Source organism: Homo sapiens, chromosome 7 (genome assembly GCF_000001405.40).
Source record: "Homo sapiens chromosome 7, GRCh38.p14 Primary Assembly".
Lineage (NCBI taxonomy): Eukaryota > Metazoa > Chordata > Mammalia > Primates > Hominidae > Homo > Homo sapiens.
In genome coordinates this window covers 115,066,676-115,355,033 of record NC_000007.14, presented here as the reverse complement: position 1 = coordinate 115,355,033, position 288,358 = coordinate 115,066,676, and the positions used below count along the sequence as shown (strand labels likewise).

Genomic DNA, 288,358 nt, shown 5'->3' with positions numbered 1-288,358 from the left:
AATATTACACAATGTAATTTAAAAGTAGGTATGCAATCCATGTTTGTATATGTGTGTATGGGCCTGTGGGTATGCATGCATGCATGCATAAATTCAGGGTCATATTAAACTATTGATTTCTAATTTTGTACTAGTATCCTATAAGGTAACTGTATAACTCTTTCAGTGTTTTCATATTCAGAGTTGATAAATAACTCTGTCCATTATTTTTGCTTTATAAATACCTGTGCAATAAATATGTACAATATGTTATTAATCATTTCCTTAGATGCATTTCTAGACTGAAATTAATGGATAAACTGTTATGCATGTTTTTACGATTTTGATACAATTCCAAATTGATATACAGAGCAGTTACACAATACTTTTTAGCTTTTTATGATCAACAATTAGTTTATACATATTTCCAGCCTTTTACATTTCTTCTTTCATAAGTTATCTAGCAACATTACTTTTCCATTTTTCTTTTTGTGGCGGGGACTCTTTTTTAAAAGATATTTAATAGTCACATCTATACCCATTCTCTGAAATGCATGTTGCAAATGCACTTTATTCTAACATGAAATATTTTGGTTCTTAGTTTTGATGTTTTGATTCAAGTGTTTCTGATTTTTTTCACATGAAATAAAATATGTTGATGGATTTTGTGTTTTTTATTATATTTATATTTACACTTTTTTTAAACTTGACCTCTAGGACACCATTCTTTAATTCTTCTACACCACACATTACACATCCTCACTCTCTACTGATTTCATTTTAAATTTCATGTAAATTTATGACAGTAAATATTCTATAGGCTGAAGACACCCGTATTTTTATCTTTAGCTCCAACTCTTTTCTGAATTTCAGTCTCATATATCCAGGAGTGCCCTGGTTTAACAACCAACTTTTAGAAAAAAAGAACACATGTATAAATATACATAAGTTTATTATAAATTTTACTGATATAAAATGTGTGTAGCACATAAGTTACAAACAATAATGAAATAGACAATAATGAAATAGACAATATTATAATTTCTAATTTTATATAACCAGTTTATTCTCATAAAATATTTCTCTTTATTTTTGCTAAACTTTTGTATCCATGGTAAAATTATGACTGCAACTGATAAACGAGTGTAGCTGCAACATGAATATTTGTTGGTATTTTTATTTATATTAGCAAGTAAGACAGAGTGCAACAACAAAAACTTATGTCAGAATTTTTTTTTTTTTTTTTTTTTTTTTTTTAGATGGAGTCTCGCTCTGTTGCCAGGCTGGAGTGTAGTGGCGTGATCTCAGCTCACTGCAACCTCTGACTCCCTGGTTCAAACAATTGTCCTGCCTCAACCTCCTGAGTAGCTGGGATTACAGGCATGTGCCACCACACCCAGCTAATTTTTTGTATTTTTAGTAGACACGGGGTTTCACCATGTTGGCCAGGATGGTCTCGATCTCCTGACCTCATGATCCACCTGCCTCGGCCTCCCAAAGTACTGAGATTACAGGCGTGAGCCACCATGCCCAGCCCAGAATTTTACTCCTTCGTCAATGCTGTGTGGAATTTCTTTGCTGAATCAAAAATACTTTTCAAATACTGCAAGAATATCTTCTTGTTTGTTTGTTTGTTTTGGTGGTAGTCACAATGCAGCAGCCACAAACAGGATGCATGTTTAAGGTTAATCTGCCCTATTAACATTTTCTCTGCCACTTTCTAAACTAAAAAAATCATAAAAAGTTCTGATTTGTAGCATTCGTTACTTTCCATGGTCTAAATATTCGCAGCATGGCTAATTTCAAGTTACCAACATGACACCACTGAATGTGGAGCTGGGAAAACATATACACTAGCACACCATTGTATAATGCTTCTACCATATAGATACAATAGAAGTAAATAACTTCTAGGACATGAGTATTTTAAAAATCTAGTTAAAAGTTAGGAAGTAATGAGTTTTGATTATCTATTACCTTATCTTTGAATATAATTTAATCAAGTGTAAGTTTACATAATTTAATTTTTAATGAAGAGTCTGTTGGCAACTAGCTTGTAAAATTCCTAAAAAATAAACGGCTGGTTTACACAGTATTTGTTTACCATGGCATCTGTGATTAGTTAATACAAATATAATGTCTTCAAAATGCAAATTATCTTACAGATCTGGAGGACAGAAGTCTGAATGGGATCTCACTGGGCTAAAATCAAGGTGACTAGAGGGTTACTTTCCCTTCCTGAGGCTATAGGGTAGAATTTTCCTTTTCCAGCTTTTAGAGGCCTCCCACTGTCTTCCCATGAGCCCCTTTCATCTTTAAAACCAGCAACGGCCACTGGAGTCTTTATTACATTGCATCACTCTGACAATGACTCTTCTGCCTCCTGTTTCCACATACAGGAATTTTGTGATTACATTGGGCTGACTCAGATAATCCAGAAAAACTTTTTATTTTATGATCAGATGATGACCAATCTTACTTCCATCTTCAACCTCAATTTATCTTTGCCATGTAAACAGGCATATTCACAGGTTCCAGGGACTAGAATACAGACATCTTTCGGCAGGAATTCTTCTGCCTACCACAGGCTCTTGCTTGCCCCTACAGGCTGCTAAACATTGAACTTTCTGTCCAACATTGCCATTCAGATGTCTAATTGGCATCTCAAAGCAAATTCAAAACCTAGCTCATATTCTCCATCCCCCAGAATTCTGTTCTCCATTTAGTCTTCCATATGTCAACTATACAAGTGAATTTTTAGTTGCCAAAACAAATTATTGACCCCTTACATACTCTGATATCCCCCTCAAATCCATCACCAAGTTCTATTTGCTCTATTTTCAAAATATAGCTAGAATTCAAAACTTCTCACCACCTCACTTCTACTACCAGTGCTTCAGAACATTTCTTAAACTATTGTTAAGTATTAGTATTTCATGAATGAGCTAATGAATGAACATAGTCTTTCATAATTACATGATCACATATATACATATTTTAGTACCTTCTATGCTGGTTTATGATTTTTGTTTGCTTGATTAGATTTAAACCTTTAATTAAGCTGTAATTTTATGCTAACGATATATAACTCTGATAAAAAATATTTGTTTTCAACGCAAACTAAAAAACATAGGGTTTATTCAGAATTCTTAATTGAAAACAACAGAACTTTAAAAAAAGGCCCACTTTTTAAATTCGGCTACATGTTGGAAGCCTAATTGTACTTTTTATTGTTAGACAAGTCAATACTGCTTTAATATACATTTTATAAGTTTCTTGCTGAAACTATATATGAAATGGATTGGTTTTCATAGATGAAAGTATTTCATCTATGTATTTCATCTAAGTATTTTATGACTGACTCATAAAATGCTACACATAATGTATACAACTCAATGAATTTGGGGATAAGTATATACTCGTGAAAACAAAAGAAACCATTAACTTAAGGATCTAATAAATTTATTATAAATACATATGGTTCAAAAAATCGGAAGGGGGGTGGATAAATCAGGTTGTGAAAATAAGTAGGATTCTCAGAATAGCTACAATATTGAGCCTAACACTGCTATAACCCTATTATTCAAATTTGAAACTGGGACATTTTTTCTTCTCTCTTTAATGATTTTATGATTTCTAGAAATTTCTTAGCAAATATTATATACAAACCATTCTTAATCTATTCCATTATTAAATTAGGTGAAAAATATAATCAGTTGTAAATAAAAATGACACAAATGATAAGTGTTTATGATTCAGATTTATTAGAATTCCTGTTTCATATTCTTTTAATCTCTTAAATTTTCATGATGTTATAACCAATGACTAATTACTTTTGCATTTCCTTTTACATAGAAGTTATGTTGATATACAAAGAAAAGTTGAACATAATATTTGATATATTTGAACTCTGTATAAACAGCAAAAGTTTTTGAAAATTAAAATCCCCAATATTCAAGTAACTCCCTTTGAATGAGGAGGAGACCAAAGGACAAGGTATGGTTCTTAATTCTTTGCAATTGAAACGCTCTTCATATTTGATTACATTTACTCTAAATGGCCAAATACAGTGCTGTTCCTTCCTAGTTTGCAATGCATGTGACTCACACAGTTAATAGTAGTGGGTCAAACAGTAGTAACTAATAAGGCTAATAAGACTTATTCTATGTTGGAGCTAACAAATCCTTTATCAGTACTTCAACCACTCTGCTTATGTGGCCTCATTGTTAAGATTATGCCTTTCATCTATGGAAACCAATCCCTTTCATATACAATTTCAGCAAGAAGCTTATAAAATGTGTATTAAAGCAGTATTGACTTGTCTAACAATAAAAAGTACAATTAGGCTTCCGACACAGAGCATTTCTAATTTGCATAAAAACCTTTCTAACCTATTCCTTTTACTGCAGAATATAACCAAAAGGTTATATTCTGTTCCATGCACCAGTAATTACTTTAAAATCACTAGATAGATGTACCTATGTAATATTGTACAGTTCTTTATGCAGATCATTAAAACTGAATTTATATGCAAGATGTATCAATAGGAAAATACTATTAAAATCATTAGAAAAAAATGACCAAACACAATGGATTCCTTCCACACATAATATCACATAATGTAGTAATTTTAGATAGTTTCTTCTTGAGAGCCACTGTCTTGATAAAAATCATCTCAAGGGTAAGACTAAAGACATACTTTTATCACATCTTTTAGTTGGGGCCTCTAATTTACACATTATAATTCAAAACGATAACTTTGATTTATTAGAAAGAGTAATTACAAACCGACTTTATATAAAAAGTAAGTAAACCCATTTGAAAGCTTAAGTGATTATTTTAAGAACACTGGAAGTGTTTTTGATGGAACATTTTCATTTCAGAGTACAGTTTGTTCCCCGTCTATGCATCATCCTTGTCTCATAAAATGCATGTCTCTGTTGTGTACCTGAGAATTTGAATTCTAATTCTAAAACAATGGAAACTCTTGTGATTCTTGTGGTTCTTGTGCTCTTTGATTTCCTTAAGTGACCCCTAGGAGGAATAATTCAGAATGTGGCTGATTCTCCACTTCTATGCAAAGGTGGCATGAAAATGTTTTGTGACCTCTGCCGATAAGCCATCCCCAGATTGTTTAATAAAGAGCAGCACAGCTCCACCAGGGTAACACAGAATGACATTGCCTCAGGTCACTGCAGGGCATGTCACATCATGTAACCCAACATAACCTGATCCAACAGGTCAGGTGCCTGTTGCCTATTTGTAGGTAATACCTTTTATTTCTCCTACAGAAGAGAGGCCATGTCACTAGGTATAATGAAATGTCAATTCTAGCTCTGGGTCCAAGGAATACCAATGGAAATCCTTTCCTTCCCAATTAAAGTAGACTCTGTTCAGCACTGAGTTACTTAGAGTGCATGTCATTAACAAGAATGTAGTTATGATTATTGAAAGTGAGTTGAAGGAAATCTGCTATAATTCCCACAAATTTAAGACTGGACAAAAGTTGTAGTACAGGCAGAATGCCATATTTTTTTTTCTAATGGTAATAAAAACAAAAAAAGGGAGAAAAAGCGTTATGAAACAAGCAATAATGAAACAGCATTCTTTTACAAAAGAGAATTACATTTTTCTAGCAAAACACATTTCTAAATGGCCAAGTGAGTTTTTTCTTTTAAAATTCCTATTAATCAAGATTATTTATGAGTGACTTATATTGCTTCATTCCTGAATTAATCAATTCAGGATGAATTGAGTGCATTCAGTGCTGAGTGCATTCAGATATACAGTAGAGCTGTAACACCCCGTGCCTGCCTTCAGTATGCTTAGCTGAATGAAGAAACAAAATGGACCTACATTGCACACCTCAGACGGAACACATGTTAAACTCCAGGCTCTTACCAATAAACCCTAGGGAAAGTAGAGAAAGAATAGATCACATGGTCTGGAGGAGAAAAAACGGTCTCAGAGATTTAAGTTTGTTATTACTGGCTGTGAGCTTAGTTTTCTAAATGCACAAGGAGATCCAAGTCTGCTGCAAAAGTTTAAAAACACAAGTGGCATGAAGAACTTTTAAAAAACGTCTAACTTGACTTTACCTACAAAAGTAGAGAGAATTTTCTTTTAAAATATGTCCTAGGTAGGGAAAATAACGATCCAGGAATAAAACTATAGGATTTATCACTAGAAAATTTTTGAAAGGAAATAATATAGCATGACTGTAAAAATTCATGTTTATTGGAGACTCGAAAAGTGGGGAAAGTGGGAGGGGAGTGAGAGTTGAAAAATTTCCTATTGGGTTCAATGTTCACTATTCTGGTGATGGACACACTAAAATCCCAGACTTCACCATTATGAATATATCCATGTAACAAAATTTCACTTGTATACTCAAAATCCTAAATAAATAATATACAAATTTATGTTTAAAAAGTTAACATGTGCTTAAAAATCACCCATATAGCCAATTCTCTTTAATTAATTATTTAATACTTAGTTGGCATGAACCCTATCTTATTTGGCTCAAATCTGTTAGGCATTAAAGGAGAAGAATTGAGTAAAAAGAACTTTCTTAACTTTAAGAAAGATATGAAACAGCTTTCTTGCAAGAGAGAAGAGTTTCATATTTGTGTTAACTCAAGGGGTAACACTCTTTCTTCCTGGATCTGAGTGGCGAAATGAGAGGTAAAATGGTGAAGGCAGATCTTTATATTTTTACAAAGTAGTTTTGCTATTTCATCAGTAATACCACAGATTTTTCAGATCAAAAATAGAGATAATATTACTTTTACTAATATGTTGTCATCCAAGTTGAATATGAGCCATTTCAGAATTTTCCATCACTTCAAATAATTTGTCATATTACTCACAAATTTTCTCCATTAGTTCATATAATCAAGATTTGACTGTGCATATTTTATAGGTAAAAGACAGAAATTAATGTATGCATCAAGAAAGAACCATTAATAAACACAGTTGTCAGAATTCACTTCATAATTTTATTTTAAAGCACAACTGGTTTTCAGTTTAAATAAAGCCTGTGCCTCCAATACGAGTGTATGATTTGCTTAGTAGCACATTATATAAATATAAAATATTTGAAGTTTAAGATATACCCAATATACATATAGGCTTTCCTGCCTTATAATGAAAACTAAAAGCTTTAATCCAAATAAGCAAATTTTCAAAATTGAAGAAGAAAACTATTCAAAGTAGTGGAATGTTCTGGTTATTCATTGTCTGCTAATTTGTCTCTACTGTGCCAATGTTCACAACTATTTCTACAATTTTAAATAGTTACATAAATAACTCAATTTAAACGAACATTGATGAACATAAAAATAATGTTCTCCGTTTCTACAAGCAACCTTGCCTTCACTTAAAGATTACTAAACTATTCTGGGTTGATTCCTTTGAGCACAAAACTGAGCAGAAGTGCCCAGAAGCTGTAAACTATGGCTAAAAATGACTAGAGGAGCTTTGGAGGCTCATGTTCCACTAAGATGTTTCAGTGCTTCCGACATCTTTGTGGACCCCTCTCATTTTTGGCCTCTTTTTTGTTTCCTTCTTTTCTCAAAATATCCAAAGAGGGAGGTGAATGAAAAGCACAGTTGGGATGAGATTAGGACACTGGGTCATCTCATTATCTTACTCTCCACTGTCATCCAAGGTTTGGCATCTCATGTGTTAGGTTGTCTGACAAGTTACAGAGCACGCTGGAGTTATAAGATGGCAGCTCCTGAAACTTAACTAGTTAATAGTAGCCAAAAAGAGAACCAAATCCATTCCTATATGATGACAAAACTAATGAAGCAAGAATTCTACTTCTCCCCAATTCCACTGCCTTCACATGGACGAGGGAAATAAACAGCATAGTTCCTTGTAAATTTCACAAAAACTTTTCTTTGGCATAGTAGAACAGTGGGAGAATGTGAGTGGGCTGTTCTATTTTTCTTTGGCTTTTAACTTAACTTGCAAAGAAAGTTCACACTATGTAAAGATTTTCACAGTTATGTACTAACAAGTCTGCAGGATTTGTTGCACTTATACAAGGAAGTCAGATTTGAAAATAAAACCGTTTTTCTGTTTGTGGATGCAATGATGAACATATGGTCAACACCTGGAATTTATAGAGGCCTTTACCTAATAAAACCTTCTGAGACATTCCAAGAATGACAACAAAGTGATGGCATGGAGCAGAGCTGCCAAAGGTAATCTTCTTCACCTCCTGGTTCTTTTAAAGCAGAAAACATAAAACTAACAACTTAGTGCTCCCAAAATGCTTATGAAATGTGCATTAAAGAGGTGGAAACTCAAGTTCTCTGACAAAGGTGCCATTATTTCATAACTATGAGTGTCTTTCTGGATTGTCTCTGATAGAGCTGGTTTATGAGGAAGAAGACTGATTGGTAAGCATACTATTAAAAAGTAGAGTAAGACGGAGTGCAAGATGGAGTTCAAAGTTTATAAAGTTTTACTTAGAATGCTTTTATAATAAAATGCATTCTTAAGTGATAAAACTACATACAACACTGGCATAATTTTTAAAATCTATTAAATTCAGCTGCAGTTTAGGGAAATGTCATTTGCAAGGTAACTCTAAGCTCAGCATAAACTTTAAAACTAAGGTTCCCAATCAGTAAAAGAAAAGTTGATGAGACCCAGATTGAGGGGGAAAAAAGATTGTTAAGGCATCAGAATAGAACTGCTTAAAAGTATATAAATGTGTTTACAGATGTAAATGACAGTAACATAGCCAAAATATTTTCTGTTTTGCAAATAATATTTTTCAAGTAATAATGTTATTTTTAAACAAAAATTACAATTAACCACAATCCTGAGCCTCTTCTTACCCCAGTTCAGATTTCAGAAGTTTATAATATTTAAACCAAGATTCAGTATTTTTAACGACACATCTCCAAGCCCCTCAGTCCTAACACCCTACTCCTTCTCTCCAAGAACCAAAGTCAGATGGGCAGAAGAAAGAGGTTATTTCTTCCACAAACATGTGAAAATAAACTCAGTGCCAGAAATACCTCTCAGAGACCAAAAGGAAAAAAAATAACTTTCCCTATTTTGCCTCCCAGAAAATCAGCCAGTTGACACCTTCTACAACTGTCAGATAACATACCACCACCAAAACAAAAAAACAAAAACAAAATATCTTGTTTCACCATGGAGAAGAGAAGAACCCAAAGCCTATTCAGAACTGGACTTGCAGTAAAGAGGATACAGAAGAGTCTGTGGGGTGGCTGGGGTGTGCATGCTAAGGACAGAAATAGAGATGTACTCTATGGTGGTAGAGAAGACTATTTGGGGCAGAAATGATGGCAGTTAGAAATTAAGAATGATGGGTATAATCTTAAATTACCTTTTCCTAGAGTTCCTTGTATTCTGGTAGAAGCATATCAAAACACATTGTACACCATAAATATATACAATAAAATAAATTAAAAGAAAATCTAACCAGTCCCAGAAAAGATTTTTTATCTTTCACTCCCACCCCAATTCAATAGCCTACTCCTGGCAAATGAACCCCAAAAATTTAAAAAAAAAGAAAAATATATAACATTCTTTCCCACAACCTATTGATCATGAACTATTGCCCTGTAGCCAATGCCTAATAAATAAACATTTTTAAATTAATCTAGGGCTGGAATTCCGCTCACCAAAAATGCTATAGGACTGAAACCTTGTGGTTTATTAGATGTCTTCCATTACACATGTGTCCAGTGTTTAGAAATCCTTTGTTTTATATGTTCTAATTGATTTAACTTAAATTTAAATACATTTATAAGTTAAAAAAAGTGAAGACTTCATAGAAAATGTTGAATACTGTTTAGCATTTTTTTTTTGGCAAAAAATTAGTTCTAGCCAACCATTAAAATTCAGAATACAATAATGGCAAATAGAGAGCCGAAGGCAAAATCATAGCAAAGAATGACCAAAGTATTAGGAGGAGAGTTTGCAGCAAATAGCAGTCATAGAAAGCACGCAAATTTTTAGCCACTGTCAATCATTAAAATTAATGGAAAACTCATAGCAACTGCTAATAATTGACATCAATGGAGAATTGATAGCACATGCTGATCAGCAATGTTAATGGAAAAATTCTTACTCCAAACTGCTCATTTTCAGATGTCATCTCAGAATAGCAAAAAGCTGTAAGTGTGAGTTTTGACTTGTATGTTGACATTTTTCATTTCTTTGAATTAATCACATGTATGTGATATGAAATAGGCACAGCCTATTGTGGCAACAGGAGTTTAATTATGACTCCAAATGTATTTGCAAAAGTGTATTTCTTCTGACTTTGGTGCCTCGAAAATGGAAGTGATCACCTGCTGATTATGCACAGGATCCCTGAGAGCTGTCTAACATGATAATCTAGTGTGCAGATTTGGAATTGTAAAAGGCCCCTTTTCTTCTTAGCGAATACCAAATGCCACTGGTTTTCTCAGTGCATAAAGAAATCAACACTCTTACAGATAATAGGTACTATGAAAATGTAACCGTTTCTGTACTCTTTCTAAGTAAACAAGGAGCTTTTTTACACCTGATCATAGCCTCACATTTATTTCTGTTATTTCAAATTTGTGGGTTCAATTATTAGATAGATTGTTCAGGATAAGATATCCATGTACACAATTACCATTCAGGTAATATCAGTTAGTTCTCCAGGAACTGTGTGCAAACATGGAAGCAGAACTGATGGCATACAATTAGGTATTATTTGCCATCAATCTTTCTACTGTAATCACAGAGGTTCATTTTTACCTAAGTATTCCTGTACCTCCAGGTTCTGCACATTAGTCTCTCCCAACTTCCCTATTATTCAACCCCCTGTCCTTCTTGAGCACCCCAAACTCGTCTGCAATGCTCAGCCCCATTCCCACCTCTGTTATGAGACATTTTCTGATTATCTCTTGATTTCACTTATTTGCATAAGCAAGCACTCACTGTGTATTGCAGATTTAATACTCATCGTGTCCTGTATTACTTGACACATAGTTATTTAAATCTTAATCAGTCCAATCTATATCTCACAATTAGATAGTGAACTCCTTTTAACAAAAGGAGTCTCTTATTTATCTTGCTCACAGTGCATAAGCCTCAGTGGCTTATACAAAAGAAAACAGCATTGAGAAAAATAAATGAGAGGAACATTGGAACTAGAGTCAGAATGTCTAGGTCTAATTATCAGATGTGCCTTTAAAAACCCTGAGAACTTTCCCAAGTTACCTGATCCCCATGAGCATCAGTTTTCTCATCCAGTGAAATGGGAGAATTCCTGGTCTGTTAACTTCACATACGGTTGTCAGAAGCAAACATAATCACGTATGTGAACGGGAATTGAAAATATATCTCTTTATTGTAATAAGTGCTTAATATAGATTTGAGCATTGAAAACAACAGTTTTTAGCTTCTTTTGTGGGAAGACTGAACAGAAATTCTCCAAAATATGTAAGCTTGAAAAATAATATCATACAATGTTATAAGTAAAGGGAAAATCGAGCGTGAGGGTAGTGGGAGAGAGTCCCAAATCAAGCCTAAAACCTAACATGAGAAAGATAGTCTATAGCTCTGGATCCTGACATAGCTTGAGCTCAATAAGACCAGCATTTAATACCAAACAAGCTAGTTTAAGTGTAAAATTATCTTCGAGAGCCGGTATGATGTCAGAATCTCATTAGTTGCTCTAATGAAAGATAAATTCTTGTCCTCAAGAAATTTCACTGTAAACAGATTAGTCTTCCTGTTCTTTTTTAAATCTAAGGTAAAGATTTATGAACTAGAACATGTGAAACAGTTTAGATTATAAACTTATGAAATCTCAACCTTAAGTTTATTTTATTTTGACTTCAAGACAAACATAAGAATAGCCATGAAGACTCCAGCTTTACTTGTGTATACGTGTAGAATTTCCCATAATGAAACATTAAAAAATAAAAAAGACTTCAGTTCATATACCATTTGAAATGATAAAATTTGGATTAATTATTGATTCAATGAAAGTCACAAATAACAGCAAGTAAAAGTGAAAACATTAGCCTTTTCTGAATAAGGTACAAATCATCTTGTATTTATCTTTTACTTCTGATTTTATAAATAATATGATAAAAAGAAAAAAAGAAAAGCAAGAGAATAATTTTTTGATATGTAGAATAGCACAGATGGAGAAATATGTAGGGCTTGACAAAAATTTGACTAACTTCTAATATCAGATGGGGTATAAAATGAGTGAAATGCTAATTTAAAATGAGTGGAGTAGATATGGTAAGTGGGAGAAAGAACATCTGTAAACAATCGAATTCAAACTTTTGAAATACGACATGCCATACAATCACTTCCATTACCAAATACCTGTAAACGTTGGAAAGACCTTTGCAAGCAAAGAATCAAATGAACAAAAATCCATGGCTGAAAAGATTAAAATTTAAAAAAAGAAAATCACCAAGAACCAAAAATGAGAAGAAACAGCAAATTAGAATTGATAATGTGGCTGTTTTTGGAGGATATTTTGCACAAGGTAATCCAGAGGCTTGACTTTTAATGTTCAGAAAAGGACAGCAACAAAACCTTAGGCTTGCAAAAGTTAAAATATGATGATCAAGACCCCTTGCACTAAATCCCAAAAGTCTACATGCCTAATAAAATGGTGAATTGGGGGAAAAAAATCAACACAAGGAGACCACAAGAATTCTCTATTTCAAACCGGGCTTGAATGAAACAAAAATATTTCCCTGAGAATGTTATCATAGAACTGTATCTCTCATGACTGTGGAGATAGATTTTATATTACCTGCATGGTATCCAAATCCCTAAGCTTAAACATTTACATAAAAATTGCACGAGGGCCCTGCTGAAACCCTAGTATAGCTAGCAGAAGCAACCAAATTACCTTTTGGAAAAACATGGCTTCACTTCATGAATACTCCATTGAATATACACTCACAACCTGAAATTACAAAACATCTGAGAGTACAACAGTAGACGTCACCCACAGTAGAATTAGACTCCAAACAACTTAATATAACTACTAGGAAAATGCTATAAAAATTAGTATAACATAAATGAAGTCCTAAAAGTAATCAAACCACAAGAAAGGATTAAGACTACCTACATAGAACACACAGATGTTTTAAATAATCAACTCAAATTTTTGGAAAAAACAAACATAGCGACTTGAAAATTCAATGCATACATTAACAACAGACTGGACACAAGGAGATAAATTATATACGAAAATATTACTGAGCACATTTCTCAGAATGCAGCACTGAGAAATAAAAAGATAGAAAAATTCAAGGAGAAGTTAAAACATAGGGGTGCAAATTGAAGTGCAGTGTAAACATAAATGTACTTCTTGAAGGAGAAAATAGCAGATATTGACATTATCCTTATTCTGAGGCAATGACAGAAGTTTTTACCCAATTAAAAAGGACTCCTCATACTTGAGAAATGTAAGTCATAAGGAATATAGATGAAAATAAATATACATCATAATGAAATTTGAGAATGAAAAATTTAAAGAGTAGATCTGCAGAATAAGACTATTTACCACCTATAGATCCTTGATTTAAGAATTTCTAAAGATGAATTATGGAAGAAAGGAAGCTGTAACAAAGACTTGGGATTTTATTCTGATTGTCACTGGACAGCATTGTAATGTTTTAAAGAAGAGAATGAATGATGTAATTTTAACTTATATTTTTAAAATATTGCTCTGAATTCTATACGCCTAATGAATTATAAGAGCAGGAAGAGCAGCTACAAAGCAATTGCAGAAATCCTAGATGGGAAACAATAGTCGGTGGTAGTAATGGGAGAAGTACTCAGAGATGGAACAAGTCTTGCTGAAGGATTGGAAGTCATGTCTGAGCAAAGTGTTGAGTCAAGCATGACTCATAGGTTTCTGGCCTGAGCAACTGAGTTCATTGTGCTGCCTTTCATAAAGACCGAGGAGAAGCAGAGCTGGAAGAGGGGAAAAATCGAGACTTTTTAGCACTTTATTGAGGGCCTCTGATGCACAGATTTCTTAGCACTGAAATATGTACTAACTCGTTCAAACTTCACTACAACCCTGGAGGAAGGAAGTGGTATTACATTCCCTTTAAAGATAAGTAAACTGAGGTCTAGAGAAGTTAACTCCCTTGCTGAACATCGCACAGCTGTTTGACTTCAAAGTTCATACTCCCAAGCATTGCTCTCACCTGCCTCTTAGGATGTCTCTTTCAAGCTGAGATGTATATTTATGCTATCAACCACAAAGAAAGAATAGGTTTTTGAAAATGTAATGATGAAGTATGATATGGTTTGGCTGTGTCTCAACCCAAATCTCATCTTGAATTATAATTCCTACAATTCCCACTTGTCATGGGAAGAACCCAGTGGAAGGTGATTGAATTATGAGGGTGGGTCTTTCCTGTGCTGTTGTCATGATAATGAATGAGTCTCACAAGGTCTGATGATTTTAAAAATGGGAGTTCCCTGCACAAGGTCTCTTTTAGCTGCTGCCATCCATGCAAGATGTGACTTGCTCCTCCTTGCCTTTCACCTTCCGCTATGATTGTGAGGCCTCATGGAACTGTAAGTCCAATAAACATTTCTTTTGTAAATTGCCCAGTCTCCTCAAGTATGTCTTTATCAGCAATGTGAAAACAAACTAATACAAAGTACAAAAAAAAAAAAGAGCTGGAGCAGTGGCTGTCAACTTTTTGTATGTTCTTGGACCATTCTAGAAATGTAAAACTTTTGGCATCAAACTTGAAGAGAATGAAATTAAAGCAATATAACCATCCTACGGCACAGGGGTGTCTCATACTACTAATGAAAGCATCCAAAAGCAGAGAATGTTCCCTTGATCGTCCTTCAGAACTGTGCACAAAAGCATAACCTTTTATTGCCCTGGACATTCCTAAGTCTCTGTGAATGAGGCAGGAAGGAAGGGGACACTGATGTCAGGCTGACTTCCCAGCAAGTTGATCAGAATATAAGCTCCATGAGGGCAGAGATTTTTCTGTTTTGTTTCCAATAGATTCCCAATACCTACAACATCATCTCAAGTATAACAAGTACTTAACAAATATTAATGGTATGAATGTTTGAAAGTTGTACCCTGCTCCAATCCCAAATGCCTGATTGCTCTCAAAAGTCTCACAAAATATTCTATTTAAAACAAGCACACAAAAAAACTCAACAATAGCAAATGCAAATTATGTACATTAATCAAAATTCACAGAACCTGTGAAGGTTGGAGCATTCTTGAGTAGTAACAGGATAGATAAACATCATCAAGCTAAGACATTGCCTTTACCATACACAAAACCCATAAGCTGTAGGTTTTGAGGCAATGATCAGTCTATGCTTAAGAAGGCTTCAGAGAACGTAGTGTCCTTGATTTACAGCCAGTGTTTGATTTAAAATAAAAGACATAGATGGATGGCAGGAAGAGGAATGAGAGATAGGAGAGTTTGGTTTTAATGAACTAATAATTTCAGAAAGGTCCATAGAAAATAGTCACTGGAAGGAGGTCAGTAGTAAAAGGAAAAAAAATAATAAGGAATTAAACAGTTGTAGGAGGGGTTTTATCAGTACATTATATGATAGCTAGCCAGGAGGTTTGCACTTGAAAAGGTAGCCAAAGATGACAGATTTAAGGAACATGGTTGTGATGATTTTTCCCTGAAGCTGGTAGTTTGAAGAAACTGAATTGTTTACAGTTCCTGATGATGTTAGCCCCAGTCTTATTGCTCTGCACTCGGTAGGGCATGTCCCTGAGAAGTTCTCCTGGCATCTGTTGAAGGCAATTCTACCTATCCATGATATTTTTCATGTGTATTGGAGGATATAGTACCAGTCCCTCACATTCTGAACTTTCACCTTGGGAGAAGATTACTTGGATTCCAGAATTCTCTACTCTAAATCTAACCACGTGACCAGAATTTTCTAGGAGGCATAAGGCTCTCAGGGCTGTAACTTGAGTTGTTTTTTTAGATCCAGGAGAAAACGCACATTGGAGAGAGTTCTACACAGATGGTTAGAGATGAGATTTGCAGGAGCCCATATGCCGCCTACCTGGCGGAGTTATAGCAGCATGTGGTGATGACAAGTTTTAAGTCTTATAAATGGGAGGCCCTGAAGGGGTTTTGAAAGAATTTTCCTCCAGTGGCTGAGGACAGGATTGAGTGAGACCCAGGTTGCTTCCATTTAGGAGGAGTCGCATTGGTTCAAGATGGCTAGAAAAATGAAGATATGTTCTTCAACTCCCCTTATGAAGTCTTAAAGAGTAAAAATTGCAGAGTACTATATTATTACATATCATCATCCCAACCATTGTAAGAAAACTGCATTTCTTATTTTCTAATGCTGAACAAATTTGGCCTTCTCCATAGTCATTTCTTAATCTTCAGTGATATGAACACTGTTCTGTGTAAGAAAAAAATCAACAACTGGTATCTCCCCATAGATGGTGTTTAGATTCCGACTTTCTTAGGAATAAGAATGTAGGTAATTGTGTGATGGGGTAGGTGGGTGTATGTGGGGACAGTGTGTAAGCACGGGTATATTTATATAATGTTCTCAGTTCATGGTTTTATTTCTTTAAGTTTTAAGAAAATAGAAAACAACAGTAAACAGTAATTGTTTAAATGGCAATGGCATTTTAACTAACATTTTTTTCTGTTCACAGATGTTGAGACACTATAAGGAAAGAATAACATTCAACCTTTCTAAAGAAATGAACCAAGTTTTTCTATCACTACTTTTTACGTTGGTTCCACGCGGGTGGTCTTTTATTTCACAGGGCATATTAATCTCCTGTTATATGTAACAACCACTACTGTGTGTCATCTCAGTGCAGTACAATAAAGTGACTCCAGAGTTTCCCTCCAAACTTAGTGACCAGGCTTCTCTTACTGTGACAAATGTTTATAGATTCTTCTAATTACACGTCTGGTTTAAAGCTAAGATACCAAGAGAATACAGTTCTCTTTTGTAAAGTTCCCAAGGTTTTTCTATAATAATCAATTACCATAATGAGTTTTTTTAAAGCTTCCATTCATCATTTTCTTAAAATACATAAACTACCCCGGATAAAGATAAATAGCCATAGCCAGCATACCCTGAGGCACTCTACGAAAGGCCTCCTTTAAATCAAAATCAACTGGAAAACATGTTGGGTTTTATTTCAAAGTCAATCCTGCTTAAGTCAAAAAAATTGTGTACAACAACAACAACAAAAAAAAAAGGAGTAAAAGAAAACCCTTGACAAGTCAGCTTCATAAGAGGACACAAGACAATACATCATTATCACAATTATCTCTGTAGCTCACATGTATTTGTTAAATGGGTCTCGCCAGCTAGCTCTTGTGCCATTAAAGCTAGGAACTAAATCTCTATGTGGGCCTTTCCTTACCTATTAACTTATTAGCTCCTTCTGTTCCTAGGAAAGCAGCACCCAAACTGGGAGTTATTTGGCACGTCTCTATCTAAACCAGGACTTTTCAACCTTGACACTATTGCAATTTGGGGATGTACAATTCTTTGTTGTATGAAGCTACTTTGTTCATTGTAGGATGTTTAGCAGCATCTCTTGCCTCTATCCACCAAATGCCAATTGCAGACACCTCCCTCCCCCAAATTATGACAACTAAAGATGTCTAGACATTGACAGGTGTCCCAGGGTGGGTGGGGCAAATGTCCCCTCCTGTTTGAGAACAACTACTCCGAACTTCCCACAAATATTAAATGTGAGAGGATTCAGTAAGACACTCTGATAGCATAAAAATGGCATAAAATTGAGAAAACTAAGGTAAGGAATAGCAAGGTTATTTAGCTGGTTGGATCATAGAAAGGATGAAATAGGAGAAATTTGGGTTATGATGGAAGAGAGAACAATAATGGCATGGAAAGATTTCCTATGTTATTTAAGCAAGATTGTTAGGTGTTTTTTTGTTTTGTTTTTCCTCATTGCTATTCCTTAAATGCGGACTTTCTACAAAATATATTCTTCAAACTCTTGCTCTTTTTTTCTCTACTCTTTCCCTCTTGTGTCTTATATACTCATGTCTTTTGTCATCTACACCAGGAAGCTGTGTCAACCTTCACTGCTCTTCCCAATTTAAGACCGTAATCTAAAACAACTGTCATATGCTTACACCCAATATCCTCTATAACACCATACTTTGTGCTCAGGCTACTACTCTTCCAGGCTTTGAGGCTCCCAAATTTATGCCAATAAACATAGAAATAGAAGGATTTTAAGGAAAAATTTTAAAGAAGGATTTTAAGGGAAAATTTTAAAGAAAAATTTTAAAGAAAATTTGCATTACTTACACTTGCCCTCATGTTTTTTTGTTTTTGTTTTTGTTTTTGTTTTTTTCATTCTCTTATATCCCATACCCTACCTGATTAGGCAGAATAGGGAGTACAAAAAGATTTGAAATTTCTAAAAATATTTCAGTTGTCTTAGCTTTGCTTTATTTTAGCTGCATTACATCAGATAAATCATATTCCTGAGTTTGAATTTTTAACATTCAAAATGAGGCTTTCTCCAAAGGTCTTTATCCAGATCAAATAAGAAACCACATTCAGGGATGGAAAAACCACCCAATAATATGCCTGACATTTCATATTACATATTTTATGATTTAATAGTGTTTATTTGCCTGCAAAACTTTTCATTTTTGAATGAAATGTGGGACATAATGTCAAATCATAATATGTAAGAGGACACTCCCTTAAAATACTTTATATGATTATTAACATAAACAACTGTTTTCCCTGTATTATTGTCCTCTGACTTCCTGATTCTGAAAGCTTCTCATTCATTGTTCTTCCACATAATTCTAAAGGAATATTTTAGATAACCTTAGCCAGAATCCTGAGTTTCAAACCATAACCTCCGAGTTGTTCCTAAAGATATACTGTCCCAATTAGCCTTTAAACCAGAGCCATTAGCTGCATATCTGAAGGAAAATAAGAGTGTCATCTCAAAAGGCACGCATAAGTTACTAGGACTACAGTTAGCCCCCTCTAACTAGTATCTTTTGCATATCATAGACCTTAGAAGACATAATTTTTAGATAAATGATACTTGATTTGGTAGTTATTTATGGAGAAAAATGACTGGGTTGCCTCAAAATAAAATATATCCTATGACAGTGACTTATACAGAACATTGAGTTTATGGAAAATGCAGTGGTCCAGAGAAATAACTTCTTTATTTATGTTAAAGATTTAAAAAATGCTACATTTAATTTTAATATCATGATGAGCAGTATTGCCCCTGCTTGACAGGCCTCATTACACTGTAGCACGTACAGTATTTGCCTTATTTAACAATTTTTATCAATCATTTAAGAATAGGAAATGCACTCAAAAAAAAGATAGACAAAAAAAGTGATAGACGTGCAGTATAGAGCCTGTTAGCTCTACAAAAATTTGCCTGGAGTTGTAGAGAGTCATGAAAAATAAAAACAAAAAGTTTCTTTGGTAAACTCTAGGCTCATGATTTGATTCATTTAGAAGCCAAAGACAATCCTTATTAATTGTATAAGTAACTGTGATTCCTATTTACCATAAAATATCCCTCTGGTTTTCTTCATACGAATGGCTTATCTTTATGTACCTAATTGGATTCATAAAATTTGTGTGTACATCATCTTCTGGTCACTCTTAGACTCTTCCTTGTAACTGTTAACAATAGTTATTCTTCGCATCTTTTCTGATGTGAAGTTCCCTCAATCAGGGCCTCCTTTCTAAAGTTCTCTTAAAATGTGAAAATGCAAAGCCTGTAACAAACACAGCACTGATGTAGACTGTTCCACCACCCCAAATAATTTCTGGACTAATTAACAAAAGAAAGAAAAATTATAAATCAAAACTTTTCACTTAAAATTATTTATTCTTCAAAGTCTTATTTTTATTTCATTCATATTTTAATTCTTCCTCTTCTCTCACAGGTATTCATGTTTCCATTTTATTAATATTTACCTCACTCCTGTCCTTATCATACCATTCATGGAATCTTATGCTTTAAATTCTTGTTCTATACAGTTTTAATTGTACTTTTATGTTACATGCTGTTTCAAAATTGTTTTTAAAACACTGGCCTCGTATTAGGTGACATTAGGTACATATAAACTCTGGCCTGCGTCTGATTCTGGTTGAATATTTTAAGTACTCTAGGTGTTAGCACCTCTGCTGTAAAATAAAAATATTTTTGGCTAAATATTAAAATAAGAATTGATTATTAAAATAATATATTTTGCAAAATAGCTGGTCATTAAATCTCATTTAAATAGAAAATTTTTGACTTTATGACTAATGGAATATTCAAACAATACCTATTTCTCTTTTCAATCCATTTATTATGTCTTCTTCACTCTCACTAAATATAAACTACTTAAAAGATCAGGGACTTTGTTTTACAGTTAAACTCATAGTATTAGAACAGCGCTGTGGCATAAGCTCAAAAAGAATAGGCAGAATTGTATTAAATTGACAAATATAATTCACATTCCTAAAATATCTTAGCAATTCTCATCAATTGAATGCACTTTTTTGTTCTCATTAAAATACATTAAAAATTACTTCACTCATATTAGAAATCCAGTAAAAAAGAATCTCACCATAAGTCAACTGTCTCAGAGATTTTTATAGAAATAGCTTTTATTTTTAAAAGAATAATGCTTCAATTCATCTACCTTATTCTGCCACAAAGAAGATCTATTGGAAAATAAAAGGATTTGTGTGGGTAACTCATAAAAAGCCATATTAGAGCCCTCTGGGATAATTTTTCAAAATGGTGTACAGTGTTTTAACGGCGTGATTCTCATTGACTTTAATGGGAGTCATGCAGCTAACACCGCATTTGCTCTTTCAAAACGTATCTTTAAGTGTTCTGTCACTAACCCTTATAAGTAATAAAATGGTACACTCTATTTCTAGACATGTAAACATAATCATGTTTATATCAGTATAATTATGAACTTTTTGTGCCATCATAGCTGGGTTTTCATTATGCTATCACTCGCTTTTTGTTTGCATAAAGACCCAATTTTTAATGGATGTTATTATGACGTGTGTGTGTGCTTTACCATATCTGATTGTGACAAGACAGTGTTGTCCTGATAGGAAAAAAATCCTGAATGTATATTTGTATTGAAAATCACTCATTAAGATACTTATTTATGTCCTTTTAGATACAGCTCTCCAATATAGATTTATAGTTTGGGAAAAATATGGCAGTGTGATGTCTTTTTGTTGCAAAACAAATATAGTTTCAGCACCTTGCTGGTCTACTGTAAATATATGATTTTTAATAAAATGAGATTAAATATTTAAACATTTCTTCACCAAAATATATTAGTTATTACCTGCAACCCAGTCATAGTCCTAAATTTCTCCAAATATAAGGTGTCTACTGTGCCAGATTGTATGATGACTTCACAATATGGGCAAATGTTCACCAGAAACCATAAGGTGGTTTCTAATAAAGTCAGCTATTACATACTACAAAAAGTTATTACATAGTAATTCATTTCAACAGTTCAAAAATGTAAAATAATTGAAAAAGTGAATGGGCTACATACATTGAGCTCTCTGAATACTTTGCAACACTCACAAGGTGTTTTATTATCATAGGGTCTTAGCACTAGAAAGGATATCAATGACCTCATAGTCCAGCTTTTCCTTATTCCATCCCATTTTCAGATGAGCAAACCCATAGAGAATGATTAAAACATGTTGCTCATAATTTTTAAAATTCTATTAATATGTGGCTCTAAAATCATTTTACTTTTAAAATCTTTTTTGAATGTTTTCTTGAAGCAATTTGTAGAGAGAGTTTACCAGTTTGTGGACAACTGAAGACTTCAAACCCTCTCCTCATTTACATACAATTGAATATAAAATGATTAAATAGTAATCCCCCTAAGGTTTTACATGTGTACAAGATATTCATTTGGTTTTGAGCAAGCGTTACAGAAGCCAATGTTTCTGCTTAGTGAATAAACCGTTTATAGCAGAGACTCAAGACAATATTTAAGATACCTATGTCATAGTCACAGCTCAGGCAGAGACACAAGAAACTGCCTTTGAAATCAGCTCTGAACATGATAATAAGGCAGATGCTTTTTCACTACTAGCAACCTGTGAGTCATGTTATTTTCGTAGGTCTTAAGTAATCCACTCAGAGACTGGCCCATTAAGATCCAGAACTTCTATGTCCAAATGGCAATAGAACAAAATAAAGCACACCAACCACCCTCAGTGGTGACTTAAGGGAAAAAAAAGACATGGTGTATGTAGGATGGCAGGGCAGTGACTGATTGGGGTAGAGGCTAACAATGTAGATTTAAACAGACTGAGAGGCCACAGAAGATAGAGATAAAAAGAAAAATATATCAAGCAGGGATTTATGTGACTGTAAGAGACAATCACTCAAGGTAACCCAGGAGTCCAAATACAAGTTGAGAGAAAGAGTGAAGTGGAATCCTGAACATACCCTTCAACCATTATTCTCACCATCCAACTGGCGCACACACACGCGCGCGCACACACACACACACACACACACACACTGAGAGAGAGTGAAAGAGAAAGAGAGAGGCGCTATGTGGGGTTGAATAGGTCACTTGAACCTGAAGTAAGGTCGACTTTGTATGTTCTTTCACATATTGTGTGAGTGCTTGACTGGCTAATGACTGCACCAGTTTATTTTGGACTATACTACCACATCCCTCCATGGTGAACAACATTATAGATTACAAAGAAGAGGACCGGTAAAATATAGTTGATGCAGGAGGAGGGAGAAATCTAGGCTGGACTCATTTTAAACAAATTATCTTAATTATATCTCTTAAGAGTGTTATTCATTCTAATATTGGAAACTCATAATAGAATCCCAATATGAACAATTTAATTTGTTTCATATGCTTACAGTAATTGTAAAATGGATGGTGTTTAGTAATTTCTTGGTACAGTAGGTAAATCACTTGTAACTAATATTTTATTATCTTCATGAAATTTATGGAGTCCTACAATATTATGTACTATAAATATATATTATTTATAATAGATTGCATAGATTGTATACTACTGTCTTATATTATTCTATAAATGCCCTCAACTGACAAATAATGTGATCAGGCAAGCAGCAATTATGTGTAATGAAAACTTATCAATGATTATCCTTTGCTAAAAGTGCACTTATACAGACAGACTAAATTACCATTAAGGTTGATCAATTTAGATAAATTACCTGCATAGACAATTAGATGCAGCATTAAGGGTTAACCTATAAAGTTTTATTGAGTTACCAAAAACACTATCAGGTAGAGTCAAATATTAGAAGTCTTCTCTCTCCTTCTGATCTATTTATCAGGTTGTACCATGGAGAGGTATTAGTACATAATGGTTTATAGCATGGGTTAAACCCATGCTACATGTAGTATAGCATGTGTTCATTGATTAAAATTTTGCCTCCACTACTCATTAGTTGTGTGATTGGGCAAGTTACTTAACCTCTCTAAACCTAGTGAAATAAGGTTAATAACAACTGTTATCTCATCAATGCAGACAGCTTACCCAAGTGGACAGCACATAGTAGGTGCTCAGTAAATTTCATTTTTATTACTGTATTACTAACTTTGACTACAGACTAATCATATGTTCATAGACTGTGACCTGTGTTTCCTCTATTCCTCTTCATTTGAATTCCTAGAGTCTCCACCTTGAAATTTGCTTTGGTGACCTAATTTAGTTATTACATTCTTGACCTTTTTTTAATTTTATATTCTAAGAACATGATCTATACTTTGTCAAACCCAGCCTGACAAGCCAACACTGACTTCTGATATTTGATTATTTACCTCGGTATTCTTGACTGATATAGTTTGTATGTTTGTCCCCTCCAAATCTCATGATGAAATGTAATCCCAAAAGTTGGAGGCAAGGCCTGGTGGGAGATGATTGAATTACTGGGGCAGATCCCTCATGAGTGGCTTGGTGCTGTCCTCATGATAGTGAGTGAGTTCTCGTGATACCTGGTTGTTTGGAAGTGTGTGGCATCTCCCCACCTCTTTCTCTTGCTCCTGCTTTCACCATGTAACTTGCCTACTCCTGCTTTGTAAGCTTCCTGAGGCCTTCACCAGAAGCCAGATGTTGGTGCCATGCTTGTACAGCCTGCAGAATGTGAGCCAACTAAACCTCTTTTCTTTATAAATTATCCAGCCTCGAGTATTTCACTATAGCAATGCAAATGGCCCAATACACTTGATCTTATAGTACACTTTTACTTCAATTAATTCTGCTATACCCAAGAAGTAGAAGTCCAAAGCCTTTTGGTTTACCCAATTGGCTGCAGACGTAACTGTTTCATTAATTTTTTTCATAATTTATATGACAATAACAACGTTTACTATATTCTGCCACAGGCCTGGCAGGGAAGTTCTAGATAAAGGGTGATGCCATCAGCTATGATTAGCTCACCCTGAAGAATAATCATCCAATGACTGATGGAGGTCATCAATAGTCACTAAATTCCTTAGTCAGAGATGATAGTTCCAATCAAGCCTGCCATCTAGCAAATATCTATACTTGGAAACAGTAGATTTTTAAAAAGAACGCAATGACAAAAGACAAAAAAATGAATGTAACGAATCAATGCAAATCAATCACTGCTATTGGGAAAGATTTCTCAAAGTGATTGCCACAACAATAGCTTCCATTTACGTCTCAGATCATCCTTTTAGTTATGGCCCTAGCCACTGCTTGTATAACCTGGGTATAGAGATATCAGTTTGAAAGAATTCTGCACCAGGTATATTTGGACAAGCAAGCATACACACAGGTATTATAATACCACTTCATTTTATAAACCTCACAGGTTCCTTTTTACTTATTTTTGCCATCACTGTGCTATCACTGTTTATTTTTAAATTGACAAAAATTGTTTATATGTATCATATGCAACACATTGTTTTGAAATATGTATACAAGTTGGAATGACTAAATTGAGCTAATTAGAAGATGAATTACTTCACATACTTATTCTTTTCTGCTGAAAACAAATCTACTTTTTTAGCAATTTTTAAGAATACAATACATTGTTATTAACTATGTGGCCATGTTGTACAATAGACTTCTTGAATTTATTCCTATCTAATTGAATATTTGTATCTACTGTTTGACCATCTCCTCAACCTCCCTTTCTCCATCGGCCCCTGGTAAAAATTCTGCTCTACTTTTAAAAGTTTAACTTTGTTAGATTTCACACATAAATGAGATCATATAATTTGTCTTACTGTGACTGGCTTATTTCACTTGCAATAATGTTCTCTAGGTTCATCCATGTTGTCACAGATGACATAATTCCCTTCTTTTTAAAGGCTGAGTAGTATTCTATGTGTCTATATACCACAATTGATTTAGCCATTCATCCACTGATGAATACTTAGGTTGATTCCATACCTTGGCTATTGTGAATAATGCTGCAATAAATATGGGAGGGCAGATATCTTTTTGGCATACTGATTTCATTTCCTTTGGATATATCCCCAGTAGTGAGATTGCTAGATCATATGGTAGTTCTATTTTTATTTATTTAATTTTTATTTTGACTCCCCCAAAACTTAATACATTGTTAATTTTTTGAGGAAATTCCATACTGTCTTCCTTAATGACTGTATTAATTGGCATTACTATCAACAATGTGCAAGGGTTCCCTTTTCTCCATATCCTCTCTAACAATTATTTTTCATCTTTTTGATAATAGCCATTCTAACAGATGTGAGGTAATATCTCATTGTGTTTTAACTTGCATTTCTCTGATGATTCACGATGTTAGACATTTTTTTACATACCTGTTGGCCATTTGTATGTCTTTTTTGAGAATATCTATTCATATTCTTTGCCTATTTTTTTAATCAGAACCTCACCAACTTTTTACTCAAAAGCTCCACTGGATATGGAGGTATGCTCTTGAAAGACAACGTCTAGTGTGCTTGCTTCCCAGGACTTTAAAGCCACTATTGCCAGAGTTTGTACTCAGGTTGGGTTCTCCAACCTGAGTTCTCAAACTTGTTTGAGACAAATTTGGAGTGCAAGATATTTATTAGAGATTTCATTCATGTGGAAGAGATGAGAAGGAAGTAGAACTGGGCAAAGGGAGAAATTGAACTATGATGGTGGCTTGAAAAAACCTTGGTCAACCCCTGGAATATATGGCCCACCAAACTGGGAAGGCCAAACCTTTATATTTCTGCCTCCATCAGTCACTGGATATGAACTACCTAGAAAGGGTAAACTTTGACCCTGACCAATAGATTCTGCCTGAAGGCAGAATCCCTACCAGCTGGGTAACAAACCCTTCCTTGAAGATTCAAGCAGCAAATCACCTTGTGCAATGACTGAGTGTCAACTTGATTGGATTGAAGGATGCAAAGTATTGTTCCTGGGTGTGTCTGTGAGGGTGTTGCCAAAGGAAATTAATATTTGAGTCAGTGGACTGGGAGGGGAATACCCACCATCAGTCTTGGTGAGCACCATCTAATCAGCTGCCAGCAGAAAAGCAGGAATGGAAAGAGCAGACTTGCTGAGTCTTCTGGCCTCCATCTTTTTCCTGTGCTGGATGCTTCCTGCCCTCAAACATCAGACTCCAGTTTCTTCAGTTTTTGGACTCTTGAATGGACACCAGTGGTTTGCCAGGGGCTCTCAGGGCTTTGGCCACAGACTGAAGGCTGCACTGTCAGCTTCCTTACTTTTGAGGTTTTGGGACTCAGACTGGCTTCCTTGCTCCTCAGATTACAGACGGCCTAACGTGGTGTGATCCTGTGAGTCAATACTCCTTAATAAGCTCCTTTCATGTGTACATCTGTCCTATTAGTCCTGTCCTTCTAGAGAACTCTGACTAATACACCTTGTCCACCACAACGTATTTTCTATCTATACACTTTCAGATAACTGATCAATTGTATTTTGATATTTCATCCCTAGAACAAGGTATTGTGTGCTATATTCAGTCACTTCCCTCTTCTCATCCCCACTTTACAGCACTATCACTTTATCCCCTCCCACAACACACACATATTTCCAGGAGAATGAGAGGTGTAGGCTCTGTGCTATGTGATATTACCTACATTACCTTGCACAATTTCTTTATGCAAATGAGAAACAATTATACTCAAGGTCATGTAGCTAGTACAAGGATAGAGCCTGATGCCAATTGATTCAAGGTCTGTTTGTAAATTCTATACCTTAGCCCCTGAACTATATTGCCTCCATATGAAGTCACTCAAATACCACATTCATAAAAATTCATATTTTATTCAGGAATGTTTACATATTACATATTGACACCATAGTTTTCAAACCCATATCTCAAAAGATATGCTATATTTCCTAATTTGATTTTTCACCTCCTTAGTTAATCAGGAGACATTTTTACAGTACCTAGCTACATTTATAAAAAATGGATGACAGTTATTAGACAGATATTGCTGGTCTTAGAAAAAGAAATATTGCAATGTAAGCAGTATTTTACTAGTAAAAGTTGATGTAAATTTCCTAACACTTTAGGTAAATTTGCTAGTTTGAAGCACTGTGCTGACTTTACTAAAAGTTTGTGATCTTGTATGATTTTCTTGACTGCATATTCCTGAAGGGTACTCATCAAACTACATTATTTCTATCAATGGAAATTCTCCCACTTAGGCACTATATAAACCCTTTCTTTCAGTCAGATATTCCTTTTACAGATATTTATCTTCAGTTTCTCTTTTAGCTGGCATTATTTCAAACTGAAAATGTAAACACATGTTCTAAAACACCTGTTGTTCTGAATTTTCCAGTATAAATTTCTATGAAAGGGTCACAGATATGTTCATAAGAAGTATATCTATGCCCCAGTGGAAATTCTAGCTGAATGTATAGAGGAGCTGTTTTAATTTTTTACAATCTGATGGCAAACCACTAAGCCTGATCCATTTAAAGATCACAGTAGAAAAAGCAAGCAAGTTTTGGTCCTTTTATCCCATATATTAAAATGATTTAGAGACGAGTAGGCAAAGAGAAATTTTTATAGCAGTTAATGTCTATTTTGCAAAGTAATGATCATAACTTTCTCAATTTTGACACATTTTTTGGAAAAGGGATCCGCCCACATCCCCACACTCATACAGAAAAATATAATTTTCAAGTCCTAAGCTTAAATACTATTCCTTTGCATAATGCCTCATAGTATGGAATTGACTCTGTTTAGCTACTGCAAATCAGAAGATCCTGAGATACTAGTTACTCACTCATTTTCTAATTCAAAAATGGAGTGACATGCAAATAAGTAAAGAAGGCTTTGCCATTTTCTTGCTGTTAAGAACTTCCACATCAATACAGTTAGGAATTCATCAGCTGCCTGCCATCTACAGTTTTTTCATTGTTTCATATCATTGTCATTAAGCCACTTATTAGCCATGTTATTTTCAGTATAAATTTAATACTTTAATCCATTTTTTCATGAATTCCCACAGGTGATTATTTCACAGAATATTGTTGAGTGGCATATTCCCTTTTGGCCTTTCTTAGTACTCATGGGAATTTCTGGACTATAGGACAAATGCTCTTGCTACAAAGTTATGTTAAAATGTTTAATTAATAGGAAACATTATATTAAACCTATTTTTTTTCCTTTGTGATAGATCTCTGATTTGAAATTTCCTTCCTGCCACCCTACATAGAACTCAACTGAATGACTGGCTGTGTTCCTTTCTGTGGATTGCAATGAATTCTCATTCATTAGGGTCTGTTGTTTCCCTTTATTCACAAGATGGTCTGAATCTTGGAGGGTCACACAAATAGCTTCCCCAAACACAAAAACAGAGCTGTCTGTCAGCATAACCAATCCTCTTCATGTTTGAATTGTAATGAACTCTAGCTATTTGTTTCTGAGACTCTATCAACTAACCCCTGTCGGAACAGGCCACATCAGTTAAATGAATTATTAAAACTGTAGATGCCTAAGGCACCACCCTACCGCCAACCACACTGAATGAGAATCTCTAAAGGTGGAGTTTGGGGACCTGCTTTGTAACCAAGTCCTGTAGTGACCCTTGGACATATTAAAATTAGAGAACAATTGAGTCATAATAGGATGTTTAACCTATTTTCAGTCTATTATTCAACATTAAAGAGCCCTAAGACACCCAGTCATGATGGCTTTTTCAGTAGCTATTTTGAAGCAAGCCTGTGTTCTAAACATTTAATGGGGAAAGATAAAATATAAAAAGAAAAAAACAAACAACAACAACAACAAAAACAGCAACACAAAGCCTGACTCAAAAGTGAACCGATATCTTCTTAGACCAGAAAACAAACAACAACAACAACAACAAAACCCATAAATTCAAATTGAAAAGTACAGCTGAAAGTAAATTACTTTTTGGTTCCTGAGTCAGAAGCTGGCAGTAAGAGTAGGGTCTCAGTTTCTGTGTCCAAGTCTTGCTTTTTGAAGCAGGGGATACCAAGGGCTCTGAGCTCATGAAGGAAGCTAGAATTCAGGCTATCCAAAGTACGGCTTTATGCAAACTACAGGCTTAGGGAGACAGGAGGACAAAGAACCATCTTGTGACCAAGAACTAAGCCAAGATAAGAAAAAAAGAAAACCAAATCAAAATCTAAATCAAACCAAACCAAATTAACAAAAATACTGCTACTCAAAATGACCCCGCAAAGCCAAATTCTAAAACTCATGAAGAAAATTCATGCAAAGGAAGACAGCCAATACAGTCTGTAATTAACAAAATCAACAATTAAAACATGAATTTACGTCGATAAAAGTAAGGTAAAGGGCCCATATGACTGAAAAATGGAAATAAGTGCAATATGATTAGGATGCTAATTTTGTAGGCTTAAAAGGCTGAAACGTTGTACTCTCTCTCTCTCCTCTCCACCTTTAGAGCTGTTTTCTCCAAAGTCTGCCTGAGGATTCTTATCTATCTCTGTATCATTGCCCTTTATAATAATTCTATTAAATTTTCTCCTCAGAATTTAGAAATGTTAACAAAGATTTTTACCATGATATTTAAAAGGGAGGCATTACTTCATTTTCTTAAATAGGACAACTGAGATGAAATTAATATTTAAAACTAAAACTTTATGCTGAAAGAAAAAACAAAAAGAAAGGTCTGTCTACCCACTTGTTGACTTAGTCATTAGACTCCATTTTTTTTTTCTCTTTACTAAGGCTAAGCTTATATTTTCAACTGTATTGTGGTATATATAGCCCTACAATGTTTGGTTCCTCACTTGTCTACAGATGTGGAATACCAATTTAAAACAAGGACACTTTAAGCTTTCCTACTGCAGAGTTGGAATTACGCATATTGTGCCACCTTCTTAGGAACTACAAATTTTAAAGGAGTTTGTTGATTTTCCATGTGTCATCATCAACTATACAGGATCCAAAAGCAAAGCATGTCTTCAACTCATTGCAGAGGAGGTGACTAAGATTAAACCAGCGGAGAAGACATAGCCATTCAGAAGGCAGCAACTTGAAAAATCTACCCATAAGTGATGTATTTTCATATGAGAAATAATAATCTCATTCCAGAAAATGGTTTTCATGACCTCTCACTTCTAGCATATCCAGGGATTATCTGCATGAAAGCATTGACAAGAAGGTTGATATGGTGGCCTAGACTTGATTCTCACATTGACTATGATAAAGACATTTAACACATGATGGGATACCTAATAAAATATTTAGGTGTTACCTAATCTTTCATAAAAATTAATCACAAATTTGTTTTAAAAAATTTCAGAAGGCACAGTCAGCTTTTATCTCAATCTCAAAGTCTGCCACAAAATCTTCAGTTCTGGTTTTATGTTGCATACAAAAATAAATATTGCCTATATTGCTTAGCTCTCTAGTTTAAGAAGATTATAGACACATATTTTATCATGTCATCATCTTGAGCTAAACAGGGTGGGTGAAAAATATTGTGGGCAATGAGGAATATTGAAGAGCAAATTGTGGAAAGAAATTAATCCTTTTTTTTTCTTTCTTTTTTTTATTTATTATAATCCTTTGCTTTCTTCTTTCCAATTCTTTTCTTCCTTCTTCTTTGATTCCTTCCCTCTTTTCTTCTTTCCATCATTTGTTATTCAAATATTCATTCAAAACCTAATTTAACATTCAAATTTTTCCTCTATACCAACTGTGAGTGCTAAAAAGATACAAACAGAAAGGAAAAAAGTTAATCTTTCATGGTGTTACTTTCAAGAGGATGTACACAAAGCACTGTTTCAATATGGAAGATACACAAAATGCTGCCTTGAGTGGCAAGAAAATTCTAGCAGAAAGGGTAATAAATTACCTGAGACTACGAAGATTAGTATGAGTTTGCCATGCAGAGAAGTAGGGTGAGATTTTTCAAGGATACACAGGTGGTTAGTCCATGAAGAAGACAGAGAGACACGAGAAAGCACATGTTTTCAAGCAATTACAAAGAAGTCTGGTCTTTTCCTTAGTAATAAACCTGTCATGGTGAATTTTATATGTCAAATTTGCCAGATTTTGGTGCCCAGTTGTTTGGTCAAATTCTAGTCTAAGTGTTGCCATGAAGGTATTTTGTGGTGTTATTACCCTCTATAATATGGTGGGCCTCACTCAGTTGAGATTTTAAGAGCAAAAACAAGTTTCTCAGAGAAGATAGAATGCTGTCTTGAGGCTGTAACATAGAAATCCTGCCTGTTTCCAGCTACTGGACTGCCCTACCGATTTCAGACTTGCTAGCCTTCACAATAATGTGAGCCATTTTTTTGTTGTTTTTCAAATCTCTTTCTCTTTTTCTTTCTTCCCCTTCTTCTAACTTCCTATTGGTTCTGTTTTTCTGGAGAACTTTTGCTAATACTAATGCATACTGAATATTAGCTGTACTATGCACATTTTCATGGCTCATTCCATTTACTCCTTATTAAAACCTTGGAATAATCATGCTCATGATGAGTGACAGACAGAAACTGAAACTTATTAAATAAAAAAAAAAATGACTTGGCTAAGGCCAGTCTTAGCCAGAGGTTGAGCTGCAATTTGAACCTCATTTTGTGTGACTCCAAGGCCTTCACTTTTAATCACTACACTGTTTCCTTAGAATATAAATTGTGGGGAGCTAATAAATATATTTAAAAAGGGGGTAATGGAATTTGATCTCAGTATTAAAAAGATACATTATCTGACAAAATGGAAGATAAATTGGAAACCAATAGGATTTTTAAAATCATGAATATTTGCTTTTTTATAAAACAAAGAATTGGTAAAAATTATACAATATCCAAGGCACAAATGGTCTCATCCGATATCCTATGTCATTTGTCTGGCAAATGGCATCTCCTCCATGTGGCCACTATGCTTGTCTTTCCTGCAGCCAATTGACTTGATTAAGTCTAAACCCTCTCTTCTTTTCCCTCCACTCCTTCATCACACCTGTGTGTTCAAAAGTTATGTTAAAAAAAGGAAGGCCATTTTTTAGACGTCAAAATGTCTATAATGGCATCTGTGTGTGTGTGCGTGTGTGTATGTGTGCCTTTGTGTATTTTCAGTAGCTATTAACATGGTCTAAGGTAATGAGTTCAATTCTGCTAAAACATATTAGTCACAGACCCTGCCTGCAAAGAAGTTATAATCTAGCAAAGTATGTTCAAAAGCAATTATAATACAAGTAAATATAAGAAATATTGAATGAGAGTTGGAGATAATTCTCTATCACTAAGAAGGGACCATCACATCTTTTATAGTTAAAAACATCAGCGAATCAAAAAGCAGACATTTTAGGCAGAAGTAGAAATTAAACTTTACTTTTTTGCTCCTTTTTGGTGCTTTTTGTTGAATAGTGCAGTGATGTGTTAAAAAAAAAAAAAAGATACTTTATCGAGTGTTTATATTTCTTTTCTCCTATGGTACTGCTTCCCAAACAAAGGGAAAGGCATAGATAGATCACTAAATTCTTGAAGTTCTTGTTCGGAGCTATCTATTCTTCTGCCTCCTGGTTCTTCCTCTTTTTTCTACTCAAACTCACCTTATTTTAGCTATTACTGTTAGATTCTTCTTCCCAGTCTTCTGTTGCATGGATAGGGAAAGGGCTGAGTATTAGAGTCAGAAGGATGTGTTTTAGAGTCCCAGATTCCACCATTAGTTATTTCATGACCTTTGAGAAGCTTCTTCTCTGAGCCTCAGGTCTTTCAATTAGAGTAATGATATCTGCCTTTTATGACTATTATTAAGCCTACATGAGATATATGATTATCACTCTCTGGTATATACAGTGAGAGATCAATAAATATTCACTAATTCCCTTAACATGTTTTGGTGATTTTCTATTATACATAGAATAAATTTTCAAATTATTTAGTACGTTAGTATGAAAAGAAATGACTTCTGCAATTTGGTCTTGACCTACCCTTCCATTCATTCCCCTGGGACACTTTAACATGAACTCTGTGCCCAATCAAAACTAGCCTATTTATTGTCTTAAAAACAAATCATATTTCCCCGTAAATTTTGTTCCATTAGCCAATAAAACTTGAAATTTTGGGTGGATCTGAAACTTACGCAACTTGGGAGGTGTTCCGGAAGGAAGGAAGGGAGGGAGGGAGGGAGGGAAAGGAAGGAAGGAAGAAAATTTACAAACACAACATAAAGTACAGGCTTTGGAAGGGGCCCATGCCCCCTGCACTTCCTTTGCTTCCCAGAGAATGTGCCTCTGCCCACTGCAGTTTATTAATCAGCTACCCCCTTTCTCTTTTCTCTGATTATTACATATAATCTACTCTCAACTCTTAAATAGGGCCTCCTCTTTGAAGACTGGCAATTGTTTCAAGCCCACTGCAATCTTTTTCTCGTCTAAATTCTTCTGGTGCTTATTACCTGCACTCCTCATTTAGTCCACATTACATATTGATATATATAGTTACTTAAGTTGACATGCATATATAGTTTTACAAAATGTCTGATTTGATTACCAATTCCCTGGGTATGGCTTTTCTTCTGGCTCTACTTCCCCGCCCAGTCCAACTTAGTGTTTTCTGTATGTAGGTGCTCAGTATTTGTTGATTCATATCACAGATGATATTTTCAAGATCACTTTTTTTAGTGAACAGACAGCACAGATTTTATGTGTTTTACTTAAATATAAATTGCTCCTGTTATAATTTCAAAGGCACTAAACCCACCCAATTAAAATTACATAAAGCACTTCTTATTTACATGCTATGTGAAATGTGTTAAATAAACTAAATTGATATGTAAAATAGATTTTCTCTAAAAGTTAATGCTCATAAGAATTATGGGGCATCTACCTTTTATTTTTGTTACATTTCAGTACCTTTATGTGGGGATAATTTTATTAAATTTTTTACTAAACAATCACCTCAGTGAACTTTATAGTTTCTTTTCCTAAAGAAGTCTAACTCTAAAATAGAGTGTTATCCATATGAAAGAGGGTGTATTTCTAAATGAAGTGTCATTAAAAGCGGCAGCAAGGAAAGCATTTATGCACCATGTCTTAAACCATCCTTCCTTCATTTGTGCTGCTGTTGAAGTATATTTCTTAAGCCCTTGATGTGACTATATCAGCAAAATATAATAAATTAACATGAGTAGTCCTCAACTTTTATTATACTGTATCTTTTCACATGAAAAGCATACAAGTAAGCATGAAATACCATGAATTTTCTACCCCTAACTGCATTATATAAAGAGCTGTCGTAGGCATATGAAGTGCTTTTAATCTGAATGAACTTCATTAGCTTTGGATTTAGTTGTACATTCAGGGTACAAGTTGAAAGTCCTACCTGTTTGCTCAGGCTTTTCTTGAAGTTTGCCTGAGCAACACAGAAAGGATGTAGTGAGATGGGATAGAGGTATTAAAAATTATAAGAAAAAACACCTTTGAACACTCTCAGAGATCTATTCAACAGACTGATACACTTCATCTAAAACTAATCAGGAATTGTTTTATGGGGGCTTCTAGTCAGACATTTAGGAGTCTCCATGACCTATGGACCATGAGGAACCCAAGAAGAGGTGCGTTGTGACAGGAGGAAAAAGAAAAGTCATAGCAACAAAGACAACTGCCATTTATCAAGGGCTTGCTCTGTGCCAGGCACTGTTCTAACTGCTGCGCATGTCTTATCATGCAAGCCTCACAATAACTCTGTGAAGTATATATGGTTATTTTCTTCATTTTACAGATGTCATATAAAGCCTACAGAGGTTAAATAACTTGCCCAAGGCAACAGTTAGGTACCAGCAGAGTTGAGATTTGAAGCCAGACAGTCTGGCTCCAAAGGTACTCTTTAGCCACTGTGGTATGCAGAGAACACAAAATAAATAAATGATATAAAAGACAAGGACCCAATGTTTAAGAAAGTTACATTGTATTGAGGAATGGCTGTTATCTAAAAGCAGAATAACACATTACTATTAACGTACTACTTAATAAATGCTTATAAGTAAAATTAAGTGAAATTAGAAGATAAAAGATAAAAGACATAAAATCATTTTTAAAGTATAGGTAAAATATATTTTCCATATGGAAGACAATGACTCTGCTAATCCATAATGGCCCTGGAGTCTCTTTAAGGGCAATGCTAGGCTAAGTAGAAGCATGTATTTGTATGTGTATATGTGAGTGTGGAGAGAGGCAATTCGTCTGTGTGTGGCAGTGGTCGGGGGGCGGTGTGGTGGAATTTGTCCTCAAAGAATTCCTAATCTCACAATCAGTCATTCATGTAAATAAATAAATGTTTCAAAGATAAGTATAAGTACTTGAATAAGCTAAATAAAATGTAATGATATAATATAACACATATGATATAGTATAAGGCATTACTTAGCTTGATTTAGCCATTCCACAATGTATACTTATATCAAAACATAATTTTATACACCACAAATACATACAATTTTTATTTGTCAGGTAAACAAATAAATAAATTAAAACATTAAGTGTTAGGATGTTGTGATCATGAATATAGAACCTACATGATAAATAAAAAAGCAATCTCTCCTAACATTAATTAAATTGGAACTTCTAGGATAAAATATTTCAGCAACAGCATCATATAAAGGATCAAAAAGTGCTGAATCACAAACAATTTAGACAGGAGTGAAAATTATGTAATCTAGAAAGTGAGCTGGATGGTATAAAAAGCATCATCAGTGATAATGAATATACTGAGATCAAAGATGCACAGGAAGAGATGGAATAAAATTGTTCTGAGAAATAGAAGATATATTAGTCCATTTTCACACTGTTATAAAGAAATACCCAAGACTGGGTAATTTATAAAGGAAAGAAATTTAATTGACTCATAGTTCTGCATGGCTGGGGAGTCCTCAGGAAACTTACATTCATGGCCCAAGATGAAAGGGAGGAAGGCACCTTCTTCACAAGGCACAGGAGAGAGAATGAAGAATGCAGGAGGAACTACCAAACACTTATAAAATAATCAGATCTCAGATCTCGTGGGAACTCACTCACTATCACAAGGACAGCATGGGGAAAACCGCCCCCATGATTCAGTTACCTCCACCTGGTCTCTTCCTTGACATGTAGGGATTACGGGGATTACAATTCAAGGTGAGATTTTCGGTGGGGACACAGCCAAATCATATGAGGAGAGAAGAAAAAAAACTAATATTTCTAAATAATCTTGAAAGTGTGTGCATGCATAAAACAATGCATCAAATATTGTACTTTAAAAAACCACGGCAAGAGAAGCAGAGCATGAAGACTTTTACTAATGCTTATATTCAGGAAGGTCTTCATTCAGGAGGTGATGATGTTTTAGATGTAAAGGTAGTAGCATTTCACTATATAATGATAAAAAGAGGAGGAGGAATGTTAGACAGGTAGATATAAGAGCAGAAGCAAAATCCAAGTCAAAGAGATGGGTAGATAGCCCACGATATAGTCAGTGAACACCATGTAGTCGGATATAGACTTGAAGGACAAGAGTGAGGGGTTGGGGAAAGGTTAAAAGTTGTAGCTACAAATCATACAGGTGGGTCAACATCAAACTGTGAAGGTACTGGAATGCCTTGGCAATGCATTGGGTGTTAATTTAGAAATTAAGAGAATCACCTGTGGTTTTCCTATAAGGGGCTGATTGCTCAGAGAAATGCTGCCAAATGATTCCACTATTATTAGGATATTTACAAATTGCAGAATGTTTTTGTGATGATTAACAGAGTTAGTTATGTAACAGTGTCTGGGAAATGGTAACTGCTAAAAAAGTATAAGCTACTATAATTCTTATGAGTAGTAGCAGGGTTAGTTTCTCTGGGCTGGGTTGTTTGGTCTGATCTAATTCTACTCTTTAACACAGCAACTCCTGTGGTCAATTACAGATATTTGCCAGGATTGTGGATGTAGTGATAACTACATATCAGTGGACCCAAATGGAATCCACTGAGATACTCTAGCATCTGCCATCATTGAGCTTTACAATACAGAAATCAACAAGCGTGTTTAACAAGCTTATTTTAACAGGTGAACATTTGCAAATATGAATACTACATTAATTAGGAAAAACAACCTGATGAGGATAGTCAGCACTGTGATCCACAATAAAAGCAAATCATGCTGTCTTTAAGCCAGTGGGTGTTATCCTTGCATAAGAACCCTAGGATCATGCCCTTAATTAGCTAATTATTTAGATATCAGAAAGGAATCACTTAACAAGGAACACACACCCCATGATACAAATGACATGAGTGGTGTGTAAATTTACTCCAAGAATTAATAAGGAGTGTCAATGAACTACATATGGCATTCATGTGTAATTAAAAACAAATTACAATGTAGAGAAACATGAACATGCTAGTAAATTAATCTCAATTAAAACAAAAAAGTCCCAAAATTTTAAATAGAAAACATACGTATTTTCCACATGAAATATGGAAATGATTTCCCTCTGCTTGACTCAATGTTTATTTAAAAGAATCAACAAGACTGCAGAACTATATAGGGAATATTTCACTGACACTGTGGTGAGCACAAGACCTTTAATGACAACAACAAAAAACAATCCCCTTCCTCATTTGTTTTGGCAATTTTTCCTTCAGCTAATTAAAGATGGTATACTTAAACAAGTAAAAATAATCTACCATAAATAAATAGTGCTCCCCCCTTTTTGTAGTCCTCCATACAATAATAAATATGACATTCCTGATATATAACAGGAAGCAGTATCACTTAGATTTATGAAGACTCTCCCATTTTCCTTGCAAAGGAAAAACTCCTGGACTTGGTGGGCTGTGACCTAATATTTAAACAATCATAGCTTATGTTCTGTGAACTTCATGGTAAACTTCAGTTAACAATGATATACAATAAAAATGACTGTTAAAAAATACATGCGAATATAACCGAATAATAAGTGTAACACTCTAGGAAGCATACAACAGATTCCCCAAATCTACTTTGTTATACCACATGAATTTATTTAAAAGTCATTTTACTAATTTTGGAATTATCTGTTCATTACTTAACTAGCCACTTACTAGCCACTTAACTAGCCACATAATCATTACCCTTACTATTTTCCAAATTAAAAAAAAACTATAAAGATATGAAAAAATATATAAAAATAACAGGAAATTGACGAGATAGGTAAGAAAAATTAGGGTAAATGATATAAGATGAAGCCAAGTATGAAATTAGTACACAAATGCCCAATATAATTTCTCATATACTCTATTAGACATTGGGTGCAAATTTGTCTCTGAGTTTCCTAGAAATCAATCCCGAAAACATGGTTAGTTTCTTAAAACACAATCCAAAAAACTAAAAATAGGCATAATGCATCATTGAAGCATTGAAATTGAATTTCATAACGCAATGATGCATTATGTTTCAAAAATATTTTGCAATATTTTTCAATTTCAATTTTATTGAAATTCCATATGATGGAATTTCTCTCCTATGTTTTCATGTACAAAAAGAACCAATCTATATAGTGAACAATGAGCTAAGATAGAAAAGTAGCCAATCAATGTATACCATGTGATACCAACATCCTTATAATAAATGCAAAAGCAGGTTCTGAGTGACTTTCTTAAAATGTGGTAATGTGGCCTGCTGATTTAAGCCTTCATGCCAATCATAATAAATTGGCTTAGTTTTCCATGACCTAGATTATTCCAAGCACATTATTTGGATTACAAAGGACTAAAAAGACTTTAGTGGTTCTTGAATTGTGGTTTCCAGACCAGTAACATGAACATGACCTGGGAACTTATTAGACATGCACATTTGGGGTGGGTTTCCACCTCAACTATTCTGAATCAGAAACTCTAAGGGAGTGAGGCCCAGCAATCTGTAATACTTCCAGGTGATTCAGACACATGCTCAGGTTTGAGAAACATCACTTTCCACAATATTCTCTATGTACTTTTTATAGGTATTGTTTTTGTTTTGTTTTGTTTGTTTGTTTGTTTTTGAGATGGAGTCTCACTCTGTTGCCTACACTGGAGTGCAGTGGCATGATCTCAGCTCACTGCAACCTCCATCTCCCGGGTTCATGCCATTCTCCTGCCTCAGCCTCCCGAGTAGCTGGGACTACAGGCGTCCACCACCACGCTGGGCTAATTTTTTTGTGTTTTTAGTACAGACGGGGTTTCAGCGTGTTAGCCAGGATGGTCTCAATCTCCTGACCTCGTGATCCACCTGCCTTGGCCTCCCAAAGTGCTGGGATTACAGGCATGAGCCACTGTGCCTGGCCATGTATTGTTTTTGTTTGTTTGTTTTTTTGTTTGTTTGTTTTGTTTTGGTATGGATGTATTGGGAAACAAGACCAAATTCTTTGACAAAATCTTATTATCCAATTGGGGGCTTACCCAAGGATTTAGTTCCTTTCTCTTATTCCTTCAACTGGTATCTTTCTAGCAACTTCCCTTTTGAACAGCAACTCCACTGGAAAGAAATAAATGTAAAATTAGACAAGATACAATTGTTAATTTGAACACACCTATTACCAATATTTAATGAGTTCAGATACTTTAGTTAGCAAGGCATGTGTCCACCTGAAGTTTACAATCTAGCACAAAGATAGAATTTTCAGCATATTTTTTTCAGTGACTTGAAGAATGTTATTCTCTTATCATTCCTGTTCTCTTATCAAGAATAGTCAATAGTAATGTAGTATTATTCCATAGTGTGCATAAGCCAATTTACTATTCCCAGAATAAAACTGAAGTAATTTTAAGCGAGACTTTATTTGGTTCAAGAGAATAATTGGGAGAACCTTTTCATCAAGTATCTCATTAAGTTTTATCAAACAACCTTTGATTATCACTTTCTTTCTGGCATATATATATATGTATATATATGCCAGAAATATATATATATATATCTGAATCACCTGGAACTATTACATACACACACACACACACACACACACACATATATATACACACATATATATGCCAAAAGTTATATATGTATATAACTTGACAAAGAAAAAAAATCACTTTTGGCTTTCTCTTGTGCAAGTCTCTACATTAAGACTTATATTCAGTATTTTGGGGTTTGGATCACGTTATCCAAGATCCTAATTTTACATATGAGCAAACTGAAGTCTATGTGAGGACCCCATGAGAAGGCAGCCATGTACTAGCCAAGAAGGGAGCCCTCACCAGAAACCAACCATTCCAGCACAGTGGTCTTGAACTCCCCAGCCTCCAGAACTGTGAAAAAACTAATTTATTCTGTTTAAGCTAACCCTGTCTATGGTGTTTTGTTCTCATAGCTGAATCTGAAAATAACTTTTAAAACACCTATGTATAGCCTTTTAGAATTTAGAAGGACTTTTTTAGTGCTTTACAGTTTTATGACACAGGTTTTAAATTACTAGTTTCTAATAAATGAAGCAATTTTTGGCGGCTATGTTTCAAATAATAAGACACGCTAGATATCCTGACAGGTCTTCTTCCCATTATGGAATAATCAGACCTTGCATAAAATATAACATATGTGGTATGCCTGAGCTTATGGGTAATAAAGAAAAGCCTGATGTTCCCAGCGCCATGACCACCATCATCACGTAAACTGAAACTCAAATGGTGAACAATACACATGCACTGAAGGTGAGTTTACACAGAGGGTGAATGTTAATATCAGCATCAAGAGCTATCATGGAAGAGAGGGGGACTAAAACTGAGGCACTGAATTAAGCCATGAAAGGATTATATTGCTTCTAGGAATGCAGCTCCTTTTGGTTCCGAGGAGTAACAAAATTACAAGCTCTCTGGAGAAAAACATCCTACTTATAGACCCCATAATATTCTGTAGATTAAAATCAATTACATATGAACTCTCAATTATGGGCCAATGTGTAATGTATTCACACAGCAGAATATTTTATAGTAGGGTTTGGCAAACTTTTTTCTATAAAGGGTCAGATATTAAATAGCTTAAGCTTTGTGGGTCACATACAGTCTCACATGTTTTTTACAACACTAACAATATAGAAATAATTCTTATCTCATGGGGCTTACAAAAACATATGGTTGTTTGGATTTAGTACATAGGTCAGATTTGGCCATAGGTCAGTGGGACATAGATTGCTAACCCCTGCTATATACATCATTGAAAACCAACGAACGTAAGTAATCAGCCTAAACGTAAGTAACACGGTAACACAGTAAGACCCCATATCTACAAAAAAATATTTAACACAGTAAGACCCTATATCTACAAAAAAAAAGTCTAACACAGTAGGACCCCATATCTACAAAAATAAAAATAAAAATAAAAATTAGGCGAGTGAAGTGGTGTGCATACACCTGTAGTCCTAGCTACTAAGGAAGCTGAGGTGAGAGAATGACTTGAGCCTAGGAGTTGGAGGCTGTGGTGAGCTAGGATCTCACAACTTCACTCCAGCCTGGGTGACAGAACAAGACCCTATCTCTAAAAAGTATATATAAATAAATTAATCAATAATTAATGTTTAAAAAGAATTAGAAATACAAACCCAAAATTCAGTATAGTTATTTCTTCTCGAGGGGGGGAAATAAATGAGAACACATAAGTAGATGAAATACTCTCAGTAATATTCTAGATCTTAAATTGGGTGGTAGAATCATGGGGATCTTTTTCTATTATGTTTCATAACTCATATAGATGCTTCACGCATTTTTATATTTCAAATTTTATATCATTGGAAATATCACTGTATCTCTAAATGATTTAATTTTATAAAAGTAATTTTATTCTTAGTAGTCAGGTCACTGGCTCTCCATGACATCATACTTCTCACTGCTAAAAGAACAGTCGTGGAAACTTTCAGGAGAAATACATGAATAAATTAACTGAGACAGACTTACATAAGTAATTATGAATCCCTTTCACATATATAAATATTGTATATGTACATGTGGCCATAAAAAATTTAAAATTTGAAATACTGGATAAAGTAATCTATTTCCTGAAGTTTAAAACAGTTCATAAGATTATGTTTATATGACTCAAAGACAAAGGTTCAATGGCTATATTGTACAGCAGGAATAGTTATAACGTCTGTCAACCGTATGTATATATTTTCTAAATACACACATTACGCAAAGAAATTACAAAACCTCAAAACTATAGTTCACCTAAAATAAATATGGCATTGTATACAGGGTGTTGGCTTGGTGCTAAGTAATTATGGGAAATAACGTGAATGTGATCCTTAAGTTACACAGGCTTATATCAGATTTCTGCAAAAATCATATAAAATTCCTTTTTCTAAGGGTCTGCAGGGGAAACACAGAATATTAATTTTCATGGTGTTCCATTCCAATATTTCTTTAAGAATTATATGTCTGGATAAGGCAGTTACTACATACTAGCATTAATATAGTTGAAAACATTTCATGAATTGAATGAGAATATTTCCATCCAAAAAGTGCCAAATAACAGGTCACCTCAAGTGAATGGAGAAAGGTATAATTATGGGTACATTTAATACCTGTAATGAATTGAAACTTTGAAAGCTTACCATTGTTTATATGTCATATACTGGTTATAAATAAATTTTTTAAAGGTATAGCACAAAGAGAACATTAAAACTTCAAAGATGTTATACTATATATATATATACTGTATTTGTTATACTATGATGACATACTATATTATTCAGTTATATTCAATCTTGACTGCCAAGCAAAATATATTTGCCTAACCTGAAATTATGGATTTTTATTTTCTTTTCTCTTCAAATTATTTGGATTTAAGCTAGCATTTATAACTAACAAAGTCTGATAGATGATCAGATAAAGACTAAGAAAAAATTCACATGCTATAAGTTAAGATATGAATTGATGGAGGAAAAAACACCACTCCGTAATAAGTTGAGGTGATAAAAATGTTCACTAAGATTTCATGGAAAAAGTGAAGTAATACTACTTTATGTTACTCAGATAAACTAAAAATAGTTCACAAGCAATGTTTTAACTTTTAAAAAATGTAAAAATAAACTTTTGGCCAATGTCATAGATCCCCAAAGACAAATTTTTAGAAGTCTAAGCACCAACGATATTTAAGTTGGAATGAATAGCACTGTTACTGTCTTTCAAGTCACAATAAAAACCTATGTAATAAACCCTGAATTTTCAACCATTTTAATGAATCTGCTTATTTATTATGTTGACCATTGCCAAGGATACTAAAGCAAATAAGCTTTTTAAATGTACTTATTCATTCATTCACTAGAAAACAAGATGTAGCAATTACATACTAAATATTGGTCAAAATAAGTGAAAAGTTAATAGAATCTTTTTCTATTTTTCTTTTTTTTTTTCTTTTTTTTAGACAGAGTCTCCCTCGGTCACCCAGGCTGGAGTGCAGTAGCCAAGCGTAGCTCACTGCAGCCTCAAAAGTCCTGAGCTCAAGTCATTCTCCCACCTCAGCCTCTGAAGTAGGTGGATCACAGGCGTGCACCACCACAGAAGGCTTAAACCATATAATCTTCAGAATCACATTGTCTGCTGAAATAATATGCTCTTAAAACCTAATTTGCTTTCATTGCAGTAATAAGCAAAATACTGTTAGTTGTACTATAAATACTTTTAAATTAAAATATTGTTTCACTTTTGTAATAGCCAGGTTTATTTTCTCAACATTTTCCAACCTAGATCATCAAAATAGCACCTTTTCGTCATACCTTAACCATCTTATTTTGTTTATTTTCATGGACATATTTGTAGTAAATATTTCTAAGTATTTATAATATGCAATATTTTGTTTAGAAAATTGATGCATGCTCAGTGTAGAGAAATTAGTAAACAGTGAAGTATAAATAAGCATTAGATATTCATATTTCCACTACAAATAAATGATCTCTGTTAATATTTTGGCATGACTTCTAATCTGGTTTGGCTGCATCCACACCCAAATCTCATCTTGAATTCCCACATGTTGTGGGAGGGACCTGGTAGGAGATGATTGAATCATTGGGATGGGTCTTTCCCATGCTGTTCTTGTGATAGTGAATAAGTCTCACAAGATATGATGGTTTTGTAAGAGGGAGTTTCCCTGAACAAACTCTCTCATTGCCGGATGCCATCCATGTAAGATGTGACTTGCTCCTCCTTGCCTTCCACCACGATTGTGAGGCCTCTCCAGCCACATGGAACTGTAAGTCCACTAAACCTCTTTCTTTTGTAAATTGCCCAGTCTCAGGTATGTCTTTATCAGCAGCATGAAAATGAACTAATACACCTTCTTTGAGACACAGATTTAGATATAAGCATGGGTCCAGGTATGAATATGGGTTAATAGGTAAATAGATATGTCTGAAGCAGGCAGTAAGGATACTCTTGCATGCCTGAGAAACTATAACCAATGGCTACAAAGAAGCATTTAGAAAAATGCTTAGATGCTGAAAAGTAATATGTGAGTATATGTAGGGTATATGAATCATGGTGATTATAATTATTTCCCAGCACCTTCTACTCCAAGTGTGGTCCACAGGCAGGTGTCATCAGCATTACCTAGGAGCTTGTCAGAGATGCAGAATGTCTCATTTCTTGCATATGAATCAGAATCTGCATTTTAACAATATTCTACTGATTTTCATATTAAAATTAAAATTTGATTCTCACATTAAAATTTGAGAAGCACTGGCTGGGCGCAGTGGCTCACACCTGTAATCCCAACACTTTGGGAGGCTGAGGCAGGCAGATCACGAGGTCAGGAGTTCGAGACTAGCCTGACCAACATGGTGAAACCCTGTCTCTACTAAAAATACAAAAATTAGCTGGGTGTAGTGGCGCACACCTGTAATCCCAGCTACTTGGGAGGTTGCAGTAAGCCAAGGTCACACCATTGAACTCCAGCCTGGATGACAGAGTGAGACTCCATCTCAAAAAAAAAAAAAAAAAATTTGAGAAGCACCACCCTAGATGCTTTGTGAGCCATATATAGCAAGTAGAGGTGGTGTATTAACATCAAACTTTTGGTTAGGCACAATAGGCACAAGTGTTTATGAGCCCACAGTACCTTAAGGGACTCATGAAATAGTTTTAATTTCTTTTAAAATCAAAATTTAAAAATAAACTTTTATATGGAAGAAAGTATTTTAATATGTAATCTTAGTATATTTCATCTTTATTTCAGTGCAACTCTAAAATACAATTTTAATATGTTTCTTTGTGGAGGAAGGGGCCCAGGAAAGCAAAAATTCCTAGCGCCCACATAAAGTGACAAATAACAAAACACCCCCCAAAATGAAGGAAATCCTGGGCAGCTGTCTCAGTGACATCTCCTTTTTTATCTCTGTCATTAACTGTTAGATCTACTTTTCAGAAAGAATTACAGATCCCCCCCAAAAAAGACCTTACTATAAATCAATCATTTGTATGCAATTTATATGCCTACTAATGTCCATAAATGTTCATTTTAAAAGAAAACCTATTGTACTTACTTTTAAAATGTCTTCTGTTTTTAAATTTGCATGATTTCACAGGTATTTTCAAATGCCAATAAACATTTCTCTAGCTGGGTTTTAATGACCACATTAAATTTCATGGTATAAAATATAAACTTCTAGTGAATTAGTTTCCACTTGTTGCTACTATGAGTAACACTATGATAAATAAATATCCTTGTCGCAAATCCATGATTATTTTCTTCAGCGAAATTCCTAAAGTGAAATTACTATATATACTTTTTAAACATGTATAGCTTTGGCTAACTTTCAATTTTGATAGTTTCAAACTTATAGAAAAGTTGCAGGAACCATGCAAGGAGCTCCTCCATTCCCTTTCCCTAGATACGTCAGTTTTGCCCCGTGCCCCATTTGCTTTGTGTTCTGAATTCTCTGTCTTGCTCTCTTTCTTTCTCTCTCTCTCTTTCTCCATCTGTCTATCTCTATCTGTATCTCTCTCTTCATCTCCCTCTTTCCCACGACCATTTGAGAGCAAGTTGATACAAATCTGTCCCTTAGCCACTGAATAAATATTTGGTGTGTTTTTCCCCAAAGCAAAGATGCTGTGTTATACGACCACGTGAACACAATTATGAAAATCAGGGAATTAACATGGGCATACTGCTATTATCTGTTGCACACTCCATACTTCAGTGTAGCCAACTGTGCTGTCAATGTTCTTTAGACGTCCCCACTGCCATCTCCCACCTCCTCACCCCAGAATCCATTTCAGGATTCACATCACATTTGTTGTTATTCAGTCACCTTTAGTCTGGAACAGCTCCACATTGTTATTCTTGTTCTGGACAATTTTGGGTTAGTTTTTGTTTCAAATTTTTGTGGGCACATAGTAGGTGTATATATTTATGGGGTACATGAGATGTTTTGATACAGACATGCAATGTGAAATAAGCACATCATGGGGAATGGACATTTTATGGTATTGATATTTATTACAAAATAACTCTTTAAATAATATTGCTTCTTATGAGAGGAAGCATATAAGCATGTCCATTTCTTCATATTTTTAAAACATTAATATTCTTTTTCAGCTTTCTCATCTGATAACCACAATATACATTTTGTTTTTCTTTAAATATTCATTTCCTAGATTACTAGTGAAGCTGAATATTTTTTCTTTTCACATTATTCTTTCATGTCTTTTGTGTATTCTTCTATTTGAGATTTTGTCTTTTTAATTGATTTATAGATATGTTTCATTCTTTATATAATAAAGATGCTACCCTTTTGCCGACAAATATTTTTCCCGGGGTCATTCATGGTGCATGATAAAGAGAAGCTTTTCATTTGTATGTAGTGTTATATAATCAGTATTTCTTACTGATGCTTTTGCCTTTGGAATTGGGCTTGACAAAACCTTTCCTACTCATTATATCAATATCCTTCTAAATTTTCAACTAATTATTTTATTACCTGTTTTACATTTACTTTTGAGCATTATAAAGTATATTTTTGTACCTAACTTACATTTTCAAAAAATGTAATTAATTATTGCCACTGATTTGGAATGTCAACTTTAAATTATATTAATCATACTAAACACTGAACAAAATAAATTTGCATCCAAATTCAATATTTTAGAAGAAACAGGAATAACAGAACTTTACACCAGAAGAAATCATAGGATATAATTTATTAATGAAGATAAAGGAAAACATGTGTTTGATGATTCAAAACAGAAAATAATTTTCCTTTTTAAAAAGGGATTAAAAATTGTATTTTGTTGTTTTGTTCTGGGTCTGTTAAGCTGGGGCCTCACACTTAAAACTGTAGTAATATATATAACCATCTGGAGAATATTTTTTAATAAAGGGAAAGAGACAATTTTATTATTTACATTTTAAATAGACCATATAGAAATTAGCTTATTTGTCAATTTATTTTTACCTCCAAATCCCCTCACTTAAAATTTTGATCTTTAAGAGGAGAAATATCTCCAACATCAATTAAAAAGATATCTAATACATTTGGACTGCAGCCTACTAACCATGTACCCCTTATATTACATAAGATGGCACATTCATTGCCAAACATACGTTTTATAAATTAAACAAATTTTATTATAAAGCTGTTTAATGAAACTAGCAAATTTAGACTTGTTTAAATGTCAGTAAAATATTAAGTACCATATGTTCTTTGCCAAGTAGTTTTTGGAAGCACATGAAATTAATTGTTAAACAAGAGAATTTATCGACTTAAAGTACTTCACAATCAATGTTATCATTTAATGCATCTTTTGGCAATTATTAAACCCTAGGGAACAGCATGAATATCCTTATCAAGTCTGGAAAGACACTAATGGGGAGGAGAATGGACTGTCGCTTGCATTTACATGTGGGCATGAGCTCAGAGAAAAGTGAAGGAAAAAAACACCATAAAAATGCCCTCAGGCTCAATGCCCAGGACAGATATATTGCACAGCCACCAGAGTTTCCAACAGCACCATTTCCTTCATTAATCTGGTGTTTTATTCCTCTTCTTTTTTTTAATTTTTGGATGCTTTTCAATTTTTAAGATAGCTAGAATTCTTTTTTACATCTATATGCATTCTTTACTGCTGAGATGATTAGTTCATATCCATGATTAATAAGAATGTCCTATTAAGAACTTAATATAGTTAAAAGTGTGTGAAAAGATTCAGGTTGGTTAAATTTATAAGTTATTAATGATAATAACATAAGAGTTATTAAGCACTATTATTGCCAGGCACTGTTCTAAGCATTTTACAATTATTATTTTATTTCTCCAAGCTATCATATGAGGTATTTACTTAGTTTTGTCTCTATTTTACAGATGAGGAGACTGAGCAAAGATGAAGTTCAATAACCATTTTATTTTTAAAACTTCATGGAAAACTGAAATACGTACTTCTCTGACTTGGGAAATGTAGTTATTAAATATAATTGTAATTTTTTAAGTCTCAAGATCATAAATACCTCTGTTTTTAACATAAATGATACTCATACTATTATAGGTATCAGCAGGCAAATAATTAAATTTGGAGTTTTGTTTGTTTTATCTTTGTTTTGTTTTTAGTTTTGAAGTTTGAGTGAATATCTGGTTGAACTCTCGGTCTAAAAATCTGATTGAAAGAGAAAAAGCTATTTAGATACTTGATGAATCTGCATAATCAGTTTCCAGTAAATCTATTAGGTTGACGCAAACATAATTGTGGGTTTTGCCATTAAAAGTAATGGCAGGCCAGGTGCAGTACACACCTGTAATCCCAGCACTTTGGGAGACAGAGGCAGGTGGATCACCTGAGGTCAGAAGTTCAAAACCAGCCTGGCCAACATGGTGAAACCCCATCTCTCCTAAAAATACAAAAAATTAGCGACGCATGGTGGCAGGCACCTGTAATCCCAGCTACTCGGGAGGCTGAGGAAAGAGAATCGCTTGAACCCAGGAGGCGGAGGTTGTGGTGAGCCGAGTTTGTGCCATTGCACTCCAGCCTGGGCAACAAAAGCAAAACTCCATCTCAAAAAAAAAAAAAAAAATTAATAGCAAAAACAGCAATTATGTTTGCACCTATCTAATAGGTGAGGCAACTTTTTTTGAATAAGGACTAGAAGACTGCACATAGTGTAGAGGATGGAGTGACGAGCTGGAGTCCTGGTGCACTGTGAAGGATGTAAATGGAAGGGGTAAGAATGTTTCCCAGTAACAACCTGAAACACAGGGATTGTGCCAAAAAATACTTTCTCCTATATTCTATTTCTACCATTAATCACATTCACACCATCTCCTCCTCATACCATCTCATCCTAACAAGCAATATGAGATGCTTTTCTTCCAGAAGTCTCGGATGTCTTCATAAAACCATAAGGAAGGGCCATGGCTGATTGTTTAACCAAAAGTGTATGATTGTAAGAGTTTGAAACAGTCATTAACACAAAGTTAAATAGCCTAAGTATGTGGGTTTTGCAGCTGACCTTAATATTTGATCCAATGTTTTACATTATTACCACATGACATAGGTGATATTGTAAAGTGTTTCTGTGAAAGCCATAGCAGGGTTATATTATTTCACTGGTAGAATCACAAAGTTTGGGCTTTTTAGCACTGCATTTACTGTAATTAAGCTAAGTAAGAAATATATAGTTTAAAACAAGGAAGGTTTTTGTATTAGTCCATTTTCACACTGCTGATAAAGACCTACGCGAGACTGTGTTATTTACAAAAAAAAGAAGTTTAATAATGTACAGTTCCACATGGCTGGGGAGGCCTCACAATCATGGTGGAAGGCAAGGAGGAGCAAGTCACATCTTAAATGGATAGTGGCAGGCAAAGAAAAATATTGGGCAGGGAAACTGCTCTTTATAATATTGTCAGATTTTGTTTATTCACAAGAGCATGGGAAACACCTGCACCCATGATTCAATTACCTCCCACTGGGTAACTCCCACAACACATGGGAATTCAAGATGAGATTTGGGAGGGGACACAGCCAAACCATATTATTCTGCCCTGGCCCCTCCCAAATCTTATGTCCTTAGATTTCAAAACCAATCATGCCTTCCCAACAGTCCCCCCAAAATCTTAAACCATTTCAGCATTAATTCAAAAGTCCATAGTCCAACATCTCATTTTGAGACAAGGCAAGTTCCTTCTGCCTATGAGCCTGTAAAACCAAAAGCAAGCTAGATATTTCCTAGACACAATGAGGGTACAGGCATTTGATAAATGCATCCATTCTAGATGGGAGAAATTGGCCAAAACAAAAGGGCTACAGGCCATCCATGCAAGTCCAAAATCCAGCGGGGCAGTCAAATCTTAAAGCTCCAAAATGATCTCCTTTGACTCCCCTATCTCACATCCAGGTCACATTGAAGCAAGAGGTGGGACCCCATGGTCTTTGGCAGCTGCACCCCTGTGGCTTTGCAGGGTACAGCCTCCCTCCCCGCTGCTTTAACAGGCTGGCATTGAGTGTCTGTAGCTTTTCCAGGTGCACAGTGCAAGCTGTCAGTGGATCTACTGTTCTGGGGTCTGGAGAATAGAGGCCCACTTCTCACAGCTCCACTGGGTGGTGTCCCAGTAGAGACTCTGTGTGGGGCTCTGACCCCACATTTCCCTTCTGTACTGCCCTAGTACAGGTTTCTCATGAGAGCCCTGCCCCTGCAGCAAATTACTGCCTGGACATCCAGGCATTTCCATACATCCTCTGAAATCTAGGCAGAGGTTTCTAAACCCCAGTTCTTTACTTCTGTGTACTTGCAGGCTCAACACCACGTGGAAGTTGCCAAGACTTGGGGCTTGCATCCTCTGAAGCCATGACCCAAGGTCTACATTGGCCCCTTTCAGCCACGACTGGAGCTGCTGAGATGCAGGGCACCAAGTCCCTAGGCTGCACACAGCGTGGGGACCCTGGACCTGGCCCACGAAACCACTTTTTCTCCTAGAGCTCAGCTCCTATGATGGGAGAAGCTGCCTTGAAGACTTCTGACATGCCCTGGAGATACTTTCTCCATTGTCTTGGTGATTAACATTTGGCTCCTCATTACTTATGTAAATTTCTGCAGCCGGCTTGAAATTCTCTTCAGAAAACGGGTTTTTCTTTTCTATCACATTGTCAGGCTGCAAATTTTCTGAACTTTTAAACTTGGCTTCCTTTATAAAACTGAATGTCATTAACAGCACCCAAGTCACTTTGCTGCATATATATTTCTTCCACTAGATACCCTAAATCATCTCTCTGAAGTTCAGTTCCACAAATCTCTATGGCAGGGGCAAAATGCTCTCTTTGCTAAAACATAACAAGTGTCACCTTTTGTCTGGTTTCCAAGTAGTTCCTCATCTCCATTTGAGACCATGTCAGCCTGGACTTTACTGTCCATATCACTACCAGGCTTTTGGTCAAAGCCATTCAACAAGTCTCTGGGAAGTTCCAAACTTTCCCACATTGTCCTGTCTTCTGCGCCTTCCAAGCTGCTCCTACCTCTTACCCAGTTCCAAAGTCAATTCTACATTTTCAGGTAACTTTTCAGCAATGCCCCACTCTACGGGTACCAATTTACTATATTAGTCTGTTTTCACATTGCTGATGAAGACATACCAAAGACTGGGCAATTTACAAAAGAAAGAGGTTTAATGACTTACACTTCCACATGGCTGAGGAGGCCTCACAATCATGGCAGAAGGCAGGGAGGAGCAAGTTACATCTTGCATGGATGGCGGCAGGTAAAGAGAGAGATTGGGCAGGGAAACTCCCCCTTATAATACTGTCAGATCTCATGAGACTTATTCGCTATCACAAGAACAGCACAGGAAAGACCTGCTTTCATAATTCAATACCTTCCACTGCGTCCCTCCCCTAATACACTGAAATTCAAGATGAGATTTGGGTGGGGACACAGCCAAACCATATCAGTTTTGTACAGACCAAAGGAAACTATGGAGTTTAGTGAGATAGTGAGGTAACAGAAAAGTCTCCTTTAGCTCATCCTACCTCCCACTGAAAGACCCATATATCCCCTTTTTGTTAATGCTCTGCATGCGAATGCTAAAAGGTGAATAATATGTTAGGGAAGAAAAAAGAAAAATGGAAAGAACTAACATTGGCTGAGCACCTGGTACAGGTCACACCAAGGAACTGTGAAGATCTGTAGCAGACCTCACAATAACCTGTAAGGGAGATGGTGTTATCTCTATGATAGAGGAAACGAAAATAAACATCATGAAGTAAAATAACTTGTAAGTTACTATGAATTGTAAGTTTACACTACTGTTAGGTAGTAGATACAGGATTCAAACTCGGGTCTTTTTGCATTCTAAGTTTATATATAGATATTATCTTTAGTGCTGTAGATTAAATAATTTATCAATTATTTGCTAAATTAGCAAATATATGGAATTACTGGAATTAGCTACCTAGCAAAACCCAGCAAAAAAGGGTAATGGACAAAACTGATACATTTTGGTCACTACAGTATTTTAAAAATACAAAGAGAGAGGAGGTGAGAAAGCAGTAGGGTTACTATTGAGTATTGGAAGGAAAAAGAAATAGTCAAAGGAGCAAAAAATGTGAGAGATAAATGTTGTCTCAACAACTTTGTCTATGGGTTGTCATAAGAAAATGTTTGCCGTGAGCTAAGTGAAACTGGAATAAAATAACATATATGAAAGCATCTAGCATCAAGACTGTCAAATAGATGGTACTTAAATAATACTTTTCTCCTCTGAGAAACTGTTTTCATCTGACTCTACTGTCATTTTGTGCCTCTGATCCTGCACCTATATTGCTCATTCTTTTTCCATTTGTATTTCCAGAAGGCAGTATTATGCAGAGGAAAACCATGAGCTATGGAATCACAGAAAACCAACTGTGATGCTGTGACTTACTGTGTGGTACTTACTGTGGCTATGTGGCTTTGGACAAGTTATGTGACTGCTCTGAGTCTCAGACATGTTTTCTGATTTGATCTACATAGCCCAAGTCTCCAATTATAAAGTGATGAATCGTCTGTTTACTCTCTTCCTTAAGTTCTAGGGCAGTGGTATCCAATCTGACATGCATCAGATTCACGTACAGAACTTTAAAAATACATATGTCTGTGCCCCACTCTAGACCAGCATTGTCTAATACAAATATGAGGCCAGCTACATATGTAATTTTAAATTTGCTAGACCCCCCGACATTGCTAAAGTGAAAATAAATAGGTTAAATTTATTTCAATGATTTATTTTATTTAACCCAATACATTAAAAACAGTATCTTTCAATATACAAAAGTTATTACAAATAATATTTTATATTCTTTTTGTTCTCAGTCTTTTAAAACCATCTCAGTTCAGGCTAGCCACATCTCAAGTACTCAATAGTCGAAAATGGCCAGTGGTGCCCATATTGGACAGTGCAATCCTAGATCTCTGTCTTGTTCTGGCATTATTTTGGGGAAGTGACTACTGTTCTGAGCCTAGTACAGTTGGAGAGACATATGCTATTCCAAATCTCTGTCCTTTCAACCTTTCTAAAGAAGCTGTTATGAATCTCTTTCTTTAAAAAATGTTATTCTAATTTTATCTGGAATGCCAAGGCATCTCAATTCAATTTTGATTCATACATACTATACAAATGAACAAAACTCTATAATCCCATAAAATAAAATACATTGTTAACTTAATTCTATACATTTTCTAAGGTTTTTGATTTTTGGTGTTTTTGTTGTTGCCTTACATGTCCATTTTCTTTCAAAATTATCTTTGTTGCAGGAATGAATAATTGAATTAAATGATTGTTGAATTCAACTATTGAAATGATTCTAAAACTCTCATCCTGCAATGCTAGAAAAGATGTCCCCCAACATATTCTGTTCTATGGGAGTGGGAAGACTATATAACCTTTTATCAGCTTAATTACAAAGTCCATTTAAACAGAACTCCCTGGGAACTGTAGGGTTTTAATCTTTATGGTGTACAATTATCTTTACCCAGTAAGTGCATGAAATAAACTACACTGTTCCTGATTCTCAGTTCAAATTTTAAAAAACATGTTGTGAGAGATAAATATAGCATGTGAGCAAACATGGCTTGCTGCTCAATTGTTCAAAAATGTATCCACACAAACAATTGTTGGGGTAATTATTAATGCTAAAAATATGTGAAGTTGCAGTGACTGTGCACTTGAAGTCTAGTATGTGTCGTTTGTTTTATTCATGATAAACAGATCATTTAGATGGAAAATCCCATCTGCTTAGATATATCTCTTATTATTTATGAGAACCATGTTTAGGAATGCAGGCAGCACATGTGCATAATTAATCCTGAAGAGAATTAGACATTGTTTGATTCACAGCTGAATGCAATTAGCATTAGGAAGTTTACATATGTTGGCAATAACACAGATTAGCAACTAAAGTGCTTGTTAAAAAATTTAACCTGAGGCTGCTGGATCAGACCTCTCTTAATGATGCTTTAAATGTTGTTGATGAAGTAATAATCAATTTTGTTTTATAAATAGTAAACCAAGAATTTAGGTCTAATTAACAGTGCTACAGATCACTTCACTTACATATCAGATGTACTTGTGATATGTACTATGAACTTTCTTTGAATCTCATGTGCAAACAGTTGTTATGGAGCAGACATGATCCTTTCTAGAAAAAAAAAATTCTATTTTCTAGCTAGGGAAGGGTGACTATCTGCCTTTCAGAAGGACTCATCTAGAGGCGTTTAGCATGAGAATTCTGTCTTTGTCTCTTTGCTGCTTTTAATTGTGGGAGAAACAACGTCCTCTCCTTCACAAGCAGAGCCATTAGCCAGCTTACAGACTGTGAAACAGAGTCATCTAATGGGGAGGGAGGAGAGAATGGAAATGATGAAAATGAGGCCAAAAGTAAAATTGAGCTGTAATTGTTTGCACTTCAACTTTGAGAAGTTCACCATTAATTAAAATGTTTCTGCATCACTCACCACCAGACTGGCAAGAAGGAGGTAAGGCTGTGAGAGAGGCAGCCCTGGTGCCTTTCAGAAAGCAAGCAAGGCCTTTTAGCAAATATCTCCAGTACACAACTGCAGCAGAATCACGGGGAGGCAGTCAGGCACATTCTCCTGTGACATTACTCACGCAGCCCTTATTTGTGTTTTTGACTTTTCCTGTGCCTCATTATAAATTAGCATTATACATTTTCAGAATCGATGGGAATAGAGATGCCATTTATTCGGGAAACATTTACCACATTTCATAGAGTCTAAGTCTCACATTTATTTTTTCATACTTTAGCATCTCTGAAATGTAAGATGCAGTGATAACCATCTCAGAGTTAATTGGCAATATTTTTTCTTTAGTACATAAATAATGATAACAGCATCTTAGATCCAATTATTAGTCCATTATTATTAAATATATAATTCTTAAATATTAAGTTAAATAATATTACATATTATTAGATATTACTCAGTTATCATAAATGCCTTTTCTGTGCCAACTAGCGTGCTAGGGATGAGGAATAAATGAGAAGATATAATATGATGTGAGAAAGGTTATAATAAAGGTATGTACAAACAGAATGCTTGCAACTGAAACTGCAGAAACTTCATTTACTTGGGGCTCAACAGGTATGTGCACATGAGATTTTGTAACAGGTCTGTCCATTTATAAAGAGTCATCATGATAGTGACTTTTGAGTGATAAGCAATGACAGCAGACAATTCTAGAATGGAAGCTCTATGTGGGCAGGAACTTTTTAACTATTTGTTCACTGCTGAGCTCTCAACACTGAGAACCATGCTTGGCACATAGAAGTCACTCAGTAACTCCCTGTCGAATGAAAGAAGCCGCCCGTCCAGGAGTCAGCAATCTAGCCTGCCCATCTGTTTACTTATACCCTGTAAGCAAAGATAGTTTTTACATTTCTAAATGGTTGGGGAAAAAATCAAGGGAGGAATAATATTTCATGACATAGTAAAATTACATAAAATTCAAATTCCCTTATCTATAAATTTTATTGGCACACATCCACATCTTTTCATTTGCATTTTGCCTGCGGCTATTTTCTTGTTACAACATCAGGGTTGAGTAGTTGTAAAAGGAACCTCGTGGCCCACAAATCCGAAAATAGCCAGATAGTAATGGCTGGCCATTTACAGAAAGTTTGCTGATCACTGGACTATGCTGTTGTCAGAGTGGCTATCATGAGATTATGTTCAATTCAGTTGTTCTCTGCCCTCACCAATTCCGTCACCATGGAATCCCCTACTGCTCCTCATCCCACTGGACCCAGAAACTTCTATACCATCACTGATAACATACATGATGATACAGAAGAAAACCCAATCCTAGGCCCCCCCAAAACCCCTTAAAATTGTCCCTTGACCCTCATAAAATTAAATTAATTTTGGCTCTCTTGGTAGAAATGCATAAGCTGAATTGTATATATTAAAGCTTAATGATAATACCTCCTGGTAATGATCAAATTTGGTACAACTTTAATCCATTTGGCTTCTATCCAAGAAGACCCATTAGAGAAAGAAAGTACCAGCTGAATTTCATTATAAAAATACTTTATATGTTATGTGTTCCTGAGACATGAACCCAGAGAGTGTTATGCTTTTAATTAAAGATTATCAGTTTGAAAAATCCCCTTCTCTTTCCCATCTGCTCTGTGCTAGTTGATTTCACTTGTCCACTAGGAGTTGAGTGACTACAAAAGAATCACAAAGTATTGGCAGATGGGCAGGGAGCCAGCACAGTCTGAGGGTGTCTGAGATCACAGCTATGTTGCCAATGAATCAGCAGTTCACACATAGTTCCACTGGATCCTGGTACAGTCACTGACAGTATGTAAAATGCAGCCTTCAATGGGGAGGAATGTAGGCACTGATAGAGAAAGCCTATGCATTTATTCTAAGGTTCTGAGTTATCTTCCTGCCTTCTCATCAGCAGAATCTGCTAGAAACAGGAGTTAATTTTTCTGCTTGCAAATGGAGGCACAAACTATTCCATTATTATTAACTCACTAATCTCTAGGCACCATGAGGATAGGGGCCAATTCCATCTTTTTCATGGCTCTTTGTATCCCCATCATAGGGGGATATAGCATAGTGTAGTGCTAAGCCAATATATCTTTCTTGACTAAAGAGATATCCCACACAGGCATTAGTATAGCTGGGTTTCCTTATAACTCTTTGCATCATGCAATTCTTTGCTATCTCTAGACAATATTTTGATATTATGGAGTCTTTTTTAATGCAGAGATAGATATAAATGTGTGGGAAAAAACTCCTTCAAAAAGTAAATGGGAGGGGGAAAGGGACAGTTGGGTAAAAAAATAATAAGAATCCAAGGTAATGTTACTCACTGGCCACTAGCTTATCGTCCATTATTATTCCAGTATAAATTAGTAAGATCAGCATTCACTAAGAACATAGAGAAAAAACAGGATTGCAAAAACCTTTAAAGATTTGAATCAAGTATCAAAATATAGGGAATAGGGTACTGCCAACAGGCCAAATCTACAGTCCTTTATTGGGAAACTATTGAGTAAACAAAAGGCACTTGAAAGGAGATGCTAAAACTGAGAAGAGAGCTTGTTTCAGAGAGTACTAAGACCCCAGTATTCATTTCCCCCTTTAGTCTTTTCATTACTCGCGTGCGCGCGCGCGCACACACACACACACACACACACACAGTTTTAGCAAAAACAATCCAACTTGCTAGATATTTTCTAGCTTTATATTTTCTTTCTTTGTTGTTAAGTGTGACCATATGTCTAAATTCTGGCCAAGGTGAGGTAGGCAGAGATGATATTTGCAAATTCTAAATCATCCCCTTAAAGGAAGCTGCTTATCCTCCAGCACGTCTTTCTCCTTCTTGTGTGCAAGAAAAAGGGCACAGTGCTGGCAATCTGATGTATTAGTCTGCAAGGACTGCCATAACAAAATACCACAGACTGGGTGGCTTAAACAACAAAACAACAGGAATTTATTTTCTCACATTTCTAGAGGCTAGAAATCCAAAATCAAGGTGCCATCACATTTTGTTTTCTTCTGTGGCCTCTCCTGCTGGTTTGCTGGTTTTGCTCTCTTCACATGGCCTCTTCTCTACACATACAGAGAAGAGAGAGCTCTGTGTCTCTTCCTCTTCTTATAAGGCCACCACTCCTATAGGATTAAGGCCTCACCCTCATGACCTCATTGAAAGTTTGCGACTTCCCTGTAGGCCTTATCTCCAAATACATTCCCATTTGGGGTTAGGGCTTCAGTATATGAATGGGGGAAGGGACGCAGTGACTGCCAGCTTCAAGGATGTCCCCTAAGGTGGTGGCAGAGCACTGTAATGGAAGACATTTGTCCTGGGTGATTTTCTGAAGTAGAGCCATGTGACCTCTTTGGACTGCCTACCCCTCTCTTGACTGTATGTGTCAGCCACTGGATTTCTGGATGCATTTGTTGCTGTAGCCATATCCTAACTAGTAAAGCTTAAAAGAGGAAATCCAAAATAAACTTTCTCTTGCTTCACAACTCTGTTTGGGGCAACTTTTTAAGAGAAAACAAAAAACTGAACAGGCCATCCATCCTCTTATCTGAATTTCTTCTTGAATGTGGTTTCACTTTATGCTTAATACTAATCTAATTATATCCAAATAGGCAAATGCTTAAATATCACAGTCTCATCTTTCACATAATAGCTCTCTAATCTGTGGCAGCCAGATTAATTTTAGTCTTTGTATTAGTCCATTTTTACAATATAAAGAACTACCTGAGACTGGGTAATTTATAAAGAGGTTTAATTGGCTCACAGTTCTGCATGGTTAGGGAGGCCTCAGGAAACCTACAATCATGGCAGAAGGTGAAGGGGAAGCCAGGCACATATTACATAGCATGGGAGAGACAGACGGAGAAGTAGGAAGCACCACACATTTATCAAACAACCAAATATCATGAGAACTCTATCAGAATAACAGCAAGGAGGAAGTCTGCCCCCATGACTCAATCACCTTCAATCAGGCCACTCCCCCAGCACATGGAAATTAAAATTAAAGATGAGATTTGGGTGGGGACACACAGCCAAACCATATCAGTCATACTTTGTAATAGATGTGAGGATACCAAAGGTAAAAATTCAGATATTGGTTTAATCATATTTCTACCAAATTCATGTTGCCAACTAGAAAGACAATGCTCATTTTATAAAGTATATATATTTATAAAAGTAGAATTTATGCATAAAATTTAAGCCTTACATGTTACTTACTTCTTCAGAATACTTAGCAAATAGGGAAGTACTGGGTTCCTTTTTGGGGTAATAAAATGGTCTCAAATTAGATGATGGCAATGGTTGGGAAACTCAGAACATATTAAAAACCAATGAACTGAATACTTCTTTTTCTTTCCAACTTTTATTCTAAGTTCAGGGGTACACATGGGTTGTTACATGGGTAAATTATGAACCACAGGGGTTTGGTGTACAGATTTTTTTATCACCCAGGTAGGAAGCATACTACCTGATAGGTATTTTTTGACCATCCCCCTCTTCCCAACTTCCACTCTCAAGTGGGACACTGTGTCTATTGTTTCTGTCTTTGTGTCCATGTATAATCAAAGTTTAGCTTAGTATAATGGCCTCCAGCTTCATCCATGTTGCTGCAAAGGACATAATTTTGTTTTTTTTAAATGACTGCATAGTATTCTGTGGTACGTGTGCCACATTTTCTTTATCCAGTCCACCGCTGATGGCATTTAGATTGGCTCCCTGTGTTTGCTATTGTGAATAGTGCTGCAATGAATGTACACATGTGTGTGTTTCTATAGTAGAATGATTTATATTTTGGGGGTTGTATGCCCAGTAATGGGATTTCTGGGTCAAATAATAGTTCTGTTTTCAGTTCTTTAAGAAATCTCCAAACTGCTTTCCATAGTGGCTGAACTAATTTACATTCCCACCAGCAGTGTCTAAGTGTTCCCTTTTCTCTGCAAGCCAGCATCTGTAATTTTTTAACTTTTTAATAGTAGCCATTCTGAATGGTGTGGGATGGTATCTCATTGCAGTTTTGATTTGCATTTCTCTAATGGTTAGTGATGCTGAGCATTTTTTATATGCTTGTTGGCCATATGTCTTCTTTTGAGAAGTGTCTTGAACTGTACACTTTAAATAGGTGAATTATATAGAATGTACATTGTATCTCAATAAGGTTTCTAAGAAAAACGTGGGGAAATTGGGAGGTGCATGGTCAAATACATTGAGTTATCTTAAATACTATATCCACCCTTGGAAAATTTTTGAAGGCTATAAGATATCTGCCTTAAAAATATAACTTTTAATATTTATGTAACTTGCTATAGTTGGAATATTTGTCCCTTCCAAAATGCATGATGAAATTTAACCCCGAGTGTAGAAATATTGAAAGGAAGCGCATTTAAGAGGTGATAGAGTCATGAGGGCTCTGCCCCCGTGAGTTAATGGATTAACGAGTTCTCATGCAAGTGGCACTCTAAGAGGGGAAAGAGACATGTGAGTATTCCTGGCCCCTTTGTCATGTGAGGCACTGCATCACCTTGGGACTCTGCAGAGCGTCTCCACCAGCAAGAATGCTCTCACTAGATTCAGCACCTTGACCTTGGACTTCTCAACCTCCATAACTGTAAGAAGTAAGTTCCTTTTTTAAATAAATTACTTAGTTGCAGGTATTCTGTTAAAAGCAACAGAAAACAGACTATGACGTAACTATATAGCATTGACTATTCAAGGTCTTAAAGTTATTTAACCTTGAATCATGTTATTGCATAATCTTTTGCAGCAGAGTTGTATTCCTAGCTATAAATAATTGAATACTCTGAATTCCTGCTATCCTGGTTTAAACAGAAAGGGGTATAAATGTTTCACACAACAAAGGCCAATGGTAGAAGGTTCTGGGCTGGCACAGCCGCTCAGTAAGACAATCAGTGAGACTCTTTCCATCTTCTACTCCACTGTTCTCAGCATGTAGTATTTTGTCATTTGGTTTGGTGACCCAGGTACCTATTTCCCTACTTTGCCCTCTAAGCATGAAGAAGAGATAAGTATTTTGCAGGAGATTCCACTTACCCTCCTTATACAGAGCTCTGTCATGTGGTCTCTCCTAACTGAAACAGACTGAGGAATCTAGAATTCAAGCTTTCCAGGCTGTATTCTATTAGAAGAAAACAGAGAAGATGACTGTTAATGGCTTTTGATTCTGTAATTCAGAATCTGTAAGCCACCCTTTTAACTATTTAATATATATGTGTTGTATGTGTGTGTATATATATATATATGTTTATATTTATATATGTATGTATAACTATCTATATGTGTATCTTTCTCACTTCTGCCTCAATTCACTTAATACTTTTTAACATATGTGTGTTGTATATATATGTGTGTATGTGTATGTGTGTGTATCCTTATCTCTTCCCCCTCAATTCACTCTAAATGAAATGCACTTACTCTATCCCACAGGACACAGTTCCCAGGTCACACCCATTAACCATGTCCATCCTGAAGTCCAGAATTCCATGTGATGTGCAGCCTTCAGCATTAATATAACTAATAATTAACAAGTTATTTGACTTCAATCAATCCCCAACAAGACTCCTTCAGGTGCAAATTCCCATCTTATTATCAGATTAAGTAATGATTAGTGCTGATTACCAAGTATGATGATACATATGCAAATTTTCATGGGGCAGCTTCTAATATACGAAGTGGACAGAATGCACAGTATCTATGTATATACATATGTGTTTATATACACACACACACACACACATTTTCCTTACTAATTTTAAAATCTAGTTTATGTCAATTTGCTCCTCAGTTCTACAAGGTACCCCAAATCCAAACAAACAACAACAACAACAACAAAAAAAACAGAATTAAAGTGGAAATTAGAGCTTGAAGGAAGACAAGTTGAGTGAAAAACTTTCCAGCCTTACAACTACATTTTGTGGATAAACATGTGTAAAGAACACTAAGAAAGCCAAGTCAGCCTTTGCTCTGGTATACAGTCATTCTGGCAAAGCCCAGTAACTTTGAGTATTTGGAAGAGGCATCTTCTGGCATGATGGGAGGACTAGAGCATGATGAAAACTAGAGCAACAGCATGCCCAATGTTGTACCTCCCAGAAGTTACCAGGTTAGAGAGGCAGTCTCAGGAAGAAAATAGATACGTGGTGATGGGGGTCTCAAACCTACGTAATCTATTTTCTGCCTCCATTCGGATGACTCACACAGTGGACACACACACACACACACACAAACACACACACACACTCCTTGTTTTTGTTTGCTGTTTTCCTAGGGGGGTTTGTATTAAAAATGGAGATGAATGTTATGACTTTCACTAAACCAATTGGTTTAATTGATCTCTTATATAGTTATTCTGAATTTGATATCTCTGAATGAGTGAAATTTTTAAGTCTTTAGGGGAGATTCTTAGGATGATTTGTAGGAACTGTTATAATTCATATCTTTTTACCTATTCAGTTTGCCTTAACCTGTATGTTGATCCTTTTTTAAAGTTCCCTGAAGTGTTGGTGAAAGTCAAGGTGGAGACATCTTAAACATTTCATAATTTCTATGGTTCACTTTATACTGAATTCCTCTTCAGTCTTCTACAGCTATACAGAACAATAGATTATTATTTTTCTTGATCTGTGGATACAGTTAAACTTTTCTCTTGGCTAACTAATCCAAGTTTCTTTGTTTAAACTTCCCTATTTCTCAACCCTTTAACAGCTCTCATTGAGGTCCTCAGTTGATATAAATAGTCATTTTCACTTTTTTTCTCTGCATGACTATTTGAAATAGTATTTCTAAGAAAAAATTAACATCACTTTAAATGATTTTACACTATGTGCATTATAGGGTCTGAAGAAATATACTCCCAAGATTCAAAAAGACTAGTGATTACTTTTGAAAACTTAGGCTAAACTAAGTAGCTCCAGAAAATGGAATGAAATAAAACATGTAGGTTTTATTTGTCAGAACAAAATGATTTGCCGTGATAATTACAATTTGATAAGTCTATTGTGAGGCCCCTGGAGAGGGAAAAGAAACCCTACAGCTTATATTGGATAATAGAAACAAGAGCAATAAGCAGCATGGGATTTTATAGGGGGTCAAAGTCACTCAAACCCAAAGCCTTCCTTTCTTTAACAAAATTACAAAACTAGTAGACGAAGAAAAAGTATTTAGTTTAATGCACCTTTTTAGTCAGCTATAAAGCTTTCAATAAAGTTTTACCTCAAAATGAAATTCAAATTATCTTATGAAAAATAAGTATAACTGAAAACTTTTACCTAATAAAGTGCCCACCAAAGCTTCTGAAGCCTAATATCAAGCAAAGAAATATGAAAGTGGGCTTCCTTTACCGTTAACAGGCTACCTGCCCCACACCTTCAGGCTACTTCTCCCCCAGTGCTTTCCCTTCAAAAACCAGAGCTTTATTCTTTGGAGGAGAAAACACTAGAAGTGTTACAAAGTCCAGGATACCAGGCATACTGGAGAGTAGAGATGATTGTGGGTAGGGTTTAGAGTTCACGTGAAGCATGGTAAACCACTGCAGCTCTCTCCCCCAGCCTCCCAGAGTGCCTGCAGCCAATCTCACACCCATCTACCCCTCCCACCTGCTCTCAAAAGATATCAAGAATTCTTCTCTGGAGAAAATAAAGAAGTTCAACAAAAAGATACATGGGCTCTGACATTCAGAGATATCCTCACATAAGTAGTCATGTTGAAAGTCTTTTCCAAATACCAAGAGATTTCAACTAGTTGTTTGCATGGTGTTTTTAAATTTGTAATTGCATCTTACTGTCAGTATGATGAACAGCTAAGGAACCCCCAATATTTAAATAAAGTCTCCAATATAAAATACAGAGCCCCACAAAATAGAGAATAAACTGGGAAAAAAAGACAGTATAAGGCACAAAAGAAAACTCTATTTTTAAAATTATAAACATTATTATTATTATCATCTTGATTGATGAGGGAAGATATGCACCTATAAGGAATGGGGTATTATAAGAAGAAATAATCAATAAACAAGAAAGATTTATTAGAATTCAACATAGAATTACTAGAAAAAATATCAGAAGGTTTGGATGATAGTATCAAGGAAATGTACCAGAAAATAGACAATAGTAAATGATAAAAAACAGTAGGAGAAGAAAAAAATAGAGAATAAACCAAAGAGATACAAAACCCAAAACTAAAGAATAAAATAGATGTGACAAAATTATCAAAAATCAATTTAAGAACATTTCCTAGAGCTGAAGGACATATGTCTCTAAATGGAAAGAGTTCACTGAGGGCTAAGCACAATGAAGAAAGACCCTCCAAGGCAGATTGTCATGAACTTTCAGGAATAGGGGGGTTAAAATAAGATTCGAAGAATGTTTTTAGAAGTAGATGTGAGTCATGGAGAAATGCTTAGAAGTAAGAATTGTATTGGAATAATTAAAAACAACTGTGAGTTCCAGAAGAATATGACTCAATGTCTAGAAATTTTATTATAAAGTGACTTCCAAATTATCAATCATATATGAGGATAGCATAGAGACATATCTGGATATTCATTGTCTAAAATAGATCAGTATGTCTCCTGTGCACTCTTTCTTAGGAAGATAATAGACGATATGCTTTGAGAATACCTGAGAAAAAAGCAAGGAGGAAGATTCAAGAATCAAGGGCTCAGATTCAAGAATCAAGGGTTCAAATACAAGATGCCAACAAAGGCAGGGACCAGTATAGTCAAGTGTGCACCACCAAAACAGAGCATAGATCACAGGAAGAGATGAAGGGCTGGTGGAGGGAGAAGGTGGAAGTTGCTTAGGATTATGTTTCAAAACTTAGAAAAAAATTCAGATCAACACGATATATTTTTGGAATATTTATTTTAATAAATTTATTTTGAAAAATATAGAAAACATAAAAAATACTTCTAGAAAAACAAGCAAACAACTGAGGCAACATTAAATCTAGAAAAAAAGGCATTATTGGAAAGGAACTATAATTATAATTTATCCTTTGGCCCCAAAGTGAAAAATGTTTATGTAATAGTATTTATATAAACACTCACTATTACCTTAGCCAAAAATGTATAATTTAATTATAATGACAGAGTGGGAGAGAGGATGAAGGTGGGAAGTATTAGAGAGAGGTTAAACCTATACTTCAAAAACAAAATGTCAATATATTATTTATATAAGGTGAAATAGAAATCAAGAAATCAAGAAAAATCAAAGAAATACACATATCTGATATGATTTGGATCTGTGTCCCCAGCCAAATCTCAGGTTGAATTGTAATCCCCAATGTTGGAGGTAAGGCCTTGTGGGAGGTGATTGGATCATGGGGATGGATTTCTCATGATTGGTTTAGCACCATCCTCTTGGTACTATTCTCATGATAGTGAGTGAATTCTCAGGAGATCTGATTGTTTAAAATTGTGTGTAGCACCTCCTCCCTCACTCACTCTCTTGTTCCTGCTCCCTCTTCACCTTCTGCCATGATTGTAAGTTTTCTGAGGTTTCCCCAGAAGCTGAGCAGATGCCAGTATCATGCTTCCTATATAGCCTGCAGAACTGTGAGCCAATTAAATTCCTTTTCTTTACAAATTACCCAGTCTAGTGTATTTCTTTATATCAATGTAAGAACAGACTAATATAATACATTTTTATATGTAAGAAAAAAGATATATTTGTCTAAATAAATAAATGTTAATATCAGAGGAAACACCTTAGAAACATTGAAAGTACTTGGCTTTGCTGAGTAGAATAGTTAGGGATTATGGTAAGACAAGCTGTATTGTGGCATAAGCCTTTTAGCAATACATACATGTATTATTTTCTGAAAAGTTTAACACAATAAAATAAATAAATGCTAATAGAAAGAAGTCACTGGAGAAGATTACACTGAGTTCTTTTGAATCAGGCAATCTAACTGGCTAGATTATTTTGTGGCCTTTATCTTTTGACTGCTCAGTATTTTCTTATTTCTGGGAACTGGCCATTAATTAGAACCCTCTGGACACGTTTAGACTTACCTGAAGTTACAATATGTACATAGATTAAGTCACAATTTATAAAGTGCTCTTTATAAATATGATGTAATTGTATTAGCTGTATGCACAAAGTTTTATCACGTTTAAGTTGGTTTTCTCGAGTGGTTTTGTTTGGCATGTATAGAAGTACAAACCCCACTTAAAAATTAAAGCCACATAAAATATCTGCAAGTATTAAAGAAGTATCTTTTTCACCTAAAAGTTTATGTCTTTATGTTTTAATGGCCTCACATCTCTACCCAAGACTTTGTTATTCAAATTTTCTTCCTTGTTTTTGGTTCCCTCTTTTTTTTTTGGCCCACATGGTAACTCTAAATTTTTTCCAGTCCCTCTGGCTCTTTAGGACTTCATATGGCTACTGAGAGCAACCACTGCTAAAAGAGGCTAACTTGGAAGGAGTCATGAGAAATTCAACAATGCTCTAGTTACTGCAAGCTCTGAAAGGCACTATTGGCTCTGAGACCTCATGAAGGTAAGGTTCACAGAAATAATTTGAGTTGAATATGGACCACGACTGTTAGACATTCAGGTTATACTGACATCTGCAGGAGTTAAAAAAGAAAAGAAAATTTAGTAAATTTGTGGAAAATCAGTCACTCATTATTGATCCTTTGGTTAAACATGAGAATTTTCACAAATAATTGCATGATACAGTGCAAAATTTAACACACAAGCAGCTGGTCTATTCATACAAGTCAATATGGGGAGGGCAAAGTGTTTACTTGGCAGGCACAGTAAAATGGTAACCAAAAAAAGAGAAAAAAAGTTTGGCACAATTTTTTCACTTTTCAGTTTTGCTGCATTCTCGGTTCAGACATTGTAAAAATAAACTGCTTTACCTCCTTTTTTGGAAATACCTGTTTTGTGTTATTTTTGATGACTTAAAAGAGATCATACCATTCTGAATTTCACAGTGACCGACCCATGTATTTGTAACACGGTGATGCTCTTTTATTTCAGGAAGCAGCCAAAAGCAATTAAGGAAGACTGTATTCATCACAGCAGAACACACCCTGTTAAACTAATTGGAAATTACATACTACAATCTTGGCAAAATCTACCAACTATGAAGAGATGTCACCATCTTAATAATTCTATGATAGCCATAGGAGGACAAACAGTTGTTGTTGACAAGTGTTTGATCTTCATAAGTCTGCTGCTGTGACAAACTACAAACTATATTTTATCCTCTACTTCTGTGATCCTTCACCCAGATAAGAACCAACACCTGGCATCTTTTCAAATTTTCTTTTTTTTTTCCTTTTACATCAGTGGCAAAAGTTAAAAAGGTAACATGAAAAGAAAGATGAAACAGGAATACTGTTCAAATTGAAGGACTGTAGTTTCAAGTTTCAATCCTGTATCAAAACATCTCCGCCTTATCTTCTTTTCCAGTCATCACAAATGATGAGTACAAAGAGGTACACAAACATCAGTACAATGCTGCGTGTGTACTGCAATCCAAAAATCACAGCTACAAAATTATACCTGACATATCAAAAACTGACACTCACATCCTCAAGATTTCCTCCTCTCATTCCCATGGACCTTCTTTATTAATAAATCTGACACATAAAAAGCATCTATATGACTAAAGTGTCAGTTACTGGAAAGACCGTTTTGATCTATTTCTCAACTTTTAAAAGAAATATTCTCTTTTTCATGAATACAGGATCCATTCACTGACTGCCGGCTTTCAAATGACCACCTCTTGAAGTTTAATTTTAAGTTTTAAATAAATATTGTATGCATGCAGAATAATTACGATGCTCTAGAGAGATACTGTATAATGACATTGATTCTTTTTTATCTGAAAATGCCAAGCCCTTAAGGCAGCAAAGTCTGCATTTGCCACAGACGTGGGAAGGTTCCTTGCATGTGTTAAATTTCAGAAGGGGCATGCGTGGCACTTTCATTAAGATGCTACCGGTATTTCCTGAGTAAACTCTAATTTTCATGAGTTTAGAACTTCTTTTCTTTAGGTTCATGTGATCTAACCTACCAAGTGGAACTCACTGGCCTTCAAATGTATGTTTTACACATATAACTTTTTAGTGAATCAAAAATTTCTTCATTCTAGAAATGAAAAAGCCTAATAAAATCTTGTTTGTAGATGTATGAAAATCCTTTTTCATGTTGCATAGTATTTTACATGACAAGTAACTATTGCTTTTTACAGACTAAAATATTTGTTAGGTTTCTGTCTATATATGGTATCACAGTTTCATACCAAATGCCATTAGTGGATACTATCATGTATCTTTTTCACATATTCAGAAATATGATGAGAATAAGTCAAGGTACAGAGACAGAAATCAGCATTATGTCTTGTCTTTTGTGTCCTCTGTCAGGGTTCCTTAAAAAATTGTGTTCTTCTTCTAAATATATCCCACTCATGACTTAGCAACCATACACATACACTAGGAAATAATAATGCTGCAATAAAGATGTGTTCAGATTCAAGAACTTTTCTAAATGTGTTGGCTCATTAAAATTTGTTGGTGTATTCAGATCAAAAATAGCCTAGTAGAAATATTTTTTGTCAATTGTTTAACAGACAAACTTTATTTGACACATGGCCTTCTCTGATGTGATTTTGACCAATAGCTTGTTATGGCTGAAACTTTCCAATCCATCATCAAGTCTCATTGCTTTACCCTCAACATATTTCTCAAGTCTGTTTGTTGCTCATCAGCTCCACCACTACCATCCTGGTCCAGCCTTGACTATCTATCACCTGGACTACAGTTGTAGCCTCCTCATTGTTCTTCCTGTTTCCAATCTTGCTCCATTACAGTCACAGTTCTGCATGGAAGCCTGAATTAATTTCTCATAAAATAGAAACCAGATATTTTCACTCTCTACTCACAGCCATCCAATGGATTCAGGTTAGACTTAGACTGGAATAAAACCCACACTGCTCTCTCCAGCCACCAAACCACTGTAATATTCACCTCAGGCATATTCTTCAACAGCAGCTCCCACCATCTTCCCTTCCTTCACTCTGCTCCAGCCTATGCTGCATTTATTTCCCTCAATAAGGGAAGGGATTCTTGCCTTAGAGAATATGAACTTGCTGATCCTTCTGACTTGAGTCTTTTTCTCCCGTATTTTTCCATGACTCCTTCCTTTCTCCCCTTCAAAAAAGAATTATTCTCTGACTACCTTTTCCAAAATAGATACTCTTCACATTCTGTCTCCTTTTCTGCTTTCTTTTTCTTCGTTATGTATATTGCTATCTGAAATAAGGATATATTTATTTGTGTATGTGTTTATGCTGAGTTTTGACTACTGTAAAATCCGTGATACCTTGATGTTTTCTGTCTTGTTTGTTGCTACTTCCCAGCATCTAAAATAAAATAGTACCTGAACAATGAAAATAAAGGCATGGATATGTGAATAAATGTAGGGAGGGTAAATGGCTGATCTTTGGATTCATATATTTTTTCAGCCATTTTTAGTTTACCCTGATCCATGTTTAAAAAAATCATTTGTCCATGTCCATGAGCATTAGTATATCATCTCAAACTTTTAATTGTCACATTTGTAGCTCTCTGCTGTACCTACGACACTTACTGCAGGTGCTTTTTTCAACTTTGTACATAGGGGCAATATTCTACACACTGAAAATGCTACAGTCTATTGAAGATATATGTGTAGGGATTGAACATTTCAGAGCATGAACATACTGTAATTAATGCAAAAATTCTGATTTTGGATTTTTCTTCTGAGCTCTATAATTATATATGCAACTGACGTCTGAAATCTTTTCATGTATATCTTGGAGGCACATCAATTTCATCATGTCCAAAACTGAACTCATTATTTCCTCCCAGACCTTTATTCCCTTGTATTGTTTTTCATTTTAGTAAAAGATACCACAGTCCAATAAGTCCTCAAGTGTAAGACACGGTGATCATCCTACTATTTATTCCCTCTATTTATCTCCCCAGCCCCAACCTCAAGTCACTGTTTGTTCTGGAGTTTCCACCCTTCTCTTGAGCTCCCCTGCCACTGTCTCAGCTGAGGACCTCATCTTCTGGGGTAATGTAGCTTTCTGTTTTCTCCCTATCCTTTCTGATATGTACTAATACTTTCTAATGTTTACTAATATTCACTCTATCTGTAAACACAGTGTCTTTTTAAAATGTAAAACTGACTGCATTACCACCTGCTTTGAATACTTCAATCTTTCCCAGGGTCCAGAAGTCCGAATTACTCAGCTAGGTCTTAACGGCCTCTGCTCTCTACCTCCAACTGACTTCATCTCCCGCTGTATCCCCTAAAACTTCTCTTCATCCAAGTGGACAATGTGGTTTTCTGAAGACACTGCTCTTCCAAACCCCATGCCACTGCTCATGCTTTCTTCCTTCCTGAAGTAATCTTGCCCTTTTTATATCACTACTACCACTAATTCTTCGGAATACCCTTAAAGGATTTTGTCTCTTTGAATTATATTTCTGCATTTCTCAGTATGTTCCCAATCCATTCCCTGCCCCACAGAACTGAGTATTCTCTTCTTTGGGTACATTACTCTTATTATAATTGTTCATATTATACTGATTATAATTATGAAATTAGGTACCTCTCTAACAAGTGTTGAATAAATATTTGCTGCGTTAATAAATGAGTGAAAAAATGTATATTCTATTTTCATGTACTTTAGTGAGTTTGGAATTTTTGGCAACTGATAAAAATATACATTTTAAAAATACTTATTAATTAAATCACATAAGTATAAAATCTGAGTATTATATTTTTCTTGATTTCTTTAATAAAAATAAATCCAGTATAATTATTCATACTTAAGCTCTCTACATTTCATTTTTTTCTTTTGAACATCCCTTTCTCATTCATTTTGTATTCACTGAGTTAATGCTGATTATAATTAATTGTTTTGATCATCATGTAGATGTCATATGGACTTTTATAGTCATTCTATTATAATTAAACATACATTAATGGACATTTAAAACATGCCACCCTTTTTTAATAAAGCTCATATCTGTGGCCCACTGCTGGTGAAATGATCCAATAATATATCAGAACAGTAGTTTGTAATTTTGATAGAGAACACATTTGGCTTTCAAGTTTTTAAATCAAGGCCATTTTCCAGTTGGTTGAGTACCAAGTGCATTGCACAGATTCTCTTTACATATAAAAGTATTATCTATTGTCATGGGCAGGTTTAAGTGTAGTGCTAAGGGCAGCCTAACTAGATTAACTACTGAGTTATTGTCCAGGCACATATTTTAAAATTGTGTTAAATTGCTATCGGAAAATATAAATTAGTAATTTAAAATATTTGTTATTCCACTGTCAATAAATTTTATTTCCAACTTGACCCTTGGAATTCTGTGTATGTGTATGGTTTGGCTTTTTTAATGTTATCTTATTGCTACCAGGGAGACTAATTTGACATTTGTTCAAAAATTATTCGTATGTTCTATTTCAAGGTTTTCTATTGGTATCTCAGACTAGTCTAAGATCCCATAGAGGTGTTTCATGTTTCAGATTTCAACCACAGAGCCTTCATTTGTGTCTGTTTTATATTTAGAGAATCTATTTAAAGTGTTTTTGGAAATAAAAAGGCAGAAGGATTCTGCAACTAGATGAAGTTTCCAAACTATTGCCCTATTGTTTGACAGTCATCACTTCACAAAATTTTGGAAGGAGTATATTGACTTGTTACAATGATACATTTCATATTGTAAACTCCTCTTTTCTTTAGTAAAGATGTCTTATCGTTTATTTTAGATCATTTAGTAAATACAATCATCACTTTTGTAGAATTGATATAACACAGAGGTTGCTAGCGTCCAAACCCAGCCCTTTCCTTCCTTTGGGAGAATGAAGTTACCTAACCAGTTTTCTTCAATTGTTATATTGAGAAGTTTTGGTGTAAAGGTATTCTTAGAGAATAGGAAGAAATCACAATTATTGAGTACATTCAACATTTAATTTCAGAAAAAAATCTACATTAAGCAAAATCTGTATCTAAAGAAGTAAAACCCCATTGTATCACAGGGCCAGACAGTGTGCTTTTTATTTCTTTCATATATGCCCCACTGATTTGGCTCATGATGGCTGAGGTTGACATTACTGTGAAACAAGTATGTGTACCATTTGACAGAATCACTCTTCCCCATTCTATAATCCTTACATACTTTGTTGACTAGTAAGTTTGAGTAGTTTCAATTGCTGATGCTTTAAAAGAAGCACTATGAGTTTAAACATTAGAAAAACTGATTTTATAGATAAATCAATAAATGATAGAGATAATTTATCTACTTACTATTATCTATATATAGATTATACAGAATGAAAGATGTCCTCATTATACATTTCAGGGGATCTATTAATAGCTATACTTCATGAAGTGGTAAATAGCACAGCAGAAAGAATAAAGTTGCTGAAGTTAGACAGACTTACTTCTGATGACATAATTTCTATGAGACTTTGGACAGCTTCTCTAACTCTCTGAGCACTGGTTTCCTCATCAATGAAAAAAATAGACAATAAGGCATTCTTGTGAGCATTCAATAAGTTTATCTATTTAAAGAATCTGTTATGGTCTGGGTATGAATTTAGTGCTAAATAAGTTTGGTGAAGCCAATGTGGGGTTGGTTAGTAATTGTGGAACCACATCATAATGATGAGAAGTTGTCTAATTGAAACCTGGCTTGACAAGAGCATACAAATTTTCAATTTGTTGATCAATGTATTAAGCATCCTATTAAGCCAAAAGTAGAAAACCACATAGTTTCAAGAGAAACTTAGTATTAAAATACCCCAAAATATTTATTTCTGATTATAGAATATTCAGATTATGTATTTATTTCTTCAAAATGTGACAAATATACTATAAATACATTTTTTACTAGCTATTGCCAAAGTCCAATTAAAAATATTTTATATGCTTTTCTGTATATTATAATTTTTTTATAAAACTCAGAAAACAACCTTCGTGAAGTCATTTAATTTCTTGAAATCCTGTTGAAATTGAAACACTGACATGATCTTTCCAGTGTGAACCTAGAGGGACCACTCTAAAACTAAGATAGCTGAAAATGACCATACTGCCCAAGGTAATTTATAGATTCAATGTCATCCCCATCAAGCTACCAATGACTTTCTTCACAGAATTGGAAAAAACTACTTTAAAATTCATATGGAACCAAAAAAGAGCCCACATTGCCAAGACAATCCTAAGCAAAAAGAACAAAGCTAGAAGTATCTCGCTATCTGACTTCAAACTATGCTACAAGGCTACGGCAACCAAAACAGCACGGTACTGGTACCAAAACAGAGATATAGACCAATGGAACAGAACAGAGCCCTCAGAAATAATACCACACATCTACAACCATCTGATCTTTGACAAACCTGACAAAAACAAGAAATGGGGAAAGGATTCCCTATTTAATAAATGGTGCTGGGAAAACTGGCTAGCCATATGGAGAAAGCTGAAACTGGATTCCTTCCTTACACCTTATACAAAAATTAATTCAAGATGGATTAAAGACTTAAATGTTAGACCTAAAACCATAAAAACCCTAGAAGAAACCTAGGCAATACCATTCAGGACATAGGCATGGGCAAGGACTTCATGACTAAAACACCAAAAGCAATGGCAACAAAAGCCAAAATTGACAAATGGGATGTAATTAAACTAAAGAGCTTCTGCACAGCAAAAGAAACTACCATCAGAGTGAACAGGTAACCTACAGAATGGGAGAAAACTTTTACAATCTACCCATCTGACAAAGGGCTAATATCCAGAATCTACAATGAACTCAAACAAATTTACAAGAAAAAAATCAAACAACCCCATCAAAAAGTGGGCAAAGGATATGAACAGACACTTCTTAAAAGAAGACAACTATGCAGCCAACAGACACATGAAAAAACGCTCATCATCACTGGCCATCAGAGAAATGCAAATCAAAACCACAATAAGATACCATCTCACATCAGTTAGAATGGCGATCATTAAAAAGTCAGGAAACAAGAGGTGCTGGAGAGGATGTGGAGAAATAGGAACACTTTTACACTGTTGGTGGGACTGTCAACTAGTTCAACCATTGTGGAAGACAGTGTGGCGATTCCTCAAGGATCTAGAACTAGAAATACCATTTGACCCAGCCATCCCATTACTGGGTATATACCCAAAGGATTATAAATGATGCTACTATAAAGATACATGCACATGTATGTTTATTGTGGCACTATTCACAATAGCAAAGATCTGGAACCAACCCAAATGTCCATCAATGATAGACTGGATTAAGAAAATGTGGCACATATACATCATGGAATACTATGCAGCCATAAAAACTGATGAGTTCATGTCCTTTGTAGGGACATGGATGAAGCTGGAAACCATCATTCTGAGCAAACTATCCCAAGGACAGTAAACCAAACACCACATGTTCTCCCTCACAGGTGGGAACTGAACAATGAGAACACTTGGACACAGGGTGGAGAACATCACACACCAGGGCCTTTCATGGGGTTGGGGGAGTGGGGAGGGATAGCATTAGGAGATATACCTAATGTAAATGATGAGTTAATGGGTGCAGCACACCAACATGGCACATGTATACATATGTAACAAACCTGCACGTTGTGCACATGTACCCTAGAACTTAAAGTATAATAAAAAAACCAAGATAGCATATTTATGTTTATGATGGTGTGTTTGAAGTCTCCAGTACTTTTCCTAAATTTTGAACCCAATCCCTAGTTGATCTATGATGCTTAATTTTTAAAACAAAAATGCCCACAAAAATGCTTACTGATAAGCAAGACCATTTCGGAATGAAAACAGAAATCACAACAATCAGCTAGAGAATGTGCTAGTTCTTGAGAGAGGTAAGCAATGTTTCCAAATCCAATGATTCTCTCTGTTCAGTTATCCAGGGCCCACACCAAAGTGATCCTCAATAATATTTTCTCAACAAGCTCTATTAAATGTGCTATTCCACAATCAGCTATACTTTCTCCTCCTCTCAATCACAACCTAATTCTCCTGAGACTTGTTTTTTTTTTTTCATGGATTGTGTAAGTTACCAGTAACAACTAACTAAAATCTGAATTTGTTTATGTGATTCTTTTCGCACACAACACAGCATGCTGAATCTGGAAATGGCCAGTGTTTTCAGCATTAGTCTTCATTAAAGTCTCATTGTTAAAATAGTTTATAGCAAGCCCAAAATTTGAGAAGTCTTCAATAATAATAACAAAACCACCTTTTGCTGGTTTGAATCAGATCTTTAATAAGACACAGGTGAAACTTCTCCCATGCTCCCAGTATCCTCTCTTGTATAAGAATCATAGGACACTCTTTCTCCAGCCTCCCACACTCCTTAAATATACCCAGTCATCTGGGAAAGTGTCCGCTAGAAAGAGGAAGATGACCGGTCAAATAGTAAAATCATAATAAGGGTAATAAGATTAAATTTGAGGTATATCTTCAAGGATCATTTAGATTTTAGTATAGTTAAAGGCTTTATGAAGGACTAAATGGTTTGTCAGTTTACATTTCCCCCATATGAAAATATAACCTTAAAAACACTCACCCTAAAAATTGCTATCTTTTCTCCAGGTAGTCCTTAGTTATCTTCGTCAACTCATGAAAAAAAATCAGAATAATTGGTTACCTGAATAAAGATCACTTATTTCATCTCATGTATTTTTACTACTAATTAAGATTATTGTTCTTTCAGATTTTACTCTATTAAGAATTAATTCTGCCAAGTGCAGTGGCTCATAACAGTGATCCCAGCACTTTGGAAAGCTAAGGCTGCAAAATCGCTGGGGGCAGGAATTTGAGACCAGCATGGGCTACATAGTGAGATTCCATCTCTACAAATTAAAAAAAAAAAAAAAATTAGCCAGGCATGGTGGCCCACGCCTGTAGTCCCAGCTACTAAGGAGGCTGAGGCCGGAGGATTGCTTGATCCCAGGAGTTCCAGGCTGCAGTAAGCTGTGATTGTACCATTGCACTCCAGCCTGGGCAACAGAGCGAGACCTTGTCAAACACAAAAAAAAGAATTGTCTACCAACTTTCTTCTACATAAAAAGGCTTGAAAAATTGTTTCCTAAGAACCATCTCTTTTTATTGTACTTCCAAAGAATTCATGTTCATTGTGGAAATACTTAGCAAAGAACACTGAAGAAGGAGGGAAATGTAAGTTGCTTCCAAAAAAGGAATTATAGCTTCTCTGTACATTAAGTATCTCAGTTTTAAAAGTAAAGTTATGCTGAAAACAGAATAAACATTAGAATCATCTAGCCCAGGACTTTAATAGATTTTCTGCCTACTAGTAGTATGACTTGCAAAGGGTATGTTTAACTTCTATGCTTCCTTAATTTCCACATCTATAAAATAGGAATAAAAATAACTATTTCTCAGGGGTTCCAATAAGCACTGAAGATGATAATATGCCTGGCATGTCATAAGCAATTCATAAATGTCAGTTGATTCTCACTCTTACCCTCTCAAGTCTAATGCTAATTAATTGACAATTAAGTACATCTAATGTTTAAATTTGCAAAGGAGTTTAATATTTTTCAGTTACAAGTTGAAATTACAATGCATAAATGTTTTATGACTGATTTAATATCAATCAAAATATTCTAACAATTAGATTCCCATGGTGACAAGATCTTATTTTAGATGTCTTTTTAACTATTACAGAGCATATGTATGGAAAAATATTCCTAAACTTTAATTATATTTGCTTAATTTAGATGAATTTATGCTGTAACTGCTTCAATTTTGGCCTTTTGTCTGGATTACTTAATAACCTCCTGAAAGGTTTCCTTATTTCATCCTCTGTACTGCAGCCAGTGATTATCCTAAGACATATGATCACCTCTCCACTGTGCACAAAAATCTTCTATGGCTACACACTACCCAAAGATTAGGGTCCAAACCTGGCATTTCAGAAAGTGACTTTTCACCCTTCCCCTCCTGTCTAACTTACCTACCCCTCTTAGGTACCCACATTCTTCTACACAGTTACAGCAATGAAAACAACTGAATACCTACATTGACCTATTCACAATGCTGCAAACTCAGTATGCTGTGATCCTTATTTCTAATACTATTGTACAAGCAGTTCCTATGATATAAAAGTTCTCTTTTGCATATACACCCACCACCATCATCAGCCAGCTACATTTCTGTCCATGGAAAACTTATTAAGGATATTTAAATCTTATAGGTTTAAATAAGGTTCTGTGCCCATTGAAGACCAAGCAAGCTCTCAAATTAACCCTCTCACAGACAACAACTATTAACTTTGGACACACAAAAATAAACAGCCAACTACCCAAAGGCATGGAAGAGTAACCAAAAGCAGGCAAAGTCTGAAGGGCATTGGCTCTTGGGGGAAGAGAACAGCAGCTGCTGAGTTTCTTATTTTTATAGCTGCCAGCCAGAGGATAAGCTCCAGTCTGTAGCATGCAGATGCTAAAATTCTGACAGAAAAATGCACAGGAATTATGGTTTAGAACCACAATATAGAGTTCAGTGTAGCCACATGCAATCAAAAATTAGAGGGAATTCAGGAAAGAAGCCAAGCAAGAGAAAATGGGACTCTAATTCTCTGTGTATACTCTGAGCAAATCTCTGTCTGGCTGAATCGTAAACAAATTATTCAATGGGCAAACTCAAGAAGTCTAGCTAAGGCTAAAGAAACAGAACTGAGATGTAAGCTGATGTTCAAGAGACTGAGTTTGTAGTTTGAGTCCAAAAAAGTTCATAGCGTGCAAAACCAGAGAAAAATTATCGATATTCTTTGGAGGAATATAATCAAATCCAGAATCTCCAAAACATAACCTTCATAATATCCACAATATAACTAAAAATTACTTGCATATAAATAGGAAAATATGACCCATTTTCCAAAGAAAAGCCATTTTCTAAAGACTGATCCTGAGATAACCCTTATGTTGGAATTACCAGATAGGATTTTAAATCAGCCATCAATGCACTGTTCAGTAACATAAAGAAAAATCTGTCCACATGAATTAAAATATAAACAAATCTTTCCAGTAGAGAGATGTTATTAGTAAAACACCAAATGGAAGGTTTTAAACTATAAAATAAAATATAGGAAATCAATCACGTACTTCCAGAAAACATTCCTAGATCCCCCTCCGTTAATTAAAATTAACCCTCTCCTCAGGATGTGGAGAAATAGGAACACTTTTACACTGTTGGTGGGAATGTAAATTAGTTCAACCATTGTGGAAGACAGTGTGAGAATTCTCAAGGATCTAGAACCAGAAATACCATTTGACCCAGCAATCCCATTACTGGGTATATACCCAAAGGATTATAAATCATTCTACTATAAAGACACATGCACACATATGTTTATTGCAGCGCTATTCAAAATAGCAGACTTGGAACCAACCCAAATGCCCATCAGTGATAGACTGGATAAAGAAAATGTGGCACATATACAACATTGAATACTATGCAGCCATAAAAAAGGATGAGTTCATGTCCTTTGCAGGGACATGGATGAAGCTCAAAACCATCATTCTCAGCAAACTAACACAAGAACAGAAAACCAAACACTGCGTGTTCTCACTCATAAGTGGGAGGTGAACAATGAGACATGGACACATGGTGGGGAGCATTACACACTGGGGCCTGTCAGGGGGTGGAGGGATAGGGGAGGGATAGCATTAGGAGAAATACCTAATGTAGATGATGGGTTGGGTGCAGCAAACCACCATGGCAAGTGTATACCTATGTAACAAACCTGCAGGTTCTGCACATGTATCCCAGAACTTAAAGTATAATTAATTAATTAACATTCTCCTCATTCATAGATTGATTTTTATATTTCTATTATAGTAATTTTGCATTTCTATTATAGCAATTTGCAGTCTGTATTCTATGATTTATTTATGTATAGCTTTATCTCCCTGATTATAAATTCCTCGCATCATTTATTGAGGACTATGTTTCAGCAACAAAAACCTACTATGAAGCCTCCTGATTGACCTGGTGAAAAAGTTACCATCTTGGGTACTGGAGTCAGACATACCTGTGTTTGAATTATACCTCCAACAATCACGCAACACTGCCTAAGGCTCAGTTTCCACATCTACAAAGTCATAATAACAATATGAACCTATTGTGATGCTTAAATGAGATAATGAATATAGAGCATTTAACATATTTATTAATGTATTCTACAAAAATGTTACTGCCCATACAGAATTCCTGTATCAGGAATTCTGCTAGACACTGGAGACAGGGCAAAAAGGAAGACTTATAAGATTCCCACCTTCTTAGAGTTTATAAGTAAGAAAAGGTAGAAAGACATTAAACATGTAAAGAAATACAAATCACCCGATATCATAAGTGCTATGAAGGAAATAGACAGCAACTGGATAGGAGGAGCTAATTCAGTATCAGTTTAATGAATGGTGGTTATTTTAGTATTATTGTATCATTTTTAAAAATTCTTCACAGTACTATACCTGTGCTTTGTAGAACATATATACTTAATAAGTATTTGTTAAATTTACTTTTCCGTGGCTTAATTTGTATTAGGTAACACAAAAGAAAGGATCATGTGTTATGTGATATGTTCATAATCAGGCTGACCCAGCCCACATTTGCCATGTGCTACTCTTTCCCTTCTAAAGATCTAAACTACTTTAGAAGGAGAAAGTATTTGTTTAAATGCAATATAATACATTTGTTAATTAAATCTAAAAGAACTGAGATGTGGCACTTAAGGGAGTGACAGATTTGAATTTGACTAGCCAGGCTGTTTTTCCTGGAAGGAGGCTTTAGCAGCTAATCTAGGGAAGGAAATTTGTTGTTAAAAGCAAACACTAGCATATAATAACCAAACAAATGGTTTGCCATGTGGTGCATTAATTGTACTAATTTTAGGTTAAGAAGAGGTAGATCTCACACTGCTAAATGTTGATTACAATCTGGAAAATGCTGCATAGGAATTGAGCTTCTGTGCTTTAGCCAAGCAGTTTTACTTTTGTTTAAATCTATTTGGGTATGGGTAGAGACACATTGCTAGAAAAACAATTAGTTTGTGACACTAGATCCCCAGAGAGTGTTTTGGGGAACTGCTGTGATTAAACTCTTACGACACAATTTCTTTTTTTTTTTTTCTTTTTTCTCTTTTGAGACAGAGTCTTGCTGTGTCACCCAGGCTGGAGTGCAGTGGCATAATCTCGGCTCACTGTAACCTCTGCCTCCGAGGTTCAAGCGATTCTCCTGCCTCAGCCTCCCGAGTAGCTGGGAAGATAGGTCTGTGCCACCACACATGGCTAATTTTTTGTATTTTTAGTAGAGATGGGTTTTCACCGTGTTAGCCAGGCTGGTCTTGATCTCCTGACCTAGTGATCCACCCACCTTGGCCTCCCAAAGTGCTGGGGTTACAGGCTTGAGCCACCGCCCTCGGCCGTTTACAACACGATTTCAAACAAAACTTTATCCAATCGAGGTTTCTAACAGTTACACCCACCTTGCTCTGCAGCATGCCGCACACTACACTCATACTCACAAATGCAAACACACACTTATTATTTTCATAATGTTCACAAAGCCCGTGCAGTGTTGGGAATAAAAGTGAGCACACACATACACACAAAAATAACAGCACTAATGTTAGTTTTATTTTGAAAAGCACTAATTTGGAAACAACTGAATTTTCTCTGCCTTATTTATGTGCAGGTCAGTAAGATCCACTAGATCTAAAAATGGACTTTGTTGCTTCTTGTTTGTTTTCTCCTTAGCGGCTAGATTATATTCAGAAAATTTACAGTAAGCATCTGTAACTAAAAACTGAATCTTAAAATGGACTTCAAGTTTCTTCTGAGTTTTCAAGCATCCCTTTAAGCTCTCTGGTTCACATACATTTCTGTTGTTCTAAGGGTTAAAAACTGCACTATCACAATGACAAGTCTTATTACTCAGTCAAAGTAAATGGATCACCACATAACCTTTCAGAAATGTTCTTCCTTAAGCTATTAAAACATTCCATGCCCTTAGATGACAACAATTTCTCTGCCTTTTGAAATTTCTTTTCTATCCTGCAGAGTTCATAGAGATATGCTTGGTTAAAATCAACTTATATAAAACTATGCACTGTAAATTCTGACACTTCTGTTTGAATCTCTTTTCAAACACTTGTCTTTGCTCACCATAATAGATGTCAGTTCTTCTGATGTAGTTCAAGCATAAGCTTCATATGAAGACTCAGCTATGTCTATTGCATTTCTGAAGCTACTACTCACTGAAGTTTTGTGCTGTTTGACATCAAAGATAGGCAAGAATCACCTGCTGAGTTCACATGCATGGAGCAAAACATCTTCAAATCACTTTTGCTAGACAAAAGTTTTTTTTTTTTAATATTAAGCTTTCGCTATCATGTGGACTTAAAGACAAATGCAGTCCTCGTTAAGGTCGCAACATTGTATTATTAAAATATACATCGGAAGCTCTGAATTTAGCTAACTTTTAAACTGAAGGTAATTTGTGTAGTTGCTTCAGATTTGAACTGAGCTGCAAAGAATTCAACATCATTCAGACATTCAAAATGTGATTTTTATTCAATACGCAGTTATTTTGCTCAAAGGTAAAAGCACTTTGAACATTATCAAACCAAAAGAGAATCTTCTAATATTTCCAACTTTAATAGATGTCCTTGACATCAATTTAAGAGATGATTTCATTCAAAATACATGCATAGAGTATTTTAAAATTATATATTTTAATTTAAAAAAAAAAACTCTACTTACATTTTAGAGTTACCGTAAATGAAACTATGTATATCTTTTGGAAAACAATAACAGCAATATTTTCCATTTTTACTAAGCAAAGTAATTTGACATTACTCTTATTAAGCATCAATATTACACAGCATACAAACAATGTTATTAAAGAGATGTGAACATGAAAATTATAATGTTTTTATGTCTGTGGTGTTCTAAATAAAAGCTTTAATATTTGGACTCCCACTGCCCCAGTAATTAAACACAACAGAAAGGTAAGTGAATGATAGTAAAAACAAGGCAAAGACCTGGGCTTGCCCAAGGACAAACCTTTTTTAATAAGTTGGTTTTAATATGCCACTAGTTTTTAAATGTTGGCTTTCATAGGACAGAAATATTTCAAAACTTTGGGAGGATATTTGTAAATTTCTGTTTGCCATATTTAAATCTCTGGGTATGGGTGGAGAAGCATTGCTAGAAAAATTAGTTTGTGACAAACTATATGTATATTTTTAAATATATACATGTACATTTTAAATATAAAATCTATATATATATTTAAATACGTGTAGTTTCCTGTAAACATTATATATAAAAGGAAGGGCATTTCTATACCCCCCCCCCCAAAAAAAACCTGAAAACAAAGAAGTCACTAGATTGTTTTACTTTGTGTGCATCAGTATTTAGGAATTCCTGCTCATGGTTTTCTCATCCAACCCAGATATGCCCTGTGCTGATTTGTGGTCACACATATCAATCAGTTCAAATTGTCTCTGTGGTAAAGAGTTTAAATAAAGCACAAGGACAGAAGAAAAAATATGCACAGAATTTTTTTCAATCCACAAAAAGAATGCAGTGGAGAAAGAGATAAAATGTCATGTCAGCGTAATCCCTTAGCTAACTAGTCAACCAGAGAATGGCCACTCAAGTCCAGCACCTATGCCTTTCTTTATTGCAGTCACATTTTGAATTATCTTTCTATGCTATAAAAACTCTGATTAGAGAAATGTTCTCAGTTTTACATCTTGAAAAGGGTAAGGGTAGGAGCGGAATCAGTTCAGACATTAGTCAAGGATATAACAGAGCAAATAAGGAAGGAAAACACAAGAAGAGTTATGAAATGACACTTCAATTTTATTTTAATTGTCTAAAGTTACTATCAGTAAATACACTAAATTTAAATGTATCATTTGTGTTTGTTACAGAGACTGTTACAGCTTGCCAAAGTCCTTTGTGTACTCAGGAAGAAGTCCAGGTTCTTCATTTTTTCCAGGGTACACGGCTATAATACAGTCTCTCTTAAAAATCAGTGTGGTGATATTATTTAGTTCCAGCCAATGAAGTATAGTCAGAAGTAATGTTTGCTACTTTCAGACCCATACCTGGGCCCATAAAATCCTCCCTTGGCTTGCTTCCTTAAATTTTCTCCTATTCCAGCTTGAAAGGCATGTGTTGAAAATTATAGTCTCTGGCAGTCCAGGTCCCTGAATGACTGCATGGAAGAGACAGCTCCTTGACTTACCTTCCTATCAAAAATTGTTACATGAGCTTGAAATAGACTTATATTGTGTTTGCACCATTATACATTTTGGGTTCTACTTGTTATAATATGTAATCTACCATTGATCTACTTGTCAGTATCTTCTAGTGACAGGAGTTAAGCTGCCTATAACCTACAGATTTGAATGTTATTTTAAAATCTTCCAAAAAGCTTTTACTTTTTAATTAACAAAGGTGTGTGTTTTATACTGGACTATCTGTGAACATTTAACTGTCACATAATTATTCTCCCAGTCCTCTTCTGAGAAAAGTAGCCTCTGATGTAAGACGACACCCCACTGACCAGAGCTGGTCAGATGGATATTAACACTGGAGCCATATATCTCCTCTGAGAAACTTGCCACTTAGGTGAATGAGGGGAAAGACTAGGTAGAAATACAGAAAAAAGCATAAATAACTATCTAAAGATTATCCAACTTTGATAACAATGCTACACAGATAGATTCTTCTTCAAAACTTTAAAGTACAAAACATGAAAGTTCCTTTTTTTTTTCTGTTACTATTGCTGCGTAACAAACTACCCCAGAACTTAGTATCATAAAACATCCACTTTACTATGCTCATGGATTGTGTAGGTCTGGAGCTTGAACAGTCGGAGAAAGAATGAATGTTCTCTGCCCCATAATGACTAGAGTCTCAGATGGGAAGGTTTAAAGGCTGTGAGGGCATTAACAGCTAAGAGTTAGAATCATATTACAAGAATTCAGCAAGATGAAATATTCAAAGTTCTTTCCACATTGTCTAGAAAACAGAATGCAATCTCTGAATAGTAACCATTATTATTACCCATAGAAATGAGTAAGGAGGCCAGGCACTGTGCTATAATCCCAGTGCTTTGAGAGGGTAAGGTGGGAGGATAGCTTGGGGCTAGGAGTTCCAGACAAATCTTGGCAACATAGGGAGACCCCAATCTCTACAAAAATGTAAAGTCAGTCAGGTGTGGTATCACACATCTGCAGTCCTAGCTACTCAGGAGGCTGAGGTGAGAGGATCACTTGATCCCAGGAGTCTAAAGTTGCAGTGAGCTATGATCTTGCTGCCACTGCTCTCCAGCCTGAGAGACGAAGGGAGAATCTGTCTCTATAAAGGTACATACATACATACATATATACGGGTAAGGTATACTCTCCCTCAGGAAGATCCGTTTAGGAAGAGATAATGAATATGCTTAATTAATTTGTAATGAATATATCTAATAAAAAAATGTAAAATCATTATTAGTTTTTACATTGTGATCAGTCACAACTATATAATAGCAATATTTTTAAAGTGCTAAAGTTCTCAGGGTCTTTTCCTTACTCATAATACATTTTCCACCTACCTGCCAGAGGCATCCAACTGACACACTATCTCACTGCCCAAAATCTATTAGGGTAAGTGCAATTGTTTGACACACTAGGTACTTTGTGACCCGATTTTATGTCTCCTGCTTCATCCTCTACTCTTCCACTCTCCCATTTAGTTTACATTGCAACCTTGCAGAAATATTGTCCAGTTGCATTCTGCCAAGTTCTTACTCATCTCCTTCTGTCTGGATGTGCTTCTCTACTCTTGTCATACTCTATTATTTTATCTTATCATTTAGCCTCAGCATGATCTTTTCTGGAAAGTCTTTTGCTATGCACCACTCAGGCAAGCATAGATTCTCACCATCTCTATTGGGACAGCTTGTATTGACTCTACCACAGAACTCCACATAGTACAGAAATTTTATCATCCATTGTAGACAGTAAGCTCCCAATGGACAAGGATTATTCTTTTATTCATTTATGTTCAGAAAAAAAATTGTTTACAATCTTTCAAAGAACATGGAGGGGACAGTGAATACTATTTTTACACATACAGTTTTCTAGGTGCAAAATGCTATATAATTTAACTTGAGTTATCAGAAGTAAACATATGTTAAAGCATATCTAAGAAGGCCAAACTTAATATACTTTAGTCATTTCTTACAAGATTTGGTTTGAAAATGTTGGCATAAAGATAAATACCCTATGTTGAGAAATATGACTATGCAGAACGTTTGTGAAACTTTTAAGTTTTGTGAAGTTGAATAAAATGATCTGTATTCACATTCATTATATTTTTTATTTAGTAAACTATATTTTTCAGATTCCTAAATATTTAATAACAATAATAATGTAAATATTTTAATGCACACGCTCTTGTCTTGTATGGATTTTCATTGACAAATTGGCACTGTGTACTAAAAATCCCTTAGATATATAAAACATAAACTTAGTGATCAGTAAACTATCAAAATAATACATATTTTAAATAAGGATAGTGATGAAAGAAGCTTAAGCTGTTATTTTGTTCAAGGTAGACTATTAAGTAATTCTTTTCTCAAGTAATATGTCTCTGTAACAGGAATTAGCTCACAGGTGGCTCAGTAAACAGAAAAATGATGTTAGTATAAAGAATAGTTTTCTTGTCACATTACTATTTCATGTCACATATAGCATCAGCAAAAGGCAAAGTATTCTAAGTGTAACTACCAGTAAAACAGAATATAGTGCTGTACTCAATGCCTGGCCATTTGGCATTCTTTCTCTCTACTCAGTTTGGTCACATGATTTGTCTTGGAGAAATTTGTATTTGGATTTTTCCTGATTTTGCGCACTCTGCATTTGTCTCAAACATCCTCAAGGCTTTCTTAAATTTCCTTCCAACAAGCTACCTTCATCTGTTTTTAAATATAAAGTCCTACAGTGCCATGTTATTTATTTAATTTATTGGGGTGTGACATATCTTTTAGGGTATATTAGTGTGTTCTCAGAGTTGTTATTATTTTTGCTAGTGATATGGAAACAGAGTTGCCTAGAGTTTCAGTAGTTCACCCCACTCCTCTTTTTCCTCTAAGTACAATTTTACTAAATGCAAGGTTTTTCCAGAATGCCTAAATCACTTTTAATCACAATGCCTTTACTGCATGCATTGTTTTGTCTACATGTTACAGATGAAAGACATAAAGGACAATGATCTACACAAGTTAATATTCACAACAAATATATTAAGAACTTTGTAAGAGTTTCTATTTTTAAAACCACGTTTTATTTGTTGTGAGTAAAATATTCAATATTCTTTAAAATGATTATCACTGAAGGGTCAACTAAACCATTTCTGGATGTCTTATTTTGGATTTTAAAAGAGAAATTAAGCTGAAATAATTATTTTTATAAGACATTTGTTAAAAATTTATAGTAAACTAAATCACTGTAACAGAAACTATCCTTCAAAATAAAAATATAAGCAAAAACACACACAAAAATGTTAACTTATCTTCTTGCCTTGATCAATCTTTACACTTAATATACTTGTTTGGTTTCCACATAGTTCAAATTTACTAAGAAATATAGTAAGTAATAATAATTTGTTTAATGTATTAAAAAATTGTCAATGCAAAAAGGGGAAGTAATGACTTTGCTCCCATGAGGTAAAGAATGTGAATAAAATGTGACTCAATCCTGTAGTCTGCAAGAGAAATCACAATCCTGCTCTAGAACTGACTTTACTTGCTCAAAACATGCCAATTGTCTCTCTCTGAACCAATCATTGTGGTGAAGGGAATAAGATATGCAGATTAACTTAACCTAATGAGGCACTCCCCAGCCATATAGACAGAATGGGAGAGGAGGTTCCCAAAAGATATAAACTGTCAAATATATAAAAAGATAATCATCCTCATTTGTAATAAGAGAAACACCAATTAAAACTACAATGGGATATAATTTCTCACCTATCAGATTGGCAAAACTCCAAAAGTTTGAAAACACACTCTAACGGTGGGGCTGCAGAGAATCAGAAACTATCCTATACTGCTGAATAGTGTGCAAATAGTTACAATTCCCATAGAATTGGCATTATCTTAAAGAAATCTATGTCATTAGATCAGGAAATTCTGCCTCTAAGAAATCTACCATGAAGACGTGCCTCTACATGTATGAAAAAAAATTCAAAATAATCCCAATGTCCATTACTAGCCATCTGGTTAAATAAACTATGATACATGGACATAATGTAGTATTATGTGACCATAAAAAAAGAAAGAAAAAGATTTCAGTGTGCTGATATGGAGTGATATTGGGTATTATTGTTAGGATAGAAAAAATCAAAATACAGAGCAATGAATATTTTATGACACTTTTGTGTAAGAAAGAAAATAGAAAAATATGTATTTGCTTACTTTTGTAAGAAACAACTGAATGATAGAACAAAAAATAATAAAAATGGTCACCTATGAAGAAAGGAGTTGACAGAGTTGAGATGACTGAAATGAGAGCGGACTTCACTAATATTTTATATCATTTTGACTTTTGAAACATACTATCATTTTGCTTTAGATTGTCTAAAAATCTAAAGCAAGCTGAAACAAATAAACCAATTATTTACCAAACTGATAACATGACAACAAAGAGACAGAGAAGGAAAAATGATTTTTTAAGTGTGGTCTAAACAGAACGCTGTGACTGTATAACCTTAGTGGCATATATTCTAAGGACACAAGAGAATTCAAAGAAACTGTCACCTTTACTCTGAAGTGAAAATATATAGTTAAAGCAAATATAGAAAAATGTTTATAATTTTTGAATATGGCCTGTGGCTATGTGGACATTCATGGCAATACTTTCAGTTCTTCTGTATATTTGAAATGTTTTATAACAAAATATTGGAAACAAATCATGACCATTAACTAAGCCAAGAAGTTTCGAGACATTTTGTGGGTTATCACTTTGTTCCAAAGTAGATATTTTTACAAAGTAGGGTAAAATGTTCTTATATCACATGCTTCAAAAGCTAGAAGAAAAAAAGTCTGGGAGACTTCTCCATATCCTGAATATACTAAATGGCTTAAGTAAAGCTACAAATATACGTATCATAGAGTTTTTAAAAGAACTCATTGTCTGAATGATAAAAATTAAAATTGTCTTTCAATGAAGGAGATCATGAAGATGATAGAGAAGATATTTGCAATATTAAAAACAACAAAGTATTAATATCCCAATCATAAAGAGTTTCTGACAATCAACAAAGTAGACAGGAATTTCATAGGAAAATCAGTAAACCAGCCTAAGCAACATGGCGAAACCCCGCCTCTGTGAAAACACAGAATTAAAGAGGAAATTAGAGGGTGAAGGAAGAAAAGTTGAGCGAAAATCTTTCCAGCCTGAGAACAGTATTTCATGGATACACATGTATGAGGGGCACTAAGAAAGCCAAGTCAGCCTTTGCTCTGGTATACAAGCATTCTGGCGAAGCCCGCTAGCTCCATGCATTTGGAAGAGGCACCCTCTGGCATGATGGGAGCTAAACTGAAAACTAGAGCGATAGCACGTGTGTGCCTGTAGTCCCAGCTACTTGGGAGGCTGAGGCAGGAGGATCACTTGAGCCTGGGAGGCGGAGGTTGTAAGGTTGTAAGACCTTACATAAGTCTTACAAGCTCATAGACAGGAGCTTCTACAAACTTTTATGCCTGGGGGGATCCATCCTCCATGGAGCCTGAAGGCAAATTGATGTGTTGCTGTATTTAATTTTCATCTACCACCATTTTGTTTTAAAAATATTTAGGAATAATATGCCCTTCAACTCATGATGTAACTATTAATTATTCATTCAAACAATTGCATGGATTGTGTAATGTATGCCACACTATCAAAACCCCTTTTCTATTAAAACTAATAGATTACTAGTAAAACAAGCAAGCAAGCAAACAAACAAACAGCTAAATATATACAGGACTTCCACTTCTGAACAAAGTAAAGGAGCAGAGACCAAATTTATTCTGCATCATGCAACTAGAGGGTTGGACAAAATAAATAAAAGAACATTTTTTAAGCTTTAAGCAACAGATGATTGGTGAATGTGATCGCTGAATAAATAAATAAAGCAAGCCCTCAATTTTACTGGAGGCAGTTTCCAAGCAGCAACACAGGCAGGAGACCCTCAGTGTCCAGATGTCTCACTACATTAAGGAATCAGAGATTGAAGCTCTGGGAGAACAAGATAGCTTTTCAGGAGAGACTACTGGAGAGGAGGAAGATACACAGAAAGACAGCTCTAAATTCTACACAGGGACACTTTCTAGTTTTTGGCTTTATGCTGAGATGCAAATATGTGAGAGAAACTACCTTAGGCTGGGCAAAGAACCAATGGAAAAGAGCTTGCAGAACAATTCCAGAGGCTGATATCATGATGGGAATAGTTCATATTCTCACTGGCCTGATTGGAAAGAAATAGGAAAATATGGAGTATTAGATAAACTTCTCAAAATAATATCTCATTCATAGTGGAAATCAATTAGCCCAAGACTACAGACAACTCTGGACCTGACCTAACAAATCTTAAAAACAAACTTTGATAGCATCCATCTGATTCCAAGGAATTTAGTCTTATGCCAGAACAAAATCCAACTCTATTTTAGGGAATATGACAAAGTAAAATTCACAATGTCTAACCAAAAAAAAAAAAAAAAACCACACACACAAATTAATAGACATACAAAGAAGCATGAAAATATGATCTCTAATTAGCAAAAATAAATAACAAACCAGTGCAAAAATGAGAGAGGTGATGGAAATGGCAAAAAAAAGAGGACATTGAAGGAGCTACTGTGAACATGCTACATATGTTCACCTAGGTAGCAGAAAATATGTACATAATGAAGAAAAATGAAATATATCAAAAAGCAAAAATAGAATATCTTGAGATTTAAAAATGTATAATATATGAAATGAAAATACAGTGGATGCAATTAACAGTATATGAGACATTATGAAGATCAGTGCATTTCTAAACATGGCAATATAAACAATCCAAAATGAAATACAGAGAAAAAATGACTACAAAATGAACCAAGCATTAATATTCAGTGGGAAAATATTAATTATCTGTTTCTCATAATTAGAGTCCTAGAGGAAGAGGTGTTGAAGGCAGAAAAAAATATTTAAAGAAATAATGGCTAGGGTTTTGAAGGGTTAGCCATTATTTCTTTAAATATTTTTTTCTGCAAAAACCCTTCAAAAAATCAATGAATCCAGGAGCTGGTTTTTTGAAAGGATCAACAAAATTGATAAACCGCTAGCAAGACTAATAAAGAAAAAAAGAGAGAAGAATCAAATAGACACAATAAAAAATGATAAAGGGGATATCACCACTGATCCCACAGAAATACAAACTACCATCAGAGAATACTACAAACACCTCTACACAAATAAACTAGAAAATCTACAAGAAATGGATAAATTCCTCGACACATACACTCTCCCAAGACTAAACCAGGAAGAAGTTGAAACTCTGAATAGACCAATAACAGGATCTGAAATTGTGGCAATAATGAATAGTTTACCAACCAAAAAGAGTCCAGGACCAGATGGATTCACAGCTGAATTCTACCAGAGGTACAAGGAGGAACTGGTACCGTTCCTTCTGAAACTATTCTAATCAATAGAAAAAGAGGGAATCCTCCCTAACTCATTTTATGAGGCCAGCATCATCCTGATACCAAAGCAGGGCAGGACACAACCAAAAAAGAGAATTTTAGACCAATATCCTTGATGAACATTGATGCAAAAATCCTCAATAAAATACTGGCAAAACGAATCCAGCAGCACATCAAAAAGCTTATCCACCATGATCAAGTGGGCTTCATCCCTGGGATGCAAGGCTGGTTCAATATACGCAAATCAATAAATGTAATCCAGCATATAAACAGAGCCAAAGACAAAAACCACATGACTATCTCAATAGATGCAGAAAAAGCCTTTGACAAAATTCAACAACCCTTCATGCTAAAAACTCTCAATAAATTAGGTATTGATGGGACGTATTTCAAAATAATAAGAGCTATCTATGACAAACCCACAGCCAATATCATACTGAATGGGCAAAAACTGGAAGCATTCCCTTTGAAAACTGGCACAAGACAGGGATGCCCTCTCTCACCACTCCTATTCAACATAGTGTTGGAAGTTCTGGCCAGGGCAATTAGGCAGGAGAAGGAAATAAAGGGTATTCAATTAGGAAAAGAGGAAGTCAAATTGTCCCTGTTTGCAGATGACATGATTGTATATCTAGAAAACCCCACTGTCTCAGCCCAAAATCTCCTTAAGCTGATAAGCAACTTCAGCAAAGTCTCAGGATACAAAATCAATGTACAAAAATCACAAGCATTCTTATACACCAACAAAAGACAAACAGAGAGCCAAATCATGAGTGAACTCCCATTCACAATTGCTTCAAAGAGAATAAAATACCTAGGAATCCAACTTCCAAGGGATGTGAAGGACCTCTTCAAGGAGAACTACAAACCACTGCTCAAGGAAATAAAAGAGGATACAAACAAATGGAAGAACATTCCATGCTCATGGGTAGGAAGAATCAATATCGTGAAAATGGCCATACTGCCCAAGGTAACTTACAGATTCAATGCCATCCCCATCAAGCTACCAATGACTTTCTTCACAGAATTGGAAAAAACTACTTTAAAGTTCATATGGAACCAAAAAAGAGCCCGCATCGCCAAGTCAATCCTAAGCCAAAAGAACAAAGCTGGAGGCATCACACTACCTGACTTCAAACTATACTACAAGGCTACAGTAACCAAAACAGCATGGTACTGGTACCAAAACAGAGATATAGATCAATGGAACAGAACAGAGCCCTCAGAAATAACGCCACATATCTACAACTATCTGATCTTTGACAAACCTGAGAAAAACAAGCAATGGGGAAAGGATTCCCTATTTAATAAATGGTGCTGGGAAAACTGGCTAGCCATATGCAGAAAGCTGAAACTGGATCCCTTCCTTACACCTTATACAAAAATCAATTCAAGATGGATTAAAGATTTAAACGTTAGACCTAAAACCATAAAAACCCTAGAAGAAACCTAGGCAATACCATTCAGGACATAGGCATGGGCAAGGACTTCATGTCCAAAACACCAAAAGCAATGGCAACAAAAGACAAAATTGACAAATGGGATCTAATTAAACTAAAGAGCTTCTGCACAGCAAAAGAAACTACCATCAGAGTGAACAGGCAACCTACAAAATGGGAGAAAATTTTTGCAATCTACTCATCTGACAAAGGGCTAATATCCAGAATCTACAATGAACTCAAACAAATTTACAAGAAAAAAACAAACAACCCCATCAAAAAGTGGGTGAAGGACATGAACAGACACTTCTCAAAAGAAGATATTTATGCAGCCAAAAAACACATGAAAAAATGCTCATCATCACTGGCCATCAGAGAAATGCAAATCAAAACCACAATGAGATACCATCTCACACCAGTTAGAATGGCAATCATTAAAAAGTCAGGAAACAACAGGTGCTGGAGAGGATGTGGAGAAATAGGAACACTTTTACACTGTTGGTGGGACTGTAAACTAGTTCAACCATTGTGGAAGTCAGTGTGGCGATTCCTCAGGGATCTAGAACTGGAAATACCATTTGACCCAGCCATCCCATTACTGGGTATATACCCAAAGGACTATAAATCATGCTGCTATAAAGACACATGCACATGTATGTTTATTGCGGCATTATTCACAATAGCAAAGACTTGGAACCAACCCAAATGTCCAACAATGATAGACTGGATTAAGAAAATGTGGCACATATACACCATGGAATACTATGCAGCCATAAAAAATGATGAGTTCATGTCCTTTGTAGGGACATGGATGAAATTGGAAATCATCATTCTCAGTAAACTATCGCAAGAACAAAAAACCAAACCGCATATTCTCACTCATAGGTGGGAGTTGAACAATGAGATCACGTGGACACAGGAAGGGGAATATCACACTCTGGGGACTGTGGTGGGGTGGGGGGAGTGGGGGGGATAGCATTGGGTGATATACCTAATGCTAGATGACGAGTTACACCAGCATGGCACATGTATACATATGTAACTAACCTGCACAATGTGCACATGTACCCTAAAACTTAAAGTATAATAAAAAAAAATAAATAAATTAAAAAAAGGAAGAAATAATGGCTAAATATTTTCCAAATCTGATGAAACTATAAATTCATACATCTAAAAATTCAACAAGCCCCAGACAGAATAAACATAAGTAAACCACTCCTAAACACATTATAGTTAAATTGCTGAAACCAGTTCTAAGTTGAAAATTGTTTAAAGCAACCAAATGAGAAAAGACATCAATGTTTCGAGGAAAGAGATAAAGATTTACAGCCAATTTTTTGCTGGAAACTATGCAGTACAAAAGACAATAAAGCAATATTTTTAAAGATCTGGTGCAAAAAAAAATATTAATCAAGAATTCTTAAGGAGTAAAAATATCATTCAAAAATGAAAGCAAAATAAAAAATATTTTCTGGCCAATACACTGAGAGAATTAATCACAAACAGACCTGTATTATAAGAAAATCATAGTAATTCTTCAGGGAGGAGGAACATTGTAGCAGAAAAATTTCAATCCACACAAAGCATGAAGAGCACCAAAAATAGTAAATATATAACTAAATAAAAATGTTTCCATTTAATAATTTTGTTAAGACAATTAACTATTTAAAGCAGGAATGATAGCAATATAATGTGGGTTTTAGAACATTCACCAACATGGATGAGTCGCAAAAGAATCTTGCCACATGAAAGCAAACAGAAACAACAGATTACATATTGCATCATTCAGTTTTTATTAAATACTAGAAAATGCAACGCAAGAGTAAAGAAAACAGATAAGTAGTGGCCAGAGATGGGCCCTGGGTAGGGGATTGACTGCAGAGGGATATAAGGAGAATTTAAGGATGTTGGAAATATTATATTGTCATAATTGTAGCAGTGGCTAACTATCTACCAGTACTCACAAATCAAATTGTACACTTACAATTGGTAAATTTCTATATGTAAAATATACCTTTGTGAAACTGATTTTTAAAGAGTAAAAAATAAAAAGGCCACCAGTCTAAAAAGAAAGTTGCAAGTCAATAACAGTTTTACATTTAAGAAAATACTTAACTTTTTTTTAACTGACAACTTTTTTAGAGTGATATCTGATTTTTGGACTGATTTGACTGTTCGTCAGTCAAACTATTCAAACAAATTTGTGGATATGAATATAATCTTAATACAGAATGATTTTTTCCTCAATGTATGCTGAGGTTCCTAAGGTATAAATGGGCTATATGTAAATGAAGAATATATATATAAATCTAACAGAGGAAATTAAAGCTAAAATATAAAACTAATCTGTCTTTGTTTTTCCCCAGTCCTACCTACTTTCTAAGGGTGTAAGAATCTTGATAGAGTCAACTAATGAAGTTTGGTTGAAAATTTGACTATCATGTATAGACACAGGGTTGAACATATTTTCATATTTAAATATAGAAATAAAAGTTATCATCTGAAAAATCCTATCCAAAAACTTTTTCACCTCAGCAACATTCATTTTTAAAATGTATAAATCCTCTGATCACTTTAACATTGGGAGCAGAGTTCAGTTAGATAGTTTTAAAAGAGTCCAGGTATTAGCCAGTGTTGACTTGCCTTAGAGTAACAGGAGAGGACAGATTCCAGACGGATTTTGATGCTGAACTCACAAAACTTGCTGATGGCTTAGATATGGGTGTGCTGAAGAACTGGGTAAATGGTGGTTCCATTTTCTGAATTGGAAGAAAATGGTAGAAAATTTGGGAAAGGTAAGTCAGGAGTTCTTATTCAGACAGCTTGAATTTGAGATGCTTATTAGATTTGCAAGTGGAGAGTCACAAAAGCTACTGTAAAACAAAGCCTGCTGTTTAGGAGAAAGATGGCACCTGGATATGTAAGTTTAAAAGTTTTTGGTTTATAGGTAGACTGTCAGCTCAATTGAGTCTCCCACCCCAGCTCCCAATTCATAAGTTGAAGTCCTATCCCTCAGTACCTCAGCATAGACATAAAGCTTTTGAAGAGGTGATTAATTTCAAATGAGTTATTTAGGGTGGGCCATAATCCAATCTGACTGGTATTCTTATAAAAAGAGGAGATTAGGACACAGACACAGCCATACTTATGTGAGTACAGAGAGAGAGAAGGCGGCCATCTACAAGCAAGACATGTTGTAGGAGAAACCAAACCTGTGATTCCTTGATCTTGGACTTCTAAGCTTCAGAACTCTGAGAAATAAATTTTCATTATTTAAGCCACCTAGTCTGTGGTACAGATGCTCCTCACTTTACCATGGGGCTATGTTCCATTAACACCATCATAATCTGAATATATCATAAGTTGAAAATGCACTTAATTCAACTAACCTACTGAACACCATAGCTTAGCCTAGCCTACCTTAAACGTGCTCAGAATACTTACATTAGCCTGCAGTCAGACAAAATCACCTAACACCAAGTCTATTTTATAATAAAGTGTTGAATATCTCTTGTAATTTATTAAATACTCTACTGAAAGTGAAAAATAGAATGGTTTTATTGGTAATTGAAGTACAGTTTCTACTGAATGTGTATTGCACACCACCATAAAGTTGAAAAATCTAAGTTCAACCATTGTAGGTAGGAGACTGTGTTTTGTTACAGTAGCTCCAGCAAACTAATACATGGATATGGCCTAAAGACACTGCATTGAATAAGATCACCTAGAAAACAAGTGTTGACAGAAAAAAGTAGAGTTCCAAAGGCTGAAACTTAGTGCATTCCAATCATTACAGACCAGAAAGAAAAAGAAGAAGATACAATAGAGACAGAATGGGTAACTTATCAATTATACAAAAAGAAAAAGTGTGGAGTCCTGGAAACCCAGTGAAAAAAACAAGTTTCAAAGAGGGAGTGATCAACTCTACTGAGTACTAAGTGGTCAGGTAAAATATAATTTAAAAAATAACCTATTGATTTTGCCAGGTCAAGGTCATCATTGACTTTGACAAGAGAAGTTTCATGGAGTAGCTGGAAAGGAAACCTGACTGTAATTGGTTCTAAAGAGACTGTAGTCAATTCAATCCCTCTCAAAACTCTGGCACAACTTTGTGAAAAGGATTTTTTAAAACTATAAAACCATAACAATTGGGTGAACATGAGAGAAGACAATAGTAACATGATTTTAGAAACTAAAAAGCAGATGGAGAATTGATAACTGACTTAATAGAACAAAGAAAGCCAAATCCTATGCCAGCATTGAATTAAACTGATTGGAGTTGTACTTTATAATGAGCAGTGAGCTTAGGAATTTTAAGTGATTTTGAAGGGAGTAGTTAAAATAAGAAGACTGTATGAAAGTGGTTGGAGACTATATTATTCCCTCCCCTTCTAACCTGGAAGAAGACCTAGTGTCTATTCTCAGAAGATATTAAAGCATAGGTAATTGCAACCATTGAAGGCATAGAATGACCATTTACCTACTGAATGCTAAATGTAAAACCTTCCAGTGCCCTTCCCCCATTCAAGTTCCAGAATGCTGCTAGCCTAACCGTTATCCTCCAAAGAGGAGTGTGAGGACTCCTCTCTGAGAAATAAACCATCCCAAAAGGAAACACCTAAGAGTAACGACGATGGGGGTGTTTGCCCGCAAACCTCCCATCTTAGATCACCCTTTAGGGAATACTTCCAACTTCCACTACCCATATACATACAAATACTATGATCTTTCTACCATCTCCTTAGACTCTCATTCGTAATCAGAAGCAGACAATCTAAGATTACCAGACAGCTGAGAAAACTCTGTAACAAGATGGAGACCTAAACGACATGATAAAGCATCCTCAAGGAAACAGACCATGCAGGAAGAAAATTAAATGGGGAATGCAGGATAATGGCTGTCACTAGATATAGAGAAGTTCATATAACAGCTGAGTGACCCATAAATAAATATAAAGAAAATTTAAAAAGTTTGACATCTGTCATCTCTAAGATCCTCGTTCCTTCTTTTTAACTGAGGGCAAAAAGCCCAAATGAACAAAGTTTATACATTTTTTAAAAACTATTCTTTTCTTGTTCCTTGCTGATGTAATCCTGCACTTCCCACCAGAATTAGCTAAGGATGCTCATTTTCTGCTTTGGCTTTTTTCAGCACTTCCTGATCGGCCTCATCATACCTCCTTAGAAGCACCTTCAGAAACTCATGGTCAAGCTCAAGGTTTGCAAAGCCTTTCTGACTCCAAAGTTTGGATAAACCCCACCTCTTCCCTCTGTATACTCACATGAATATAGCTATGTCTGTGTCCTAATCTCCTCTTTCTATAAGGGTACCAGTCAGATTAGATTATACCCCACCCTAAAGAATTTACTTGAAATTAATCACCTCTTCAAAAGCTTTATCTCTGCTGGGCATGGTAGTTCACACCTGTAATCCCAACACTTTGGGAGGCCAAGGCGGGTGGATCACCAGAGGTCAGGAGTTTGAGACCAGCCTGTCCAACATGGTGAAACCCTGTCTCTACTAAAAATACAAAAATTAGCCAGGTGTGGTGGTGTGTGCCTGTAATCCCAGCTGCTCGGGAGGCTGAGGCAGGAGAATCGTTTGAACCCCAGAGGCGGAGGTTGCAGTGAGTCAAGATTGCGCCATTGCATTCCAGCCTGGGCAAAAAGAGCAAAACTCCATCTCAAAAAATAAAATAAAAATAAAAATACAAGCTTTATCTCTATTCATGCCCATTCTGAGGTACTGAGGGACAGGACTTCAGCTTATGAATTGGGAGCTAGAAGTGGCAGCTATGTCCTACAGTTATTAACTCTATGTTATCTCAGCTTTCCCATTTAGCTTTTCACTCCCCTAACATCTGTGTAATTAATTGTGTATATTAAGCTCCCTCATTTTAAAATACCTAGTTTGGGCCAGGCACAGTGACTCACACCTGTAATCCCAGGACTTTGGAAGGCCAACATGGGTGGATTACTTGAGGCCAGGAGTTTGAGACCAGCCTGGCTAACACAGTGAAACCCTGTCTCTATTGGAGAAAAATATATATATATATATATATATTTAGCCGGGTATGGTGGTGCACGCCTGTATTCCCAGCTACTCAGGAGGCCGAGGCATGAGAATCACTTGAACCTGGGAAGCAGAGGTCACAGTGAGTGATCACACCACTGCACTCCAGCCTGGTTGACAGAGTGAGACTCTGTCTCAAAAAAAAAAAAAAAAAAATACCTAGTTTGCCTTTTGTTTATTGACTGAACCCTAACTGATACAGGGAAGGTATGGTAAAACTGATATACCCACACATTGCTGGCGTCAGTATACATTTGTGCAAAATCTTTTGGAAGGCAAATCAGCAATACCTGTCAGGAGCCAACATAATGATCAAAAACTTTGATTTACTAATCCTGTATCTATCAATCAGCTGTAGTAACAAGCGAACCCCAAATCACAGTGACCTACAATATGACATTTCTTTCTCAACACATGATTGCTGTGTAGACTGCAGCTTTGTTTCCACCTGCAGAACTGCTCCACAAGCATTCTTAATCTACGACACGAGCTCAAAGAGGAGCATTGTTTTCATGACAGAAGTGCCAACCCAAAGCACATAATCTCTTTTAAAACTTCTGCTCAGACCTATCTCACTGTTACTTCAGCTTATGTTTTATTGCCCCAAACAAGTCATATAAACAATTCTGACAGTGATGCAAAAACTTTTTATCCTACCTATTAGGAAGGTCTCTCAAGTCTTGTGGAAAAGAACATGGACATATAATCCTTCCACAAAGAAGGAGCAGATAGTTGGAGATAATAATTCTTTCAACCACACTACTCTTGGTAATTTTTCTAGTTTAGGCAAGTTCTAAATAATTCAAAAACTTAAAAAACTGTATTCACAAAAATGTTGAATGCAACATTAATTAATAAAATTTGTAAATAAAATATGGTAAAGGCAACACAAATTTAGTTCAATAGCAAAATACATCATAAAATTATTTAAAATGATAATGTAACTAGAAGTAAAATGATTAGAAAGTCATTGAAAAAATAAAAACATTTGAGTATTAAGATAACTTAGAGTATATTTTATATATACAGAATGACTAGACATAAACTAAAAATGAAAACAAAGAATTAACAAAGGATGTGTTGTTTAGAGTGTTGTAGATTTTTTAAAATTTCCCTTATTATTGATAAAATTATGATTTTATAATAAATATAAGTAGAATAATAACTTTTATATTTTAAGAAACCAAATTCCTCCAAACATGTTTTGGGATTGTTGGTTTATAGCATGCAATATTCATTAGAACAAGAAATAGGAAGTTTTTCTCCTTTATAAATAAATAAAAATAGATCTAATTAAATGCATGCAACTTTTCCAGTTGAAATCTCTAGATAAATCAAATCTTTTTTCATATGGCTAGTGTGGTCAGATCTGTGCTAAGTGCAGGAAATACGAAGACAGCTCCTGTCATTCAGATGATCTGCTATAATTAATTTTTGTTGTTGTTGCTGAATTAAATATCTGTATAACCATAGCTTTGATTCCTTGTGATTCAGATTTGATTAATACTATTAAAATAGAATATTCTTATGTTATATTGTATTTAAGAAGAAATATTTATATCCTCTTTATTCAGGTGAAAGTAACATAAAGTAATTAATGATGAAGTCCTAATGAAAAACAGAACACTTCTTTTTTACAAAGTACCAAATCTTTTAAATGAAAAGTATGATTATATTCCTCTGATGCAATATATTGAGATTGTTTGTTGTATATATTCAGAACTTACTGTAACAATGTATTTATTTTAACAAGGAGAATTAATAGTTCTTTTCTAATTCATTTATCATGGTGTTATTTTTCATAAGATAAAAATATTTCCATATATTGGAAATATAAAAAACCTACCAACAATTTGCCAATATAGAACAAAAACAGAGGTAGTTAAGTTTTACAATTTAAGTCAATTATTTTTAATATTGTAATGAATGCTTGTCAGGATTTTGGCAAGGCTAAATATTCCAAATATGATATCACGCATTTGTTCTCATCTTACAAAGAAAATGAGATTATACATTGTTCATTTTATAAAGTCTTTTTATTCTCTCATATTGACAGAGGATCTGTTAGTAAATTACCTCATCTGGTATTCTAAGTAATCCATTGGTGGCCTGAGCTAATGCAACTACAAATAAAGATATTCCTTTTCTGACAAAAGGATCAGGTCTATAATTTGTTTGTTTTTTGTTTAATGAGCAAGAAAACACTAATGTTATTCTTTCATTTTTAAAACTATTGACTGGCTATGTTTCTCCATTAAAGTCATTGAATAAAATCTCTGTATGACATATCCTGAATTCCTTGTGATCCAGGTATTTTATTTCATTAGAGCCACAAAGTTTTAACTCTCTGATTCATTAAGGTTTACCTAGAGTTGTCATAGGGAACCACACAGAGTGTGAGAATTTAATCCTCATTCAAATAAGAATATTCACCATGTCCAAAAAGAACTGATTACTATTGTTTGATTCAATGAAAAGAAATCTAAGTGTCTACTTCTATTGTGCACATAAAAATACAGGTATTATCAGAATTATGCTCACTTCTGCCTGTCATGATATGAAAAGGAACTTGGAAATTCAGGGAGAGAACTTGAAATGGAATGAAAAGTTGCATAGATGATTATCTTTTTAATTTCATATAGTCACATTTCTAAACAAACTTACAAAATGATTTCTTCTATTTCTAAATAACACAAATAAATACACTCAATATTTTATTTTTTCAAAATATTTCATCATTTCACAAGTTGATTCAAATAGAAAGTCTACATCAAGGTAACTATGTAAAAACTTACTATAAGAATCTAAGTCTTAATGAAACTCTTCAAAACTGCAAAATCTAAACTATGCAGTGCTTTATTTTTCAATTTCACCATTACTCTGAGAAAACACAAGGGGAAAAATCTAAATCTAAACAATTTCACTTATTTCCTTCCAAACCATTATTTATATAAAAGTAGAAGTTTTCGCTAATATTCTTAAACAAAAATTTTCTTGCTAAAATATTCTCATAATAGCAGAAATTAAGGACACAAAAGCTAAATTTTCACAGGTCAGAATAAAAGTAAGTTTACTTTTTAATACTTTAATAAATGTCATTAGTTAAAAATGTTATTCTATTAATTTTAAACATTATGTGTATTTATTTTTATTTAATTTTCCATGTTTGTAATAATAGAATGCTTCATTAACAGCAGAATGTTGTACTGGGACACAGTGAAATAACTCAGAATCATTTTATAACTGACATGTAATAGGTTTTTTTTATCTAATACCCAAGGATTCTCAAAGAAAAATAAGACTCTAATCTGAATTGACCCTGAATAGACATTGGCAACTCTTAGCCTGTTGTAGGACAGTTTAGTAATAGGTTTAGCCAAAAGCAAATTCTTGACCTGATCCCACATTTAGAAAATACATTTTTATAGAAAACATTGGATCTTACAAATAGTAGTAAAAAACAAACAAAATGTAGGTGTTGACAAAGTTGTACCTATTACCACCTCCAGGGAGACAGAGTACCACAGCACAGAGGATAGCAAACAGCATAACAACACCTACTACCAGGAACAGTAGTCCCGACATGTCTACCCATTTCATGGTTTCAAGTGTCAGGGTCACCAAGAAAGACGTGACTCACACAGGTACTCGATGGAGCAACACTTTATTCACACAGAGAAGAAACAGAGCAAGATCAGCTTCAATACTGAACATCATCCTCCCATGGCCAACAGATCTTGCTCAGCAGCCACCACAACAAGATGGTTTGCACTGACCCCTCTTTTACTACAGGCCAAGGACAATTCCATCTCCACTGGAGCAGATGTACCACATATAGCCATGGGGTTAGCCAGGTGCCATATGATACACACACTTAGGCAGAACAAAGAAGTAGACATCAAGTCTGGAACAGGAAAAAATATTCGAAAGCAAAGAATTATATCCAGCACAGGCAGCCATCTTCATCTCTTTGTAAGGAAATGTTCTGGGTCCATGTTAGGCCATTTGTGTGGCTATAAAGAAATGCCTAAGGCTAGGTAATTTTTAACTAAAGGAGTTTTGATTGGATGATGGTTATCAAGCTGTACCAGCATGGCTGCAGCACCATCTGCTCCTGCTGAGGGCCTCAGGAAGTACACAATCATGGCAAAAGGCAAAGCAGGCTCAAGCATGCCACATGGCAAGAGCGAGAAGGGGGAGGCCCCAGACTCTTAAGCAACCAGATTCTTTTAAACAACCAGATATTTTATTTCATTTGTTTATTTATTTGTTTATTTATTCATTTATTTTGAAATGGAGTCTCGCTCTGTCTCCCAGATTGGAGTGCAGTGGCGCGATCTCAGCTCATTTCAACCTCTACCTCCCAGGTTCAAGTGATTCTCCTGCTTCAGTCTCCTGAGTAGCTGGGATTACAGGCACCTCCAACCATGCTGGGCTAATTTTTGTATTTTTAGTAAAGAGGGGGTTTCACCATGTTGGCGAGGGTGATCTCAAACTCATGACTTCAAGTGATTCTACTATCTCAGCCTCCCAAAGTGCTTGGAGAGCCACCGCCGGGCTCAGATATTTTAAACAACCAGATTTCATGTGAACTAACTTAGAAAGAACTCACTCATCACCAGGGGATGGTGCCAAGCCATTCAGGAGAGATCCACCCCATGATCCAATCACCTTCCACAAGGCCCCATCTCCAATGTTAAGAATTACATTTCAACATGAAATTTGGAGAGGAAAAACATCCATACCATATCAAGGCCCAAGGCTCTTTCTTGTGCCACAGTGCAGAGGTTAGAAGATTACATTTCTTTCCCAACAGCAGATTTGACCAAACAGTAGAATAGGAATCAGCAAACTATTGCCCCCAGGCCCTGGCCCATAGCCTGCTTTTGTAAATAAACTTTTATGAGAACCCACTTATGCCAACTATTTTCCCATATTTTCTATGGCTGCTTTCATGCTACCATAGTAAAGTAACGAAGTTACAAAAGAGACCTCATGGCCAGCAGTACAACAGAGACTGGCCCTTTACAGAAAATGTTTGATGACTCCTGGAGTAAAACATTACCAACTACCACAAACAATAGGATTTGTGCATATAATTTTGCTGGTTAGAGATCAAAGCAGTTGAATGTGTTTTTGCCAACAAATATTCTTTTGGTGTAATGTATATCACAAGAAAGCAAACCAAAATCATGAGAAACAAAATTGGAATTATTGAATCCCCAAGAAATAAAGTACTTGCAGAATGTATGTCATGGAGAACTTTAAAAATCCAGCCCCTCCCCGCCACACACACACAAAAAACTCTTGTCTTTTACCTGAAGGCAGGAGATGAGGCTGGTTAGCCTCTTAAAAGTCCTTCTAGTCTTGCATCTGTGATACTCAGCATGGAAGAGGAGTTTTGCTTTTAGTCCAGTCAAATATGTTTCTGCTAACCCCAGAAAATGCTTCTAAATGTACAATGGCTGACATTCTTAAAAGTAAACATGGTGTCTTTTCTTCTGGAAGATGCTATTGTTCAAATAATGACACTTCCTCTGACATTGACAGTGGCGAGTGGAGTAGAATGTCAGACTATGTTCTAGTGAAAAATTGGATCAAGATTCCCCTGACACCGCATCAGCATTTAACAGGCCAGACTTACCTGCCATTCCAGTGTGCCCTTAAAGGACAGGCATAGAATCAATTAAACCATCACCAAACAGAATTCAAGTATTTTCTTCTTGCTTTTAATGCCAATAGTTAAAATTTTGGTTCTTATCTAATGGTGGTGAACAAACAAAAGGAAAAAATAAAAAATGCCACGGCCTAAGCAAAGGAAGCAATGTACTTAATATGGTGAAACTAAAAAAATTTTCTTCCCCTATTGCTTTCAGAATTATAGTCTACCTTTTTTACCCTCATTTTTTATTCCTCTGGTGACATTCAAGTCCTAGAAAATGTTTTTGAAAGCAATTATATTGCTAAAGCAAGTTTCCCAAACTCCCACAGCTTAACTTTTCAGCTTAAAATATCATGTTTTAAAAGGTGTTGGCATTCAGTTTTACCTAACAAATAGCTGGATCTTTAAAAAGAAAATATCTGACAGTTTAACAAGAAAAGTCTGTGTGTGTGTGTGTGTGTGTGTGTACGCACACGCACTCACGTCTGTGTATTGAGTGGGCTGATTATTTTGCTTTAAACCACTGACTTATTTAAACAAATTTAAAAAAAAACCTTACATGAATTATAGACTGCTGCTTCTACAGAGGTTTTTACTGCAAATAATTAAAGAATGCCAGGTAAAATTTGTCCTTTTGAAACTATGTATTTGAAAGGGAAACCTAACACAGTTAAATATACGTTAGTGTTTGCTTTTCTAATTTTTAAATACAGACTTACTCTCACATTCATCGCATTCATCTACTTGCCTAAATATAGATAAATGGCACATGTAAGGATGATAAATTCCTAAAATCAAAATAAGAATATTTAAAAAAAACTGAAAATACCTTTCCCTTCTGGCCTTGATGGTATATCTGGAATCAGGTTTTCTCCTGCTATAAATAACTAAAAAGTAGATATTAAAATAGCTATTATCAGAAATTAGGCAATAGGCTGTGCAGGACTATTAATTATGAAAGAAAGAACATAAATGAGGTGAACCTATGGATATCCTAACTTTCTACCTGGAAGCATTTTGCAAATAAGAATATAGAGAAGGAAGCCCCAGACAGAGCACAGTAATCTTGCCAAATTGAAGAAACAGATTTGAACTTGGAGAGTCTCAAGAGGTTAGAATTTGTGGAGCAGAATTACCAGAGAAGATAAATCTATACAGAAAAAATATTCCAGAAATCTGTAGAGGAATGTGTTTGAGTCTTCATCTGAATACAAAAATATTCATATGACCAGAGAGTACACAAAGCCAGGCAGGGGCAAGTGAGTATAAACCAACCAATTTTCAGAACACACAGGACTGGCAACTATTCAAGTTCTGACAAGAAAATGTGAAGATGTTTTGAACACTCATCGCATTTCTTAGAGTTGCCATAAAAGAATGGCTTAGTTGTAAATAAACCCTGAAGTAAACACTATACCAGACAGATGTTACAAAGCTTAAACACAGGAAGTGATTAAGTTGATCTGCACCTAACTTAACTGCCTGGCAAAACAACATTTATCTTTTTAAAGGAAGTCAACAAAATTCAGATATGCAATATGGCATTCATAATATACAGCATCTAATGACAAACTAATGATAAGAGTGTAAGGGTGAAAATACATGCAGAAACAGAAGGCGCAAAGTCAGTAGAAACAGACCTAGGAATGACAGATATAATGGAATTAGCAAAAAGTGGTTTAAAACAACTACCATAAAATGTTCAAGGATTTAAAGGAAAGTATGAACATATTAAGAAGACAATGGTGAATCTATTAATGATGAAACTATAATATATGAAAGAAAAATCTCATTTATGTCCCTAATGTCTTTGACTGCATATTTAACACTGAGAAAAAAAAAGTATCAATCACATTGGAAACATAGCAGTGGAAGCTATGTAAACTGAAGCATATAGGGAGAAAAAAGTGACATAAATGAATATTCTAGAACGTAAATATTGGTTTCTAAGTAATAATCTCTATTAAAAGAAACCAGTGTTCCTTGGAGAAATGGCTATTCCTAGCGATAGAGGAAGGAAAATACAAAATGAGCTTGGAGTATCTTGCAGTGCCAAAAATTAAAAGAATTCTCAAAATATAAAGGGATGGGACATGTTAAAGGGACACAGGAACCAACCTGAAAGGATTCCTCATGGCTAAAATTGGAATAATTTTGGCCATAAAATAAATATTATTTTGTTCATAGCCAAAAATGTAAAAATATGTACATGAGACCATATTAATATGAACAAATAATAAATAGGGATAGAAGAAATACCTTTCTTATACAAAAATTCAAAATAATGTATATAGAAGTCCTTCCCACCCTTATCAAATGAATTTGAGTTGGACTTAGAGACTCTAAAGAAACAAGGAAGGAAGGAAAATGGCCATACTGCCCAAAGTAATTTATAGATTAAATGCTATTCACATCAAGCTGCCAGTGATTTTCTTCACAGAATTAGAAAAAACTACTTTAAATTTCATATGCAACCAAAAAGAACCTGTGTAGCCTAAACAATCCTAAGCAAAAATAACAAAGCTGGAGGCATCAAGCCACGTGACTTCAAATTATACTTCAAGGCTACAGTAACCAAAACAGTATGGTGGTGGTACCAAAACAGATATATAGACCAATGGAACAGAACAGAGGCCTCAGAAATAACACCACACATGTACAACAATCTGATCTTCAACAAACCTGACAAAAACAAACAATGGAGAAAGGATTCCCTATTTAATAAAATGGTGTCGGGAAAACTGGCTAGCCATATGCAGAAAACAAAAACTGATCCCCTTCCTTAAAACTTACATGAAAATTAACTCAAGATAGATTAAATACTTAAATATAAAACCTAAAACCATAAAAACCCTAGAAGAAAACCTAGACAATACCATTCAGGTATTCATCAGCTCATCATCACTGGTCATTAGAGAAATGCAAATCAAAACCACAATGGGATACCATCTCACGCCCGTTAGAATGCGGATCCTTAAAAAGTCAGGAAATAACAGATGCTGGAGAGGATGCGGAGAAATAAGAATTCTTTTACACTATTTGTGGGAGTGTAAATTAGTTCAACCATTGTGGAAGACAGTGTGGTGATTCCTCAAGGATCTAGAACCAGAAATACCATTTGACCCAGCAATCACATTACCAGGTTTATACCCAAAGATTATAAATCATTCAACTGTAAAGCCACATGCACATGTATGTTTATTGAAGTACTATTTACAATAGCAAAGACATGGAACCAACACAAATGCCTATCTATGATAGACAGGATAAAGAAAATGTGGCAAATATACAACATGGGATACTATGCAGCCATAAAAAAATAATGAGTTCATCTCCTTTGCAGGGACATGAATGAAGCTGGAAACACCCTCCTCAGCAAAGTAACACAGGAACAGAAAACCAAACACTGTGTGTTCTCATTCATAAGTGGCAGCTGAACAATGAGAACACGTGGACACAGGGAGGGAAACATCACATACTGGGGACTGTCAGAGGGTGGAGGGAAAGAGGAGAGAGAGCATTAGGACAAATACCTAATGCATATGAGACTTAAAACCTAGATGACGTGTTGATAGGTGCAGCAAAGCACCATAGCACATGTATACCTATGTAACAAACCTGCACGTTTAGCACATGAATCCCAGAACTTAAAGTAAAATAAATAAATTTAAAAAAACAAAGACACCAATGCCCTTCATTGGGGGAAATGAAAGACTTTTAAATAAAAAGTTCTTGAGTGTAAAAAAAAAAAAAAAAAAGAAACAAGGAAGAAAAAGAGAAAAACTAATTTTTCAGTGGGGGAAACCCAGCAAACACTAGCTTAATACATCATCAAGAACGTCATGTAGATAACATGTACACCTGATAGGATATGATGAGCAGGATATTCCACTTTTAAGGTTTTCTTTCCTCAAATTTATAACCCTAGTATGATGAAAAGCAGAAAACAAACAAACAAAAATTGAGGGATATTATATAAAAACCTTACCTATACCCTTCAAAACTGTCAGTCATGAAAAATTTAAAAGGCTTGAGGAACTGTCACAGACCAGAGGAGACTATAGAGAGAGGATAATAACAATCAAATGCAATATGATATCCCGGTGTTGTGGTTGGAATATGTCTCTCTAAAATTATGTGTTGAAAACGTAATTGTCATTGTAACGGTAGTAAGAGGTGTGACCTTTAAGAGGCAATGCCTAATTAAGCCATGGGAGCCTGGCCATGCCGAGACCCCAGAACTGTAGGGCCACCAGCATGCAATGCCAGTGTGGCAGAGCTGCTTTGGCTGAGCCCAGAAAAGCCATAGGAGCAGGGATGCCTGAGGTCATAGTGGCCCAACACTTACCCCAGTATATCTAGAAAGTGGGACAAAAGTGAAAGGAGATTATTCTCCAGCTTTAAGACTTAATGTTTTCTTTGTCAGGTTTTGAAATTATTTGGGACTAATTATCCCTCTTTTCTTGCATATTTCTCCCTTCGGAAATGGGAATGACTATCTTCCACTTGTCCCATCACTGTATTGTAAATTAGGTAACTTGGTTTTATTTCACAAGCTCACAGACAGAGAAATTTATCTAGGGGTGAACTGTGTTTTGAGTCATATTCTTATTTGATCTAAATGAGACTTTGGGCTTTTTAGTTGGTGTTGGAGTGAGTCAAGACTTTTGGGACTATTGGGGTGAAATAAAAGTATTTTGCATGCGAGAAATATATAAATTTTGGAGTCCAAAAGTGGAATGCTATGGTTTGAGTGTGTCCCCAGAAAGTTTATATGTTGTAAACTTGGCTGCCATTGTGGCACTGTTAATAGATGGGTGCTTTGGGAGACAATGAGTCATGAGGTCTCTGCCATCATGAATAGTTTAATACCACTATTGATGGAGTGGTTAGTTTCCGTGTTAATTCAGCCCGTGTTTCTTCTGTCTTGTGTGCTTACTCTCACCTTTCACCCTTCTGCCATGGCATGATTCTCACCAAACACTAGTGCCATGCTCTTGGACTTCCCAGCCTTTAGAACTGTGAGCTAAATAAACTTGTTTGTTTATATATATATATAAATTACCTAGTCTGTAACATTCTATTATAGCAACAGAAAAACATATGAATACACCTGAATTGGATCATTGGAAAGAAAAAAAAATACATTAATGGAAAAACTGATAAAATCAAAATAAGCTCTGGAGCTCTGTTAATAGGGAAAAAACAGAACCTTAGTGATCTATGGGAGAACTGCAACATGTAGCCTTAGACTGACATAGTTCTCTCCCCTTTGTTACTTGCAGTTCTCAATAATACCTGTAGAATGTGCTGAGAATGCAACATCTTGAGTTAAGAAAGGAAGGGCTGAAACAGCCTGGGCTCTATTCCAGTTCCATACTTAGGTCCTTCAGCACTTTTTCCAGCAATTCACATTACATTGAAGTTTAAAACCCAAGGTAGGCTGCTTTCTGAAATTCCTGCAAGTGGACCACATGCAGTTGAGACTCCTTCACCCTGGGGAGCTATTTTGAGATGGGAGGGATTGGCTCACAACGAATCATAGGTTTTTGTTGTCCCTTGGTGCCTATCTGTAAGTAGTAAACCCATTTCAAGTAACTTGTTGCATGCATGAGTATTATGTCTCACTACACTCAGACAAGCTGGCAACCAGTGCACAGTGAATCTGCTTCATAATAACATTAAGTTTTTAAACATGTCTGTAGCCCCCAATAGGAGAAGAAAGAAATAAGGGAAAAAATATTTGCCTGAGGAAATAACGGTCAAACATTTTTCAAATTTGATGAAACTAAAACCTAGAGATCCCAAAAGCCCACTTATTTTCAAGATGGAAAGACATAAAGAAAATCAAGTCACACCATAACCAAATTGCTTAAAACTAATGACACAGATAAACAACTAGAGAAGACACATTACTTGCAGAATTTTAAAAAGTAACAATTGAGAACATAAGAAGCAATGCAAAACATAGCACAATGTAATGACCCCTTTACAGCACTGAAAAAAGGAAATATCCATCAAAAATTAAAGAAAAATAAAGATGTTTTCACACAAACAAAATGAAGCAAATATAGTACCACCAAAGCCATGCTACAAGACTTACTAAAAGGAAGTTCTTCAGGCTGAATGAAAATACTACCTAAAAGGAAACTCAGATGTACATTATGGGAAGAGCATAAGAAAATTTAAATATGGCTTAAATATACAATATATTTCTTTTAAATTTTTTATACTCACAATTTCTAAAAAATAGTCAACAAAGTATTTTAAAGTCATAAGATATATGTAGATTTTAAAAGTGTGATAACAAAAGCATAAACAGCAGGAGTAGTGGAAATAGACATGTACTTCATTAAGATTCTTATATGACATATGACTTGGTATAGTATCATTTGAAAGCAGGTTATGATAACTGATATTCTAGAACAACCAGAAGAATAAAAATAAAGGGGAAAAGCCTGTAAGCTATTTGATGAGACAGAATATTAAAATATACTCAGGTGGGGTGCAGTGGCTCATGCCTGTAATCACAGCATTTTGGGAGGACGAGGCAGTCAGACCATTTGAGGTCAGGAGTTCAAGACCAGCCTGGCCTACATGGCAAAACCCCGTCTCTACTAAAACTACAAAAATTAGCTGGGCATGGTGGCAGGTGCCTGTAATCCCAGCTACTGGGGAGGCTGAGGCAGGAGAATCACTTGAACCCGGGAGGCTGAGGTTACAGTGAGCCAAGATCACACCATTGCACTCCAGCCTGGGCAACAAGACTGAAACCCCATCTCAAAAAATAATAATAAATAAAAATAAAATATACTAAACCCAAAAGAAAACAAAAAAGAGGAAAATGAAACAGAGAACAGGTTGGTTGGGTGCTATGGCTCATGCCTGTAATCCCAGCACTTTGGGAGGCTGAGGCAGACAGATCACTTGAGGTCAGGAGTTCAAGACCAGTCTGGCCAACATGGTGAAAGCCCATCTCTACTAAAAATCCAAACAAATTAGCTGGGTGTGGTAGTGATGCCTGTAGTTCAAGCTACATGGGAGGCTGAGGCAGGAGAATCACTTGAACCTGGGAGGCGGAGGTTGCTGTGAGCTGAGATCATGTCACTGCATTCCAGACTGAGTGACAGAGCAGGAAGGAAGGAAGGAAGGAAGGAAGGAAGGAAGGAGATGAGAAAATATAAAACTAACACCATGAAGGGAGAATTAAATACCACCAAAAAGAAAATTAGACTAAATGTACATATATGCTCTAAATATTTCCATCAAAGCGCAGAAGTTGCCATACCAGATAAAGATTTAACAACATGTTGTCTGCAAAATTTCCTTAATTATAAAGACATATGTAAGTCAAAAGTAAAATGATGAAAAAAGGTATGCCATGCAAATACTATATAAGAATGCTAGAGTAACTTTTTTAATATTAGCAATATAGACTTCAGGGGCAAGGAATATTATCAAATATAATAAGAAATCTTACAGATGATTAAAGTGTCCATTCATCAAAGGGACATAGTAATGAAAATAAGCATGCACCTAATAACCAAGCTTCAAAATCCGTAAGGCAAAAAACTGACAGAACTTAAAGAGATGTGAACAAATCCATCATTAGGTTGAAAGCCTCAACACTACTTGCCCATTAAATAGTAGGGCAAATGTAAATAAAATAAGTAAAAATATAAAAAATTTGAACAACATTATGAAACAAATTTAGTTAATTTACATATATAGAAAATTTCAGTGAACAATGGCAGAGGCACATTGTTTTCAAGTGCATATGGATTGTTCACCAAGATAAATCAAATGTTTGGTCATTTGATAAGATTCTTGAATTGTATAGAGGTTATTCTCTGATCAGAGTTGAACTAAATCAGAAATCAATAACCAAATAAAATATCTGGAAAATTATTAATAACTTTGAAATACAAACAATGTGCCCATGGATTAAGGAGAAATCACAAAGAAAATTATAAAGTATTTTTAATTAAATGAAAATGAAACACACCACAAATGAATGTTTGTGGGATTCAGAGAAGGCTGAATGGAGCAGAACTTATAGCTTTAAATGCTTATATTAAAAATGAAGAGAGATCTCAAAGTAAACTCGATGTTTCCACTGTAAAAATACTAAGTAAAAAAGCAAATTAAAACAAAATTGAAGAGAAAAAAGAATTTTTGAAATCAATGAATATAATAAATTAAAAAACCAGATAAATGTAATAAAATTCAAAGCTTGTTCCTTAAAAAACAATAAAATTGATAAACATGTAGCTATACTAATTAGTATAAAAACACAAATTACTAATATCAAGAATAGAGGGTCTTCAAACCTTTACTGGACATGAAGGAAATATTTTTAGTAATTTATAAGAAATGAATAAATGTCTTAATAGATACAAATTACAAAAACTGAAAGAAAAAATATATTGCTTCAGAAAATCTAAATTCCTTTATCTCTCTTAAAGAAGTTGAACTTATTTTTAAAAAGCCTTCAAAAATGTAAGTTCTAGATGCATATGTGGTCATTGATGAATTTTACAAAATATTTAAGGGATAATTAATACCAATCTTACATAACCTCTTTCAGAAAATAGAGACAGGGGAAATACTTCCCAATTCATTATTGAGGCCATTAATATTATATCAAATTGATAGAAAGAAATTACAGGAAAAGACAATTACAGAGCAATAACAACTATGAATGAAATCATGTAAGTCCTAAAACTAATGTTTAAAAATTAAATCTGTAATATATAAAAATGGTAATGCATATTGACTGAATGAGATACCAGGAATTCAAGATAGGCTTAGCATTTGAAAGTCAATTAATATTATTCTCCATACTGAAAAACTAAGGGGATGTATATAATCATTTCATAAGATTCAAGAAAAAAATGACAAAAATGCAAAACCTATTTATGATTAAAAAAAAAAACTCCTAGCAAACTAGGAAGAAAATAAAAATTCACAAATTTTGAAGAGCAGCTATGGAAACTGTAGCTGACATCTAAATTAACTGTGATAAACCAAACACTTTTTCTCTAAGTCTTTGAATAAGGTAAAGATGACTACTCCCACCACTTCTGTTTAATGAAATATGCAGATCTTAGCTATTGAAATGAGGAAGGAAAATTAATCAGGAAATATACATTGGAAAGAACAAGTTAAACATTCTTTATTCAGAAAAACATGATTGTATATGTAAAAATTTACAGAAAAGCTACTGAAACTAATAAGGGAGTTTCATAAGGTCACGTGATACAGACCAATTTACATAAATCAATTGTATTTCTACACACTAGCCATGAAACATTAGAAAGAAAAATTAAAACAAAAGCTGGCCAATCTGAAAAGCCTACATAGTACATGTGATTCCAATTACAAGACATTGTGGGAAAAGACAAAACTATGGAGACAGTGAAAAGATCAGTGGTTGCCAGGGATTAAGAGGAAGGGAGGAATGAAGAGGGGGAGCACAGAGGATTTTTACAACAATGAAACTACTTGTCTAATAAAATGATGATGGATACATGTCATTGTACATTCATCCAAACCCACAGAATGTGCAACACTAAGAGTGAACCCTGATGTTAAGTATGGACTTTGGGTGATAATGATGTGTCAATGTAGGTTCACCAATTGCAACAGGTGTACCACCCTGGTGGGAGACATTGATAATGGAGGAGACCATGCGTGTGTGGGGGGAAGGGAAATATGAGAAATCTCTGTACCTTCTGTTCCTTTTTGCTGTGAACTAGCCTAAAAAATAAAGTCTTGTTTAAAAGATAAAATTTTAAAAAATAAAAATAAAATTTGTTCTTAGGAATAAATTGTTTTAAATATATGCAAGTATATTTTCTCTAAAATTGTCTATAGATTCCATGCAATCTCACTAAAAATCCCAGGATGCGTTTTTGTGGACATTGACAATCCAATTTTAAAGTTCATATGGAAATACAAAATATCGAGAAAGTTAAAAACAATTTTGAAAAGGATAAATAAAAATCCACACCCACTAGAAGAAAATGAAAATGTGTAGCAATTTTAATTAATTAAAGGATATTAATTAATTAATGGATATGAAGCAGTAGAACTCTCCTCTATCACTGGTGAGAATGTGAAACACCATTTTAGGGTGCTGTTTAGCATTTTCCTACAAATGTAAATTCATCATATGACTCAGCAATTCCACTCCAATTTATTTACACCAGAGAAATGAAACCGTATTTCTAAGCTTGTAAATTCATGTTTATAGAATAATATTTATTTATAATAGCCAAAAAAAAATGAAGACCTCAAGTTCTAAGAAGTGAATAGATAGACATATGGTGATATAATTCTACTTAGTCCAACTCAGCTAAAAGCATGAATGAATCTAAAAAATATTATGCTGAACTAATGAATTCAGACACAAAAGGATATATACCACATAAACTAATTTATGTGAAATTCTATAACATCAGATCTAATCTATAGTGACAAAAAAAATTATTAGTAGTTGCCTGCACTCAGAAATAGGGGATGAGAATTGACTTCAAAGGGGCACAGATAAATTTTTTTAGAGCTGGAACTGCTCCAAATGTAAGGATATAGATATATCAAAACATTTATTGTCCAATTCATTGTGAATAAATTTTACCTGAAAAAATTAATTGAAAAAGATTTTTAAAAAAGAGAGAGAATGAGTGATTTCAGATTGGAGGTGTTCTTTAACATTGTCCCTCATTTACCCCAACCCTGGATTTTACTGACTCATGCCCAGAGGATCTATGTTTCAATCTAGATGCCACAATTAATTAGCTTTGTGACCTCAAATAAGTCACTCACTTCTCTTAGCTTTCTCCTTATTAAATGAGAGAACTAGACTAAACAATCCCCAAGGTCCATCCACCTCTGAAAAATCTAGAGTGAAAGAACATACAATTGAAACCGTAATAGGGTCATTAAAATGTTCTCTTTATTTTGTATTTGCTTTAATAAATAAATAACATATAATTCTTAAAATGCATTTATGTGACTGAGAATTCAGTGCTGGAAGACTTTTTCCAACACTGAATAATGTTACCTGAAAGGACAGGGGGAAACCACACACACACACAAAAAAATATGCAAACATGACTTAGGGTTCCAGTGCCTTAAGCGAGGGAAGCAGATACTACATTCTCTCTTTTGGGTTATTCACCAGGGATCTTAAAGATGAATAAAAAGCCTACTTTTTCTTTCTGGTTTTTAGTCACCAAAACTAATCATTAGCAGATTTTAAAATGTGATAATTAAATTATTCAGTTCTTCTAAGGACATAGAAACTTCTATTGAAAAGCAAAATAAGAGTCCTTGGCCTGAATATTGTGTTTGAAATGTAATCTATAATGTGATTGTATAATCAATTCACCCCTGACTTCCCAACAACCACAACAAAAGCTACTGAAACTGCAGTACACTCTCTAGATGGTTCTCTTTTCTATTGTATATCACTAGGACCTGGATTAACTCCAGGTAATGCTCCATTTTTTTTTTTTTTTTTTTTTTTTGCTAATTTAAGAACTTACACGATTCCAGTATGTGTTTTAAGGAATGGAAACACTTCTAATTAAAATATACTTCAGATGCACCCAAATACTGAATAGTTTTTAAACGTTTCCCTCTCTTTGTTGTACAACTTTATAGTAGGAGACAGTTTTAATCTGTAAAAGAGCCTAACCCACTATCTGGTGGAGTCTGTGTTCAAGAATTGTTTGAATTAGGCCTGGGGCCAAGGGAAGGCAAGTGAGGCACTTACCTTAGGTGCCTTAGTACACGTGAGGTGCCAAATCACATAATCAAGATGAATAATATTTTATGCAATACTCTCTGTATCTGCAGGTTCTGTATCTGTGTACTCAACCATAATACAAATTTTAAAAATACATATCACAACTATTTATGTAGCATTTACATTGTAATAGGAATTATAAGTAATCTAGAGATAATTAAAAGTATAAGGGAAGATGTGCTTAGGTTATGTGCAAATACTATGCACATTTTACATGAGGGAATTGAGCATCCACAGGTTTTGGTATCACAGGGTTCCTGGAATCTATCCCCCACGGACACTGAGGGATGACTATATTTTAAAAATCAAATTTAATGGAAAAATACCTGAGGTAAATAAAATATCAAAATGTATTCATTCCCACTAAACAAAACTCTGTGGTGAATGAACTGCTTTATATTACCTTATTCTTACAAGTATATTTCAGATAGATCTTTTAAAAACTGGACTAGAAAGGAGAAAATAATTCTGTTTCATCTCCATTAAGAAGAAACAAAGTTTGAATTCCAAACTCAGAAAAACAGATTCCTATCTTTTTTTGTTACTATCATATTAAATCATATGGGGGCAGTTCTTACCTGTTGATATGAACGGTATTTGTGAAAGATGAATAAATCATCTAGAATTATTTATTTCAAAAGATATTTGAATTGCATTGGCATTTATTTACTGATAGTGTTAAAAATGATATATTCATCCTTTAATTTTTTAGTAATATGCAATCTAATCAGTCCAGACAGACCTCTAATAATGCTTTAGCCCCACTCTTAAGTCTCATTAAGGAAGAAAAAACTGTCAGGGAACTTGTGCATGTGCAAAAACTGTGAGTAAAGTCAAGGGAGGGAAAATATTATAATACATTCTACCTTCTGAAACCTACAAGTATATTTCTTGTATTCTAAATTAACTAAAACTTGGATGTTTAAATGCTGCTCATTACAATCATACTTCTTCTATATTTCAACATAGATGCTTTCATTATGCACATTAACAGGGAAATATAATACAGTGTAAGAAGCTTCTTTAAAACCCAATTAGATAAGAACTCAGGAACAATTAATGTTATTTTACACCAATAACCAAAGTAAATCAGCCAATGATAATAAATTTGGATATTTCAACTCCTGAACATTAACTATCTCAATTTGCATCTGCCTCTGTGTTAAAAATAATTAATATATATGATTCACTCAGGATATTTTAAATAGTACCTTGGTTCTGAGGCCAATAATTATAAAATAATGCCTAATGCATAAAGTTACTGAGATACTGACATTGTGTGTAAGGCTGAGGGCGTAATATCAAAATAGAGGTAACTTACATGAGCAATATTGTTTTTGTATTTTGTTTGAAAATTTTATTTTTATGTGCAAGCTTGGTAATATTTTAATGTGAGCTCTAAATTGAATGTATCATCTTTATTTTTTATATTACAGCCATATACACAAAGTGACCTGCTGCTAATACAATATGTTTTATGTACGTAACCACCAATAAGCAGTAAAAGTACTGTTTCGGTAAATACACATACATAAGCACATACATAAGTACAGCCTAGGTGGAGTGTTTATTCACACACTATCACTACATAGTTGTTGAATCTACCCACAGCTATATTCTATCTGGATATAGATACATTTTAAAAAATCACAAGAATAACTGGTGCAGCTTTATAAATTATAAGCTTTTAATAGCTTAGGGGTAACGTTTTCCTGTTAGGGAGGTTAGTTGGTGAATTTTCCATTTGTCTACAGACACTTGTGTGTAAGCATAGTAGTGGATATCAATTCAAAATCTCCCCTGTCTGGTAGGCATAGATGGACATAGAGGAGGTAAGAGTGAGAGAAAATATCTATATCTGCTCAGCCCAAAAGCTCAGTAAGACCAGGTCACTGCTTGACTCAGGGAGGCACCTTGTCTCACGTTATTTCGTGATTATTCCTCCTACAAAAAAAAAAAAAGAAAAAGAAAAAGAAAAACAGTGAGTAGTACCAGGCTTTCTCCACTATAACTGTCACTGGAATCTGTATTATCTATATTATATTTGATGTCTTCTCTCTAGGTTTTACTATGTTCTTACAGGTAAAACTCCCAAAATCTGGGAGATTTTGTTTTTCTTGAACATTATCTCCTTTACCCTGAGAATAATTTTTGGAATACATTGTCATATGTAACTAAGAGGTAAAGGATTATAAATTTCTCTGAAACTTGTATAATTTCATATTGTATAATTTGACAGTGATTTGAAGTTCAGATTTCTAAAGAAAGCAGCAGAGACCTTACATCATCTGGTGGAACCATGTCAGCTCCATAAGAGCTATGGCTGTCACCAATGCTTCATAAATGTCACCCCTCCAAGATTAGCAGAGACTCACTAAAATAGGCCTCCTTCCTGTGCTTAACAATAAATTTCTACCTTTTTGAATTACCTCAAGAATGACTCTTCAAAAAGAGTATTGTTGACCACCGAACAACATGGGTTTGAACTGCATGGATTCACTTACATGAGGATTTTTGCAGTAAATACAGTTGTCCCTACGTATTCATGGGTTCCACAACCACAATCAAAGGTGGATGGAAAATAGAGTATTTGAGGCATTCAAAACTCACAAATACGAAGGGCCAACTTTTTATATCAGCAGTTCCACAGGTCTGACTGTGGACTTGGATATGCATGGCTTTTGGTAGCCAAAAGTAGTCCTGGAATCAATCCCCTTGGGATAACAAGGTACCAATCAAAATACTTATACACCAAGTGGGGTTTATTCCAGGTATTCAAGGCTAGTTCAGCATTAGAAAATCAATCATGTAATGCATCATATCAATAGATGAAAGAGAAAAATTCATATGATCACATCAGTTGACACAGAAAAAGGATTTGACAAAATAAAACACTATTCAGGATAAAAACCCTCAGCTAACAAAGAATGTTGGAAACTTCCTCAATATAACACCCACCGATAACCTACAATTAACACTATATTTAATGGTAAGAAACTAGACATGTTCTCCCTCAGATCAGGAACAAGGCAACTATGTCCTTGCTCATTAGTCCTATTCAACACTGTAGTTGAAATTCTAGCTAGTGCAATAAAGCAAGAAAAATAAACATAAGTTTATAGATTGGAAAGGAAGAAATAGGACTGTGTCTATTCACAGATGGCAGGATTATCTATGGTAAAAATTCCAAAATCAACAATAACCAAAAACTCCTGGAACCAATAACTGAGTATGACTAGGTCTCAGAATATAAATTTCATATATGAAAGGCTGGCAAAGAACAATTGGAACTTGAAAATTTAAAATTTTCAATACTTAGATATAAATCTGATTTTTAAATATAGATAAGATATACAAAAAAATACAAAACTGGTAGAAAAAAGAACATTAAAATATGGAGAGAGATTCAGTGTTCAAGTATTATTATTTTCATTCTCTTCTATTAAAAAATTTAAAACGTAAGTCTTATTTTACATATAGTTTAAAACTGAAATCTGAGTTCAAATGCTGACTCTGCCATTTTGGTATCTGTGTGATTTTACTTTAGTTATTCAACTCCTGTTTCCTAATTTTCACATCTGTAAATCAGATAATAGTACCTTGTAGATTCATTTTCTGTATCGAATCAGTTAATATATCAGAAGCACTTAAATGGAACCTGACAAATAGCAAATGATGTATAAATATTGCTGTTAGCATCATAACCATTACAATGGGAAACTATTCAGGAGTTTTAATCAGGGAAGACCCTGGCTGCTAGGCAGCATATTGTATCTGTTTGGAAAGAGAGTAAGACAAAGTATAAACAAAAGTATGGTTAGGGCTCACCACTTTTAAATGAATCTGCATCACATAAGGTTTGTGAATCAGAAGTAAAGTCTAAGTGTGGTTGTTACAAGCGCAGTAAAATAAAATGAAGTAAAAAAAATTTGTACTTTTACAAATGAAAATCCTGAATCATCTGATGAAGAGACTAATGTTTCAGAAACACAGGGGCACAAAAAATAAGACAAATAGGAATGCTTTATTATTTGATATTTCCAGCAAAAGAACTACAACATGGCGGAAAAACAAAATGTCATTCAACCTTCTTACACATATTTTGCAATTTAATTTTTTTTAATTGCATATGGGAAGGTGGAGACAGAAATCTCCATAATGGTTTTTATTGCTTTCGCCACTGAAGGTTTTAATCCAGTCCTAGTTCTGAAGTTATCATGTGGCCCCTGATGAGGAAAAATAAAAGTCCACTACACATTTTCTCATTTAAAGCATATTGCACCCATTGCTGTACATGGACCTTCATGAATCAGAGGTAAGAAAAATATTAGCTGAGAGTTCCAACCGTGGAGTATCCACACATCATTCACTTTTCTCCTTTAATAATTAAAACTCACTATGTAGGCAATTTTTCTCATGACATTCATTTATAAAAATGAGTAAGTAAATGTTACACCCAGCTAACTTAGGAATAGAGTTTGAATTTAGCTATTCCTAAAAACTAAATAAATAAATACATTTTCTGTTTCAACAATGTTTCAAAATGTGACCAACAGCAATTTGCCTATTCTGTCTTTTCTTCAGGCACAAAATGTATAGTGTGGCTGCTTGTATGACTGACACCAAGCCCGTTTTAACCATCCAGTTTATTTTTACACCATCCAATTTAAATTATTTTTATGATCCACAGCCCATTAATGAAGGGGTGCATCACAGCCTGTGACATCTGGCAGTGTAGTAGGTGTCAACAGAATAATCAATTACTCCTGTGGCTAATTCCCTCCATGCCCTCTCCACAGAAAGTAGAGACAAAAGGAAGGTGATATTTAATTCACAGCAGAAAGAAAACCCATTTAATAAGATTAACTGGCATCTCCCTTTCATCCTCTTCCCCTTATCCTCTCAACAATCCCCTGAGCGCCCCCAACACACACAACACACATACACACACCGGAAGTGACAGGGTTTGACAATTATGCTGAATACAAGAGCTAATTTTTTGTTGCTGTTGAGACAGAGTTTCGCTCTTTTTGCCCAGGCTAGAGTGCAATGGCACCATCTTGGCTCACCGCAACCTCCGCCTCCTGGGTTCAAGTGATTGATTCTCCTGCCTCAGCCCCCTGAGTAGCTGGGATTACAGGCAGGTGCCACCACGCACAGCTAATTTTGTATTTTTAGCAGAAACAAGGTTTCTCCATGTTGGTCAGGCAGGTCTTGAACTCCTGACCTCAGGTGATACACCTGCCTTGGCCTCCCAAAGTGCTGGGATTATAGGCATGAGCCACCATGCCCGTCCTACAGGAGATAATTTTTAAATGAACTGATCAGTTTGACTGAAAAGGACTGTGATCCACAATGCTTCAGTCCTCAGGGAGGAAGGACAGTTTTGACAGATGCAAATGTCACCAATAAGATTAAAGCAAAAACAATGTGGTCCCTTCACCAACTGCTCCATCCTGTTTCTACCTGGACAGTGGAGATGCTGTACGGTCAGCTAATGAGGCACTTTTTGCAGGTAGAATTGTTCAAGTTGCCCTTCTGAAAGGTCAGTGCTAGGTAGCAGTAAGTAGTCCCTGGCTTTCTCCTTTAGTCACATTTAAATTTTACTTGGCTCATAGCATGCAAGTAATAACTCTAGTCTTTATATTTACATAACATCCTTGTAAATAATGAAAATCAGCATGCAATACTCTCAGGTGAACCATGTTTTTAAATAAATGAAAATTGAAAATAGATTTCATTTCTCACTCAAATGATTGCTGTAGTCTAGTACCTTATTATATCACCAGCATTATTGGAGCCAGAGGGGTATTATCTAGTGTAAAAATTTCAAGCTCACAATCAAGAAATTTGTGTTCTATTCCTACACCAGGCAGCAAAGACGACAACACTATGGGACATTTACTGAAAGACACTATTCTAAGTACTTCACATGTATTATATAATGTGCACAAAATCCCTGTGAGCTAATTCATTTTATTATTTCCATTTTACATAGGAAGTAACTGGGACACAGAGCAGGTAAACAACCCACCCAAAATCATGCATTGCTGAGTAGCAGAACTCAGGATTCAATTAGGACACTCTGACTCCATCACTTCCCATACACAGAAGCTGAGGTGACTTTTAAAATATATGTGTAGCGTAAACAACAACCAACCAGAATAGATGCTAGTCTTGGCTCAGGAATAGAGCCCAAGAAAAAACTCGTGCAAAGATATTAACAATTTCTGAAGTAAGGAGAAGAAGCGACAATCCCCGTGTGGGACCAGAGCAGCAGGAAAAGACAGACAGACATTTGGCAGGGTCTGCAGCAACAGCTACCTACTAATCTATACAGAAATTTCTCAGTATTTCAATAAGAAATACAGCCATATTGGTGACACAAAGTGAATATCAACCCTATGATATGTGCACCCCAAATTAATTTACCAACACAGATTCCAATAAGAACCTAGCAACAAATAGAAATAACAGTCATATTCAGGCAATTCCTTTTAGTTTCACTGACTGCCTCTTTTTGGCCTCAAGCACATGGGAATGTGTTCATTTGCAACGTCAAAGTTGTTATCATCTTAAGAAGGTGACTGATCATATGTGAAACACAAGATGGTATGTCAGGATCTGAATTCGTTCTAATACCTTTTAAAAAAAAGTATATAGCTGGAGAATATATTACGTGAACCCTATTTAGAAAATTCCAAGATCTTTTAAAAATATCTGAACTTTGATAAAATCACAAAGGAATAAAAGACATGCTCAGGAATGACTCATAGTAGCACAAAAGATATTTAGCTATATAAGAAAGTTTCATGTTTGAAGAATATTCACTTCTTTCCACTGATCAATGGAGAAAAATGTGCATTCATTTGCTGAGAGCAGAATATGCCCCCAAACAGCAAACCAGGTTTTATATAAGTCACTTTTCATGTTAGCTAAGATTGTGTCAATCATTTAATGGGTTTTAGCTTAGGGATAAATTTTAAGCTGTTATTTTTCTGGTGAAGCCAGCAATAGGAAAATGTATGCTGAGGGAAGGAAAGAAACTGGAAAATTCAGCTAACTTAATAGAAATCTAACATTTGCTATTGCGTTGAATAATTACGTTTTTCAGATCCCTTTGAAGATGAAAGGTTTTGTATTAAACTTTTTTATTACCAGGCTATCATGAAAAAACAAATCCCTACAATGTCTGTGCATTTCTTGTTTTAAAATACGCAAGTGATCTGTTGCCTATCTTTATAACAGTGGTTTCTGTTCCAAAGAGCCTTAATCTGGAAAATATATGACATAAACTTAAACAACTGAGAATATTTAAAAATGAGCTATTCAAAAAAACATGCTATTGATACTGTTAGACGTTATGGTAGTTTGTCCACTTAACAAAGAGAAAGGCAGTGTTATGTTGGGTATAGCTATGGTAACTTAGGCAGATGACTCACTCAAAGCCTTTGTTACACTATTTATGACTCACACTTAGTAATGCTCACCCAATTACCTTTCCTAGTATATCTTCATCTTGTTAAAGTGTATGAGAACTGCTTTGGAGAGTCTAATAAGTCCAAATGAGCATTAAAAAGGAGAGAGAGTAGGAGAAGTATCTCTTGAGAAAGGTGAGTCCTTCCTATAAACTCTGGGTTTTATTATGGGCTTGCAAGCAGTACTAGAATCTGGTGTAACACATGATGACCAGATCTACTTTGTATTCAGGGAAGTCAATGAGTTCTCTAAGTGGCATGAAGCTAAGTACACCCACATAGTTTCTGAGTACATCAGTTCTTCAGTGTACATTAAGCCTTTCCAGATTTATCCACAGAGGTTGGCTGTTTGCCAGAATTCAGATTCTGTTCTGTTGTGCAGTGGGCTGAGTATTCCCAGGTGCCAGCAGAGTTTTATGCCTAGTCCTTATTTACAGTTTTTCTTAGAATTGCTTTGAAGTGTGAACAATCAAGTTGCAGCATGCTGTAAAGTTCTTTCCACATGAGCCCTTTATTTCATTTTCTGTTACAGCTCTGAAGCCTTCTCAAAACAGAAGTATTTATCTACAACTATTAAAATGCATTTGGGATGATAAATTCCTTATAAATACTTTTACATAATTTTATTCTCTTTATGAATAAGACAAAAATATAAACAGCCAATTGTATTCTTTCTCTACTACTTCTCCTCAAAAGGAGTAGTATTTAGCAAGGTGTTTGACTATTAATTATTAAAATGTATAAAATATTCTGTGGCTTAATAATACCTACAAGATGGGGCTTGCAAACACCTTGTGTATAATCACAATTGCGTATTATTTGGAATTCCTAACAAAGCTTCTAATACTGATATGATAACTAATTTGTAGCACTAAATATCACCTTTTTGGAAAGGAAGTACCTATAATAGCCTGCACACAAACCATGCCTAACATCCTTTTTCCTAACCACTATCATTTTCAGATATTCCAAACTAAATGCAGATTTTTTGTTTCCAAGCTCTATATTACCTTAAGATCAAAAGCTCTGACTTGAATTGTGTGCAAGGAGGCCAAAAAGCAGCCCAGTTCCCCAGTACTCTTTCCAAACACCACTCGGAGGTGACCAAAGGCTCAGCATCTGTGGACAGCCATTTGGAAAGCCTAGTGGGGTGAAACAGATAGCCCCAGCAAAAAAAATGGAAATAAGGGGCTCCCCTAGAAGCCGGGTAATGAATAAATTTTTCAAATTTATAAAGAACTTGGCATTTCCATTTAAAAGATGCTTTATGCTAGATACATTTTATCTTTTTTAACCCTGGATTTTGTGCTTGTTTGCCAAAAAATCACAGTCTACGTTGTGAGAATAGTACTCAAAAATAGAAGTGGTCTAGTAAGTGGTGGAGACCAGTGAGTTGCATAACCACATCAAAGGGTTGCACCTCTGTGTTATGCTCTTCCAATTTGCAGCTCTAACAAACTTTGATTTATGGTGCCAAGAGGGCCCTGTGTGGATGACTTCTGCTCCTTTCAGAACTTTTAATCTTTATTTTTAAATGTCACAATTCTAAATGATTTTTTCGGAGTTAGCCCCAGATAAATGATTCCTGGGAAGACCGCGGCGATGATCCTGAGCCCACTTGCACTTGTGGTTGATGGCACATTAAGCAATAATGCTGATAACGTGCTGCAATCAGTACCTATAGCATTTTCACCTGACCTCAAAATGAGGTTAATGCAGAAGACAAATAGAAGGGAAGCACATGCCCCATTTTTTCATCAGGCTGTTACATAAATAACAGATAAACATGCTTCTGTTCAAACCACATCAGAGCGGAAGAAAATGCTGCCAACTTCAAGCCGTCAAAGACTTAAAAATGCTGTTGTCAAATCAATTTTTTACAGCAGACTGACCTGTTTGCAGACCATTTTTAATAGCAGAAGAGTTTAGGACTTGGGCTTGGAGTACGCAAGTGATTTCCAAATGACATTTGAGATGTAAAATTTCAGTCTGCCAGCCTTTCCCTCTCTCGCGCCCCATCCACCCCCACATCCATACACATGCACACACGCCCCATCAACTTCCACTGACATTTCTTCATTACCATGAAAAGGCTCGGGCAGTCTTGGGGGATTTTGCAAAGCATCATTCCTCTTTTATACCCAGGCTCTCACTGATAAGTCTACAAATGGTTTTCAAAATTTTATGCCCCAACAGGAGGTAGGGTTTGAGTTTTTAAAGTTGTAGAGATAGTGGCTTCTAAGTTTATCCCTTTGACTTCTCTGGCCATTATTACCCACCCAGTGTGTCCCCATCTCAGGAGCTAAAATGCCAAGTGACCTTTTTGGGTGAATGGTTACAAAAACTCATGGGTACATTTAATAGGAAGAAATGTGGGCTCAATAACATGGTGTGAGAAGATTGTCAGGAGTGTGTTCTTTTTTTTTTTTTCTTAACCCAAACACAGCCTCTGTAGATTTTTTTGAATGTTCAAGTTACACCTTCCTCTTCAAATGATAAAAGAATTCAGTGTGAAATTTGCTTTCATAAACTTTTGTGAAAGGTTCTGTCGTTCTCATATAATACTTCAGGAGTATATATAGAGAACACATTCAGCTGTCTCCCTTGATGCCTTAATGATCGAATCAGAGGAAAGGGCTGTATGGGTTTCGTTCTTATTTCTTACTCAATTCTCTCCTCTGTACCATATGAACTTGGATTATATGGACATCACCTTCTTCACTAAAAATAAAAGCATGGAGTTATTTTTATTATAAAATTTAGTACCATGGCAGCCAGTGAAAGTGTAGCCCACAGAAATTTGCCATTAGAAAATCAGGAATCTTATAAAATGAGAACACTATACTGAGGAGTTCAAGTGGCAAATAGGGATGGTGTTTGTTCAGTTCAATATCCAAATCTATTAGGATGTGGGATAAGCACTTTGCTGAAAATATTTTTAAATACTTTCAAGATATGACAGGCCAGGTCAGAATCATATGGCATACAAAGAAAACCCTAGGTTAGCCTAAAGCTGCCTCCTTTCATATTTTAAGTTCAGCCTAAAAGTTTCTCCATATGTAGTGAACTGATACCTAACTGGATATGTAAACCAACTAACCAATTCTTGTGTCAATCTCTGAATTTTGGCCAATTAAAGGTGACCAACTGTTCAAACCATGTTCAAATAAGGCAAATACTGAGCTGTAACCAATCCACTGTTTCTGTACCTCAGTTCCATTTTCTGTGCATCGATTTCCTATTTCTGTCCATAAATCTTTAACCCTGTGGCTGCACTGGAGTCTCTCTGAGCCTACTCTGGCTCGGGAGGCTGTCCGATTTGTGAGTCATTCTTTGCTCAATTAAACTCTGTTCAATTTAAGGTTTTCCTTTTAACATCATATCGTGACAATATCAGCATTTCCATTAAAAGACCTTTTTCCCCTTGTAGGATGTATTAATGTCTAGTAAAAAATGGAGATATACAAAAGTTAGCACATAGTCTTGCAACTATATTTATTGCTGAAAAGTTATCTTGGCTGTTTTTAAATGATAGTATTTCAACCATACAAAAAGTTTTTTTTTTTCTACTTTATTTTTTATTTCTGGCCTCATATGACTCAAGAACAGCTTCATTTTCAACCATTAGCCCATGATGTTGGCTGCTGCGTTTAGGCAGTTTGGGGATAAAAATAAAATGACCAAGTTATTTTGTTTGGAAAGGCAGCTTCTGCACATTTGCTGTATTTTTTTTCAATAAATATTTCATAACTCTTTTTAAAACATGGCCTTATCCTTTAGCACATATGGGAGGCAGCTAAATCTAAATCAAGTAGATGTTCTAGAGCTCAGATTCCATCACTCAGGACCCAAATCTACTTTTCTGAACTAGCTCAATACAGAGATAGGCATGATAATCCCCTTAATATCAGAAATTACTAATAGACATTTTACATTTTAAAACATTAAATTATTGTGTATTCTATATATCATGCTTCAGGGAAGGGCTGAAATGCCTCTGTTTTGCTGGCTGGGATATGTCTCTCAGTTTCCATTCCACTAAGCCATACTTCCAAATTATTGGGCCAGTCCATCCACCTGGCAGTAAAACACGTCATTCTTGTCTTTCTAGATTGAGCCAACCTAGGAAGATAGGGGCCATGTACGAAAGAATTTTTTAAAAAAGAAAAAAAAGTGTGTGTTTGTGTGTGTGCGCGCATATATAAAAAGAGAGAGATAAAGCAAATATAGTAAAATGTTAAATTTTAGTGTTTCTGACTAAAGAGTACACAGTGATTATTTGCAATATTCTTGCAATATTTCTGTAAACTTGAAATTGTTCCAAAATAAACATTAAAAATATAAAAAAAAATAAAGAATGAGAATCAAAGCTCCAATGATAATAAAATATGCTTTCTGAAAGTATCAAATAAAAATTGCAACAGCCAGAATTAAACAAAGAAAGAAGGCTTTACTCAAGATTGTTGCAATAGGGGTCAAGAATATTGCAACTGAAGAGACTAAACTCAACTCCATTGAAACAAGATGGGAAGGTTTTTAAGCATTGAAGCCAGGTCTTAGGAAAGTACCTTGGGGGAATTGAGGGGAGGTTTGTCAATGTGATTAGGCCATTTGAGTTTGCTAACTGGCAATTATCACTTAGGAAAGTTAGCTTCCTGCCCTCTTACAGAGAATGGGGGTAGGGACCTTATCTTTCCTGATGATTCCATTTCAAAGGGATGGCTCCCAGGTCTTTGAGAAAGACGTTCCTAGGTAGTAAAACTGGCAAGAGGCTGAGAGAAGATTTACATCTCAAAGGGACAGAGAAGGAATTTGCAACTACAAGCTTTCTAAAGTAAATACTCTAAGAAAAGGGTGATCAGGGGCTTATAGGCAGGAAGAAATTTGTCTGAAGTGTAGTCAAGCTGGGGGGAATGTTAAGGCCTTCTTGGGCTTAACAGAAGTCAAATGTATTTCCCTGTTTTGCAAAGATGATAATAAGTTTGTCAAAAGCCATACTAATCTTAAGGGAAGAAAATCAAAGATTCAGTAGCCAATCTTAAAAGATTTTCAAGTTTCTATCCATTTGTATTACTATGTCCCTCAAACCCACAAGTTCCCTTCCTTTCTCTAGCGGGCTTAGATGTAGAGGAGAAAGGCGAACACAAGGAGTACTTTGAGTTTCTGCTGTAACACTTGTTTATTTCAAATGGCAATTTCTGCTTCTGTCTCTGGCAATCCCACCCTGTATGATGCTGACCTCACCTGTGCTAACACACAGGCGATTATAGCTTTCTTTATCATTCTTCAGCAAAGACAATCAAGTGCTTTTGGTTTATATCCTCTCCCCAGGGACCTGACACAAAGACACTCCGCAGAGCCTGAGCCAAGAAAATATTTGGGAGTCAGCACACTTAAAACTGTACATCTCTCAAGAGACACTTCGAACTAATATCCCTGAAAATCCATCAGCAGCCTTCCACTCTATCACCTCTAAATCTGAGGTCTCTGTTCCCTTTTTTTAATGCACTATCCAACTGCTAACAATTTTACTCGATCTACTAGCTCTACCAACACCTCTATTAAAAAGCATCAAGTACCTTCAGCGACCTCACAACTACAGAGTTTTTGTTTTGATATTGTCACCCTTAGCCTTTGGACAGAATTCACCACCTGTTTAGCAACCAGCTCTTCTTTGAGGCTTTTTCTCCCCCTTGGAGCCTATGATAATGTGCTTTTCTGGTTCTCTTCCTGCTTCCCTATTTTTTTCTTTTTGATGTCTGTCATGGACCCTACTTTCTAGATTTATGCCCTAAAGGTAGGAATACTCCAAGGATCTGTCTTCACCTTCTTCTGGTCTTGATCTACACCTTGTTGTTGGGTTAGTTCGTCCACTTCCGTAGTTTCAACTACAACCTTTCTGCTGATGACTGTAACTACCATTTTCATGCTGATGATTGAAACTACCACTTTTATGGTGTTGCAAGTCAAACTGTCTTCAGTTTCTGTCTTTCTCCCTCAGCTCTAAACACTCTAGCTGTCTCTTAGACAAAGAGAACCTAAAATTCTGCTAACACTTCAAACTGAACATATACAAAACCCAATTAGACCATTTTCACCCCTCCACGCCTGCCTCTCACCTCATATTCTCCAGTCTACATGTAACATTCTATTCAAGTTTCTCTGATACTTGATAGGGCTGCACCTGTCTTTCTACTTTCGCTCCGGGTGAACTGCTCCAGCCCTGCCAGATGATCGCCCACGCTCCAATCGTACTGTGCTCTTTCCTTTCACACTCTTGATGTTTGTTCCATGCTGAGCACTTACACCCAGGGGTTGAAATGCCACATTATATTCCTGGTCCAGGGATGTAAGCTGCTTCCCAATTTCTCTGATTATAATTAATATCTATTCAGCACAACATTGCTTCTATCCTTTATAACACAACATTTTTCTTTGTTTTTTTTTTATATACATGGCTATCTCTTTCATCAAATGAAAAATTTCTTGATAGCAGAGTCTACATCCTACTCTTGTTTTTATCCTTACAATTGTCTTTCACAGAGTGGGTCTTCAGGGCATGTGTGTTAAATGAAATAGAGCATTTTCCATAGGCAATTTGAATCTGTTCTGAATCCCTCATGAAGGTCTAAATAAATAGGCTGTAGATACTAGAGAGGTGAAAATTAAACAGATCCACCAGATCTCTTGATTGGGTGGGGTTTGGGGACTGATAACTGTGTATCAGTACATTTTCTGATATTTTGAACTGCTCTTATTCTGCTGACAATAGCAACTTAGTATTTTGTTTCACGTCATAAACCTCTAAGAGAGAGGAGGTGAGAAAAGCACTCTGCAATCTCTCCTGGTCAAAGGAAAATGCCCAGCTATCCTAAGATTAGTTTTCGAAGCCCATTTAAAAGATGTAGCCAATGTAACCAAAATGTATTCATAAATGCTTTACCCAGTTGGCTCTAAGTAGATACAACTCATGGGAAGGGCTGCCCTCTCTTTTCAAGTGGAAATATGTGGCAGAGAAGAAAATTAGCAAAGTAATGTCACAGAAGTATCTCCTCTCAAATATGAGCAAACATGACCAATGTTCAAGGTAGTTTTGGAAGGCTTATTCCAGCCTGGCTGGATCACACAGGAGTGACATCATCACCCACTGGAAAACAGGGGACGAATTACCATGGAATATCATAATCTGAAGTGGCTCACAAAAGCTCTGCCATTGCCAGTGCAGGAAACTTGTCTCAAATATAGCACACTTTAGGAGCCACAGATTTTCCTTCCTTTTGGGAAAAATGTAGATATAAGTACTGGTTAATCTTAGAAGCTGATAATTATAATTCTTGCCCAAGTAAAAGTGCAGTACTAAACCAAATAATACTCTTCCTAAAGAAACAGGATGTAGTTAATAATAGCTTCTTTTTATTGAACACCCACCATGGGCCAGATGCTTTATCTGCATTTGTGTTTATTTTTACAATAGCCCAGCAAAGTAAGTATAATTATCTCCATTTTAGTTTTGTGGGAACTGAGGCTTACAGAGCAAAATAATGGGTAGACAATAAATTTGAACTTGAACTCAGGTTTTCCTGACTCCAGATTTTATGCCTGTTCAAATCTATTTTGCTGTCATAATAGAAATGCATCAAGGTACTGAGGGATTATTTTCAAGATAAGATGTGAACCCGCTGCTGTCACTTAAAGCTCTCCAATTCTTATAGATGTAAAATGGAGATACATCCAAAAAAGGTTTAGAAAAAATAATGCAGTGGAAAGTATCAAAGATAGGACAACCGCATTGTTCTTCTTGGACTTTGTAAGATACCAATGCTGGTTAGGATGAACTCAGGACAAGTCCAGCCTATGAGAGCCAGAAACAATGATCGAGTTATCTACTTAACATTGTTTCTCCTCTCTGAAAACCTGGAGATGTCAATGCTATAGTAAGCCTGCCTAGGCCTATCCTATTTCTAATTGACACTGACAGAGGTAATAAATTTTAACCTTTTCTGTGTATCTCAGGCAGCCCCTGGCCCCTTGAAAGCAACATGTGATTGACTTTTGGAATGCTATGCAAAGAAAGGTCTGAAAAGAATACGCTGCTTCCTTAACCAGTCCCCTTATCCTTCAAGAGTTTGTAAAACTACTAGATTACAGTTTGTCTAATGTGTGGCCACCAGGTGTGACAAGTATTTTTCATAGCCCCTCCTTCCTGGGTGACCATTTTTTCCTTATGACTCCCTCTCTGCATGAGAGATCATCCCTGTGGCTCTTGCCATCCTTTCCATTGACTTGACCTTCTTTCAAGATCTCCTGTGATCATCTATAATGCTCTGATTCATGATCCACATTCTCACCTGGAAATTAAAACTTGACAACTTTTAGAATTATTTTTTGCAGATAAACTAACTTGACTTACCACAGATCAGACACCCCAAATATTGAAATTAGCTTATTCTGGAGTTGAGTTTGCCCAACTTCACATATACTTATGACACTGGAAGGTCAAAAATTGATCTCTCCTATTCAAGTCCTATAAAAAATAATTGTCTACCACCTAAGTTAATTTCAAGTTTTTTTGGCCCAGGCTCTTTCTCTGTCTTCATCCCTCATATACTATAGCACAGTTTCCTTGGGATATAAATTAATATATTTTATATATATTTAATGATTTTCATTTATCAAAAATTATTTTCTGGTATGTTTTAATCACTACCAGCATTCATTTTATTTTTCAGTTTTTATAAACCCATGCAAAAATTCTTTAAAAAGAACTTAGATTTTACAACCTCTGAAATAATTCATTATCAATTGGACAAGAATTTGAAAACAAGTGAATTAGGATCTGTATTCTAAATTTCTCAAACTTTTTTTTTTTGGTTTGGCTAATTAAAAATTTCATAAAAGCTATATGATAACTTGTGGCTTGGATTAAAATGATTAATCAGTCCCCTAGTATTGCAGGAATTACAAATTTTTCTTTGGAAAAGCATAAAACATTCTTAGAAAAGAAAAAGCATAGAATACAAGGAAAACAATAATCAAAATGTTTGCATGGATTAATAATGCTTTTAAATTAGGAAGACAGGACAGGGTGGGGAGAGCTTCCAACATCGTTTCACTGAATTAAAACTAAAATATTTATAGTTATAGAAGCAGTGACATCAGTTTATCTGGATTTCTAACTAAATTTCAGAAAGCGCCAAAAAGGCAAATAGGTGTCCAGTAGTGAAGAGTTCCTTAAATCAGTTCTTAGATCAGATGCACTGGATCACCATCCAAATTTGTTAAAACTTGTGAGAGCTCACAGTTTATAAAGTGTTTTTCACAGTGCCTACAGAACATGAGGCAACAATAAATCCTGTTCACATCTCTCTTATCCTTCATACTTCCTGCTGTGCATGAGTGTGTGTGTGTGTGTGTGTGTGTGTCTGTGTGTGTCAGGGGAGTGGGCATTTCTCACTACCCCAGTATGTGGAGAGCCTTTCTTTAGTTTCTTGCTTTTGTTTTGTTTAGTTTGCCCTAGAAATTAAGTTTCCACATTAATATTGTACAGTTTCCACTGGCAATAAAACTCTCCTTCAAGGAATAAGCATCCTTTGGGAGTGTGGAAGCTACAGAACATAGATCAACAATCATGCACACACAAAACACCCTCAGAAATGATGTAACTTTAAGGAAATATTGTAAATAGAAAGATATGACTTCATTAAAGAATCCTGGAAGTACTCATTTTTCAGGAATTTAGCTCTCCATAATTCTTTTATTTCTTTCACAAATTGGATAATTAATGTGAGTTAGTCAAAATCCTCTATGGTTACAATCTCTGTGATTCTTTAATATTATAACTCTATGGGCTCATTTCTCATTTTCCTCCATACCTCATTTAAGGCTTGAAGTCAGTGGGAATTACCTCAGGCAAGATGAATTAGAGACTATCTGCCTAATCACTTAAGGCAGACTGTCAATTTTTAGAAATTATTAAATACATCTATACCGTCATATGAAAATGTGAGTTTTCATGAAAACCCACATTCTTATATTTCTAATACAGATAAGAAAATTCTTTTTAAAAACTTAAAGCCTCATAGGATCATAGAATTTTGAAACTAAGAGTTTTACAAATTATTTATTTATTACTCATTTATACAAAAAAAATGTCATGGGAACTTTATGGGCCAAAAACATAACCTCTTTGTCAAGTTTTTTAAACTTTCCAGGCCTCAGTTTCTCGGTTGGTTGGATGAGAAAGGTGAAAAGGAGACATCTCATGCAACTCCAAGCTGTAATAATCCACAGTTCTGGGCTGGTAACTTGTCAAAAGTAACCTAGCTAATTAGTGGCACAGCCAAGGCTACACTCCAGAAGCTAGAATTTCCTGGTCACTCCTCTCCTGTCCTTTGCACTGTAATACACTAAGCTTCTAAGTTAAAAAGAATAATAATTTTTTAATTCTAAAAATGCTGTCCTATGTCTATAAAAGGTCATGTCCAGCTCTGTAACTTAGCTTGAATAGTTACATATGAGCTCTAATAATTAAATGGCAAACATTGCATATTATGTCTAAAAATTCAAAAGCTAAACTAATACTAGGTTAAGCTATGTACAATTCATATTTTCTTTCCTTATTTGTTTTACAAATGGCATTTGGATATCACTTATAAATCCCAACCCTTCAAGTACAAATCTAGTAGAGTTTGAGGCTTATAAACATCTCAGGGTGCTTCTGGGCTCAGGTCAGGGAGCACTTTGCAGGCCAGCATATTGAAGCCTTCCTTTATATTGTTACCAAATTGAAAGCTTGCTGGTGAACATGAGACACAACCCTTGAAAGAGGAAACTCTCTTCAATGCAGCTTGAGCCATATGCCATCCAGTTGTCTTACGGGCAGTAGTGGGTCCCCTTTTTTCCAAGTGTGTAGAGAAGAGCATCGTGTCTTTTGTGGCACCAGCTTGCCAGGCCCAGAGCATTCTCCTTCAAGTGCCTCATTCAGTCTCCAAGTTGGCTGAATAAGGCATTTTACTGATGTTAACAGAGGGACAGACACATATGGAGACAGTCAGCTGTCCAATCACTGCATTCTAAGAATAATTCTTTCTATCAGTGTCATCCTATTCAATACAAATACCTCTCAAACTCATGATAGACTTACATATATGGTAGTGTAGCATAGTGGTTAGGGTTTAGCCTCTGGGGGTGGACCACCTCCACTTAAATCCTGAATCTGCCACTAGTTGAGTGTCCTTGGAAGCAAATTGCATGACCTGGGAAATCCATTTCTGCATATGCAAAATTGTGATACTAGAATCCACCTCACAGGGCTGTTGTAAAGATTAAAGGATTTAGTTTTTGTAGGCTGTTTAGAACAGGTTTTGTTAGTTTTTATCATTAATGTTTTCTATATTGAATATTTTTCTATTGTTCCAGTTACCAGTGCTGTCATCCTCACACACTCTCACATCTAAAACTTAACATGTCTTCGCAGTTCCACCTCAACAATATCTTGTTAATGCAGCCCTTTCTTTATACTCCAGCTGTCTTGTATAGTTCTTACTGTCTGTATTACTCTGGTGGAATTTATTGTATACTATACTCCTTTGTATTGCTCACTGCTCATTCTTTTCTTTCATGTTTTCATTTTTGGGTTTCCCGTTGAGATCTTTTCTTACTCTTCTTTGTATTCTTTTCTGCACTTTAGTATTGATAACGTGTGGTACATAATAATATGTAATCAATATTTATTAACCAGAGTTCTGTTTCTTTTATTTATTCAAAATTCAAAATAGGTACATTATTAGTACCTACTACATAATAGACATCAGGTAAAGTAACTGCAATACACTATGAAAAAAACTACAATAAAATCATGAGGAATTATATTGGCAGAAAGGAAGCAGCAATAACTCTGCTTGCAAGAGCCAGAAAAAGCATTGCAAGGTATATTCTTCAATGGGATATTGAAGGATAACTAGGAGGTTTCCAGATTTATGGAGAGTAGTAGGATAAACAAAGAGAAAGAAATATGCTTATTGGCTTAGAGCTGTGAACTAGTATGGGGGAACTTAGAGGAATCACCAGGCAATGGAAGAAATGATGCTGGATAAGTAATGATAATAAGTTAATCTTAATTGAGCACTTCCTAAGTTTTCAAGCACTCTGTGTGCATTATTTCTGATGCTCACAGTGGCCCTAAATAATATACTAACCCAGTTTTACAGATGAATGAAGTGAAGCTCAGAAGAGTAATAGGTTTGATAATAAGCATGGGTAGAACTGGAATTCCAGCCCATTGGTCTCCATTACTGCACTGATTCTGTTGTCCAGCCCACTAATGTGTCATGAGCATGCAGATGTATGTATTTCACCTTGTAACAGAGAGAGAGAAAGAGAAAGAGATCTCAATGGAGAGCAAGGTCCCAGAATAATCTCAGTATGCTGGTAACAATTATAAAAAAGAACAAAATTGTCCTATGCTTCAGATAGGCGAATTAACTTTAGATTCTAGATTTGATACAAATGATTGTTTAGTGCTTATAATATTCTAGCTACTTTCCTAGGATCCTTTCTTTCTATCAGTGACAAAAAGTCACACATAGTCCTTACTTCAAATAACTTCAAGTCTTCTACAATAGATTCCTAGATAAATAATGAGGGAGACCTGTATTCTAATTTTATTCTGCTACCCACTTTGAATCAGCCAAAGGTTGACTTAAATATTGTTGTGCCTACTTTTTTCATAAATGCATAAGGAATTGTAACCTGTATTGTAAAGATGAATGATTATTTCATTTTTTTACAAAGAAAAAAATGACAGAAACTGAAGGATATGCTTCAAAAGTACTATAACAAGCTTATCAAGCTAGAAGTCTTTTTTTTTTCAAGAATCCTAATCATTCTAACTACAGAAAAAATTCTAGATTATAGCATTTAAAATCTTCAATAAATTGATAATAATCAGCACAGAGTAGCTTCTCTGTGTTATGCTAAGGATGATCTGACTCAACCAGACAACAACAAATTCTGCTTAAATTAGAATCTGCAAAGACATAGAACAGGTTTTGCTTGTTTCCAGAACTTTAGCTTGAGTATAAGTTTTGGAGATATATGTCTGTGTCTATGAGTCTGAGTTATTCACTCATTCAACAAGATTTAAGGTGCCATACACTTCCAGATATCATCGACTGCTAGTAAATGCTAATTAACAAGCAAGTAAACTGGAAAAATATCAAATGGAATACCTTAATGAGTGATATTACAGAGAAAAAAATGGAATATTTGCTTAGTAATTTAAGTAAATGGATATTATTTTCTAATATAAATTGGTAGTATATTCACTTAATATTTTTAAGGAAAAAAAACAGAAAAATACTTAGCATTTTACTACCACATTCAGAAAAATTGCAAGATTAGCTTGAAACTTTTAAAATCTCTAACCATTGAGTAATTTGAGTTTGACATATTTAATCACTGGACTATATATTAGAATGTATACTTCACGTATTGTTTTAAGTAACCTGGGCTAAGATGAGCTTCTCTAGACTTTTTAGGTCTTCAAACACATTCTAGTCACCAATATTAAATCTTCATACTAAAATATCAAAAATAAATGCGATATTTTTTAAATCTCCAAAAAGGCTGTCTTGGATCTAGGTCAGGCAGTGAATACCCTGATACATGTGAATATACAGTAGTAATCCCTTTCTCTGATTATAGCTAGACTCACTCTTTTTTACTTTTGGGTCACAGTTATATCTTACATAATCCAGCAGAGGGTGCTTCCTTTTTAGGGTTGGATTAGAATTAAATATGATAGGCAAAAAGTTAAAATCTTTTCATATTTCATTTCCAGTGATTGATTAAATCAAATCCCCTTGTAGTTTAATATATTTTCAGAAGTTTCCTAAGGATAGTTATCTTCATGCAGCATCACATGTTTTAACCAGCAATTACATAACAACAGTGTATGTGCACCTTTAACATGTTTACTGTCCTATTTTCCTTCTCGATTAGAAGTTATGATCCCTACTCAAAAGTTCCAGGTATATTCAACATAGGGACACTTTTGTTTAATAGTACTCCTTCCACTCTGGGAATATATAAGAAGTGTTGCTGCCATTTACAAAAACTATGTGTGTAAGTTGTGTGTCTGCACGTGTGTTTAGGAAGAAAAAAAAGGAGCTTTCTTTGAGAGAATTCTCCAAAACAAAAGCATAGTTTCAGAGCATTCACAACATCATTGGCCATGCTAAGAGTAGATGAAAATGTGTAACCTCTTCTCAAGAGCTAAATGGCCAGGTTTCAAGGAATAGTTCATTTTCTTAAGTGTGTGGCCCTGAATTTCCCTGCTGCATAAGAGTAGTTCCCGAAATTGTCATCTCAGGAGGATCCTAGTATTTTTTTTTTAATTCTTTTGCAGCAAGTCACCTAGTTCTGAAGTAGCTGGCCTTGCACAGAAGGTTCTGCTAAGGAATGTGAGGTACTCAAAATGGCTTTGAATCACACTTCTCAGAAGAGACAACCACAGGCATTACAAAGGAGAAAGCTGGAGTAGTCTCAGCTATCAAGTTAGCTTCAAGAGATTTTTCCCTCCCACCACTTTATGTATGATAGTGCAGTCAAATTTAATAAATGGAGATTATATTTCCCTGAGTATCTTGCAAGCAGACTCAAAAGCAGATTTTGCTTTTGAATCCCCTTCCATCTCAAATTATTACTGTTAAAAGTTGTACACCCGTATGGAAGACAGGCATTTCTGGAAATACAAAATAGTAGGAAATCTGTATCTTTGAGTGCTGAGCTAGCCCACACTAGAAGCAAAATACAAAGCTAAGAAAATGAGCTGGTTTTGGTGAGCAAATGTTTTATATCTGCACACAAGAAAACTGAGGACAGCTCTAACTTTAAATCCCATTAGAAAATGCTGTGATTAACTGCAGGACCCCACTGATTTTTCAGGTAATAGATGAACATGCCACAGTGAAATATTTCCCCTTCTTTATTTACAAACAAAAGAGGATTTTTATGTGGACAGAAATCAAAACATTACTGAAGCACTGGTTGCCTAAGCTTAAATTCTTTCACATTAACACAGATGCTTTATTATGTAACGTCAACATCTTCCATATTTTTGAATGGTTTTGAATGGTATAATCTGTAATATTTTGTGATTTCCCTTAAAATGGGTTGGTTTCTTCAGAAAGAATTCTGGACCTACAACATAATGAAGTAATTAACTAGAGAACAAAAGGTTTTTCTTTTGTTTCAGAAAAAACTTGCTTCTAAGACACAAGTTACACATGCATTATTTTTAGGACCATCAGCCTTGCCCTGGATGATGATTTTGTTGTCAGAAATGTTTTTATTATTTTCTGCAATACCAAAAAGACCCGACAAAACATTAATAGGATGATTGAGATAAAATGTGCTATATGTTGTTATGTTGCTTTTATAAATATTTTGGATTTGCCAATGTGATAGACTTTGATAAATCATAATATTTCTACAACTTAAAATCATTAACATCTATTTTGACTGATATCTATGTTAGGTAAGAACTACAAATTATATTGTAGACAAATGACTTAGAAAATCATATGCAAACAATTCAAAATATACTTAATTAAAATGCATTTTAAAAGTCCTTAACTGAAATAAAAATAAAAGTGCATTTTTTAAGAGTGTTGCCCCCACAATCCTTGGCTCACAGAATTTTATATATATATATATATATATATATATATATATATATATATATATATATATATACTATATATACACACACATACACACACACACACAAATATGCGTTTATATATATACAAATATGCATATATATATACACACACACAAACACATATATATATATGTGTTTTACACATACACATATATGTATTTTAGATGGAGTCTAGCTCTGTCGCCCAGGCTGGAGAGCAGTGGCACGATCTCAGCTCACCGCAGCCTCTGTCTCCTGGGTTCAAGCGATTCTCCTGCCTCAGCCTCCCGAGTAGCTGGAATTACAGGTGCTGGCCACCACAGCCAGCTAATTATTGAATTTTTAGTAGAGACGGGATTTCACTTGGCCAGGCTGGTCTTGAACTCCTGACCTCGTGATCCACTCACCTCAGCCTCCCAAAGTGCTGGCATTACAAGCATGAGCCACTGCACCCGGCCATAGAATTATATTAAACTTCACTATCACATTTTTCACTTCACAGCACATGCTATTCCCAAGTGTGAAACCCTTTATTATATAAGATGTGCTGCAAGAAGTGAGAGGAGTAAAAAAGGTAAAGAACCCAAGGAAAAGTTCCAAAAATGGCAAACTGTCAGCCTGCAAGAAGAGTTTGCCTCATTGACATATTTAATTAGCTTTTTCATGTTGACTAACATACTGCAATTTGGGAATTGGTTGTTGTGATGATATATGGCCCCCAAATATGTCTATATCCTAATTGCCAACACCTGCAAATGTTGCCTTATATGGCAATAGGGATTTTGCAGATATGATTAAGGATTTTGAGATGGGAAGATCATCCTGGATTATCACGGTGGGTCTGATGTAATCAGAACAGTCTTTATGAGAGATGAGATGCTGGAGGAGTCAGAGTCAGACAGAAAGAGATGTGAAAACAGAGGCAGAGGGATGGAGAAAACTTTGAAGAAGTTACCCTGCTGGCTTTGAATATACAAGAAGGGAGCCATGATCCAAAGGATGTAGGTAGCCTTTGGAATATGGCAAGGACAAGCAAATGGGTTCTTCCCTGGATCCTCTGGAAGGAGTAATCCTGCATACCCATTTTAGACTTCTGACCTCTAGAACTGTTAAGAGAATACATTTGTGTTGTTATCAGTTGTTAAATGTGTGGATTTTTTTTATAGCAGCAATAGCAAACTAATACAGTTGCCTATAATTTATCAAACTTAGAAGATTTCACATACAGATTCAGAATTATTTGTTTTTCCTTCTGTTGAGAACTGCAAAATCTAGTGAGGGCTGAGTGTCACCAACTCCTCCTGTCAATGACTGGTTAAAGCCATTCTCTTCAGAGGTTATGTCTTCTCTAGTCTACCAAGGCTATCAGACTCTGTTTTTAATCTGAAACCTCTGGTGGACATTTGAATTTGTGATTCCTGCTATGTATGGTCTTATATTTTGCATTTTACTTAACAGTCATCTCATATGTAGCTTTTTAAAGAATTATATCTAATTATCCACTTTTTACAAATGGCATTCTATTAAACTATTTTTATTAGGCTATTCTCACATTGCTATAAAGAAATACCTGAGACTGGGTAATTTATAAAGAAAACAGGTTTAATTGGCTCACACTTCTGCAGGCTGTACAGCAAGCATGGTGTTGGCCTCTTCTTGGCTCCTGGGGAGGCCTCAGGAAACTTACAATCATGGTAGAAGGCAAAAGGGGGAGCAGACACATTACATGACCAGAGCAAGAGTGAGAGAGGGAGCCAGGAGGTGCCATGCACTTTTCAACAATGAGATCTCATGAGAACAGCACCAAGGGGATGATGCTAAACCATTCAAGAGAGATATAACCTCGTGATCCAACTACCTGCCTCCAACATTGGGGATTACAATTCAACATGAGATTTGGGCCACCACACATATCCAAACTATGTCACTATTGATCCTGAGATTAAGTAAATGAGAATATCATTTACTTAATCATTTTCCACCATCCACCTCTGTTTGTCTTTAAACTTTTTGAAGATTTTCTACTCTTGGTGAGCCATAATTACATTATTTGTAGCATAAGTACCGTATTGAATAAGCGGGATTCAGGAGTATCTGGATGCAATCAGTGTGTTCTTTTTCACCGCTAGCTATCTCATCTGCTATTCTTTTGTGAAATCTCAGGCACACTGGGCACTCCTACATACTAACGTAATTTCATATCCTAGATATTAAAAAGCCCAATGCAGGTTAATATTAAGATTTCCCATTGCCCCTCAACTTTGGTTGGCTTTAAGCTGCAGTGAGGAAAAGCAGTATATGTGAGAAACAGGGTCAACTGTCCCTCCAGAGGCACTGAGTGAAGTCATTTCTTTCTTTTTCCAGCTTCTAGAGCTGCATGCATTGCATTCATCAGCTCATGGTCCCTTCCTGAACCCCCTTCTAAGCCAGCAGCTTAGCACAGCTTCAATCCTAACACTGACGTCTTCTTTAGCCGTATCTCTCTCTGCTTCCCTCTTGTAGGGACACTGTGATAACATTATTTGGCCCACCTGGATAATCTCGGCTACTTTCATCTTAAGATCCTTAACTTGATCACATCTGCAAAATCCTTGCCATATAAAGTGGCATTCATAGGTACCAGGAATTAGGACATGGACATCCTTCAGGGCCACAATTCAGCAAACTGCATTCAGCCTACAGAATTGAAGCCACAACAACAAAAAAGATTTTAGGCTAATTGGAATTCTAACTACCAAATTTTATGGTCCTCATCCTACGACTATTCTCTGTTGCATGTAAGATGGTTAACCACTTATTCCTTCTTTAAACATTTTCTTTCACTGGATTTCGGATGCTTCTTTCCCATGGCTGTCTTTCTTTTCTCCCTCTTCTGATAGATTCCATTCTTTCACCCGACTTTTGACTCTGCATTTATCCCCACCCCATTCTCCCACTGTGCATTTATCTATACCCATGTCTCCCAATGTCATAATTCCTAATGAATCCCAAATCTATATTTCAAGCTCCAGTCTCTTTTGCACCTGTATTTGCAACCACATTGTGGGCATTGTCCTCTGAAACTGAATGTTTCCAAAAACACACCCATTATCTTGTCTGGTAAACTTGTCAGTCTTCTCATATTTTTTTGTTTTCCTTCATTTTATTCCCTTTGGCACTATCATTGTTTAGGGAGTTAATTTTCTTTTACACCGGAGCTGCTGTAGCAGCCCTTAATTGGTAGCCCCATCCCAGTCTTTTCTCACTCAAATCCATTTTTCACATCATGGCTAGATTAACATTTCTTTTTTTGGAGTGCAGTGGCACTATCTTGGCTCACTGAAACCTCCACCTCCCGAGTTCAACCAGTTATCCTGCCTCAGCCTCCCGTGTAGCTGGGATCACAGGTGTGCGCCACCACCCCCACTAATTTATGTATTTTTAGTAGAGATAGGGTTTCGCCATGTTGGCCAGGCTGGTTTTGAACTCCTAACTTCAAGAGATCCATCTGCCTCAGCCTTCCAAAGTGCTAGGATGACAGGCGTGAGCTAGATTAACATAACATCTGACCTAGATTAACATTTCTACAACTTGAAAGTAGTCATATAATTCCATATGCAAAAGAACAAAAAACAAAAACAAAAACAAAAAACTTAGAGGCTGGGCACGGTGGTGGCTCATGCCTGTAATCCCAGTACTTTGGGAGGCCAAGGCAAGCGGATCACCTGAGGTCAGGAGCTCAAGACCAGCCTGACCAACATAGAGAAACCCCATCTCTACTAAAAATACAAAATTAGCCAGGCATGGTGGCCTGCGCCTGTAATCCCAGCTACTCCCGAGGCTGAGGCAGGAGAATTGCTTGAACCCGGGAGGTGGAGGTTGCAGTGAGCCAAGATGGCTCCTATAATCAACATTAGTTGATTATAGTGCATGGCTCCTATAATCAACATTGAGAATATGCATCTATGTAACAAATACCTGAGTTTGACTGTTGTTTAAGTTTTCTGTGTCTAAATAGCTTTATTTATAAAATGGGGCAGTGTATAACAGTCCATACCTGCATTAATTCTTATGAAACATTTAGAGTACTGCCTGCCATGCAATAAGGAGTACAAAGTGTTAAATAAAAATAAAGTGAAACTCTTCTCAAAAAAAAAAAAAAAAAAAAACCTTAGATAACCCCCTCCACCACCAGGATAAATTTAGAACTTTGACCCTCACATTGAATGTCATTTTTAATCTGGCCCTGCTCTAACTCTTCATGTACTTTTATTATCACTTCTTTTCAACTCCCAGCCACACTAGATGAATCTATTTCCAGGAAACATCTTGCACTTTTAGACTGGCTGGTATTTGCTCTTTTTTTTTCTACGTTTTCCTAAATAACATTCTACTTAGATGAAATTCTCCTTATTTTTAAGGCACAACTTCAGTGTTCCTCCTTCCTCTGAAATCCTTTTTCTACTTCCCATAGCACTTTTTACATATATTCATAATAATGAACACTGCTGTTTTTATATATCTGTATCTACCAAACAGTACGTTGTAATAAGCTAAGTTTCTTTAGAGCATAGTGTTTCATTCCTCTTAGTATCCCTAGTAGCAAGCATGGCTCCTATAATCAACATTGAGAATATGCATCTATGTAACAAATACCTGAGTTTGACTGTTGTTTAAGTTTTCTTTGTCTAAATAGCTTTATTTATAAAATGGGGCGGTGTATAATAGTCCATACCTGCATTAATTCTTATGAAACATTTAGAGTACTGCCTGCCATGTAATAAGGAGTACAAAGTGTTAAATAAAAATAAATAAAAGCCGGATGCAGTCGTGGGTATCTATAGTACCAGCTATTTGGGGAAGCTGAGACAGGAGGATCACTTCAGGCCAGGAATTTGAGGCTGCAGTGAGCTATAATCAACCCTGTAAATAGTCACTGCACTCCAGCCTAGGCAACGTAATGAGAACTTGTGTCTAAAAAAATAAAAATTAAAAACAAAAATAAAATGGTTAATCTTTATAAACAAGTGTTTGCTGAATTACATTAGATAATTATTATATATAAAACAAAAATTTTAAAAAATTCATAAGAAACTTACTTAGCATTAAAAAAGGAAATAATTTACGTATGCATGAAAAGGGTGAAATTATTCGGAAAGAGTAAACTTGTACAAGATGTTTTTGTCATGAGATAAGAAGAATAGAAATATGAGGGCATTTCTCATCTTGTTCCCCTGATGCTGATTCTTAGCACAGTTACCTCCAAAAAAAAAAAAAAAAAAAAAAAATACACCTCTTCAGTTGAATTAAGTCCATGGGACCACAAAGCAAAATGAGAAATTATCCTTTTAATTAGCTTCAGTGAGGTTCAATTAAATTATTTTCTGAGAATTAATAATAGTGGAAGAATTTTCTAGGTCTCCTTTTTCAAAGAAACATTTAAGTCTCTTTAAAAATCAAAACCATTACCATGAAAATTTCTTGACCAGAATGAAGAATTCTCTAGATATCTGCAATTAAAAAAATAGAATTAAGAAGTCTAATATTGGCATGATGTTTCTAAATTACTAAGATCATCATATAATTTGCCCAGCAGTCATTCTTTGAGCAAGCTCCTTTTGGAGTCAGAATGTAAGCAGGAAATTGAATCTGCAAAAGGAAGATCAATGAAGCATTCTGTCTTCAAATACTTACAGATGAATGAATAAGTGTTCAAGGATAAGGAATTGTCAAATTTGTGGAGATGAAAGGTAGGAAAGGAGGCACTAGAATAAGAATCAAGAATGGGTTCTTGCCTGGACTTACTCTATACTCAATATGTGACCCAAGGCAAGCTATCTAAACCTTTTCGGATCTCAGATTTCTCATTTCTGAGGTTGGAATAGATAATTTATATGATCTCTTTTAGCTCTAATTAACTTTGCTTCTATGTACAATAAAGAATATATGCATCTATAGTATTTAGGTGATATTCTGACTAGTTTTTAAAATAACTATAACTGAGATGTTATTTTCAAACTTGTTAATGAATCTCTTTTCTCCTTCCAAGTAAATACTTGGCCTTTTTGGTCTAAAGCGTCCATTTGCTTAGCGGGATATTAGGATTTGTATGAAAATAGTTAATCTTTCACTTTTGATGTTTTAAATGAGATTTTTCAGCAAGGCAACATATCAGCAAGCCCTGCTATTATCTTAAGAGAGGATTTACTAAATCCTATCAGCTACCATTTATCATGATAAGGGCTCAGCCTATAGCTTTTATCACATAGAGCTCTCACATAATGTAGAAAGCATACCCCTCCAGGCCGTGACATATGGCTCTAGGGCTTATCGCTTTATGATATAAGGGAGACATAATGTGGAGGTTTGAGGGAAATCCCAGACCTTTAGGCACCAGGAAATAGGAAGTCCATGATCTGGTCATCTGTTCTTTCTTGGATTCATCAGGAATTGGTTGCCCTTATTGCTGACTCAGTTTACCTCTGCTATCACGTGACTATAAATTCCTAAATGGGACTGATCCTTTGCCCAGGCTGCCCAGGCAGCCTGTCCCATGGTGCTTGGCTAGAGGATCACGTTTACACCTATTTCCTGCCACCTCTGCTGACAATCTCTACTGGCCTGCCATATTCAGCTTTCCCTCAGGGTACACAGATGATTCTAGATCATTTCCATACCACAGGGAAGTCAAACAGGGGGAGGAAATAGTTATTCAATGTGCCACTTCTTCCTATCTGATGCTTCCACCTGCAGGGCAGACCCTTGCTGACTCACAATAGGAAGTGAAGCAAAACACACTTTGCTCTCAACTCTCACCTCAACCTTTGCAGCCTTCATCTCTCTTAAGATTTCATGCTGGAAAAGGGAGGTCAGAACACAAGTATCTCACCACTTGCTTCTTTTTTTCTTCTTCCCTCAATCTTTAAAGTATGATTGTCCCTTGCCTCTACTTTAAAAGACATTTTTTTTTCCTCTTCTCTCCAGTGAGGGATTTACCTTAGTAATATCTTCTTTCTCCCGGACTCTATTCTAATGGATTAACTTTAATAGTGGGCAGGGTGTAGAAAAAAAAACTGTCTTGCTAATAAGGAAGCATGGAGTTATTTTTAAAATATTACATACATTATACAAACTAGTGACTATGACTTCAATTCTCCATAAAATTCTGGTATATGTTATAAAATGGATGCTTTTTACATACTTAAAAAAATTTGGGAAATAAAACAAGCACAGTGTATTTTTATTTGTGACATAATATAATTATAATATCTCCTAACATACTGTAACTTTTACTTTTTTAAAAAGGCAGAGAATGTGGACTGTGTGTTGTCACAGTCAAACTCAGTTTTTTAAATTGTCATATCCAAAAAATACTAATTAACTATTTTGTAAATTTGGAAATAACTTGGTATGTCACAGGTCACTTTTCCTGCACATTCATCATCTCTATGTATAATACAGAAACACTATTATTAATAGTAAGATACAACATTTATTCAGTCCTTACTAAGGACCAGACACAAAGTAACAGAATCCACACATCTTTTATTTCATTAAATAACTAGCTAGCTCTTGATGTTAGAAAAATTCAAAAACTAATTTGAAAGATTAGAAAAGCAAGCAGAAACTATTAAGATGAGAATGGTCCAAGTGCAGTAGTGTTTACAACTAAATTGATCACAAGCAGTTACAGATTTCCTTGTTCCTTCTCCGCTTCCACTGTTGCATTTGACTAGACTTAATTTTTTTTTTAAATTATGCATTAGTCTGTGATGAATTCAGTCAGTCATTAAGATAACAGCTCAGTATGGTAATAAATAATAATTATTATAATTTCAAAAAGAATCAAGTATACCTTTCCCCCTGATATGGTTTGACTGTGTCCCAACCTAAATCTCATTTTGAATTGTTCTCATAATCTCCACATGTCGTGGGAGGGACCAGGTGGAGATAACTGAATCATGTAGGCAGTCCCCATCCTGTTCTCATGATAGTGAGTTCTCATGAGATCTGATGGTTTTATAAGGGGCTTTTCCCTGTTTTGATTAGCATTTCTCCTTGCTGCCATCATGTGAAGAAAGACATGTTTGGTCCCCATACTGCCATGATTGAAAGTTTCCTGAGGCCTCTCCAGCCCTGCAGAAGTGTGAGTCAATTAAACCTCTTTCCTTTATAAATTACTCAGTCTTGGATATGTCCTTATAGCAGTGTGAGAACAGATTAATACAGTAAATTGGTACAGGGTACGGCAGCACTGCTGTAAAGATACCCAAAAATGTGAAAGTGACTTTGGAACTAGGTAACAGGGAGAGGCTGGAATAGCTTGGAGGGCTCAGAAGAAGATAAGGAAAATGTTGGAAAGTTTAGAACTTCCTAGAGACTTGTTGAATGGCTATGACCAAAATGCTGATAGGGATATGGACAATAAAGTCCAGGCTCAGGTGGTATCAGATGGGGATGAGGAACTTATTGGAAACTGGATTAAAGGTCACTCTTGCTATGCAAAGAGACTGGCAGCATTTTTCCCCTGCCCTAGAGATTCGTGGAACTTTGAACTTGAGAGAGATAATTTAGGGTATCTGGCAGAAGAAATTTTTAAGTGACGAAATGTTCAAGAAGCAGCAGAACAGGAAAGTTTGAAAAATTTGCAGCCTGACAATGCAATAGAAAAGAAAACCCCATTTTCTAGGAAGAAATTCAAGCCTACTGCAGAAATTTGCATAAGTAATTAGTAGCCAAATGTTAATCACCAAGACAATGGGGAAAATGCCTCCAGGGCTGGGTCAAGGGTCCCCCTGCTCTAGGCAACTCAGGACATGGTGCCCTGAGTCTCAGGTGCTTCAGTTTTAGCCATGGTTAAAAAGGGTCAACTTACAGCTCAGGCCATTTCTTCAGAGGGTGCAAACCCCAAGCCTTGGCGCCTCCCACTTGGTGTTGAGCCTGCAGGTGCACAGAAGTCAAGGATTGAGGTTTGGGAGCCTCTGCCTAGATTTCAGAGGATGTACGGAAATGCCTGGATGTCCAGGCAGAAGTCTGCTGCAGCAGTGGAGCCCTCATGGAGAACCTCTGCTAGGACAGTGGGGTAGGGGAATGTGGGGTCAGAGCCTGCACACAGAGTCCTCACTGGGGCACTGCCTAGTGGAGCTGTGAGAAGAGGGCCACTATCCTCCAGACCCCAGAAGGTAGATCCACAGACAGCTTGCACTGTGTGCCTGGAAAAGCTTCTGACACTCAACACCAGCTGTGAAAGCCCTAGGGCTGGGGCTTGCACCCTGCAAAGCCACAGAGGTAGAGCTTTCCAAGGCTTTTGGGGCTCACCTCTTGCATCAATGTGACCTAGATGTGCGACATGCCATCAAAGGAGATCATTTTCAAACTTTAAGGTTTAATGACTTCCCTATTGGATTTCAGACTTCTATGGGGCCTGTAGCCCCTTTGTTTTGGACAATTTCTCCCATTTAGAATAGGTGTATTTACCCAATTCCTGTACCCACTTTGTATCTAGGAAGTAACTAATTTGCTTTTGATTAACAGGCACATAGGTGGAAACGACTTGCCCTATCTCAAATGAGACTTTGGATTTGGACTTTTGAGCTAATGCTGGTGTGAGTTAAGACTTTGGGGAACTGTTGGGAAGCCATGAATGTGTTTTGAATTGTGATGACATGAGATTTGGGAGGGGCCAGGGGCAGAATGATATGATTTGGCTGTGTCCACACCCAAATCTCCTCTTGATTTTTAGTTCCAATAATACCAATATATAATGGGAAGGGCCAGGTGGAGATAATTAAATCATGAAAGCAGTTCCCCCATCCTGTTTTCATGATAGTGAGTTCTCACATGATCTGATTGTTTTATAAGGGGCTTCTCCCTTCTCTGGACACTCATTCTCTCCTTGCTGTCACCATGTGAAGAAGAATGTTTGCTTCCCCTTCCACCATGATTGTAAGTTTTCTGAGGCCTCCACATCCATGCTGAACTGTGAGTTAATTAAACCTCCTTCCTTTATAAATTACCCAGTCTCTGGTATGTCTTTATTACCAGCATGAGAACAGATTAATACACACACCCCCAAAAAAATGTTTATAATTTTGTAGGGAAACTAAAATTCATAAAAACAACTGCAATTAATTACAAAAAGTGTATAATGCTTTTAAAAAGAAGGATACTCTTCCAACTCCTCACTGCACATTTTCTATCTGCCTATTCTTATTGGATCTACTGAAAGAGAGGAGGGAGCTGCTAATCTCACAGGTCTAAGCACCTGTTGATGTCCTGGAGAGCAAGCACTTTCTTTCTGGTCCATAAGCACTCTCTCATTGGCTTATTCTTATTTTCAGTATCTCTCTTTCCAGGCACAATTGATTATTCTGGTCTCAATATATAGATTTACGTTAGTGGTGGGGGGAAATAGGAGCAATAACTCTGGAATTTCTACAAGATATTGAGGAGGAGCATCTGTCTAAATTCCCTTCTTCCTTTGAAGAATCTGAGGATATAGACCTAGAAGAGCACCCAGGAAGTGCCGGCTATAAAAGGCTTGGAAGAGCACACTAATCCCTTGATAACAGATTTCTATTCATTGTACTGAAATTGTACACATAAAATTTGTATAACTGGCATGAAATGACAGGGATTCATGCTATGTAAAATTTGGAAGATTTTCTTTCTTTCTTGTCTTATTTTTTTCTCTGTCTACAATTCCTTCTCAGAGAAATCACTAAGTAACAATAACTTTTGGCTCTAAATGTGGGTGTTGAGCTGGCATTGTGATATTCTAAGGTGCCCTATTAAGCCTTTGGATCACTGGGTCACAATGGAGCATTTAGATTGGATTACCTGGAATTTAATGGTAAGAGGAAGCTACATTTATTTCAGTAATCCATTGTCTACATAAAAATGAATAGAAAAAAGGCATTGTAAAGGGATAATGTTGGCTCTTGGTTTTTCAGTGGGTGGAGGAACAAAGAATGTGATAGGAGAAAGTAATATATTAAAAGACTAAGAAACAATAAGGTAAACAGGAGTAACCAGTAGGATGGAAAAGTAGAGTAGAACTTAATTTGAAAAAACAGTATTTAAAAATGAATATAAATTAAGATTAAAAGAGTAAAATAAAATATTGGTTGTTATGTTAAATGTAAACAAGATAAAATCTGATTTTTGACAGCAGATGCTATCAAATTAGATGGTATAAAAAAGTTGTGCCAGGAGCAGTGGCTCACGCCTGTAATCCCAGCATTTTGGGAGGCTAAGGTGGGCAGATCACCTGAGGTCAGGAGTTTGAGATCAGCCTAACCAACATGGAGAAACCCCATCTCTCCTAAAAGTACAAAATTAGCCGGGTGTGGTGGTGCATGCCTGTAATTCCAGCTACTCAGGAGGCTGAGGCAGCAGAATCACTTGAACCTGGGAGGCGAAGTTTGCGGTGATCAGAGATAGCGCCATTGCACTCCAGCCTAGGCAACAAGAGCGAAACTCCATCCAAAAAAACAAAGTTTTATATCTTACCAGGCAAATTTACAGATAGTAGGACTAGCTATGAAATATCAGAAGACACAAAGAAAATATGAGTAGTGATATTACTAATAAAAAAGATAGAATTTAAGATTAAGGTACAGATAGAAACAAAGAGAATTATGTGAAAGTGAAAGCACCAAAATAAATAAAGAAGGTAAATAGTTAAAGCAAGCATTATTAAAAATTTATGAACAACATTTTTTAAAATAAAGTTACAGATGAATTACTTTCAATAAAAGAATGAAATACATATAAATAGAAATATACATTTTTAAATATCCATGGAATCACTTCAAAAATTATGCAATTGACTACAAAAAAAACCCTTAAATCTTATAATGTAGAACATTTATATTCTCTGATCAAAATTAATAATACTTAACAGCATTATCTTTAATCAAAATGAACTACATTTAAAAACAAATATTGTAAAATTACTAGCATATCTTATTAGAAAATAAAAAACTTTATCCTAAAAATATGCTTAGTCCAAAGAGAGTATTAAAATTAAATTTTTTAATTTAGAAAAAAAATAAAACATTTTCTACCAAAAGTTAATTTTAGCACATTGCTAAAACTATCCAAAGAGAAAAACAGATTTTAAAATATCTTCTTATTAAAAAGAAAGATGAAAGATAAATGGGATTACACCTTATCTCAAGAAATTATAAAAAGAACAAAAACTAAAAGACACTAAAATAACAATAATATCTGAAAAATAAATAAACAATAAAAATAATAGGATAAATGTTCTAAAAGTTGATATTTTTAAGGATCAGAAAATCAGTTAAAACTAGTAATCCTCTTAAAGACAAAAAGGAAAATTTTGAAAATAATTTTCAGATGTTTATTTCTTTTAATCCACATGAATCTTTGTAATTGCTTTGACCAGTAGTACGTGGTGGGGGTGACTCTAAGTGGCTTCTGAAGTTGGTCACAGAAGGTAAAACAGCTTCTGTCTGGCATTCTCACTCTTTCTTCCTCTCTCTCTTCCTCTCTCTCTCTTTTTCTCCTCTTTTCTCCACATAACTAGGGATCTAGTTTGCCTTGTAAAAATTTTGGCTATCCTGAAGACAACGTATTTTTTTCAGCAAATATTTAGTTAAACCTTCCTTAATATTCTGGGTAAACAGTATGCCCTTTTTTGAGTATGAGAGATAATAAACAAAATAAATAAATAAAAGAATCTAATATGTCAGATGGTGACAAGTGCTATGGAGAAAAACAAATAGGAAAGACGTTAGAGAGAACGAGAGAGGAGCTGGAGTTTCAAATAGGGTGGTTATGGAAGGCTTCTCTGTGAAATCAATTTTAGCCACGACTTGAAGGAGATCAGGGACAAACCATGAGGTTACCTGGGTTAAAGTTCTCCAGCTAAAGAGGGAATCACATGGCGTATTTGAGGAAACACAACCAGGCTGGTGTGGCCATGGCAGGAAGAATGAAAGGAATAATAGTAGGAGACAGGGTCAGAAAGTTAATGGAGATCCATTGGATGGCTTTGAGATGAGGAGTAACATTAGCTGACTTCAGTGTTAATAGGAACTGAGAAGGTAGAGTATTGAGAGGATCATCTACAGGCATAACAAAATCATCATGAATTAAGCAATTGATAATATTAGAGAAAATGTAAAGAGCCATGAGCTAGAATTCAAAAAATAAGAAAGGGTGTGTAGTTAACTGCAAAAAGAGTATAATTAATGTAACCCTCTGAACCTGAGATTCAGAAAATAATCAATGGCATAGATAAATAAATGAGCAGTATAACTCTACAAGTAAAGTGGAAACTTTGGAGGAAATTGATGAAATAAGTATCACAGAAGAGATCAAAATAATGGTTTTAAAATTGATTATTTAAAAAGACATCAAGACTACATGGTTCACAGTTCCATCTAACTTGTAAAATACAGATAATGCCAATGTTTTGAGGCAATTCAAGTAGAATAGAAATAGAAAGAAGTTAATTAAATTTGATAAAGATTATTTAGCAAAAGCAATAGCAAGTATCAATCTATCTGATAATAGAAAACCATTTATTTTAAAAGAAGGAACAAGAACAAGATGCTTGCTATCTATTATTATCCAACATCTCTTCAGAGATTTTTCTGTCTAGAATAGAGAAGAAAAACTAATCAGTGTCATTTTGGAAAATTAGCTCTTTTGCTAATAATATTACTGAATATCTAAGAAAACCCAAAAGATTCTATTAAAAACTACTTGAATATATGAGGAAATGTGGTAAGTGGCTAGATTAAGACAAATATTCAAATATCAATAACTTTCCTTTATACTAGCAAAAAGAAGATAGAAATAAAAAGGAAAATATTCCATTTGCAATAGAAACAACAATTATAAAGTATTCAAGAACAAATTTAACATGAAGTGTGTAGAATCCATAAAAATGAAACTATAAAATTCTGTGAAAGTCTATAAAATAAGGACAGAATAAACGAGAAGGTATACCATGTTGTGGGAGACGGTAATTTTAAATAATAGTTGCAACAATATATATCCCATCTCTCAGTGTGACATTGGCACTCCTTTCCAGCCCAGGCATGTGAGCGAGAAGCCTTTGAGTGGCTCTAGCCCCAGCCATCATCTGAGTGCAACTCCCTGAGAGACACCCAAGCCAAGGCCTTCTAACCAAGACACTCCCAAATTTCTGAACCACAGAAATTGAAAGGATAATAACTACTTATTGTATTTTAAGCCACAACATTTTAGGATGGCTTATTATGCAACAAAAAGTAACTAATACATGTGTTTTTGGATTGAAAGATTTACTGTTATGCCAAATACATATTGTCCCTCAAATTAATGACTTAAATGTAATTTGCATAAACACCTAATAGCGTTGTACTTTGTGTTGTACTGAGATAATATAATATCAAAATTTCTGGGAATATCAAGTTTAGAATAACCCAAAATATTTAAAAATAAAATTAATCAAAATAGAAATAGATTAATTGAAATGTTAGAACTGAAAAACAGATTCAAATGTATACAGAATTTAATATATGACAAAGGTGATAATTCTATTGAGTGGAGAATAATGATTAACTTTAAAATGTTCCTGGTGTAGCAGACATCCATTTTGCAGAAAATAATGTTAAGCTCATTCTCATTCTAGATAAGGTAAAACCTTAAATGTAAACATAAATAAAACCTCAAAAATATGTAATAAATATGTAAATATAATATGTAAAAAATAATAAATATATTTGCTATATAAAAATTAAAATAATAAAAGACAAGGTGATCATAAAGTAAAAAATGAGACTTATTTGCAATATATTAGATAATATCTGTAGTATACCAAAAACACCTCAAAATTGATAAAGTAATTATAAATATAGTTAAATGATATGAATAAGCAATTAAAAGAAAAGCAAATACAAATGACCAATGGACAGTAAAAAAATTCAATCAATATATAGGAAAACACAAATTAATTGTTTATTAAATTTTAGGTGCTAGGAATTCAACATCAAGCAAAAAAGAACAGTTATTGCTCTTATGAAGCTTATATTTTAGTTGACGGTAGAAGAGATTATATACAAGGAAAATATATAACCTAGGCCGGGCACAGTGGCTCATGTCTATAATCCTAGCACTTTGGGAGGCTGAGGCTGGTGGATCACGAGGTCAGGAGTTTGAGACCAGCCTGACCAACATGGTGAAACCCCATCTCCAATAAAAATACTAAAATTATTTGGGTGTGGTGGTGCGCACCTGTAATCCCTGCTACTCAGGAGGCTGAGGCAGGGCAATCACTTGAACCTGGGAGGCAGAGGTTGCAGTGAGCCAAGATCATGCTACTGCACTCCAGCCTGGGTGACAGAGTGAGACTCCGTCTCAGAAAAAAAAAGAAAAGAAAAGAAAAAGAAAGAAAGAAAGAAAGAAAGAAAGAAAGAAAGAAAGAAAGAAAGAAAGAAAGAAAGAAAGAAAGAAAAGAAAAGAAATAACCTGATGATAAGTGGTACAAAATTTAAAAAATGTAAAATCTGGATAAGGAATGATGATGAGGGAGGTTGGCTATTATAGATATATTAGTCTAGAATTACCTTAGTAAAGTGAATTTTTACCAGAATCCTCAATGAAGTAATAAAGCAGGCCAGCACATAACTGGAAGCTATTACATTACACTTATTAGATTGGCCAATGTGAAAAAGTAAGTGGGAATATTTAATGCTGTGAGTATTCAAGTAAATATGTCCTGTTACACATTACCAGTGAAAATGTGAACTGTTACAACTCATATGAAAGCCTAGCAATATCTATTATAATTTCACATCCTTCAACTCAATAGTCTTTACTCTAGGAAATCTATCCCAGAGAAATAGCAGGATCAGTACATTAAAGACCTATGTACAAAAATGTTTAACAAAATATTAGAGTAGCATATTGCTTATTGTTTACAGTTCACACCATTCTAAATAAAGTAAAGACATATGCAAAAATAAAGCCTCGAAAATTCTGGAAGAATGTACATATATGTTTGCATGGACCGTTTTTGTTAAAACAGAATGCTCAGAATATATTTAGAAAGACATATTAACTACATAAAAAATTAAAATTATATAAGGCAAAGTTTTCATAAAGAAAGTAAAAAATGTGAATAGTTGAATAAATTGTGGTGTATCTCTACCATAGAAGAGCCTGCACCGATTGCAAAAAATCAGTTAGGTCTATACTTGTTCATATTGACAGATTTCTTCAGTGTATTCATGAATGAGGAAAAGTAAGAATCAAAGAGGTGTATACAAATATGATTCTGTTTAAATGATACAAAAAAGAAATCTACAACCATGCCCTGGGAAGAACCCTTGTTTAGTATTAACATTTTTTTCCTCATGTTGAAGTATCTTAAATTTTAATTCCTGGGGAGGTAGAGTGATATTCATAATACATTTGGGAAGAATATACTGGATATGTTTCATTCATCTGAACCATTTTGTTTATTTGGGGTTTGAGGACCTTTGGGGAAAAGTTCTGCTCTGCAACTCCTGGAGCAGCTATAGCCCCTGGGGGAGGTCTGTGCTAATCCACCACAGCCCTTTTCTCTTGGAGTGGGCCCCTGCTCACAGGCACTCTTGCTCTTCTCTGCTCCTGTGTTCTACATCTTTCAGGGCAGGCCTTTGCCTCCCCTACAGATACACAGGATAATGAACCTGCTCCAGCTGAGCAGTTCCTGCTACTGGGAGGTTAAGTCAACCTGAATCTGAAGTTAAATTTGCAGACCCACTGGCTTTCACATGTTCCAACTTAGCCTTGTGTAAATTGTACTATATTGTTGGCCTCTGTTTGCTACTTTTATTTCTCAATTTGTTCAGAACCTAGACAGTGAAAGAAGATTGCTCAACTCTCATCAAAGGGCCATATACAAATACTTATAGATGATAATATGACCACAGATAATGGATGAAGAGTGCATAAAGTTCAAAGAAAAGATAAGAGAGTAAAGAAATTAAGAGGGGAGTAAGATAAAAACTTTAAAATGCTATACTTTAAAAAATATAAATGGGAATCAGGAATAGAAGAGAATGTATGATGTGTAACCATTTTTTGTAAAATGGTAATGACTGTGTATATATGAAAGATATTCTCGAAAATTATAATCACTAAAACATTAATAGTAGCATCTGAGTGTGATAGGATTTCAAGCAATCTTTACTTTCTCCCATATACTTCTGAATACTGTTTGATTTTTTTTACAATATACATATTTTTTTGCATGTCTGTGGAATGAGTCAAAAGCCTTCCCTGTAAGACTCAGATTACAAACAAGTAGAAGAAGAGAACTAGTACCTATTGTGGATATAGATGTGTGTGCGCGTGTGTGTGTGTGTGTGTGTCCTCTTCCCAGACTTAAATTCACACAGAAGTGTTTGTATGTATTTCTCAAATTTTTATTATATACAATTTAACATTTCAGTGTGAATTTAATTTAAAGCTGAGAAGGGAATTATATTATTCAAACATGATTTATTCTTCGTTATATCATTTAAATTCATTGAATAACGACTTCAGTTAAGCTAGGTCAGACAAAATGGTTAGATATACCCTAGGTAGAAATGTGGAGAGAGGGTGAATGGTGTTTGTGATATACATTATAGCTTTAGCGTGAACACCTTGTATTTTGTGCACACACATTTCAAACATATTGGAGCAACAATAAAGAGGCAGATTCCATTGGCAAGGGGATAAGTGTTGCAATGCCAATAATGGTGGGTTTCGGGGAGAGTAGGAGATTGGGTAGCCTCAAAAAAGTCAAAACAGAACAGCAGGACTCCTTGCTGATGTGGTTTGGCTGTGTCTCCACACAAATCTCATCTTGAATTGTAGCTCCCATAATTCCCATGTGTTGTGAGAGGGACCCAGTAGGAGATAATTGAATCATGAGGGCAGTTTTTCCCAAACTGTTCTTGTGGTAGTGAATAATTCTCATGAGATCTGATGGTTTTATAAGGAATTTCCCCTTTTGCTTGGCTCTCATTCTCTCTTGTCTGTTGCCTTGATTGTAAGGCCTCCCCAGCCACGTGGAACTTTGAATCCATTAAACCTCTTTTTCTTTGTAAATTACCCAGTCTTGTATATGTCTTTATCAGCAGCATGAGAACAGACTAATACACTTGTGAAGTTTTGGAATCCTGCCTCAAGGGGCACAACACAGTCTAATGTGTTAAATGAGAACACTAGCCCAAGATAGGGAGAAGGGACTCTTCTGCTCACTTTCTACAAACTATTTCCTCTTACTTGATGCCTATTGACATTTCAAGGGAAGGAAATTTGCCAGTCTGATCTAAGAGAGTCCAGGATATTTATCAAGCCTGAGTTTACAACGGCTACTATTCCCCCAAAAGTCAACTCAACCCAGAACTCTTCCCTTTTCCTGCTGAGTTGACCCAGGCGGGGCCATTATCTGTGAGGTGGGCTCAGCCAGGTAGCTCCTTCCTTACCTCCTCCAAGCAATCAACAGGATAGGTAAGTCAGACCAGATTCCACATCGCAGATGCCATCATGACTCTCCTTTCTCAATGAGTTAGGCAAATCTGAGAGTGGAGGTCCTATTTTTAATTTGCAGCAATGAAAAAGAGAACATATAGCCTAGATTAGGTCTATAGCCTAGGCTGCACAGGACTGTGCAACTACTAATAATGTATAACAATGATTCCCATTTTTCTATTGCATGTAGTTTCCTCAGGAAGTCTGTGAAGAAGAAGTGATTGGAAGGACAAAATTTGACCATTCCTGGGTCCCAAGTTATAGTACTATCAAAATACTTTCAAAATATTACTCTTAAAACCTAAAAGTACAGAAGAACTATTGAAGTGAGAGAATAAATGTAATCTCTCTCACCGAATTTTAAACATCAGTTTCAAAATATCTGAATAATAAAACAGTAAAATCAGAATAGAAGCCTCCTTACTTAACAACAGTTTGTGTATTAAAAAACCTAGAGACTTTGAATGAACAAGATATAAGTGGGCCAAATGCTTGCCAATTTAATCCATGTTCTATGGGATGGATAGAAACATAGTGCCCTGGAAAAAGACGTAAAGTTCTCACTATTCTCTTTAAAAACTTCAAACATTTATGTTTCATTTTTTACATTAAAATTTAAGCATATTGTTGAAAATGAAAATGCATGCAAAAGGGCTTAGTTAGAATGGGACATCTTAGAAATCAATTCATCAGTATATGACTGAAGAATAAGGGGTATTTCTCCCAGAGGAAAAATGGTTTGGGAACCTCAGGGTAAAGATTTGCACGGCTACAATTTAAAAATAATTTACTTAGGTTGCAATGAGCTGAGATCGCGCCACTGCACTCCAGCCTGAGCGACAGAGCGAGACTCTGTCTCAAAAAAACAAAAAAAATTACTTAATGTAACTCCCAAAGATCAATGGGTAGCTATATAATCAAACAATATTTTCTTAGTATAAAAGAACTTTCTAATAACTGGAGATTCTAAAAAGTAGAATGAGCTACTGCTAAGTTAGTATTTCCCTGCATCTCTCTTGCATAGTGACTCTTAGGGAAATAAAGGTGTGTATATAAATAGACACACACACATATATGTGCGTGTGTGTATATATGTGTATAAATATATACACATGCACATATATAAACTACATATATAAACTACATAAGCTTACTATATTTTTTCTGATAAAAGATGTGTAGAACCTAATTTATAATACTAAAATAAAATAGATAAAATTCTTTTCTTGATACATTCCATATAGCCAATTGATTTTCACAGGATGCCGTTTTAAATTTTTGCCAGATGTATCCAGAGCCAACCCATGATTGAATGGGTACAGTTCCAACTTGAATGTTAGTTGATAATTTCATTTATATTAATAAAAGTGAAATAATGAACACATTCATTAAGATGTGTTCATTGATTCAGAACTTTACTCATGTATCAATGATGTTAATGACTATGTCACTGAATCGTATAATAGTTTTTGAATACTAAAATAATATTTTCTCAAATTTTTGGTGCTAGTTACAATGTAATAGCTAAATACGCACCTCATATATTTAGACTGTGTTATTAACATTATCTCCATCACTTTCTTAAGTCCAGGCAATCCACAAAACAATTAACCAATCCCTGATTTGTTGTGTTTACCAATTTCCAAGATTTGAGTACTCCTACCAAGGCCAATTTCAAGTTACAACATAATACCGTTGAAAATAGAGCAAAAAGAATTGTGCAATAGTACATTATAAAGTATTTTCACCATACAGATATAAGAAATTTAAGTAACATCAAGAGCATAGATAACAGTAAAATGTAATAACATAATTAGGATGTAATGACTTATAAGTATCTATTACCTTTATTTTTAATTTAATTATGAGTTTATAAAATTTATTTTTTAATAACAATGTTTTTTTCACTTCTAATATAATGTTATAGGAAAAAGAGTTTTTAACAACTGGCTTAAAAAATTCCTGAAAATTTAACAATCAGCTCTGTGGACCAGAACAAGCTGACTCCAGCACACCAATGGGATTGTGGTACTTTTTGTACACGAAACTTAACCACATACAGACCAAAACACAGACTTCAATGGAAAACACAGTGGAAGAAAAATTTAAGAGAAGCAACGTACCTATTTCTCAGTTTAGGAAAATCAGTTATAATTTATTCCCCTCTATATCTGAAAATATCTATTTTGTCCACTAGCCTTATTAATTTTTATTCTTTGGCTTTATATTTCCCATATTACACACACACACACACACACACACAATGGCATTAAAGAATTACAGGAGTAAGGTGTAGAAAAAGGATTCCAAGTAGACACTTGCAGATCTTAAATATTGTTTAAAAAAGAACAAAGGAAGAAGAATCATCAATATTTATAATGAATTTCCTAAATAGAGCAACAGTACCAAAAAGGAGACTATCTTAACTACTAATTTGAAATGTATAATAGGCAACTTAAGAAACAGCACATTCCTTAGTTCAGTATACCCACATACACTGTTTCATTTTTTCCAAACAACATAATAAAAGATGGAAAAAACACCCAGTTCACAACTGGAAGTCTATTACATTTTCAAATTTGATAGTTTTCTTTGCCCCCAAATTTACAAAACAATAAAAAACAATTTAATTTAAAAAATTAAAAAAATAAAACTCCTATCTTTTGCCATTTTTCATTACCAATGATTAAGAAATTTAGATTTCAAATGTTACTGGTATTCCTATAATCCAAATAAGATTTATGTATATATCCTAGGCACAAATGTAAATTTTCTCATGGATGTTTTGGTTATCTGTAGAATAAATGTGCTCAATTTTAATCTGTATTTTTGGTATAACACGAACTTAGACCAATATATATTAATTCTGATTGAATCATATAGATTCATATAATAGACACAGCAGGAATTATGTGAGAATTAATGTCTACCATATTTTATATGTATGATAAATTCAAATTATTATGAATAGTATACTGAAAATATTTACTTGTTATTTCCATAAGATAATCATGTTCATTTTTAAGACTTCAATAAGGCCATAAAATATGAAAATGCTAAATCTCTCTTCTAATGGTACTAAAATTTAAATTTTACTGTCTGGCTTTGGTGTCACTCTACCACTAGTTTCAGCATAATATCTTATCTTAATTTAGGAAAATAAGACTAGAAGTTCAAAGGCAGCCAAAAGTAAATCTACTTTTTAACCTCGTACTTATATGGAATCTATTTTTCTTATATTCTTATATCCACACATTTTAATATATCTAAAAAGGATGGAAACTTGAAGCATTAACCTACATTTTTATGTTTTCAACCTAATTTGTCATACATTCCAATTAGTGTTTTCTCCAGCTACTTTTAGTTTTTCTATTGTATTTACTCACCTACAGTGGATTTTGAAAAGTTTGACAGCTATTAAAGTAGAGAATATCAAAGAGGTTAGTTAGTGCCCTTATGAAAATCCAAGAAGTCATTGAAATACAAAGAAGAAATTGGAATTGTTTCATTCCTACTCAATTTACAGAGAAGCATCAGAATTTGGTTGGGATTTATATTTTAAATAGCATTATACATATCTATTCCTTTTTTTGTGTATGTATAATGGCATTTTGGATCCTTTGAAACTGTCAATTTTAAAGCCGGTTTCTTTGAAAATACCCGAGGAACTAATTGCTTGGATGTGTTAAATATGGAACCATACTGCATATTTCTTATACATGTTAAATGCCACTATCAATTCTTCTCTAGAAAATTTATTTCTACCTGCAGTGCCCATTCGTGTTGTTAATAAGAAAATTTGCCACAAATATTAATTTTTAGATAAATCAAATGACAAAAGCCTTTTTATGAACTTTTAAATAATATATGAACAAAATACACATATATATGTGAGTATATGTACACATACACACAAACATGTATATGTCATATATACACATCTAGCATTTTAAATCTTTTAAGATACTTCCCAGTTCTTAAAAGGTTTTCATATCTTGAAAAGTATGTTAATATGCTATTTTGTTCTAGCTATTATCAGAATTTGACACATAAGCCTCTTAAATATTGCTTTCAACTTTTTAAGAACCTTTGGTTTTTCCAGACTTGGATTACCTTATTATAAAATTTATTGAAGGCTAATAATTATTAGGACATGTGGCAGGCAGTTATCACAAGGAACATCACACTATTGGCTCTATGTACAAGCTACAATAGGGCAAATGGTACAATTAGAGGCACATTCTTTGGTGCATAACAATAGAAGCCTTAGTGACACTGCAAGATTAAGAAAAGGCTAAAACATCTTTAAAACTACTCATTACTACCAGTCAAAATGTGCATATTTGACCTTTATGGTAATCAGAAGAATCTCTGCCAATGCAGTAGGCAGCTAAATAATCATCACTTTCCATACACAGTTTTCCTTGAAGTGACCTAAGGTTAACATAGTTGATCCTGAAGCTGACACAAACATTGAGTCAACTCATCAGCGGTCACAGTGAAAGGCCACCGTCTTCATCGCCTAGGTTACAATGACAGGATAAAAGGAGTGTTGCAGATTTTTCTATGTAAGAGACGGTAGGACTTAAATGTTGACTGTTCTGTATATTTTGAAGGTTACAAAATTACTTAGAAATCTCTCCCTCAGGTGCAGATTGACTCTGTGTTATGATAATCGTGCAAGTTGCATCAAAAATAATTGCTTAGTTTATTACCTTGTTGTCTTATATTAAACCTTTATGCTGGATTCAGAAATCTCTTATTCTTGATCTTTGTTCCTTTCTATAAGTCTACTATTAATGCTACTTACTTTAATTTGAATATATTAACAGTTGCAATGAAGAATCTCAAAGCTAAATTGTTATCTCCAAATAACATAAAACCTACACTATAACTACAGCTAATACAGCAACTCTAACATCTGAGGGAAAAAAGATTCTTAATCATGCGGAATAAATTAAAAGGCTTTCTTAATGCCCCTCCCTCAAATATTACACCTGAAGATCTAGAAATCTGTAGCTACAGTAGTTATAATTCTTGAATAATTGGCACTTAAAATCAAATGAAACTAATTTTTGTGTTGGCGAGCTCATCATTCTCCAATTTTCATAGTAAAACATCCTATCAAGTAACTACAAGATAATTATGTCATAGATGTTATTTCTCTGATGGTTTTTTGAGGAGAATAATGTACCCTGTAGAAACAGAATAATTTAACAGTCATCAAAATTAGAGCAGGCAGATAAAAACTTTTTTAAAAGGTAGCCAAAGAAAGAGTTTTTTTTTTAAGGCACAAAGCCAAAATTCCCCAATAACCCTGGCTTGGTCGTCACTTAAAAGTAGTCATTCATAATTCTTCATAATGTATACAATACTAATCTGTGTGTACATAGAAAATCTGGCAACTTCCTGTACTTCAAAGTCATTGCCTTTGCTATGAGACCTAGAAAGTGCTTCAGGATTCATTATGACATGTGGAATATATAAGCAATAAGGCATGACAGGGAGTGTGGTTATCATAAGATAATCACACCCCTGGGTCATTACAAAGTAAGAGGTGCAGTGGCGCACCTCTCATTCCCCCTGGGGTGTGATTACAGCAGGATAAGCACACTTCATGCCATCACCTTATTGCTTTTATAAAAAGTCTTTGTTGGGGAAAAAAATTGTAATTTTTTTCACTTAAATAAGATAAAGTTGGCAGTTTCAAACGTTAACAGTAGTTTCAGCTAGGCCAGATAGTTTATGTGTATTAATCTTCTCCTTTAAAATGTACAGCTGCCAACACCACTCAGAATTCACTCTAAGACAGAGCCTATTATGTTTTTGTGTGTTCAAATGATTCACCTTAGGATAGAAGTGTGCCATTATCACAAAAAGTCTAATATCTAGAAAGAACAGTTCAAAGAAACAATTTGTTCCAAATTGTTATCTTTTTTCTAAAGTACACTCTCAGAAAAGGTGTACAGATTGAATTAAGTAAAATGCAACATAAAGTAGTTGATATCCAAGCATTGGGCTGTGAGGTATTTATAATTTCTAATTTTCTCCATTTAGTTCATTTCTCCCAAAATTCAGATGACAACTCAATTTTAGGTACTAGATAAGTTACCACATCTCATTGCTGTCATTCAAATTATATCCTAAGGGCCCTATTGCAATCTTACAAATTGATAAATTCTTGTCTTATATAGTATGTCTTCTATTACTTAACACTAATCCTCTTTGCTTTATCCAATATTCTACCATCTTAAGGCAAACCTCAATTAATGATCATCATATATAATCCAAACAATAATTACATTATGACATTGGATTTTTCTGTATATATTTGGAACATTTATTTTCATAAAATTCTTGTGCAGAAGATAACAGGTAGATAATGTTATTCACATTTGATGGAAGAGTAAAACAAAGCATTTAAAAAAAACTAAGTTATAAGGTTAATTCAGTTAGTCCCAAAGTTCATATCCTACTTCCAATAATAAATACTTTTTTAAAAATAAGAGCATTTACAGAAAATTACATTTAACAAATATCTCAACCTTCTTTAGCTTCAGTTTCCTCATCTGTAAAGTAAGAATGTGAAAGTAGATGGTCTTTATAATGCATCTCAATCCTGCTATTTTGAGAATGCCTTTCTTGTACAATAGTAGTAACTATTATGGGACAATTAACTTTAGGCAGTTACCTCTATCCTCAAAGACTGAATCATCATGTAGCCAGTAGTTTGGAAAAGAAGACATTTTGCTAATAAAAGAAGGAAATAGGTGAAACATAAAACATTGAAACTGAGAGCAATCTGACTTCAGCTTTTTCTATTTCCACAGATAAAATTTGGATGTTTGTTGTTGTTGCTGGATTTGAAGGAAAGGATGCTCTTTATGCTAAGATCACTCCTCATTATTCTCAAGAAGAAAAAATATTGTGTGCACATTTTGGAGAATGGAAATTGGGGGTCCCTTCTATGTTGGTCATTTTTGCTTCTGCATAAAATAATAGAGATAATTAGTCATCACCTTGATGTAGACAATGTGAGTTCATAGGCAGTGGCCTTTTTACCTGACTTCAAGGCATTGGTAAACTTCACAAGGATCTGCTACTTTTCTCCTGAGCCACCACTAGCATAGAATATCTTTCCATTAATAGAGAATATTAAAAATCTTCTAAAACATCATCTATACCTGTAGGTACCTGGTCCTTGATTGGTGCTCTCCCACCTACCCTCTCCACTGCTAGGTTTTTCATATCACGCTATTGTTGTTCTTTTCATGGTTGTTTTGCTTTTGGGTCTTAGTCTGTCACAGTATACTTCTGTGCATTCCTCACCTCCCACACCAAATCAGAGGTGGCTTTTGCTACCCTTCCCAGAAACACCTCCCAATTTCACAAACATATCTATCTTCATACCTCTGAGTTGAAGATTTTCTATCACTTAATAAGGAAAGAAAAAAAAAAGAATAACAGATACACCCCTCCCAAATCTGACACAAATACCTTTCCCTCTTTGAAGACACAACCCTTTTATTATCTCTCTAACCTGCTTCATAATAGAAATGGGAAAGAATCACTCTACCTAATTCAATGGGAACATTGTTACTCTACTAACACTTTTATGGGATATTTTGCATGAAAGTGGCTATTTCTCTAAAACTAGAAATACATTATCTCACATTTCTCTAAATTAGAAATTGAAGCACATGAAATATTTTCTTTTCAGCTGTGAATAATGTCTACCTACCTCCACTTTATCTATTGAGTCAGTGGGTAACTTTTGGATAAGAAAAACAGTTCTTCACAGGCTTTATGTTCCATGTTTCTAAATAATAGGAAATAAAGCCTGCATAGTAATCATATAAGAATTAGTTCATGAATTTTTAGGTTCCTCAGACTGAAATGGATGGGCAGCCCACCAAGAGGCTATTTTTGCATGTAAAATTGAAAAAACTCTTGAACTAGAAACACAGAAACCTGATGTGAGATAAAGAGTACCATAGCCCTTCGCCCATATTACAGGCTTACGTCAGTTTACATACTCAGAGCTCCTTGAACAAAGTAGGCTTAAAGGGACCTGCATCAATTGCACTGGCAAAAGGAAACACCCAGACCTTTCAGGATTGTGGCCCTTGCTCTGAGCACTCTCTAATTCCTAGGGATTCAGAATACCAATATACAGCACTTAAAATGGAAACTTACCAGACTCAGGTGAGAAAGGCAATTTCAACCTGAATTTTTTTTTTTTTTAATGGTAACAGTGGAAGCTAATTTTACTGCAGGGAACCAACCAATCTCATGGATTCTCTGTGGAAATATATATTATTATACCACCTTAAGAAAGAAATTTGGCATTGTGTATCAAATGCCTTTTTTAAAGTTTATGCACTCTTAGCATTTAATTACACTTTCTGTAGAAATAATTTAAAATCACAAACTAATTAATAAGGGTTTGACTCAAAGATAAGTATTTATTTTAAAATTACTTGAAAATAGCATAAACAATCAATGATTCAATATTACATTTATATAAAATATATTGTGATTATGAATGATGTCTTAAAACTGTTTAAACTACATTATTAAATGAAAGTACATCTACAACCATCCAATCTTCGACAAACCTGACAAAAACAAGCAATGGGGAAAGGACCTCCTATTCAATAAATGGTGCTGGGAAACTGGCTCGCCATATGCAGAAAACTGAAACTGGACCCCTTCCTTAAACCTCATACAAAAATTAACTCAAGATGGATTAGAGACTTAAATGTAAAACCCAAAACCATAAAATCCCTAGAAGAAAACCTAGGCAATACCATTTAGGACATAAGCATGGGCAAAGACTTCATGATGAAAACACCAAAAGCAATTGCAACAAAAGCCAAAATTGACAAATGGAATCTAATTAAACTAAAGCGCTTCTGCACAGCAAAAGAAACTATCATCAGAGTGAACAGGCACCCTACAGGATGGGAGAAAATTTTTGCAAGCTACCCATCTGACAAAGTCCTAATATCCAGAATCTACAAGGAATTTAAACAAATTTATAAGAAAAAAAAATCAACCCCATCAAAAAGTGGGTGAAGGATATGAACAGACACTTTTCAAAAGAAGACATTTATGGAGTCAACAAACATGAAAAAAAGCTCAGCATCACCGATCATTAGAGAAATGCAAATCAAAACCACAATGAGATACCATTTCAAGCCAGTCACAATGGTGAATATTAAAACATCAAGAAACAATAGATGCTGGCAAGGCTATGGAGAAATAGGAACACTTTTACACTGTTGGTGGGAATGCAAATTAGATCAACCATTGTGGAAGACAGTGTGGCGATTCCTCAAGGATCTAGAACCAGAAATACCATTTGACCCACTGATCTCATTACTGGGTATATACCCAAAGGAATATAAATCATTCTTCTATAAAGACACATGCACACATGTTTATTTCAGCACTATTTCCAATAGCAAAGACATGGAATCAACCCAAACGTCCATCAATAGACTGCATAAAGAAAACGTGATACATATACACCATGGAACACTACACAGCCATAAAAAGGGAATGAGATCACATCCTTTGCAGGGACATGGATGTAGCTGGAAGCCATCATTCTCAGCAAACTAACACAGGAACAGAAAACCAAACACTGCATGTTTTCACTCATAAGTGAGAGCTGAACAATGAAAACAGATGGACACAGGGAGGGGAACAACACACACCAGAGCCTGTTGCGGGGTGAGGGGAGGGAACTTAGAGGATGGGTCAATAGATGCAGCAAACCACCATGGCGCATGTATACCTATGTAACAAATCTGCACCTTCTGCACATCTATCACGGAACTTAAAGTAAAAAATAATAAAACATAAATAAATTTTTAAAAAAGAAAAAGTTGAATATGAAATTATAAAGTTTGATTGAAACTATATAAAAATATAAATATCAATGATCCAAATTTTGGCAGTATTTATCTTTTGTATAACTGTTAATAGAATTACAGATATTAACATGCTATGGTTTGAATGTTTATCCTCACCAAAACTCATGTTGAAAGTTAATTGCCATTGTAACAGTATTGAGAGGTGAGACCTTTAAAACATGATTAGACTATAAGGGCTCCACTCTCATAGATGGGATTGGTACCATTATAAAATGACCAGTTTGGCCCCATCTTGCCCTCTCTCACCCTCTCACCTTCCACGATGTAATTATGCAGAAAGAAGGCTCTCATCAGAAGTTGGCACCTTGATATTGGATTTTCCAGCCTTTAGAACTGTGAGCCAATAAATTTCTGTTTATTATAAATTACTCAGTCTTGGTTATTCTGTTATAGTGGCACAAAATGAACTAAGACATGAGGATACAATACATTTCCTTATTTTCTTCTTTTTCTACTTTCCAAATTGTTTTATTAATTTTAAAATGCTAATTTAAAATTTATTTGTGATGAGTAAGAGACATAATTTAGCAAGATAGAGACATCATTTTATTATATTTTATTTATATAATTATATAAATAATTATATATTTTATTACTACAAAAACATAGAACATGAAATAAACCATATATTTTAACTACAACTATATTACTAGTCCATAAATCTGTAATAATGCAATGTTAACAGGAAAGTTTATAGCACTAATGCCTTTATCAAGAAGTTAGAAAGATCTCAAATTAACAATCTAACTTTGCACTTAAAGGAACTAGGAAGAAAACAGCAAACCAAATCCAAAGCTACCAGAAGAAAAGAAATAAACTAGCAAAGAACTAAATGAAATTAAGATGCAAAAATCCATACAAAGATCAATGAAACCAAGAATTTGTTCCTTGTAAAAATAAACAAAATGGATGACCACTAGCTAGATTAACAAAGAAAAAATTAAGACCCAAATGAGTTCAATAAAAAATGACAGATGACATTATAGCCAAACCCACAGAAAAAAGATTCTCAGAGAATACTATGAACAGCTCTATGCACACCAATTAGAAAATCTAGAGGAAATGGATAAATCCTGAAAATATATAATCTCCCAAGATTAAATGTGGAAGAGTCTGAAACCCTGAATAGACCAATATTGAACTCTGAAACTGAATTGGTAATTTAAAAACCTACCAACCAAAAAACTCCCAGATGGATTCATAGCTAAATTTTACCAGATGCACAAAGAACATCAAATACACAAATGTAATACTTTTTCAGGAATTAGAGTATAAGGCGAAGACAGAAAATATGTAATTAGGTGTTAATTGGTATATTTGTTATGCTTGTTTTCATCCGTTTATACTAAGGAACTCATGCCAGGCTTGCAATTTGATCATTAGTATCTGTCTTTGACTTAGAGGGCATAGGAGTGGTGACCTCAATGATTCTATACTACACATACTATGGTGCTATTGTAGAAGCTTGCTTTTCTATTCTCTTCCAGCATTATTTTGCACAGTATCCCGAAACCAAATTCTAGATGGCCAACTGTTGACAAGAATTACAATTTTAATCTACAAGCATGTAGATGAATTATTACTTTACTAAACTGATCAGATGTTGCTGAATTCTGCATTAGGCCTATAAATTATTTAATATAACTTTGTTAATTGTCCATGTAGTTCTTCTAGTTTCTTAATAAAACTAATTGTTTTTCAATACTCAACCACCATTTTATCATTTCTTAGACAATTCCCTTAAACTTATGTATGGGTCTTACACAATTAAATACTGAAAGTTGCGGAGGTAAAAAGCTCAACATGCATCATTTACAATGTCCTTTTAGATAAATAGTAGGCATAGATATGTTTATAAGAGTATCCAATTTCATGCAATGTAATAGTCATTTTTCTTACATTAAATATATCATATATCAAAATAAACACTGATGAACAAAAAAATGAGACATGTTATCACCATTAAGCCTATACTAAATAAAACGCTAGTGGGTATTTTTTAGGTAGAAAAGCCTCAGATGGAAGCTCCAAAAAACTAGGAAAGAATGGCAAAAACAAAAATATGAGGCTGGGCATGGTGGCTCACGCCCTTTAATCCCAGCACTTTGGGAGGCCGAGGCAGGCGGATCACAAGGTAAGGAGATCCAGACCATCCTGGCTAACACGGTGAAACCCTGTCTCTACTAAAAATACCAAAAATTAGCCGGGCATGGTGGTGGGTACCTGTAGTCCCAGCTACTCGGGAGGCTGAGGCAGGAGAAGGGCTTGAATATAGGAGGCGGAGCTTACAGTGAGTGGAGATCACGCCACTGCACTCCAGCCTGGGCGACAGAGTGAGACTCTGTCTCAAAAAAAAAAAAAAAGTATTGTAAATATAAATGAATTTTAATAATATAAAACAAAAATGGTGCCTTATGGGATTTAAAATATATGAGGAACTAAAACTCATATGTCAAGAATATAGAAATCAGGAGTGGGTAAAAAGAAATATTCTCAGGCCCTTATTTTGTCGGGAAGATGTGAAAGAACTGACCTATTTTAGCCTTTGATTAATAAAGAATGTGTATTACAAATTCTAGGGTAAGAACTAAAAGAATAATAGAAGAACATATAGCTACCAAATTAATAGAAGGTAAAAATTAAGCAATAAAAATGCTGTATCAAATTGATACAGACTGAAAAATTGGATAAAGAGTCAAGACCCAACAGTGTGTTGTATTCAGGAAACCCATCTCACGTGCAGAGACAAACATAGGCTCAAAATAAAGGGATGGAGGAAGATCTACCAAGCAAATGGAAAAAAAAAAGGCAGGGGTTGCAATCCTAGTCTCTGATAAAACAGACTTTAAACCAACAAAGATCAAAAGAGACAAAGAAGTTCATTACATAATGGTAAAGTGATCAATTCAACAAGAGCTAACTATAGTAAATATATATGCATCCAATACAGGAGCACCCAGATTCATAAAGCAAGTCCTTAGAGACCTACAAAGAGACTTAGACTCCCACAAAATAATAATGGGAGACTTTAACACTCCACTGTCAACATTAGACAGATCAACAAGATAGAAAGTTAACAAGGATATCCAGGAATCAAACTCAGCTCTGCACCAAGCGAACCTAATAGACATCTACAGAACTCTCCACTCCAAATCAACAGAATATACGTTCTTCTCAGAACCACACTGCACTTATTCCAAAACTGACCACATAGTTGGAAGTAAAGCACTCCTCATGCTCTTCATGAAAGATTCAGCTAGATAATCTAGATAACTTGCTACAGCTTCTACATTTGCACTTCCTGCTTCGCCTCGTACGTTTATGTCATGGAGATAGCTTCTTTCCTTAAACCTCATGCATGAATCTCTGCTAGCTTCCAACTGTTCATCTGCAGCTTCCTAACCTCTCTCAATCCCAATACAATTGAAGAGAGTTAAGGCCTTTCTCTGGATTAGGCTTTGGCTTAAGGGAATGCTGGGGCTGGTTTGATCTTCTATCCAGACCACTAACACTTCTCCATACCAGCAGAAAGCCTTTTGTGGTTTCTTATCACTCATGTGATCACTGGAGTAGCACTTTTCATTTCCTGTAAGAACTTAATTTTTATTTTGCATTCACTACTTGGTTAACTGTTTGGAACAGGAGGACTAGCTCAGCTTTCAACTTGTCTTCCTCACTAAGCTTAATAGTTTCTAGCTTTCAATTTAAAGTGAGAGACATGTGACTCTTTCATTCACTTGAACACATAGAAGCCATTGTGGAATTATTAATTGGCCTAATTTCAGTATTTTTTGTCTCAGGTAATAGAGAGGCCTGAGGGGAAGGAAAGAGATAGGGGAATGGCCAGTGAATAGAGCAATAAGAATACACATAATATTTATTGATTATGTTCACCATCTTGTATGAGCATGGTTTGTAGTACCCCCAAACAATTATAATAGTAACACCAAATATCAGTGATCACAGACCACCATAACAGATATAATTTAAAAGTTTGAAATATTGCAAGAATTACCAATGTGTGACACAAACGTGCTTAAAGCAGGGTTGTCACAAACCTTTAATTTGTAAAAAACATAGTATCTGCAAAGCATAGTAAAGCAAAGCACAATTAGAAATGCCTGTATATGTGTTAGCTGTTATTACTGTGGCTACTTATTTATCCATCCTCATAAATCATTGAACCAATATTTAGTTTTTGTTTTGTTTTGTTTTTTTGAGATGGGTGTCTCTCTGTCGCCCAGGCTGGAGTGCAGTGGTGCGATCTTAGCTCACTGCAACCTCTGCCTCCTAGGTTCAAGCGATTATCTTATTCAGCCTCCTGAGTACCTGGGTCTACAGGCGTGTGCCACCACATCCTCCTAATTTTTTTTTTATTTTTAGTAGAGATGGGGTTTCACCATGTTAGCCAGGTTGGTCTCGATCTCCTGACCTTGTGATCCGCCTGCCTCAGCCTCCCAAAGTGCTGGGATTACAGGCGTTAGCCACCCCGCCCAACCCAATATTTAGTTCTTATTAAACTTTTTATTTTGAAAGAATTGTAGATCCACATGCAGTTGTAAGAAATAACAGAAAGATTCCATAGACTCTTTACCTAGTTTCCCCAATGATGAAATCTCACAAAATTTTAGTACAATTTCACGATCAGGATCTTGACATTGATACAGTCAAAATTCAGAACATTTTCACCACCATAAGGATCCCTTTTGTAAATACAAACTCTTTCTACCCTTAACTTCTTCTTACCCTATGGACACTGCTTATTTGTCCCCTCTTAAAAAAACAAAAAGTGTCATTTCAAGAAGGTTATATAAATGGACTAACACAATTATATAACCTTTTGGAACTGGCTTTTATCACTTATGTAATTCTCTTGAGATTTATCCAAGTTGTTGCATGTATAGTTGTTCCCCTTTTCTTTTTGCCGAATAGTAGTCCATGATATGGATATATCACAATTTTTCTTTAACCATTCACCCATTGAAGGACATCTGGGTTGATTCTTGTTTTTGGCTATTACAAATAGAGCTGCTTTTTTTAAAAAAAAATATTTGCACGGTTTTTTTGCAAATATAAATTTTCTTTTCTCTGGGATTAGTGTCTGTAACAGAATTTTATGGTACTGGCTCATATGGTAGTTGCATGCTTCATTTTTTTAAAAAGCTGTCAAACTGTTTTTAAAATGGCAAACCATTTTACATTGCAACAATATATGAGTGATTAAGCTTTCTTACATCCTTGTCAGCATCCTGTGTTATCACTGTTTGTTATTTTAGCCATTCTGACAGATATTTAAGTGATATCTCATTGTGGTTTTAATTAAAATTTCCTTAATGATTAACAATGCTGAATGTCCTTTCATGTGTTTATTTGTTATCTGTAGGTCTGTTTCAGTGAAATGTCTGTCCATGTCTTTTGTCCATTCCAATTGGGTAATATTTTTTCACTGTTTAGAGAATTATTTATATATTCTAGATATTAATTCTTATCTAAATAAGTAGTTTTCAAATATTTTTCTCTCAGTCTGTAGTCTCTTATGGAGCAAAGTTTTCAGATTTTGATGAAGTAAAATATATCACTTTTTTTTATTCAGTAGATTATGCTTTTGGCGTCAACTCCGAGAATTGTTTGCCTAGCCCTAGATCCTAAAGATTGTCTTCTATTAAATAGTTTTATGTTTTACATTTAAGTCTGTTGATTCATTTTGAGTTAATTTTTGCATATGAAGTGATAGTCAAGGTTTTTTCTTTTTAATTGCCTGGGATATCTAAGTTGTTCCAGCACAATTTGTTGAAAAGACTATCCTTGCTATATTGAATTGCTTTTGAACCTTTATCAAAAATCAGTTGGCCTAACTCGTGTGGGGCTATTTCTGTGTTCTCTATTCTGTCCCATTAATCTTATGCCGATTCCCATGCCAATATCATATGGGATTGATTACTGTAGACATGTAAATCTTGAAATTGGGTAGACTGATTCCACCTAACTTCTTGTTTTAGCTCTTTTATTTCCTTTGTTTTCTCTACAAATTTTAGAATAATCTTTACTATATCTACAAAAAATATTGCTTGGATTTTGACAGGAATTATGTTAAACCTGTATATCAATTTGGGGAGACTTGATATCGTTACTATGTTTAAAAACCTATTTTACACATAACACACTGGAAGATCCTGTGAGCCTGCATTTGTGATATAACTTCATTTTTATGATACAATAAACTCAAAATCTAATCAGGTAATGACATATCCGAATAAAAACAAGATAGTAGTTAATTAGTAATATGCCAGAATATTTCAGGAGCACAAGGCAATTTCCAGATGCTTGATACAGAAAACTAAGAGTTTCTCAAAGTTCACTTCTTTCCCTCTTTGGTTTCACCACCTTTTCTTCCTTTTGTGAACATACCAGATTGTTTTCTGCCTTAGTGCATTTGTATCTGTCAATCCCTAGAAAACTTCACTCCCAGCCTCTATGTGGTTGGCTCTTCTTATATTCAGTTGTCAGTTTAAATGACGCTTCTTCAATGTAGTCCTCCCTGATTATATCCAATCTAAGTAACTTACCACGCACTGTAACATCAACCTATTTTATTTATAGCACTTACCTTTATAATACTTACCACTATCTCCTTTTTATTATGAATAGTATATCTGCTGTCCCCCAAAATTGTTCACTAGAACCTGATGTCTTTAAGAGCAGGGACCATTTTGTTTCTTTTGCTACTAAATCCCTTCTTCCTAGCACAGAGCCTGATACACAGTGGGTGCTATCTTTCTGTCAAATGGGTGAATGGATGAATTAGTACAGTTTGTTTAAGGCAAAGAAGACAGAAGGCAATTTGAAGAGACCATGGCTTAATCAAAAGCTTGAAGGCAAGAATAATGCTTTGAGCTCCAGTGAGCAAAGCAGTATAAGAAGGAAAATAGTTTTTAATGAGAACATTGTGCTTAATTGTGGAGGGCTTTGAACCTCTAAAGTAGGTGCTTTTACTTTATCTTGAAGGTAATAGGCATGCTTTTAACAAGGTTGACATACTGATTTAAGAAAATTAAGAGGGAACAATACAACAAATTAGGGTGAGGGCCAGAGACCCGAAGCAGAAGCAAGATTGCTGTTGGGAATAATAAATGTGATAATATTGCTGTGATATGAGAAGACTTAGATGGTGGTGGTATTAGTCATCATAGAAAGGAAACTCAGCTTAGAGAAAACTTGAAAGTTGAGCCTTCTTCAGCTACACCTGCTTACCTGTCTGATCAGTTAAAGCAATAGTGCTGACGAATCTGTGAAATAATTTTATAACACATCAGTGTCACATTTCTTTTATTTTTATTTGCAAATATATCCTTCCCGTGTTGAGAAATTTTTACAGGTAGACTTATTCTACCTGACTGTGAATGAGGCCGATTTCTTCCAGTTTAGTTGTACACAAAGCCATTTTGTGTTAATAAACTTGTTTCCTCACTTTAGAACAGGAGATTTGTTGAATTGACCTAGAAAAGGCTATTTATTTGAAATAGAAGACAATCATAGGAACTTTATTTACTTCTAGGCACTCCACTGTGTCATACTGAGAATGTTTTATACGTTTAGGCCTTATTCTATTTTAGTATATCATTTGATTTAAAATGGGAAATAATGCTCACTGGGGTCCCTGATCTTCTATCCCAGGAGGTTTTGTGGTTCATTGTTCATTTTGCTCAATATGTGCTCCTGCAGTTGTATATGGCAGTCTTATAAAGTGGGGTCAGCCTGGGATAGCAACAAAGGGCTTTTCTTGTGAAGGGCTGCTCTTAGCTCATCTGTTTTACTCACACCCCAAACAAAAATTCCAAAACCATCCACTGGCATCAGGATTTCTAGGCCAGAGTCTTTTTGCTGTGAATAATTGCCATGATTTTCAAGGACTGTTCTATATTCTTTTCAGTCAATTCTTAAACCTAGCAAAATAATGTTCTTTGATACCAACTACCAAGAAGCAGTTGCTATAGGAAAACCAAATAGTCCTGACATTTCTACTTACCAGGTTTCACTTACAGTTCATTTCAGAGTGTGACAATTAGAAGCAACAAGGAAGGGCTTTGTTTTGTTTTTCCAGGTTCATTTCAAGGAACACTACACACAGCCTGCCTACACGGTTGTTTGGTTAAAGAAAATGTTTCCACTTATACTACAGCTGCATTGTAATGGAAAATTGCTCTGGGTGCCAAACCCACCAAGAACATTAACATCACCAAAGACGACCTCTGTACTTGACTACTGTACATTTTTCCTTGCAATTTTTCAGCCACTAGTTATAAAGTGTAGCAGTTCTCTGAAGTAGGACTAAAGCAGTCAACGTCAATTTATCCCCACTCTCTGTTGATAAGCAGCAAGATGCTTTCTAAAATGTAAGGTAAATAGTTTCACAGGGAAGCAAAGCAAGGAAATCCTGTCAGAATTGGCTGACTGGCCTCAGATTCACACCTTTGCACTGAGATTTGCTCTACAGAGTATTCATAATGGTTATTAAAGATGACTTGGAAGGTTAAAAAGACCAACAGAGACACTGCAGCTTCAAGGGCTGTTTTGACACTCCTTACTAGAGTTTCCTATTAGGTAGTATTAAAGATATTATTACTTATACATGTTATTGTTAGTTAAATTACAGTATATCTCTCATTCAATTTCACACTGGAGAAATTTGAAAACTTCTAACAGACAAGGAAATTATTATGTAAGGACTTGCATGTTAAAAACTAATCCAAGAAATGAATGATTCATCTTCAGTACGCATGAAAGGCACCATGTTATTAGTCTAATACATAAATAACAGAAATGAATTATCTCATATCTATATGTAGCTTTGTCTGGATATATCAGCTCCTGGGATCATATTTATGAGTTGATGAACATAATGTAATTATATAATATTCATTATGGTTTCATTGAACAAAAGTGGAGAAATTATCTTCATATTTAAACTTTAAGGTAAAACCCTCAGTTTAATAAAAAGATTTTGGCTTTTTGTTTTAGAGGGATTTACAGTACTAATCAGTGGATAGAGTTCACATTAGCATCCAGTGACATTGCTTTGTCTGTATATATTCCTAGCTGTCAACAGAATGTCGTGAGGCAATTGCATCCTGATTCTATAGCTATCTTCTATGCTTTTATAATACACAAGGGTCTAATTTTCCATCAGCAGAGCACGAAATCATGTAAGAATGCCATATAACCAGCATGCGCAAACAAGTAGCACTTTTTCTACACATAAAAATGCTTCATAAAATAACAGATAAATTAAATCTTCTTGTTCAAGTAAAGAGCTTGGAAATCATGACCTTTTATTAAAAAAATAGTTTTTTTTTTTTTGCACAGAGCTGACACTGTCATGTAATTCAACTAAATTTGTTCACCACCTTACATGTTAATATGTGTGACCACTTCATTTTTCTTTGGTTTACAGTGGAACTGTTTTATATCAGGAATATTTTATGGTTATGAATAACGGGCACGTTAACTTCATTAAGATCAGTATTTAGCAATTATCAAATTAACAAAGTGATGACTGGAGGATATGACTTGTATCCAACTATATTAGCTTTAACACTCATTCAACACTTTGTAGTCAAAGGACATAGAAACCAAGTATTCCATCTTTATTTATTCATATTTTGGGTACAGTGGGACAGGCAGTCAAAGTAAACATGAATCCTCAAAAATGACATTATAAAACATACTAAATGATGCATTCAAGATTTCCCTTCCCTCTCTGGAACATATCTAAGTTTGACAAACTGTTTGAAATTATCAATTCAATGATGCCCTTAAAAGGGTTAGCTCTGGCATATATTTAAAATACATTCAAGACATATGTCTCTTCTGCTGGAAGAACTACAGAAAGCTCAGTTTAACATCAGTGAGATGATTGAAACTGCTTAAATTATCATTCTCTATATGCATCTCATATTTCTACAACTTCAGGGTATTTTTAAACATTCTTTCTACATAATGTACAATTTACTTAGCACGTGGCATTCATATGTCTAGCTGTAAAATAACTTGTTGTAATTTAAGCAAACATGTTTTAAATAAAAGGTAGCTAAGGCTTCTAATCTCTGATGTATTGAGTGCAATGAAAGCTTCCATAAAAATGGATTTCCTGGGCAGCCAAAGACCACAGAGGCTCCCCTTAAGAAATACATTAATATATGATTTACCCTCATGCATTTCAATAAATCTGACCAATTTAACCAATGATGTGATGCCATTAACAAACTAGACTAAAAACAGAGGAGCAGGAAAAAATAGGGCACTTATTTTTGCCCATGAAATCATTTTTGTTTGCTTCTGTTTTTCAAACATTAGCAATGGATGTAACAGCAATGTTACAACTGCTTTTTTAAAAAATAGACTTAGTGAGTTATAATTGACATCAAATACAATGTATATGTTTAAAGGGCACAATTTGATAAGTTTTGACATACGTGTACATTGGTAAAATAATCACAATACAGATAATGAACATATTCTACTTCTCCAAAAGTTTCATTGTATCACTTTATAATTCCTTTCTTCCTATCCACCCTACAGCCCCCACTTGGTCTCCAGGAGCCTAAGTAGCAAATCTTCCACAAATGTATCTCTTAGATGGCATATAGACAATGCATTGCACAGATATCAGTTTTCCGACAGTAAACATTAGTTTGCATTTTCCAGAATTTTATATAAATGAAATATAGTATGTACTTTTTTTGTCTGATTTCTTTCACTTTCCATAATTGAGATTCATACCTATTGAATAGAAATAGGAGCACATATCAATAGTTATTTTTTTTATTGTGGTACAGGGTTCCATTTTATAGATGTACCATGGCCTATTTATCCATTCACCTGTTAAAGGATGGTGGGTTGCTTCCACTCTGGAGCTCCTAAATGAAGGTGCTATGAGCATTCATGTATAAGTCTTTGTATAGACTTGTGCTTTCATTTTCTTTGAGTAATTGCCTAAACATGAAATAGCTGGATTATATGTTAAATGTACCTCTAACTTTAAGAAAATGCCAAGCTATTTTCCAAAGTAATTGCAGCATTTTACATCCCTCCAAGAAATGTATGAGAGATTCAGTTTCTTTATATCATCACTAATACTTGGTATGGTCAGTCTTTTTCACTTTTATTATTCCAATAAGTGTATACTGGTATCTCATTGTGGTTTCAATTACTATTTCCCTATTGATGCTGGGCATTTTTTCCATCTGTTTATTTGCCATCCATATATCCTCTTTGATAAAATGTCTATTCCAACATTTTGCCCATTTTTATGGGGTTGTTTTCTTACTACCTTTAAAAATCCTTACTATATTCTGGATACGAGTGTTTTTATCAGAGGTATGACTTGTTAATATTTTCTCCTGCTATGTGATAATGAAGACAACTTTAGCCCAAAACCATGACAAGGTAATCTGGGAGTGTTTTTAAATTTTAGTCTTTGGCAGGTGAGTAAAGTCAACTTTCAATTAAAGGAAATCTATAGTTGAGCAAAAAAATCACTTCCTGCCAGCTACAAATCCTGGAAAGAGACCTGAAATGGCTGATAATTGTTTCATCTTTAATTTTTAAGTTAGTCAATATTATGGTCAGATGAAATAAGTTGTAAGGCTTCTTTTATTTTCTCACCAAATTTTGTATATACCTCTATTAAAAGCTTTTGTGGGATTGTGATAGCTTGTTTCCACATCTATAGTCCCACTGCTCTTGTGTTTCTTGGGGCAGATGCCTTGCTTCTTTGAACTTCATATCTCCACAATCTAACACAATGCTTGACACTAGCAGGTACACAACAAGGGGTTAGTGAATGAATTAAAAGACCCTTATTCTATATTGTTAGTACATTTGGCAAAAATCAACTGACACTTTCAAATTCCTCCTTCTCCCTCCAAGCTGTACTAAGTGGTATCAGTCCCAAACACTGAGTGATAACCTAAGAAAAAGTAGTTATCTAGAGTTCAGAAATGGCTGTTGCCATGATCGCTAAATAAAGAAAACACATGTTTAGTTCCTAAATAAGTACTGAACGAGAAAATAAAGTGCTACAAACTCTTTTGTATTCTAAATACCAGAATTGGGCTGGTCTATGTCAAAGAATGAATAAGATTATTTTCCGTAGAGAAAAACAATCCTCTGGAGATTGTGAAAATAATTTTTCACAATGTCTAGGAATTCTGGCCACCATCTTCCCTTACAGCCATATTTTCTCTAGGCCAGTGATCTTAATTTTTTTTTTGCTTTTATAGTGTAGTATTTGTTTTCCTGAATGGGCATTAAAACAAATGCCCAGTGGCCTATTATTTTGACCAATGAGGTGAATTGGCTTCTATAGTCCTTTATGAACCTACAATGCCCATCCTATATACCAAATTCTCTCTGAGTAGGGGAAGCTGTGAAATGACTACAAGAGATTTATTAAGCCAAAGGTCTCCTAAGTTGACACACAGATAGCATAACAAAATAGTTGCATATATATGTTTTCAAATATATAGGTACCAGGCTGAAGCCATTTCAGCAGTGAGCCACAGGGTAGGAGTTCTTTTGGCTCTTGGTTACACTGTAGCCTGGAGATAAACAGTGTCTGATCGATCTGAGAATTCCAAGTGCCAGACGGGGGACATGAGAAGGAAACAGATCATTTCTTTCCTGCCCAGGCCATGGAGCTGGGCAGTCCCCTCCACCACCTGTGGAGTTCCACCATCACCCCTCAGGGCCATTGATTGTATTCTCCACTGGGGTATCTGAGGGTGACTTGGTGGTCCAACCCTGCCCAGCTTTGTCCCTCACGTTCAGGGCTGAGCAGGAAGCTCAGGCCACTGTGCATTCTATGGACCAGCCCACTGCTTAAAGCAAAAGATACATTCTCCCAGCAAACAAAAATCAAGCATATACCCATCTGTTATTCTTGCAGCTGCCTTTTACCTGCAAGTACCACCTACAGACTTGGAGGTCAACAGCACAATCCAATACAAACTTTGCTAACACAAGTGCACTGTGCTGGAGAATGAAATAACCTCTTGAGACCTCTGCTATCCTGGCACTGCAGAAGGAAGTGAGCCTGCTCACTCATCTAGTATATCACTACTATAATCAGCATTTGAGACAAACACAACAGTAAACCTGTCTATAACACAGAAACTTACATGGTGTCTTCACCACTGAACACACCCAGAGCCAAAGCCAAATGACTCTACATAACATACACCATAATTACACCCCGAAGGGAAAAAATCCTATCCAAATGAAAGTCAATTTAAAAATAACAAGAAGAGATAGTTTTTCCAAATGAGAAGGAGTTGGCAAAACAATTCTGGAATAATAGAAAACAAAAAACAAAAACAAAGAGGGGAGGAGCCAAGATGGTCGAATAGGAAAAGATCCGGTCTACAGCTCCCAGCATGAGCGATGCAGAAGACGGGTGATTTCTGCATTTCCATCTGAGGTACCAGGTTCATCTCACTAGGCAGTGCCAGACAGTGGGCTCAGGTCAGTGGGTGCGCGCACCATGCGCGAGCCGAAGCAGGGCGAGGCATTGCCTCACTTGGGAAGGGCAAGGGGTCAGGGAGTTCTCTTTCCCAGTCAAAGAAAGGAGTGACAGACGGCACCTGGAAAATCGGGTCACTCCCACCCGAATACTGCGCTTTTCCGACAGGTTTAAAAAAAACGGCGCACCTGGAGATTATATCCTGCACCTGGCTCGGAGGGTCCTACACCCACGGAGTCTCGCTGATTGCTAGCACAGCAGTCTGAGATCAAACTACAAGGTAGCAGCCAGGCTAGGGGAGGGGCGCCCGCCATTGCCCAGGCTTGCTTAGGTAAACAAAGCAGCCGGGAAGCTAGAACTGGGTGGAGCCCACCACAGCTCAAGGAGGCCTGCCTGCCTCTGTAGGCTCCACCTCTGGGGGCAGGGCACAGACAAACAAAAAGACAGCAGTAACCTCTGCAGACTTAAATGTCCCTGTCTGACACCTTTGAAGAGAGCAGTGGTTCTCCCAGCACACAGCTGGAGATCTGAGAACGGGCAGACTGCCTCCTCAAGTGGGTCCCTGACCCCTGACCCCCAAGCAGCCTAACTGGGAGGCAGCCCCCAGCAGGGCACACTGACACCTCACATGGCAGGGTACTCCAACAGACCTGCAGCTGAGGGTCCTGTCTGTTAGAAGGAAAACTAACAAACAGAAAGGACATCTACACCAAAAACTCATCTGTACATCACCATCATCAAAGACCAAAAGTAGATAAAACCACAAAGATGGGGAAAAAAACAGAACAGAAAAACTGGAAACTCTAAAAAGCAGAGTGCCTCTCCTCCTCCAAAGGAAAGCAGTTCCTCACCAGCAACGGAACAAAGCTGGATGGAGAATGACTTTGACGAGCTGAGAGAAGAAGGCTTCAGACGATCCAATTACTCTGAGCTACGGGAGGACATTCAAACCAAAGGCAAAGAAGTTGAAAACTTTGAAAAAAATTTAGAAGAATGTATAACTAGAATAACCAATACAGAGAAGTGCTTAACAGAGCTGATGGAGCTGAAAACCAAGGCTCGAGAACTATGTGAAGAATGCAGAAGCCTCAGGAGGTGATGCGATCAACTGGAAGAAAGGGTATCAGCGATGGAAGACAAAATGAATGAAATGAAGTGAGAAGGGAAGTTTAGAGAAAAAAGAATAAAAAGAAATGAGCAAAGCCTCCAAGAAATATGGGACTATGTGAAAAGACCAAATCTACGTCTGATTGGTGTACCTGAAAGTGACGGGGAGAATGGAACCAAGTTGGAAAACACTCTGCAGGATATTATCCAGGAGAACTTCACCAATCTAGCAAGGCAGGCCAACCTTCAGATTCAGGAAATACAGAGAACACAACAAAGATACTCCTCGAGAAGAGCAACTCCAAGACACATAATTGTCAGATTCACCAAAGTTGAAATGAAGGAAAAAATGTTAAGGGCAGCCAGAGAGAAAGGTCGGGTTACCCTCAAAGGGAAGCCCATCAGACTAACAGCAGATCTCTCGGCAGAAACTCTACAAGCCAGAAGACAGTGGGGGCCAATATTCAACTTTCTTAAAGAAAAGAATTTTCAACCCAGAATTTCTTATCCAGCCAAACTAAGCTTCATAAGTGAAGGAGAAATAAAATACTTTACAGAAAAGCAAATGCTGAGAGATTTTGTCACCACCAGGCCTGCCATAAAAGAGCTCCTGAAGGAAGCGCTAAACATGGAAAGGAACAACCAGTATCAGCCACTGCAAAATCATGCCAAAATGTAAAGACCATCGAGACTAGGAAGAAACTGCATCAACTAACGAGCAAAATAACCAGCTAACATCATAATGACAGGATCAAATTCACACATAACAATATTAACTTTAAATGTAAATGGACTAAATGCTCCAATTAAAAGACACGGACTGGCAAATTGGATAAAGAGTCAAGACCCATCAGTGTGCTGTATTCAGGAAACCCATCTCACGTGCAGAGACACACATAGGCTCAAAATAAAAGGATGGAGGAAGATCTACCAAGTAAATGGAAAACAAAAAAAGGCAGGGGTTGCAATCCTAGTCTCTGATAAAACAGACTTTAAACCAACAAAGATCAAAAGAGACAAAGAAGGCCATTATATAATGGTAAAGGGATCAATTCAACAAGAAGAGCTAACTATCCTAAATATATATGCACCCAATACAGGAGCACCCAGATTCATAAAGCAAGTCCTGAGTGACCTACAAAGAGACTTAGACTCCCACACATTAATAATGGGAGACTTTAACACCCCACTGTCAACATTAGACAGTTCAATGAGACAGAAAGTCAACAAGGATACCCAGGAATTGAACTCAGCTCTGCACCAAGTAGACCTAATAGACATCTACAGAACTCTCCACCCCAAATCAACAGAATATACATTTTTTTCAGCACCACACCACACCTATTCCAAAATTGACCACATAGTTGGAAGTGAAGCTCTCCACAGCAAATGTAAAAGAGCAGAAATTATAACAAACTGTCTCTCAGACCACAGTGCAATCAACTAGAACTCAGGATTAAGAATCTCACTCAAAACAGCTCAACTACATGGAAACTGAACAACCTGCTCCTGAATGACTACTGGGTACATAACGAAATGAAGGCAGAAATAAAGATGTTCTTTGAAACCAACGAGAACAAAGACACAACATACCAGAATCTCTGGGATGCATTCAAAGCAGTGTGGAGAGGGAAATTTATAACACTAAATGCCCACAAGAGAAAGCAGGAAAGATCCAAAATTGACACCCTAACATCACAATTAAAAGAACTAGAAAAGCAAGAGCAAACACATTCAAAAGCTAGCAGAAGGCAAGAAATAAATAAAATCAGAGCAGAACTGAAGGAAATAGAGACACAAAAAACTCTTCAAAAAATTAATGAATCCAGGAGCTGGTTTTATGAAAGGATCAACAAAATTGATAAACCGCTAGCAAGACTAATAAAAAGAGAGAAGAATCAAATAGACACAATAAAAAATGATAAAGGGGATATCACCACCGATCCCACAGAAATACAAACTACCATCAGAGAATACTACAAACACCTCTATGCAAATAAACTAGAAAATCTACAAGAAATGGATAAATTCCTCGACACATACACCCTCCCAAGACTAAACCAGGAAGAAGTTGAATCTCTGAATAGACCAATAACAGGATCTGAAATTGAGTCAATAATCAATAGCTTACCAACCAAAAAGAGTCCAGGACCAGATGGATTCACAGCCGAATTCTACCAGAGGTACAAGGAGGAACTGGTACCATTCCTTCTGAAACTATTCCAATCAATAGAAAAAGAGGGAATCCTCCCTAACTCATTTTATGAGGCCAGCATCATCCTGATACCAAAGCCAGGCAGAGACACAACAAAAAAAGAGAATTTTAGACCAATATCCTTGATGAACATTGATGCAAAATTCCTCAATAAAATACTGGCAAAACGAATCCAGCAGCACATCAAAAAGCTTATCCACCATGATCAAGTGGGCTTCATCCCTGGGATGCAACGCTGGTTCAATATACACAAATCAATAAATGTAATCCAGCATATAAACAGAACCAAAGACAAAAACCACACGATTATCTCAATAGATGCAGAAAAGGCCTTTGACAAAATTCAACAACCCTTCATGCTAAAAACTCTCAATAAATTAGGTATTGATGGGACGTATTTCAAAATAATAAGAGCTATCTATGACAAACCCATAGCCAATATAATACTGAATGGGCAAAAACTGGAAGCATTCCCTTTGAAAACTGGCACAAGACAGGGATGCCCTCTCTCACCACTCCTATTCAACATAGTGTTGGAAGTTCTGGCCAGGGCAATTAGGCAGGAGAAGGAAATAAAGGGTATTCAATTAGGAAAAGAGGAAGTCAAATTGTCCCTGTTTGCAGATGACATGATTGTATATCTAGAAAACCCCACTGTCTCAGCCCAATATCTCTTTAAGCTGATAAGCAACTTCAGCAAAGCCTCAGGATACAAAGTCAATGTACAAAAATCACAAGCATTCTTATACACCAACAAAAGACAAACAGAGAGCCAAATCATGAGTGAACTCCCATTCACAATTGCTTCAAAGAGAATAAAATACCTAGGAATCCAACTTACAAGGGATGTGAAGGACCTCTTCAAGGAGAACTACAAACCACTGCTCAAGGAAATAAAAGAGGATACAAACAAATGGAAGAACATTCCATGCTCATGGGTAGAAAGAATCAATATCGTGAAAATGGCCATACTGCCCAAGGTAATTTACAGATTCAATGCCATTCCCATCAAGCTACCAATGACTTTCTTCACAGAATTGGAAAAAACTACTTTAAAGTTCATATGGAACCAAAAAAGAGCCCGCATCGCCAAGTCAATCTTAAGCCAAAAGAACAAAACTTGAGGCATCACACTACCTGACTTTAAACTATACTACAAGGCTACAGTAACCAAAACAGTATGGTACTGGTACCAAAACCGATATAGATCAATGGAACAGAACAGAGCCCTCAGAAATAACGCCACATATCTACAACTATCTGATCTTTGACAAACCTGAGAAAAACAAGCAATGGGGAAAGGATTCCCTATTTAATAAATGGTGCTGGGAAAACTGGCTAGCCATATGCAGAAAGCTGAAACTGCATCCCTTCCTTACACCTTATACAAAAATCAATTCAAGATGGATTAAAGACTTAAACGTTAGACCTAAAACCATAAAAACCCTAGAAGAAAACCTAGGCATTACCATTCAGGACATAGCCATGGGCAAGGACTTCATGTCCAAAACACCAAAAGCAATGGCAACAAAAGACAAAATTGACAAATGGGATCTAATTAAACTAAAGAGCTTCTGCACAGCAAAAGAAACTACCATCAGAGTGAACAAGCGACCTACAGAATGAGAGAAAATTTTTGCAACCTACTCATCTGACAAAGGGCTAATATCCAGAATCTACAATGAACTCAAACAAATTTACAAGAAAAAAACAACCTCATCAAAAGTGGGCAAAGGACATGAACAGACACTTCTCAAAAGAAGACATTTATGCAGCCAAAAAACACATGAAAAAATGCTCATCATCACTGGCCATCAGGGAAATGCAAATCAAAACCACAATGAGATACCATCTCACACCAGTTAGAATGGCAATCATTTAAAAAGTCAGGAAACAACAGGTGCTGGAGAGGATGTGGAGAAATAGGAACACTTTTACACTGTTGGTGGGACTGTAAACTAGTTCAACCATTGTGGAAGTCAGTGTGGCGATTCCTCAGGGATCTAGAACTAGAAATACCATTTGACCCAGCCATCCCATTACTGGGTATATACCCAAAGGACTATAAATCATGCTGCTATAAAGACACATGCACATGTATGTTTACTGCGGCATTATTTACAATAGCAAAGACTTGGAACCAACCCAAATGTCCAACAATGATAGACTGGATTAAGAAAATTTGGCACATATACACCATGGAATACTATGCAGCCATAAAAAATGATGAGTTCATGTCCTTTGTGGGGACATGGATGAAATTGGAAATCATCATTCTCAGTAAACTATCACAAGAACAAAAAACCAAACACCGCATATTCTCACTCATAGGTGGGAATTGAACAATGAGAACACATGGACACAGGAAGGGGAACATCACACTCTGGGGCCTGTTGTGGGGTGGGGGGAGGGGGGAGGGATAGCATTGAAAGATATACCTAATGCTAGATGATGAGTTAGTGGGTGCAGCGCACCAGCATGGCACATGTATACATATGTAACTAACCTGCACATTGTGCACATGTACCCTAAAACTTAAAGTATAATAATTAAAAAAAAAACACAAAAAAATGGTATTATGACACCCCCAAAAAATCACACTAATCTCTAGCTACTGATCCTCACCCAAATGAAATCTTAGACATACCAGACAAAGAGTGCAAAATATTGATTTCAAAGAAGTTCAGTGAGATCCAAGACAAAGTCAGAAATGCAATGCGGGATATGAATGAAAAAATTACCAAAGAGACATGTATTATACCAAGCAGAAACAGCTATGCTTATATCAGATACATAACTTCTAGACATAAAAACTTAATTAAAAGAATGATAATATACAATTGAAATCTTTAACAATAGATAATGCCAAGCAGAATAAAGAATTTCAGAGCTTGAAGAGAGGTCTTTTAAATTAATCCAGTCAGAAAAACAGAAATAAGAAAAAAGAATTTAAAAAAAAAATGCCTTAAAGAGACATGGGTTTATGTAAAACATCCAAACCTATGAGTCAGGAATACCTGAAGGAAAATAAAAAGTTTGAAAAACCTATTTGAAAAAATAATTAAGGAAAACTTTCCTATTCTTGCTAGAGATGTAGACATCCAGATACAAGGGGCTCGGAGAATTCCAGAAAAATACATTTCAAGACAGACTTCACCAAAACATATAGACATCAGGTTATCTAAAGTCAGCATTAATGAAAAACCCTAAAATCAGCATGAGAAAAGTATCCAATTACTTATATAGGAAATCCTATTAGGCTGATACCGGACTTCTAAGCAGAAATCTTACAAGCCAGAAGAGATTGGGATCCTATTTTCAGATTTCTTAAAGAAAAAAACTATTAACTATAAGCATTGTATTGTGCTAAAATAAGCCTCATAACTAAAGGAGTAATAAAATGTTTCCCAGATAAGCCCATGCTAAGGGAATTCATCACCACTAGACTAGTCCTATAAGAAATATTCGAGAGACTTCTAAACATGAAAACAAAAAGTTGATACCTACCATCTTAAAAACACACAAATGTATAAGACTCACAGAGCTTATAAAACAATTACACAAATAAGACTGCAAAGCAACTAGATAACAATTAACATTAGGACAGGAAAAAAACCCTCACATATCAATATTAACTTTAAACATAAATGAATTAAATGCTCTACTTAAAAGATATAGACTAGTGAAGTTGATTTTTTTAAAAAATGTTCTATTATGTGGCTGCTAACAAGAAACTTATCTAATTGGTAGGTACTTGCAGACTGAAGGTAAATTATGGAAAAAGATATTCCACACAAATGGAAACTAATACCAAGCAGAAATAGCTTTGTTTATATAAGATAAAACAAACTTTAAATCAACAATAACAAAAAAGACAAAGTCATTATATAATGGCAAAGATCATTATCAGCACTAAACAGATGATCAAGGCAGAAAATCAACAAAGAAACATTAAACTTGAATTAGACTCTAGACCAAATTTATCCAGCAGAAATTTACAGAACAGTGTACCCAACAACTGCAGAATATCATCAGAATATCATTTTTCTTATCAATGCATGAAATATTTCCAAGATTAGGCCACAACACATGTCTCAATAAATTTATTAAGAAGCAAAATCATATCAGGTATCTTCCTAGACCACAGTGGAATAAAACTAGAAATAAATTATAAGAGAAACTCTCAAAACTATACAAATACATGGAAAGTAAAAAACCTGCTCCTGAATGATTGTTGGGTCATGGTGAAATTGAAATGGAAATTTAAAATTGTTAAAACAAAAAATAGAGACGCAACATACCAATATCTCTGGGATATAGCAAAAGCAGTGCTAAGAAGGAAGTTCAGAGTATTAAATGTCTACATCAAAAAGACAGAAAGATCACAAATTAAAAACCTAAAGTTGTACCTCAAGGAACTAAAAAAAAAAAGCAAGCAAAAACAAAGCCAAAGCTAACAGAAGAAAATAAATAGCAAATATAAAAATAGAACTAAATAAAATTGAAAAAATACAAAGGATTAATAAAACAAAATGTTTCTGTTTATCTCTTGTATTTCTGTGAACTTCTCTAGTCACAAACTAGAAAAATTAGAGGAAATAGATAAATTTCTGGAAACCTAAAACCTCCCAAAATTGAACTAGAAAGAAATAGAAATTCTGAACAGACCAATAATGAGTGATGAGATCGAATCAGTAATAAAAGAATACTTCCTGCCTCTTCAAAAATAGCACAGGACAAGAAGGATTCAAAGCTGAATTTTATCAGAAGTACAAAGAAGAACTAGTACCAATCTTACAGAAATTATTCCAAAAGCTTGGAAAGGAGGGAATCCTCCCTAACTCATTCTACAAATCCATTATCACCTCGATGCCAAAGCCAGGCAAAGAAAGAATTATAACCCAATATGCCTGATGACCATAGAAACAAAAGTCCTCAAAGTACAAACAAACTGAATCCAAAAGCACATCAAAAGTATAACATACTAAATCAAGTGGGTTCTATTCCAGGGACACAAAGATGGTTTAATATACATAAATCAATAGATTCAATTCACCAAATAAACAGAATTTAAGCCAAAAAAAACCATATGATGATGTCAATAGACACAGAGCATTTGATAAATGTCATCATTTCTTCATGATAAAAACCCTCACAAAACTAGACAACAAATAAAAAATAATAAAAGCCATATATGACAAACTCACAGCCAACATCATACTGAGCAGGAAAAAGTTAAAATTCCCCCTGTTAGCTGGAACAAGAAAAGGTTGCCACTTTCAGTCCTATTCAACATAGTACTCAAACTCTTGACCTTAGAGAAATCAGGCAAGAGAAAAAACTAAGAGGCATAAAAGCTGGAAAACATGAAGTCAAATTATCTCTGGTTGTTCATGATATAATCTTATACCTAGAAAACCCTAAAGACTCCTTTAAATGACTCCAAATTTAGTAAGTGAATTCAGCAAAGTTTCAGGATTAAAAAAAAATCAACATAAAAATTAGCTGGGTGTGGTGGTGGGCGCTTGTAGTCCCAGCTACTCAGGAGGCTGAGACAGGAGAATGGCGTGAACCTGGGAGGCAGGGCTTGCAGTGAGCCAAGATTGCATGACTGCACTCCAGCCTGGGTGACAGAGCAAGACACCATCTCAAAAAAAAAAATTATTAGCATTTTTATAAACCAATAACAGGCTGAGAACCAAGTCAAGACCTTAATCCTATTTAAAATAGCTACAAATACCCGCAAATCCTAGGAATACATTAATCAAGGACGTGAAAATTCTCTTAAAGGAAAACTACAAAACACTAAGAAATCGTAGATGACACAAACAAATAGAAAAACAACCTACACATATTGATTAGAAGAATCAATATCATTAAAATGATGATATTGTCCAAAGCAATACTGAACCACACTATCCATAAGCTTGGAGAGCCATAAACAGAAGAATAAAGCTGGGCCCATATTTCTCACCATATACAAAAATTAACTCAAGATAGATGATATGGTTTAGCTGTGTCCCCATCCAAATCTCATTTTGAATTGTAACTCCCAGTTTCCACATGTCATGGAAGGAACCCAGTGGGAGGTGATTGAATTATGGCAGTAGGTTTTACCTGAGTTGTTCTTGGCAGAGTGAAGGAGTCTCATGAGATCTAATGGTTTTAAAAATGGGAGTTTCCCTGCACAAGCTCTCTCTCTCTTGCCTGCCACCATCCATGTAAAATCTGACTTGCTCCTCCTTGCTTTCCACCATGTTTGTGAGGCCTCCCCAGCCATGTGGAACTGTAAGTCCATTAAACCTCTTTCTTCTGTAAATTGCCCAGTCTCAGGAATGTCTATCAGCAGTGTGGCAATAGACCAATACAATATTGGTACCAGTAGAGTAGAGCATTGCTGAAAACATACCCAAAAATGTGGAACTGACTTGGGGACTGAGTAACAGGCAGAGGCTGGAACAGTTTGGAGGGCTCAGAAGAAGAGACAAAAATGTGAGAAAGTTTGGAACTTCCTAGAGACATGTTGAATGGCTTTCACAAAAATGCCGATAATGATATGAACAATAAAGTCCAGGCTGAGGTGGTCTCAGATGGAGATGAGGAACTTGTTGGGAACTGGAGCAAAGGTGACTCTTGTTATATTTTAGCAAAGAGACTGGTGGCATTTTGCCCCTGCCCTAGAGATTCGTGGAACTTTGAACTTGAGAGAGATGATTTAGGGTATCTGGCAGAAGAAATTTCTAAGAAGCAAAGCATTCTGGAGGTGACTTGGGTGCTGTTAAAGGCATTAAGTTTTCTAAGGGAAGCAGAGAGTATAAGTTCAGAAAATTTGCAGCCTGACAATGTGATGGAAAAGAAAAACCCATTTTCTGAGGAGAAATTCAAGCCAGCTGTAGAAATTTGCATAAGTAACGAGGAGCTGAATGTTAATCCCCAAGACAATGGGGAAAATGTCTCTAGGGCATGTCAGAGATCTTCATGGAAGCCCCTCCTATCACAGGCCCAGAGGCCTAGGAGGTAAATACGGTTTCATGAGCTGGGCCAGAGTCCCCTTGCTGTATGCAGCCTAGGGACTTGGTACCCTGTGTCCCAGCCGCTCTAGCCATGAGTAAAAGGAGCCAAGGTACAGCTAAGTCCATGGCTTCAGAGGGTGCAAGTCCCAAGCCTTGGCAACTTCCATGTGGTGTTGAGCATGTGGGTACACAGAAGTCAAGAACTGAGGCTTGGAAATCTGTCTAGATTTCAGAGGATGTATGTAAATCCCTGGATGTCCAGGCAGTTTGCTACAGGGGTGGGGCTCTCATGGAGAACCTCTGCTAGGGCAGTGTGGAAGGGAAATGTGAGGCCGGGGCCCCCACATAGAGTCCCTACTGTGTGGGGACCACCTTGTGGAGCTGTGAGAAGAGGGCCACCATCCTCTAGACCCCAGTATGGTAGATCCACCAACAGTTTGCCCCATATGCCTGGAAAAGCTTCAGACACTCAACACCAGCCCATAAAAGCAGCCAGTAGGGAGGCTATACCCTGCAGAGCCACAGGGCTGGAGCTGCCCAAGACCATGGAAGCCCACCTCTTGCATCAGTGTGACCTGGATGCAAGACATGGAGTCAAAGGAGATCATTCTGGACCTTTAAGATTAGACTGCCCTGCTGGAATTTGGACTTGCATGGGGCCTGTAGTCCCTTTGTTTAGGCCAATTTCTCCCATTTGGAGTTACTGTATTTACCCAATCAATGCCTGTACCCCCACTGTATGTAGGAAATAGCTAACTTGCTTTTGATTTTACAGGCTCAAAAGCAGAAGGGACTTGCCTTGTCTCAGATGAGACTTTGGACTGTAGACTTTTGAGTTAATGCTGAACTGAGTTAAGACTTTGGGGAACTGTTGGGAAGGCATGATTGGTTTTGAAATGTGAGGACATGAGATTTGGTAGGAGCCAGGGGCAGAACGATATGGTTTGGCTGTGTCCCTACTCAAGCCTCATATTGAATTGTAACTCCCACAATTCTCATGCATCATGGGAGGAACAAGGTAGGAGGTGATCGAATTATGGGGACTGGTCTTTCCAGCGCTGTTCTCATGATAGTGAATGGGTCTCCCAAGATCTGATGGTTTTAAAAATGGGAGTTTCCTTGCACCAGCTCTCTCTTGCTTGCTGCCATCTATGTAAGATGTGACTTGCTCCTCCTTGCCTTCCATCATGATTGTGAGGCCTCCCCAGACATGTGGAACTATAAGTCCATTAAACTTCTTTCTTTTGTATATTGCCCAGTCCCAGCTATGTCTTTATCAGCAGTGTGAAAATGGAATAATGGTATGGATTAAAGACTTCAGGTTAAGATCTGAAACTATAAAAATTCTAGAAGAAAACCTAGGAAAAACTCTTCTGGACATTGGCCTTGACAAAAAAAAAATTATGACTAAGACCCGAAAGGCAAATGCAACAAAAATAAAAATAGACAAATGGGACTTAATTAAACTAAAAAGCTTCTGCACAACAAAAGATATTACTAACAGAGTAAAGAGACAACCTACAGAATGGGAGAAAATATTTACAAAGTAGGCATCGAACAATGGACTAATACCCAGAATCTGCCAGGAACTCAAACAATCCAACAAGGAAAAACAAATAATTTCATTAAAAAGTGGGCAAAGGACATTACAGACTCATTTAAACTTCATTTTTTAGATTTTATTACATGTGAAGCTGTCTTAAGACTTTAGATAATGCTAAATAAATGCCATGTACAAATGGTACCTTTGGTTGGAAACAAATATATGCTGATGATTATCAATTGAGTCCCGGTTAATTTGGCATAAATGCTATAAGACACAGATAAGTTTTTAAACTCTGGGAAAAAATATGACATTTAAAGAAGGAGATTAGGTTAAAAGTGTTTAAGCATTTTACAGAACTAATAATTTGCTCATCAATTAATGAAACAATCAAAATATGTATTAGCCAAAAATACTAATTTAGAAATCTATTATAGGCCTTGAACACCAAAAATAAAATCTTGCATGTTTGAAGTTATGCTTTCCCCATTTATTTTTATAAACGTTTAGATGTACTGCCCTACTTTTGCTACATATGAGGAAATGTGACAAGGAAAAAATATGCTCAAGAATGATTGTAAGGCCATACGTTTTCAAGCTGTCAAGAATTTAAATTATTCTAAAAAGTGTAGGACTGTTCATGAATAGGACGAAATGGAAACTAATAATAATATCCAAGAAAAATTTTCTTCATAAATTTTGAGGCAATTCCATCAAAAACTTAGATGAATGATATAAATAAGAAAACCATTGAGTGAAAATAAAAGCCTAAACTATGGCAGAAACTATGCAAGCACCCATAGTGTACTCTACAGATGTTTACAATGTACAAAGGCAGCGTGTCATCAAAGTAAGTTGTGTACATCTCACCAGGTTTCTCCTGGATTTCTATTAGTCAGCCAAGGAAAATCCAAAATATTTTTTCAAAGCAGATTACTGATATGAAAGAATTACTTCAACAAGATAACAGTAGAAATGGAATGAGAAAGAGAAGGTGACAGAAAGAATTGAAAGTGATAATGAAGCAGGAAGAAAGGCATAAACTTGAATTCAAATTTTTTTTAATTTGTAATCATGTGGTCATTACAAATGGCTTAAAATTATTCATTTTGTTTCTTAACTTGTAAACAAAGGAAGCTGTCTAATTTTTAGTCTATAAGTCAGCAGTCCCCAGCCTTTTTGGCACCAGGGACCAGTTTCGTGGAAGACAATTTTTCTGTGGAGGAGATGGGGGAGGTTTTCCGGATGAAACTGTTCCACCTCAGATCATCATGTATTAGATTCTTATAAGAAACGCACAACCTAGATCTCTCGCATGCGCAGTTCACGGTAGTGTTTGTGCTCCTATGAGAATCTAATGCCTCACTGACCTGACGGGAGGCAGAGCTCAGGCGGTAATGCTCGCTGGCCTGCCACTCACTTCCTGCTTTGCAGCCTGGTTCCTAAAAGGCCATGAACTGGTACATGGCCTAGGGGAATCTTTGCTCTAAATGATTGCACCTTCATGAATTCCAAACTTTTCTTCAATTTATGGAAGCATAGAACAAGAGAATGCCTACTTGCAGCCTAAAGTGGGAGGGAGATCATTGATGGCACTGGATAAATTCATTCTTGGAAAGCAAGTCAGGTGTCAACAGCTACACTCCATCATTTCATTTGGAGAAGGGAAGGAAAAAAGTATCCATCTTTTCAGAATGCCCCTTCAGCTCTGCACTTGCAGTGCAAAGGTTAAAAAGAGATGGCAACCACACAAACACTATCAGGCCACTGATCGCCTGAAGGAGAAATGTCCACCCAGGAAACTAGATGGCTATAGGATTAATACAAGAAATACTCAAATCCTTGTGTACACTAAGTACTTTCTGTTGCTGAATAAATAAAAATATAATTTAAGTTCATGTAAAAGGAGTATTCAGCCTAGAAAAAGGAGGACGTCTGACCAATTGATGTTTACTTCATTCATTGGTGGAGGGTGTACTATACTACTGGCCCTGTAACAAAAAGATGAATTGAATACAATCTCTGCCCCCTGGGGACTCCAGTCTGCTCTGGTAGACTGGCAGGTCCCTGAGCATGTTTTTGCCAATAAAGAATTAAAATCTCTCAGTATACTCCACTTCTTTTACCTCTATTTCCTCTCTAAAGGGAAAGACAGAGTCTTCATTCCCCAGGTATATAAATTCTATTTCTTGTGTCTAAGGAAGAGTGATCTCATGGTTGCATTAAATAAAAATAATAGTCTTTACTAGCTTGCTGCTGGGTAACAGAGACAAATCTTTCTTCTCGTTGTGATTGTTATTTTTGCTTTTGCACAAGATCTTATTCTACATACTTTTCAGAAAACATGATTTGAACTGCAGAACGCTAACATTCCTGTAATGATGAGATTTGTTACATGGAAGCCCACTGACACACTGCTAAATATTAGTCTGTTCTTCTCCCTACAGATAGAATGTCATTGGCAAATGAGAATCAATTGTACTTACAAAAACTCTAATTCAAAAAATTCAAAATGTCCCTAAGTAACTTCTTCAATTCTACCCCAGGCAGGAAATTTCTATCTTTAACTTCTCATGTTTAAGTTATGCCTTTTTCCTTCTGACCATATGGATTTCAAATGGCAAATCACTCTCTGTAATTTATCATGTCTTTAAAAGCATAAAATGTAATCATATTTACTATGTCCTATGCAAATGCAATGACAATTAGTATCTCAATAGTGGATAACCTTCAGAGATATCTCCAAATTCAGGTATATTTCTTTACTAGTTGAGTATTTCAATTTTAGAGAAGGGGGATTTTGCCTTAATTTCAAATGCCTAGGTAGTTTTCTGTAATTTCTAGGTGAGATTTTTCAAAATTACATGTATAATGTTAGGCTTAGGGAACTGAAATTTAGAAAACCTTGTATTTGTGAATTTGATGGTAACTGCATTTTTTAAAAAGGGTTTCACTCCATAGATTAAAAAATAATATTGCAAAATAAGTTTATTTTTAACCACCTGATAAACGCAGAAATTATCAAGACAACCAGGGACCTGGTTCAAAAAATTCATTTAAAAGATACTTCAGGTGACTTAAAAATACACTTTTTAAAATAATTTGTGGTGGGGATAATTTTGGTAAGAAAATCTTACATTGAGTGTGAATTGTTATTTTTGAAAAACAAAAGGACTATTATAAGTACAAATAGTTTCCAGGAAAAACCTTTTTCCTCAAACAGCTGTCTTTATAAAGGTACCTTAATGATTGCTTTGTGAAGTTGATTGTTATCGTCATGTCCAAGAGGAGGTCTGACATTTTATCAATATCACAGCATTTTAAAGGAACATAGGAAACAGTCGCGTGTCACTTCCAAAGATTTTTATTAAACAGAGAATTAAACTGACAATTTATACATCAACATAAGCTGATGCTCATAACACATTGGGTCTAGTCAAACTATTCTGAGCATTTATAAGCTATTGATTCATAGATGTATACATATTTTCATAATTTACCATTTTGGAGACTATGCACTTTTCCTCCTAATGTTCTAAAATCTCGTGGCAGGATTTTTATTATATGCAAATTAGCAGCATTTGATTAGGTCCTGAGGCGGCTTCACCTGGGTGTTCAGAGGAATAGCAATGGGAAGTGAGGAAGAATATTTCATCACTGAAGTGTGTTTTCCCTTGGGGGACACCACCATTTGATTTTGACATTTATTTGTCCTGTGCTATAAAGGACAAAACTACAGTTATACTTTTTTTATACTGTGCAGTGGGCATCATGTCAGAAAAAATTAAATCAAAATAGTATGTTTGCACACAAAACAAGATCCAAAACCAAACTCATTAAACAAATCCCTGGTTAAAATCATAGTGCTTTAAAAATACTATTTGACTAATGCTCAATGTTGAGTGTATATAAATAGAATCCATGAGAAACCAAACTGAAGAAACCAGATTACATCTATATAGCTTCACAGTGTTCTCTTGGCTCTCTACAACAAAATACATTTGAAAATATAGGTTCATTCGGTACTTAATTACCAAGTTCTTGTTTGCCTTTCACCATTTTTAGAATCCTGAAACAAAGTTACTACCTGATAGTTAATGATTGCTATAACAATAAATATTTGCCAAATATATTTTCTTGTATTTTAAATTTTGCAATCTTTTTAAAATTTGAAATCTATACCACTTTATATTTTTCTGTCAAGAAATAATTGAGTCACTTTTTAAAGTTGAACTTGATCATATTAAAAGTAATTTGAAAATATATTTTATTTGTCCATTTATCAAAATATAACAACCTTTGCGAGTGATTACCTTGAACAAGAAATACAAGGAAAAAGACTAAGAACAGTCAATGACAGCTACAAGTTTTCTTAAGCATGGAGTTAGCTTTTATTCCCTAATTATCCTCACAGCAATTATAAACCAGTAAAGAACAAATTAAAGCTTTCTCAGAAATATTCTAAAATTTGTGTTTTTTCAAAGCCACGATTCTCTGTAAAGCATCTCTTAACTGAAGAAAATAGTCACAAAGCACCTTCCTGTTTTGATAACTAAATAAAACTAAAATTACCAGGACATCAAACATCCTAGAATTGATGCATTTCTGTGGATTTCAGGAAAAAGTACCTTTTTCTGTTATGTTTTATATATCTGCATTATGTGTTACTTTCTAAATATCATAAATTTAAATATAAATAATAATTATGTATCTGGCACATAAAAAGTTGGCTATGATGTCAATAATGCTAAAGAGAAAACTGAAACAGTAATATGTGCTAATAGCAAAAAGTGAAGTGAAATGGAATCTCCTCTAATTAAGGCAATCTTAAGTCATGAATGATGTAGCTATCATGAATTATTAAGGGTGGTCCCAGTAATTTAACTAAAAATAATCCTTTTACTATATTCCCAAAAGCCAAGTGTTCTAATAATTTAAAGGTTTGAAATCTTTCCTTTACTTTGAAGGAAGTAAAATTAAGTTATCTTTTAAAAGGCCAAATGTTGAACCATAAACTCCTTTTTATCCCTAAAAGTATCACTTGTTTAGTTTTAATTGGAAATATTTATAACAAAATTGGAAATTATTCATGTGATTAAAAGGAACATTTTATATAATGAATTAAATAGTAAGCCAGACGAGTCTTTATTTTCTTCATTTTTTTTTCCTCTTCTGATAGAGTGAGCCAATTCACCATGTATTTTCTAGAATGGCTCTGAAGAGGGGACTCCAAAGAAGGAAGAATTAAAGGATAATTGGTCCAGCTTTTTATACGTCAAGTAATGGATAATTAAAGCTTTCTTAGATTAATTCATGTAGCCAAAATACAACTACTACACAACTACTGCTCTGAGATCAAGCCAGTTCTATTTTCTTGTTCTTTTTGTTGTTCTTGCTTTTAGGGCAACTTGGTTCAACTTACTTCTATCTAGATGATTTGTTCAATGGGTTAGGAAATTGATTTCTGTTAACAGGGCCAATGAATAAGTAGCCAGTGATAGAGCAATGCTACAAGGACCAGGTGAGATATTGAATGTGACTAAGCTTTATGAATACGCAAGTCCAATACCAACATAATATGTTTTTATTATAAATTTAAGAGATCTAAAATATGTTGAGGAGACGTTGGAAGTCAAGAGGGAACCAAATGCATGCCATACAAGCTAGTGAATTTGCATAATTTGAACTTCATCTCCCTGTGAGGCTGTAAAGTTCTTGTGAGCTGAGAAATATCTCATACCCCCTATGGTGATTTAGTGCCTGCTTGGCCATAATAACCACCCCAGGGTCCTGGGCCACTCAGAGCTCTTCAGAGCATCATACTTATAAGACTCCTGAGACACACGTAAAGAAAAAAAGGAATTGTCATTAAAAGTTGTATTGATATTATGACTAGAATTTTGGCAATAGCTTATCCTTTGGAAAACTGAGAAATGCTATAATGTAGGAAGCACATGCTGGCAATATTTAACAAACTAGCATGATAGGAAAAATGGAAGTGAATTTGGCTTTAATATGGTAAAGAAAACACTATTGTTGCCCCTGCCTTTTCTCATTTGGGCATTTTCCCTTTGATCAGATTTGCCACTGTTGACATGGGAGGCACTCACTAAATTCTGACAGAAGAAAATAAAACACAAAGTGGACGCCAGCCCCTGGTAGACAGATACCACAACACCAACCACAGGAACTTCTAACCAAGTCTGAAGCAGGGGATATGTTTGTACCTATGTTCAATGTTATTTCTAACTGCAGCTCTAGAATACCAAATATTCTACCTGTATACCCACCTAAAGACTTGAGGAATGAATCACAAGTATAGTTTGTTAGAAGTACATAACCCACTGAGAGGCCAGTGAATTGTCTTTGGAAGCTTCAAATGATTTATCTTTTCTAAAAATTAAAAATCTATCTTCAAGAAAACTATTTGTGGGGAGAACTTACAAATAGTTTCTCACCTTCAGCCATTCCATTCACTAGTTCCAGTATGTCTCCAGGAAATATAATCCATCAATTATAACAAAAATATTTTATCCAGGTAACTAAAACTTATGTTTTCTTTTCAGATTAAAAAGCGAGCACAGGCTGAGTGCAGTGGGTCACGCCTGTAGTCTCAGCACTTTGGGAGGTCGAGGTAGGCAGATTGCTGGAACTCAGGAGTTCGAGACCAGCCTGGACAACATGGCAAAATCCTGTTTCTACAAAAGGTAAAAAAATTAGCTGGGTGTGCACACCTGTAGTCTCAGCTACTCGGAGGCTGAGGTGGGAGAACTACTTGAGTCCAGGACGTCAAGACTGCAGGGAGCCATGATAGCATCACTGCACTCCAGCCTGGGCAACAGAGCAAGACCCTGTCTCAAAACAAACAAATGAAGAAACAAGCAAACAAAAAAACTGAGCACAGAAATGTAAAGGGTCTTTTTGTCCATATTTTTCTTGAGTTACATTTTATAATACAAGTATGTACAGAAAAATGAAGAGAGTTGGTTAATCAAGTTTAAAACATTAAACACAAATAGCTCTACCCTCTTAATTTATTAATAAAAACAGACCAAAGATATCAATTATTGGTTAGCTCTGAAAGGTGGTGTGATTAATAGTTTGAAAGAATGTTAGGTATAGCTAATGGCATTTGTAAAATAAAAAAGAAAAATTTGGTACAAGTTTATCAAATATTTGTTGAGTTTCAATAATATGGTAGGCATTGTGAAGCATTCAAATGTGGTTCCTCTCCTCATTTTTTAAAAACTACTCCAGTTTTTTGTTAACAGATCTGGCTAGCTCCTGCAGCTTTGAAAAAGAATTTAAAGCCCATAAATTTCGCAAATCCTAAGCAAGAAGCATATATTAGTTCTTCAAAGCATATTGATTTTTTTAAAAAACACGGATTTTAGCCTTCATGTGATAAAACTTTTAGTGATTTTCTTACCATGTCTTGTTAAGGCTTAAGTTCCTCATTTACATATTTGATGTCTCTCAGGAGACAGACAAGCTTCAAGTTAATTATCTATGTAGCTGTAAGAACTCTTGTTTCCTGGTTAAGAACTCTTCAAAAGAAAACTAACAGTTATTAAATGTTACACTGAGTCACCAAAAGTAATCAGGATACACAATGAGAGGCACTAAACAGACACTTAAATTTAATAAAAACCTCAACTTTTTAGAAGATAAATAAAAAAAATCAATTAAATTTCTTACAGTAATTTTCAGGGAAAACAGCCAGCAGAAACCAAACAGCTAAAATCTCTGCTCTAGGAAGTGATTAGGCACTGCTGGAGGCTTAAAGAAATTATTGCAAAATTCTGGAAATAGACCCAGTGAACTCAGATCTGTAATAGAGTTGTAACTAAAGAAATGCCACGTTAAAAAAAAAAAGACAGTCTGGCATCTTTTCCACTGAATGTGCGCCACCATGCAGGGGTGTGTGTATGTGTGTGCATGTGTGTGTGTGTGTGTGTGTGCACATATATAATACATCATATGTAATATAAAATACATATGCAAACTATGTGCTGTTTGTAGACAAACTTACGCTTTTTTATATGATGACAAGAAAATATATGTGGAGAGAAATCATAATCATTGAATCTGAAAGTCTATTAAAGATCAGTTTCATGGAATAAGAAAAAGAAAGAAGGGCAACCATAAGACAGACTTGAGTTGAGTTGGGAAATTGAAACCACAGCTATCAGGTGAGTTAATTAATCTGGGTATCGTTCAGTAAATGAAAGTGTGCCATCTATTTCACAAGGGCCCATTGTGTCTTGCATGTGAAATAAATTTACCCTGTTTGATTAAGGATTACTGATTGCCTCCAATTTATTATATGTATCCTATAATTAAGTCACAATGAGTTCGAATGAAATGGGGATGGTCTCCTCCACAAAGAAGACAACAAGCTCATTCTAGGAAGACCTTGGGGGTCATTCAAGAAGCAATTAAATGTTCTCTAGGGTACATTAAAAGGAAAAGAGCTTGATGGGCTGAACGGCCTCTCCTTATATTCATCCTTCTCAATATTCTGCCCCTATGGAGACAAATGAAACCATGTCATAAAATAATATAAGGCAGTATCAGCAAGGAAAACAATGCTGTCTGCTCTTATATACTAAGGAGAATGTTGTTGAGAAAATAATCTATACTACACAGAGGATAAAGAGGAGCATGAGCTAAAGTGATAAGCTATGTCAGAATCTGTTCAGAGATGGGAGGGTCTAAACAAATCAGTGGGCTCTGGAGGGGTGCACATGATCCTTGAGAATTATACATTTTTTCTGTTTACCAGTAGCAAATACCTAGAATAAATGCTTTTTAGCAAGTGAAATAGAAAAAGCAAGATCAGTAACTGTTGTGCCTACAAATACATTTCTCTATAGTTTTAGAAACACTCTTATAAGTAGGCACCATAAAAGCAAAATTACACTGATAGCTATTGAAGATGCCAAGGAAGACTAATATGATGGCAATATGGGAGAGAGAGACTGAACTCAAGTCCACTGAAACCAAAGGTAGGGGAATCTTTAAGCACTAGGGTGAGTTACAGGAAAGTACTGGAAGACTTTAAAGGCGAGATTTGTGAATCTGATTAGGCACCTGTATTTGCTAATCAGCACTTATGGAAGTTAGGCTTCTACCTTCCCACAGAGACAGAGATAAAAACCTTATCTTTCTTGATAATTATACTTTTTTAGAAGATTTACATTTCAAAAGGGCAGAGAAAGAGTTTACAATTGCAAGTTTTTTCGAAGTAAATACTTTAAGGGAGGGAAGTCAGGTGCCACAGTCAGGAAGAAACCTATCTAAAGATTAGTCAGGTTTTAGAGGGTGGGTCTACTACTCTGAAATCAGTTTGGCCTCACATAGAAATGGAAGCATCACCGCTGTAACTATTCCCTTAATAAATGCATCTCTTTGAAAAATACAGGTCCTAAAATATGCCAGTCTGCAAATAGTTATGAAAATATTCATTACTGAAGTAACTAAAATATAATTAGATCAGTTTTATACATTAAAAACAGTTAATTTTGTTTACATACTAATCAAATAATAAAAATCTTATCACCTAGTATATGACCCAAAAATTACTCTCAAAGACTTCTGTGTTTTTTTTTTCTAAATAATCCCAGAATGAGCACATTTGTATGTAGAAGCCACATTTTATAATGGAAAAATAAATTTTCAAAAGGATCGGAAGACACAGCCCAAATCTCAGCCACATAAGTCATTTTTTCCATAAGCTTAGGAACATGATTTACCTTCACTGAGATTTATTTTCCTCATCTTTAAAGGAGAAAACCTGCTCTGCTTACATGACTGGAGATGAGAGAATGATGGAAAAACTTTTAAAACGTGTAGTCAAAGGCAACGCAAGAGAGAAAAGCAGAGGTCAGGTCAGGATGGATCTAAAAGCTGTATTTAGGAATTTTTTCCAGAAATCTAAAAGCAATAAGAAGTCATTGAAGAATTTTTAAGCAAGAAAGTGGCATTATATGATGGTCATATTAGGAAAAAATACTGTAATGGCAGTGTGGAGAATGTGTTAGCATAGCACAATACCAGAGACTATAGAACATGTAGTCCTGGGGGCAGATCCAGGGGTGGTGGCTACTGAGGCTTAGACAATTTGGAGGCTCTCCATAAAATAAAAAATACATAAAATTCTAAGACCAGAGCATTTTCAAAGGCCTTTGGAAATACAGAATGCTAAAGCTAAAGCTTTATTAGTGTAGCAATAAATTAGCCTCTGAAGAAACAGTTAAATACCAGTATGGACCTGATCATGGTAAACTGATCCAGAATAGTAAAAGTGGGGATGGAGAGGCTGGGCAGATCCAAGAGATGGTAAGTGGGTAGAATCACTAGGACATGATGCTGCATTATGTCAAGGTAGAGAAAGAGGATTTCTGGCTGGGTGGATTCAAGCATCAGCCTCAAGAAAGAGGGAACACCTCTTCTTCTACAACAACAGGGAAGATGGAAAGCTTGAGTGGAGATAGATGGGCATGAATTCCGTTGGCAAGTTGAAGGTTCCCACATCCAATGGCGAATCTGTTTTGAAGAGAATTGCAGTATAAGAGGACAACACTATTTCAGGAAAGAGGGAGAAGACAGAAATGTCAGTACTGCACAGAAGGCAAGGAGGATGAGCATGTAGAAACATCTCATTTCTGAAGGAACCACTACAGGTTTGTAAAAGAGCAGATTCACGCAATGAAAGGGAGAGAGTGTGGATGGGAAAGTGAATAAAGTATGCATCGAGTTCAGCCAACTCTTTGGAGACTTCTGCTGGTGAGGGAAAGAAGAGTGATGGAACCATAGTTGGACAGGAGCTGGGGTTGAGTAGGGCATTTAAAGAAGAGCTGATGATGACTAGGTGAAGAGGCTGAAGAAACATGCAAGATTAATTATCTTAACAGCAGCACCACATAAAAGGATGGGACTCAAAGCACAATGGGTAGGGTAATCCTCAAGTAGAAGGTTACGTTTCTGATATAACAGGAGAAAAATAAGAAATTATAGTTGTTCATGCAGTTAAGTCAGTAAGGAAGGGAAAATTAGAGAGTTCATTTGTTTTTGATTTTTGTCTGAGTCTAGAGTCAAAGTCATCTGCTGAAAATGAGACTATGGAGTAGAAGGGATGGAGGCAGAAGTCAGAGGCTCATAGAGAAGATTTGAAATAGGCACGAGGGGAAATAGAGGGAAAGCTAAAGAAAGGCACCAGAAGAAATGGCAGGCAACACTGATGACCAGATGAAGTTAGAAACCAAGAATTTGTGGTGGCAACAATTCATGCAGTTGTATATCTGTATTTGTGTCTTTCCAACCATTCATCAAGTGATGTGTTGTTATGAAGAAAGCATATAACTGGATTGATCCAATGTTGAAATTTTACCTGGTGGATAAGACAGACAATGGCTCAAGAGTTCTGAGGATACAGACACAGGATGGTTACAAAAATGGACCATCCCATTCAGTCAAGAACAAGGAAGAAATGAAAGGTATATGTAGACTGATATATGGGGAAGAAGTAGAAGAGTAAAAAGACAAGATATTCCTAAGAAAGTGAAGGTCAAGAAGAGAGTTAGGGCTGGGCACCATGGCTCACACTTCTATCCAAGCACTTTGGGAGGTTGGGTGGGGTAGATGGATTACTTGAGGCCAGATGTTCAAAGCCTGGGCAACATAGCAAGACCTCGTCTCTCAAAAACAAACAACAACAACAAAAACAGCCAGGGAAAAACATATAGTGCATGCCTGTAGTCCTAGCAGCTATGGAAGCTGAGGTAAGAGGGTCACTTGAGCCCAGGATTTAGAGGCTGCAGTGAGCTATGATTGTGCTACTGCACTCCAGCCTGGACAACAGAGTGAGACTCAGTCTCTGAAAGAGAGAGAGAGAGAAAAAAAAGAGTGGGTAATTTGATGAAAAGTTAGAAAGACAGAAAGTTGTTATCTAGTAGGGAGGGTTTCAACACATTACTCAACAGGAGGAACCATTACAAGTATTCTGATGTCCGGAATGTGGTTATAGAGGTACCTGAAATAAACTGGGTGTAAAAGTCAGCAGAAGGAAGACAAAGAGGAAACGTGCTAAAATATTGTATTTAAACATTGATGCGAAAATTTACGTCATTCCAGATGATGGAAGGAGTTGCATTGGTAAGGAAAATAGTAACTCAGGTCTAAACACCTGAGTGATTGGTAGTCTGTAAATTGGTTGAAGCAGGCCAGGCACGATGGTTTCTCACGCCTTTAATCCCAGCACTTTGGGAGGCTGGGGCAAGCAGATCACCCAAGGTCAGGAGCTTGAGACCAGCCTGGCCAACATGGTGAAAATCTGTCTGTACTACAAATATAAAAATTAGCTGGACATGGTAGCAGATGCCTGTAATCCCAGCTACACTGGAGGCAGCGGCACGAGAATCCCTTGAACCAATAAAGCAGAGGTTTCAGTGAGGCAAGATCGCGCCATTGCACTCCAGCCTGGACGGCAAGAGTGAAACTCCGTCTCAATAAATAAATAAATAAATAGGTTGAAACAACTAAAGAGCTTTAAAGGACTGAGGATTTTGATTTTTGTGGTGGGGGTGGGGGATGATCTGGATGGGACACTGGGAAGTACGGAGGATGCTTATCCCACCTTAAGGCATTTGTGGTGTGAGAGAATGTGTAATCTCACTCAAATGGGCAATCCTGAAACCTCTAACTGTAGGGACTGCTAGGTGTCTAGGATGATTAAGAAGGAAAGGAAACATTCCACGAAGGGTTTAGGGATGCAGGAGTAACAGGATTCAGTTGGCCAAGTGAAATGTGTCAGGAGAGAAGTACAGTGGAAACAGGAGCCAGACGAGGTAAAGCACAGGGCAGTATGGGAAAGAAGGTACTAGGGACAGAGTAAAGGTATTTGAATATCCAGTGATGGCAGGAATAGCGGGTTTATTTGTTTCCTAAAATATTCTGATGAGGTAACCATGGATAGCCAGACAATGGGCCAATCCCAAAGGCATTCAGATCATTTCCAGTAGAAAGGAAAGCAGATAGCAAGGAGAAAAATAAATCAGGTTTCTGAAAAAAAGATGACAGGGAATCAAACAGATTTTATGAGTTCACCATTTGGTTTAGGAGGATACCTCGTTGTCATCCAGCCTTTGTTAATTCTTTTTGAGACTCAAATAATAAAGTAACTGTGATTTGCATGTACTTTTTTTTTTTTTGAAACGGAGTTTTCACTCTTGTTGCCCAGGCTGGAGTGCAATGGCGTGATCTCAGCTCACTGCAACCTCCATCTCCCGGGTTCAAGTGATTCTCCTGCCTCAGCCTCCTGAGTAGCTGGGATTACAGGCATCCACCACCATGCCTGGCTAGTTTTTGTCTTTTTAGTAGAGATGGGGTTTCACCATGTTGGCCAGGCTGGTCTTGAATTCCTGACCTCAGGTGATCCACCTGCCTCAACCTCCCAAAGTGCTGGGATTACAGGCGTGAGCCACTGTGCCTGGTTTGTACATACTTTTTAAGTCAGGCTTTTCATATGTTACATCTAAAATCAATGTCAAAAAATATCCACTCACTGGATCTTGTCACACAAACTCTTGTCATCAACCGCGGCATCTCATTGTCCTCAACCTCTTAAATGAACTCATTCATTCCAATCACCATACTCTGTTCCCTGGCTCCAGAACACATCCTCTCTTTCTTTATTCCTGGTCTAGGATATTTGTTATTGTCTCTCTGCTTTTCCAAACTCCACCTTCTTTCAGGATCAGGCTCTAGCACCCAGTCATCCATAAGCCCTTCCCTGAAGAGCAGCCCTCAGAGCATTTTTTAAGTCCTATACATGTAAATGATTTACATAGGTAAATGTAGTGATCTACATAGATGCTCCCTTGCCTTGTTATTTTACCTTCAATATATGTCCCCTGCCTTTCCAAACAGACTGTAAACCTCTCAAGGGCAGGAGCCGTATCCTATGCCCTTTCCCATCCTCGGTTCACATCATGGTGCTCTCCCATAGCAGGGTTGCAATATAATTGCTATGTTGCAAGAGAATTGGGGCCTGTGCATTGGGCTAGAAAAAATGCCTTAACCAAAAGAGTGCCTCTCAGGAGGAACTTCAGGTTTCATAGCAAGCTAGTGAACTATTTAGGAGCAGAATGGCCTTTTTATATCCTTTAAATTATACAAGTTAGTTAGAGGGCCAGCCCTGGCAGGAGGAGGATTATCATAAAATGTATATTTAAAAATAAGAATAGTTATATTTTGAAAATTTAATTTTGAGTCTTGCTAACAGTAACCTTATGAGAAAATACCCAAGTAAGTATTGGGCACTTCTTTTGAGTGATGCCATTAATATTTACTAAATTAATGAAATCTGAAGATTCAGTCCTAATAATGGCATGAAAGTTGCTTTTCATCCCAGGATGTTCTTTGAACAACTGCCTCACATCTGAGCACACATCCGTGCTTACAAAAGGAAAAAATAAAAGGGAAGATGAGTAAAGCGGCCACCTGCCTAAGCCAGTCTGGACGTGAGCACTTTGTGCTGAGCAGCTGCTGTAGAGCTTCTTCCTCACAGCTGGAAAATGACTGTAGATTAAGGGGGTGATCACACAGCTGGCTAGGGAGGTTGCTATGTCAGTACCCTCTAGTCCTCTCCCTTGGCTCTGCTTACTTAGCTCTGGCTATATCAGGAATGGCAGGTGCATGAAAGAATCAAACTCCCCAGAAGACAATGGTCAAATCAACTGTGAAAGTTTTCGATGTATGTATAAATTCTTGATACTTTCTTCAGGGCATAGGCTAATACCCCCAGTAATCACTCTTCCCAGACCACATTTTTAAGGTGAGATGTAGGATCAAACAACAAAATATAATATAAAATTAAAATTAAGATCCAAGAAGCTTAGTAATGAATTAACATCTAAAATTGGGAAATAGGTTGTTTCCTCTGGGGCTGTATCCTCTGAGTTTTTTGACACAAATTTCAGGCAATAGAAAATAAATGGAGACTAATAGGACTCGATTTATAAGTTAGGTTAATTTAAGAACTTAAAGAGACAACAAATGCACAAAAAATAAAAATGTGGAGCAAAAAAATATGCTCAGAGTTTCCATGAAGCTACCACTTTAACACTGCAACAACTCAAAAATATATAGTTGTTATGTGAAAGGCACACAAGGAAAGGGGGCTAGAATGGAATGGAAATGTTTAAAAATAAAATTGTTATTCACACAACAGGGAATGCACGTAAACTCCTGCTACATAAAGGTATTTCCATTATCCAAGAAAATACAAACATTTATCTCTCTGCTCTAAGGCTACCTGTTTGAATGCACTAAATACCTACTTCTGCCTCCAGGCTACTGGCACAGAATCAGGTCAAGAGGTATGAGCACTTACAATTTTTTCCTTCCTGTTTAAAGAATTATGCAGACATATTCAAAAAATCTCCCTCAGACTCCAGTTTTTTTAATCTAAACTTAGGTTAAACCTGAAAAACTGGTTTCCTGTCACGTATTACTTTCCGCCCAAATGCTGGTTTACTACATCATGTAGGTGTTCAGATTTGAATTCTGAGGAGAGAATGTAATAGTCTCTAAAGTTTAGTAAAATAAAGTTTTCATGGGAAAAATTAGTGGAGGAAATATGAAGCTAATAAAAGCAATTATGGGTAAAAATCTTTGTGACTTTGGAATGAAGAAGGACTTGTTAAGATCCAAAAAGGCCAGTAGGGCAAAGATTAAACCAAAATTTAGAATTTCTGTTTGTCAAAATTACCATAGACTAATGGTTGACAGACCAGGAGGGTGGAAGAACTTTTCAAAACCAAGAGTTAATTAGGAATTAATATTGGCACCCCAAAAGAGTTTCTTACAAGAAGTCAAGGAAAAGACTGGAAGCCTGATAGAAAAAAAAAAAATGAGCAAAAGACAGGAAGAGGAATTCAGATTGGAATGCAAATAGCTGAACAAATATTGAAGAATTGCTCAACCTAATACTAGAAAAAAGTTCAAATTAAAATACCCCTTTATATCCATCAGAGTCACAAAAATTAGAAGTTGAGTAATACCAAGAGTTAGCCAAAATGTAGAAATGAAATTAGCACAGTCATTCTGGAGAACAATCTGGCAGTATTTAGTAAAAATCAGAGTGGTGTAACCAATGACCTAGTAATTCGTCTCCAGAGTATATCCAGAAAGAATCACTCACACGGTTGCCTAAAAACACATAAGTAAAGTATGGTAAATGCATACCATAAAATATTATGCCTTGCTTAGAAGCAATGAACTAGAAATACAAATAAACATGGAAAGATCTTAAAAACATAGTTTAAGCAAAAGAAAAAAGAAAATAAAAGGTCTAAACTATCATGCCATTTATACAAGTTAAAAATGCATAAACACATAAAATATGGTGTATAAAAGAAAAAAGTGAAATCTATGGAAACAAATGAGTGGCTTTAAGAAAACTCCAGTACTTAAATATTGTAAATATTAATTAAGGTTAAGCTCACATTTAATCTTAAAGCACTATAGTTATTATTATATTTTCTCATATTCCCTACTGTATAGTAAATGTAGAGTGGTAAGCTGTATTCGTTTATAGAGCGCATTCTTTCTTTAGGGAGAGGTCACAGCTCTTCTAAGACCAGGATTTCTGGGGTCCCACCTTTCTCAATTCTGCTACAGGAAAGCAAAAGCTAGAGGCGATCTGAGTCAGGGACAGAGTTGAACAGAAGCTTTTACCCCTACTTTCTGTGAAAATTTATCACTCTGAAAATTTTTCGAAAAGTTAGTAAAACTTATTAAATATCCATCATAAATAAAGTCTGTAAAATAGGGATTATGTCACTTTGTCAAAACTATCTCTGTTTTGGCAAAAACAGAAATAGTGTTTGTCACTACAAAAGTTTTTCACATCCCATGTCCAAATATATAACAAAATTTTATTAAAATTTATTAAATTTATATTAAAATAAGTCAACAGTCTATATTGTAAATCGACATGCCATGGAGTAGAAAGCTGAAATGCAATAAATAAAATTAAATACATAAAGACATAAAAGAGCCCACACAGAGAAAGCATTTAAGTGCAATATAGTCCAGTAACGCTTATAATGCTGACTGCAGTGCAATAAACTTCTTCTACCAATCAATCAACTACATAGAAATAAAGCTGCTTTTATGACTCTATCCCATACTTTATGCACATAAACTCCAAAGAGGTATTTGAGCTTAAGAAAGAAGTTTGAAGCAATATCCAAATTCATTCATATAAAGTGAGGTAAAAGTTGCTATACATTTGGAAAATAAGAAGTACAATAAAATTTAATAAGAAATTTCCCTTGAACATTGGTGCTTAAGGTAAATTAAATTAAATTTTTAATTATAAGAGGAAGAGGCAGTAGAAGATGTCATTATAGATTCTGAAGAGGACCCAAGATATTTTAAGGGTTGATGTCATTGCTTCCCGATATTGTCTAATTTCACTACAAAAGGTAAAACTTTAATTTTATTTAATGAAGACATATCATTAGCTCTATTCTTGTACTCACTTGACTTGACCGGGATCATATGGGATTTCCAACTAGCAAAAGGGAGAGAGAATAAAAAGAGAGATGCAATTTTTCTGTGGCACTAACTGAGAAAAATCCAAAGGAAACAATGGAGAGATTGAAAATGCTTAAGAAGAAGTGTAGTGTTTTAGAAAGCAGGTCCCTAAGTTAAAGGGCCAACCCCATCCTGTCTCCCTTGCTTATTGATGATTAGAACTTCGGCAAATTATTTAGCCCCTAGTGACTAGTCCTGCAGTAGCTGTTTCTAGAAGATGAAAATGCAGGCTGGGAGATACCTTTCTTTTTTCTTTTAGATTGTAACTAGATTGTAATTAGTGTGGCTGAATCTAAATATCTCATCCCCTCGCAGAGTGTTAGAAATATATTGGTATTACATTTTCTGATTACATTTTCTGACTTACTGTACTTCTTAAACATAGTGATCATAGGTCATTTTTACATCAATATGCTATAAAATAAATTTATTTAAAATAAATATGAATAACTAAGAAAGAACAGCAATCAGCAATTCAAAAGCAATTAGAACTTAATAATATTATAAAATATTTGGGAAGCATATACAATTGACTTGGAAGAGAGTACTTTTAGAAACTAGATTGTAATTAGTGTGGTAATTTTGTTGGTCACAATGTGGGCATAGGAAAGGAAAAACATGGTTGATCAGTACTCAAAAACATGTACAGGACAGTGCTCTGTACAAAGACACTCGGCCAAGAAACCAGGGGAGCTGAGTGCAGCCCAGATTTCACTGGCCAAATTGCACATATCCCTCAAAGGTGCTTCATTTTCTAATTCATTCAAAGGTATCACAGAGTGCAATATATGCAGTACAATATATAGTACAGAAGTCCTGTTTCCCATTTAAATACCAGAAGACAGTTTCTAAAATTCTCTTTTTCTTAAAGAGCTAGTAAACACTTAGCCAGAATATATCCTCCCTTGCAAAAGAAGGATATTCCCAGAACCTGATGGAAAAGTATATCAGCTGTGATCTCTTTTCCCCAGATTAAATGCCTAAAAGTATACCACCTGGAGGTCCTTTTCTACCAGCTTAAATGCGTAAAACTACAACACCTGAAGCCCTTTCCCCAAAGTAGCATACGCTCCACAAAACAGGTGAGCTGGGTCACAGCATGATTATTCTCTATATTTAGGCCACCTTGTTACTCAATCCTAACTCAATATTACCATCAAATCAATCATGTTACTTTCCATAGCAACAGGCATTAAATCTGAGTATGTAAATAGACTTTTTGTTCTACTGTAGTTACTGTTGAAAAATGACACAGTTTTCTTAGGCTCAAGGATGCCTCAGCCCATCAGACCTGTATCATATCAGCCTCAGTGTCACTGTTGTCTGAGGTCATTGAACTGTACCTTAGGCTCTTACTCTGCGAGAAAAGACAATAACCACTCCCAACCACTGGAAGATGCCATTCTGACAATGGGCTAATTCAAAGTAATGGTACCCTCCCTACCCCAGCTTCTGGGAGTTATTCCCAAAAGTTTTGTTAGTAATGATTTTGTTTGATAGCTGATAAAATTTCTCAAATGAATTTATAACTTTCTTCTCTCAATATTTTAACTACGTTTTGGACCTTGGCTCAAAGTAAACTCTGAATCTGACCTCCTCTTGATCCAAATAATGACTCCAAGCTCAGCAGTCTTCCAAATCAACCTAAAATAAATACTAAAGTTTCATTCTTTCCCATAAAGATGTAGAACTGTGTATTTTTATGTTATCATATTTCGATATCTCTACCAATGTATAATATATGTAATTATTTTAAACAGAATATTTAACCAATCCAAATATCCCATTTCCTCACAGAGTGTTAGATAATACACTGGTTTTATGTTTTCTGATTTATCTCATTTCTTTTCATTAAAGCTTTTGGTTTTTAAGGACTTATTTTTCCTTAGCTAATTCTCCAATACGGTCACAGTATTCAACACACTACAGATGATCAAGCAATGCATGACACAATGGCTGACAGCAGCAGATGCTTTGGAGCCAGAAAAACTTCTGTACTTAATAGTCTAGATTCATAATTTACTTAAATAAGCAAGTTAATTAAATTATCTAAGCCTCAGTTTCCTTTTCTCTAAAATTGAAAATGTAATACCTTGGAACAGGTCTTGGCACAGTTTGTAGCTGTTTTACCCCTAGAGACAAACACCCCATCTGGGCAACTGTGGCTATAAAGGGTACTGGCAGAAGTGGGAACAGTGGCGAAACCAAAAATTATTTTTAATCCTCAATAATTTGGAGAATAAGTCATTCAGTAAATTGATTTTTAGCAAATTAGTTTTAGGCAAATTGGTTATTTGGCAAATTGGCTTTCCGCAAAACAGTTGTAAGCTAATTGGCTTTCTGTGAATTATTTTACGTAAATTGGTCTGTTTCCTCTCTAAAGTAATGTTTGAAATTAGTGGGCATTACTTCTCACAAAATATCAGTGGCCTCAATAGGTTGAGGTTTAATAAAAATAGTATATGTCAATAGCGACAGCTCTCTAGGGATATCACAAAAGAATCCAGAAGTATATCTGTTTCCTTTGATTATCAGTAACAAATTTTGAGGGGAAGGTTCTCTCCTGCATTCCCGAATGCTTGAACCTGATGGAAAAGTATACCAGCTGTGATCCCTTTTCCCCAGATTAAATGCATAAAAGTATACCACCTGGAGGTCCTTTTCTACCAGATTAAATGCGTAAAACTACAACACCTGAAGATCCCTTTCCCCAAAGTAGCATACGCTCCACAACACAGGTGAGCTGGGTCACAGCATGATTATTCTCTATATTTAGGCCACCTTGTTACTCAATCCTAACTCAATATTACCATTAAATCAATCATGTTACTTTCTATAGCAATTATTAGGATGGTCAAAATAAATGATTTCCTCCATTTCTCCCTGATAGAAATAGCCAGTCTATGTCCATTTTTATTCATTTGTTTTGCTCCTATTCTGTTGCCAAACTAGCTGTTTTAAGCAATTAATTTCTGAATTTAAAGTACTTGGGGGAAAGACAAAAGGGAATCAATCTTCAGGGGAACAAATATTTAGTCTCTATTGTAGTGAATTTTGGTTTTGCTTTCTGAAAAGTTATTAAAGATTTTCTCTTTTTTTGTCAACCAGCAAAATTCCTCAACCTTCCTCTTCTTTTTCTGGCCCCAGAGCTTCTCCCATGTGTTTGGAACTGACCCTCAGCAGTGATTGTTCCAAGACGTAGGCCATGACAAGCAAAACTGACAGTACTGTCCTAGAATAAGTAAATGAAAATTTAGGCAAATAACCTTTTTACCAGGAGAGCTAAGAGAGACTATATAGAGAGTGCAACCAAGCAGAGAGCTGCAGAGATGGGAGATGAACGAACAGGTAGTACTAAATCAGGTAGTACTGGATTCCTGGTTCCAGTCCTTATTGAATATTCATCTTTGTATTAGTCCGTTTTCCTGTTGTTATGACGAAATACCCGAGAATGGGCAATTTATAAAGGAAAGAGATTTAATTGACTCACAGTTCAGTATGGCTGGAGAGGCCTCAGGAAACTTAGAATCATCGTGGAAGGGGAAGGAGAACGGGAAGGGGAAGCAAGACACCTTCTTCACAAAGCAGCAGGAAAAACGAGTGCCAAACGAACGGGGAAGAGCCCCTTATAAAACCACCAGATCTCGTGAGAACTCACTCATTATCGCAGGAACAGCATGAGGGAAACCGCCCCCATGATTCAATTACCTCCACCTGCACTGTCCCTTGACATGCGGGGATTATGGGGATTACAATTCAAGATGAGATTTGGGTGGGACAAAAAGCCTAACTAACCATATCAATCTTTGAAAGAACAACTATCTTAATATATTTCCTGGCTACATAAACCAATTCCTTCTTCCTTACTCTGGTTAAGTTGGGTGTCTATAAATGGCATATAAAAGATTAATTAACACTATGTTTATCTAAGAAGACAGAGCATACCCTGCACCCCCTCCAAAGCTGGTAAAAAACCTGATCACAGAAAAATCCCCATCTCCCATGAAGCAGAGTACACGAAGCACCTTCATCAGAGTGGAGCCTCAGAAAAGGGAGAAAGTTGGTGCAATGTGTCAAGTCCCATGGTTTGGAAGGGACCAAAGATGACTATGTTGCATAGCTATACAAACATTAGTCAAGATTTTAGTTGATCTGTCTTTAGTTGATCTTTTTCTGGCTGGAATAAAAAACAATTTTCCCTCCTCACTATGACAGAATCCCTCCTTTTTCTGCACAGATAGCAAGAAATATGGGTATCTCACTGTGATACAGAAATGAAAGGATTTCCCACATGGGTCAAAAATACAAAACTCTTCTACATATGTGCACAATGTGTATGTTTATGGAGGTTTGGGATGAGATTATTAAATGGTTCTCCTGTGGAGGCTGCAAGTCATGAGCCTGCTTCTATGGAAGGTGAGTTCTCTCCTGAGGGGTCCTCTGTCAATTAATCACCAAGAAAAAAGTCTTTAAACAAGAAATGTGAAAGCAAAAAGAGGCAGCTTTATTTCTGCCTCTAGATTGTTCTATTGACTTTGAGAGTTCTAGATGTTTGTAAAGGTGTTTCCACGAAGCAGTGGTCAAATATGTCTTCCGTCATTTAGGGACAGGCATATAGGGAGCTACAAAAGAGCTGTGGTATCCTTGTCAGAAAATACAAGCTGAAAATATGTTCTTTCCCAGAAGCCAAATAGTCTAGTTCATGCTATTTAAAAAAAAATTATTTCCATTTTGTTATCCTTTAATAAAGTTCTGTCTGACTGCCTGATTTCAACTGCACTGCAGGTTATAAAGGTAAAGATTACACGTTCACAGTTGAATCAGAGTGGAATACCCAGAACAACACTACACCCTCTTCTCAGGACAAAATTAGGATAAGAGTTAGAGTTAGGAGTAGAGTAGGGGTAAATATGGAAAAAATCCCCCAAAAGAAGACCATAAAATCTACCTTCCACTATTCAATAACTGGTCTACTTCTTTATACCAACCTTGAGAAAACTTGGTTTTCTTTTATGTAAAAGAGAAAAATGGGCCATTATCCTAAGTGAAGTAACTCAGGAATGGAAAACCAAATATTATATGTTCTCACTTGTAAGTGGGAGCTAAGCTATGAGGACACAAAGGCATAAGAATGATATAATGAATTTTGGGGACTTGTTGGGGGGAGGGGAGCAGGGTAGTGAGGGATAAAAGACTACATATTGGGTACAGTGTACACTGCTCAGGTGACAGGTGCACCAAAATCTCAGACATCACCACTAAAAAACTTCTCCATGTAACCAAAATCCACTGTAGCCCAAAAACTTTGAAATAAAAAATTTAAAATCTATTAATTATTGAGACACAATACCATGCAAGTTGCTATATACTCCACCACTATTTGTTAGACTATAAAGGACTAAGAAAAATACTGGCTAAAATTTTGTTTAAAACATTGTAATTATTTTAAACCATTGTAAAATAACAAATAAAAAGCCTTTTAATGAGTTCATTATGTTTGGGGGTATGTTAAATGTTATTTTCCAATTACATGATTAGAATGAAAAAGTCAAGTTTCAATGCAGTTACTCCATTATTATAAATGAGAGCTAGAGTTGCCATTGGCTTTGGCTAAGGTCTCTTCAAAAAATAATCTTCTAATGCATCATAAATTACAGTAAATTCCTCTATAATTAATACTTGAGGATGAAAAATTGTATGCATTCATTAAATTTGAGTAAATTATGGTATATTATACATAAATTTCCCTTTCTGTTATTGTTTTTGAAAGGGAAGAAAAAACAGCTGAAATCCTGCTACAGTGGGTTTTTAACTCTACCTGCTATGCAAACATGCACAGACATCTTTAAAAAAATGAAATGAAAACAAAATAGGCATTTTCTGGTCTAATGAGCCATTTCCTTCAAAATAAATTCCCCAAATGGAAGTATTACATGTCTCATGCTAAGCATAAAAATAATGCTTTATGTATTTTCACAGTCATTGCAGTATCTCACTAATATACAAACTTTTGAGATTCAAGCGTAAAGCCACAGCAAATGTTCTAACAACTGGATTCTTCACTTCTAATAATAATAGCCCTTTAACCAAGCAACATGAATAAAAGCCTGGGGAAAACAGAAGTTTAGCAACAGTTGAGTCTCCCACTGCTGGAAATAATAGGTATTTTCCATGGGTTGGGTTTTATTTGTTACATAATGTCTCAAATTTTGTCACTTCAGTAAGTTAGGAGATTTTCAGTTGGATTTTCTTTAGGTTACTCACAAAATACCTTGCCCAAATGTCATCATGAAAGCAGCAAAAGATGGTATTGAATAAAAGTAACAGTGTTTACCTGATTGACTACCTGGCCCTACCAATCTCCCAGTGTTGTTGTAAGGATCAAATGAAGCAGCATATACTTAAAGAGTTAGTAAACATTTCAGAAATGCAGTCAAAACCAGGGCCAGTGAGACATCAGGATGCTGTTGTTAGGGGTAGTCACTGGAAGGACACACAAGAACATCTGAGATGCTCACAACGTTTTATTTCTTAATCGTGATGCTGATTACATGGGTGTGTTTGGTTTGTAAAAATTCAGTGAAGTGTACCTTAATGTGTGCACACTTTATGTCTGTTATTCTTCATGAAATTTTTTAAAAACTTGATTCTAACATGAGATGATCTTGTCTTTCAATTGTGTCAAAGTTGAATGCCTACAGGGGCTAGTCAGGACAAGTGAATGAACATGCCCGGCTGGCCTCCTTTGAATGGATGAACAAATGTCCTATCTAAAGGAGCACTATGGCTCAGCTCCATCCTTTGTGGTCGTGTGGGACTCACATGCCCTGTGGTGCTAGACTTTCAAGAAAGGACCCAAATTCAGATTTTGCACTGTGAGCACCCAGGGACAAGGAGGCTGGCTGCTCTTGACCTCAGTGTTGTCAGCACTAAGAATCAACCTCCATGGTATAAGTCATGAAGTATGAAGTGGCAAAAAGGGAGAGTCATAGGCAATATCCCAACAATGATCAGTTACCAGCCAGTGAATTTCCTGGAAGCTATCTCCACAATCACTCGGACAATTGTTCTGGCAATATGATAAATGGAAAACCATTGTCCCTGGGCTTATGTACTACCACTGGACAAGAAGACATGACAGGTAACACTAGATGATTTCTCATCCTGCCCACACACAAAAAAAATGTTTAAGTTGCTTTTCTAATGAATCTCCTATGATTCAGAAATATGCAAAGCAATATTGTACAAAGACATATTGTGAAGTAAGGCATCATTGTTCCAACAGTTCCTTTATTCTAATGGCACATGAATTTGATGTTTGAGATGATAAGGATGTGATATTGACAAATAAGAAAGAGAGGAAGAGGAGGAAGGAAAGAAGGAAGGAAGGAAGGAAGGAAAAGAAAGGAGGGAGGGAGAGAAGGAGGGAGGGAGGGTGAGAAAAGCTGACCCTAATCAAGTGTATTCAGAGTGTGGTTACGGAAAAGGGAATTAATGTAATGCCAGGCTCTCAAACAGGAAAACCTCAGGAGTATGCTTGAAGAAAGTAGTATATCAGATTTTGGCCCACCACTTGTGAAGATAAGGAAAAAATACAGTATTCTCTCCTTGCCCATGGGAGATACTTTCCAACTGCCCCCAATGGATGCCAGAAGCCCTAGATAATACCAAACCCTATATATAGTCTGTTTTTTTCCTATACACATATACCTATGATAAAGTTTATTTTACAAATTAGTCACAGTAATAGATTAACAACAATAACTAATAATAAAATAGAGCAGTTATAACAATATATTGTAGTAAAAGTTATGTGAATATGGTCTCTCTCTCAAAATATCTTACTGTACTGTGCTAACCTATTTTCAGACCACTTTTGATCACAGGTTACTGAAACTGCAGAAAGCAAAACCACAGATAATGGAGGCTACTGTATTTTCTGTAGCTGTTGTCAGAGTTCCACCCTTTCCTGCTCTACACCACCCAGGCTCTCTGCATGCTTTGCTCAAGATGATGGAACTTTCTGCACTCAGTGCCAATTTTTAGTTAGATTAGTTTTCCCTAAAATCATTTTTGTAGCAAACAGTCACTTCCATGTTTTATTTATTTAAGGTGTGAGAGTTTGAACTTTTCAGCTATTAAAATAATCCTTTGAAGATAAGCCAAAATTTTTGAAAAGGATCCTGTGAAGGCCAAATAAAACAAACCTGCTTTGTTGATCTTAATTACTGTACTCTTTGAGAAGATGCAAACATTCCAGGCTCCCTTCTCAAGTTACGCAATGCTCCTTTGCCCTATTCTCAATATAATGGGGAATGGTTGAAGGGGACTGTAGAGAAGCCATCAAGTGACCTCCCTTCCCTACTTTTAAGACTAAAGTGGTCCTCACTGTATTTCACAAATATATACCTACTGTTGAACAAAAACATGTTGAATATTTATGTCAATAACAAATATTAATATTTATGGCATCTTCCAACTCAGAGCTACCACATCACCCTAACAAGACGTTTTTATTTATGACAAATCTTTCATTTTGTTGTCTCACGTTTAACAAAAATTCTTAAAAATGAATGTATTTGGGTTTGTATGTTTATTTTAAACCACAAGTAATGTATGGTGAAGAGTTGAAAATAGAAGAAATTAGGCATATCGCCACAAATTTTGATGTATAGCCTTCTTTATTTTAAGGAAGTATACAACGGGCACAGTTTTGCTATTTCCTGAAAAGAACTGACTCTGGTGGTTCTGCTCAGCAGCGTTTTTTTTTCCAGCTCAAAATAGAGGATTTCCTGAGGTGAGGGTGGATGAAAGTCTCTCCCATGCTGTAGAAACAGTAAAAGAAGGCTGTGTTGGCCACTGGAGCCTATGCAAATACCAAGTGGGCAAATTACCAAAGTAATTAAACATGCGAAGGAGAAGTATCTACCATGGTATCCTGTTTGAGAAGAAAGCAGAAAAACATATTTTAATATGAAAACAAATTCCACTAGAAAATAGTGATTCATCAGATTATAGGCATTTGCAGAAAGGACAGTAAACCCTAGTAATAATAAGCAAATATTCCGTTATGGCTAAAGGAAGTCTATAAGTCTCTGAAACATGCAAAGCAACACAGACTGAATCTTTCCCAAGAGAAGCAGCAGCGAAGTTAGAAGGAGAAACAATGACAGCACAAAGCACTGGAGAAGGTGACCAACCACAAACAAAGGGAGATTCAAGGTAGACTGAGACACACACCAAGCAAAGTTAGTAAAACATTACAACCCCCCCGCTAAGAAGATGCGTATTTTTTAAAAATCATTTTTACATTCACAATGTACAATCTTCCCATTTCCAAAAAGGACTTGGTGCCATTAAAATTCAACACATATTTATGAATTTTACCACAGTTATTTGTAATTTGTTGTATATTTTAAGCTGAGCTAAAAATCTCATTGAAATTTTTATACATATTGAGATAGTTGTTGATAATTCATTTCATCTTAACGTCTTATAAACTGTTTGTAGGTGATGTGCCTACCTTGAGCAGATTCTGAGCTTTATTCTGTTTGAAACATGATCAGATAAAGATTCAATGCCCATGTGCAATAGATATCAGACAATGACAAATATTCTAGCAAAATGTCTTGACCCAGTCCATAGCAAGTTGTGTGACAATGAATAGGTCACTATTTCTGAGACCTTGTTGCCTCATTGTTAAGATATCGATACCTTCATTGCTTGTCTCACAGTTGTGTTTTAGAATCAAAAGAGAAAAAAATATACAACAACACAGAAAGTATAAAATATACAAATACAAATATACAAGCATAATTAGTGTCCATTAATACAAATATTATGTAATTAGTAACCATTTTTCGAGGAGTCCCATCCTAAATGAACCCCTTGCTTTGTAGTTTATTGGGCAGGTATTGTTACCAGGCATTATTCTATGCTCTTTACAAGCATTATCATATTTAATTTCTTCCAGTGATATTCTGAAATAGCTGCTTTTATGATACAGAGGAAAAAACTAGACATAAAAAGTTAGATAGCTTAACTATGGCTAGTAGTTAATAGAAACTGGAAACAAGCTCAGGCTGGCCTGATATCTGTTTCGGCTAACCACTAATATTTGCTGCTTACAATATTGTAAATGCTCTATGAGTGCTTATATAATATTATAGCTATTAATTTGCCCATCAGAACTTCTTGTAGCCAAATGAAGTTTGCAATAGGTATGATTTTAAGCCAAATAACTTGAATCCTGTTAACTTTCCATATCATATCAACAATCTAATCTATAAGCCATAACTGTTTTCCTAGCACTATTATTTTATTATATTCAACTTTGATAAGGAAATATATTTAACTTTAAGAACAGGACAGAAGTAAGACTTATTAAATGTCAAAAAGTAATGGAAAGTAAATAAGATGCTACTCCAATAGGAGCTAGCTTAATTCTCCATGCTCAGCCCATCACTCAGAAGAGTGAGTGCTCAGTAAACAAGCATGGCACCAGACACCAAGATAGAAAGATGAGCAAGACAGGGCCCATGCGCTGAGAACATCACAGGCTAGCTGCATAAAGAGACATGTAAACAAACAATGGTAACACAGTGGGATGCTTACCATAACAGAAATAGGCAATGGGAACCCTCAAGGAAAAGCGCATACGTGCAGCCCAATGGGTGTGGTTAGCAAATGCTTTACAGAGAATACAACACTTGAGCTGGGCTCTAAAAGAGACAAATATTGACAGAGAGAGATGAGAAGGATATATCAGGCAGAGGGAATTTCATGAACAATAGTACAGAGGCATAAATGTAGACAATGAGTTTGGAAAATACTAGGCAGTGGGAGAAAGTTTCTCATGGGCATCCCTTTTCCGCATGTCTCATGAGCTAACGGAGTTTAAATAGGGTTCATGGAGGTGAAAGAAAGCTAATATGACACTATGGGTGGGGCCATTTGGGCCAATTCAATGTTTTTTTAACATCTGAAGGTACAGTAGAAATTGATATGTTATATGCTTGTGCCTCATCCCAAAAGTGCCAGTGGAGATTCTTCTGATTAGGAAGAGCTGCATGTAGAGAAGTGCTGGTATCGTTGGAGCCCCACAAATCTCCTCATCCTTTTGAGCTTTAAGTTTCTGTGGCTAATGATTTAGCCAATGGGAGCCTCTTTCAAAGGGTAGCAACTTCCACCTACATCACCTTCCTGACATGACTAGCAAGTACTTCCTGTTGAAAACCATATAATACTTAATGCTAGGTTCTTACCTACATGGAGCACTTGATCCAAGTAGGCCTTGCAACTCTTTGACCTGATATTGGGGTGGGTCAACTTGGGCTCAATAACTTGGCTTCAATAATAAAAGACAGAAAGGACCTAACAGGCCTTCCTTTTCAAATGGAAATGAAATAGCCAAGAACAGAACCAAGGTATCTCAGCTTTATATGAAACAGAGGTAGCCTTCCCTTTGGGGGAAACTTTTTCCCCACTCCAACACATTTGAGACAGAGTTGCTGACTCAGTGGGGTTCTTGATCCACAGAGATCACCCTAAATGTCTAGGTCTGGTTCACAGATAGTTTGGCTAAACAGAATCATGATGTTGTCCACTGGGCTGCTGTGGCTGCCCAACCCAGAACCATCTACACTAGTACCAAAATAAATTTGGTCTTTCTGCTGAATGGGCAGAGCTCAAAGCTCTGGCCAGTACTTTGCTTGATGAATCTTGGTATATTTTTTACAACTCCTGGTTTGTTGCCAATGGGCTAGATATTTGGTCTGCTGCTTGGAAAACTGCAGACTAGCAGATTAAAGACACTGCTCTTCAGAATTGCAAACTGTGGAAAGCAACCATGGATTTTGATTAAACTGTCTTGGTGACTCATGTACACGCCTTAGTAAGTGTCAGCTTTTGATGAGACCAACTGGAGTCAAACAGCTGATACAGCCTGAACCACTGAGATTGCCATGATTGCTGCCTGAACCCCTTATGTTGATGGAAACACATCTACAATTGCAAGACAACCACAAAGTAAAGGACTCTATGTTGCCTACCACATGCCAGACTTGTGGCTCCTGCCAAAAGTTGACCTCTTTATCTCACAGTGAGAAAGGACATATTGAAAGCGGCATTGCTCCCTCTCACTCCTAGCAGATTAACTACATCAGACTTTTGACCACCTTCTTGGGGCTGTTGGCCATGTCTCACCACTGAAACACAGGTTAGAGTGTTGATATACTTGTCACGTCCACTGACTCTGGCTATAACATTATGGTCCTTGACACTTTCTGTGTCATATATTTGGCTTTTCAAAAAATTTCCATTATGACAACTTTTCAGCTCTTACTGGAAAAGCCACTCCATACTGGGCTTATAGTCTAGATATTTGATAGACCTTCCAGACAACCACAGGTATCTGATATTATTGAGCATTGGAAATACTTCCTCAAAATTAAGCCAAAAATATTTCTGACTCTAACTTCCATACCTCCTCCTGGTCTGCAATGTTAGTAAGGTAGTTTGGTCATTGAAGACAATTATCTCCAAAAAGAGATCTGTTCCTCTCACCTGCTCTATGGGTAATAGGCAGGTCAAAGACATTGAGGAGCTACATAGATTTATTTTGAAAAACTGACATTTTGCTCTGCCCATTCATGAACATGGTGTATCTTTCTTTCCCCTAACCGTTACCTCAGGCAGGACTGGTTGCTGTACCCTATGAACATCAGCATGGTTAAAAGGGGGCCTAGGGGACTCAAACTTAATTATGGGCAGTCACCTGGATTCTCTTATTGGATATATGTATATAGTCCTAGATTATGAGAATATTGAATATTTGCATAAGCATACTCTAAGCCAAGTATGCTATGGTAGCCCACCTTGGCAAAAGTGGGCAATGTTATGTGTCTCTGTGAGTTTTATAAAAATGCACTGTTGTATAATATTTGATACTTCCAAATGAAAGATCTGGATGCAAATAGAAGATGACTGAAAAACAAATGGCACAATTGCTATGTGAATGGGAAATGCTGATTTTGTGCCAGTGAAGGGAGAGCAACAACCTTAGCACTTGGATGGAGAATGAATAAAAATCTTAGGGGAGAGTTAGGGACATTGAGACACGCTGTTTGTCAGAGCCACTCTGGAGGCATCCTCCTAAATGAAAACACCGTGATACTCATCTCCCAAACTGTTGCAAGAGCTTTATATTAAACTGACTTTCTGCGTCCGCCATTCCTACCAGACTGCTCCTACCATGATTTGAAAATTATCCCCTCAAACATAGAGAGAAGTTCATCAGAAAGAGTACACAGAGTCCTAGCTTCTGCACCTCACATACAAATCATCTTTCAACACCCCCATTTATCAATTTGCCATTTACCATTTGTCAAGGCTTAATCATTGCATGGAGCAGACAAATGTCACCAGGCGGATGACAAGACAAACAGAACAGATTAGACTGGCTCCCCCTCCAAACACAAAGACTAGTTTCAACCATTTGAACTAAGTTGGGAAAACTAATACTGACCAGCTGGCCTGGAGGCTCCATCAGCCTGTAGCCTCCAACTTGTGTAGGTCCCACTTGGGAGGCCCAATAATTGTAAATAGCATTATCTCCATGGCACTGTGACACCTTCAGGAATGGACTTCCTATATAAAAGCCAGTCATGAACTTATTTCCCTCCTGAAAACACAGTGACATATACCTTAGAGGTATTCATAAGAGACCTCCAAGTGTTTAAGGAAACACCACCAGTGGATCAAGAAAATCTCAGATAACTGTAGGAATCTCTTTAAAGCTAGGCTACTCAGGGATGCTTCCAGGAGGAATGACTGTTTTACATCCTGTGGGCTGTTATCCCTAGATAGAAGTTATCCACATAGAATAGGTAATATAGAATTTGTCCTTGAGTTTAGCTGAAGTGATCAATGACACCACTGGAGTTGATGATGGAGTGTATTCCCTTGGGAAAAACTTGTCAGATGCCAAGACAGTATAGAAACAAGGTGTGGATATTAATGAAACACAAGTCTTTATCAGTCCCACGGAAATCTGCTTATACTGGAAGTAAAGGCACTGGTTGCCTTTGTGCTTTGAAGGATGTTTGTTTATCAAACAGCCTTGGAAGATAGAGATGGTATCTCCCTCCAGGAATAATTATTGTCCAGCAAAATAAATATAATGTCTCCCTCCAGAGCAAAGGCTGGCATGCCTAACTTTACACAATACTAAGTACCTAAGCTCAGGGGTTTTCTCCTGTATTGCAAACAAATGCATGTGCTGGTGTCATCTACTATCTTAGATCTAATTGCTCTTCCATGCCCTTCGTCCACAGCCTTCCTCCAGTCTTGGTATTTTTATTGTTTTCCATTCACATTGAAAGTTGGCTCTGTCTTCATGGCCCTTCATGGTTCTTCACTCATCTTCTTTGAATGTCTCCCTCATGTTGTGCTTCCTTGAGCTGTCCTACTTGGTTAGCTCTAGAACTCCTCTGTCTCATTACACTTTGAGAAAATTCTGAATCTGACTTCTCTCACAAGAACAAAATACAATGTCCAGGAGGAAAAAAACAGTAACATCAAGACTGAGAAACTAGAAAGTGTTTTGATCAACATTTTCTTTTTAGGACTGTTTTCTATTTGATTGGGAAGTGTTAGAATGGCAACAGTGACAAATCCTGTGGCAAATCTTCATGCAAAGGTAAGTGATGGCTATATATATATAAAAAAAAACAACTTAGAGTTAGGCTCCCAATGTGGCTCCATGAAGTCCACAATTTACATTTCAGGTAAGCAGGATCATTGAAAGCAAAGCATTCTTCTATGGAAGCTGTGTCTCCAGTCTCCATGGTTTAAAGAGGTGCAGTCTAGTTGCAATTAAAGTTAGGCTTTGGGTTCTGGCAGGCAAGGGTTCTATTACCAGCTCTGTCATTTACAAGCTGTGTAACCTTGGGCAAATTACTTAATCTCCTTTAACCTCAGTGTTGTAATGTATAAAAAGAAATTATAAAGGTGCCAATGCCAGGGGTCATTAAATAAAGTATGTAAACCATCATAGTTGACAATTGTATGTGCTTATTAAATGTTAGCAACTCTCCTAAGTCCCATGTATAGGCAGAAAGCAAAGACTGGATTTGAACCCAGACTTTTGATTCAATGTTTATATAAAAATGGTCTATATGAAGTGATCCTAACTAAAAGATGATTTATTTGTATGACTATTGTAAGCTCAGAATGTCATAACAGATGTAAAAGCACATTAAAATTGCTATAAAATATGACATTATTGTTAAACACATAAGTAAACAAACAGATGTGGTTATTAATCTCAGACCAAGAGATTTTATTATTCAAAGCACTTTCAGAACACATAGTTATATAACGTAAAAGATGAAATTACTTGGAAAGTGTTTGAGAAATTAGACATCTTTAAAAGCTCTCATTCTAACTGTACTATTTGGATGATAGATCATTAAAAGATTTCATAGCTATTTCTCTGTTAGAAAATGTTCTCATTCACAACATAATCTTTCACAATATATGTTATTTACCAGATACTTAGATTTTAATCTAATCTTGGAGTATTAATGTTTAAAATGAATATTACAAAAACCCTAAGAAATAACTATCAAGCAGATAGAAACAACCAAAGTACCTGTAATAAAAGTCACATAAACTTCTGCAGTACAAATTGGGTTAGTATTTTATATCCTTTATAGGCAGTAAATGCTCTATTTTATCATGTAAAGTCATTTCTAGCTACTCCATGTAAATCAGAAACCTGATACAATGTATCATAACACTCTGCCCCGTAAATACTTTTTGAGTCATACTTTGTTGACCTTACCATCATATGTGTTTATCAAACACATTCACAAAACCTACTTGTAAAATACATATTTATGGACGCTTGTCAAAATTTCATTAGCTCTGTTCTAAGCATTCCAGAGGTGTCAGAATTTCTCCACATAATCTATGTTCATATGAAGCCATGAAGTCATGAAATCAAACCTTTCACAAACAAATGTATTTTCCCCCGGCCTCCTTTACATCTGAATTTTTTCCCAGAGACTTGAAATCTTTCACAGTCATTCCAGTGTGATGGTAACTATACCAGAAAAGAATGTCACAATGTTTAGGTGTTGTAGGGACAAAAGTACTATGAAAACAGTGGGATCCTAAAGCAAGGCATGATCAATAGGCTACCCTTTAAAAGTGATAGTCTCTAAATATTTCTTTTCCATGCATTTAGGATAGAGGCTAAGAATTTCATTGTGAAAACGGGAAAGGGGCCACTGCTCTGCATGGTTAGACTAATACAGAGCTTAGTACCTCCTCTTAGTCCAGGTTAATCAGCTTGGTCTTAAAACTCCACACAGTATTCAGCAAAACCAAAGCCCCTCAGAGAACTACATCCACCACCTGAGAAGCCGCCATATTTTATTACACCCTCCAAGCTAAAACAAAATATTTCTTTCTGTTTCATAGAATATTTTTCCTGAGAGAAAATAAGGAAACACCATTTTCACCATCTTGTTATGTTTCCAGAGATATCTGATGCCGCGATAATGTTTTGACATACTTGAAAGACTAGTTCTCTAGCCAACTTCCTGACTGACTCCTTTTTCATTCTGTTCTAGGTGCTAAGAATTCAGTGATGAAAACATGATGTATCCTAGGCATGGAAATAATATTCTAGTGATTTCTTCTTGACAATTAGATTATGTTGAATTTAGCAGCGATTTTTTTTTAACTTTTACTCTAGTAGTTTGTTGGACTCTTTTTCCCCATTTCCAATTTTTTGAATTATGAGTTAATTTTCTTCCTTCTAATTCTCCTCAGTTTTATTCTCCATATAATTTGCATTGTATTTCCATTTTAAAATCCAATAAAATAAAAATCATATAAATGCTGAAGCATCAAAATTTCTCTCATTCCCAAACTCACTTCATTTCTAGGTAAAATTGTAGCATACACTAACAAACACTGTCCAGCCGAGAAACAGCAGTATTGGAATCCTCAGCCCAATTTTTCATTAGAAAAAGTATAGAATATCTTACCCATGCTCACTGTAATACTCATTTACCAAAACTGATAAAAGGACTTATTTATTGTAGAAAATATGGAAAAATTCAGGGTATTTTCCGCACACACACAAAAAAGATCTTTTCTGGTGCCTATAAACCTTAATTTTTTTTGTGCCTATTATTATGACCAATTTCTTTATAATTAAATAGCTAATCACCATCAGTATACTTGATAATCAGGTAGTGAATTAAGAGTGTAGAAAACACTGCTAGCACACCAATCCACTACACTGAGTTTGAGTCTTTTTATATCAGACAAACTGAGTGAAAGGAGTTTGGCTTAAAACAAGGAAGTCCACAATTTAGTGGAAAAATTATTTATATATATATATATATATACACACATATACATATACATCAAACTATTTGGTGTGTGTGTGTATGTTTGTGTGTATGTGTGTATGTATATAGATAGAGAAAGAGAGGAGTTGATCATATTGTCATCCCATAAAAACAATTTTCAGCAATTTTCTCCATTTTCAAATTTCCTGATGGCTTCCTTTCATTTTTGCTTTATCATTTCTATTTATTTTCAGGTCTTTGGTGTTTCTTTAATTTCATATATATTACCTACTATGTGACAAGCACACTGTGCCAGGTTCCAAATATAAAAGGTAAGGTAAGTCACGTGAGCACCTGTCTTCACTGAAATTATAGTGTAGTATGAAAACAAACATTAAAGAAATTCATGGTTTAATAAATATATAATTTCAAATTAAGTGCTATAAAGGAAAAGAGCAAGAAAATATATGAAAAAATAACTGGAACCACAGAATGTAAATATTTTTATTAGTAAATAGTTGGCACAGCTTAAATGTCCATCAAAGGATTTTATCTAGAAGTAAATAAACAGACTATAATTGATATATGAAGGAAATAAAACACCTTAATTTGCACATTAAAGAGCCGACCTTCAACAATAGGCAACCAGATGGTTAATAAAACAGAATGCCATTTATTGAATGCTTATTATGCTCCACATTTTATGCTAGACCCTTCACATATCTTATATTAGTTGAGTTTCATAACAACACTATAAGGTAAGCATTATTTTTCCCATTTTATAGATTTGGTATTAACTAATTTCTTCTTTTTCTGCACATACATTCACACACACATAAATATAACCAAACAAGCAGAGTCAGCATATTTGGCTAAAATGTATTTATTCATTCAGAAAAAAAAAAAATTATCAAACATCTACTATGTGCCAGGCATTGTTCCAAACATTTGGCATAAATCAGTGAATAAAACAATCAAAGATCTCTGTGTTCATGGGGTTTACATCCTTGTGAACAGAAACATACAATAAGTATACAAACAAAAGTAATAAAATATAAATTATACAGTACGATTATGATATAATAAGAAAAAATATGTGGCTTTATTATGAGAATAAAAGTGGCTTAAGTTAAGGAGAATGGGAGCACAGTGGTGAGAGGTGCTTGCAATTCTAGGTAGGGCAAAAAGTAGGCACACATTTAAGCTGACATTTAATGAAGGTAACTTGGACAAGGCGAAGGAGTTGGCAGGAGTCTATCTGGAGCCATAGAGCTCCAGGCAGAGAGAACAGCAAGTGCAGAGTCCTCAATCTGTGGGCTTGTATGCTGCGTACCAGGAAAGACCAAAGAGGAGAGTGTGGCTAGAACCAAGTAAGCAGGGAAGAAAGAAGAAATAGAATCAGTAGGGAAAATAATTCCGTATGGTCCTATATAATTCCTTTCATTTAAATAATATTTAGCTCTTATTTATTGCAGGAAATGAAAGTATTCATTGCAGATAACTTCTAGATATATATCCTCCATCTTCCATAAATGTATATATAATATGTACTTATATTATATTTTATATATTATATTTTTTATATATTACACATTTATATATTATATGATATATATTATATAATATAAATAATACATCATATATAATATATTTGTATACATTATATATTTTTGTATTCTATAAATGATAATATTTATGTATTATATATTATATATTTATATATACAAATATATTTATATATTTTATATACATGTTATATATATAATATAGAAAGAGTATTTTGGAACCAAAAAAAGGAATCATATTCTACCTAATATTTTATAAATCAACATAATTTTTATATGCAAGCAACCAAATTGTACACATTTATATTATTCCAACTGTTACCCAATGTCTTAGCCATCTTAGGCTGCCTTAACAAAGTACCATAAACTGGATGGCTTAAATAACACAAACTTATTCCTCACAGTTCTGGAGTCTGAAAGTTTGAGATCAGGGTGCCTGCATGGTTGGGCTTTGGCAAGGGTTCACTTCCTGGCTTGCAGATAAGTGCTTTCTCCCTGTATCCTCACATGGTGGGGAGGGAGAGTGTGTGAGCATGTTTCTGGTATCTCTTCTCATAAGAGCACTAATTCCATCATCATGTCCTCACCCTCATGATCTCATCTAAACCTAATTACCTCCCCAAGTCCTCATCCCCAATACTATCACACTGGGGATTAGGGCTTCAACATATGAATTTGGGGGAGATAAAATTCAGTCCATAGCATTCTATTATTTCTGAACATTGAGACTTAATTGATTTTTTAATGGTATAAATAACCCAGAGAAAAAATAAATAGTGGAAAATTAATTAGAAACTAAAAGAAACATTTAAAAAATAAGTCATAAGGATTACAGAATTGCTATTTATTGGGAAAACAAAATCACCAACTTGAAAAATCAGATATTGTGGATATTAGTTTTTATAATAATAGTTCTTCTACTAAGTCTTAAAGCCAAACAAATTGCTTCAATTATACTTTTCTTGAACGTACTGCTTTTTACAAAATTATTTTCAATTGAACCACATGTTATTTTTTTTGTTAATATGACCTAAGTCAATTGATGCCAAGTGAAATGGGGAATTGAGATGTATTTCCATGAAATTGCAGCTTTGATGACCTAAATTATTTCTGTGGATCAAATTAGGTAAATAAAGCTTATTATCACTTAAAATGCAGAAGGGACTCCACTAGGCCCATAATATATACTTAATAAACACTTGTTGATTGGTTGGTTAGCATAGACAAGAAGGCATGGAATTAAATGGAAATGACACTGTTTCCAGTCATTGATGAAAGCCTTGCTATACCTTGCAAGAAATATTGGCATTATATTCAGTGAAGGACAGCATGCAACAGCCCCAACCACACAAAATAAGTCAACAAATTCAAGAAGTTCTAGGTATTCTCATTCTCATCAGACTTATCAATAGGAAACTGACAATAACATTACTTCTATTTACATATTGGTGCCACACTGGCATGGATTTGCATAATGTATTGAGGCTCTATGCTCTAGAGAGCTGCATTGTAACATATTGGTGCTTAATGAACTCTGAAAAAATTGATTTTCCACAGAGTAAATTAAGGAATGCATTATAGCTGTTAAAGCAATCTTAAGGGAAATCCGAAGCTTCCACTGCAGCACCATGCTTAGTAAGTAATAAATTACATGTTATAGTTATTTGCCTTAATTCATGCTAATTTTGTCCAATTAATGTATCACAGTAATTCAGAAGCCTGTCACAGGAGAGCTAATTATTTATGGGATTTTTGTGTTCAGCTCCCTAGGAGTCTACTAGCAAACAAACTTGCGACTGTCTTTCTCTCAGGTCCACATTGACATTCTTATGTCTCACTGTAGGGAAGTAAAATTTTTCCCACTGTTTCCAGTTTTAAAAATTGTGGGGTATCTAAGGCCTGTTCTTGGTTTTTTGATTGATGAAATAGTTTGACAGCCTGCTGCTCTGTTAGGACAAGACCTACTTTCTTCTGTATCAAACTATTTCATCTTATAAGTCTCTATATTTCAGAACTCTCATTAAGGAAAAAGACAGTTTTTAAAAAACTATGCACCCAAGGTGAATTGAAAAAGTGCAGCAATTATCTGGATAATTCACACCAGAATTCCGCACTTATATTCCTTTTATTATTTTTAGAGCACTCCAACAGATTGTCTAGATACTTGTATTCACCTCATCTGCACAGTCTTGGTTCTAAACCTTAAAAAGGCCACATGCAGTATGCTAAAATGTTGTTTGAAAAAAGATTGAATCTAACTCACAATGACAATTGATATCAGCTTTGTAAAAGTAGATTTTTATTTTACTGTGGTGCCCTGCTAATTCACAGCCCCCCAAATGAATTATTTATGAGATTAATTTGTTCAATTCATACCTATAAATAATGTGGCAGTTGCTAAATAATTTGCACACTATGATAAGATGCAGACATCAGAGTCAAAAAGGCAGTGCTTCGCCAGCTGAGAAATGTTCACTATCTTCTGGAATCCTGACAGACCCAGGCATTTGCAAACAATTATTTGCAGAGTAGGAAGCCTTTGATTTCCTGTTTTGCTCCCTCCTATGAGTATCAGGAGACACTTGTCTGCTAATTATCATCTTCCAGCCAAATGAAAAAGAGGTGACACCTCTTTAAATCCATGATGCAGTGATGTTTACCAGCAAGTCCTATCACAGTGATCCAAGCTGGCAGTAGGTAAAGCACACCACTGTTTGTGTCACACACAGAAAAACTTTACAACCCTCTTTAATTTGATGGGAGGAGGAAATGACATCTTTGTACTCAACCACTTTATACTAGCTTGTTTGCCTTTAACCAATTGAGTATCTGAGAAGCAGCACACTTCTCCAAGCTATGTACAACTTTATACTTTAATGCATGATTACTTCAGAGGAAACTGCCACCACCTACTGTATAATGTTATTTTTCCTTCCTCTCAGTTGTTTTTATTACCCATTCAAAACTGGAAATAAAAATTATTTTCTTACCAATTAGCTGTCTTCTCCATATGGCATTTAGGTTTCAGCCACTTCTTTCTTTCTGTTATTCTTTTTAAAACTATAATTTAAAAGGTTAAAGTGAACATGTCACTTCCTTGTTCCTTTCCTTATAGGACAGTGGTATTATGAATGATATTACTTGTTGGGAAAATACATTTGCAACCATAGCTTTGGCCTTTGTTAATTTTGACAAGTTGGAATAAATAAAATAAAGTAAAATAAAATACCTGCCTTATTACTGAATAGAAGTGCTCCATGGTAAATGCAGATGTGGAAGACTCATGTTGATTATTTCATATGTATTCCTATTCCTTCTAAGGTCTAAACTCTCCTAACACACACCACCCCACTGCACAGTATTGAAGCCTTGCACTGCGTTGAGTGTCTTTTCTTTAATGAAAGACTTAAACATTTTTGCCCTCTTGATTCATCCTTTGCATACATTTTCTTTCCATCAAATTTTATAGGACCATGACAATAAAATCTTGAGTCCTCACTGCATGCTAACTGAGAGAATAAAAGTTCAACTTCAACTTTATCCAACCTGTATATTTTAGATTAGTTAATTTTTTTTCTGGATTCCTAAAAATCTTAGTACATTAGTAAGTTAGTGATGCAGGACAGGTAAGTATCAAATTGGGGCTTAGCCTGGGAGGGTTCTTGACTTTGCTCAAGAAAGAATTTAACACTGAGCTGGTGGTAGAAGAAAACAGCTTTATTGAGGCAGCAGTGTTACAGCTCCATGACTGCTCCTACAGAGCAGGGCTCCATAGTGTGCTGAGAGTAGCAGCTTAGAGGCAGTTCTGCAGTCATACTTATAACCACTTTAAATTACATGTAAATTAAGGGGGATTATGCAGAAATTTCTAGAAAAAGAGTAATAACTTCCAGGTCATCAAGTTACTGCCATGGAAAGGGATGGTAACTTCTGAGTGTTGCCATGACAATGGTAAGCTGACATGGCACATTGGTGGGCATGTCTTAAGGAAAGCTGTTTCCACCTTGTCCCTGTTTTAGCTAGTCCTCAATCTGATCTAGTGTCTGGCCCCACCTCTAGAGTTGAGTCCTGCCTCCTACGCCAGTAGGACTAGCCAGGCCATAGCATCTATGTTTTGCTGATCCTTGAGAACACAAAACCTGGCATGCAGGGTCTTCTGACTATAGGTCTCTTCAGCTCAGATAACTTAAGTGTTTGTCCTGTGTTTTACAGGTTCTTTTCCTTCTCAGCGTTCTGACTTTACCTCCCTGGACTTGTTTGGGAGACAATCACTCTGAGCCTTGTCAGGCAGGCAGGACAAGGCTGCAGGTGGACCGAGCAGAAACTGCCTTGGTCTATGGCTGGCTGCAGGACCCCTGGGCCTAAACTGCTTCACCTTTAAAGCATGGCCAGCCAGAGCAGATAATCACTAAACTTCCAGGTGTAATGTTTTGTTTTTCTCTAAAAGCACAGTGACAACAGGGCTTAACAAGTAATATGAAGATTCTTCCTGTCCTGCAGAGACAGACCCAGGCCTAGGAAGGGATAAAGAAAGTTATTGTCTCCCTCAACCTTTTTAAATAAGGAAAAAAGGATACTATTGGGTTTTTTTTTTGTTTTTGAGAAATTTAACTAAGTCTTGTTCTTTTTCTGAGGTGCCCACAGTCTAGGTTATCATTTGTTCCATTTTTAGTAGCATTTTAGGCTCTGGAACTGAAAGATTTTTGTGTCCCAAAGTCTAAGATAATGGTGACAAAGATCTGTTTGTCCACCTCCACTCAGCGGGTCTGAGGATTCTGCGCCTCAAGGAGGTGGGGCAAGGTCAAATTCAGCATCTCCCCGTAGGAATCAGAGGAAGCAGCATGGTGCTGAACACTTCTCTCTCTCTCTCTCTTTTTTTTTTTTTTCTTCAGACAAGGTCTCCTTCTGCCACCCAGGCTGGAGTGCAGTGGCAAGTCACAGGCAAGATCATTACATACTATGGCCCTGAACTCCTGGGTTCAACGACCCTCCTGCCTTAACATCCTGAGTAACTGGGGCTACAGGTGTGTGCCACTGCACCTGGCTTCTTCTTCTTTTTTTTTTTTTTGTTTTTAATAGTATGGCTCACACTCCACAAAGTAAAACCAATTATTGAATGTTCCCAACACAAAGAAAGATAAATGTTTGAGATGATGGATACACGAATTACTCTGATCTGATCACTATACTTATCTGTATCACATCACTGTGTACTCCATATGTACAATTATTATGTCAATAAAGACATTTTAAAACTTTTAAAAAGGAACACCAATTAGGAGACACAGAAAAGCCTAATTTAACTAACTTTATTTTTCAGTGAAAAAGAAAGAACGTATCATTGAAACTTTAAAAATAACATCTATTTTAAGCAGGACCATTTGCTTTCTCTTCTTTGATGTAAACCTAAGCTTTTCATGCTATAATATGTTGTCAATATTTTCCCATCTTATTAAATCTGCTGTGACAACAACACTTTAAGGATATTTAAATCATTTTCAATCTTTCTCCATTATAAACAATACTCTAATTACCATTCCTAAAATGTATCTGTGTTAGGAACTTATGGCTATCTATAAATGCCCTGGTCCCACACAGACTAGTGGAATCACAATCTTTGAGTATGGAACCTAGTACCTGTATTATTTAAAAGTGTCCCCAGGTGATTCTAATGAAAAATAGGTAAAGCAAAGGCTGTGAAAGACGTTAATAATTTTTGACCTTAGGTTTTGACTCTTGAAATGGTCAGGGACACATAATACTTCTACTTAGGATTTTTATTATTTTTACTTAGAAACAAAATTAATATTTTGTGGATGAGAATCCTAACTAACCTTTCTTTCTTCAGCAATCCTCCTATCAACCACTTAAATATAAGATCCTGATGATGGAGGTGCTTTCATAATACTATTTGTTGCCCACTTTCCCTTTCCTGGGAAATATCTTAGAAGCATGTAATGCTAGTGGTTTAGAAGAGTCCTCAACCTTTTTGGCACCAGGGACTAGTTCTGTGGAAGACAATTTTTCCATAGCCGGGGTGGGTAGGGGCAATGGTTTTGGGATGTTCCACCTCAGATCATCAGGCATTAGATTATCATAAAGAGCATGCAACCTAGTTTTCTCACATGCACAGTTCACAATAGGGTTCACATTCCTATAAAAATTTAATGTTGCCGCTGACCTGACAGGAGGTGGAGCTGAGGCGATAATGCTCGCTTGTCCACCATTCACCTCCTGCTGTGAAGCTCGGTTCCTAAGAGGTCACAGATGGGTATTGGTAGACAGCCGGGGGTTTTGGGACCTCTGGTTTCGAATAAACAGGAAGAATTACAAGTGGTTTTTATGCAGTCTACTACTATTAAGAAATGAATGACTAATACATCTTATTTCCTGTGCCATAAAATATAGATACCTTTAAGTGGTGCTGGATGGTTAGTGGTCAGGATATCAGTGTTGTCCGCTTGCTCCTTCTGGGATAGGACAACAGTATTCTTCAATGGCTCCTCTTTGATACAGTGCAAAAAACAAACAAACAAAAAAAAAGTTAAAAGCTCGGCAACAAAACAAGCACATTTAAGAAGTAATTGTTAATGCAGCAAATATCCATCTATTTATAATTTAATTAAAATATTTACTGAGGAATATTAAGAATCACTTACTCTCCTCTGTGCTGAAGCTACCATAGGACATCAGACAGTCAAGGTTCTAACTCTCATGGAACTTGAAATCTATCAGGAAAGGTGGGCAGAAAGGAGGAAGTGAAGAAAGAATGGAAAGAGGGAAGAAATGTCAGATGGATCCCATGCTGAAAATTAGAGATGTTATGGAGGAAGTCCGAAACAGATTCTTTAGATTGTGTTGTCAGGAAAGCTTCTTGGTAGAAGTGACAATTTAAGGTAAGATCTGAATGGCAGGAAAGAACACCAGTCGTTCATGGGATAATCAGAGACTAAGAACATTTCTGGATAAGAAAAGAGTTACAGCAAAGAAAATTCTAAGATGAAAACATACTAACAAAAAAAAAATAAAACCTGAAAGAAGAACTAGTACATAGTCTATACAAAAGATCATAATTATCTCAATGTCTCTTAGAAATTAATAGGTCACATTTCCTAACAAATCCTTCATGGCTAGTATAAGCATTACACTCCCTAGTAAGAAATCACAAGTGACAGCTGACATCTACATCATTGTTGGGGTTCAATTCCTACAACTCTTCATTGGTCCTAATCTGCTGATGTTCAGACTCCCCTCCTAGTATCCACATTCTTGGCTCCGTGCCTCAGTTTTGCACTCTCCTTGTCCCACCACTAGGCTTTTTGCTTTCCCTCTAGGCAGCTCCAGTCTCAATTTCCCTGCTTAAATTTTGGCTTTGTCCATTAACCAAGGCAGGTTCACCAAGTGCTTTGCATTAGCCCCAGCCCCGATTATATTTTCCCACCCTTTTGACTGACATTCCAAAGCAGTCTACCCCCTCCTCCACCCCATTCCTGTGTTCCACCTGCAGCAAAGAGAGGCAAATTATATATTAAAATGTAAGGAAATTCTGTAATCATGACTGGACTGCTATAAACACAATTCTTCTTGAAACATGCACATGTACAGAACCCAGCAAGAATTTCTTTGTAGCAATGGTTCCATTTAATGAATGGCAGAAAAGAAGAGTAAGACTACATAAACACCACGATCTGTTATGAGTCACTTGGTTTGTTAGGTAGAGTCTGATAATTATTAACTATCAAGAATGAGCTTAGTAAATTGAGAAGGCTTTTCTTGTTTCTGCACTTCAGAAGTTTTGATTTTATTAGAAGTCAAAATTGTAGGGAAAAAATTTCTTTCACTTCCAGTTACAGAGAGGATATTAGGCTGCGTAGATCCAATTGTCCGCCTTCTGGAGTTCCACTGAACTGCTTAACCAGATGTCCAGCATTAGGCATGCTTATTCAACCACACTTGACGTTAAAGTGCCATGCTCACATCAACTGCATTGTAAAGACAAAAGATAAATGATATTTTGGTAATGAGAATAACCAACTTGAGTCCATGATTTTAGCATGTTAAGGGTTAGACCTATGTAAATTTATTTCATATTTGTGAGCATGTATTTTCATTTTTTGAAGTTTATTGAGTGTGCCAATAGGAGGACTAACTCTAAAAGTCATTTTTTAAAAAAATGCAATTGTCAACATGGCACAATTTGGCACTTCCTGCACAAAAGTGCTGTTTATTTAAATTGCTTCCTCCTGGTATGGGGCAATGAGCACTGGATTTGGAGCACTGTATTTGATAATGACTTCCAAGTTTTTTTCTCCTGCATAGATCTTGCTACTGATCTTGAGGCATATATGTTACTCTACTCACATCCGAGTATTCCTTTAGGTACTTCATACCTCACCTGTCTAAAAGAGAAGCCAGTAGTTCTCACTACTGTTCACACACACACATAGTCACACAGACATATGCTACTTTTCATTATTGTAGTTACTGAACATGCCTCAAGGGGTTTACACCTGCTGTTCTTTCTGCCTGGAATGCCCTTCTCCCAGATTTCTACATAGCCCACTCTCTCCTCTCCTTCCATCTATGATCTCTTCTAAGTGAAACCTTCCCTGACCGCCTATTTAAAAATGCAATTTGTTCACAGTATTCTCTATCCTCCCTTTTTCTTTTGTTTTTTGATAACCCTTAAAACTATCTGATATACTATATATTTCAGGTATTTATGTAATAAATATATAATTGTATAAATAAATTATTATTATTTATTTTTGTCTAGCAATCTGCCTTCAGAAAGGAAGTAAATTTTTTGTCTGGGTGATATTAAGTAAATTAAATTCAAGAAGCCCAGATTCCTTATCTGTAAAATGCCAATAATAATAATTATACCTATGTCATAGGATGTTATGAACATTAGATAGGTAGTACAGTGTATGTAAACCACTTCATACAATGTTCATACATTACATGTAGTCCAATACAAGTTAGATAATTCTCTTTATTTTCTTAATCTGTAAAATGAAGACAGTGCTGCAGTGGGTTGAATGAATGACCCCTAAAAGATCTGTCTACATCCTAATCCTGGGAACCTGTGAATGTTACCTTAATTGAGAACAGGGTCTTTGCAGATGTAATTAAGCTACAGGTCTTGAGATGAAAAGATCATCCTCAAATATGTGTGTGGGCCCCAAATTCAATGACAAGTGTCCTTATAAAAGATACACAGAGGAGACAAAGACAAGAGGGGAGGTGGCAATGTGACCATGCAGACAGAGATTAGAATGATGCAGCCACAAATCAAGGAATGTAACAGTCACCAGAAGTGGGAATGGATTTTCCCCAAGAGACCCCAGGGGTAGTGCATCTTTGCTAGATTTTGGAGTTCTAGTCTCTAGAACTGGGGGGGAATACATTTCTGTTGTTTTAAGCCTCCGAATGTGTGGCGGTTATTACGGCGTGCCTAGGAAACTAATACACTATCTCATAGAATCCTTGAGAGATTGAAGAAGTTAATGTGTGATGAGGGCTTAGTGCCTGTAAATAACACATTAAATGAACATCAATTGTTTTTAGTTACCAGCCAAATTGTAACTCAGTTATATATCGGGAGTCCTCTGACTTTGAATGCATTGTGAAATGAAATAAAGAAAGCCCCCATGGTTGATTTCTTCGATCTAAACTTTAAGCCGATTTGTTTCATTTCCATCTGTCTATAATAATTCCTTTAGGAAATCTGTTGCTCTGTTGTTAATTTTAACTGTATTTGCCGTTAAGTTCTCTAGGATTGCAGAACAAAGGGCACTGTGGCAATGTGAGAATGTGTTGTTCTCTGTTATATTCTAAAGGGATGTATTAATGATGGAGTTTTAAGCTAAACTTATAATTTCTAGGGTTTTATTGTGTTCAATCTCCAGTGTATCTGCCCTTTTAAAAGAATTGTTTTTTTCCCCCAAAATTTGAATCCAGTTCAGCACTAATATTTTGGAAGTATTCCATTTAAACTTTCACTCATACATTATATCTGGGTAATAAAATAAATACAGGAATGTCATTATTTAACACTTTATCTCTGAAATAGCAGAGTCAGATGACATTAGGTTTTTATATTTTCCAGGATGTATACTGAGCATGACACTGCTCTGCATTTTTCTTCAAATAATTTAGGTTATCCTTATACAAATCACCATTTTACCCTTTTAATTCAGGACTGTGATTTGCCATTTCAGTTAAATGCCCAATTAATTCATTAAAAAGAATAAATTGTTTGACTGGCTGATCCAACAGTCCAGCCACAGTGAACTGCAGGTGTATGCACCTGGAGAAAAGTGCTAGGTCAAGCACTGCCCAGTCCCCCAGTCACAAAGCACCACTGTTCTCTCTTCATCCAATAAGCTCCTATCTGGGAAGAACGGAAGGAGCGGGAGACATAGCAAATCACTGACCTCCAAATTCCCAAGAGGCCAGGATTACAGTAAAGGGGAAAATAAATGGGTGTGTTTTTCTATTTCTATTTTCTTATTAGAAAAGGACCACACAGAGTGAGCATCAGTAACAAAATAAAACTGTAAAAACAAGATTTTGGCAGGAAAGGGAGGTGTAAGAAGGAAGGTGAGAAGGACATATTTAGAAGTATTCCACCTCATTTTCCCTCGGAATAGTCAGCGAGCCAATAACATAAATCAAGAAAATAAAACATAAATTGTCTTTGAAGATCATTTATTATATATGTACAAGGTCAGCTTGGCGATCTATGGAAGCACAAGCAAATGCGTAATAAGTGTACTTGAATTGTTAAGAAATGAAATAACATGTTTAAAACCCCATTTGAATACATGAAATCCCAGAAAGCTTTTGTGCTTCCTTGAGCACTTTAAAACCAAGGATAGGAGAATATTATTTCTGGATACACCATTAAACTTTATTTAGAAAACAAAACTCGTTTTCTATTTAAATTATGGTAGCATTCCCCCAACAGTGTAGAATTATCCACATAGCTACACAAATCAAATGCAGCGTACTATAGGTGTATGCTAATTTATTTCTTATCAGTATATTACAGTGATTTGTTTCATAATCACATTTGATACAGAATTCAGTGAAAGTAATGGTGGTGAATACCTATGTAACATGGACAAAATATTGCTTCTAAAGTGGTAAATGAAAACTTCTAAAATATCAGATTTCAGATGAAAGTCCTATCTATGCGGAAAGGTAAACATTAGCTTTGGAAGAACAAATGAAATGTTTCTTAACAGGGTTGGCAAGATGCGTGGAAAGTATTCCTCATGCACATTTTTTTTTCCGCCTGAACAAGGGATAGTTTGTGAAGAGAGAAACTAGAGTAGGCAAAACAAGTTGGGATAGATTGTAAGCAACAGTTTAATGAGTAAACCATCCACAAATTCCCAGAAACTATTAGGCACTGAGAAGAATTGTCACTAAATATATGGTAGTGATTACCTTTAAAACCTCATTCAACTCAGAAACATGTATTTAATTATTCCTGTTATTTTTCTGAGTATTTTTACATGTGCACAAAATTTGCCCAGAGCCTGGAGACTGTAATTTTTCTCCATAAAATACATGGATTATCAGTATGTTTGGCTTTTACAAACATGGTTAGCATCCATGATTCAGACAGACACATGTTTAAAATGGCAGAAAATTCCAATTGTTCAGCAAAACGAATTGATAACAGGAACTTAAGGATGTATCACATGCCTGATATTAGACTAGATGGAAATATTGAGAAATATGACATGACTACTGTTCTCAAGAACTTTACCCATTTCACTGAAGAAAAAAAAACAACACACGAGAACTAAGTAATAAATGGGTACGTGTCATATACAAGCATCATAGGAGTTCAAAGAAGAGAGAATAAAGATGACATCAGGGAAGGCTAAGATTATGCTGACTGCAGAGAAATGCATGAATTAACTATGTCCGTCATTTTCAAGGGAGGAAGAATATCCACTAAGTGGAAAGAAAGGGTGTTACTTGAAAAGAAATGCATATTCAATATTACAACAATTTTATATATATATTTAAAAACAAACCAATAACTTCTGCTTTTATAATACAAATCAAGAGAAGCAAAGCTTTACAAACCCCCGTCTGCTAGGATAAGCAAAAAGCTATGATTCTTTAATGGAGTAAAGGAATGAGGAACATATCAGAATCCCTGGGGGCAGCAGAAATAATGGTTTCCTACAGTTGAGAAACACTGGAGGACGGAGCCAAGGTAATGTGAACACACTCTAGATGGGAGATGAGGCAGTTTGGGGAGAAAGTGAGAGAAACCTTGAGATGTAAGGAATAAAGTGAAGATATGAGAGTGAAGGAGGGTGTTTGTGGATAGGGATAAAGTGCCAAGCTGAGGAACTGGACTTGCTTTGATAGACAAAAAAAGAGCCATCTTTGATTCTTAAGCAGAGAATTGTTAAAATGAGTTTAGGAAAGCTAGTCTATCTGATATCGGCATATAGGGTGGAAAGGGAAGATTGAGAGAGAAGAAAATGGAAAAACATAGATGAGTTAGAAATATATTAGAAAAACAGCCTGATGAGCCAGAGTTGGAGAGAAAGTGAGATTAGTAGACTTTCTTCTGTCCCAAAGGAGAAGGAAAGCTATGACTTCAAGTCTGGGAACATAAAATCGTTTGTTTGTTTGTTTGTTTTTTGAGACAGAGTTTCACTCTTATTGCCCAGGCTAGAGTGCAAGACATGATCTTGGCTCACTGCAACCTTTGCCTCCTGGGTTCAAGTGATTCTCCTGACTCAGCCTCCAGAGTAGCTGGGATTATAGGTGCCCTCCACCACACTCAGCTAATTTTTGTATTTTAGTAGAGACGGGGTTTCACCATGTTGGCCAGGCTGGTCTCAAACTCCTGACCTCAGGTGATCCACCTGCGTTGGCCTCCCAACATAAAACAGATTTGTTGTAACCATGCCCACTCTCCCAACTTTCCCTCCCCAGTGTATGCAGGCAGGTATGCTCTTCTCATGCAGTTAAAGGTAGTTAGTTGGAAAACACACCATCAGTAGGTGTAGGACCCAGTACTAAAGGCTCAACATATCCCATGACTTGGTGTAACTTCTGCTTCTGTGTTGGTAGTCTAATTATACAAACAAGACTTAATTTCTTCTTCCAGTTATGTACATGACAATCAGGTAAACTCAAGAATAGTTAAATTATGTGTTTTTTCCACAAGTGTAAAGAATGCAGTTAAATGTGTGTTTTTTGTTTTTCACTTGTGTGTCTCTTCCAGCATATGTTCTAACTTGGCTATTAGTGAAATGGGAATGATACTTCAAAATCTCAAGTCAAGTGGTATTGAATGATTCCTTCCCAATTGTGGGTCCCCATGTTTCTTTTGTGGCTCTGAAAGTCATGCAAAAGTCTGTGTTGCCTGGCCTCTGGAGATGTTAGTAACTGCAGATCCAAAATTGTCTACTTGCAGAGGACGTAAAGTGAAGTGAGAATTTGTATGCCTGACTAGCTCATAGATTGAGTGGCTGTATTCTGTGGTGTTGGAATGAGAGAACTAAGTAGAAGAACTTAAAAATGTTTGGTTTCTACCTCACTCTGTTTTCCACAGTACTCTTAATCAAACTCAGATCTGTTGTCCCAAGCTATTTTTTACCTTGACATGGTGAGGTATGATTTTAAGTGCCAGTAATATGATTGTTTCCACAGTACTGTGACATTTGCTTTCTTAAAAATAATACATGTGGGCCACCCCAAGGACTCTACTGTCAGTGTCATTTTTAGTGATGTCAAAAAAGCCACTGCCAGATTTGACAAAGAAGACAAGCCTACAGATATAATCACCACTGCTGCCCAAGTCACTGGAGAATATGGTAGTGTTTGGAAGAGCTAGAAGTAAATTATTTAGTGCTTATTGTGCCTTTGTGTTCAACATACCACCACCTGGATAATGTGGTTTAACTCTATAGAAATCAGCAAGACAATTAATGAGGAAATACACAAATAATTTCCAGCTATTAATGTTTTTGCTGAATTTGAATAGAGTTTCAATTGAATCTGATATTTTGATGGAAGCAATGATAAATAGGAGAAAATAGCAGATAAACAAACAAAACAAAAGAGAAAAGAAGAGGGTGGAAGGTGTGGTGACAATATCTGATGATGTCTTTAACAATTTAGTTTCCACACCCCTCAAATCAAGACAGTACCAGAAAAAGGAAAAGTCAACCCCATATGTACAGTACTTTGACGTAATAACCTCCTCAGCAAGTTGCTAGAACTAACAATTTGTAACAAGTAATAGCTCATATGTAACTCATAGGATAGACAGCAAAGTGGAAATTGCTTACATTGAACATTCTTTCCAAGGACTTGAGTAAAATAGCATAAGGAATAATGATCAAGTCTAAATAGCAGCAGGAGAGGGAAACTGACCTTTTAAAAAAAGAAGCCAATACAAGTATTTGGAAAACTACCAGAGAAAGAGTAAATAAAGGCCAGTTCACATGGGAAGGGAATGGCCACAACCTTTCACAAGGTCAAGTCCTCATCAGAGTGCTAAGGGCAAGGGTGCAGGTCTCTGTGTGTGTGCACCTGGAATCGGCTCTGAAGCATGAGAACATTGTTCCTTCATTTCCTTCATCACTGCCCCCAGAGATAGCACCACTTAAAGGTGGTAGAAAGAGACAGGAGAGAAGTGAGAAGGCCTGAAAAATGCCTGAGAGGCAGACAACATTCCCTCCTGCACAGCTTCTGCCTCTTCTAGGAAGAAGAGAGGAGAATCACTTTGCATTGGATATAAAAGTTAAATTTTAAATATAAAGGGCAAATTCTTGAACACAAGAATTAGCCTCTTTTAATTGCCAAAAGTAGCAGAAAAGTTAGGAAATATTGCTAAAATCCTGTTAAGGGAAGAAAAGACAGAGGGGGCTCAATATAGAACAGTTGAAATTTATTTTAAAAAAATAAAATCGTTTCATATTTATCAATACATCTCACTAAAGCAGTTATATCTTCTTGCTAGTGAGTTAAGAGGCATTTTCATCTATCTTTCTTATCAATTAGCAACATGACACTCTGCTTTTGTTGTCTATTTGATCTTGATGTTTCACACACATAAAACTGGACCCACTGCTAAAACTTACTCTCCATGTCTACACTCACCACACCTCCATTTTTTATTTGATTTTCAAAACAGCTTTATTGAGATAGAATTCACATACTACACAATTCATCCATTGAAAATATATAAGGTGTAATATAGGTTCTTAGTATAATACAGAGTTGTGCAACCCTTATCACAATCTTATAACATTTTTATCATCCAGAAATTCCACAGTTTTTCATTATAATTTCCCCTTCCAGCCCTAAGCAACCACTAATTAACTTTCTGTCTATTTAGATTTCCCTATTCTGAATATTTTATACATGGTCTTCTGCTGCTTAACAGTTTTGGTGAACAACAGACCATATATACAACAGTGGTCCCATAGGATTATAACGGAGCTGGAAAATCATTACTGCCTAGGGACATCATAGCAGTCTTAATGTCATAGTGGAACACACTATTCACATGTTTGTGGGGATGCTGCTGTAAACAGACCTACTGCACTGATAGTCATATGAAAGTCTGGCACATACAATTATGTATGGTACATAACACTTGATCATAAATGACTACATTATACATGATTGCCTTATGTGTTTACTATACCATAGCTTTTTATTTTAGGGTATACTCCCTCTCTCTCTCTCTCTCTTTCTCTCTCTCTCTCTCTCTCTCTCTCTCTCTCTCTATATATATATATATATATATATATATATGTTTTAAAGTCCACTGTAAAACAGCCACAGGCAGGTCCTTTAGGAGGTATTTCAGAAGAAGGCATTGTTATCATAGAAGATGACAGCTCTGTGCATGCTATCACCCCTGAAAATCTTTCAGTGGGACAAGATATATAGGTGGGAGACAGTGATATTGATGATCCTGACCCCGTGTAGGCCTAGGCTAATGTGTGTGTTTTTGCCTCTGTTTTTTAACAAAGAAGTTTAAAAGTAAAAAAATAGAATAAAAAATTTTTAAAGACTTAAAGGCATACAGAATAGGGATATTAAAAAGAAAATATTTTTGTACAGCTGTACAATGTATTTGCATTTTAACCTAAGTATTATTACGGAAGAGTCAAAAAGTTAAAAAAATCAAGAGGTTATTAAGTAAAAAAGTTATAGTAAGCTAAGGTTGTTATTGAAGAAAGAAATGTTTTAAATAAATTTAGTGTGGCTTAAATGTACAGTGTTTATAAAGCCTACAGAATGCACAGTAATATCCTAGGCCTTCACATTCATTCACCACTCACTGCCTCACCCAAAGAAACTTCCAGTCCTGAAAACCCCATTCAAAATAGGTGCTCTGTACAGATGTACTTTTCTTTTAATCTTTTATTCCAAATGTTTACTGTACCTTTTCTATGTTTAGATATATTTGGACACACAAATACCATCGTGTTAAAATTGCCCACACTATTCAGTACAGTAACATGCTGTACAGGTATGTAGCCCAGGAGCAATAAGCCGTATCATACTGTAGTAGGCTATATACCATCTAGGTTTGTGAAGTACAATCTATAATGTTTGCACAAGGAGAAAATGGCTTAATGATGCACTTCTCAGAACACGTCTCTGTTGTTAAGCAATGCATAACTGTATAAGGAATCATACAATATGTGACTGATTTTTAGCATAATGTTAGAAGGTTCATTCATATTGTAGAGTAAATCAGAACTTCATTCCTTTTTGTAGTCCAATAATATTGCATTACAAAGATATACCAAATTTTGTTCATTCATCCTTTAGTTGATAAACATTTGAATTGTTTCTACCTTTTGGCTGTTAAGTATGATGCTACTATGAATACTGTTCCACAAGTTTTATGTGGACGCATGTTTTATTTCTCACAGGTATATATCTAGAGGTGAAACTACTGGGTTGTGAGGAAGCTCTGTTTAACCTTTTTAAAAAATGCCAGACTGTTTCCAGAGCAACTGTACTTTCTAAAATTTCTTTACATTCTCACCAACACTTACTATTACCTTTCTTTTTTATCATAGTCATTCCAGTTCATATCAGTGGTATGTAATCGTGGTTTTGATTTGCATTTCTGTGATGGTTAACTATAGGGACATATTTTCATCTGTCTAATGCCATTTTTATCTCTTCTTTGGAGAAATGCCTAGTTGAATCCTTTGCCTCTATTTTAATTCTATGAGTTTTTTAATCCACTTTTTTGATGGTGTCCTTCAAACTACAAAACATTTTTAATTTTTGTCTCATTTATCTGTTTGGCTGTTGTCATTGCTTGTACTTTTACTGTCAAATCTAAGAGATTATTACCTAACGAAGATTTATGAGACTCTGCCTATGTTTTCTTCTAAGAGTTTAATAAGTCAACTGCTATATTTAGATCTTTGATCCATTTTGAATTAATTTTTGTATGCGGTGTGATATAAGAGACCAACTTTATTTATTTGACCACAGATATGTAGTTGTCCCAATACCATTTGCTGACAAGACTCTTCTTCTCCCCAGTGAATTAATGTATTGACACCAACTTGATTTTAATGTAACTTCTTTGCTGAATTTTTTTCTCCATAATATGCTTTTGGCCTTGGCTCCAAGTTCTTGAGCCCAGATTATTTCTTATGACAAAATTTGGCACCCTAACTTTTTTGAGTAAATTTCTCTCTTCTCTGGCTGACCTGAAAACTTAAGCTACTAATCAGCAATAGCTAGTTGTTTTTCCCTCAATTCCTACAGCACTACCCACAGAAACCATCATAGCAAACTTTAAGGTACAGTTGAGCTTACTCCTGGTCTGGCCCACGGCCAGTGATTAATGATCCAATTTCTTCAAAAGTTACTTCTGTAAAATCACTCATACCTACGGTTGACCCTTGAACAACACAAGTATGAACTGCATGGATACACTTATATGTGGATTTTTTTAAATAAATGTATTAGAAAATTGGAAATCTGTGACAATTTAAAAAACTTGCAGATGAACCATGCGATTTAAAATATTTTTAAAAAATAAAAAGAAGTTGGCCAGGGACAGTGGCTCACACCTGTAATCCCAGCACTTTGGGAGGCCAAAGCGGGTGGATCACAAGGTCAGGAGATCAAGACCATCCTGGCTAACACAGTGAAACCCCGTGTCTACTAAAAATACAAAAAAAACTAGCCGGGCGTGGTGGCAGGCACCTGTAGTACCAGCTACTCGGGAGGCTGAGGCAGAAGAATGGCCTGAACCCGCGAGGGGGAGCTTGCAGTGAGCCAAGATCACGCCACTGCACTCCAGCCTGGGTGACAGAGCGAGACTCTGTCTCAAAAAAAAAAAAAAAAAATTAAAAGAAGTTTAGGTATGTTATGAATACATAAAATATATTACATATGAGTCTATTTTATCATATATTACCATAAAATACAGAAGAATTTATTGTAAAATGTTAAAATGTATCAAAGCTTATGCCCACACAGACCATACATGGCAACATTCACAGTCAGATAAATGTAAACAAAAGTAAAGATGCAGCATTAAATCATAATTGCATAAAATTCACTTTAGTACATACTGCACTACTGTAACAATATGGTAGCTACTTCCTGTTGCTATTGCAGTGAGCTCAAGTGTTGCAACTATCCACTTAAATCGCTGGTGATGCTAATGGTTTCCATGTAAGTGGGTGTTTCCAGTAAATTTTGTATTGCATTAAAAAGTGATTTCAAACTTCCAGAGTATTTTTCATCTGTTTAGTGCAATATCATAAATCTTGAGTAACACCGTGAGGCCCACACAAGGGGCCACCAGTGATGCTGGGAAGTGCTCCCAAATAGCAAAGTCATGACATTACAAGAAAAGGTTAAATTGCTCGATATGTATCATAGATTGAGTTTTGCCACTGTGGGCACCCTCCATTTCAGAGAATTCATCTTTTAAACAGGTGATGTAAACTTACAGTATTGATACAGTACAGTACTATAAATGTATTTTCTCTTTCTTATTTTCGTCATACCATTTTCTTTTCTCTCCATTGGTTTATTATAAGAATAGAGTATATAATATATATAACATGAAAAATAAGTGTTAATCAACTGTTTATGTTATTGTTGAGGTTTCTGGTCAACAGTAGGCTCTTAGTAAAGTTTTTGAGGAGTCAAAAGTTATACTCAGATTTTTGACTGCACAAGGAGTCAGCTCCCTCATAACCCCTCTGTTGTTTAAGGGTCAACTCTAAATCTTTAATCTCAGTCCCTCTCTCAGGCTCTAACCAGAAATTTCTAATCTCTGGCTGGTATCTCCAGATAGATGTACCGTTACTACCACAAACTCAAATAAATAAAACAATGTGTTACCCATAAAACTTGTTTCAACTCCAGAGTTCTGTTTTCCAGTGAGGAGAATTATCATTTTTTCTAATCAGTAGGCCTGAAACTTCAAATTCATTTCTAATATTCTTTGCTACCTTGTCTCAGTGTAGCAATTTTGTTTGTTTATTTGTTTGTTTGATCAGTGGACAAATCAGAACTACCTTCCTGGGAATTTGGATCTTAAGCAAAGACTATAATTTTGCAAAGACTGCAATAACAAACTACTACAAATTGGGGGCTTATACAACAGGACTCATTGTCTTACCATTCTGAAGGCTACAATCAAGGCGATGGTAGAGTGAGTCTAACCTTCTGAGTGTTCTGAGGGAGAAATCTGATCCACTCCTGTCTCCTAGCTTCTAGTGGTTTGCTGTCAGTCCTGGGTGTTTCTTGGCTTCTGCTACAATACCCTTATTTCTACCTTCATTTTCACATGGCAGTCTGTGTGCGTGTGTGTGTCTGTGTTTGTGTGTGTATTCACATTTTTCTCTCTATGTAAGAACACTGGTCATATTGGATTAGGGGCCCACCCTACTCCAGGATAACTTAATCTTAACTAATTATGCCTGCAATGACCCTATTTCCAAATAAAGTCACATTCTGAAGTTCTGGGGGTTAAAACTTCAACATGCAAATTTTGGAGGACACAATTCAACCAATAGCAAAGACACAGAAGACAAAAGGAGTTTAGGAAACCCTAGTAGACAATTTCTACTTTACTGCTGTTGAAAACACCAGAGCTTATTTGATTAGCACACTTTCTAAAAGTGCATTGTTTCCACAGGTCAGAATTATCCAGGAAACAGGCTCTGAGACTGAGATCTGCATGTGGGAAGCTTATTGAGGGATTGAAAAGATTTCCCATATATAGATATTTAAAGGACACATAGACCCGATAGAGCATACTTATGTAACACTTATTTAAAGACAAAAGATATGGTGCCATTAAAAAAAAAATTAAAAAAAGCAGGTACAAGCAAACATTATGGTCAGAAAGATATCCATACACTAGCTCCCATGGGCCTCATATGTGCAAGGGTTGTACTTCATAGCTGAATTCAACCAAGAACTATGTGAGAAAGTTTGGCTTTGGGAGAGCTCAAAGCAGAAGCTCTAATAAAATTTTTATGCCTCTCTGGTCTTGCTGTCAAACTAGGCTGTTTAACCAGTTAAAACATTTGGAAACCATCAGTAAAAACATAAAATAAAATTGGGGCTTGGCAGGGAAGTTTCAGACTTTTAACAGAATGTGATAAATCCTACTACCCTATACCCTAGTCTTGTCCAAGAGTCAAAGTCATACTTTCAAGTATCTCTAGAGCTAATGGTAGAGTTATCTCATTAAAGCAATAAATCAGCTCCATCCTCTGTAAGATTGATCTTGGGATCAAAACCTTCCTCTAAGGCAGTGAAATGAAACATATTGGGAAGTAGGAGAGGTTGGGATGTGGTACAGTTGCAATGGAGTCTTCAGCCAATCCTATGGAGAACTCTGGAGCTAGGATGGCTCTTCAGAGGTGTCCCAAATTGAGGCAAGGAGTCAAAGAGAAAAAGGTATATTCCCTCATCAAACTGTCATGGGACAGAAATTGAATTAGGCTAAACAGAGTGGCTTTAATCAAGGTAACACCCCTGGGAAGTCAGCTCTCTTTAGCCAAGTTAAATTCCCATAGAGGGAGTGGGTTGGTAGTGGTGAGCTTCCAAAACATTCTGAAGCTGGGGAATGAGGACCTCAGGGCTCAAAGGTCAAGGGCCAAAGTATTACAGTTCTTTTTTTCATTCTACATATGGCTCCAATGTTCCTCCAACAAGTTCCTCCTTCACTTAAATTTTTAAAGTTGATTTATGTTGCTTACCATCAGTGAAATTTAACTGATACAACACCAATATAAAATTAGTTCCCAACATTTTCTAGTCTCTTCATTTTGGTTCTCTTTAATGACATAATTGACATGAATCCTGCTTCCAATCTCTCGTAATCTACCCTTCCGCAAGCAAGTCTATATTTAAATTTATACTCCAAATCATGTCTGCCACATAGTTGAACATAGGAAGTTCCTTAGTAAAATTTGGGCCTCTGGTGAGCAGAATAGTGGTCCTTCCAAGGGTACATAGGCCACAAGTAGAGCATGGGAGTAATATTAGATATATACTGATCTGAAATGGAAGGGCAAGAATTAATGAAATAACTACCTGAAGAGTCTTGCTCCGGAAATATACGTAGTTATAAAATTTTCAAAGATCTGGAGGCACAGAAGCATGTGCCAACATTAAGAAAGCAGCCAGTATCTTAGGTCTCTGATGAGACATCAGATTGCCATGAAGTTTATAGATTTCGACAGCAAAGGAAACCAGGATGCGTAGTGCTTCAGCAGGTGACCAGTCAGGCAGCAAGCAACATTTATGTTCAGTGGGGACAGGCCTCAGCCTCTGTGTTACTCTTTAAATATATAACTTTAGTGTAAGAGCAGAAGACTACTGAGTTTATGGAAGAATGTCAAGCTCTTAGTTGGGGTTATAGGGCAGAATTCTAGCACTGAACATAAAAGGTAACTGGACCAAATTTGGGAGTAAAGTCAAAACAAAAACTCAGTATCAATGGATTAAGCCAGCATGGTGGAGGAGGAAATAACTATGGCTTTGAAGCAACATGAGTTTCTACTCCCTGAGATTGAAGGAGCTGAGTCCTGGATATTGGCAGTGAGGGGAAAGCAGGAGCAATCAATACTATAGGTAAAACTCTATGGTTTGCCCAGGACAGTCCTGGTTTTGCCCCTTATACCAGAGCCCTTCTTCATTCAGCATTTGCACTAGAGAAAATGCCCAAGTTTAGTTGACATATATGTGGTCACTCTACTAGCCACATGATCTGGAGAAGGGGAAGGCCAAATGATAAGGATACCTAATATTTACCGCACCTGCCAGGTAAGCTTAAATGCTGCAGTTGAGACAATGAGAGCAGAGGGTAGACAGAACCAGCAGAGGTTCATAGACTGGCAGAATGAGGCAACAAAGGAAAAAGTGATCGAAGACCACCTACCCAGGCAGAGAAGTAACTGCACTCTGATATCCAAATATAGCTTTCTTTTGGTATGTGAGTTAAAAAAAATAATATTAATGCCTTAGTTAATTATATAATGCTTCCCCCACAGAGCTACAATTTCTTTCTACACTTTAACATTTTTGTTTTCTCATTGTCAAGTGACCCTGTTGTTTCCCAAATGAATCAATTGGATTTGGCTTGGATTAATTTAATTGAAACAACTGCTATCATGATGCAAAAAAAAATGCATACCCAGTTAATATAATAGGACTGATTACATGACTGTAGTCTGAAAAAGAAAAAAGAAAAAAAATATGCAATCATATATATCTAAATCTCTACCAAAGCAAACTCCACAAATCCAGTAAAATTACGCATTTTACTAATTTGCTTTAATTCAAGTCAATTCTATAGCTTAAATTTAACATTCCCACTCCTGGGAAGCCAAATTCTTTAGAGATTGAATATCTTAAATCCTTAGGCCAAGATAGAGCCTTTAATTGAAAAATAATCTTACTCTTTCTTTCTGTGTTAAGGGGTAAAAAATTAAAATCACTGTATTTTTTTCCCCTTCTGGTCCTAAGAGAGGTTTCCCCATTCATGACATAATTGAAAGTTTTCAAACCTAAAACACTTTTACAGCAGGAACAAATCAGGCTAAATAGAATCCCTCTCTCAGCTTTTTGGAGAACAGGCTCCATGAAGCTCTCAGAGGGCTCAAAGTAGGACAGTGTAGTAAGAAATGAGGCTAGAAATAAGGGCAGGGTACCAATGGGGAAAAGGGGCTTAGCAAATAATTACCTAAGAAAACATTCACCAAAAGTTGGAAATCTTATAACCAGAGTGGCCAACAACATTAAGTAAGAATTTATTTATATTGATATATAAACAAATGACTAAGAAGACATAAATTCTCTAAAGTACTGTTTCCTGTATTTAATCAGTTTCAAAGCAGTACAGTGTAGTGGTCAAGAGTATAACCTTGAGTATCAGTCTACCTGGTCCCTGCTCTTAGCTCAATCTCCTACAATGTAGGAGATGTAACTAACCCCAGGTACATTATGTAACCATTAATTCTCAGTTAGATCATCAGTAAAACAGGGTTGGTCATAGTAGTATGTCACAGAGTTATGAGAATATATCCAATTAATATATGCTCTAAAAATGTTTAATATCATCTTTTCTAATCCTTTTTTCATTCTGCCAGTGAAAGTCAGCAGAAATTTTAATGACTTCTCATCTGGGAACTGGATGGTTTCCACTGAGTAAGATGGTTTTGTTCATTCAGGTTTCTCTTTATAATCATCTCTGAAGCTCCCTTTCAACTCTCCCTGGATCAAACAATTGTCAGCATTTGCACATATGGGGATATTTAACCACATAGTTTGGACAACAAATTTGCTTCTGAAGACTAGTGATTCTGTTTATAGTGTAGTTTAGAATCCAAAACATGTTCTTCATCCTGAGATATACTCATACCACATAGCTTGTACTAAAGAAAATAATCAAAGCCACTTGCAAAGTACATTGAGGATAAAGAGATAAAATAATGAATGTCATTACTGCTTTAAAACCTAAGTTTTAGAGCAGTCCCTCAAACAATTTTAGCCCATATGCACTTTTGATAAGTATAAATATAATGAAACATTCATAAGTATTATTAAGTAATATGTGGAATTCATAGGTATTAATAAGTAATATTTGGAATATGCAGATAAACACCGCATACTAGGACTACATGAAGAGTACATTGAAGGTCTTATTGTACAGGTGCACACAGAGACATTAATTCTCATGTTGGCCCAGAAGGACATACTTACTTTACCAAAGGAAAGAACTTTTATCAGCTTCCTTCACTGCTCTAAGGTTGTTTCCTTGTGGGAACAAAATAGGTATAAATTTGCCTATATTTGGCAGTTGTAATGAGGATTAAATAAAACCATGTATATATAGTATATATAGCACAGGGCCTGATATAGGGCAAGTACTCAATACATGATATATATATCGTCTTAGAAATCATTAGCCCTATTAGTGTGTTAGAGTATATTTTCACACTATGTACAAAATTCTTAAAATTTATAATGTAGAAGTCAGGGAGTTAGAAAAATAAATTGAATATAAAAGCTACTGATTAAGTATCAGTGTATTTTTTTCCAGGATTTATATTCCTTGTGCATTTCCAATTTTTTTTACTTTTTAATCATCTTTCAAGTTCTTTCCTCATTTTGAAAAATTTGAAGATAAATAATAAAAACACATCCTAAGAAGGCTATGATATTAGAAAGAAAGCTTACAGCCAGGTGTGTTCTTTAATCTCTGTGAAACTTAATAGGAATTCTATTTTCTTCTTCTGACTTGAATAACATTTTCTTTTGAAGTAATTTAAAACATATAGCTATCAATATTATACATATTCAATAAGAAAATTCCAATAAGCAAGGAAAAGAAAATACAAATTACTTTCGGTAATTATCTGCTTCAACCATAACAGAGGAACTGGTACTAAACAAATTCTGCCACCAAAAGCAATTATAAAACTGGAAAAATATGTAATGCAACTCTTTTAAGCATTGGGCAGTAGGCAGCACAAGAGCATAATCTCTGAAAGAAGGGAAACTCACAAGGTGACTCACATGTTTGTTCTAGCTCTCTGCCTAGAGATAATTGCCTAGTTCCCAGTCTAGGGAGCTTGAGTTCAAGTGGAGCATGGTGGTCCTCCTCAGATGTGGAAAGAAGAGATACACGTTTGAGGCCACCCAAGTGACTGGAATCTGTTGGGCAGGAAACTGAAAAGATGGGAGCTACACAGGGATTGGGAGTGGGAAAGGCAGAAGCTCATTTAGGAATTCTCTATGAATCTTTGGCTGAGGACTGGTTTGCACATGCATGGAACCAGACTATACAAGGCTTAACAATGAGTAGCAACTATAGGTCTGAGAGAGAAACAGAAATACTAGAGATCAAACAGTGCTGGGAAGTAGAGTTTCAGCCCAATTCCAACACAGACATCTAGCTGAAAATCAGAAAGGCCGCAACCTGAGGACTAAAGATCACACCCTAGAGTAGACCTATTCTAGACATGCTCTAACAAAGCCTGAATAACAAAAGCCAAAAATTCTTTAAATAAGTTCAGGGGATGTAGTACTTGGGAGCTCAGATCCTTCCAATTTAGAGGGGCTTAAGAAGCAAGTTGGGATTTTCACAGAACTACCATAAAAAAGCATAAAAACAGACACATGTTCACTGCGATCAGCCAGTTATTGGCCTGCCTGCAAGAACAAAAATCAATGTTCTTTAGAGGTGGCTAGCAGAATCTAGAATCACAACAATGCATTACCCTAACATCTGGTATATAATAAATATCAGTGTACATGCAAACAGGAAAATGTGGCCCACATTCAAGAAACAAAAACAGTCAATAACTGACTCTGAAAAGGTTCAGATGTTGGATTTAGCAGGAAATAATTTAAAGAAGTTGTTACAAGTAATTTTAAATATGTAAAGGAAAATATGGTCATTTTGAGTGAACAGATAGGGAATCTGAGCACATAAATGGAAAAAAAGAACCAAATGAAAGTGGAAACAATAAATGAAATTTTTAAAAATTCTGACAGGCTTAACGACAGATTAGAGACGACAGAAGGCAGAATCAGTAAACTTGAAGCTAGAGCAAAAAAAATTATACAATCTGAAAGCCAGGCAAAACTATAACATTCATAACTTGGGAAGATACAGTGAAAGATATACATAAAGAGAAACAATGGCATTAAATGTATCTCTAAAACAACAAACACACACTAAAAATGAATAAGAAGCCACCTGATGACCCACATACATAAGGTCAAACTAAACCTAAATGAAAGAGATAATATATATAAGAAAATAATTTTTTAAAAAAATAGAAAATAAATGCCCCAAAGGGGATCAACAAAGCCAAAGTCTGGTTCTTTGAAAAAAATTGAAAGATGTATTACTTCCAGTACTTAATTTTCCGCATATGTCTAAATGTTTTATATATGAATATATATGTAGCTATTCATGTAATGAATATGTCATATCTAATATATAAAATAATTTAGCTATATTAATATTAAATATATTATTTTCTTGGTATTTATGATTAATGATAGTCATGTCTTAATTTTGAATTACTTTATTCAAAAGATAAAGTGACTTTTTTGTTCCATTTAACATATTGTACTTTTAACATAATATCAACTCATGTTCTGTTGTTGATTATGCTTGCCTTGTTGATTTTGAGTATTAAGTTACTTTGAATTTGTGTGTAGGTTTTAACATGTGTCAAGAACAACATGTAATTGAATTGAATTTTTAAAATTTCATCTTATAATCTCTGTGGTAAGTCCAATCCAATTTCTTTTATAATTTAAGAGACTATACCTTTGCTTATGTTAATCATTTATATTCTCAATTTTTAAAGTTATTTGTTGCTCATAATTTCTCTTGTTTTATATGAGGCTTGTATTCCCTTTTATTTTTCTAAATTTTCTTCAATCTTTAGAGAATGCGTCCTAATTTTAATCATTCCAAATATATAAGAATTCTCAAAAGCATCTTAAAATGTATTTATTTGATTGTCATCATCAAAAATATGTTTGGGTCTTTCTTCTTTAATTAGGAAAATTTTACTCTCTTCCCAGTAACTCCCCACACATACACACCACTCAAACTTTGATGATATTACTAATATTTCTGGTACTGATTACAGGTATAACATATTTTCAAATAACATTAATTTTCATTAAAGAGTAATTACTGTGTTACATTTAGTTTTAAACCCAGATTTATAATCTAATCATTTTGATCTTTAATTGCTTCTAGTGCTTATTACTAATTTCAACTTCTAGTCAATGCCATTGCCGTGTCCCTTCCTAGACGGTGTTTTGCCATTTGAAGCTAACATCTCTAAATTAGCAGAGCTCAAAACTGGGAAACTGGAAGCAAAAACTCCACAAGTGTGTTTGAAGGTTTAACAAGGGGAAACTCCACTTCCATGTTCACTTCCCTTGATTCCTGGATCCCCATGTTATTCCTTGAGAACAGCAGCCCAAATGGTGTTTGTTTCTAAGTATATGCTGTATACTCTAAGATCAATCTCTCACAAAATCAGGTTGCTACCATCCCATTTGTGCCATAATTTAGTCTTTGGGAGACCATTTTATTAAACTAGTCAGTTGCTTTTGCGTGAAGAAGCTTATGGTAATTACTAGGTGAATTCCATATACATGAGTCATTGCCACATGTATTTTGCTATGAAATGAGTTCCCTGACCAGGATCAATGTTGCTTGTATCATGGTAAATAATAAGGCATTCATAAGCCTGTGGATAATAGTGTTTGTAGAAACTTTGTGGGCAAGGAAAAAAAATGCATATCCAAAATAAGTGTGTATTCTAATGAGGAACAAATCTCTGCCTCAGCCAAGATAGAAGGAGGACAATGTAAGCAATCTGAGACCAAATGGCCCCCTCATCTCTCTCAGGAGGATCAGGACGGCTCTCTCAGAAGTCCGGCTCTAAGCCAAAATCCTGTGTGTGTGCATCTTTCAAGCCCAACCATTGATATTTACAAAGGCTCTGTACTACAGCCCTTCTGGGGGATACTGCCCCTCACACACTGGGCTCAGTAGAAAGCCTGTGCATTAATTTTTTGGAGGAAGTTTTAGTCAAGGCTTCTGGCTCCCTATGCTCATGTGGGTGTCTGCATTCCTCTCCCAGGGACCACCACTCAGAGGCCTCCTCATTGGCAAGGTGGGGTGAGGTTTGATGGTCTTGACTGAGGCACTTTCAGCACAAATTCAAGATCAAAGATACGATAAACTAATCCCTTTCTAACATGATCCCATGTATTATATTAGTCAGAGTTCAATCAGAAACTTGGAAACAATACTAGTTATTTTAACTAAGAGAATTTAACATAGGAAAAGCAGTTAGGCACTGGAGGACTAAATAAGCAAAGGAAAACACTGAGCCACCACAAGTTAGTAACTGCAGGAAACAACAACCAACCTTAAGCCAGGAAAACAAAAGATAAATGTTGCTAATATCTGCACCTGCAGAGCTCTGAGAAGATGGCATCTCTGACTGCTACTAATGCTCCATTTGCTCAGAGGAGGAATCCCCCGCAAGTCTTGGATTCAGACATTTAAGAAGGGCTTTCTAGGTAGCACAATGAGGCTGATCTGAGAATGTGGAAAGAAGCTGGCAACTGGAAACAACTCTGCTTTCTGAGGTGAAGAAATGTTTCCTAGAGGTGCTGACAGGAACAATATGGAAACAGAAAGAAGCAAGTTATTTCTCTGTGTTCTGCCTCCCAGCCTCCTCTGGCACCTCCTATTGGTATTCTTGGCCAGGGAGAGCCACTTGGCAAAGAAGACATGTAATTTGCATTGTACCAGCCCCAGAATCACAAAGCAGATTACACAAAGTTGGGTTTAGGGATAAGAAATAAGCTTAACAATTGATACACCATGTCTTCATTATTTTAAAGCTTTTAATTTTTATTCATCTCTTGGTCAATTGGAGTGAATCGACATAATTTCAGTGCCATATTTTTTTTTTATTTTTTTGTGGCTTTGGAATCTAAGAATGTTATTCTTTTGCCTTTGTTAATAAATGACAACTTATTTTTTTACAAAAGTCCTGTGTTATAATTGTTTTTATGCTCAAAATTTCTTAGATATTATTTCATAATACTCAGGAATTTAATGTTGTAGAGGAGAGTTTGGATGCTATACTGTTTTGTTATGTTGCAGGTAATCTGTTCTCCTCGAGTTATAATTGAATTATTTTTATTCTTAATACATAGAACATTAAGCTCAGTCTGGGTATATCTTCATTTGCTTGGTTTGGAATAGTGACCCTATTTCGATCTGTATCATGGTCTGCCTTTGGCTGGGATATTTGCTCTCATTTTTTATGATTGAATAGTGCATCTTTCTCATTTGTTCCAATTTCTTCTTTAGATGTAGAATTATCAATATATTGGCTTTCCAGTTTTGTTCTTAGATATATATTATTTCTTATTATCATATATATTTTTCCTTCCCTTTGATGACTAGGAGAGCTATTCAAATATATTCTTTACATCATGGATTCGTTTTTCTGCAACATCACTTCTGCTCAGAACTGCTATTACCTTTTAATTTCTTTCAATTCTTCCTTATCGCATCTTATCTTTCACTCTAATCCTGTTGCCTTTTAATATTATTCAGGTTTTCCTTCATGAGTCCTATAACTGCTGTTCATAAATGCCATGGTTCCTTGTAACCTATTGCAGATGCTGAATTTTTTTTGAAATTTTCTTCTCGACCATTCATTAGATAATTTTTAGAAGTATTTTCTGCATGTAAGTCTTCAAATGCCATTCTCATTATCTCTTTCTTCAGTTCACGTTACTGGGATTTCTTTCTTTTAAGAGATCTCCTAAAATGGTGTCCTATATTCAAATACAATGTCTCCTATCAGATATGGTGTGAATTGTTTTGTGTCTTATTTTCTTCTTCTGTGGCAAATATCTTTCTTCAAGCTACACCTCAGGATCAAATTTGTGTGCTCAGTTCCCAGTATAAGTTTGTTTCCAAGAACTTTCAAATAAATTGTCTTGTGAGATGAAATCTTTTAGTGTTCATACTCTCTGGTTTCTGTCATTCTGAAAATAAGGTGTACATGAAAACTTAGAATTTCCAACATGCTCTTCCTTCAGAGTTATTCATGTTTTCTCTTACATCTTTACAGGTTTACTTATGTTGATTATTCATCTTCAATATCATGTGCTGCTGACAGCACTTCTCACCCTCTTACCCACTGCCACTTCTGCCCAGGCATCTTCGTGGCTTTGCTCTCTCTCTTCCTCTCTCTCTCAGGAAGATGTATAGTCAAAGTGGATACTAATTCTGCCTACTTGCCATGTAAGCAGAGTGTTTGCCTATTTTTCCAGTGAATACATTTTCTGAAAATTTGAATCTGGATGTAGGTGTACCTGTTTTTTTTTTAAATGCTTTATTATATGAAGACAGGAGTATCTAATTAGGAGTGAATGATTGTGTTTTTCTCAATCCAGATTCATGTGTGTTTGATACCAGATTCCCAAAAAATTAGAGCTTGAGGCAAGGACTATTTAGACTGTATCAACCCAGGACAGCTAAAGTGAGGCATAAAAAAGTTAGGTGAAGAAGAATACAAAACTGCAAAGTGATGCATTGCAGCGTCAACTACCACTTCACACAGGAGTCCCTCCACAGGTCCCTCCGCAGGTATCTCTGCTAGACATTCTGAAACTATCAGGAGAACTGTATGAAGAAACATTCTTGGAGCAGTGCATGTGATACAGGAAGAAGGTGGAATTTATTTGTATGCTTTTTCTTGACTCTTGCTTCCCAGGGGACACAGTTTACTCATGAGTGAGTTACCCCTATCACACTTCCAGGTTGCGTCATCTGGATCCTTTGGTAGCTGTTCAGGATGCCAAATCCTATGACCTGTAGTACGTATTTTAGTTGGGTCCAGGAGTGTCAGGGGAGACCAAAAGTCTAGGTATATAAGACTGGTCAGCCTGGTTGCAAAGAAGTGGCCTAGAGAGAGGGCCTGCCACTCTCAAGGCCGATGAGTTGTTGGCTGCTTCAGGTGGAGTCAAAAAGGTAGAGAAAAGGGAGTGCCATGGCAATCTGGAGTGATTAATACAATTTACATGATACAGTGTGCCTTATCATTATGAATTTCTGTGGATTATTGCATTAGAGCACTGATCGGATGTTATTGCAAGTGTTTTTGTCACTTTTTGGCAACTGAGCTCATGTTTTTATAGTGGGAGTTTTTTAGTAGGAGTCTAGTGGGAAGTTGATATTGAGTGCTGATGGCCAGATATGAGAGCAACTTTCGAGATTTGCATGAATGCTTTAGAGATAGTAAGTTTTATCTCTGTACCTACGTTAACATATAACTTATAATTATCAGTATGCAATTTGTCAAATTATTCTAGCTGATTTATTTTTAATGAAAGGTGAACTCTAATTTATTAGTTGACATTGTTTAATTCCTTGTTAAATTAAAAAGGATTCATTCTCTGCTGGAATGTCTAATATTTGACATGTCACATTTTCTGTTTATATTTTATTTTGAAGGAGTGGGCTGATTTTGATGAAATAAAGATAGCTAATAAGAGGTATCAAGACAAACTATAAAATTATTTTGTGGTCCTGGCTGCCTTCTTGCAAAAATGAATAAAAAATTCGCATTAACATATCACCTGTGATTATACAAGTCATGCTTTAGAATTCAAGGAACTAGATAAACTACAATATGTGCTCTATTAAAATATTTGAATATATAATGGTAATAAGTGACTACCATTTGGAGAAATATAAGTCAAAAAATTACATAATTTTTTCTCTTTACTGATTGTATGTCATCTTGCACAAAAATAGCAGTGGAACTAATCTACCAAGAATGGGAAAACTGTTCTGAGTTAGTTTTCTAGTGGCTAGAAAGTGAATTTTACAAATTAAGTTTTATACCATCACACATGTAATCATTTGAATCATGTACTTATGATCTAAAGAAATTATAGTTTGTTATTTTTTCAATATTCCAACGGAGCAAAACAAACCTATATATGTGCACTTCATCCTCAAACATAAATGGGTCAGTTCTCTGGATTTAAGACACTGGCCAGGCGCGGTGGCTTATGCCTGTAATCCCAGCACTTTGGAAGGCTGAGGCAGTGGATCACGAGGTCAGGAGATTGAGGCCATCCTGGCTAACCCGATGAAACCCCGTCCGTACTAAAAATACAAAAAATTAGCCGGGCGTGGTGGCACATGCCGGTAGTCCCAGCTAATCTGACGGCTGAGGCAGGAGAATCGCTTGAACCCGGGAGGCAGAGGTTGCAGTGAGCCAAGATCATGCCACTGCACTCCAGCCTGGGAAACAGAGCCAGACTCCGTCTCAAAAAAAAAAAAAAAAAAAAAGAAAAAGAAAAAGAAAAAAAGACAGTAAAGATAATTTATTACTTGGAAAGTATATGTCTCTTACAGAAAAATATGAAATAGAAATCTAGTTTTTCCTAGCCAGTTTTAACTTTGTCTTTATTTAGGTAGTTAGGGGGGAAAAAGGATGGAAGAAAAGTAGAGAGGAAAACATGGCCAAGGGGAACAGGAAAATGAATAGTGAACAGAGAGATAATTGAGAAAGGTACATTAAATTTATCTGTCAGGTGTTGGAGATCAGTATTAAAAATTTAAAGCACCCAAACCAGAACATCATTACCAACTTCAAACAAAGAGAATGACTTTACTGCACTGTTTTTAAGGGTTTTTTTAAATCAAGATACTCAAAATTCATTTTTTCCAGATAGTTATTCATATTTTAATGATCATCAAATTAAGTAACATGCCCTAAGTTCCTGGACAACACCATTTTTTACTAAAAACAAAAACAATTTTTATCAAAGATGTTTATACCTAAGGAATATAAAATCTAGCTAGCAAAATTCCACTGTGTGAACCAGAGAATATATGAAGTTATTCTGTGCATTTCCTCTCAGAATTTGACTGTACAATGTGACCTTTAGTGAAAGCTGGCATTATATACAGATATTTTGATGTCTCAATTGCATGAAAACATTTCTTAACAAATCGAAATCAGTGAACTGTCTCTACTCATATATATATATGTATATATATATAAAATATATGTGTGTGTTTATATATATGTGTGTATATATATACACATTGAACCCAGGAGGCGGAGTTCATATATATATATGTGTATATATGTATATATGTATATATATGTGTGTGTGTCTAATATGCTCTTGTCTAATATTTATACTTATGTATATACACACATATATATCTATAAAATACAGAGTAGAATCTTTTGAGCTAAGGGGAGAACGTGGAAGAGGGGTTACTAAATAATGTTAGAATAGCTTCATTGAAAAGCAGTGTAAACAGCTTCATTGAAAAGTAATGCTAGAGGGAAGCCATAAACCCTCTCATTCTGTAATTAAGAATTTTGATAGATAAGATAAAAACAGTAACTTCATTTCTCAAATAAGATAAAAACGATAACTTCATTTCTCAAATTTGAATTTTTCTTCAAAAAGTGCTTTAGTTGCACTTCATTTCACATACCATATTTACCTTCCAGCCTCAGGACAACTGACATGAAAAATGTATATTCCTACAAAGAAACTTTAAAAAAAAAAAACAACCAAATGACTTGTTTCACTTTTATTTAAAAAAAACTAACAGGTTTTTCCAATTTTTTAATATTTCTGCTAGTAGAAAAAGGTTTTCAGTTACTCGACAGATACACCTTATCTCATACTGCAATTCTCTCAGGCAATGCGTACACATTTTGTGTCCGTTCACAGTGCAGTTCACTTGGAGACAAAAGCAAAAAGAATTTGTTTCACTTGAGCTATTCCTTTTTAACATATGCTTTCCAGCTGACTAACGTTATTTTTAAAATTGTAACAGTCAAAAGGGCATCAGCCATAACCATCAAAATTGTTATAGTTTTTTTTAGCATGATAATGCTCAAGGAAGGGACTAGAAATTTGTTATAATTTTTCATTAATGTTCTAGCATTCATAGTATGTCATGTATATAGATAGCCCTATAATTACCTACAAATTAACTATATTAAAAGATACCTCGATTTAAAATATCATGTTCAAAAACTACCTCCTATGAAATATTACCACTGGAGAAAAAATTCTTATGTTACCATTCTAAGTAAGAATATCTCATTGGCCTTGCTGTTAAAAGAACAATAGAAGACTAATTAGCTCAACTATGTATTAGTCCCAGTGAGGGAACCCCAAAGCCCACAGTAATTTTGACATAGATGTATGCCACATGATACCTTTATTATATGCTAATGATATTTGACCAGGAAACATAATAAAACTTCTTTAAAAATTCAGCCAGAGGCCGGATGCAGTGGCTCACGCCTGTAATCCCAGCATTTTGGGAAGCCGAGGTGGGTGGATCAGGAAGTCAGGAGTTCAAGACCAGCCTGGCCAACATGGTGAAACCCCGTCTCTACTAAAGAAACAAAAAATTAGCTGGGCGTATCGGCATGCACTTGTAATCCCAGCTACTCGGGAGGCTGAGGCAGGAGAATTGCTTGAACCTGGGAGGCGGAGATTGCAGTGAGCCGAGATCACGCCACTGCACTCCAGCCTGGGTGACAGGGTGAGACTCTGTCTCAAAAAAAAAAAAAAAAAAAAAAAAAAGAATGATTTTATTATAATTCTAAATAAAAAAAACTTTATGTTTACTATAAGTTCTTTTAACATACTTGCTAATTCAGCTATGTTCTGTGCATCTCTGTTTTACAATCAATCTAGTATATTTTTTAGCTGAAATAACTATTTTATCATCTCTAAATGTCCACTGATAATATGTTGAAGGATATAGAACTGTATACAGTCAGCTAACAAAGGATTTGGGGTTTCATTCATTTTTTGTCCATGATTGTTGCTACATTGAATATGGTATATTATACCTTCCCTTCTTTTCTGAAGAATTTCATCAGGAGGTACGAATATATTTAATGTATTAGACAGAAGGAGACTTTTTGGTTGTTGGTGATGGTGGGTGGTTTTTAAACAATATCAGAAATATAGCTTGGAAATTTTAAAATATGCATCTTGGATCACAAATGTTGAAAACTAGCTGATGACACCCTCTGTTTTTTTTCTATTCTGCTACACTGAAATTCTGTGAGGTCAGAGTTATTTCTAGTTTGTTTACCTCTGTATCTTTAGCATTCTGCACAGCATCTAGCCTTTGATCAATATTTACCGAATATGTTTATTATTGAATAAAGGAAGAAGTGAATGCTAAAATTCTAGACTGCAAGGAGCAACGAAGCAGATATTCATTTTAAGAAATTTTCCTGGTGTGTCATCTACCTTCCAAAATTAAACATCAAATAAAATTATGTGTTGCTGTTGTTGGAAAATGATGATGATTGTGTAAAGCATTTCACTCACCCTTGGCTTTATTTGGAAATCACCTGGGGAGTTTTAAAAAATACTGTTGTCTGAGTCCCATCCCCAGTAATTTCATTATAATTGGCTTGGGGTGTGGCCTGGGATTGGGATTTTTCCACTAGAATCTCTAAGAGTTTCTAGTGTGCAACTAAGATTGAGAACCACTGTTATAATATGATGACATAAAGATGACTATGAAGAAGGGACATTTCAGAACACCTAGCTTACAATCTTAATTTATGAAAATACAAAGAAGCTTTATTTTTAAAGCCAATTTTAGATAACACAATAAATCGATTCCATTTCTGGGTGACATACCAGCACACACATACAGAAATAAATCCTTAAACACCTTCTTTTGTTCTTTTCCTTTTTTATAGTTCAAAGAGAAACAAAGTATAAAAACACACTCATCAAAAGAGCTAAATTTGGCCCACTTCTTGAATAATAACAACATATTTATATGTAAAGGTAAAAAGCTTGGGAAGGGGAGAAACGAGTGGAGAGGGGATACTGTTTCCTAAATCTACAGTTGGAAATGACCTATTTCCCACAGTATCAAAGAATCAGAAAATGTAAACACACTCGTGCTTTTCTGCTCAGCTATCTGCTTGCTGGCCTGACTCTTCTAACTGTTGGCTTTGATTACTTAACTCCTCCTACCTGTTCATCCAACAACTCTGGAACCAATCTCGTCACAAATCTAGAATTTAAGAAGCCTAATCCTATAACTCAGAAGCTCAACCCTTTGCTATTCCAATCTGATTTGGGGCTCTGGTTCCTGTAAGTGGATTCCTATCTTGTATCCTCATGTGTAAGTGTAAGTCCCTGCTGTCAAAGACTTTTACCTGATTATGCACCAGTCCTTTCAGCAGGGTTCTTTTCTTACTTGGTTTCTCCCACTTCTGGGGAACCGGAACCAGAATACTGCTCTTTGTACTCTCCAGAAGGTCCAAGGTTTTTTGTTTGTTTGTTTGTTTGTTTGTTTGTTTTTCTTAGAAACAGTATAACTTTGGGGCCAAGATTACCAAGCAGCAGAATTGATAGCCACCTACACAGCATAACGTATGGAACTACAAATAGCCCCCACAAAACATACCCCAAAATATCTGCTGAAGTACCTCTGCTAAAAATGGATGCACTTCTGTTCAACAAATTCATTGAGTATGCTAGGGCTATTATTATGGAAGCTATGTTTTCCAAATGGAAAATTGGGATGCATCTTGAGAGTAACTAGCACTAGGAGAGGGTATCTCATGCCAAGCTCAGTAAATCCAGAAGTAACTAACCATTTTTCCTAAAGTATTCTTTTTGGTCATTCATACACTAGTCCTTGAGGTTTTTCTCGCTCCAAATCCTGGAAGTCTTACTGCATTTCAGTACAGGGAAGAGTGATCTAAGTCCTGATGCCAGAAATGTTTAGAGGAAAAAATAGCTATGGAAAGTGTTCAGGCAAAGGGTAGTAATTCAAACACAGTATTTAATCTTTTAATCTGTAATCTTTACACTTATTGGCTGTATGAAAAGGAGAATTTTTTTTCCACAGAATTATTTTATCATCTGTAAATAATAATTCCTATTTGACAGAGTTGTTATGAGAATCAGATTAGATAATGCACCCAAGACAGTGCCCAGAAAATTAGGTACTAAAATGCAATTCCTATCATAATAATTAATACTGTTGCTAAGAATAGAAATTACGTTCCATGTGTCTTCAAAAGCACATAAAAGTTTGTTTCATCATTTCACAAAGACTCTTAATCTGTGAAGTCTAAAATTCTCTACCAATAGTTAAATATTGGTGAAAATGTAGATTACTACTTTTGCAGCTAACCCCCTCCCAAGATGATGCCTCAGCTAAAAATGTAACAGATAATATTAATTTCTGAAAGAGAAAGGAGAGCTAACAAGATGATGTTTCCAACCCTTATATCCACAGCAGGATTGCTTCAATTCCAACAGCTCTTCATATGCAGCTAACATGCAGGTTAAGAGTTTAGTGCATTGTTATTATGACATGGTTTTTTTGACAACAGCAATCAGCTATTGTTGGTAAGTGAAAGTTGAAAAGATTGAATTGGTCAAATAAAAGCATTTTCTGCTGGGAATGCAATTGAGAAAGGCAACAGTCAAAACACTGCCAAGGTGATTCACGATGTTGGAATGTTATCTGGAGTGGGTCAGAGGAAATGTTCCAATGGTATCATGGTTTACAGCTCAACTTCAAATTTAGGTTCTGATTATCTTTTAGCTGAAAGTCTGCAATCATGCTCAAAACACAGTAAAGACCATAAAGTCTTGTTGAATGTTTATCGTTTATAAAAGGGAACAGCAAAGCTGCATAATGGTTCTGCTTTAAATTCTCTATTGTCAAGGATAAATAAGTGCTATTCCTATGTTATCATAAAATAGATTTGTCTGCTTTATTTTTGATGTACTGAGGTTTTTAAAAATTTGTTTCTATTTGGCAGTCCCAAGTTCTTACTGAAAGTAATTGTTTTGTGATAAATGTGGGTGATTTATTTGGAACTATAGGAAAGTTATTGATATATATGTAACTGTAGCATTTAAAGAAATCGGCAAACCCAGCATCTGGTAAGCTCTAGTAAAGCAAGCTAGCTGGAGACAGTTTATCAAGTAGCTAAGGTCCTTTGATTATGGAAGAAACTGCTTGCTGGGTCCATGCTAAGAGGAAAGGAAACAGGGAGCATGAGAAAATGATTTCTTTATTCAATTCTATCAGATTAGTATTATTAATGGATTGCTTATGATTTTTAGAAAATTCAGCTGGAAAATCAGAAAAGCTCCCTCTAAGTGTTTTCTCTCAAGCTACCCTGAAATATTGGAAGCGATCAACACCTGTCATTTATTTATTCATCCAGTAAATTCATCCAATACCAGTCATTCATTTATAGCATTATTATTAAATGGTAAGTAACACACTCCATGAGTGGAGGAAGTCAGAAAGAGATCAAATTAATAACCAATTTGCTAAATAAAGTTTGTATCATGGCTTAGAACTGTGGCCAAAATTAGCCTTCCTACTCCACTTTCCCAATATTTGACCTTGGCTTCCACCCAATAGGTAAAATAGGATTTGCAAAGTGATACCAACCTGGTCTGTGACACATGCTTTTCCATGCTTGCCCTCATGGAACTCAGAGAACTGGGATATAGAAAGACAGCCTTCTAGATTTGCTTTGCAAAGGCAGGCCCTTGATCCTGACCCAGACATGATTTTTGTGTGTGCGAAGCCATAAAGAGTAGCAGAAACCATGCATACACCAGACAAATAGATCCTAAACTAAACTAAACATTTCCATAAAGGCTAGGACAGTCTTGTTCATGGCCGTGTGTCGATCTATTTTCCTTATGGAACAGGAGGGATTAAAAATGTTCTTAATCAATATTGCCTCCTCCTGGTAGGTGCAGAGGATGCTCCCTTTCTTTACTATGGAAATGTGAGGAGTGAGTGTATAATAATCTCTCAACAATATTTTTGCTAAGTTTGAATGATGAGCAGGAGTTCATCAAGAACATGACAAAGAGAAAAGCTGATAGATATTATAAGCAGAGAACTAAGGCTTCCAAGACTGGAACCTAGGATGTGAAGAGGGATAGGGTTAGAAGAGGGGAGGAAGACGAGATGGAAGAGTAAGAAGTGACCCTTAGATTCCTGATCCATCACTCCAGAAATTCTGATTCAGTGTGCTTAGACAGTGGGGTTTGAGGATTAATTTCAAGTGCCCACTTGACTGGGTTAAGGAATACCCAAATAGCTGGAAAAGAATTATTTCTTGAGATGTCTTTGACGATGTTTCTTGAAGAGATTAGCACTTATGTCAGTGGACCAAAGTAAGAAAGATCAGCTTTCACCAGTATGAGTGACCATCATTCCATCTGTTGAGGGCCCTCATGAAACAAAAAGGCAGAGGAAAGACGAATTCTCTCTCTGTTCAAAGGTGGGATGTGCATCTTCTCCTGCCCTCAGACATCAGAACTCCAGGTTCTCAGGCCTTCAGACTCTGGGGCTTGCACCAGTGGCCCCAGGCTCTCAGGCCCTTGGCCTTAGACTGAGAGCTGTACTTTTGGCTGCCCTGATTCTCCCAGGCTTTTAGATTCAGACTGAATTAACCTCTGGTTTTTCCGGTTCTTCAGCTTGCAGACAGCATACGGTGGGGCTTCTCAGCCTCCATAATCATGTGAGTCAATTCCCATAATAAATCCCTTCATGCCTGTATATATCCAGTTGGGTCTGTTTCTCTGAAGAACCCTGATGAATACATAGGACCATGGAAATTTCATTGTTTGTTTGTTTGTTTGTTTTTTAAACAGTGATCAACTAACTCTAAAATAGGTAAACCCCAGGTTGAGAATCTCTCTTCTAGGTTGTGAAGAGATTTTAAAGAATTTAAACCAAGGATTAAAGTGGGAGAGAGAGGAAGGGTAAATATCAAAGAGAAAGTTTCTGTCTAGAGTGACTGAGCAGATGGTGGGGCTATTAACCTAGACTAGACACATATCTTGAGAAAACTTTACATTCTAAAATAAAATATTCAGTTTAAGTTTAAAGTTATCTACTCACTCCTGGATGAAGTCAGAGTTTAGTTATGTTGTAATTTATAAACACTAAGAATGAGTAGATAGTTAATTTACCCAGGCTCATTATTTTATTGAAGAAAGTGTATCGAACCACGTAGTGTGAGGAGTCTCTATTCTTACCTTTGACAAAAGACAATGAAGATAAAATTTGGCCTTTCTGTCAAATGGGGTCATCTGTGCTACTTTTGGTCTTTGGGCTAGCCAGTCTACAGATAACCAACAGTTACTCAGCCAAGTTCTCATGGGAGTGAGAATATGTCATGCTCATCTTGTTTCTAACAGGACATTGTCATACCCATCACTGCTTCACCAAGTTTCCAGAACCAAACACTGGTCTAGTTGAAGAATACGAAGTTCTTTATTTTTTATTTATTTATTTATTTAATTTTTATTATTATACTTTAAGTTCTAGGGTACATGTGCACAATGTGCAGGTTTGTTACATATGTATACATGTGCCATGTTGGTGTGCTGCACCCATTAACTCGTCATTTACATTAGGTATATCTCCTAATGCTATCCCTCCCCCACCCCCCACCCCACAACAGGCCCCGGTGTGTGATGTCCCCCTTCCTGTGTCCAGGTGTTCTCATTGTTCAATTCCCACCCATGAGTGAGAACATGAGATGTTTGGTTTTTTGTCCTTGTGACAGTTTGCTGAGAATGATGGTTTCCAGCTTCATCCATGTCCCTACAAAGGACATGAACTCATCATTTTTTATGGCTGCATAGTATTCCATGGTGTACATGTGCCACATTTTCTTAATCCAGTCTATCATTATTGGACATTTGGGTTGGTTCCAGGTGTTTGCTATTGTGAATAGTGCTGCAATAAACATACGTGTGCATGTGTCTTTGTAACAGCATGATTTATAATCCTTTGGGTATATACCCAGTAATGGGATGGCTGGGTCAAATGAGAATACGAAGTTCTTTTATAGCAGGGTAGAGCAAAATTCACCAGAGTGGCCAAGTGTGGGAGTTATTTTTGGCCTCTCTGGCTAACGACAAGGGCCTTCTAGAAAAGACTGATATACCCTCTCCTGGCTCCCTCCCTCCTCACTACTGGCCTCAATCCTTTACATAGTCTCCTCTTCACCTTTGCCCCACATTTAGTGTCAGATTCCCTTTTCTTCCCTGCAATTGAAGGCTGTAGCAAGTCCCTATCCCAACACTTGAGAAACTCAAGCTCTGACTCGAAGCTCTGAGAGGGTCTTCTGAAATAGAGAGTTGGCTACTGAGTAGTGGAAGAGTAGGTATTCATTGAAATTCACTTTCTCTATGAGTAAAATTTCTCACTAGGTACATAGGAAACAAGCCAGACCAACACATGTAGTTGTGCAAGTTGGAAAGGCAGTGCTCTGCACAAATGCCCAAATGAAGGAACACACAGAGGCTGAACTCCAGCCCACACTTTGTTCCTCTAGCCATGTGTCCTGACATAAGGTTGCATCTACCTAGAGACATCTCTTTTGCTTTTTGGCTCAAAAATCCATCTGGCCCAGAAATGGCCCTAGAGCAAGTCTCATCAAGATTAGCCTTTATTTACTATGAAAGGCTTGACTCATTCCAGACCCTACCCTGCACTAAAACACTTACATCAACTGCAAATTGCTTTCCTCTAGTCTTCAGGATCAATTTATGTTAGATACAATAATTGACAAGAGCAATTTGTTATTTTCTGCTCTGAATAAGTAAAACATGATTCTATTGCTATAGGAGTGTACCATCTAGCAAGTTAGAAAACATGTATACAAATAACTAATCAAAACAGTAACATATAAAAAGCACAAAGTCTTTCATGAGTTTGGAAAGTTTCTTCTAACAGAGGAAGTTTTCCAGGAAACAGTATCATTTAAGCAGCCATTGGGAGGTGGACAAAATTTTAATAGCAGATGGGACAGCATTGTGTGCAGAACAAGCTCAGCCCAAAGGCAAGATTGTCAACAAGCACGGAGACGAGGGAAACTGTAGTACTTTCAGGGAGGCTGCAAATCATTCAAGAGTGAGTGAAAGTAAGGGAAAATATTACTACCGTGATCAAAAGAGAAGGTCCGGAAGACTGCACACGATTTCGCCCTGTGATTTGAAGCCATGCAGCCCAGAACTGCCTGCATGACCACTTTGGCTTCTTCTACCAGAAAAGCTTCACTTTATCTGTTATACATACTGGTGTCAGAAGCCAAAAAGAAAAAAAAAATGTGAAATCCACTTGTCTAATCTGACTTCGTCTTTCAGATGGAGATACAGGAAAAGATACAAGAGTCCTAGCCAGCATCACATAACTAGTTAATAGCAGGGCAGGACTAGAACTCAAGGCTTTAGGTATTTTCACTTCCCAGCTACTCATACTAGAATACTAATATTTTCTGGTACATAGGACAATGTACTAGAAAATAGGTTGACCTATAAAGAGTTTACCTAGCACATTTCCTGGAGCGTGGATTTACTTTGATGGGAAATAAGTAAAAGTATTTTTTCTATTAAAATAAAATGCACAAATTTTTAAGTTAAAAGTATTATTGGTTATATCAGGTATTCCAGATTCCTGGGATATATTATGATTATTGCTGGCAATAGAGGTATTTGGATGGAACATTTTATGAGGCAATTTGTTATAAGGCTGGAAAAATAGTTTGTTGCCAAATTATTGAGGGCCTTAAATATCACGCTCAAGGGTTGAATGCAGTTTACATAACATGACATTTCTAAAACTCTGAAATGAAATTATTGGACCTAATTTATGTTTTAATTGCCTTACTTAAATGTCCGTGTTGCTTATTTCTTTTATACAAGGTGTGAGCATTGTCTTTGCCTTTGTTTCTACTGTTGTTGACCTGGAGGCAAATAATTTCATTAGCTGGGGTTTGTTTTTCTTTTTCCCATTCTCTTTTTGTTTCTCCTAATTTACAGGTTCTTTGAACTTCTTTTGGATTTGAGGTGAGACCCAAGCTTAACAGTAGCACAATTCCTCCAAAGATTTCTTTCTACTGAGTATAAGAAACTAAAAAAAAAAAATCTGATGGCTGAGGGAGACACTCCTGTTAAAAAGGCCTTTTTAAGATTCCACCTCCTGTATTAGGGGAGGTTTATAGAGTCAAAATTTCCTGAGAATAGATGACCCTGATTTGCCTTAGAAGGTTTGATCATGGAAGATTCTGTGGCTGCAATTGCTCTGTCCAGCACCGTGTGCACGCTTTGGAATTTAAATTTAGAGATCATTTAGTCTCTGCAACTATGTCTGGGGAAACTTCCAAATCAATAGCCTGCTTTCTTTCAAAGGCTAGACAAGAATTTGCAAAATATCATCCAGTTTTCTCTTTATAGGTTGAATAAGGTAAAAATGCACACTAGCTTAACGAAGCAAAATTCAAAGCTGCCCTAATTACAGTGAAACAGTCCCTTAGCCTCCTGGATGATGTATCTTACATATTTTCTCAGGAAACAAGGATCAAGAAACTCCATCTGGATTGAAACTTGTTTTTCTGGATATTTTTGTAATGTTTATATCATTTTAATATATCACCGTCAAATATTAGCTCAGACTCTCAAAAGGACGAAGTAGCTTTTATGGTTAAGTTGATGTTTACTTCAAAAGTAATATTATTATATGATTAAAAGAAAACATAAAAATTTACTTCATAGAATCAGTTTCTGACATTTTTACTGTCTAAAAAGTTTAAAATTTGTGAGAGCTCATACAAATGCAATTCAAGGGTAGTAATTAGAATGCCTAAATCCAAGAGTTCTTTCACTCCCATAAATTGTTTCTTAAAAGGTAGGATTTAACAACAGCTTCATGTAGGATGTTCTGTTGCATTACTAAGGATAACTTTAATCAATAAACATATTTTCTAACTTTACTGAAAAATTCTAAATTCCTGTTTCTCTTACTTTTAAATGTCATGTATTTTGTGGTGTTTTCTTATTAATGCTATGTTTAAAAACGAGGCCCAGAGAGTCCTGATCTCAGCAAATATCTTTGTGAATATACTTTTGCTTTGGGGCAAGTACAACTTAATATTCATAACGCTTAGAATTGCAGAAGCGGAAAGTGAAAAGAATCATTGTGATTCCCAAGCTTTAAGTATTGGGGCTAAATAACTGATGTGAACAACTTATCAGGGGATTGGCAACATTATTAAAGTATCATGTAAAAGCCACGATTACTCTGAGTTTCAAAAATCCAGGGAAAGGAAAACTGTAGTGCTAGTTGACATTTCAATAAAATATGGCTAAGAAGAAAATGCCTTGTATCAAGAGATCCTCAATGGACTAGTTTTGAGCAAAACAATAAAGCAGAGACAAAGCAGTAAAATGAAAGTATATTCCAGTGATGACACTTGCAGTCTGAAAATCAATTAAGGCAATTTTGGAACAACATGGAATTAAGTAATTTTATGAGAACTTTAAATGAGAACAAAGTAAATGAGGTACCTGTGCGCGGTAGCACTTCTGCTCACAAAGTGTTATTGCTCTCTCCCCACAGTGTTCACCAAAGTCATTCCAGACACTAGCGAATTTTTGAAGTTGGTTTTTCTACTCCATGAAATTAATGTTATGCAGTATATATCACAGTGGACAGCGTAACTAAGAACCGTAAGGAATTCTTAGGGTTTTAGGGATGTGGGTAAATTTTTTTCTGGAGAAGACCAAAATTAGCTCTTTACTTTTAAGAAAGACTATTTCATTGAAAACCAAGAAATATGAAAGGATATCACATATATGCATTTCTGTCTCTGTTCATCTATTTTAATATTTCTTTAATATTTCAAACAATGGCCATGCGCCATTTATATTCCATAAGTTCATGTATCATTTGTAAATTTATAAATTGGGGATGAGACAAACAAAAAGATTTATTATGCTGAAAAATAGAAAACTGAGATGAGTTTAACAGTATGGAGAGGAAGAAGTAACTTTACAATTTCTAAGAATATTTTTAATACTGCATGTTCCACCCCAATTTGGAGAAATTTGGACTAAGAGTAAATAGGCAGACTCAACCACAGTCTCTAAAGTGAAATTCAGAGGAAAATATTAAAATGTTCTAGATAGAAGAGAAGTAGATAAAAGAGAATTTGATCGTATTCTATATGAGCATTGAAAACAACTAACAGAGTTACTGATGTAAAGCATGCAAAAAAAAACCTAGAAATAAATGGCATGGCAACTATAAAAACATTCTATATGGAAAAAATAATAGAAAGAAATAAGCAGATAAGAAATCTATTCTGGAAGGAAACAATCTAAAATGAGAGGATAACTCACCATGAAGACTTTATTCTCCCTTCTATAGGAGATTATAAGAACATAATTTTATAAAAGAAGGACATTAAGAAAATGATAAATGGGAGCTAAATTCCAGAATGAAGGAAGCAACTTAAGGAGCAAAAGCCACTATCACAGAATTAATAAATAAGTTAGACAAAGTTATGTCCAACAAGAAAAAAATAGACACAATAAAATATCAAACCACTAAGAAAAAGAGTATAATTATGGTGACTCTACACAGGAAAAAATATTTAGATAACTGTGATTCAAAGACAATAATAGGTAGAAACAGCAGAAAAAAAAAATGTAAATCCGGCAAAATAAAAATTCGTTGTCCCTAAAATAGGTAGGTCAACTAAGGTGACAGAAAAAGGCTTCCAAGAATAATCAAGCAAAATAAGGAAGAATTGAATTACAGATCATCAAAAAGATTCCTTACAGTCTAGGAACATTTTCTACAGCAATCTAAACCAAGAAAGTCCAGACGAAATTTTAAACTTTGTAGGTAAAGAAATTATTCTTTAGCCAGAAAAAATTGTGTGTGTGTGTGTGTGTGTGTGTGCGTGTGCACGCACATGTATATGTGTATATAAATAATGAGAGGTGAAATGTCAGACTGGTCTTAGACTTCTACTAAATCCAATGTCAAAAGAAATCAGAAGATAGGGGAACAAATGTTAGCAACCTTCAATAGTATCTCAGTATGTTCTGTGTTGCTATAACAGAATACCACAAGCTGGGTAATTTATAAAGAAAAGAAATATTTCTTACAGTTCTGGAAGCTAAGAAGTCCAAGGTCGAGAGGCCCACATCTGGCAAGGGGCTTCTTGCTGTGTCATCCCATGGCAGAAGGCAGAAGGACAAGAAAGCATGAGAGCAAGCCAGCAAGAGAGGGTCAAACTCCCTTTAATAACAGGACACTTCCTTGACACCAACATTGATCCATTCAAGAGGGCAGAGCCCTGGTGACCTAATCACCTCTTAATGGTCCCACCTCTTAATACCATCACAATGGCAATTAAATTTCAACATAAGTTTTGAAGGGGACATGCAAACCATAGCAAGTAGGAAAGACTGTAACTAAAGATTATTATGCCCAACTGAGGTGGTCAAACAAACATAAGGGCAACAGAAAGACATTTTATAAACAAAAACAGCAACAACCAAAAAAATAGTCAGGGAATATACAAGTCATGAGCCCTTTCTGTAAAAAAGGAAAGAAATCACTTGATGTCAAAAATCCAACCAAAGATGCTTGATTGGAGATGCTGGAGTAAAAGATGAAAGGCATCTGTCAACACACAAAGACAGTGAAGCAGTAAAGAAAGCATGAATGAAAATGTATACACAGCCAAATTATCATTCAAGAATAGAGGAAACCAGAAGACATTCTCATTCATGGAGGAAATGAAACAGGCATGAACCTTCTGGAGAAAAAAAAAAATAGAGCAGGCAAAACAAACAAACAAAAAACCTACTTAATGTAACAAAAAAAAACCTACTTTGTCCCAAGGGATGACTTTTACTAAAGTGCAGAACTGAAAAACAATGGTAAAAGGACAGCAGGTTTTGAATCCACTAAAATAAAAACAAAGAGTTGAAAATGTAGAAATCAGAGAAAATTCATATCATTAACTTGGATAATGTACATATAACAACATGGCTTAAAAATTTGGAAGGAACTGATGCTCTGTAAATAGCTGTTTAGCCAATCTGACAAATGACTTTAATTTATGAAACAGGAATTTCCACATACCACCATGCCTCCAAAATATTTTCCTATGTATAAACACCAAAACTGCATAGTTCAAGATAGGTAGCTTTTAGTTCGTTGGGAAGTTGGATCAGAAGAGGAAATATGGGAACATCTTTGTGTGCTTATTTCTCATCTTTCAGCAGACCCCACTCCATACGAGAAAAAAATTGCAACATGTTTTAAAATTTTACTTTATGCTCTTGATGTTTTTCATCATATTTTTCTTAATCTCAGACAAATGATTTGGAAGTTATATCACAGGTGGTAATAAATTTGTATCTAGAGCTCAGAAATTCTGTAAGTTCCACTTCAGTTTTTAAATTCTGTTAAAGGCAATCGAAATTATAAATAATATTTTTAATTTAAAAAGCACACTATTGCTATGAAATCATTTATCTGTCTATTCTTCTGCATACAAATATGCATTATTTTGAGTGATGAGTCAGTGTTTTTTTTTGGTTGGTTGGTTGTTATTTGAGATGGAGTCTTGCTCTGTTGCCCAGGCTGGAGTGTAATGGCTCCATCTTGGCTCACTGCAACCTCCGCCTCCTGAGTTCAAGCAATTCTCCTGCCTCAGCCTCCCGGGTAGCTGGGACTACAGGCACACGCCACTACGCCTGGCTAATTTTTTGTATTTTTAGTAGAGATGGGGTTTCACCATATTAGCCAGGATGGTTTCAATCTCCTGACCTCACGATCCGCCCACCTTGGCCTCCCAAAGTGTTGGTATTACAGGTGTGAGCCACCGCGCCCAGCCCTGATGATCCAGTTTTATTAACAATGATTACTTCAGATATTTTGGTGGCTTGTTAATTTTGGTTGCTTTTTAAATTTGTACTTTTTTTCTGTTTTGAGTGCATAATTAATCATTGAAATATGTCATTTAAAAAGTAATTTTGAAGCAGGAAAATGAAAGAATTGAAATTTTAAAATGCAATGTTATGGGTAGATAACATTATAATTGATACTATTGTGTAAGGGATGTTTCTTAAACTATAAAATAATTTTACTTAAGTTTTATTTAAATTGTATTTCTTCATACAAAACCTTCAATGAGACTCTTTTTGTTTCATATATGTTTCAACCCATATCTAGGATTTTAATATCTTAATCAAGAATAATATTTTATTGGAATCAGAGGTATGACATTTAAAAGTCTACCAGACATTAATTTCATTGGCCTGATACCAAATTCTGGATCCCTTCCTTATACCTCATACAAAAATTAACTCAGGGTGGATTAAAGACTTGAACATAAGACCTAAAACCATAAAAGCCCTAGAAGAAAACCTAGGCAGTACCATTCAGGACATAGGCATGGACAAAGACTTCATGACTAAAACACCAAAACAATGGCAACAAAAGCCAAAATCGACCAATGGGATCTAATTAAACTAAAGAGCTTCTGCACAGCAAAATAAACTATCATCAGTGAACAGGCAACCTACAGAATGGGAGAAAATTTCTGCAATCTATCCATCTGACTAAGGGCTAATATCCAAAATCTACAAGGAACTTAAACAAATGTACAAGAAAAAAACAAACAACCCCATCAAAAAGTGGGCAAAGGATATGAATAGAGACTTCTCAAAAGAAGACATTTATGCAGCCAACAGACATATGAAAAAAAGCGCATCATCACTGGTCATTAGAGAAATGCAAATCAAAACCACAGTGAGATACCATCTCACACCTGTTAGAATGCCGATGATTAAAAAGTCAGGAAACAATGGATGCTGGAGAAGATGTGGAGAAATAGGAACACTTTTACACTGTTGGTGGGAGTGCAAATTAGTTCAACCATTGTGGAAGACAGTGTGGTGATTTCTCAAGGACCTAGAACCAGAAATACCATTTGACACAGCAATCCCATTACTGGGTAGATACCCAAACGGTTATAAATCATTTTATTATAAAGACACAAGCACATGTATGTTTATTGCGGCGCTATTCACAATAGCAAAGACTTGAAACCAACCCAAATACCCATCAAAGTTAGACTGGATAAAGAAAATGTGGCACATATACACCATGGAATACTATGCAGCCATAAAAAGGATGAGTTTGTGTCCTTTGCAGGGACTTAGATGAAGCTGGAAACCATCATTCTCAGCAAAGTAACACAGGAATAGAAAACCAAACACCGTGTGTTCTCACTCGTAAGTGGGAGTTGAACAATGAGAACACATGGACACAGGGAGGGGAACATCACACACAGGAGCCTGTCGGGGGGTGGGGGGCTAGTGGAGGTATAGCATTAGGAGAAATACCTAATGTAGATGACGGGTTGATGGGTGCAGCAAACCACCATGGCATGTGTATACCTATGTAACAAACCTACACTTTTTGCACATGTATACCAGAACTTAAAGTATAACAATATAAAAAAAGTACAATTCTGTTAAAAAAAAAGTTAACATTTATCAGAATTTACACACACACAGAGACCATACCTAGTACAACTCGAAGTTGAGGTAAGTGTAAACAAATGTAAAGATACAGTATTAAATCATAAGTGCATAACATTTTAAAAAAATTTATTCTTCTAATTTCAGATTACTTCTTACTGATCTGAAATTTATTGTTTTCAGCCTAGTATTTGAAAAATTAACAAATTTTATGTTTCTAACGTAAAAACAGTATCTTCTTTTTTAAAAGGTAAGACCCATCCAGGATGAAGACATTCTTGACAGATAAGCTATGCTTTGGAGCATTCCTGAAGTTCCTCATAATTGCTCTACATATGTTAGGCTCCTAAGCATTCCTCAAACCATTGCACTGTCTACCCCATACCAATTATCATGTGGAAAAGTACAGTTAGATGCCTGGCATAAGTTGCAATCTGTCCATAACACATTAAGTTTAGTAGAGAGGGCATGGATTGTGGAAGCAAACTGCTAGTGTTTGAATCCCAGCTCCTTTAGTCACCAGCTATGTCACCCTGGGCAAGTTATTATACTTAACTTCTCTGTGCCTCAGTGTTCTCATCTCTATAATAAGGATGATAACAAAGCCTGCTTTATAACTTTGTTGTGAAGATTAAATGGGTTGAAATAAATCAAACCCTTAGGTATGACCTGGCACATAGTAAGCATGATGTGTTAGTTTTTATCTTTATCATGGTGACAAGTATTAAACTATAACTTATTTGTTCTTTTAAAATCTAAGAGTATACCTTCCAAATATAAGTATTAGAAATACCATGTCTTAACTTGAAAATCAAGTTAGAGACTCAAAACATAGCCTCTGTAACTGTAGGATACAATTTAATAGGCTAAACATACAGTTTGGATTGCTCAGGGCAAACTGAGATTGCCCAGGAAAATCTAAGTTTCTGCTTATTGTTCTGGCATATTTTTAATAATATTTCTTTCACTCTCAAAAGGAAGCCAGTTTAGATGATGTGTTATGATTGTGCTATAATTTAAAGGACAGAACTGTGCCACTTGGATGGACTTGGTTAAGGTTAGAAGCTAACCATACTTTTTAATTAATGTTATCTATGAGAAATTAAAATAAAAGGTTTCTTTTAGTCTTGAAGAAAACTTTTGTTAGCAATTAGTAATTAATTCATTTGTTCATTCAATAAATATTATGGAGTCCCTATTTTGAGGACAAACCTGTGAATAAAATAGACAAGCTCTCTGCTGATGAAGCTTGCCTTTTTGTGAAGAACATAGATAATTAAAAAGTAAGCAAGCATCTAGAATAGCATCTGACATATAGTAGACATACAATAAGTACTTTTAATTCTTTCTTTAATAAACAAGATGTGATTAATTTTGGTAAATATTCTGAAGAAAATAAAGTGATGAAACAAAGGCAATATTTGAATGTTATGCAAAGAATAGGACTGTCAAAAAATGGCCCTGGGTATTTAATCTGGAGTGCCTGGACTTGGATAAGGAGCTGGGATCAGCCCCACTCCCTTGCTCCCAGCCCTTCTTCTAATGGCGGGTCTGCTTCTGAACTCAGCTACACAGGAGTCCAGTGTCTTTCTCCACCTGGGTCCCAGGGTCTTTTTATGCTGTCACTTGAAGTTCACTGACAATTCCTCTTCCCACTTGGCCTCTCAAATCCAGATTCTCTGATCTCCTTCATTAATGAGGTCACTCTAATGTCTAACCCATTATAAGGCAGAGAAATGAGAGGACAGGGTTTTTCCACTTGAGTATGGAACCATACTGCATTTACAGCAGAGCTCCTTGGCCCAGTAGCTCTCTCTCTTACTCTAGGTGATAGAAGATGCCTTCTCTCTTGAAGATGCTGACCTCAAAGTTTTTGCATTTTAATCTAAAAATAATAAGTAACCATTGGAAAGTTTAAAAGTAGAAAGTAACGTGATTTGATTTGATTTTTAAAAATTATTTTGATGGTCATTTAAATAATGGATTTGAGAGGAACAAGAATGAATTTAGGAAGTGACTGTCACTGTCTTAAAACTGTGTGGCTTTGACCAGCACGATGGCAGTGAAAACTGGAAGAAGTGAAACAAATTGAGATCTAGTTTTCAAGGCTTGGAGATGATTTAAATGTCAGAGGTGGGAAGATGAACCAAAATTACTTCTTTCTTTTTTTGAGCCACTGGTTGGGTGGGGTAATATTATGTGAAGGGAACAGGTTAAATCAATAGCTCTCTTTTAGATATATTATGTTTGAGATGCCTATTACCCCTTCAAGTGAAGATACTATACAATGTGGATGGAAACATAAAACGGAGGTTTTTGAGGAAAGTTGGGTTAAAATGTAAATTTGACACTCATCAGCATATACATTATATTTTAAAAGCCATGCGACTGGATATAATCACCTGGGGAGAAAGCAAAGAAAGAAATAAAAGGGGCCAGGATGGGACCCTAAGACACATCAACATTTAGGGTTTAGTTAGAGAAGTAACAAGCAGAAAGAAGAAAAACTAGGAAAACCTGAAGAGTGATCATCAAGAAAGTCAAGAGTGGAGGCTATTTCAAAGAGAAGGGATGAGAAAACTGTACGGAAATCTTCTTCTAGGTCCAGTAATATGAGCACTGAGAAGTGTACATTGGATTTGGCAATATAGACACATTGATAAATTGACAAGAACAGTTTAAAGGAAAGGCTGGAAATTGACTAGGAAGTTGATTGTCCACAGTGGCGTGTAGGAGTGTTGAAGTATAGACAATTCATTCATTAGGTTTTGCCTTCAAAGACAGCAGGGGAATTAGGTAGTTCTTAGAAGAAAAAGTGGGGTCATTGAAAGCTTGCTTGTAAATAGAAGATACCAGAGCGTGAGTGTAAGCTGAAATAAGTGAACCAGCAGAGAGCATGTGATTGATGATGTAGGGGAAGACTGAAGGATCAAACTTTACAGGAAGGTGCAAGATGATAAGACACAGAGAACATTTGAAGAAATTCTCCTTTGAGAGTCAGAGTTTTTTTTTAATTTGTTTTTTATTCTTTGCTATTCTTAAATTTTTGAGTACATGGTAGATATATATATATATATTTATGGAGTGTATGAGATATTTTTCTTCAGGCATACAATGCACAATAATCACATCAGGCTGGGCACAGTGGCTCACACCTGTAATCCCAGCACTTTGGGAAGCCAAGGCAGGAGGACCACTTGAGCCCAGGAGTTCAAGATCAGCCTGGGTAACATAGTGAGGTCCTGCCTCTACAAAAAAAATTACAAAATTAGCCAGGCATGGTGTTGCACACCTGTGGTCCTAGTCCACTTGGGAGGCCGAGGTGGGAGGATCACTAGGGCCCAGGAGGTCATGGCTGCAGTGAGCTATGATTATGCCAGTGCACTCCAGCCAGAGAAACAGAACTAGATCCTGTCACAAAAAAAAGGAAAGAAGGAAAAGAAAAGAAAAAAAGAATAATTAGGGTAAATAGAGTGTCTATAATCTCAAGCATTTATCATTTCTTTATGTCACAAACACTCCAGTTATACTTTTTAGTTATTTTAAAATGTACAATATGTTAACACTGACTATAACCACCCTGTTGTGTTATCAAATACTAAATCTTATTCATTCTAGGTAACTATATCTTTGTAACCATTTACCATCCCTACTGCCCCCGTCACCACTCACTACCCTTCCCAGCCTCTAATAACCATCATTCTACCCTCTATCTCCATGAATTCAATTGTTTTAATTTTTAGTTCTCACAAATGAGTAAGAACATGTGAGTTTTGTCTTTCTGTGCTAGGCTTATTTCACTTAACATAATGTTCTCCAGTTCCAATCATGTCCCAAATGAAAGGGTTTCATTCTTTTTATGGCTGAATAGTACTCCATTGTGTATATGTACCACATTTTCTTTATCCATTGGTCTGTTGATGGACATTTAGGTTGCTTCCAAATCTCAGCTATTGTTAATAGTGCTACAACAAATAAATAAAAATACATATATCTATTTGGTACATTGATTTCCATTTCTTGCGAGGGTGTATATAGCCAGCAGTGGGATTGCTGGATCCTGTGGTAGTTCCATTTTTGTTTTTTTGAGGAACCTCCAAACTGTTCTCCATGGTGATTGTAATGATTTACATTCCCACCAACAGTGTATGAGAGGGCTCCCTCTTCTCCACATTTTCACCAGCATTTGTTATTGCCTGTCTTTTGGATAAAAGCCATTTTAACTGGAGTGAGATGATATTTCACTGTAGTTTTGATTTGCATTGCTCTGATGATTAGTGATATTGAGCACCTTTTCATATACCTGTTTGCCATTTGTATGTCTTTTTTTGAAAAATGTCTATTCAAATATTTTGCCCATTTTCAAATCAGACTATTAAATATTTTCCTGTAGAGTTGTTTAATCTCCTTATATATTCTGTTCATTAGTACATTGTCAGAAGGGTAGTTTGCAAATATTTTCTCCCATTCTGTGGGCTGTGTTTTCATTTTGTTGATTTTTTATTGTTTTTTGTTTTGCTGTCAAGAAGCTCTTTAATTTGATGTGATCACATTTGTCCATTTTTGCTTTGGTTGCCTGTGCTTTCAGGGTATTACTAAAAAAATCATTGCCCAGACCACAGAGCTAGTCTTTTTGAAAAAAAAAATTGCTGAAGGACAGTCAGAGATGATGGATACCAGTGCAGGAAAGTTTGTATTACTGGAAGCATTCCCTCCTGAGAGTTTCTCATTTCTTGGTGAAGTTATGGAGTGTGGGAGTTGGGTGAGGTTTGAAAGAGAGGAGAAGGTATGGCATGGGGTGGTAGACAGAATTCTAAGAGTGACACCCCCCCAAGCTCCCCATGCCCACCCCCCACCGACCCTCTCCCATGTACAATCACTTCACCTTAGAGTAAGGCTGAAACATACATACGTTGAAGCATCATTCATGTGATTATGGTATAATATATGGCAAACTGGAGATTATTTGAGTGGGCCTAATCCAATCACAGAGGCCCTTTCAAAGCAGTTTTCTCAGGGTGGTGAACAGAAGAGGAAGTCAGAGATTTGAAGCATGAGGGAGATTCTATGCCTTGTTTCTGGCTTTGGAGATACAGGTAACCCGGGTCCAAGGAACAAGGGAAACCTGTAGGAGCTGATAGTGGCTCCCAGTTGATAGCCAGCCAGGAAATAGGCATCTCAGTTCTACAACCACAAGGAATTTTATTTAACCACAACCTGAATGATCTTGCAATGTGTCCTTCCCTCAAGCTTCCAGATAAGAGCCTGCCTTGTCCATCATCTAGATTTCAGCCTTGAGAGACCCTAAGCAAAGAACCCAACCCATCTCATTCAGACTTCTGACTTACAGAATTGTGAGATGGTAAATTGGTATTGTTTTAAGCCAGGACATTTGTGGTAATCTGTTATGCAGCAATAGAATACTAATAGAAATAGTTATCCTGGGATTAGGGAAGTTAATATGCTAGGAAAGGTAGTAGAATTTTAATATTGTTGAGTGTCCAGTAGGGATATGTGGTCAATAATATAAAGTAAAACCAGATATTCTATATGTTATATGATTTTAGTATCATCTGGTATTCATCACCTCTGACTCTCCTTCAGCTTCAGGCATAGAGATGTAGGATATTTGGGTTAAATCAGAATTATAATTTTGACAGTTAAGTATGAAAAAAGACAAGAACAAGCATTTTGCAAGGGAGAGTTCATAATAATGTACAATGACACCTAGGTGAGGAGAAATTTAAGACGAGCATACTGGATGGTAAGAAAGTGAGTTATAGTGATCTCAGTGAAGCATAAAAAACATGACAGAAGAAGGGCTGGTGGGAGATGCTGAGTGCCAGTGGAGTGTTTGGAGTCCATGTTGGTGATTTCGAGATCCAGGGGGGTGATCATGGGAGTACAAGGAAAATGTTGTTAGGAGTGAAAAAGTGGAGGAACTGACAAGACAGAAAGTGATGGTTCAGCCTTATGGATGACAAATTACCAAGAATGAAAACGTGGCTAAGAGGAGGACAGAGAGCAAATTCTCTAATAAATAGGAGAATCAACCAGATAGGTCATAAGTTGATAGTACCAAGGAGGGGCAGCAAGTATAATATCTTGATGGAAAAAGTTTTAGTTTTTCAAAAAGGAAACAAGATAAATGTCTTGGAGGCAACAGGAGAGAGTAAGAACACTAACCTCCTGGTCCTAAAATACACAGAGGTTGTGAGAAAAAGTAATCTTTACTCCAGAGTACAACAGGGAGACCAGTACTCTGAACAGGTGGTCAGGTTTCGCTCACAGTAAGATGGCAAAGGGAACTTTCAATGAAGACGTTGAATATATAATAGAGTTGACTGATCCCAGATCTTGAATCTCAGAGGACACAGAAAAACAATTTGGGATGAGAGGTTCAGGTGGAGACTTAGTGGTCATGGTAATAGATATATGGGGCTGTCTTAGAGACAGCAAGTGGCCTGAAGGCTTAGACTTCTGTAGGCAATGGTAATAATCTGGAATATGAGGCAAGCTGGAGTCAATGCTGATTATCTCCTACAAGGAGAAGAATAGCAAGTTCAAGCTGTCTTCTCAAATACATAATGTGGCTGTTTAGGAAGCTATTTCTCTTCCTGGGGGCTCTCAATGGTATGCAATCATGATGGGGAATACTGACCCAGAGTGACCCCTGTACCTTCCTCTAGTTCACCATTCAGTAGTGGTAATGATCCCATAGAAACATAAATGGAAAGCTCTTTTAGTAATATTGGCATCAAAGAATTTGTGTTATTACATGAATGGGAATTTAAATATGAATGGTGGGAATATTCATACCTGGCCCCTAGATTCAGGATCACACAGTGCCAACGTGGCCACTGGGATTCACGTTTTTAACAGGGATTGTGATACAGGACTTCCAAAGGAGGGACTGGGATCTGGGTCCTGGTTTCTATTTATTTCAATATTTCTTTAGTCCTCACTTATTTCATTCTAGCTTTTCTAGTTCCATTTACACATACTTAACCTAAATTGTAAATTAAAAATGTATATATTTAAGATATACAAAATGATGTTTTATACACATATACATAATAAAACAATTACTACAGTCAAGCTAATTTACATATCCATTTCCTCACATAGTTACGATTTTTTAAATTTTTTGTATGATGGCAACACCTAAAATCTACTCTTTTAGAAAATTTCCAGTATATAATACAGTATTATTAACTCTAGTTCTCATGCTGTACATTAATCTCTAGACTTATTCATCCTATGTAACTGTAACTTTATACCTTTGACTCACTTTTCCTCAACTTGCACTTCACCCTCCCTCCTGCCCTTGGCAAACACTGTTCTCTGTTTCTGTGTATTTAATTTTTTAGATTCCACATGTAAGTCACATCTTAGGGTATTTTTCTTTCTGTCTGATTTATTTCATTTAACCTAATTTTTAAAATAATCCTTTGGTCTTTAAGTTCTTAGCCATTTGACCAGCAACTTTCTCTTCCTCACAGGCAATGGTAGGTAACTCAGCTGTAGAAAAAGATTGACTCTGAATGGGAGAGACATGTGGGCCTCAACTTTTTGAATGTTTGCTTCATTTAAGGCAAGCTCTATAGACAGATGACAGATAGATAGATGATAGATGATAGATAGATAGATAGATAGAGTATACACTTATTATTACACATATATAAATATACATATTTAAATTTTTCACCTTTCTTAATTATAATTCAACATGACAATTATTTGAATTTAAGACCATATTGTTAAAAATGTAGAGTTACTAGTAAGTATAATAATTTTACAACTTTCAGATATAATGCACTATTGGCAAAACATGTTGAAGTACCTAAAAAGAAAAAAGGTCAGAAATGATTAATAGAACTTCACAGATATTTACTTTTTTCTCAGCTGTCTTTCTACATTGCACTGAATTTGGTATTATTAAGTGTGACATTTCACCTATCATGTTTTAAGCTTCTTCAGGGAAAATATAAAAATACAGCAATTTTTCTCTTCAAGAGTAAAGTACCAATGTTATGTTGTTATGGTAACTAAAGTTGTAAAACATTTAGAGAAAGGTAGTTTTTCAGAAGTTGCCATAACTTTGTAATCGTGAACAAACAATACCATTTTGTTTGAATGCACTCATTGTTATATGATTGTAATTGTTCCCAGAATGTTCCAAAGGATTTCTAGAAGGATAATTTCCTAAAAGCCTTTAAAAAATTGACAAGCCAAATAATTATTACTTTATTAAGAAAAATATTCCCAGCATTTCACTGAGTTTAGTATACTTAAACTTATTTTCCAGTAATTTATGCATATCTAGAAACTTTTCTATTGAGAAAAAGTATGCATCACCTATAGCTAGGCAGGCGATATAAAATATTTATCAGCCATGCTTATTCCTATTAATTGGGTTTTGAGTGGAGGAGAAAATCAGTATTTTTGGTAACCCATTCTGTTTTAACTGCCCACTTGATATCACAAATATATGATATAACTTTAATGTATAAAATGTAATGATTGTGTTACATCATATATGTGTGTTAACATTTAATTGTCTATTGGTTGTTACATTCTTTTTCTAAAAGTAATACTCTAGTCATATAATCCTCATTTTTATATTGCTATTTCTTTCATATATGAAATTTTTATTAACTGCAAAATAGTCATTATTACTATATTACTTAGAAGCTCAATATAAATATTTATACTTATCCATGATTTTAGTAGCAAAGCACAACAGAACCTCCCAAAGATTAATGTAGTAGTTCTCAGTTGTGCACATAGATCTTTTCCAAGCACCTATTTCAGTTTCACAACCCTGCAGATTCTGATTCAATCGGGATGAAGTGGTTCTGTGCTATCTATATTTTGAAAGTTTCACAGGTGACTCTATGAGTAACATCTTTACTCTTTGAGACCCTTTACACTAAAGTATAAAAAAGGAAGTATCTTTTTAAATATGAGAACATTGCTGAGCATTCTGAAATGAGAACATATGAGAACATTATGAATCTTGTGCCAAATCTTTATTATTT

At 35.7% G+C, this 288,358-nt stretch overlaps 2 long non-coding RNA genes and 1 pseudogene across 2 annotated transcripts, besides 5 other annotated features; 2 read left to right on the top strand and 1 right to left on the bottom strand.

Annotated features, from left to right (window-relative positions):
• Window positions 54,827–55,551: an enhancer, noted in NCBI's record as "OCT4-NANOG hESC enhancer chr7:114939537-114940261 (GRCh37/hg19 assembly coordinates)". NCBI's record gives its function as "activates a minimal SCP1, AML or CMV promoter by ChIP-STARR-seq in naive H9 embryonic stem cells {active_cell/tissue: H9 hESC(naive)}" and the evidence as "EXISTENCE:reporter gene assay evidence [ECO:0000049][PMID:30033119]".
• On the top strand, window positions 123,679–231,435 carry LINC01392 (long intergenic non-protein coding RNA 1392). The gene is made up of 5 exons (NR_126407.1): window positions 123,679–123,851; window positions 199,828–199,968; window positions 225,490–225,563; window positions 228,486–228,563; window positions 231,354–231,435. It is a non-coding gene; the product is annotated as a long intergenic non-protein coding RNA 1392 (long non-coding RNA).
• Window positions 128,065–128,633: an enhancer, noted in NCBI's record as "OCT4-NANOG hESC enhancer chr7:114866455-114867023 (GRCh37/hg19 assembly coordinates)". NCBI's record gives its function as "activates a minimal SCP1, AML or CMV promoter by ChIP-STARR-seq in naive H9 embryonic stem cells {active_cell/tissue: H9 hESC(naive)}" and the evidence as "EXISTENCE:reporter gene assay evidence [ECO:0000049][PMID:30033119]".
• Window positions 128,634–129,203: an enhancer, noted in NCBI's record as "OCT4-NANOG hESC enhancer chr7:114865885-114866454 (GRCh37/hg19 assembly coordinates)". NCBI's record gives its function as "activates a minimal SCP1, AML or CMV promoter by ChIP-STARR-seq in naive and primed H9 embryonic stem cells {active_cell/tissue: H9 hESC(naive and primed)}" and the evidence as "EXISTENCE:reporter gene assay evidence [ECO:0000049][PMID:30033119]".
• Window positions 137,919–138,475: an enhancer, noted in NCBI's record as "NANOG hESC enhancer chr7:114856613-114857169 (GRCh37/hg19 assembly coordinates)". NCBI's record gives its function as "activates a minimal SCP1, AML or CMV promoter by ChIP-STARR-seq in naive H9 embryonic stem cells {active_cell/tissue: H9 hESC(naive)}" and the evidence as "EXISTENCE:reporter gene assay evidence [ECO:0000049][PMID:30033119]".
• RAC1P6 (Rac family small GTPase 1 pseudogene 6) lies at window positions 217,872–218,458 on the top strand (annotated as a pseudogene).
• Window positions 218,845–218,894: an enhancer, noted in NCBI's record as "active region_26525". NCBI's record gives its function as "activates an Ori minimal core promoter by ATAC-STARR-seq in GM12878 lymphoblastoid cells {active_cell/tissue: GM12878}" and the evidence as "EXISTENCE:reporter gene assay evidence [ECO:0000049][PMID:35858748]".
• LINC01393 (long intergenic non-protein coding RNA 1393) lies at window positions 228,720–276,076 on the bottom strand. The gene is made up of 4 exons (NR_120521.1): window positions 275,925–276,076; window positions 236,209–236,301; window positions 232,787–232,856; window positions 228,720–229,591 (listed from the first exon to the last, which is right to left on the bottom strand). It is a non-coding gene; the product is annotated as a long intergenic non-protein coding RNA 1393 (long non-coding RNA).
• Between the last annotated feature and the right edge of the window lie 12,282 nt (window positions 276,077–288,358).